General features: G+C 40.3%; 22 protein-coding genes and 1 long non-coding RNA gene across 37 annotated transcripts in view; 19 read left to right on the forward strand and 4 right to left on the reverse strand.

Moving 5' to 3' along the window:
- The first annotated feature begins 4,288 nt into the window (after window positions 1-4,288).
- On the forward strand, window positions 4,289-12,758 carry hmgn7 (high mobility group nucleosomal binding domain 7). Its single transcript, XM_066660195.1, has 6 exons — window positions 4,289-4,443; window positions 6,497-6,523; window positions 6,690-6,719; window positions 7,583-7,630; window positions 8,623-8,730; window positions 11,770-12,758. The coding sequence occupies exons 1-6, from the start codon at window positions 4,429-4,431 to the stop codon at window positions 11,827-11,829; spliced, it is 288 nt and encodes a 95-aa protein (XP_066516292.1). The 5' UTR covers window positions 4,289-4,428; the 3' UTR covers window positions 11,830-12,758.
- A 10,620-nt stretch (window positions 12,759-23,378) lies between these two features.
- On the forward strand, window positions 23,379-40,468 carry brwd3 (bromodomain and WD repeat domain containing 3). Of its 2 annotated transcripts, none has more exons than XM_066659307.1 (40): window positions 23,379-23,530; window positions 23,681-23,739; window positions 23,997-24,026; window positions 24,158-24,217; window positions 25,474-25,624; window positions 25,739-25,837; window positions 25,986-26,146; window positions 26,377-26,598; window positions 27,354-27,454; window positions 27,581-27,651; window positions 27,869-27,969; window positions 28,077-28,117; window positions 28,266-28,370; window positions 28,594-28,747; window positions 29,036-29,170; window positions 29,263-29,391; window positions 29,581-29,806; window positions 29,992-30,129; window positions 30,284-30,464; window positions 30,823-30,913; window positions 31,019-31,186; window positions 31,316-31,392; window positions 31,540-31,741; window positions 31,931-32,029; window positions 32,534-32,641; window positions 32,809-32,933; window positions 33,135-33,217; window positions 33,506-33,617; window positions 33,745-33,806; window positions 33,931-34,086; window positions 34,395-34,515; window positions 34,719-34,844; window positions 34,947-35,022; window positions 35,093-35,143; window positions 35,284-35,418; window positions 35,577-35,729; window positions 36,026-36,174; window positions 36,322-36,404; window positions 36,525-36,659; window positions 36,839-40,468. In XM_066659307.1, exons 1-40 carry the CDS (start codon window positions 23,383-23,385, stop codon window positions 37,588-37,590), a joined length of 5,376 nt encoding a protein of 1,791 aa, XP_066515404.1. In that variant the 5' UTR covers window positions 23,379-23,382; the 3' UTR covers window positions 37,591-40,468. The 2 variants fall into 2 exon arrangements, with proteins under 2 accessions (XP_066515404.1, XP_066515405.1); XM_066659308.1 differs by having other exon boundaries at window positions 31,319-31,392.
- Window positions 40,469-41,085: 617 nt separating this feature from the next.
- Window positions 41,086-47,107, forward strand: chmp1b (charged multivesicular body protein 1B). Of its 2 annotated transcripts, XM_066660900.1 has the most exons (9): window positions 41,086-41,216; window positions 42,639-42,736; window positions 43,677-43,823; window positions 44,052-44,120; window positions 44,272-44,379; window positions 44,504-44,547; window positions 44,834-44,906; window positions 45,222-45,280; window positions 45,408-47,107. In XM_066660900.1, the coding sequence occupies exons 1-8, from the start codon at window positions 41,201-41,203 to the stop codon at window positions 45,264-45,266; spliced, it is 600 nt and encodes a 199-aa protein (XP_066516997.1). In that variant the 5' UTR covers window positions 41,086-41,200; the 3' UTR covers window positions 45,267-45,280; window positions 45,408-47,107. The 2 variants fall into 2 exon arrangements, with proteins under 2 accessions (XP_066516997.1, XP_066516996.1); XM_066660899.1 differs by having other exon boundaries at window positions 45,222-47,103.
- A 1,172-nt stretch (window positions 47,108-48,279) lies between these two features.
- On the forward strand, window positions 48,280-55,285 carry cnga2b (cyclic nucleotide gated channel subunit alpha 2b). The gene is made up of 6 exons (XM_066660629.1): window positions 48,280-48,909; window positions 49,035-49,154; window positions 49,491-49,667; window positions 51,891-51,998; window positions 52,771-52,877; window positions 53,397-55,285. The coding sequence occupies exons 1-6, from the start codon at window positions 48,692-48,694 to the stop codon at window positions 54,905-54,907; spliced, it is 2,241 nt and encodes a 746-aa protein (XP_066516726.1). The 5' UTR covers window positions 48,280-48,691; the 3' UTR covers window positions 54,908-55,285.
- On the reverse strand, window positions 49,509-51,601 carry LOC136686702 (uncharacterized). Its single transcript, XR_010800363.1, has 3 exons — window positions 51,499-51,601; window positions 50,005-50,056; window positions 49,509-49,600 (listed from the first exon to the last, which is right to left on the reverse strand). It is a non-coding gene; the product is annotated as an uncharacterized lncRNA (long non-coding RNA).
- A 3,035-nt stretch (window positions 55,286-58,320) lies between the features above and the next one.
- LOC136685237 (transcriptional regulator ATRX-like) lies at window positions 58,321-91,671 on the forward strand. Of its 3 annotated transcripts, none has more exons than XR_010800038.1 (36): window positions 58,321-58,515; window positions 65,207-65,337; window positions 65,684-65,742; window positions 66,115-66,164; window positions 66,271-66,395; window positions 66,876-66,992; window positions 67,595-67,704; window positions 67,904-67,971; window positions 68,097-68,616; window positions 70,692-71,652; window positions 72,115-72,178; window positions 77,475-77,635; window positions 78,043-78,219; window positions 78,511-78,592; window positions 79,392-79,446; window positions 79,594-79,803; window positions 80,047-80,173; window positions 80,291-80,400; window positions 80,475-80,618; window positions 81,130-81,307; window positions 81,530-81,667; window positions 82,259-82,434; window positions 84,609-84,726; window positions 85,239-85,339; window positions 85,485-85,543; window positions 85,712-85,779; window positions 85,901-86,042; window positions 86,644-86,744; window positions 86,836-86,944; window positions 87,086-87,263; window positions 87,868-88,038; window positions 88,138-88,287; window positions 88,477-88,545; window positions 89,241-89,327; window positions 89,839-89,933; window positions 90,162-90,301. XR_010800038.1 is itself a non-coding variant. In XM_066659310.1 (36 exons), the coding sequence occupies exons 1-36, from the start codon at window positions 58,496-58,498 to the stop codon at window positions 90,354-90,356; spliced, it is 5,451 nt and encodes a 1,816-aa protein (XP_066515407.1). In that variant the 5' UTR covers window positions 58,321-58,495; the 3' UTR covers window positions 90,357-91,671. The 3 variants fall into 3 exon arrangements, 2 of the variants coding, with proteins under 2 accessions (XP_066515407.1, XP_066515415.1); XM_066659310.1 differs by having other exon boundaries at window positions 89,814-89,933; window positions 90,162-91,671; XM_066659318.1 differs by having other exon boundaries at window positions 66,274-66,395; window positions 89,814-89,933; window positions 90,162-91,671.
- Window positions 91,672-92,188: 517 nt separating this feature from the next.
- zdhhc15a (zinc finger DHHC-type palmitoyltransferase 15a) lies at window positions 92,189-102,972 on the forward strand. The gene is made up of 11 exons (XM_066661574.1): window positions 92,189-92,276; window positions 92,472-92,498; window positions 92,782-92,876; window positions 93,308-93,422; window positions 95,410-95,479; window positions 96,871-96,903; window positions 97,006-97,126; window positions 97,281-97,413; window positions 100,552-100,678; window positions 101,310-101,410; window positions 102,723-102,972. Exons 1-11 carry the CDS (start codon window positions 92,189-92,191, stop codon window positions 102,764-102,766), a joined length of 954 nt encoding a protein of 317 aa, XP_066517671.1. The 3' UTR covers window positions 102,767-102,972.
- An 84-nt stretch (window positions 102,973-103,056) lies between these two features.
- On the reverse strand, window positions 103,057-107,928 carry uprt (uracil phosphoribosyltransferase (FUR1) homolog (S. cerevisiae)). Of its 3 annotated transcripts, none has more exons than XM_066661576.1 (7): window positions 107,633-107,924; window positions 107,416-107,458; window positions 106,652-106,721; window positions 105,760-105,822; window positions 105,358-105,519; window positions 104,854-104,952; window positions 103,066-104,124 (listed from the first exon to the last, which is right to left on the reverse strand). In XM_066661576.1, exons 1-7 carry the CDS (start codon window positions 107,830-107,832, stop codon window positions 104,018-104,020), a joined length of 744 nt encoding a protein of 247 aa, XP_066517673.1. In that variant the 5' UTR covers window positions 107,833-107,924; the 3' UTR covers window positions 103,066-104,017. The 3 variants fall into 3 exon arrangements, 2 of the variants coding, with proteins under 2 accessions (XP_066517674.1, XP_066517673.1); XR_010800428.1 differs by having other exon boundaries at window positions 104,084-104,124; window positions 105,071-105,519; window positions 107,633-107,928; XM_066661577.1 differs by lacking the exon at window positions 104,854-104,952 and having other exon boundaries at window positions 103,057-104,124; window positions 107,633-107,927.
- A 924-nt stretch (window positions 107,929-108,852) lies between these two features.
- Window positions 108,853-121,262, forward strand: nexmifa (neurite extension and migration factor a). The gene is made up of 3 exons (XM_066649699.1): window positions 108,853-108,952; window positions 116,733-116,887; window positions 117,087-121,262. Exons 2-3 carry the CDS (start codon window positions 116,782-116,784, stop codon window positions 120,737-120,739), a joined length of 3,759 nt encoding a protein of 1,252 aa, XP_066505796.1. The 5' UTR covers window positions 108,853-108,952; window positions 116,733-116,781; the 3' UTR covers window positions 120,740-121,262.
- Window positions 121,263-125,329: 4,067 nt separating this feature from the next.
- On the forward strand, window positions 125,330-133,007 carry LOC136685294 (zinc finger protein 420-like). The gene is made up of 3 exons (XM_066659341.1): window positions 125,330-125,441; window positions 126,417-127,286; window positions 129,791-133,007. Exons 2-3 carry the CDS (start codon window positions 126,526-126,528, stop codon window positions 130,587-130,589), a joined length of 1,560 nt encoding a protein of 519 aa, XP_066515438.1. The 5' UTR covers window positions 125,330-125,441; window positions 126,417-126,525; the 3' UTR covers window positions 130,590-133,007.
- A 431-nt stretch (window positions 133,008-133,438) lies between these two features.
- LOC136685253 (oocyte zinc finger protein XlCOF6-like) lies at window positions 133,439-138,499 on the forward strand. Its single transcript, XM_066659328.1, has 2 exons — window positions 133,439-133,550; window positions 134,366-138,499. Exon 2 carries the CDS (start codon window positions 134,542-134,544, stop codon window positions 136,147-136,149), a length of 1,608 nt encoding a protein of 535 aa, XP_066515425.1. The 5' UTR covers window positions 133,439-133,550; window positions 134,366-134,541; the 3' UTR covers window positions 136,150-138,499.
- Window positions 138,500-142,153: 3,654 nt separating this feature from the next.
- prps1a (phosphoribosyl pyrophosphate synthetase 1A) lies at window positions 142,154-152,660 on the forward strand. 3 transcript variants are annotated; one of them, XM_066659339.1, is made up of 7 exons: window positions 142,154-142,583; window positions 144,263-144,446; window positions 145,499-145,597; window positions 145,740-145,864; window positions 147,325-147,498; window positions 147,713-147,872; window positions 148,632-152,660. In XM_066659339.1, exons 1-7 carry the CDS (start codon window positions 142,462-142,464, stop codon window positions 148,722-148,724), a joined length of 957 nt encoding a protein of 318 aa, XP_066515436.1. In that variant the 5' UTR covers window positions 142,154-142,461; the 3' UTR covers window positions 148,725-152,660. The 3 variants fall into 3 exon arrangements, with proteins under 3 accessions (XP_066515436.1, XP_066515435.1, XP_066515437.1); XM_066659338.1 differs by having other exon boundaries at window positions 142,156-142,583; window positions 144,263-144,452; XM_066659340.1 differs by having other exon boundaries at window positions 142,529-142,583; window positions 144,263-144,321.
- A 968-nt stretch (window positions 152,661-153,628) lies between these two features.
- On the forward strand, window positions 153,629-164,886 carry tbx5b (T-box transcription factor 5b). The gene is made up of 9 exons (XM_066661241.1): window positions 153,629-153,791; window positions 154,727-154,775; window positions 155,763-155,857; window positions 155,964-156,083; window positions 156,491-156,638; window positions 156,720-156,872; window positions 157,106-157,197; window positions 162,201-162,328; window positions 163,441-164,886. Exons 2-9 carry the CDS (start codon window positions 154,746-154,748, stop codon window positions 163,857-163,859), a joined length of 1,185 nt encoding a protein of 394 aa, XP_066517338.1. The 5' UTR covers window positions 153,629-153,791; window positions 154,727-154,745; the 3' UTR covers window positions 163,860-164,886.
- An 8,263-nt stretch (window positions 164,887-173,149) lies between these two features.
- On the forward strand, window positions 173,150-175,668 carry cfap73 (cilia and flagella associated protein 73). 2 transcript variants are annotated; one of them, XM_066659364.1, is made up of 7 exons: window positions 173,150-173,295; window positions 173,812-173,917; window positions 174,018-174,122; window positions 174,238-174,438; window positions 174,531-174,752; window positions 174,977-175,135; window positions 175,493-175,668. In XM_066659364.1, exons 1-7 carry the CDS (start codon window positions 173,240-173,242, stop codon window positions 175,577-175,579), a joined length of 936 nt encoding a protein of 311 aa, XP_066515461.1. In that variant the 5' UTR covers window positions 173,150-173,239; the 3' UTR covers window positions 175,580-175,668. The 2 variants fall into 2 exon arrangements, with proteins under 2 accessions (XP_066515461.1, XP_066515462.1); XM_066659365.1 differs by having other exon boundaries at window positions 173,815-173,917.
- A 40-nt stretch (window positions 175,669-175,708) lies between these two features.
- iqcd (IQ motif containing D) lies at window positions 175,709-179,880 on the reverse strand. 3 transcript variants are annotated; one of them, XM_066659362.1, is made up of 5 exons: window positions 179,749-179,880; window positions 177,382-178,025; window positions 176,843-177,076; window positions 176,666-176,737; window positions 175,709-176,047 (listed from the first exon to the last, which is right to left on the reverse strand). In XM_066659362.1, the coding sequence occupies exons 2-5, from the start codon at window positions 178,009-178,011 to the stop codon at window positions 175,766-175,768; spliced, it is 1,218 nt and encodes a 405-aa protein (XP_066515459.1). In that variant the 5' UTR covers window positions 178,012-178,025; window positions 179,749-179,880; the 3' UTR covers window positions 175,709-175,765. The 3 variants fall into 3 exon arrangements, with proteins under 3 accessions (XP_066515459.1, XP_066515454.1, XP_066515460.1); XM_066659357.1 differs by lacking the exon at window positions 179,749-179,880 and adding an exon at window positions 178,756-178,906; XM_066659363.1 differs by lacking the exon at window positions 179,749-179,880 and adding an exon at window positions 178,269-178,395.
- tpcn1 (two pore segment channel 1) lies at window positions 179,806-197,504 on the forward strand. 3 transcript variants are annotated; one of them, XM_066659346.1, is made up of 26 exons: window positions 179,806-180,532; window positions 187,552-187,676; window positions 187,808-187,984; window positions 188,131-188,244; window positions 188,651-188,781; window positions 188,882-189,005; window positions 189,103-189,161; window positions 189,331-189,430; window positions 189,577-189,693; window positions 189,974-190,098; window positions 190,212-190,260; window positions 190,567-190,630; window positions 190,776-190,820; window positions 191,193-191,249; window positions 191,437-191,490; window positions 191,631-191,703; window positions 191,812-191,919; window positions 192,201-192,272; window positions 192,360-192,449; window positions 192,820-192,935; window positions 193,048-193,094; window positions 193,317-193,385; window positions 193,466-193,562; window positions 193,663-193,799; window positions 193,972-194,052; window positions 194,503-197,504. In XM_066659346.1, exons 1-26 carry the CDS (start codon window positions 180,454-180,456, stop codon window positions 194,599-194,601), a joined length of 2,409 nt encoding a protein of 802 aa, XP_066515443.1. In that variant the 5' UTR covers window positions 179,806-180,453; the 3' UTR covers window positions 194,602-197,504. The 3 variants fall into 3 exon arrangements, with proteins under 3 accessions (XP_066515443.1, XP_066515439.1, XP_066515447.1); XM_066659342.1 differs by lacking the exon at window positions 179,806-180,532 and adding an exon at window positions 185,872-186,609; XM_066659350.1 differs by lacking the exons at window positions 179,806-180,532; window positions 187,552-187,676 and having other exon boundaries at window positions 187,852-187,984; window positions 188,651-188,795.
- Window positions 197,505-197,956: 452 nt separating this feature from the next.
- LOC136687736 (complement C1q-like protein 2) lies at window positions 197,957-202,227 on the forward strand. Its single transcript, XM_066662276.1, has 5 exons — window positions 197,957-198,257; window positions 199,701-199,763; window positions 199,914-199,976; window positions 200,908-201,033; window positions 201,479-202,227. Exons 1-5 carry the CDS (start codon window positions 198,065-198,067, stop codon window positions 201,763-201,765), a joined length of 732 nt encoding a protein of 243 aa, XP_066518373.1. The 5' UTR covers window positions 197,957-198,064; the 3' UTR covers window positions 201,766-202,227.
- A 4,006-nt stretch (window positions 202,228-206,233) lies between these two features.
- Window positions 206,234-211,383, forward strand: LOC136687176 (complement C1q-like protein 4). Its single transcript, XM_066661460.1, has 4 exons — window positions 206,234-206,488; window positions 206,628-206,690; window positions 209,068-209,199; window positions 209,886-211,383. The coding sequence occupies exons 1-4, from the start codon at window positions 206,287-206,289 to the stop codon at window positions 210,170-210,172; spliced, it is 684 nt and encodes a 227-aa protein (XP_066517557.1). The 5' UTR covers window positions 206,234-206,286; the 3' UTR covers window positions 210,173-211,383.
- On the forward strand, window positions 209,902-213,856 carry LOC136687177 (complement C1q-like protein 2). The gene is made up of 4 exons (XM_066661461.1): window positions 209,902-210,026; window positions 211,393-211,564; window positions 211,947-212,075; window positions 213,314-213,856. The coding sequence occupies exons 1-4, from the start codon at window positions 210,024-210,026 to the stop codon at window positions 213,595-213,597; spliced, it is 588 nt and encodes a 195-aa protein (XP_066517558.1). The 5' UTR covers window positions 209,902-210,023; the 3' UTR covers window positions 213,598-213,856.
- Window positions 213,857-218,972: 5,116 nt separating this feature from the next.
- Window positions 218,973-222,702, forward strand: LOC136687602 (cerebellin-4-like). Its single transcript, XM_066662107.1, has 3 exons — window positions 218,973-220,410; window positions 220,793-220,921; window positions 222,160-222,702. The coding sequence occupies exons 1-3, from the start codon at window positions 220,179-220,181 to the stop codon at window positions 222,441-222,443; spliced, it is 645 nt and encodes a 214-aa protein (XP_066518204.1). The 5' UTR covers window positions 218,973-220,178; the 3' UTR covers window positions 222,444-222,702.
- A 25,775-nt stretch (window positions 222,703-248,477) lies between these two features.
- On the forward strand, window positions 248,478-257,423 carry agtr2 (angiotensin II receptor, type 2). Its single transcript, XM_066662050.1, has 2 exons — window positions 248,478-248,647; window positions 255,203-257,423. Exons 1-2 carry the CDS (start codon window positions 248,611-248,613, stop codon window positions 256,330-256,332), a joined length of 1,167 nt encoding a protein of 388 aa, XP_066518147.1. The 5' UTR covers window positions 248,478-248,610; the 3' UTR covers window positions 256,333-257,423.
- A 1,182-nt stretch (window positions 257,424-258,605) lies between these two features.
- Window positions 258,606-262,901, forward strand: sh2d1aa (SH2 domain containing 1A duplicate a). Its single transcript, XM_066661789.1, has 3 exons — window positions 258,606-258,793; window positions 261,605-261,668; window positions 262,200-262,901. Exons 1-3 carry the CDS (start codon window positions 258,657-258,659, stop codon window positions 262,398-262,400), a joined length of 402 nt encoding a protein of 133 aa, XP_066517886.1. The 5' UTR covers window positions 258,606-258,656; the 3' UTR covers window positions 262,401-262,901.
- A 4,636-nt stretch (window positions 262,902-267,537) lies between these two features.
- tenm1 (teneurin transmembrane protein 1) overlaps window positions 267,538-274,834 on the reverse strand; it is a 99,399-nt gene continuing 92,102 nt past the window's right edge. For both annotated transcript variants that reach the window (XM_066659388.1, XM_066659393.1), the window contains exons 29-32: window positions 272,492-272,882; window positions 270,981-272,201; window positions 269,739-269,881; window positions 267,538-269,282 (exon numbers count right to left, since the gene is read on the reverse strand). In XM_066659388.1, the coding sequence (XP_066515485.1) occupies window positions 268,509-269,282; window positions 269,739-269,881; window positions 270,981-272,201; window positions 272,492-272,882 (2,529 nt within the window). In that variant the 3' untranslated portion in view covers window positions 267,538-268,508. The remainder of the gene's footprint in view (window positions 269,283-269,738; window positions 269,882-270,980; window positions 272,202-272,491; window positions 272,883-274,834) is intronic.

A 274,834-nucleotide genomic window follows, 5' to 3' on the forward strand; every position in this document is an offset into this window, starting at 1 on the left:
GTGTGGCTCAGAAGTGGCCCACAAACACCACCTCCCTTGTCAAGAGGGCACAGCAGCGCCTTCACTTCCTACGTAGTATGAAAAGAGCAAACCTTCCCCCTCATATCCTTACAATGTTTTACAGAGGAACAATAGAGAGCATCCTGACCAGCAGCATCCCAGTCTGGTATGGCAGCTGCACGACCAGAAATCACTCCACAGAGTTGTGAGGACAGCTGAGAGAGTAATCAGAACCTCACTTCCACCTGTACAAGATCTGTACCTGTTCCGGTGCCACAGCAGAGCCACCAAGACAGTCAGAGATCCCACTCAGCTCATGGACTGTTCAGACTGCTGCCCTCTGGCAAACGCTACCGCAGCATACAGTGCAGGACTGCCAGACTCAGCAAAAGCTTCTTCCCACATTCCATTAGACTACATAACACTGGTTGACATGCAGGTCTATCAGGACTGTTGAACTCAAATGTCAATGTCAAATACTCAATACTCATGTCATCTTCCATATGCCCACCAACTACTCAACTTATGCATATGAGGACTATCAGAACTGTTTAACTTAGAACACACACTCAAATGTTTGAACACAGTATTATTATTCATATACAGGTGCTGGTCATAAAATTAGAATATCATGAAAAAGTTGATTTATTTCACTAATTCCGTTCAAAAAGGGAAACGTGTATATTATAGTCAATCATTACACACAGACTGATATATTTCAAGTGTTTATTTTTTCTTTTAATTTGAGGATAACTGACAACTAATGAAAACCCCAAACTCAGTATCTCAGAAAATTAGAATATTACTAAAGACCAATACAGCCTTCAGCTCTTCTGTATTGTTGGGTCTGGCATATTGCATCTTCCTCTTCACAATACCCCATAGATTCTCTATGGGGTTAAGGTCAGGTGAGTTTGCTGGCCAATTAAGAACAGGGATACCATGGTCCTTAAACCAGGTACTGATAGCTTTGGCACTGTGTACAGGTGTCAATTCCTGTTGGAAAATGAAATCTGCATCTCCATAAAGTTGGTCAGCAGCAGGAAGCATGAAGTGCTCTAAAACTTCCTGGTAGATGGCTGCGTTGACCTTGTATCTCAGAAAACACAGTGGACCAACACCAGCAGATGACATGGCACCCCAAACCATCACTGACTGTGGAAACTTTACAATGAACCTCAAGCAACGTGGATTCTGTGCCTCTCCTCTCTTCCTCCAGACTCTGGGACCTTGCTTTCCAAAGGAAATGTAAAAAAAAAAGATTATCCCTATTGCTTGTACACATTTTTTTCTAAATCTTTTCCTTCCCTTCGGCTCTCTATTAATGTGCTTGGACACAGAGCTCTGTGAACAGCCAGCCTCTTTAGCAATGACCTTTTGTGTCTTGCCCTGCTTGTGTAAGGTGTCAATGGTCGTCTTCTGGACAATTGTCAAGTCAGCAGTCTTTTCACAATATTCTAATTTTCTGAGGTATTTAATTTGGAATTTTTATTAGTTGTCAGTTATAATACTCAAATTAAAGAAATAAACACTTGAAATATATCAGTCTGTGTGTAATGAATGATTATAATATACAAATTTCACTTTTTGAATGGAATTACTGAAATAAATCAACTTTTTCATGATATTCTAATTTTATAACCAGCACCTGTATATATACAGGGTGGGCCATTTATATGGATACACCTTAATAAAATGGGAATGGTTGGTGATATTAACTTCCTGTTTGTGGCACATTAGTATATGGGAGGGGGAAAACTTTTCAAGATGAGTGGTGACCATGGTGGCCATTTTGAAGTCGGCCATTTTGGATCCAACTTTTGTTTTTTCAATGGGAAGAGGGTCACGTGACACATCAAACTTATTTGAAATTTCACAAGAAAAACAATGGTGTGCTTGGTTTTAATGTAACTTTATTCTTTCATGAGTTATTTACAAGTTTCTTTTTGTTTACGGCCATTGACATGTTGCAGAGTTTAACATGTGGGGAGTGGATAGAAATTGTGTTGATGTCTGGTGAATGCAGTAACAAGGCCATTGCAGCAGGTTTCAATGCAAGACACCCTACGAGACCCCCCATCTCCCATGCTACAGTTAGCAAACTGCTTGCCAAGTTTCGTTAATCTGGTTCAGTGTTGGATTTGCCAAAATGTGGACGCATGAAAACTGGCACTAATGAAGAAACATCAGTGGCTGTCCTAGCTTCATTCAGCAAGAGCCCACAGTGTAACACTCGCCACATGTCACTGGAGAGTGGCATCAGTCGAACATCACTTTGGCGGATATTAGCTACTCACAAATGGCACCCTTACAAACTCCAGCTGCTGCAGCATCTCAACGAGGATGACCCAGATCAGCGCACTGAATTTGCAGAATGGGCAAAACAAAAATTGGAACAGGACCCTCAGTTTACACAGAAGATTTCGTTCAGTGATGAGGCAAACTTTTATGTGAATGGTTAAGTTAACAAACAAAACCTCCGCTATTGGTCTGACACTAACCCACATTGAATAGATCCCTCCAAGAATGTTGGAACAAAAAATGATGGTATGGTGTGGTATATGGGGTACAAAGATAGTGGGGCCATTTTTCATCAATGGAAACCTCAAGGCCACTGGATATGCGAAACTGCTACATGATGATGTGTTTCCCTCTTTATGCACTGAAGTTAGCACATTCCCTGAGTTTTTCCAGCAAGATGGTGAACCACCACATTATGGGTGTCAGGTCCGAGCATTCCTAGATGAACAGTTTCCTGGAAAGTGGATTGGTCGTTATGGGCCAGTTGAATGGCCCCCAAGGTCTCCCAATCTGACCCCCTTAGACTTTTATCTTTGGGGTCATCTGAAGGCAATTTTCTATGCTGTGAAGATACAAGATGTGCAGCACCTGAAACTACGGATACTGGAAGCCTGTGCTAGCATTTCTCCTGCGTTTTGTTTTTCTTGTGAAATTCCCAGTAAGTTTAATGTGTCACATGACCTTCCCATTCTCTTCCCATTGAAAAAACAAAAGATGGATCCAAAATGGCCACCATGGTCACCACCCATCCTGAAAAGTTTCCCCCCTCCCATATACTATTGTGCCACAAACAGGAAGTTAATATCACCAACCATTCCCATTTTATTAAGGTGTATCCATATAAATGGCCCACGCTGTATTTATATATATATTTTGCAACTCACATCTCATTTCTTAATGCTGCAAATTTGTGTGCAGTAATCTCATCGTTATAATCATAATCTAGCACCATTCCACTTTACATCTGCTGTGTTATGTTTACATTATCTGTACAGTATGCAATAATATTATCACTGCAATGTTTCTGTACAAAGTGCAAAGTAAACCTTTTCTATTTGTTTATAGTTTTTTCTCTATTTATATTTATGTCTCTTGTGCACTAGTATGTTACTAGTATGTCTCGTGTGTTTGCCCTGTGTTTATACTTGCACATCGAAGTTTGGAGAAAAGCAATCTCGTTCAGCTATGCACTCATGTTGTTAAATCTGAATGACAAAAAAATTTCACTTTGACTTTGACTAACCGCCTGACTTGGGGCCATTTTGACTAGGACATAAGTTGAGAATCAAGAGGCACGGCATCTGGTGGCAAGGTAAGGGCACTACAATAAGACACTCCAGAAAAATGGACTAGTGTAGACATTAATCCTGACTTGTACAAATAATCACCTTTAAGATATCCAGTCTTTGCAACTCTGTGGCTAAAAATAATGTTTTTAAAATGGTAAAGAGTGTTCGATTTTAGACTTTTAAAAGTATTTTCAAAGTCTCCGCAACATCTTTCAGTGTATAGATTGCACAACAGTTGTGGGGCATGATGTCAGAAAGTGTTGTAAAGGAACGCATTTAGGGGAACTCTTATGTGTGGAAAGGCTTTTCTCTGCACCCTGTCGGTTTATTATGCAACACCTGCCGCCATGATGAATGATAACCTAACATTTCAGTGGGTTTCTTTTCAGGAACATGAAAACACAGCTACATGTGGCTTTTTAGAGCCACATTCGAGCCATGCCGCTTGAATGGGGAGTTTAGTGTACAGATGGAAGCATCACGTAGAATATCAAACATGCAACCTTTATAGACTTGTTTTTTTCTCGAAGGATAAAAATGTCGAGCGAGAAGCGTTCCATCTCCTTCTCCTCAGGATTTCGCGCCCAAAACACAGCGCGAGTTCAGAGTGGCTCTGTAAAGGCCGCTTGTGATAGGTTGAGAGAGACGTCGATTCCAGGTTGGCCCCGCCCCTGCTCCCCCCCCATTCAACCACTGGCTGTAATGTAGCCCAGCTTCACTGTTTACTACAGAAATTAGTGCATAGCGGACGGCAGTCTCCCTCATCCGTGAACTCTGAAATCTCAAAGATAACCTGTTAGTTTCGCATAGAAGGAGCAAAATTATCCATAAAGCCGACATGCCCAAGAGAAAGGTATGTAGAAAAGCCGAGCGCGGGGTTCGGATACACTTTAGTCCCTCACAAATCAGTCGCGAAATTAGGAAGCCCTAGAGACAACGAGGGTTATATATTTTTATATAGGAATCCTTTCGACTTTTCTCGAATGTGTCCGCGGATAGCGGTGCGTCGTAATTTTTAGGATTTTTCTGACAAATCGCCCTATTTTTAGCTGACGGCTCTGCGAATAGGGAGACGTTTTTCCTTCTCCTCGGGCAGCGCTTTCTCAAGCTCGACTGTGGGCAGGAGTGAGGTCTCCATGCCCGTGTAAAGCCGCAGCCATGCTGTGCGAAAAACAACGGCAGATTATAAGCTCGAAAGGGCACCAACTGCCGTCGAGCGGCCATGAAAAAATACATCGACGACTCCCATTTCAGAAGTCGTATTGACTTCCTCCATAGGGCGCCGCGTTAATAAACAATTTTAATACGTTTTCTTTGTTCGCCGTGGACGACGGGCGTGTCATGGCAGCTTCTTGCCGCCAGATAGCGCCGCGGAGGCACCGATTCAGTGCCCCTCCCCCTTTGGAGAAAAGGAGTTGAGCCTCCGCCGCGAAATGTCTCCGAACAGAATCAGTCACATTAAACCTGCACCTCCACACCCTCACACACCGCTCCAAACAGACTGGTCCTGCAGGAACAGGTCATGGCTCATTCAGATATTTCTTAAAACAAAAGACATTTTCCGTGGGGGTGAAGGACGATTATTATATAAAAACCTATTTGAAATTGAGTGCAATTTTCAAACGGCAAGAGCTGCATTACACGATCAGCTGAGTGGCATTAAATGTGCAATTGCAAATTTGATTTCACATTTTAACTAGTGAAATGTAGATAAATGTTGTCATGAAGAACATGATAAAAACTATTTAATTTAGTAGCTGCATTAGCACACATGCTTTTATGCCTGAGAAAACCTCTATGAAAAGCTGCACTCTGGACCAGAGTAGTAGTAGTCTTTATGGTGGTGGCTCATCTGCTTGCCTGCTGGAGGTTGCCTTAACTAATGCCCAAGTTCATTGGTCAGGGTTTGGGATGTGCAACCTCTGGCAGATAGGGAGGTGAACTACAGTGACAGAAAGGCACTCTGATGAACATGCTTAATGCAACTTTAAACTTGTATACAAGTTTGAACTCAAGACAGGGCTTCAGACATGTCCTTCATAAACAGGCCATGTTTAACACAAACAACACTTTAACTAATGCCTTGCTCTTTGAGGATGAAATATCATTTGCCTATTATGACCTCTATAAACCTCTGTTTAAATCTAGGTTTAATTTCCAAATCGCAGTTAAAACCTCACGAGCATTAACACAGATTTAAACAATAAACTCAACCCATCTTTCACAGAGCTGGTGAACTCTCAGGACCAACCAGAAGCAACCAAACACCTATAAACAAAACCCTCTGTCACCGAGGTTTTCACTTTACAAGGTGGGGTATTCCATAAAGCAGAATTTTCTAACTTAACTAGGTAATGTAAGCCAGACATCAACTTTGACCAACACGAGGAGTGGAGGAAGAAGTTTTATTTGACAACTCATCATTTTGGCTTACGTTATCTGGCTAACTCTTGTGGAATACCCCCCTGGAGAAGGATTACGATCCTTAACTTATAACGGAAGTTATCTCTGTGAGTATGCATCAGATTTTACACACATGGTCAACGTGTGATATTAACAGTGATAGTGTTGTGGCACACCACATTCAGCGTTGGAGGTGGAACCTGACAAAGTAAATACCCTGGAGTTATTGACCAGGCCTTAATCTTTTTAGCCTACAGAAATTAATCACAATATTCAAAATAAAAATCACAGATAGACTCTAAATCATTCAGCACTGGCATAACTACAGGAGGTGGGAAGGTTACTTGTTCTATGTTTATTTGGTATCATCATATTCTCTGTGCTGTTCTCTTTATCTTTGAGCATCTGAGATATTTTCGTACTTTTTTTTCCCCCTAGTGTCTGAATATTACAACTTCACCAAGCCACGTGACTAATGTGCTACTCTGATTGTGTGTTTGCAGGGAAATGATGGAGAGGTCAAGGAGGAGGTAAAATAAATAAAATAGTTTGCCACAAATATTTAAAACAGTAAACTAACTTTACCATTTGTATACAAATATTTGTGAGAGAAGTGTAGTTACGCTGTTTGTTTCAACCTGTGCTCACCTTGTCACACCTGACCTAAGTGTGTGTGTGTGTGTTTTACCTTCATAGCCTCAGAGAAGGTCTGCCAGGTTATCTGCAGTAAGTATCTCTTCTGTTTTTCCTTCTCTTTTCATATTCAATAGAGCTGGAAACATACTGTCCAGCTAGTCACGTTACTCTAATACACTGATAACAAAAATAACATTTAAAGATGTCTATAATTTACTCCCTGATTTATATACATATCTACACAGGAGGCTGATATTACTCAAAATATTTTTTTGTAGCTCAGCCTCACGGAGATCTTGTTGCTTATCAGTTACTTTAGTTTAGAGCAGTCTTCAAGTTTCCCTTCACACCTTTTTTTATGTGGGGGGTGTGGGCACTAAATGAGATTCAGAAACTGAACTGAATATGGATTTATATTCTCCATAACTGAATTTGTTACTCTGAAAAATGTAAAGTTACTAAAACAATGATGTAAGGTATGTTTTATCACAAATTATGAACACAACGGAAAGTTGTATATAGTATAGTTTTTAATATTATATCCATAGATTATTTTGTAAGATTTACAGTTTGTGTGGCCAAAATTGGGAACATACATTATGTCCTGTAACTACAGTGGATCATTCAAGCACATTAAGACTCAGCCCCTCTTTCTATGACACTGAACCAGCTGGAATGAAAACAACAATATTCAACCTGTTGATTCCTGTCCAGTTTACTGTATTTCAGTTCTTGTGGAGCAGACTTCACAGCACATTATATATCAAAGCAGTATGATCATCACTCAGTTCTGACCCTCCAGAAACCCCTACTACACTAGAAGTCTGTTTTTCAGATGAGATACAATGGATCTGTTTGCAGAGAAGCTGTTTAGATGTGTTGTGGGTTTCTGTTTGTGCTGCTCTGAATGCTTTTGATGGTTGAAAGGAATTGTTTCTGTTTGTTGCCTGCAGAAACCAACTCCTCCTAAACCTGAGCCCAAACCCAAGAAAACACCTAAGGTAAGAAAATGAAGATCAAAAAGAGCTTCCTTTTATTACAGCAAAGGAAAGGATCAGGTGGAATTAAATAATGTTGGTGCAACATACAAGATTGACTACTGTTTATGGGACCACACAGAACAGGGGAACAAGATACAGTCAAAGACAGGGCAGTTACTCCAGAGAGTGTGGTACAGTATGACGAATTACAACACAGTAAGTGAACAGTGGAGTTAAAGAAGATGAAGATAAAATACATTAACTTACTAACACTACAACACAGACTCAGACAAGGCATAAGATTGCAGTTCAGTAATCTACAAAATGAAATGTAAACACTGGCAACACTGTAAGACAGACAATTTAATAAAAACACTACACTGAAATACAAAAAGACCTAGTGCAATTACAGGCTGTGATGTAATAAACAAACAAGAGTGTAACTAAACCGGACAACACTGCACTAAATATAATTTCAGTAATCACTAAAGAGTTTATATGGAAATGACAGTGAACACGTGTTCATGAAATTACAATTCAGTAAATATACATCAATGCACCTAAACAGGACCATGTAATGAATATACACTGAATACAGTAGACCTGAATAAACTGACTTATGTAGATACTATATCATACTATATGTAGATACTATGTATACACCATCCTCAACAAAACAAACTGTATTATTTATAGAATTTATAACTTTTTTTTTTTAAATAAAGTGCCATTAATTTGAGCATGGGTGTATCCTTAGCAATGAGCACTGGCAAATTCTTTCAAGAAATATGGTATTTATATGTAAAGCACCTTATGAAATTGACTTATAACTCACTCACATACTCATGTTTGAAAACTACTCTACAAGGAGATGCTAATGGCTGTAGCCCTTGTTTTTCATCCTTGATAGGGTTTACAAAAAAGGACAATAATGTCTTTTTAGTTGTATTCTATTGTTTCATTGTTTGACGTTAATCTTTTTTCCTCTTTTTTGCTCTCACTCTGATTGATAGAAAGAGAAAGAAGTAAACGATAAAAAGGAGGACAAGAAGACGAAGGCAAAGGCTGAGGAAAACAAGGAGGAAAACCAGTCAGAAAACGGAGAGACCAAGACTAACGAGGTGCGGATCAGTTCTTGTGCAGAATGTCAAGATTCGTAATGCAGTCGAGCAGTTGTGTGCCATAGATTTAATCTAGGTACTCTGATACAATTATTTCATCATAAATTATGAATCTACAATTAAGAATTAAAATACACTAATTTCACTGCTTACACATGGCATGGAAATATAGAGAATGTGCCATATAATTTATATATTTTAAGATACTCTAATATTCACAAATAAATCTGTTGGATCAGCTATTAGAGACTAAAATACATAAATAAAAAAAAAATGTATTAGAGTGCTTAAGAAAGGCATGTATCTTCTATACCATACTTCAGATAGAATGAGCAGAATCAAACTGCAGCGCCGAAAGCATTAAAAATCACATGTTCAAAAACCACACCAGATTTACAACCTATATTCCAAGACCCAATAAATATACACAAAATGCCGAACATGGGAACGTAATGTATGCACGGCTATGAACAGTGTGAACATATTATATAGCAGGATTTATATAGCTTATTCAAACCTTGAGAATTTGCTGATGCAGTTTAATTTAAACAATATTTCCAATATTCAGACACTTTTAAATGATTCCTTTTTCACATGCTAATATTTCTGAAATATGTACAGATGTTCTTAAAAGGGTCATATTATCATTAAATCTCTTGTTCAATTCATGACAGTCCAGCAAACAAGGGGTTAAAACATGTCATTCTGATTCTGCTCCGCTTCTGACGTCAAGTGTAGGACCCCCATTCAGGACCTTTCCTGCCCCATCTGAGTTTCTCCAGTCACAGTGTTGGACCCGGGGTTTATGTTCGCAAAAAGATGAGGTTAAAAGCAGCAAAACAGACACAACAAGCTTGGAGAAATAGGAGCGCTGAGTAAAAATGGGAAATAAGAATCAAAATGGGGAAGAAAGAACCAAGCAAAAACCAGAGCTTCCGCACCTTGCTTCTCACTGCTGTGCACTCAGGTTGTGGGGTTGGGAAAGTGAGCGGCTCATTATCTTTTAAAGGAACAGGCGCTGAACAGGGCTGTTTAAATGGGGAGAACACTGCTGTGGAGCTTTTGGAGTTTTGACCAAAGCAGGTAACAGACATTTCCTTAAGAAACATAAATGTGGAAAAAACAGGGAGAATGTCCCCTTTAAACTTAGACTAGAGTTCTATTAGCATTTATTTAACACGCTTAGTTTTCTGACAAATCATGGCTAGCATACCTTAATTTATTTCACTGTTAGAAGATAGGGAAGCAAGCATATGATTGGCCAAAGTATTTCACGATATTTTTATTTTATTTATAATCTGTCTAATATTGGAATTTTAGCCGGTAATTACAAATTATATCTTGGGGCCTTTTTATTGCTTGTGTATATTCCTATTAAAAAAGTAAACATGTATATTGAGTCATGCAACATCAGAATTTATTACTGAAAATGATAAATTATTAAACACATTCATTCTCCTTTGCTCAGAGCTGCTTTATTTCTCTCTCTCCCTTGCTCACTAAAAAAAAAAACCGATATTGCACTAATTACCGCCCCTCTAAAAACAATCAGAACCATCTGTAACGTATAAATAAACTACACCTAATAAACATTTAAGACTTAAAAACTACAAATATGTACAAATACTGAAGAACATATTTGTCCTATGGTAAAAAAATAAATTGTTTTTGTTTTTATTTATTAATTTATTTTTTAGTCTGATGTCAATTTGCTTTAAAAAATAAATAAATAAAAATTCAGTTATCGTTTATTAATATCTGTATTGGTTAATCAAGGTGCTGAGTATCAGTTATTGTATTGGGCCATAAAATTGGTGTACCCCTAATTAGAAAGTTTTTATTTATTTATTTTTATTAAATCCTTTTGTGTTAAATTAAACTGAAATTTTGCACAGACCCAGAAGTTTACTAGAGTCTACAAAAGTTCAAATTCCTGTACTTTGTAACCACTCAATACAAAAATTGTAGCTTGCTTTTAAAATTATAAATCCTAATAATCTGGACATGTCAAGACTACCAGAGAGTATAACGCAGTGTCATTGGCCTGTAATCGTCATGCACTGTTAAGTTCACACTTCCTATTCAGATATAACAGTCAAGATAATAGTCAAGCCTTTCTGGACCTGAATTTAGAGGGTACATCACAAATAATAATTTCGGCCAGATAAATAATAAAATATGTTCATGCAAGTCAAGATATAGTATACGTAATGATGGGACTATAATTAGTTTTGGAAACATAGTAATTTAGGAAAAGCAACAAAAAGTACATGTAACTATTATTTTATTTGATACCATAATGCTCAGCACCTTTTGCACAGTTCCCTTTTGTGCTAGTGGTATTGATGTAGCCCAAGTCCTTTACAGAGTTTACCTTCATTTATCTGTTTTCTTGCAATTAATGTCTGATTTATGGATAGATATTAGTTATGTCTTAAAGCAACAAATGGATAGCACTTCCAAAAACACATGCAGATCAGTTCTCTAAATACAAACCCTAGTGCAGTATTCAGGACCCCCACAGAACACTCACAGAGCAGGTATGATGTGGGTGGTGGATCATTCTTAGCACTGCAGTGACACTGATGTGTTGTGCTGGTACAAAAGCGCTCAGCTCTACAGTGTGTAATTGTAGAACTACACAGTGCTTCTGTATGGTCAGTGGAGCTGAGAGAAAGGACAGTGAATACAGTAATAAACAAGAAAATCTAATGTCATGGCTGATGTATGTGTATTCGAAGTTATCTACTCTTCATGCCATACTACAGTTGTGTTAAAGGCATGGTCTGAACTTGCAGATCAACTACAGGTAATCAGAAGAATTTGTTTAATGTGAATTGTTCATGATGTATGTGTGTGAATATCTACTGTACAGAAGTGGGGGGGAATCTGAGGTTAGAAAGAAAATGAAGTGTGAAATATCTGTAATTCAGTTTTTTAGAGCATGTTTTGTCTTAAGCACAAAACTTAACGAGTAAATCCGATTGGTGCTATCAAAATCTACTGAACTCTGATTGGTCCACTTCTGTCGCCATGCAGGTCGAGAAGACTCCGGAGGCGGAGCCTGAGGCTGAGAAGGAGGAGACTAAGGCTGAGTAGCGCCCTGCCCATCCATCTTTTTCTTTTCTTTTTTTTTTTTTTTCTTTCTCTCTCCTCTTCTATCTCTCTCTCTCCTCTTTCCACATATGTCCATCGATCTTTCCCTTTTTCCCTTCTTTTTTCTCCCCCGTTCTTCCTCTCTCTCCCACTCTCCCTTTCTCTTTCAGTAGGTTCAGAGCCCCAAATGGATCTCTCTCCACAATTGTCACCAGAGGAATATTTTTATCAGCAATTTTGTAAATACTGGTTCAGGTTTTTAGCACAAAAACAAAAAGCTAAAAGAAGGGGGTTTTCAGCCGTGATCCGAGTTGTCTCCAACATGAGAGGTGCGAAACGGCAGCGACTTTAGGTTTTGGTGTATTTCTGTTTTCCTGTTTTTTTTTTTGGGTTTTTTTTCCCCCTCTTTTTAGTTTTTGTTTTGTTTGGTTATTTTGACGCGGATGCTCTGTATTTCGGTTTAGGAGTGTGATGCCTTGGACCTGCACCGGTGGCCGGTTGTGTGTATGAATGTGTGTGTGCGTCCGTTAGTTATTGTGGTCTTATTCTGGAGTTTGTGCCCTGTTTGTTCTTAAGTTTTGGGGGGGTCTGTTTTATTTTCTTTTTAAAAAATGAAAACAAAAAACAGCGGTGGTCTATTACAAAGAGGAATTAATTCTGGAAAAATAAATGGAAAAAGAAAATTATACAAAGCAGCGTTAACATTCCAGGTGCCTCCTGGCTTCGGAAAGTATCATGCCATGATCTAATTGTGATCAGCAGTGAAAGGGTTAACAGGGAATGTTTGTGTGGGTTTGGGGACTGTTGTTTGGGACTTTTATGAAATTATGGTATATAAAAAAAAATGTTTTTGGGAGTTTTTTTAACACTGAAAATTCATCTGTGAAAAAGTAGCGTGCCCTGAATCTCACTCAATAAAACCATCATTGGAGTTTTCCTCAAACTTTATCAAGTCTGCCTTATTTCTTCAACTTTGTTGCAATTTATAATAACTATCCATATTAATAAAGTGTGTAGTTTTATTTACAGTAACACGGTGGCTATAAATATTACAAACTCTTTGTCAAAGTGTGTGTTGACCTCAGTTTTAACAGTAGCCTTTTGTCCAAACATGTCTGAGTAGAGTATAACTGTTCCCAAAGTGTTTCCATGTGTACAAATTTGGTGCAGAAACTTACAGATCAGTCTCAGCCCGGTTTCTTCAACCTAGTTAACTCTGTTTAGTCTGAATAAAAAACACATTTTTGTAGGTAGATTGGCTGTGCAACAATATCCACCTACATATGTGAGCGTGTGAAGTTGTCTTCAGGTGTGAGAAATTATCCACCGGTGTATGACTGGGTGAGTGTGTGTGTGTGTGAGTGACTGGGTGAGTGTGTGTGTTTGTGAAATTGTCCACAGGTGTAAATGACTGGGTGAGTGTGTGAAATTGTCCACAGATGTAAATGACTGGGTGAGTGTGTGAAATTGTCCACAGATGTAAATGACTGGGTGAGTGTGTGAAATTGTCCACAGGTGTAAATGACTGGGTGAGTGTGTGTGTGTGTGTGTGTGAAATTGTCCACAGGTGTGAGTGACTGGGTGAGTGTGTGTGTGTGTGAAATTGTCCACAGGTGTAAATGACTGGGTGAGTGTGTGTGTGTGTGAAATTGTCCACAGGTGTAAATGACTGGGTGAGTGTGTGTGTGTGAAATTGTCCACAGGTGTAAATGACTGGGTGAGTGTGTGTGTGTGAAATTGTCCACAGGTGTGAGTGACTGGGTGAGTGTGTGTGTGTGAAATTGTCCACAGATGAGTGTGTGAAATTGTCCACAGGTGTGAGTGACTGGGTCAGTGTGTGTGTGTGTGAAATTGTCCACAGGTGTAAATGACTGGGTGAGTGTGTGTGTGTGTGAAATTGTCCACAGGTGTGAGTGACTGGGTGAGTGTGTGTGTGTGAAATTGTCCACAGGTGTAAATGACTGGGTGAGTGTGTGTGTGTGAAATTGTCCACAGGTGTGAGTGACTGGGTGTGTGTGTGAAATTGTCCACAGGTGTGAGTGACTGGGTGAGTGTGTGTGTGTGAAATTGTCCACAGGTGTGAGTGACTGGGTGAGTGTGTGTGTGTGAAATTGTCCACAGGTGTAAATGACTGGGTGAGTGTGTGTGTGTGTGAAATTGTCCACAGGTGTGAGTGACTGGGTGAGTGTGTGAAATTGTCCACAGGTGTAAATGACTAGGTGAGTGTGTGTGTGTGTGTGTGAAATTGTCTACAGGTGTGAGTGACTGGGTGAGTGTGTGTGAAATTGTCCACAGGTGTGAATGACTGGGTGAGTGTATGAAGTTGTCTAAAGGTGTGAGTGTGTGTGAAATTGTCCACAGGTGTGAGTGACTGGGTGAGTGTGTGTGAAATTGTCCACAGGTGTGAGTGACTGGGTGAGTGTGTGTGAAATTGTCCACAGGTGTGAGTGACTGGGTGAGTGTGTGTGAAATTGTCCACAGGTGTGAGTGACTGGGTGAGTGTGTGTGAAATTGTCCACAGGTGTAAATGACTGGGTGAGTGTATGAAGTTGTCCACAGGTGTGAATGACTGGGTGAGTGACAGGGTGGGTGGGTGTGAAATTGTCCACAGGTGTGAATGACTGGGCAAGTGTGTGTGAAATTGTCCACAGGTATGAGTGATTCGGTGAGTGTGTGTGAAATTGTTTACAGGTTTGTGAAGTTCTCCACAGGTGTGAGTGACTGGGTGAGTGTGTGTGTGTGTGTGAAATTGTCCACAGGTGAGTGTGTGAAATTGTCCACAGGTGTGAGTGACTGGGTGAGTGTGTGTGTGTGAAATTGTCCACAGGTGTAAATGACTGGGGGAGTGTTTGTGTGTGTGAAATTGTCCACAGGTGTGAGTGACTGGGTGAGTGTGTGTGTGTGAAATTGTCCACAGGTGTGAGTGACTGGGTGAGTGTGTGAAATTGTCCACAGGTGTAAATGACTGGGTGAGTGTGTGTGTGTGAAATTGTCCACAGGTGTGAGTGTGTGTGTGTGAAATTGTCCACAGGTGTAAATGACTGGGTGAGTGTGTGTGAAATTGTCCACAGGTGTAAATGACTGGGTGAGTGTGTGAAATTGTCCACAGGTGTAAATGACTGGGTGAGTGTGTGTGTGAAATTGTCCACAGGTGTAAATGACTGGGTGAGTGTGTGTGTGTGTGTGAAATTGTCCACAGGTGTGAGTGACTGGGTGAGTGTGTGTGTGTGAAATTGTCCACAGGTGTGAGTGACTGGGTGAGTGTGTGAAATTGTCCACAGGTGTAAATGACTGGGTGAGTGTGTGTGTGTGAAATTGTCCACAGGTGTGAGTGTGTGTGTGTGAAATTGTCCACAGGTGTAAATGACTGGGTGAGTGTGTGTGAAATTGTCCACAGGTGTAAATGACTGGGTGAGTGTGTGAAATTGTCCACAGGTGTAAATGACTGGGTGAGTGTGTGTGTGAAATTGTCCACAGGTGTAAATGACTGGGTGAGTGTGTGTGTGTGTGAAATTGTCCACAGGTGTGAGTGACTGGGTGAGTGTGTGAAATTGTCCACAGGTGTAAATGACTGGGTGAGTGTGTGTGTGTGTGAAATTGTCCACAGGTGTGAGTGACTGGGTGAGTGTGTGTGAAATTGTCCACAGGTGTGAATGACTGGGTGAGTGTATGAAGTTGTCTACAGGTGTGAGTGTGTGTGAAATTGTCCACAGGTGTGAGTGACTGGGTGAGTGTGTGTGAAATTGTCCACAGGTGTGAGTGACTGGGTGAGTGTGTGAAATTGTCTACAGGTGTGAGTGACTGGGTGAGTGTGTGTGAAATTGTCCACAGGTGTGAATGACTGGGTGAGTGTATGAAGTTGTCTACAGGTGTGAGTGTGTGTGAAATTGTCCACAGGTGTGAGTGACTGGGTGAGTGTGTGTGAAATTGTCCACAGGTGTGAGTGACTGGGTGAGTGTGTGTGAAATTGTCCACAGGTGTGAATGACTGGGTGAGTGTATGAAGTTGTCCACAGGTGTGAATGACTGGGTGAGTGACAGGGTGGGTGGGTGTGAAATTGTCCACAGGTGTGAATGACTGGGCGAGTGTGTGAAATTGTCCACAGGTATGAGTGATTCGGTGAGTGTGTGTGAAATTGTTTACAGGTTTGTGAATTTCTCCACAGGTGTGAGTGACTGGGTGAGTGTGTGCGAAGTAGTCCACAGGTGTGAGTGACTGGGTGAGTGTGTGTGTGTGTGAAATTGTCCACAGGTGAGTGTGTGAAATTATCCACAGGTGTGAGTGACTGGGTGAGTGTGTGTGTGTGAAATTGTCCACAGGTGTAAATGACTGGGTGAGTGTGTGTGTGTGAAATTGTCCACAGGTGTGAGTGACTGGGTGAGTGTGTGTGTGTGAAATTGTCCACAGGTGTGAGTGACTGGGTGAGTGTGTGTGTGAAATTGTCCACAGGTGCGAGTGATTGGGTGAGTGTGTGTGTGTGAAATTGTCCACAGGTGTGATTGACTGGGTGAGTGTGTGAAATTGTCCACAGGTGTAAATGACTGGGTGAGTGTGTGAAATTGTCCACATGTGTAAATGACTGGGTGAGTGTGTGTGTGTGTGAAATTGTCCACAGGTGTGAGTGACTGGGTGAGTGTGTGTGTGTGTGAAATTGTCCACAGGTGTGAGTGACTGGGTGAGTGTGTGTGTGTGAAATTGTCCACAGGTGTGAGTGACTGGGTGAGTGTGTGTGTGAGAAATTGTCCACAGGTGTGAGTGACTGGGTGAGTGTGTGTGTGTGAAATTGTCCACAGGTGTGAGTGACTGGGTGAGTGTGTGTGTGTGAAATTGTCCACAGGTGTAAATGACTGGGTGAGTGTGTGTGTGTGAAATTGTCCACAGGTGTGAGTGACTGGGTGAGTGTGTGAAATTGTCTACAGGTGTGAGTGACTGGGTGAGTGTGTGTGAAATTGTCCACAGGTGTGAATGACTGGGTGAGTGTATGAAGTTGTCTACAGGTGTGAGTGTGTGTGAAATTGTCCACAGGTGTGAGTGACTGGGTGAGTGTGTGTGAAATTGTCCACAGGTGTGAATGACTGGGTGAGTGTATGAAGTTGTCCACAGGTGTGAATGACTGGGTGGGTGGGTGTGAAATTGTCCACAGGTGTGAATGACTGGGCAAGTGTGTGTGAAATTGTCCACAGGTATGAGTGATTCGGTGAGTGTGTGTGAAATTGTTTACAGGTTTGTGAAGTTCTCCACAGGTGTGAGTGACTGGGTGAGTGTGTGTGAAGTAGTCCACAGGTGTGAGTGACTGGGTGAGTGTGTGTGTGTGAAATTGTCCACAGATGTAAATGACTGGGTGAGTGTGTGTGTGTGAAATTGTCCACAGGTGTGAGTGACTGGGTGAGTGTGTGTGTGTGAAATTGTCCACAGGTGTGAGTGACTGGGTGAGTGTGTGTGTGTGAAATTTTCCACAGGTGTGAGTGACTGGGTGAGTGTGTGTGTGTGAAATTGTCCACAGGTGTGAGTGACTGGGTGAGTGTGTGTGTGTGAAATTGTCCACAGGTGTGAGTGACTGGGTGAGTGTGTGTGTGTGAAATTGTCCACAGGTGTAAATGACTGGGTGAGTGTGTGTGTGTGAAATTGTCCACAGGTGTGAGTGACTGGGTGAGTGTGTGTGTGTGAAATTGTCCACAGGTGTGAGTGACTGGGTGAGTGTGTGTGTGAAATTGTCCACAGGTGTGAGTGTGTGTGTGTGAAATTGTCCACAGGTGTAAATGACTGGGTGAGTGTGTGTGTGTGAAATTGTCCACAGGTGTAAATGACTGGGTGAGTGTGTGTGTGTGAAATTGTCCACAGGTGTGAGTGACTGGGTGAGTGTGTGTGTGTGAAATTGTCCACAGGTGTGAGTGACTGGGTGAGTGTGTGAAATTGTCCACAGGTGTAAATGACTGGGTGAGTGTGTGTGTGTGTGTGAAATTGTCCACAGGTGTGAGTGACTGGGTGAGTGTGTGAAATTGTCTACAGGTGTGAGTGACTGGGTGAGTGTGTGTGAAATTGTCCACAGGTGTGAATGACTGGGTGAGTGTATGAAGTTGTCTACAGGTGTGAGTGTGTGTGAAATTGTCCACAGGTGTGAGTGACTGGGTGAGTGTGTGTGAAATTGTCCACAGGTGTGAGTGACTGGGTGAGTGTGTGTGAAATTGTCCACAGGTGTGAGTGACTGGGTGAGTGTGTGTGAAATTGTCCACAGGTGTGAGTGACTGGGTGAGTGTGTGTGAAATTGTCTACAGGTGTGAGTGACTGGGTGAGTGTGTGTGAAATTGTCCACAGGTGTGAATGACTGGGTGAGTGTATGAAGTTGTCTACAGGTGTGAGTGTGTGTGAAATTGTCCACAGGTGTGAGTGACTGGGTGAGTGTGTGTGAAATTGTCCACAGGTGTGAATGACTGGGTGAGTGACAGGGTGGGTGGGTGTGAAATTGTCCACAGGTGTGAATGACTGGGCAAGTGTGTGTGAAATTGTCCACAGGTATGAGTGATTCGGTGAGTGTGTGTGAAATTGTTTACAGGTTTGTGAAGTTCTCCACAGGTGTGAGTGACTGGGTGAGTGTGTGTGAAATTGTCCACAGGTGTGAATGACTGGGTGAGTGACAGGGTGGGTGGGTGTGAAATTGTCCACAGGTGTGAATGACTGGGCAAGTGTGTGTGAAATTGTCCACAGGTATGAGTGATTCGGTGAGTGTGTGTGAAATTGTTTACAGGTTTGTGAATTTCTCCACAGGTGTGAGTGACTGGGTGAGTGTGTGCGAAGTAGTCCACAGGTGTGAGTGACTGGGTGAGTGTGTGTGAAGTAGTCCACAGGTGTGAGTGACTGGGTGAGTGTGTGTGAAGTAGTCCACAGGTGTGAGTGACTGGGTGAGTGTGTGTGAAGTAGTCCACAGGTGTAAATGACTGGGTGAGTGTGTGTGAAGTTGTCCACAGGTGTAAATGACTGGGCGAGTGTGTGAAATTGTCCACAATTAAGAGTGACTAGATAACTCGTGTGACACCCTGTTACGAACCGGTTCCGTGTCGTGGGTGTTCCTGCCTTGCGCCCAGTCATTCTGTGTAGGATCTGTATACACTGCAACCCTGGTCAAGATGAAGTGGCTACAGGAAAATGCACAAATGTTATCTAAAAATATTCAGGGATTTCTTAGTTTAATGCCATTGAATGATGTATCATTTACATTTACATTTATGCATTTGGCAGACGCTTTTATCCAAAGTGACTTACAAAAGAGGATCTAACATTCAAACTACAGCACAATTTATACAAAATACCTTACATTGAGTGCAATATGCCAAGAAGTAATAAGTGCATTAAAGAAAGATTTTCAGTGCAAGAGATACTCTCGGAAGAGCTGGGTTTTCAAGGATTTCTTGAATGCGGAGAGGGTTCCTGTTGCTCTGATAGTGCTTGGAAGCTCGTTCCACCAGCGTGGTACCAGAGATGAGAATAGCCTCGACTGACCTGTACGGGGGGTTGGCCGTGTTAGTAGGCGCTCCTTTGAGGAACGGAGAGGGCGGGCGCTAACGTATGGTTTTAAGAGTCTATTGAGGTAGATGGGAGCAGAGCCAGTGAATACGCTGAAGGCCATCATTAGTGACTTAAATTTGATGCAAGCAGCTAAGGGTAGCTAATGCAGCTCAACTAATAGAGGTGTGACATGTGCTCTTTTTGGTTGGTTGAAAACCAGGCGTGCTGCAGCATTCTGGATCATCTGTAGCGGTCTCGCAACACAGGCTGGAAGACCTGTCAGAAGGGCGTTGCAATAATCTAGACGGGAGATTACTAACGTCTGAACAAGGAGCTGTGTTGCATGTTGAGTTAGATATGGTCTGATCTTCCTTATGTTGAATAGGGAGAAGCGGCACGATCGAGCTACAGCGGTAACGTGATCTCCGAAGGTCAGCTGGTCATCAACCATGACACCCAGCTTTCTTACAACCTTGGTGAGAGCCACTGATAGGGACTCTAGCTTGATGCTGATGTTGTGGAGAATAGCTTGCTTGGCTGGGAGGACCAGCAGTTCAGTTTTGGATAAATTCAATTGGAGGTGATGTTCCTTCATCCATGTAGATATGTCAGAGAGACAGTCAGAGATTCAAGTTGCCACTGAAGTGTCACCTGGAGGAAAGGATAAATAGAGCTGTGTGTCATCTCCATAGCAGTGATAGGAGAAGCCGTGTGAATGTATGATTGGGCCTAGAGAGGTGGTGTACAAGGCAAAGAGGAGGGGACCCAGCACTGAGCCTTGGGGCACACCTGTGGTGAGGTGGTGTCGCGCTGATGTATCAAATAATTTATGCAGCAAGAAGGGAACAGTCAAAACGACTGGGGAATGTTATTTCCAAAACAAAGTACAAAAAGTTTAAAAGTGAAAATGGGTTCAACAACCATGAAAGATGGGTTGGGTAGGTGTGTGGGTTCAGAGTTAGCTGAGTAACTTTAGCTGAAAATCAAGCCTGAACAGTACAAAAAAAGGCTGAGGGACATTGCTATTGAACAGTCTTCAACTTGGGGCTCATTTTCCTGGCTAAATAAGAAATCCTACTTTGTGACTCGCCTTGAATATCCTTAAACCCAGAGTGAGAGTCATCTAATGGAAACATATTTCTCCTTCCCTTCTTCTGATGAAGGTTTAGTTTGGGCTTTATCTGGTTAAGGGAGAAAAACCCTTCTGGTGTTTCCCCTTATATCTGGCCCCATCAGATAAACATCACTTAAAGCTTATCATCTTCGAGAGAGTGGAGAGCCTTCACCTCAGCTCTCTAATCCACCGTGAGATGAACAACTTTAACAATGGGTCTGAAAGAATGTGGAGCTGGAGGGAAGAAGGACCTCACACTGAGAAAGGAAACTGACACAGTAATTACCATGTTTTGGTTAAAGGATGTTTTGGCCAGGCTGATGAGCTTGTGGTGGTGTATGGGGTATTTGTCAATTAGATAAACCCACATTTCAGGATTATCCCATAGTTCTTCCTATTAGACAGTGCTGTCTGTGGGCTGACGTCTACCTGCCTAACTGAAAAACCTGCTTTGTGAAACACCCCCCAGGAGCTATTCCTCTGTTGCTGGTTGTGAATGAGCTGAGGCAGGATCCAAAGCTTCCTCCCAGAGATCCTCTAACCTCCAGCGCGAACCTGAGGAAGCTTGCTCAGCTAATCCCTGTGTTCAGACTTTCTTTAACTACATCAGATATGTCTAATCTTCAGCGATATGGTTCTCACTGAAAATGTATCTCATTGTTTATATTTGAATCTTTAAGCAAGAAATGGGCAAATGTCTAATATAAGAATTTTTCAGGTAAAAATGTCTACTTTCAAGCAACAACTAATTACCTTAATAATATACTATTCATTTATTCTTGTCTGTAACCGCTATGGTGGGTCTGGACCCTACAAGGAATCACTGGGCACAAGGAACACACCCTGGAGGGGACCGTCCTTCGCAAGGCAACACACACTCAGTCACTCACCTACCAACATGTGTTTTTGAACCGTGGGAGGAAACCGGTGCACCCAGAGGAAACCCACGCAGACACGGGGAGAACACACCAAACTCCTCACAGATAGTCACCCAAACCCACAACCCTAGAACCCTGGAGCTGTTTATTTTACTTAAAAAGTAGGTATTATATAGGTATAATTACATATTATTATGTAGGTATAACATACTAACATCTAAATCCCCATCTTTAAATCATATAAAACAAAGCTCACACACACACATAAGAAACAGTTTCAAACTTATTTGTATGCCTGATACACAGATTCAGGTCTCACATTGAGTTGTCAGAATCCAGGAGTGGCAGACAGCCATCCCTAGCGCTCAGAGAGAAGTTGGGGGTTAGGTGCCTTGGTCAAATGTGTTTTAGCGGTGGTTGTAGAGGGAGGAGACAGTGCTGTTTGTTCATTCTCCGCGTCCCTGTTTTCTACAGCTAGAGGGTGGAGCAACATTTTAATCTCAAGCTCGTTTCTCTTACTTTTAGATCCCAGTTGAACCTGGCCGTCTCTGTAAAAGGGAAACAGTAATATCTGTTACAGATGACGTGTTCACATCTCTGTACTCATCAGCTACTGAGTTAATGATTGGACACAGGGCAGATTTCTTTTCTTTTTTTTTTTGCCTGCACCTAAAGTTTGTTAAATTTTTGACAAACCTGACAGTCATTTTAGAGGTTATCCACAAGTACTTCCTAAAATAAAGAGCCTCTCAAAATCTTCTAAATATAAAGCCGACAATCCTAAAGATAAAAAAAAAAAAACTGTCTGAAATAGTAGCCTAGTTCAACAGCCAGAGGAGTTGTGAAGGGAGATGAGTGGAGCTGGAGTTTTTCAGACCATTGCATTATGCATAAATGTCACATGCACAGGTCAAAAAGAAGATCTTGCTCTGAGGATTTGAGAAAATGCAAAATCAACATTTATACTGATGAAGATATGACGACGGTAGTACATCATTCACTTCATTTCTTGGAAGACCAAGTTTTCTCTCTTTATCTGTAAACTCTCCAAACATGTTCCACAACCAGAAGCATGTTCAAGTTTTGCAGTTTCCTTCATGATCAATAGTGTTATCTGATTCATCCACTGTCCTCACGTCCACCCTCATTCATCCAGTTCATCTGCCGTCATCTGATTCATCCGCAATACCTCCGAATTATCTTCCATCGTCAGAATTATCCTTCTGGAGAAATGTCCATGGAATAATCCATGTTATAGCACATATTTCCACATTGAACCTTGAGTGATGTGCCATAATAGTGTGATTAGCATAAACACATTTGTTCATAAATCACTCAAAAACAACCTGACTCACAATCAAAATTCCCAGTAGTACATTATCAGAAACGTTTTAACCCTTTAATAATTAATTTATGCCTCTTAAAATCCAGATGCCTGAAGGTACTAAGTACCACACTGTTCAGTTGAGTTACTTTTGTTCTGAGTGAATACACTTGTTCCCATGTCTCATCAAGTTTTTTTAAAAACCTACTTAAATTGCATCTACTTCTTTATAAACTGACACCCTGCTTTGTTCTGTCATTACCAGACCTTCATTTATTTTTGACAGAATGCCACCAGCAAGGCACCATACATTTTAGTCAGGGAGCAGGCAAAGAGCCACAGTGAAATGTAATCGCTATCTTAGCCTTGCAACTTATGTTCACCCTGCTTGTTGTACTGCTGAAGCCTTTTTTCACTCTATCAGAATTGAAATTTGCTGGAAAAACTCTAGGAGCGCTACTGTGTTTGATCCACTACACAAATAATACCTGTGTGTGGTGGCTTTTTGAGAATCCTGAACATGGAAGGACAGGTTGAAAGGGGGCTAACAAAGTATACAAAACAACAGATGGACTACAGTCTGTAATTGTAAAATTATAGTGGAGCGGATGAAATGGACGAGTGTAGCTATAATATTAGAGTGTAATTGTGTGCATAAACTCTGCAGCCTGTAATATCAAGACGTGCCCACAAGATGCCGTTCGATACAGCCTGCTATAGCTAGCATAGGCCACAGGATGGGGCTAAAAACACCGAGTCTGCTTTTGAGGAATAAGGCCGAACGGTGCGAACAATTCAAGAAGAGCCGATTAGCAAAACACAGCCGAGAGACCCGGAGCCCTAAGCGGGCCATGGCATCGGAACCGCTCTCCAAATTTGAAGCCGGTGGGCACTAGGATAATGTCTTTCTTTCCTCCCGTCCCCTCAGAAACGTCTACAACAATACACTTTTATGTTCTTCAGGTTTCTTTTAAAAGCATCCAGGCTAGGTTAAGCTAATGCTAAGCGGCTTTCTCTTCTTTTTCTCCCCAACAGAACTGTATTTTCTCATTGTCAGATTTCTTCAGTCAGGACCATGCAAAAAAGCGTCGCAGGTAAAGGCAAACCGCTCGTTAAAGTGTCATTTGAGGTCAGTTTGTATATGTGTGTGCGCGAGGTAGAAGTTGGCTTCACATTCGCCAGCTTCTTGTTCGAATTTTCATTTCCACCTTAAATGGTGCAGCAGTTACTGTGCAACAGCCGTGGCGCTGTACCGTAACTGCTACACGGTTTAAGGTGGAACGGAAAATTCGAACAAGCTGGCGAATGTGAAGCTAACTGGAGCTTTGGTGTGTGTGTATGTTTCCCTTAGATCCTGCTGGAGGAACTCGATGAGTTTGAGGTGAGCTTTATATTAATATTACCTCCTTCTTTAACCCTTTAATTGTGGAAATGAGGAGGATTAACCTTATCTTGTCCATTTTATCTATTTTTGTTTGTTATGTCGTGGCTTGTGTTCGCTAATTTTCCCAGATCATCCCTAAACGCTGGAGCTGGGATGGAAAACAGTTTAAACGAACTTTCGAGGACTGGGTGAGTGGAGCTAAATATCACCGAAATATTACCCGTTATTTAGTTATTATCCACGCTTTGTTCATTTTAGGCTGTTTTTAATTTTAATTCTTCAAAGCACGTAGACAACATGGTCAATGTAATTGTAGAAGCGCGTAATTGTATTATAAATAATCCGGTTCACGGTGTTTTCTAATGTTTTGGCCGAAACTTTTTGATATCACTTAGAAATTGTATTATTTGCTTTGAAACGCGAGTCTTTGTGCGGTCATATCGCTTCCCGATTGGCTGATTCTGACGTCAATCAAGTATTGCAGCCAATCAGAGCTCAGTGACCGTTCAAGGGAAGGTTGAAGAACACAGTGTGATTGGTCCCAGGTGCTATTAAATATTTAACGCTTAGGACGTTTGTAAAATATACATATTAATTGTAAACGAATTTAAACATAAAATAACTATGTCCATAGATTTTATTAATAAGCCTTACATTAACATTATAGTTTTTGTGTGTATTCAAGCACCTGGAATTCTGTATTAAAGACATCTCGTGTTTACTTAAATTGTGAAGTCTTTTAGCATATGCTATTCATAATGTGAACGATTCAGGAAAACAGGAGAAATGTCAGTTCATGTAACTCAAGGCCAGAAACCACTATGTGTGATTTTCATGCTGTGAGTGTCATGCTGCTGTGATAAATGTGTCAGACATGAACAGTACAGAAGTTAACATCCGTTATGGTATGGGGTGCATCAGTGGCAACAAATTGGATGATATACATATGTGCCTAGGTACTATTGATGTGGAGAGATATGTTGGGATTTCAGCGAGGGAAGTCTGGTTATTTTAGTAAGGTAGTACCAGGCCTCGTTCTACATGTGCTAAAACAGCATAATTTCTTAGACACAGTGTGTGTGCGCTTGACTTGCCTGCGGTACAGAGCTGTCTCCTGTGGTCCATCATGTAGAGAAGAATAAGAAAATGGTGAACAGGGACAGTTGAGTAGCACAGAAGTTTTGTGTCAAGCCAGAATGGGCAAACTTTCCATTTGCAAACGTGCATCAATGTGTAATCTCCTGTTTTTAGCACATTTTATGCATGAAATACAACTCAAAGTGCTTATCAGAAATAAAACAAAAAAGGTTTTTATATAAATAGTAAGTCATAGTTGTAAACAAATAAATCATTAATAAATAATTAAAGGTTAGTAATGGTTAATGATATGTGGCTAGTATTTTATAAATGGTGTCAATTGTCCTCTGTTTCTCACTGTGTGCAGGTTGCTCTGAACCAGCATATTCCGGCAGATTTCCTGTTGCGTGTCTGTGAGCAGGTATGTCCACTGGTGGACAAGCATGTTCCTCCAAGTGTCCCTGGCGTCCGCAGTCTGCTGGGGACTGGAAGGCAGTCAATGCTGCGCACTGCAAAGAGTGAGTTATGCTCATATGTGCACACAATAGCATTTTAATTAAAGCATCAAGGCCATTATTTACATATGATTATCAGGTGAAAAGTCTCTCTCTCTCTCTCTCTCTCTCTCTCAGGTTGTTCTTATACAGTATGGACTGGTTCTGCAGTCACTGCCCTCCACAGAGGGCGGCCCCCCGAACCACCGGTCAACTTTGGCAAACCACCAAATATTGGTAAGCTTCCCCTACTGGCAAATTGCAATGAACAGGCCACATATATATATGTTTGTTTATAATTCATGAATAAAATCTTCCATTAGTTGTTTACTACATTAGCCTCATAGCTCTGGTGTCTAAAATGACAACAAACCTGTCCCAACAGTGTCCATTATAGGTGGTCGGCAGGCAACGGGCGTGGCCCGGTTTGGACACGCCTTTCCTTCCTGCACCTACCAGCACATGAAGATGCACAGAAGGATTCTGGGACATTTGTCTTCAGTGTACTGCGTAGCATTTGACCGCACTGGAAGGCGCATTTTCACGGTAAACAAGAGTGTTTGTTTGACTGTAAACATGACTCTAGGTTCTTTTTAATTTGTATTGTGTGCTGATATATGAGCAAGATTTTAAAGCAGTGTAACAGCCTTGCAAGTAATGCCCTAGAGAATATATAATTTATTTATTATTTTAACGATACTGGCTTGTAACTATACTTGATTTATTTATATTATGTTGGGCAGCTCTATGAAGTAATTTGTGTGTTTGTCTATAAGGGTTCAGATGACTGTCTGGTGAAGATATGGGCGACGGATGATGGGCGCCTCTTAGCAACGCTGCGGGGTCATGCGGCTGAGATTTCGGATTTGGCTGTGAATTATGAGAACACGCTGATTGCCTCTGCAAGTTGTGATAAAGTCATCCGCGTGTGGTGTCTACGTACCAGCGCTCCGATCACTGTTTTGCAGGGACACACAGCCTCCATTTCTTCCATACAGGTGTGTGTGTGTGTGTTTGTTTGGGTGAAGCATTGGAGAACAAGACTTGGCTAGAGCTACACCATTGAGAACAGCCACAGATGGCTTAAATAGGATTCACGGTTGTTTCAGTTGTCTTTGGCCATTGGCCAAGGACCTGAGGATGGCATGGTGCATTACATTAACCAAACATGGCACAGATGCATCAAACAGAGATTAAGTTGAGAGTCATTTCTCATGTGAGCAGACATAAACTATCTTCAGTACACGTCTAAACTCTAGATCATGGTTGGTTGGTTTGTTTGTTTGTTTGTTTATTATGTATTTAAATTATTATTGGCATTGCATTATAAAGTGATGATTTGACACTCTGTACTCTGAAACAGCACATGTGCACATTCAATAAGTAACATTAAAAGAATGGTTCTTTATACTACTTGAACAGTACAAATAACAATTTTTTTTGTCTCCCCCCAATCCTCAATTTGACCCTTTATTACAGTAACAAAAATGTTCTTATTACCCAACATTTATTGATAATCTCCCTAAAATGAACACCTGGATTTTGAATAGCTACAAAGTGTAGCAGCACTTTTCTGGAAGCAGAATGTTTGTATGTTGGTTCTTTTTTTAAGTAAGGGTATGTTGTACAGTCTCATAAGTGAAACTTGATTTTACTGTGCATTTACTGTTGCTTTAAATATGAATGGATTCTTCTGATATTTTACTCATGTTCATCAATTCTCTTTTTCTTCTTTTGTTACTCCTTTCTCTAGTTCTCTCCGTGTGCAGGTGGCTCTACACGTTACCTGGCCTCTACAGGAGCTGATGGCATGGTCTGCTTCTGGCAGTGGAACAGCCTTAACCTGAAGTTTTCGTAAGTGTGCTTACTGTTGCAAAGGGATTGTTTTGTGTTAGAACTTCTTGCTTTTTAAGTCTGTACACACATCTATATTTTTTCTATCAATACGTTTGACAAATGAGGATTTGTGCCTGTTTACAGTGACAGACCAGTGAAGTTCACTGAGCGATCTCGTCCGGGCGCTCAAATATCCTGCTGTTCCTTCAGTACTGGTGAGTGCATATAAATATATAAACACACACAAAAGTCAGTAGTATCCTTTAACACAAAGAGTATTTTAAAGCAAAACAGTAGATTTGTAAGGTGTTGCTTGCTGAACACATCCACTGCACAAAGCAAGATATTAGAGATGCTGAGGTGCATGTCTTTTATTTTAAAGTATGCTCATGACACCACGTTGGGCTGAATCAGTGTGATTTTTGACTCCAGGTGGGATGTTCTTGGCCACTGGGGGAACAGATCATGTGATCAGAGTTTATTACCTCGGCGGTGAAACTCCTCTGAAGCTTTCGGACCTGGACTCTCACACGGTGAGATGGGAGAGAGGGGAGGGAATTGGTGAAAGATGAAAAGAAAGATATGACAGACTGATGTTTGTTAGATTTTTACAAATTGAAAAATGTATTCTGCTTTCCAGGATAAAGTTGTTGCAGTACAGTTTTGCAACAACACTGACAGGTATAATTCCTTTGCTCTTTCAGTTTCTTCTATGTCTCCTGTTGTTTTCTCATCAGTGTCCAACACTATATAATAAATATTTATGAACATTGTTACATTTGAATCTGGTCTGTTTTTGTTGAGCAAACATTTTCCTGTGGGTTTTCAGTCTTAGGTTTGTGAGCGGAAGTCGTGATGGCACGGCCCGTATCTGGCACTACCAGCAGCAGGAGTGGAAGAGCATTACTCTGGACATAAGCACCAAACTGCCAGGGTGAGATTAACTGTGCGTCAGATGTGTTTTAGGATTCTGTATGATCTACATTTCAAAATAAATTAGTTTCCTTTCACCTGTATAATTAACATTGTTATCAACATCAAACGTCTTAATGTGTGTTTGAGGTATTTTTGGATCAGAGCGGTGAGCCAGGGTTGTCCCAAAATGTTTCAGTAGTCCTGCAAGGCCTCCCTCTGAATACTTGTGCGTGTATTTTCAGGACCACTGTAGCATCAGGAGAGGACAAGTCAACGAAGCTGGTGGTGACAATGGTAGCATGGGACCGTAGCGACCGAACAGTCATCACAGCTGTCTCCAATTTCTTCCTCAAAGTCTGGAATTCCACAAATGGCCAGTTGCTGCACATGCTCTCGGTATGTATGAAGTTTAACATATCCAGGCTCTTCCCACAAGTGTGCTTTTGTATTAACTGGTTTGGTTTGGATTGGTAAAAACATTTTTCAGATTATAGAGAAATTAGATAAAATTATATATGAATATATGTAAATTTAGGAAATTTTTTTAGTTTGCATGTATTTAAATGATTAACAACATCACACAATCATAGTTACAAAACGAGAGCACAGAGAGTGAAAAGAGAAACGGCATGTTTGGAGTGTTTTCTCCTTGATCGTGTTAACTTTTATTTCTGTTGGCTGTAGGGCCATGATGATGAAGTCTTTGTCTTGGAAGCCCATCCATTTGATTGCCGAATAATGCTGTCGGCTGGTCATGATGGAAACATCTACATCTGGGACCTCAGCAAAGGGACAAAGATACGAAACTTCTTCAACATGGTGAGCAGGACCTTCAGCTTGATTTTTGGCTATCATCACTGCTAGGGACCGATGGATTGCTCAGCTAATGTTCTGTGTTTTTCCCTTATTAGATTGAAGGCCAAGGTCACGGAGCAGTGTTTGACTGTAAGTTTTCTGCTGATGGTCAGCACTTTGCCTGCACAGACTCCCATGGACATCTACTCATCTTTGGTTTTGGTTGCAGCCAACCCTATGAGAAGGTGTGTATATGCAGAATATGCTGCATTTTCTAGTAGCACTGCATCTATTGATTAGTTCCAAAATACAGTAATATAATAGCAATTTATTTATAATATATTTTTATATTTAAAACAATAATAATAATAATAATAATAATAATAATGAATTCAGGTTCTCACAAGTGGCTGTCGTTTGGCATGTTGTTCTAGATTCCAGACCAGATGTTCTTCCACACGGATTTCCGCCCACTGATCCGGGATTCCAATAACTATGTTCTGGACGAGCAAACTCAGCAGGCTCCTCACCTCATGCCTCCTCCATTCCTGGTTGATGTGGATGGAAACCCTCATCCACCACCATTCCAGCGCTTAGTGCCTGGCCGAGAAAATTGCAAAGAAGAGCAGCTGGTGCCTCAACTAGGCTACATGGCTAACGGTACTGTCAGAATATCTCTGAGACCTAGAAACCTAGAGTTTTTGTATTATATTATTTATAAAATTGCTTGCTTGTGTAAATATTTCTTTTTGGGGTATTTAAATTATACAGCTAAATAATGTTCTTAGTTTAAGTTCAGAGTGTTGTCTTAATTAACCAATAAAAAAAGTATTTCTTTCACCTAGGTGATGGGGAGGTGGTTGAACAGGTGATTGGTCAGCAGACTGTTGATGAAGGACAGGAGGAAAGTCCATTGGACAATCTAATTAGACAGCTCCAGCACCAGCAAGACGAGAGAATGAACTCAGGGAACCAACATGCAGGTCAGAATACTGGAAACATTCAAGGTGTTAAGACATCAGAGAATGGGGACAGCTTTCTGGATTTGTCTTTTATTTATTTATATATATTTGTTTTTCTTTACTACTGATTATGTATTAAATCTCAACTATATTATTATTATTATTTTTTAATCAGTTGGTGAAGCAGCAGGTGGCCCTCTGTCTCCACCGAATGTTGGGCTACGCAGAAGTGGCCAGGTTGAGGGGGTCAGACAGATGCACAACAATGCCCCCCGCAGTCAGATGGCTACAGAGAGAGACCTGCTGGCATGGAGCCGCCGTGTGGTTGTTAATGAGATTCCCTCAGGGGTGTTCAGGTACTTCCCAATGGTTTAATAAAGTCTTTAAAGATGCTCTGAAAATGACTGTCTTCTGGGCTGTTAGGGCAGAATTGGGTCTCATTTTGTTTTGAGTAGTTGATATTGATTACACACAGGAATACTTAATGGGTTACAGAAGAAAGCAATTTATACAGCTGGTGTGATACATGTAATCAGTTTGACAGATTGTGTTTTACTGCAGGAAGTGTAGGGGGCACTATGGTTTCTAGTGTTTCACTACTTTTCTTAAAGAGGAACTTTGGTTAGACAGTGTTACAATTGAATAGTAGGACAGGACAGAATGAGAGAGATTTCCTTATGATATATTTTTATTGATTGTGTGTGTATTTTGTAGAATTATGGAGGAGAGTCGACTGGCCAAAGGAGAATCTGAGCGTTTTCTGTACAACACTGAGAAGAAGAAAAAACCTGTAAATTCAAATCGAGTATGTATCTATACACAAAAGTTTTGCCTGTGATGGAGGTTTCCTATTCGTATGATCTTATTCCTTGAAACATTTTATAATTTTTTCCTATTTCTGTCTCTGTAGACTGAGCCAATTGGCGTCTCTGTCCGTTCTCTGCGGAGACCTTCAAGGAAACAGCAGCAGAAGAGACACTCGTATCACACTCGCTCTGCCCGGGAGAGGAGAAGGAGCTCACACACACTCTCTCACACACGTGAAGACAGCCTCGGAGAATCAGACAGCGAAGCAGAAGTATGAGAATTTTAAAAAATTGTATTAAATAAAATCTTCTTACAGGAATTGCGGAGAGTAGTGGGGTTCAGTATTATGCATTTAAATCTTAATAGTGTGAAAACAAACATGAATATTTTGTGTTTCTAGCAGGAGGAAGAGCAGGCAGAGAACAGTGACGCCTCGTCTGAAAGTGAGGCTCAGTGGGAGAATGCCAGCAGCTCTAGGTTTGCTCCTCAAGTGACTCATTGCTTTTAACATCCCATCCACATTTGCATGCTCCACCAGATAATGTCAGAATGAAACTCGGTGCCTGTACAGAGATGAAAGTAATTAAACTGACTTTTGTCTTTTTGTTTTTCTTTTTTTTCTAGTGACTCTTCCAGCGAGTATTCAGATTGGACAGCAGATGCTGGAATTAATCTTCAGCCTCCAAAACGAACGACCAGAAGGCCAGCTCGCATTGCACACAGTAGCAGTTCAGAGGATGAAGGGGAGGGGCAGCAAGAGGGAGAGGAGCGAAAGAAGAAAGAAGAGGAGGAAAAGAAAAAGAAAACCAAGCAAACCAAACAAAAAGTGAGTTACAGTTTTTGTTTCTGTTCTTTCATCCATTCTCATTGGATCTCGGTTCTGTGAGGAATCCATCCATCCGTATATCCAATCAGTTTGTGCAACCTCCAATTATTGATTATTGATTTAAAGCATTGATCAGTTTATGTTTAATAAATGTTCACATACATTTTTATTTATTTTTTTTAAATAAAGAATGTTCCTGCCGGTCAACTCGATGAGTGGCGCCCCCCGCCATGGATAATGGAGACGATTCCCAGACGATCACCCTTCCTACCTCAGATGGGGGATGAGGTAACACACAGGAGTCTATAACATGCCAATAGTTTTTACATGAACATTGAGGCTAGTTATACTCCACCTTTTCAGACACTCAAACCTTGCTACATACATATACACTGATCAGCCATAAAATCATGACCACCTCCTTGTTTCTACACTCACTGTCCATTCTCTCAGCTCCATTAACAATACAGGAGCACATGGTAATACAACAATTACAGACTGTAGTCCACCTCTTGCTGTGCATACTTTGTTAGCCCCCCTTCACCCTGTTCTTCAATGCTCAGGACCACGACAGAGCTGGTATTATTGGTAAGATATGTGTGGTGGATCAAGCCCAGCACTGTTTAAAATTTAAGTCCTGTGTCCTCTCACTCTCTACTCTGTTTGACATATGATGGCCTTCTGATAGGTGGTTGAGGAGGATGTGGGTATTTTCAAGCACCTGGTGTCCATTGATATACTGGACTAATTGGTAATTAATCTCTCTCTCTATCTCTCTGTATCCCTTCCTAGCTGATATATTTCCGGCAGGGTCACCAGGCGTATGTTCGCGCTGTGCGTCGTGCCAAAGCCTATAGCATCAACCCTCAGAAACAGCCCTGGAACAGACTGGACCTCAGGGTAATGAATAAACATAATTTTATATTCTTTAATAAATGTCTTGTACACAGCATGCCAAAATAATGCATATATTGAAGAAATTGTTGGTGCGCTCATATTTCTTGAATGTTTGAAATATGCTGTGAATGCAGGCCGACAGAAAAAATACTTGTTTTTATGTTTTTCAGGATCAGGAGTGTGTGAAGGTGGTGGGTATAAAGTATGAGGTGGGACCCCCTACACTCTGCTGCCTCAAATTGGCCTTCCTTGACCCGCTCTCAGGGAAGATGACTGGGGAGTCCTTCAGCTTGAAGTACGCACACATGAATATGCATTTCTGCATGATGCAGACAATACATTTTACTTTTAAATTCATTCCGAGATATCAGTCCAGCCACGTTACGTTGTGCAGCCCACATGGACACACAAATGCATGGCTCTGTTGTTTAAAGTAGGCTTTTAATGTCTTAAAAGAGTCAACAGTGGAATAATTATCGTCTCATTCTTTCTGTAGGTATCATGATATGCCTGATGTCATTGATTTTCTGGTGCTACAACAGACTTACAATGAGGCCAAAGAACGCAACTGGCAACCTGGTAAGCATGTGTGTGTGTGTGTGTCTGAGTGTAAGGCAAGTGGTCTGTGGTATAGTTGCATTATGTGTGTGTGTGTGTGTATATATATATATATATATATATATATATATATATATATATATATATATATATATATATAGATAGATAGATAGATATAAATAAAAATGTGTATATGTATGTGAATCACATAAAGGTTCTTTGTATTTATTATTATAATTATGAATATGTCTTGCTTATATGGAGTTGAACAGCTGACGGAAGTTTTTTTTTTTTTTTGTGTGTGTGTAGGGCAGCGTTTCCGAAGTATTATAGATGATGCCTGGTGGTTTGGAACAGTGGAGAATCAACAGCCGTACCAGTCTGAATACCCAGACAGCCTTTTTCAGTGCTACGCTGTGAGGTATTGTGTGTGGGTTTTTTTGTTTGTTTGTTTGTTTGTTTGTTTTTAATACAAGGGATCATCAGTTGTTATAGTCCCTTCTGAGTAGCCACAAAATTATTTTTACGTAATTGTATTTTTGCTTCAGGTGGGATAATGGAGAAAGTGAAAAACTGAGCCCATGGGACATGGAACCCATACCTGATGAAGGCAAGTTTCTACATGTGTAGGAGTGAGCTCAAATAATTTCAGGAGCTAGTTTGATTAAACTATTCGGAATTTATTCTGAATCCAGCCAATCGGCTCCTGTTAACGTTTTATGGGTTCTCCTCAGCTCCTCTCCCAGACGAGGTTGGAGACAGTGTTCCCGTAACAGAGGAGGAGCTTCAGGCTCTACTGTATCAGCCACAGGACGGAGAGTGGGGCGCGCACACACGTGATGAAGAATGTGAGAGGGTCATCACTGCTATAGACCAGCTCTTCTCCCTTGGTAAGCTACACACACACACACACACACAAAGTGACCGGAAAGTCAAAGTGAGGGAAAGTGTCAGTAAAAGTTCAGTAACAGTCTGTTGATTTTAATGTTGCGAAAAATGAGGCTTCCATTCTACTAAAGAAAAATATAGCTCTGTTTATTAAGCATTGCAGATTTTCCCCATGCATCTCCTTAGCTGCTGTTATTGTCAGAGGTATCAAAGAGGCTCACGGTCATCTAGAGCACACTTCAAATTGTGTTTTTATATGGTGAACCTGATTACTTTTAGACAAATGTTAACATGCTGAATGTTTGTTTAGACATAGCAAAGGCGTTCTCCTGTCCTGTGGATCTGAGGGACTATCCTCTCTACTGCACTGTGGTGGCATATCCTACTGACCTCAGTACAGTCAGGTTGAGACTGGTACACCGCTTCTACAGGTACACACAAACACACACTGATTTACTTGCGCATACACACACCACCTTTCTGTCTTCAGTTTAGACACATGCACATGTAAACATGTAAAAGTGTTTAAAATCCTTCTGGTTTGGAGGATTTATTATCCTCTTATTATTGTACACATTCTTCAGTGTGTTCCCTATTCTATTTTGTTAAAGCATGTGAAATATCCCCTTTGCAGGAGGATTTCTGCTCTGATGTGGGAGGTCCGTTATATTGAGCACAATGCACGAACATTTAATGAGCCACAGAGCCCCATTGTCAAAGCAGCCAAAGCAGTCAGCGATGTCCTTCTGCGCTTCATTGGGTAAGAAGTCATATTTGCCCAACCTTGGTCTTGTTTTACACACTCAGTCATCCAGTAACATTAGTATGTTTGTGCACTCATTCAATTTGTGTTTGTGTGTAGAGACCAGAGCTGTACTGATATCTTGGATTTGTACAGTAAGATCAAAACAGAGTTAAGTAGTGCTGCTGAGGAAGAGGTAAGTGTGCACAAGTGAGTGAGAGAGATTTTGTGTGTGTTTATAGACATTAATTATTTGTTTGTTTTAGGAGGATGTTGATGTCGACTCTGACACTCCTGGAACGTCTGCTGGTCAAAAGGTGACTTCTTAAATTTTAGCCTTAGTGTATCTTGATATATAGCACTTTAAGTAAATGTCATAATTAGTTAAACAGGTTTAGGTTTAAATAGATATGATTATGAAACCTTGTGTGATTGCAAACAAATTCTCTGTTTCCAGAGGTCCACTCAGAAGCGAGGCATGGTTCTGGATCTGCAGGCTTGGTTAGGACAGTGTGAAGAACTGATAAGGAGAATGATTGCCAGCTCAGACTCTGAACCCTTCCGGCAACCCGTCGACCTCTTTGTCTATCCGGTAACAATCGTTTGTCACTAATCTTCAAATGCAGATGTTGTGTGTCTATATATCTGAAAAATCTACTATTGCAGTGTGAAGTCTACTATTTCTAAGTTTTCCTGCTGCTTTTCTTTTAGTATTCTTAGTGATAGATGATTGTTATTCTGTCTCTACAGGACTACAGAGACATCATTGATACTCCCATGGACCTGGGGACGGTATCAGAAACTCTGGCAGCAGGGAATTATGAGAATCCCATGGAGTTCGCCAAAGACGTCAGACTAATCTTCAGCAACTCTAAAGCCTACACCCCCAACAAGAAAACCAGAGTAAGATAGCAGACTGTATCCAGCACACCACACTGCATCATCATTTTTTTTTTTTTAACATCAGAGGAAACCAGATTTAAAATGCTGTATTTAGTGACAGCTTGCATATGGTTGGGAAATCTCTTCATATTTGTGTTTAGGCACACTCAGAAAACATGGACTTAACGAAATGTACATGCTCCCATAGGGATATCAGGAATTTAATATTATAACAGCTACCTTTTAGTGTCTTTTATGTTGTGTTAATCCATTTTTGAACAGTTTATAACTTGTGTGTTTGTGCCTGTTTGTTTCAGATATACAGTATGACTCTCAGTCTGTCAGGATCCTTCGAGCGCCAGATTATCCCCATCATCTCTGATTATAAATCAGCCCTTCAGAACCAGAAACGTTGCCAGCAGAGACTCAGCTGCAGCAAGAGGTTACAAAACTCTCTTCCAGACAGGTGACAATCTCTCACACACATACTTCCTTTCTGTCCAGAATTACTACTCAACTGAAGACACAGAATAACACCTTTATATCTCTCCAAACATTCTCACAAGGACAGTGAAATGTCATATTTATTTGTGGTGTCTTTGTGTTTCTGCAGCCCAAAAGGGAAGCACAAGCCAGCGAAGAAAACTAAAATTCCCAAGCATTCCTCCAAAAGCCAAACAAAACGGCCCTCTCAAGGTTGTATCTGTTTCCGTGATTGTGCTGTCAATTCTGGATTTTTTTTTTCTTTAGAAAATAATACTTTTTTTATTTTAATATATTTAACTTTGTGTGTAATCTACATGTTTCTTTCATCAGATTCAAATCCAGCTGTTATGGATGAAGACAGTCAGTCATCGTCTTCTTCGTCGTCATCAGCAATAACTACATTACCCCCAGCGCCATCTGCAGGAGGCAGAGTTACTCGCAGCAGAACTACTCCCAGGAAAACAGGTACAAACACACAGCCAAAAAAGGCTATGACCAGAGCTGTTTTCAGCATTTAAAATGCACTATATAGAATTAATGGACTGCTACGGGAAAAAGCAATTACAGAGTGTGAATGAATGAATACTTGGTATTCCCTCCATGATATTACCCTGACTCTTGTACTTCTGTATTTGTATTTGCAGATGCCCAGTGCAACGGACCCCTCACTAATGGACGTCGGACCAAGCGCAGACTGACGGCCAGACTCTCGGGACAAAGAGAAGCTTCAGACTCTGAAAGCTCAGAATCCTCTTCTACATCGTCAACATCATCTTCCTCCTCTTCCTCGTCTTCATCGTCCTCATCTTCCTCCTCTGAGAGCGAGGCAAGCGAAACGGAAATGGGCAGCTTCCCTGATGGCGGTGACCACGACTACAGCAAAGCGCCACGTCTTTCGCTCGGCCACAAAGGCAAAACCACTGCAGCAGCTCCTTCCAGTGCTGCCCCGAAACGAAAAAGGACTGAAGGAGAGAAAACCACAGATCTTAAACGAGTGTGCAGGGAACAGATACAGCAGGTGGCTAAGGTTGAGGATGAGGAGGAGGACGATGAAGAGGAGGAAGAGGAACCAGAGGAAGAGGAGGAGCCTGAGGAGGAAGACGAGGATGTTGAGGAGGAGGAGGAGGAGGAGGAGGAGGAGGAGGAAGGAGCGATGGCGACACCTCCATCACAGCAACTTCCCACTAGAGGCGGGAGGATGAGTCAGAGGACAGCAAAAGCAGGGCGGGTAAACACTCGTAATCAAGGGCGACGGACGGTTGTGTACAATGATGATGATTCAGAGGACGAGGGTCCCACGGCTGACCCATTAAACTTGGGGATGTCCCGCTCTGGAAGAGTCCGACGCATGACTGAAAGAGCCAGGGTCAGCCATCTAATGGGCTGGACGCACTGACCTTGCTGACCTTGTTGACTTTCTTTTTGACCTTTTTACCAACCTCAGACTGACTCACTACAGCAATACTGCAGGGATTTTTTTGTTTATATTGGATTAATAGTAGCTGTTGTCATGCTTTTTGTACAGGTATTTTTTGAGTTTTTGTCAAGGAGACTTTGTTTACGACTCTGGATCAAGGTGCTGCCCTCGCCACTCTGTTTTGACAGAAACATTGACTACACCATCAACCAAAACAGCCTTATTCTGGTCCAGAGCATCTAGAAATCTTGTGTTTATGTCTTATTTTCAGTCTTTCTTTTTTACCAATCACACTTTCTCCTCTTCCCTGTGAAAGGCAGGCTTCATTTGCCGAAGTGGTGCTTAATTCCAACTTGAATTAGTTCACTGCACTGCAAGCAGAACGATGGTGCTGTTCTCTTGTTTTCTTTTTTCCCTCACTGTCTCTCTCTCTCTCTCTCTTTCTTTCTCTTTCCCAATGTTTGTAGTCATATGCTGTCATTCACGGTCATGGACAACCACATTCAAAATAAGACCACGTTCTATATCACATTGTATTGTTACCTGTTTAACACTCTCTCTCGTTCTCTCTCTCTCTCTCTCTCTCTCTCTCTCTCTCTCTCTCTCTCTCTCTCTCTCTCTCTCTCTCACATGATCTTCCGAAATGCATTAACTACTTCCAGATCATGAATGTTGTCCCTTCCAAGTCTTTAGGCCCTGTCTGTACAAGAGTGGACACAGAGACACAGCCACTGCAGACTGTTTTTACAATGGAGTATATTTATATTTTTTTACTGTTGTATTATACACTTTATTTCATTCTTATCTCTCATTACGTGAAGAAATCAAATTGATCCGGTAAATGTTTGCACGTTACGATAAAGTATATGGCAGCTGATTGGTGCAACTTTTGGGTGGCTCTGAATCCTGACTCCTCATTGGTTGAGCCTCTTAACTGCTTATTCCTAAGCCATCCGAAGGGCATCGTGCTGCTTTTGTTTTTTGTTTTGGCGTTCTTTTTTTCTTTTGCTCACACTGAACAAATGCTCATATCATCTCATTTTGTGTCAATAATGAGACTTATTGCTTTCATGGCTGCCAGTTCACATTTCCTGGAGAATATTTCCAGTATTTTGGTGTGGCTTTTCATTGTTTTATTTTCCCCCCTATTTCTCTTAATTGACACTCACTTGTGCCCATGAGTCATGTTCGGATATTTTCAGATTTACCCTAATCTTTGTTTCTGAGCATCACATATCAAACCTAATTTTATTAATGGAAATGGACAGCAGGCTCTTCTCACACTACGGACACAACACTGAATTATAATTTGACTGAAAATTGTATCATTTGCAGTGGGTGAGGTGCTGTTGGTGAAGAGTCTTTCCAGGATGTCTTTCCATGTTTCAGGCAATGTATTGGATGTGAATGTAGCATAAAGATTTTTCTTCTTGTCCTTAACCAGTCCATGATGCTCTTCAATCATTGTAGTCACAAAACAGCCACCGTCACAGATTGGATTTTGTTGTCAGTAGCAGTACAGCATTAAATTAAAACTTCGACCAAAAATTAAAAAAAAAAAAGATTGTCGATTTAATTATTGTTTCTTAGACATGAAGAGTGTGGAGACCTGCACTTCCAGTTTCTAACCTTTGTGTTTAATCCACCACATGCTGACATGGTTAGTACAGTGTAAAAATGCACTCCTGAAAACCTTTTGGATAGATGTTAATTATTTTAGTGTTTAGTCCACAATGAAAGAAATACCAGGAAAAGAGTGTGGATGACCTTCTGAATTTCTGTTATTACTTGTTTAATAACTAATATAAATGTATTATGTAATTTTTAAATATCTTGTGGAATTTCAGACTGGGCGGCTTGGTGCTGTCTCTGCCACACAGCTGCAGGTTCTCAGGCTCCTGAGTGGGAACCCTTCTCAGGTCACTGTCTTTAAAGGAGTGTGCTGTGTTTTCCGTGTCTGTGTAGGTTTCCTCCAGGTTCTCAGGTTTCCTTTCACTGTCCAAACACATGTCGGCAGGTGGAGTGACTGTGTGAAACTGGTGTTCTGTCCAGTGTGTTCCATCCTGCCGCTCAGTGACTCGGGGTTGATTCTGGACCCCTCACACCAATCAGGATGAAACGCTTACAGGAGATTAAAGAACGAATGAATTTGGTAGTGTTAAAATGCGTGTCCCTGAGGTCTTTAGATAACATTTCTTTAAATGTTTTTACTGTGTTGATGTTTGCAGGCAGTTTGTGTTTATTGCATTCATTACTTAGTATTGACCTGTTACACCAGCACGCGTGCACACAAAATCAGAAGCTACCTATGAAATATGATTTTTGCTCAAATTATGTGATCGTACGTTATGTTCTGTCTGATGATTTTAAGGCTTGGGCCAGTGTTGAATTCTAGCGAATGCTGTGGTGTTTGATCTGTGTGGTGTTAGCTCTTTCACAGTGTGATACTGAGCAAAGTGGGTAACATTATTATACTTTCAGCCTAATAAAACTGAAATATCAATCTTGAAACCTACATCATCAGTCTTCATCCCCAGCAGTCGAAATAATAATCCTCTCGTGTCTCATGGAAGAAAGGCGGTATGTTTATATATAGAGTACAATATCAATTGTTTGAAAAGTCTAAACTAACCTCGGTGAACATGTGCCAAGACCTTGCCCCCTCTTCTGTTCATTTCTTTCTTTATCCAAAGGTCTATCTGGCTTCTATTCTCTTCCCTTCCTTGGTATTTTAAAATGTGATGGATGCAGTAGTTCAGGGTCAGTGGTGATGGTGATAATGAAGAGGTGATAGCTGTAATAAACTTACTTCAGTGTCTACTTTTTCTACAATTTTTTTTTTATTATATTAAATAAATAAGTGAAACTCTACTTTTGTTATCCTTGTTTTGATTCCAGTTCTGTCTACTGGTTTCCCCTTTCATTTTGTTTGTCTTATCTCTGTTTGGTCTGTATCCATTTTCAGTCAAAGTAATGTAGACATGATACAAACTCGAGACAAGTCAGTATTTCCGATTTTGATAGTCATAAAGTTACGATATTAGAGTAGCGCATCGTTTTTTAGGAAATTAGTCAAATCTTGTAAAGAAAAAAGCCATTTTTTCTACAGTATCTTACACATGCTAATTTTAAAATAGTGAGAGGGTAAATCATAATTTAGAATTTATTCATTAATGATTATGTGCCAGAGCTATGAGTATTTTTTTTCTTCTTTGCTTGGTGGAAATGGAATTTATTTTTGTAAGCTGAATCTAAACATTGATGAGTAATATTGGCTAAAATATTAATGTTATTAATTTTCAGAAAACCTATTTTATATTTACATATAATGCAAGTGATTTATGTTATGCATATTTTAAATATAACATTATATATATATATAATTCCTGTTTTCCTATTGGCTGGACGGCATGACGCCAGGGCCGTCGATGACGTAGGCCCCAGCCTCATGACCGTGTCGTCACTCCAGCTGCGTCCAGGAGGCGGAAGTCAGTGCTGGGAGCGAGTGAAGAAGGAAAGAGTGAGACACTGCTTTGTTTTTAGTTTACTTTATTTGTGGGAGAGTTTTGTGTGACCAGAGAGAAGCACAATGCCGAACATGGAGCGTATCCTTTAATCCCGCAGTGTCCAGGTCAATCCGGCAGCGGGTCCGAGGAGTTCCTGACCACTTTAGCGTCACAGACACCGAGGGGTTGTGTTTGTTTTGATTACCTCTTACTTTTCGGACCCGAGTGTGTGATTTCTGAACTTAAATACTGTAACTTATCGTCTTCTGACATCCTCTGTTTCACTCTTTCTGGACCTCTTGGCTCTTTAATTTCTCACAGGACCCGATATTGTTGAGGCTGAAATTGGTTTCGTATTTGACTTTTCCTTTCCACCTTAAATATTGCCGCAGTTACACTGTGGCGCCTGTGAATTAAGGCGCATTTGAATAAATAGCCTCTTGCAGAGTTGGAGATACAACTAAACGTACATTAATTACATTTAAGCCTTCTCAAGAAACTTAACAGTGCGGGGTGTGTAAGGCAAAACAAGTTAATTTACAGAGCACCTTTCGTACACAGTGGCAAATCAAAGTGCTTTACATAACAGTACAGAAAAAGTAGTGTGGGCTGGAGGCGTAAATCTAAGATAAAGAATGTTTTCTCAGTTTAGCTAGATAACTTAAGCCTCAAGTCAAATAGGAAAAGTGAAGAGGGACATTCCTCAACTCTGGGCTTAAGCTGTCTAACCTCGCCAGAAACGTTGGGGGCTCTATAACACAAAGCGGGTTTTCTCATGTTGCCCGATAACCTAAGCCCAAAGTTAAGACATTGTAATAGGAACGTTCCTCAGCTCTGGGCTTAGGCTCTCTAGCTAACACACAAATTCAGGGGGTAGTCCATAAGTCAGTTGACTTAAACCCAATGTCAAGCCTGTCCAATAGAAGGAGGGCTTGGGGAAATATAAAATATTCTATATTTTCTTAGTTTCATCAGGACTCGGGTTGTAAGGACAAGCTTAACTGAGCATCTGAACGCTTTTATTGGTTTACAGTAGAATATTAATGATTTTACAATAAGAGATTGTCAAATCATTTTCTCGCACTGAAAACACAACTGAAAGTTTACATCACCTACAAAAGGTGTCTACAAAAGGAACCACAGCTTTCAGCGTCCAGTCATTCAGAGCTGGGTTGATGTTTGATGAAATCTGCTGCTATCAGTGACGTGCTGGTATCGTCTCCTTCCACGCCTGCTTTACCGGTTAGAGGAGTTTTAAACTGAAGTATAGCGGCAGTGACGAAAAGCTTATTATCTCAGTTACACTCATTGAAGTGTATTCCTGTTCAAAACTAGTGTCTCAGCATTGTATCCCTTAGCCTACCCACCTTGGGTTAATATAGAGTGAGCTCATGTTTCTATTCTGAGTCATGGTTCTATGTGCACACAGACAACATAATATAATTTAATGTCAGTTAGAATACAAACCAGTAAACAATGTTGTCAATCACTTCTGTGTAGCTCCTTAACCTTTGACCACAGAGCATTTGTTTAATCTCAAGTTTGCAGCCAAAGAGTTGCAGCGAAATGCCAAAAAATGTGACAAAGAAGAGAAAGTGGAGAAGGTTAAGGTGAAAAAGGTGAGTGGACACACCCACAGACACAATGCCTCTGTTCAGCACGGTTCAGGCTCGGAGAAGCTACATTCTAAAGATCTGAAAAGGTCCAGGGAGAATTCTGTCCTCCAGACTTAGTCTAGCCATTAGTACAAAATATCCATGAAGCGTTTTTCTCAGTGGAGTGGGGCCTTTGGACCTCAGATATAATTTTTGTTTCATTAGTGCAGGGAAATATTTGTGGGCTGAGGTCTTGATATGTTTTTGTCAAGACTGCTCAAACTATTTTTGTTTTCCACTACGTCATCTGTCTGCATAGTGCTTAATTGTGTAAATATTTTGTACTTTATTATAGTCTTTATTGTTTTGAGATTTCTGATTATTTTGCTGTTTACTCGTTTTTCCATACTTTTATTAAACAGGTGTTGTATTATTTTAAATAGGTTTTATATCTTTTTTTTTTGTTAATCCCCAAGTTTTTGCCAAAATTCATCCTGAATTATTAGTCATATGCAATTCCTCTCAGTCAGAGACACAAGGCCAGCCCATCGCTTCTTAATGAACTGCTGCTAACAAAATGCCACTGGACAGCTTGCTTAATGGATTGGAGGTGAATGCACACTGCCCAGATCTACCACATCAGCTAAAATTACACCTGTGCTAACTTGCACCATGACCAGAGAGATGGGGAAAGAATGGAGTCCAGCCTCCACTGCCGGAGAGCGACACCAACTGTACTCTCTAGAACTCTCTGCCTCAGTCACCAGCATTATCGCTGGGGGATATACCATCAGCCTCCTGATGTTAAATGTGTTTTTATATGTTGATTTATTTAAGCTTGTTCACAAATTCTTAATCCGTTCAGCCCTAGTGTGGTAAAATTCAGGGTGAATTTTAAACTGTGTTTTGTCTAGGGTCAGATGTAAATAAATGTATATTACATGATTTTGTTTGGGGTACTCAGGCGATTCAGAAGGGTAACATGGAGGTGGCCCGTATCCATGCTGAGAATGCCATCAGACAGAAGAACCAGTCAGTGAACTTCCTCAGGATGAGTGCGAGGGTGGATGCTGTGGCAGCAAGAGTTCAGACAGCGGTCACTATGAACAAGGTACATACACAGGAACACTGGATCACCATAAGCACACATATACAGCCCACGCAGTCTGAATCAAACTGGCCTAAATCCCAATGTCCCAATGAGTTGGGTTGGGTACAAATGTCTAACTCGCGTTATTAACGAGGTACACATTTACAGCCTATTGTACCTGTTGTCACGCTGAACATGATGCTGAAATATGGACCAGAGGCATGTAAACTTTTGACCTTCTCTCTACAGGTCACCAAATCCATGGCAGGAGTGGTGAAGGGAATGGATGCAACTCTGAAGAGCATGAACCTGGAGAAGGTGAGAGCTTTGGGCGAGTTAGAGACAGAAGAAGAGAAAGTAGCTACAGGGTGATAGAGATAATAAATATGCATCCTCATTGCCAGACCTCAGTAACTATGCCTGCCATTTGTAGGACGTGGTGTAATTGTGGTATTCTCTTATTGGTCAGATTTCATCCCTCATGGACAAATTTGAGCATCAGTTTGAAACTCTAGATGTCCAGACTCAGCAGATGGAGGACACCATGAGCAGTACCACAACGCTTACAACTCCACAGGTAATACACACATGCACATAGACCACCACAACTCAATAAATTCCACAGGTTATACACACATCTCTACATACACATGAATGAATGCTGTGTTCTGCATTTGTAACACACATGTTTTGTATTTCAGAACCAAGTGGACGGTTTGATGCAGGAGATGGCAGATGAAGCAGGGTAAGATATTCTACTGATTAATGTACATGTGTACCTGGAGACTTTGTTCAGATAGGCTGTTGGACTAAAGACTCTAACATGCTATGTCCAAGCAGGCTGATCTGAAGGCTGTAACATGCTGTGTTCAGGAAAGCTATTGAACCTCAAAGATCTAACACACTAGGGTTCTGACAAGGTGTTGGATCTAAAGGTTCCAGATTACTTGTTGGAGTAGACCCGAATCTAGATCAGATTTATGGTCAGTGAAATGCCAAGTGAACTTAAGGGTTTGCGTCTGTGTCTGTAGGCTTGATCTCAACATGGAGCTTCCCCAGGGACAGACAGGAACTGTGGCCAGCAGCGTGGCTTCCACCGAGCAGGTAAAACAGCACAAACACATTTTTTTCCACACACTAAAGGGCACTTGCTTCAAACATATATTCATAATATGGGACGAACCCCTAGGAACCACGTTCTTGCAACTTTGCTTCTACATTTCCACTTTAAATATATTTAAAATCCCTGTTAAAACTCTTCACTGATAATAACATACTTTTGCTGGCGAATATGATCACATTAAAGTCCATATGTGTCAGTCATGTAGTGTTGCAGTAAGACAAGGAACATGGTCTTGACTCCTTTTCTCTCTCTTCCTCCCTCTCTCTGTTTCCCTGTCTATGTCTTTTTCTGTGTAGGATGAGCTCTCTCAAAGGCTGGCTAAACTCAGAGACCAGATCTGAGCATATCAACCTGGGTATTTGTGTGCTAGAGAGTATGAGAACAGGCAGTGTGTGAGCGTGTGTGAGCAAAATGAACGTATGTTTATTGGCTGTCAGAAGATCTAAACTCCATTATCTCTATATTTGTGTGTTTTTTTTTAGACCTGTAAACTGTGTCCACACACTGCGCTATCCATAAGACATCATGCTCTTCAGACAAATCAGGACTGTATAGTGTTTCACCCCTTTGACAGTAACACAGACCATTTCTCTTGACCTGCCTGGCTTTCACTGTGTATATGCTTCCTACATTAAATGTAGATGTCACTTATTAAATGAATATTGTCTTATGTCATAACCTAAAGGCAAGCGATGCTCTGTGTGACACAGCAGAGCTGCATGACACCTCACAGAAAATCTACAACACAGCCGTAAATCAGCTACTGGCCTGTCTGAAAACAGCTTGAGACTTGATCTATATCCTAAACATGCTGTTTATCCGAGTGTTTAGACACACTAGAAATAGAAACAGGGTGTCCATCAAAAACAAAGAGCTCTGTCGCATGCTGACACTTATGGCTGATGTAGACGTTTATATCGATAATAGCATAAGCATTCTGTTAGGACACGGTCAGTGTTTGCTCCATCATTTCTAAGTATGTGGGGAAGTGTTTACTTATGTGCAGACATTAAATAAATGAACTGAATATAATAAACAGCTCTATGTGTGGACACAGGGACTTAAGTCCCTTACAGTTCTCCCCAACAAGACAGCGCCATATCCGAACACTATGATGCTGAAATATGTATATACTTACCTCAGTTATTCCTAGCTCACTGTTATACTGTAGCACTTTACCTGCAGTCTTGGTTTATAACAGCCTAATGAGAATAGCACAGTCAGAAATGCCAATGTTGCAAACAGAATAATCTACCAGTTATTGTGATTATTGATCAAGTAATCACGTAAATGCGTTCAGGATTTAAAAAGTAACTTTTTTTTAATGTTCATAAACGTTCTAATAATTTGTGCATTAGTGGGATCCTGCTGGTGTGGGTTTCCTCTCTCAGTAACACTCAAGTGATTCCAGTGCTAATACCACACCCTTGTGGAGGTTCGTCAGATTGCCACACTCCCAAACAGGAAGTGTACATTTTAATCAGCTGACTCTGACAGCCACAAGCAGATGTTATAATCTAAAGCTGTTGATAAAGTGCTACCAGAAGAATCTCTCCCAACTGTGAGAATGTATATCTTGCTAAATATTAGCTTCAGTGTATGCAGTTGGTATATTAATAACATTCTCCAGCTCTCTTCCTCACCTATTCTCCAGTTTGTTTTTTCCTGTTTCATGCTAAACAAACCTGAATATTCATGTAAAAAATGTGTTTTTTTTTTGTTTTTGTTTTTTGAGGTACCTAAATTGATGCACGATTGAAAAAGGTATTTGTCTCTTATTGACGAGGTGGTTAAGATATGAAAGCTTTAATGAAAAATCTGTTATTTATTTTAATTTTTTTATAAGGTTAGAAATGTGTATTGTACTGTCTTCATGCTTTGGTTTCAAACTTTTGGGGGGAGTACTCTCTACTGACAAACAGAATTCAAATAAATATTTTATAACATTTACTACCTGTTAATATGTAGGTTATTTTTTTGTGTGTCCTTGTTTCCACTGTGGCGTCTCTGAGCTGCTGGAACTGAGGTTTTTTGATTGGTCCACTGGGTTCAGGATTAACAGAGCTCAGGACTGTGAGTGGTCCACTGGGTTCAAAATCAGTGAAGTGAAGCGCTGTGATTGGTCCATTGAGCTTATTATCTTGACAACCTGAAACAGATGCTTTTAAATGTTTTCCCAAAGACATTGGCAACACTCTTGAGTCTGCATACAGACAGCATTTTTCTGTATTGTACAAATACAAATGTAAAAAAAAAAAAATAAAAAACAGGACTAAAAAAGATTATTGGACTAGTCAGTGTGGACAGAGACACTGGGGTGTGATCACTGGACTGGAAAAGATCCACCAGCCAACAGTGTGCTGTGGACAGCGTCTTTAGGTGGTATCCTGTGCCCACTGATGAAGGACTAGATGACAACAAACTCTAACTGCATTGACTTATGGGGTGCTATCACTGACTTTACATCTACAAGGTAGGAGTTTCTAACAGAGTGGACAGTGAGTGGACACAGGCTTCAAAAACTCCAGCAGCACTACCGTGTCTGATCCACTCGTACCAGCACAACACACACTAACACCACCACCACGTCAGTGTCACTGCAGCGCTGAGAATGATCCACCACCCAAACCATACCTGCTCTGTAGGGGCCATGACTGTTGAAAATGGGGTGAAAGGGGGCTAAAAAAACTAGGCAGAGCAGTTAAAGAGGAGAATGGAGTGCATTATCTGGGATGGAAATCATCAGAAATGACTTGGGCTCAGGAAGTCCTCCTCAACACCCAACTCACAGTGTCTCCTCCTACTTCTCAGACCTTCCCCCACCACACTCTCTCTTCTCTAAGTCTGTTTAGTCTTTACAGTTTGAGAGAGAAGGGATGACACACTGATTGTGTAAGGAGAATGAGAGTGTGTTTGTGTGTGTGTGTATATACTGTGGTAAATAGAGAGATGGTTCTTTCATCAGCACTCAAATATATCTTGTTATCGTGAACCTGAGGAACACAACACAGGTGAGTAAATAGAACTCATATCTCTCACACACATATAGATAGCTCATATGGCCTGTTTAACACACATAATGTGTATGACTATGGGTTATCTGTTATTTTCTCAAGAAATGGTATATAATTAATTAAAACCTGGAACCACGTCCACATCCAATGTAGAGGAGCAGGGACACATGCCATCCTTCAATTACTAAACATTAAAAAAAAAAAGCTTTGTGTTTAATTTTTTGGTCAGTGTGGATCAGAACATAGCCTCCTACATCTCCAGAAGCACTTTTCTTAAACTTGGCTGTAGAAGCACATCTGTCTGAGACTTCCTGTTTCTTTGGAGACATTGTGTACCACCACAGTAACTGAAGTGACCTTCTGTGTACAGGTGTTTTTCTTGGTTTCGGTCCTGTGTGAAAAGGAACTCTTGTAGATTTTTTAAGGAAAGGTGCGAAGAGTAAAGCTTGGACTCATGACCTCCTGAAGGGATTATGTGTGTTCTGGAACAGCAGTTCATCATCAGTGGTGTGTGTTTGATGGTTGTTAGTGGTGACCATGTCTCACAGGACCTCTTCAGTGTGTGTGAGAGTCTCATCTGGGACATTTCTCTGAGCAGTGTATGCCGTCTGGAGTTCCTCTAATGATAAACCAATTAGGAAAACATTATTCCACACTTGTCTAAACACTGCATCATTCATCCAAGCTTCTATCCATCTATCCTTTTATGCATTCCTTGCTTCTCCACTGCAGCTCAGTCCAACACATCTGGGATGAGTTGGAGTGGTGTTTGTGATCGTTCAACATCAGCACCTGAGCTCTGTAATAAGTATGTGGTTGAATGCAATCAAATCCTCCGTCTGTATGTGTGTTTGTGTGTGTGCAGAATGACGGGTCAAGCTGCAGTAGAGCGGTCTCTTTCTTCACACCGTCTGTCAGTCAGGACCACCCTGGAGGAGGAACCGGACAGAGCAGAGACTACAGTAAGCAGGTCAGTGTCGAAGTATGGATGTATGTGAAGGGTGACCTCTCTCTGTCTATACCATAGATCCAGTGGTTTCTCTATTTAACTTGAAAGGGGTGGTCTTCTCTCCCTCTCCCTCTCTTTCTTTCTAGGACTCAGTCAGTTTGTGATGGAGATGACGACACCTCTTCTGAGCTCCAGCGTGTGGCGGCTCTCGAGACTCAAGACACAGCGTCCAGAAACTCCTTCAGGGGCAGAGGAGCACTATCCAGGTACATAAAGCACACACTGTCAATTTTATATTTGTGAATGTGAAAATCAGTTCCATTGATAATCCTCAATGTCCAGTGAGAACAACAGTGGCTAGCATACCAGTTAAAGGTGTGCTGTTAGTGGGTCCAGGTCGGTGCCTGTTTTGTATGATTATATGCAGCCCTATAATTCTGTATGTAACGTGCCTAAACAGTCCCATGGGTTGTGTAAAGCCCCATCCCTTGATGACGTTTATTTAATTTTTTTTCATAAGCACCAGTTTGAACATGAACCATATGTTGCTCATGGGTATTTGGCTGCTGTATGAATCCTGATCCATCTCTCGTCTCCATCAGGCTGGTGAATTTGGTGGTGACTCTGAGGGAATGGGCTCACAGAAGTCTGATGGAGGAGGAGGAGCGACCGGACTCCTTCCTTGAGCGATTCCGAGGCCCCGAGTTCAGAGCTCCCACCAGCCAAGGAGGGAAAGACCAGCCAGAAGGCAGCAAAGACAAAAAGAAACAAACCCTTAAGTACAGCACCCTTTTCAAACACACACACTTTATAATTAAACTTTTGAAGTTTTGAAGTTGTATTGTATATATTGAATGTACCTTTAGGTTAAAAAATATTCAAATGCGAAAAAACTCAAATACAAATAACACAGCACACTGCATTTTAGCGTCTTTTTTTATTTTAATTTAGTTTCAAATTTCTCACACACGGCATACAGGGAAAGGCAATCAAACATAGATTAAGTGGCATTTGAAGGTGATATATGATACCCGTTTTTCCACATGTTAAAAGAGTTGATTTCAGACATAGGCAGATCACACACACACACACACACACACACACACAAAAGCTTACCTGGTTTATTTATTTCATAGTTTTGTGGGTAGATAGGTATGGAGGACCAAAGCTGCCAAAGTAAAAAATAAATTAATTAATTAATATAAAGAGGAATTAAAGAAATGAGGAATATAAAACAAAAATGTATAAATAAATGTCTTAATATGGGACATAAAACCAAAAACAAATGAATCAGGATAATGAATAATTTATAATTTGTATAATTATGCACATTTATATTTTTCATTTAAAATTTTTATGTATTTATCACTCAATATATTGATTTATTATATTGATTATTCCTATATTAATTAGTTTTTTTATTATATTTCTATGTATTTATATTTTCAAACTTTTGTTTGATTTACTTACTCATTTATTTATTCCCTTTTTTCCTTTTATTTATTTCTGTATGTCCTCCTCAATATATGCTAATGAAGGGGGAAGAACAGAGCAGTTCATTCTAATTGAAATGTCTGAGGGCACAAATGTCAGGGCGAAGGCTGCTGTCGGATCTGCTAAGAGAGGCAGCTGCTCACTTCAATGAAATGGAGCAATGTATGTATCCAATCGCACCTTCAGTCCTGTGTTATACATTTAAAGACATTACTGTTTGAATAAAGCCTTAATCAATTATGTGATCTCAGTTCAGGAGTTTCGAAAAAAGGAATAAATTCAATGTAAAAGGAAGCAAACGTGTCTTTAGCAGCACATTTTGCACATTCGCAACTCATTTTGATATGTGTGACCTGCTGTGTGGACTGATTGTGCTGCTCAGTCTCTGGGAGCAGAGTTGCCGCACAGAGATAGATGTGTCCCGCAGCTCTGTCTATGGGAGCACAGGGGCCACGTAGGGAGATCAGTGTCTCCCGCAGCTTCATCCCTGGAGCAGAGGGGCTGCACAGAGAGAGAGATGTGTCTCCGCAGCTACATTTCTGGGCACAGAATAACGGTAGGGAGAGAGCTGTCTTTCCCATATGTGGTCAGTCCAGGTGTTCCATCGAGTTGTGCTATGGGTATATTAAGGCCTCTATTACTATCCCGCAGAATACTGCTGATGCAAACAATTGCATCAAACAATAAGAATATTTAGACTCCATGAGATTATTGATGGACAGCCCCCTTATTATCATATAAGAGTAACAAAAATTGGGAAATAAATGAATGCAAAAATGTATAGTTATAGAAATAAAATAATAAATAATAAAATAAAAAATATAATAATAAATAAATTATAAAAATTAATAAGAAAAAAATATTTTACAAAATATAACTACACATTCAGGTAAACATATTTTAATTTATGTAAGGATTTATGTATTATTTTCTATTTTTTGTATTATTTATTATCATTATTAAGGGGGAAATACATTACATTGAGACATTTATTAATGTATTTATTTATTTTTTACTTTTGACAGGTTTGGTCCTCCATACTCAAATACAGCCAAATACTAAACAGTACAAATCATTTTGTCATAATGCTTCTAAGAACTGAAAGTGATTACTTACTGTCTTAAATTCGCACAACAATTGATAAAAAAAAGCCTTTGGTATTATTTGTTTTAGGCGGAGAAACATTTTCACTTGTTTATAGCGGCGACCGTGTTTGTTCATCTCCTAGCAACGGCGCTGTCGTGTGGAGTGCATTGCAGAGCAGCGAGACTTGTTCAGACACGTTACGGTTTTATTCACACATAAACCAAAAGCAACGGCACATTTTCTTAATGTAGTGGAGTAAAAAGAAAGATATTTGACGTATATCTTTAGGGCAATAAATAAATAAATAAATAAAAATGTAAAATATAAGCTTCACTTTCAAATAATTCAAATACTAGTGGCACAGAAGTCGTGGCATATGTATCACTTAGTGTGTGTTTTGTATTTTTGCACTTGTGCTGTAGAGAAAAGTGGGAGGGATTTGTCATATCTCAGTCTGATGATGCGTATTATTATTGGCTGTTCTTCATCGCCATGGCAGTGCTCTATAACTGGGTCCTCTTGGTTGCCAGGTAAATATTTCTTCTTTTATGGTCATCATGTTGTATCCATTATTTGATTAATCTGTCTAATTTATTATTTCATGTAATTTTCATGATACGGCATTTACCAGATGCCCTTATCCAGAATGATTTACAATTCTAATCATATTATAGAAGGAGGGAATTGTTTTTGGAGTCTTGCCCAAGGACTCGTATTGATTTAGCAAGCTGTGCTTACTTACACAGGAAGATTGAACCGTTCTACTGTATTGAAATCAGAAATTGTACCCACTACAGTACAGCAAATATTTACATCATTCAGCACATGCTCTTAGCCAGACCTATCTACTATTTTTACTCTTGCTAGAGATTAGTTTTGCCCTACGACTATATGGTGTTGGGATCTGAACCTTAATCCTTCATACAGAGAGCAGTGGGACATCTGTATGAGCTACCTTTGTGCTGAGTGATGGGGCCAAGTCTGGCAAGGGTCTGTCTAGTTCTTGAATGTGAGATCAACAAAGTGCTGTTAATCTGTGTGTGTGTGTGTGTGTGTGTGTGAACAGCATCAAACACCACTAGCGTAACTAATCAGATAAATTCTGCGATGCTGTTTGGTGCTGCAGATCTTATCAATCCAAGCAAACAAAATGGTGTTTCTTCAGAGAAAATGGGGTTTCCTAATTATGTTTAATTGGCAAAAATCTCTCTCAGAAGACACTACAACCTGAGCTAAAAGTTTCTAGCTGCATTGTTATTTTCTACTGTTCTCTATCTACTTTCCATAATTCCTCTTCTGTAGAGCATGCTTTGATGATCTACAAACTGAGTGCTACATAGTGTGGCTGGTTCTTGATTACGTCTGTGACACCATTTACATACTAGACTCATGCGTGAGACTAAGGACAGGTATGTATACAGTCACACATATATACATCGACAAAGCTTTGTTTTCAGGTTTGACCTTAACTGAAATGTGTCCATACTTAAATTATGTAATGAAAAGTTTTTTAGGTTCCCCACAGGAGGAAGCAAATAACATAAGCAATTAATTTATTTATGCATCATTTGAAAAGAATAAAATGCTATTTACCCACACCAGTACAAATATTTTTATATTTTTATATTAGTGTAATACTTTAACATTATTTTTATTACTATTATATAGTAATAGTATAATAGTACTATTATATAAAATAATAACATTATTTTATTACTATTAATTATTTCTGTTTTATAGCAGGAAAATATTGTGGTATTTATTTTTAGTTATAACCCAGGTGTAATCCTTGAAATTGTTCAATAGTCGTCTTGTTCTATAGCATGTATTCACCAAATCCATTAAAACTGAATTAGACATTAAACTCATAGATTGTGAAAGAAGTAAAAAGGAAAAAAAAAAGAAAAAGGATCTCTTTTCATCCACAGGATTTCTGGAACAGGGTCTGATGGTGAAAGACCAAGCCAAGCTGAGAGACAACTATATCCGAACCTTCCAGTTCAAAGTAGACGTCCTCTCCATTGTGCCTACAGACCTGATTTACATTGTCACAGGGATCAATACGCCTCAGCTCCGCTTCAACCGCTTGCTCCGTTTCTCTCGCATGTTTGAATTCTTTGATCGCACTGAGACACGTACCAATTATCCCAACACTTTCCGCATCCTAAACCTGATCCTCTACATCCTGGTCATCATCCACTGGAACGCATGCATCTACTATGCCATTTCCAAGTCACTGGGGATTGGGTCAGATGATTGGGTGTATCCTAACATTACAGACACACAGTACGGAACGCTGACGCGTTGCTATGTCTACTGTTTCTACTGGTCCACACTAACACTTACCACCATTGGAGAAATGCCTCCCCCAGTAAAGGATGAGGAGTTTGTTTTTGTGGTCTTTGATTTTCTAGTTGGTGTGCTGATCTTTGCCACAATTGTCGGTAACGTGGGTTCCATGATTGCCAACATGAACGCCACAAGGGCAGAGTTCCAAGCACGGATTGATGCTGTTAAACACTATATGCATTTCCGCAAGGTCAGCCGCAACCTCGAGACACGTGTCATCAAGTGGTTTGATTACCTCTGGACCAATCAGAAAGCTGTTGATGAACATGAGGTGCTGAAGAACCTTCCTGATAAGCTGCGTGCAGAAATTGCTATCAATGTCCATCTGGACACGCTTAAGAAGGTTCGTATCTTTCAAGACTGTGAGGCTGGACTGTTAGTGGAGCTGGTTCTAAAACTGCGCCCCCAAGTGTATAGCCCTGGTGACTACATCTGCAGGAAAGGCGATATAGGGAAGGAAATGTATATCATCAAGGAGGGACAACTGGCTGTGGTGGCAGACGATGGTGTTACACAATTTGCACTGCTCACTGCTGGAGGGTGCTTTGGAGAAATCAGCATACTGAACATTCGGGGTAGTAAGATGGGCAACCGCCGAACTGCCAACATACGTAGCATTGGGTACTCTGATCTATTCTGCCTCTCAAAAGATGATCTAATGGAGGCAGTGACCGAATATCCAGATGCACAGAAAGTTCTGGAGGAGCGTGGGAGGGAAATCCTGAAGAAGCAAGGTCTTCTGGATGAAAGTGCAGCCGTGGGAGGGCTAGGGGAAATAGATATGGAGGAAAAGGTGGAACGTCTTGACACATCTCTGGACATCCTGCAGACACGCTTCGCCCGGCTGCTAGGGGAGTTCACAACAACACAGAGGAGGCTTAAACAAAGAATTACAGCTCTGGAGAGGCAGCTGTGTCACACAGGTCTCGGGCTGCTTTCAGACAATGAAGTGGAAGGAGAGACTGACCAAGTGGTCACTCACACACATGCAGATGTACACACACATTCGGAGACACACATACGGACGTCACCAAGCATAGACTCAAAGTCTGTGGCTAGTTCACGGCCTGAGCCAAAGACAGAGCCGTAAATGAAGTAGAACTGCTTTGATGATGTGTACAACAGGAAACTAAACACAACTCAGTGGGTTTTTCAATTCAGGTGGAGTGTTCAGTTTCAAAATTTTTTTTTTCTTTTTGCAAGACAGTACTGTAAAGCTTCTCCACACATACTGTACATATGAGAAATGGATCGTTGAATTGACTTAAAAGACACCCAAGAGACTGTGTATGTACATGCAAAACTATGCTGCTGTTTTTTTGTGGTGATACAGCAGCATAGCCTAACATATAGACACTGGTATTCTGATACTAGAATGGCCATAAGTGATCAGCTAAATCAGAATCTGACTTATACAAACAAGCTTAGATTAGTATGAAATTCAATACTGGTCTAAGCTGCGAGGTTTTATTTTTCTTTTTATCCTTTAAAAAAAATTTAAAATAAAATAAAAAATCTGAAAAACACAATTTTACCATTATAGATATCAACACTTCATATATAAAATGTAGGTAAACTGGTGATTATGTATAAAAAATTCAGATATTGCTTGGTGTTGGTTGTAGGTCATGAATGTTCCTTTCCTGCTCAGAAAATTTGCACCCCAATTGAGCCCTCAAAGCCACTCGTTCAGCATATTAAGTAGCTAAAAATTGTACGTTAATAGTTAATATCTTGCTGTTGATTAACTGTTTGGCCATTTTTAAAATAGCATCTATGCCACAACAATGTGTTCAATTTCACCTTCCGACTTCAAAAGATCATGTGGTGCCTCCTGGTGTGAAACTCATCTTCGGACTCATTTTCCAATAACTTCCACACATCATCACAGTCTCTGCACAAAAATTCTAAACCGATAGTGCTAGTAAATTAGATTTTTTTTGTTTAGTACCAGCTGGAGTTCAGGAGTCTAGACAAAAAGACTTATTACAAAGAGTCTGGAAAGCTACAGGAGGGTCATCAGCAATCATACTATTTACCCTTAAGCCCAACCATAACTCTAACCCTTAAATTAAACATAACCCCAACTCTACACCTAACCATATCCCAACAGATAATTTTACCATATAGTCAGTGGTGGACAAAGTACACAAACCAGGTACTTGAGTTAAAATACAGATACTCAAATGTAAAATATTACTCCAGTAAAAGTAGAAGTCCTTGATTTAGATCTCCACTTGAGTAAAAGTACAAAAGTATTTACCTAGTATTCAACTATATAAAAAGTAAAAGTATGATGATTTATTATGGTTCTAATGTCCTATTATCATTTTTGTAACAAGACTCATGCTTAATCAATGCATTGTATGTGAAAAAACTCTAGTGTCAATCTTGGTTCACCGGTCTTTTAATAGAATGTCATTCATTAGTCTGACACTGATGAACACAACAGAAATGGCCAAAGATTAATTACAATGAATATTACATCAACTGTCACATATACCCAATGTGTTTTCCCTCCAAACACACAGAGGTCGCTGTCTCCTGAGTATTAAGCACAATTTATGATTTTGCATCAAACCTACGCCTGTTGTAGCCTGACTTGCACCTCTCCACAAATATAACTAACTACGCGTTGCATCGACGCAGACCGCAATGACTGTTATTGGTCCAAGTTCAGATGAACATGAATGAAGCTGAACTGAGGAAGTCAAAAAATATGAACTCCTCCACACTACAGAGACTGCAGACAGCAGCAAATTCACCGCCAGAATTTTTCAGACATTGTTTTGAATGTCACAGAATGAATAAAAGGGTTAAACATAGGAAATACGGACGTCTCAGAAAAAGAAGAATAGAAAAAAAAAACTGTCAATAAGGAGCGGGAACACACAGGAAAAATGTGCCTACACTCCTCCAAAAATGCAATTTCTGCAGTGCTGAGCCAAGATTAGCATTGGCAGAGGCTCTATTCTCCCTATTATAATTCAGTGAAGCATCACAATATTACATACATTTTATAAAAAAATATTACACAGAGTTCCTTTAAGCTCTGTCTTGTTGTCATAGTTGCAAGTAGGCCTATAGTTTGAGCTATTTCTGCAATTCTGAGCTGTTTGCTTCTTATATATGGTTTTAGTTTATCTGACCTTTTGCCTGATACTTGGTTTTGGTTTTTGGATTTGCTTTTGGATTGTATTCATTTTCAGGTTTTATTTCTGGATTTGAAACTTGCTTCAAGTATTGTGTTAATATACACTCTAAACCGTTAAACACTTAACGAAACCTGCAACTGATTCTCACCCTCAGTTTGGAGTGATTAATGACTTCTACAGATCCATAAATAATGTAATATCAATGAATTAGTCACTGCTGACTCTAAAGTTATAGTTCTAAACAATACAAATCATTTTGTTAATTCATAACAGTTCTAAGAACTGAAACAAGTGATTAGCTACAGTCTTAATTATGCACTAATAAAAAAAAGTCTGCTTTATTGGCTACTTGGCTTTCAGCGGAGAAACTTGAGATACTTGTTTTAGGCTCCGACTGTATCTTTCCGTATCCTGGCAACAGTGCTGCGCGGAGTAGAGGTGGGCGATACCGGGAATTTTGGTATTGATCCGATACCAAGTAAATACAGGGCCAGTATCGTCGATATCGATACTGCTAGTCTTCGCCACATGCAGGTACAGCAGCAAAAGAGGGGGGCACACATAGTCACACACATACTTTAGCAGGAGAGCAGTGGGTGAGAAAAAGCTTGAGTATCGATCTTTTTACATGAGTAATGATCAATACCAATACCAGCGTTGGTATCGATGTTATCGATATTTGGATCGATCTACCTACCTCTAGCGCGGAGAGCTGTGCAGAGCCGGGAGATTTGTTCAGACATGTTACAGTTTTAAAACACACAAACCAAAATGGACAGCAGATTTTCATAATGTAGTGGAGTAAAAAGTAAGGTATTTGACTTTGAAACGTAGAGGAGTTAAAGTAAAAACTCACACAAAATGGAAATACTTCAGTAAAGTACAGACACACACACAAACTAATTGAGGTACAGTAGCTAGCGAATTACATTTACTTCATTACTGTCCACCCCAGCATATAGCCCACCATGCTTTCAGAACCATTATACCTTTTAACTGGTCCTGAGCTGTTTACCTGGCATAACCTGTCACGTATGTCGATGCAGTAATCAAATTTATGACATTGTTTGAAAGCAGCATGATGCTTAAAGATGTCCGTCGGGCTCTGATCAACTGCGAAATCCGAACTATAGCTATCTATGCCTTTTGAATCAGTATTTCAATTTTTCAACTAGCAGCAGCTAAAGGACATATTTTAGCAGATATTTTCCTCTTCACTCAGTAATGTTACTGCTTTACATTTTAAAACACAACTCTTAGAGAGCTCTTCTTTAATGGTTAAGTGTCCCCCCCACCCCCATCCCGAAGGAAATGACGGGAGCGCGTTCACAGTTGGCCGCCATTTCAGCGCGTCGGATGAGCTGTGAGCCGGTAAGATGGCGGACAGCGTGTGATTGTGTTGGGGGGGCCCGGAGCTGCGCTGCCTTTTCCCAGACTGAGGGTAAAACCTGAAGATGACTGCGGGAGAGTTGTTTTGAATTAAACGCATTGGTCTGGATAAGGCTGCGCCCTTCGAGAGTAGGATGTCGACGGAGGTTCTGAGGTGAGAGTAAAAGTGTTGTGGAGTTAATGTTCCCGATGCTGGTCGCTGTCCTGATTTAACGTTACACTGCTGACGAGAAGAGGGGGGGGGAGCTCCGATAACTAACGCATAACACCTCTTGTTGGCTTCAGTTCTCAAATACTACCCTTTAACTCCTGGAATTACGTTCCCAGACTCTGGGGAATGTCTGAATATTTGTTTCAGGTTCATGATTCAGAGTTAGCTAAGACCTCTAACACCAACAAACAAAAATAACCACGGACAAAGGAAGCTTTCCCTGGATTATGAAGCCTGCTTTATAGCTGGAAAACTTATTCTATCAGGGCTTTTGCATTGCTGTGAAAAATTCTGGGACACTCTTTGTTTTTTCGTTTCTAGTCTAACGTTTAGATTCTTAGTTTCTCAGGAGATACTCGTAAGAATACTGCACAGAAGATAATATACTTGCACAAGAAAGGGTAAAGTCAAAGGATTGGAGGAAAACCAGGAGTTCCATGAGTTGGCAGAAGTGGAGTTAAAAACTGATTAAAAAATATCAGGGAAAATGGGACTCATAACAACCATGCAACAACTGGTACAGCAGCTGGAACACCACAAAACAATATTTTATTCTTTAGTCGTAGTGAGGTACGAGAGGAAACATCCACAGGTGTTTGGGTTCATCTTTCCACTGTGAAGTTACAACAAAGCAGCAGCAGGGGTTCTCAAAGGATGTGTAATGCAAACCACATATTAGAAGACTTTGAAAAGACCCTTTAAAGGCTGAAGTCTGACACATTACTATATTTCTAAAGACTGAGTTGTTGTCACAGGCAGATATTGCAAAGACTGGGTCTGTAATTATAATAATATAGTTGATTTTATTGGTTTGTGAGTATAATAACAACACGGACTTAAGACATTGTGTAAGGCTGGAATAAGGCAGCTGCCTTAGTAGATTTGTTTTGCTTTTATGTTTAACGTTTAGTCCTCAATTGTAAAGCATTCTGAGATTTCCTGTATATAAAGTACTTAAATAAAACCTATTTATTTCTCTTGCAAAAAGAGTGGAAGCTATAGCTAGGAAATACAGTCCCCCTATCGCCGTCGGCTTATCAGATGTACAGATGTAGAAATTGTCTTCAAGAAAAAAATATTCAAAAATCTAAAAAGTGCTTAGTATAACACTATCCCCCCCTTCACTTTTATGCAGTATGCATGCCATGGATCTATGCATATGCAGTTATTCCCTCCCATTTCTCTCCACCCACCTCTCTACCTCTCACCTGCAGTGTGAAAGCCCCAGCTAAATATTAGATTGGTGTCTTGGGTGTGTTGGGTACTAAACCCTGTCTGTCTGAATCTGTGTATTTGACAGTTTGGAAAGCATCATCTTTGAAAGCGGAAACGCTCAGCCATTAGGTTGATGATTTATTTAAATTATAACACATCTAGCTTATAAACAACACCTACAGGTCCCTAGGGTGACATGGTGGGTTTATTTAGCAAGACGTGGCCACTATATAGTGTTTTGAGGCCACAAAATACTATATAGTGACCACAAAATACTATATAGTGACCACAAAATGACTGTGCACCCTGACAAAACTTGTACAAACCTACATTATCTTCCACCATTTTTGCTGTTTGATTCTCCTCCATATATCTCTCCTGGAGAAAGTTCTCTAATTTGCACATCTTTTGCATGTCGTCCATGAACCTCAAGGCAATGTGCATTGACGTTAACCAACTGAAATCCTGTGTTAGACTTAATCTCAAAGGTTAGATGTGTGGTTGTTCAGCTGCTATGCCAATCAAACTTGTGTGCATTGCAAATGCAGGTCCCTTGGTCCAAGCTTCAAAATACTATCTCGTGGCCTCAATGTATTATTTTGTGTCCTCAAAATACTATATAGTGGCCACAACATCATGTCACCTTAGGCGCTCTGTAACACCACACTGACATGCTAACAAAGCTAAACACTTTATTTTCACTGAATGGTTCTTTCTGCCAGACTGCCTACCGGGCCTGCCTAGCAGAGGCATTTTTGCTTACAGACTGACTTACTGCCTCCTGAAGTTGAAATGCACATGAATGTTATTTCACATTCTGCTGTTAGTTCCACCATATTTCACAAGGTGGCGCTACAACATGGTCTGTTGTTAGTTAGGCCTTATTTCACATAGCGCTTTTTCCACCAGTGAGGAAACAGAATGATTCCAGTTTGTGAACTAAATTTGGAACCATTCTTTTTGTTTCCACTGACACATACTGGTTTGCAAACCAGAAACTTTTTTTTTTCTAGCTGGAAAATTTTTTTTTTCTAGCTAGGTTCTGAATTTGTATTATTTTTTTGTCTTTGTCTGAAAAATTGTAAATGGAATTGGTAGGGAGAATTTTTGTGGCATTAGTGTGTTTATAAACCTCCATATAGCTGCACACAGTCACATTAAACTTCATGTGTTTTACTCTAACCAGTTACTTTCAATAAATAAATAATTGTAATTCTTAAAATCAGCAAAATGTTTTGTTGTCTTGGTTCTTTTGTGGTAGATCATCTAGCATTTTTTTTAAACAAAATAACACGGATGCTATATGGCACTGATTATTAATAATACTTGGTGCTCCTTTTTTCATTTCTGCATTTATTAGTCCTGCCCCCCATATTTTCTGTACAACACAATCACATAATAAAAGCCATATGTAAACAAAGACATTAATATGGAGCACTAAAGCTTCTCCAGACCTTCCAATGACAAGGGTATGTATTTTGGGCTTTCCTGTTTTTAAAATGCCAGAAACACCTCTGTGACAATGGCTGCATGGCAAATGGCATTCTGGCGAAACTAGGCTTGCCTAGTTTCTCTTTGCACTTGTATTATTAATATTGCTTTAGAATTAGAATTTGCCATGCTTCTGTGTAATATGCTGTTAAATGTTTTCTGAATTTTTTTTTTCTCTCTTTTGGCTGTATTGACTGGAAATTGTATAAGTGTTATTTTTATGTGGATGCGTGGGTTGGTTATTTGCATATTGTACCATTAATTTTACAGGACCAAAAATGTAAATAATCCTGTAAAATTTTAAGATGGAATAGAAAATCAGAACAAGAATATCTTCACTTTTGTTTAGTGATGCGCAATACTTCGGTGGCCGATATTTTATTTGTCCATGTGTGAATTTTTTTTAAAGTTACCATTATCTGTCTGATATTGAACTTTTAGCTGATATTACAATGGATAACTTGGCACCTTTTTGTGCTTGCACAAAAAGTAGTCCTATTACAACCCATGATGATGATTTTTCTTTTAATCCAAAGTGAATTTGCGAATGTTAAGTTATTGGTTATTTTTTATTGGTATCGGCTACAACAAGGTGCTGCTTATTGGTTATCGTGTCGGCCCAAATACAGTATCAGTGCATCATTACTTTTGTTGTTGCATTCAACAAGAAAAATATGTTGCTAATTGCAGTTCAACCAGCACAGTATTTTGCTCCATGTTGACAGTTTGATTCAAAGCACTGAGTTTGTTTGTTAGTGCTGTATGATATTAGGCTCTTTAGCTATGCTCTGTTATGAAGGTCCAGGCTTAGCTTAATGCTGAGAAGAAAAAATATATATATATATATAATACAAAGCACTGTGTAGCACCACCTCGTGGAGCAGTTTCTAAATGAGTGATAGTATGTGTCCACTTGCAATTGTTCTTGACCTGCTCAGGTATGTGTCATGACTCAGCTCACCTTATGTTTGTTTCAGTGGAGTTTTATAGAAACTAGAATCTGCTGTTCTCCTGCCTAAATCAGGTGTTGTGCGGTGGGTTTGCAGCAACACACAGAAAATCACAGCATATGTTGGAAGTAGGGATGCACTGATTTTGAATATTTTGGGCCAATACGATGAGTATCTTTGTCATTTAACCTGGTATGTGAGTGTTTGCACCGCTGTGTGTGCGTGTACTGAGCGCCAGCTGATATTGTTAATTCGTTTTCAACATAATTATTCAGTGCAGCAACACCTCTCTGTTTGCGTTATTATTGTTTGCTTAGGCTAAAGCAAAATAAAATACTTGCTTCTTGTAGACCTCAAAATCAAATCAGTTTTCCCTTTGCACGTCAAATGGTGCAGAAGGTACATACTGTCACCTTTGTGTCACTGCACCATTTAAAGATGAAATGGGGGGGGGTGTGAACAAAAAGCTGATTTCAGCCTAGGGCTGGGCAACTAATCAAAAACTAATCATAATCATCGATTATGTCGATTCAGGACTTCTAATTGACATTGTCTATGTTGATTATGTCTATGTTGATTATTCTCTTATGTCCCCACTGTATGTACTGTGCATTTAAAACATGCTAACAAGCTAGTCATGTGATTCTGACATATGGAAGCAACTTAAACTCCAAGGCAGACTGAGCGACTCCAGCAGTTAGTACCAAAGAAAAACACAGCGTCTGTGGTTTGGACGTATTGTGTTTTGACTATAATTAAGAAGACACTGAACAATAAAGTCAAATGTAAATGCTGAGGGAAAAACAGTTTCTGTGACCAATGCACAATCACACAACAAATATAAACTGTGCTTAAAAACACAAGAGAGGAACAAGCTCCAGCAATATTAGAAAAAATATCCCAGCTTTAATACTGGAGCATATTTACAGTACAAGCCTCGTCACTGACGTATGAGGGTCAAAAATACAAAAACAAATGAATCGTTAAGTAATCGTGGTAAAATGTACAATTAATTATGGTATTGATTTGTGCACATATCGCCCAGCACTACTTCAACCTCATGAGGTTGTGAGATTGATTGTTGTTTTACAAGTTAAGTTCTGTTAATGCTTTGGCTGCGCTGGAGATAGATGTGAAACATTTACAAAAAACACTTCAAGTTCAAATTTTTGAACAAGAAGTTGCCATTTTTAGCCAAATATTTGCATTTTTCTCCCTCATGAACAACAACTTTTGTTTGGTACTTGATACTAGCTGCTCGGTTTATCAGCTAAAATTTAGATCAACTGTAAGCTTTACAAACCACAGGCTGTATGAGAGCATGTGATAGAGCTCCCTGTGTATAAAATTACTTCCTCCCTAACAGATCGTTTGTCAGTCAGTATATTTTTCTGCACTAACTGGAACCAAAGAGATCCACTGCCTCAGTAAAACTTTGTGTAACTGGGCGTTCATAAAGAATGAGATAACTAAGCATGTGCTTTGTTTCTATCCCATAGGCATGGGGAAATTTTTGCTGTAAGCTAATTATCCTCACTGGCTGCAGAATGTTCTATAGACTCAGACTCAACAAAAAAGACAAGGCAAACCTAGTTTTGCCAGACTCCCATCAGCTTCAAAGCATTTTTTGCTCAAGCGTCCAACTCATGCGTCCAAGCGGCACACTCTCAGGCTGAAATTTCTAAAATGACTCTTCAAAAAAATATTTTAGAGACAGCCGGTTATTAGTTGAAAGTCAGCTGGATTTAATTATCAGCTGATAAGACTAATATAAGGTAACAAGTTTATTTAGTTAAAGTCACACAAAATTTCACAGAAATTAGCTACTGTGCAAACTACATCAGTGTACCGTATTTTCCGCACTATAAGGCGCACCGGATTATAAGGCGCACCTTCATTGAATGACCTATTTTAAAACTTTGTCCATATATAAGGCGCACCGGATTATAAGGCGCATACAATAGACGCTACAGTAGAGGCTGGGGGTTACGTTATGCATCAATTAGATGGAGCTGCGCTAAAGGGAATGTCAACAAAACAGTCAGATAGGTCAGTTCAACTTTATTAATAGATTACAACCCAGCGTAGTTTAAGGTAAAACATGTAGTGCAATGTTAATATACCCCACATCGTGGGGGGGTGGGGATTTCCTCGATTCAATAATAATAATAATCACAATATAGTAACACTCGAAATAGTGCAAAGCGATAACAATATATCAATAACTCAACGTTGCTCAAACGTTAAAATCACACAACACACAAAACAAACACGTAAAGCTCACTTTACTAAGTTATTCCTCTATTCCCGTGTTCTTCTGCGTGACTGATCGCCTTGAGTTTAAACTCTGCGTCATATGCGTGTCTCTTAATAGGAGCCATTTTGGGGTCTTTACATAAAAAACAAATGGAAATGAAATATATATTCCGGTATATATCCAGCATGCACCGCGCGCGGAAGAAAATGAAGTAGGCGGCTGCTTACCGTAGTTGCGAGACCTGGCTCAATATTGGTCCATATATAAAGCGCACCGGATTATAAGGCGCACTGTCGGCTTTTGAGATAATTTGAGTTTTTTAGGTGCGCCTTATAGTGCGGAAAATATGGTAGTGTTTGTGTAATTAAGCATAATTACTATTTGTTATACATGCACAGGCACTGTGGAGGTGCCCAAATTACTACTTAAAAATAAAAGTACATCCATTTACCAAAACCTGACCTGCATTAGTTTGTGCTATTAGTTTTTTGTAATGTACACACAAACTAGACCCAAGCATCGCGTAATGGTGTAGAGTCATCTGGTTTGTGTTGGTTATTGTTTACATTATTTGGCCTTAGAAGATGAATACAAAAGCTTTGTTATTCTATTCATCCCAATCTTTGTAGTGACAGTTGGAGCTGTTGCAGTCTGTGATGGAACGTTCTGTCATGAATAGTCACTTAATTTTTTATTTATTTATTTTATATTATTGTCGTAGGCCTGAACCTGTTGCTGGGGCTAGCAGAAGTGGCAGTGGTAAGTTGGGCGTGCTGATCAATAAACTCCATGAATTTCTGGCACTGTCTACAGAGCAGGGCAGTGAAAACAGCATGCCTGGACACTGGAGTGGTGAGTTAATTTAATTGCACTCATATAGACACCCAAACACACCTATCTGTATCTAGCAATTGGTATTTTTGTATTTGCCAGTTCCATATGCCACAGTAACAAATATAAATGCAAAGTTCTGTGTATTAGTTTGTGTAGGTCTGTGTTACCACAGGCTGCTCTGTAACATGTTGTTAGCTGTATTAAAAACCCTCAAACCCAAGGTCACTTCTGATGCTGTTAAAACCCCTTTGCTGCTGATGGTCATTAATGAATTGTTAATAGAACATATGTAAAGTGGAGTGATACGTGACTTAGACTACAGTTGTCTTATATTTACCATTATAAATGGTGTCCCGTGCCACAGGTGCAGTGGCCAAGGAGTTTATTGAGCAGCAGCAGGCTGCAGCAAGAGCCACAGAAGAGGTACATGCAAATACAAATGCTATATTCAGCTCACCAGAGACTTTCAGAAATTCTATGTACTCACTGCATACATATACGTCTAGACCATAAGTTTTCAGTCCTGGTACTGGGGTATGACTGTCCTGCAATTTGTGCTCTCAGTTCTAACACACCCACCGTAACTAAGTAATGCCTCAGGTGCTCTAGGACCAGGATTGAGAACTGCTGGGTTATATTTTTGAAGTCTTGCTGCATTGTTTCTTACCCATATTATGTGGTTTAGATCTAAGCTGTTTCACAGGTAAAAAACTTTCCTCCTCCATGTGGCACTGAATTATACCACTGTTTGTTGTGACAGTGCAATGTGATTGATTGGTTTATTTCCTTTTTCAGCCTAGTAGCTCATCAGAGACTAAGCCAACTCCCGCACCTCGTTCAAAAAGGTAAGTCTGCATGTGTGTGTACACAGAGAGTGCGGGTGCAATATTCAAACAAGAAGTCTGAGTGTTAAGCATGTAAGTAAACATTTATTAAATGTGCTGTTAAAAGCAGGAAACCATTGGTGGTGACAAAGCACAGTGGACTGAATGAGTCTGACGTTTCTTCTGAAAGTGAAACAGAGGATGTGTTGTCCATCAACTCCAGTGAACCGGACACAACCTGTCTGCCCAAAGGTGTGCATTGGGGGGATGGCCAGGGGAAGGGTGTTTTGATTTAGACAGATAACAGACCTTGTATCCCCTATTCACACTAAACGGACAAAGTGATAGACGGCCAGTTGTTTTCTTATGAGAGCAGGATATTTATTGCAATATGGTGCAAGCAAAACATAGCAATGGATGACAAATTCTGTTGAGTTACAAATGACACAATTGACAGGGATGTGCTGACATTCCCACGTCCACAAGAAACATGATGATCAGCACTGAATACACCCATAAGACTGGCCATAAATGCCATGAACAATTTGAGGCCTTCTAGCATAAACACAGGGTTGTTTGTATTTACTCACTTAATCTGGTATTGTAGTTTATTTTGATTAAAATAAAATGAAATGGAAAAAATGATTTAGCTGATTTTGTCATCCTGTGTAATGAAACAATGAGTTAATTAATAGTTTGTTTATTAAATTGTTTATTTTTGCTTTCTCACAGGTACAGTTTTTGTGCTGCCGGAACCTGTAGCTAATGAAACCCGTGATGAGTTCCGTGGTCCAGAATTCCGCGGGAAACGCGTCGGCAAGAACAGGGATGTTTCAGACAAACGCAGAGGTGAGATAAACGCACTATTTGGTTAAAATTTACATGTTGATAGATTACCAAATAATATGATACTTATAACCCTTTTAGTAAACACAACAACAAAGGGGAAATATTCTACCCCCTTTCCACATGTGAACACAGTTCTACGGTTTTGTGACATGTTTTGATCAAACACCACAGCGGCATTTACCTTCTCTCTAAACAGTGCTGTCTGGAATGACTGGTTTCAGTGCCTTCACCTTTAAATGACAATGAGTAACAGGCAGCTCTCACACAGTGTGAAGCTGTTGTGTTGAGAGGCACACAGTAACTGAGTCTTGACTGGTTTGCTTTCCTTCTTTTGTTTTGCCAGTTCTCTCATTTTTCTGCTTATGCCTCGATCCACAAATTAATTAACACATGCGCTGAGCAAGTTATTTATTTAATTACCCATTTTCATAATGCATCCCTTTTTAAAGAAGAACATATTGAAATTCTAACCCATTCTTTGTGCCAAACTATTGTAATGTTAATTTGTTAGTTTTTCTTTGTTAATTATGTTGTGGCATTTTTTTTTTATTTTGCAATGTGCTGTGTAGTAAGCAACACTGTGTTTCTTGCTTTGTATATAGGTAGGTGTGACATAGAGAGAGTAAACTGTACAGCCTGTGGTCAGCAGGTGAACCATTTCTTGAGAGACTCTGTCTACCGGCACCCAGCCCTGAAAGTACTCATCTGCAAGGTGCGTATGTTTCAAACCAGGGGTAATGCAGTCAGGGGTCAACTTTAATGGTTGTCTAGGGCAAGTTAGTTGTGGATTTGAGACACAGGGCTGAGAAACATTTCCTCTGTCAGGAGGGCTGTTGTGACATTTTAAAGATTTTTTTTTTTTTACCTTCATTCACTTTCTAATAAAGGTCTTTGTGTTTTTGGTTTTCCAGTCGTGTTTTAAGTATTATATGAGTGATGACATAAGTAAAGACGCAGAGGGAATGGATGAACAGTGCAGGTAGGAAATTGACATTTTCTCACCAATCACTACTACAAATTATTACACTGTGTAACACCAAATTTTGTAACACAAAATTTAACTTCTAGGATTAATTACCGCATTGTGATTTGTTCTCATTACAGATGGTGTGCTGAGGGAGGCAGTCTGATTGGCTGCGATTACTGCAGTAATGCCTTCTGTAAAAAGTGTGTCTTGCGGAATCTGGGGAGGAGGGAGCTGTCATGTATTCTGGAGGAGGAGCGGAAGTGGTACTGCTACGTCTGTAGCCCAGAACCACTAACTGACCTAGTGTTGGCCTGTGACGCAGTCCTGCAGAACCTGGAGAAGATCTGGGCTCGCAAACGATCTAATGAAAGGGGAAGTTCCATGGGGCGAGGAATTGGGGGCCGGCGGAGGCAGAGAGGTGGGCGGAGTGGGATGGTGGCTGGGCTGGCTTTGGGAATGGCACCCTCCCAGGGACTCTGCCAGCGTATGCAGCGAGTCGTGGAAATGACAGCATCTCTGAACCAGTCTTTTACGACATTCATGCATAGTGAAAAGAATGAAGAGGCGAGTGAGGAAGAGGACATGGAAAGAGCCAGGAGGTTGAAGATGTTCCGCACCATATTGCGGGACCTGCACCAGGCACAGGGGGCGCTACAGGTATGCAGTATATAATGCAGTCAAAAGAGTAGTGCTGGGTGATAGAGTGACTTTTGAATTGATTTGCGATATATTTTAGCTCAGTGTTGTTATATTATGGGCAGTAGAGTTTGATAAATTATTTTTTTTTAAATATTACCTGTTAGCACGCCAACGAAAGTAGCTTGATAATGCAGCACACTATTAGGAGCATATACAGGTGCTGGTCATAGAATATCATGAAAAAGTTGATTTATTTCACTAACTCCATTCATAAAGTGAAACTTGTATACTATACTCATTCATTACACAAAGACTGATATATTTCAAGTGTTTATTTCTTTTAATTTGGTGATTATAACTGACATATAATGAAAATCCCAAATTCAGTATCTCAGAAAATTAGAATATTGTGAACAGGTTCAATATTGAAGACACCTGGTGCCACACTCTAATCAGCGAATTAACTCAAAACACCTGCAAAGGCCTTTAAATGGTCTCAGTCTAGTTCTGTAGGCTCCACAATCATGGGGAAGACTGCTGACTTGACAGTTGTCCAAAAGACAACCATTGACACCTTACACAATCAGGGCAAGACACAAAAGGTCATTGCTAAAGAAGCTGGCTATTCACAGAGCTCTGTGTCCAAGCACATTTAATAGAGAAACGAAGGAAAGGAAAAGATGTGGTAGAAAAACTGTACAAGCAATAGGGCTAACCACACCCCGGAGAGGATTGTGAAACAAAACCCATTCAAAAATGTGGGGGAGATTCACAAAGACTGGACTGCAGCTCGAGTCAGTGCTTCAAGAACCACCACCACACAGACGTATGCAAGACATGGGTTTCAGCGTCGCATTCCCTGTTTCAAGCGTCAGAAGCGTCTCACCTGGGCTAAAGACAAAAAGGACTGGACTGCTGCAGAGTGGTCCAAGTTACTTTCTCTGATGAAAGTAAATTCTGCATTTCCTTTGGAAATCAAGGTCCCAGAGTCTGGAGGAAGAGAGGAGAGGCACAGAATCTACGTTGCTTGAGGTCCATTGTAAAGTTTCCACAGTCAGTGATGGTTTGGAGTGCCATGTCATCTGCTGGTGTTGGTCCACTGTGTTTTCTGAGGTCCAAGGTCAATGCAGCCATCTACCAGGAGGTTTTAGAGCACTTCATGCTTCCTGCTGCTGACCAACTTTATGGAAATGCAGATTTCATTTTACAACAGGACGTGCACACAGTGCCAAAGCTACCAGTACCTGGTTTAAGGACCATGGTATCCCTGTTCTTAATTGGTCAGCAAACTCACCTGACCTTATCCTCATAGAAAACCTGTGGGGTATTGTGAAGAGGAAGATGCAATACGCCAGACCCAACAATGCAGAAGAGCTGAAGGCCACTATAAGAGTAACCTGGGCTCTCATATAACACCTGAGCAGTGCCACAGACTGATCGACTCCATGCCACGCCGCGTTGTTGCAGTAATTCAGGCATAAGGAGCCCCAACTATATATTGAGTGCTGTACATGTTCATACTTTTCAGTTGGCCAGCATTTCTAAATATCCTCTTTTGCATTGGTCTTAAATAATATTCAAATTTTCAGAGAAACTGAGTTTGGGGTTTTCATTAGTTGTCAGTTATAATCATCAAATTAAAAAAAATAAACACTTGAAATATATAAGTCTGTGTGTAATGAATGAGCATAATATACAAGTTTCACTTTTTGAATGGAATTAGTGAAATACATCAACTTTTTCATGATATTCTAATTTTATGACTAGCGCCTGTATATGCTCCTAATATTACAGTAAATTCATGTATAAGACCATATAAAGGCGAATGTAAATTTCGCCTAGTTCATGGCAACAAGTATTTTATTGATTGGATGGCCTTTAAAAAAATATATATATATTATGAATGAATGAATGAATGAAAAAGAAATAGTGATTAAAATTTGGCCTTATTGTCCAGCTCCACATAGCAGTACCCTTTTCATATTTTCTGTCATAGCTAAAACTGAATGCACATTTTTCTCTTGATCTTTTTGTTTCAAGCCAGTCTTGTTTGGGGAAAAAAGTCTGAAATATCCCATTTCTTTCGTATGCAGGATGCTCTAGATCGGGAGTTGGGCTCCAAACCCGGAGGTGTCCGTTCAAGGGCGAGGGGCCGGTCGCGGAAGGGAGCAGGTGCCAGAGGTGGGGGAGTCACTAAGGAACTGGTAGTGAAACTGACGCCTGTGCCTGTATGTGAAGCCTCTAATGCTGATGATAACCCTGAAGCTAATGTTGCTACTGCTGCAGTTAAGGCAGAAGCACAAGCCACTGCAGGAGTGAAGGAGGAAAAGACTAAAGGCCCTGAGGTGGAGGTCAGAGAAAGGACCGATGAAGGGATAGATGGAAAAGAGGAGGAGAAGGTGGGTGAAATTGATGAAACAGCAGAGATAGTGATAGTGGAGGATGAGAACACAGATGAGGAGGAGGATGAGGATGACGAAGAAGATGAAATTGAAGATTTGACTTTGGCGGAAGGGAACAAACGCTCTCCTCGTGTAAAGACAACACCGCGGCGGCGCCGTACAGACACTGCCACCGTGGCTAAACTGCCTCACCTAGCAGAGGACTCTGATTCTGATGAAGTTCCCGTGGTGCTGCTGCAAGCCCCTGCTGGGGCGACCAGCGACGAAGAGGGGGCAGCCAACAGTGATGGGCCAAACCAAGAAGTGCGGAAAAGGTGTCTCTTTGGCCTTGTCAAAACCACGCCGCCTTGCCAAGAAAGAAACTCGCGTAAACGCAAACTTAAAGAGAGATCGTCTTCACCATCCTCATCATCTTCCTCCTCCTCTTCAGCTTCTGGTACCAGTGTTACGGGGTCAAAAGTCAGGAGGCCTGTGGCCCACCCACATAAGGTCACAAAAACCACAGCTCCGAGCGAGAGTTCGTCAAGTGATCTTGGAGCTCAAGAGATGGAGAGTGGACGGAGCAGTGACTCAGAGGATCAGGACCAAAAGATTAAACCCCTGAGTGATGTGACGTTGCTAGGATCTGGAACATTCCACCAACAATCTTCGGGTGAGCTTCTTACAGCACTATACAGAAATCAGAAACCACCCCTTTCTTTTTTCTTTCTATTCTTGCTCTAAATTGAACAGCTTTTTATATTTAAAGCAACACTAGGTAGTGTTTTTACCTTTTCAATAGTGTATATGGAGCCTCTGTCATTGCTACTCCAGGCTTCACACTGCAGAAACTTCACTATATAACTTTTGGAGATAGGATAGAAAACTACCCCATCCATACCCTTGATTTCATCTAGGGGGAGCCCAGGAACAAAAATACCAAATCTTACCTAGTGTTGCTTTAAGTAGATACTCAAGGATGGAAGGATTTCCTTTTCCCATTTAGGGTTCTCTGCAGCTCTGACAATGCTTTTTTATTATTATTTACATCTTATAAATTTTTTCAGGTTAGGATGAAAATGAATAATTAAATGTAATCTTTCTCTCGCTCTCTCATATTCCATGCTAATTCTAGGGGATGAAGTGGATGGCCAACCCAGTCCGTCTCTGGTCCTGGTGGAGGATGATGTTGAGAATAGGTACGATTCGGATTCAGAGTGTGCTGATGTTTCCCACACACTCTCTCAGCTCAAGAGCTGTCCTGCTGAATGTAACCCTTCAAACAGCGGGGTGGTCCCAGCACGCCTAAAACAGGCCTTGCAGGCTTCAGACATGCCACACACTCTGACACGCACACGCCATGCTCGAGCTGCCGCCAGCACTGGCCTCGCACTCCGCAGACTCAACATGTAACCCTCATGCATACAGTCATATGAAAAAGTTTGGGATCCCACACATCAAATAATGTTGTATTCTTTTGTACGTGAGCAAAGCTAATACTTTCTCTACAGAGAATACACTTTGGCTAGACATTGTAATGCATTGTTCTCAATTATTTTCGAGATGCTACATTTTGGGGGTGGTGTTTGGGGGGGGGGGTTGTGTGTTAGGGTACGTTTTTATATATTGTTTTTACTTCTAATATTTAAACTCCACAAATTTTTGTAGTAAAAGGGTTTTGCAGTAAAATGCCATATTTAAATTTTGCTGTAGAGAAATTTTCAAATACCTCAAAGTGATTTGATTAGAGCTTTAATTTTCCATATGACTATATAAAGTAATTCAATTTTCACATTTTTTTTTTGTTTGAGAGTTGGTTAGTTAGGTGGGGACTAAATTAAAGCCTACAGTTTAAAGTGAAGATTAAGATTGTGTTATATTTGAGTGCTATACCTAAATTGACAGTAGCTTTTGTTTTGGTTGTCTTGTGTTCAGCTGTAATTTATTTTAAACATATATAGTTGTCTTTATCTTATTAATTATTATTATTATTTTATTAATATATTTTTTGTAATAATAATGTAGAGTGAAGCAATTTCACTACATATGCACATATTCTAGATATATTCTAATAACAACCAGGCAAAGCAAACAAAAAAGAACAGTCCACCAATGTGTTGATGGCCCTCCTTTCCACACCAGTTGTGTATATTCTGTTTGTTTCATGCCACCTTGTCACAGAGCGCATTTAAGTATCTGTTTATCTAACTGCCTTTCAGTGTGTTTGCACCTAGAGGAAACTGATGGATGTTACTTAGTGATGGCACCTTGAAAAATTGAACCCACTTGCCCTGGAATCTGGTCCAGTGATAGGCTTTTTTTGCCAGAGTTATATTGTGTATTCATTTTGCCTCGGTGTTCATTGGTAAGAACTTCACCTAGATCTCTAGTGTCTATTTTTCTATTCTTTATTTTCAGAAATGAGAAATAAGTGGCTGGATATTTTTTTTTATTAACGTTTTAGTGTTAGTTTTAGAACAGGGGCTGCATTCCACACCTGCTCTTGGCAAGAAAGCACTTATTGCTGTGTTTGTCTTGTGTGTGTGTTGTAGGCCGCAACCTGACGGTTCTGGAAGTGCAGTATTGTCGGTCAGACATTTCAAGGGCTGTTTGGTTTGCTAACGGTAGGTGTACTTAAAGAAAAAAAAAATAAAATAAAAAAGCAAGCTATACAGATCAGTCTTACGGAGTTAAGTGTCATATTGGGAGATTTTTATTTCTCTTCTAGGCGGTTTACCCTATTGAATGCATTTGCAAATGCATTGCGTGCAGAGAAGGTAGCATATATTTTATGTAGTAGGAAAAGAAAGTAAGTATTGGGGTGGTGGGGGTTGGCCTTCATTTGGAGATTTCAGGGTGATATTCGTTTGAGATTTTATGACAGTTGGACTGATTTTTACTCTTTGTATATATGGTATTAAACAGGTTTGTTAGGCTAGATTACGAAGGATTTTTGTTTTTGACATACTGTGCAGTGTATATGGTGTGAAAATTCAGTGTTTGTTTTTCTAGCATGGTTTTCATGATATGTCACGTTTTTTTGTTTTTGAAATCTTTGGATTGTGACTAGTGATGACCCAGCTTGTTGTGTTAGAGGAGGGCCAACCTTAGTTAATATTGTTCCTTTTCATCTGTGCAGTTGGAGAATTGCCTTGTGTAGGTGTCCAGATCTCAAAAATAGCATTAGCCATTAAGCACGTGTTGTTACAATGGAAGGAGGGGGTTGTACAAACAGACGTACATGAACGTCCAAGAAGCGACAAACTAGCCATGTTTCGTCTTCATTTTCTTGTGTGCCACTTTAAGCCAGATGAAAACAACTTGAAAATAAGCCACTTTGCTCAAGTCACATTTGTGCCTGTGATAAACCACAGTGATTAGGAATTTATAGTGGTGTGGATGAATCCTTATTATTATTATTATTATTTTTTATTTATTTTTTTTTTAAATAATCTAAAGATCAATACATAATGAGCAGTGACTCTAATTTTGATTATTGGCTCATGGCTCTCACTGGTGAGATGTGAAGGTAAGGGGTGAAGGGTTTGCAAAAAAAAAAAACAATGAAACAATGAACACCATTTTTCTAGTCTGTATGCTTTCAAGAATTTGTAGTTAAGGTTCGAAATGACCTATAAGTCCTGTACTTGCAAATGTTCTTTCATAACATCTGTTGAGATTGGGCAAGCTTCACAGAACATAAACAGTCACGTTTAGTCAAATGAGTAACTGTAGCTTATTCAAACTATTCTTATTCATTTAGCGTTTTTTATAAGATAATATTTAGCTCCCAGTTTAAAACGCTACTGGACTGTCTTTGGACTGTAGTTATTTAAAATAAGCAGATCGAAGATGATGGCATGCTCAGAAAAAGAGAAAAAGCTGCATTTCAGCGTTCTCAAAGATATTTCCCATAAGGTATATCAAAGTTTTAGTGTAAATTGTTTACAATAAATATAAATTTTAGATTTTAGATTAAATATTTCGGCCAAAATCTGTATTTTTTTTTTTTGCACTTTTATGTAATGACAAAATTCAAAGAAAATGTTTTCAGTGTTGTCTTTATAAGACTACTTTATAAAAATACATTTGTATGCTTGCAACAAAAAACAAACAGGTAATGTATTACATTAACCTTTTAATGACGCTGCGTTTGGGAACTAAGAATACTAATTGAAACTAAATTCAAGCACACACTGTCCATGAAGCTGTGCTCTTGTAGCACATTCAGAATGAGGCCTGGATTTGGCTTGGTGAAATAACCATGGGCTTCTTGGGAAAAGACCATTGATTTATTAAGTTATTGTTTATTTTAAAATGTGGCAATCACTCTTTTTTTTAGCTGCAGAGACTATCTTTGAAAGAAGAGACTTGAAAATGGTTTTAACAGTCAAATTGAGTAATCTATAAACTCCACTCAGATATGAATATGTACCCTTTTATGTTCAGTTTAAAATTTATTATTATTTTTTTCCTTCTAGATAAAAAAAACGATTGTTTTATTTATATATATATATATATATATATATATATATATATATATTAATCATGAATTTGTAATTGTGAGATGTAATTGTGAGACGCTGGGTGCTGATGTTTGGACACTAAGTGCTAGTGTTTGTCTTTAGGTTTAATGGGCCTGTCCTCAGGATTCGGTAAAGCTTGTTCAACCAATCTGTTAACTGTGAAGGAAACAAGATGTGTGTGAATTGTGAATAGGCTCATTAATCATTTGTGTTATTTCATTATTCTTTTTAGGGAGGGGGGATATCTTATGTTCACTAACTTAAGGCATTGCTGTCTTTCAGGATGGCCATTTTCACTGAACATTAAGACTATTCTCATATTACACGTTTGACAGTGTTTGTACGTTAGCTGAGAGATTTTCGGTTCTGTGAATTGAGCAGAGCCAGAGGCTGTGTGGGGTAAATGAAAAGCTTCAGAAAGAGTGTGAATGTTTTTCTTTCTTCTCTCCCGTGTTTTTCTTTGTTTCTGCAGCATATAGGGTGAGGTGAGCCGTATTCCAGGTTGCCCTGCCCAGCTACTCACACCTGCTCTTCTTTTCTTTTCTTTCTTATTCTCTCACTTTCTCAAACTGTTGCTCCATCTTTCTCACTGTACAATCTACACCTGCCTTTTTGTTTCATTCTCTTTTTAAACCTATCATTTGTTAAGTTTTTTTCTCATTTTCCCCCTTTCTCTTCAACCTCCTTTTCACTGGACCCTTCCTCGCCTCAATAGTTGGACCACATCCTTCATGTCAGGAAAAAAGAAACCAATTCCAAAACAACTGCATGCTAATGTCCCTTTTTTGTTATTTATTGCTTTTTTTCTTATTTCAATTTAAACATGTCAATTCCTTTTTAAGTTTAAAAGTGCATGCAGAAGAATGGATACAGAGCAAACAAAATTGTAAGTACCAGTGTATGTAAGCGACGTTGTAATAAATAAATTTACCCCACACTAGTCTCGTCTCTGTGCCTTCATTTATACATTGTTGTATTCTTATGAGTTTTTCTATTTACAGAATGTCTTTGAGTAAAGTTGAGTAGATACTCAATTGTCTGTTATTGTAGTGTATCACATTGTGAACACTGAACACTACACTAGTGCCTTAACCAAGGTGGCCAAGCAAGTAAAACACAGCAAACAGGGAGTTCAGCCCAGAGTGTGTGTTTTATTTATTTATTTATTTATTTTCCCCCAAATGCTCTCTTAGTCACAAATTGCACTTGTGCTTATTCCGTTGCTAAAACAATATTTTTAATTCATATTCTTTATTTCATGAAGAAATAATCACCTAGTGCCCCAACAATTGCAACAATACAGTTCATCCATTTTGAGATTAAATTATATAGCATTTTTGTGATGACATTGTTCTGATATCAGAACTCTCTGATTAAAATAATCTGTACTGGGAGAGAAGTTCTAGAATTGAGCATTATTTTGGTGTTCTTGGGCATTCTGGGAGAATTTGAAGATGTGTTCATATCTTTGCTACATACAGGAATTGGTCATGGTTAATATTCCTTTTTGTGATATAATAAATGGGAGTTTCTGCTCTTTTTTTTTTAATTGACACCATAATGAATATTTAAAAGGTCTTTTTTTTCTGTCCCCCCAGTAGAAAGGCACCAGATTTCTAAGAATTTAATCAAGGCAGTAATACTGGACCCACAAATAACCAGGAGGAACGCTTTCACATACTTGTGGAATACAGGCAGTACACATGACTACACCAGGCTTTTCTCACTGTCTGAAACAGCCCTTTATTTAGTGTCATGCAGAAGTTTCAAGTTGGAATGCCCTTGATTTATTTTCAAATTGAGTATTTCTAAATCTTTCCAGTCAGTTTGTGTCTGTTGCCTAAATATTTTATTTCCTTAAACTCAACGCTTTATAAAGTGGTAAGGCACTTTTCAAAAAATAATGCTCAATTTAATCAGCAACTAAGTAGCTTTTCTCCTCTTCCTCCCCTCTGCTGGATGTTTGTAGAATTGCAAAGCAGATTCTGTTGGCTCAGATCAGAGCTGGTGTTTCCTCCGAATCTGACCAAGAGAGCAGCTCGGATGAGAGGAAGGCATCAGAGAGAGATGATGAGGATGGACCGAAAGAAAACAACAGGAAACAGACAGATGGGAACATAACAGAAGACAGTGAGTACTAGTCTCAATGTGGAAGTGTATTTGGAGAGTGGAGGTCCTAGATGCGCTTTGTCAGCAATTGAATTTGTGATTGCCTAATGGTAGTGCTGACACTTCTGCTCCTTTTAAAAGTAGTTTGTAAAATTACTATGAGGATAATAAGGTACATACAATACATACAATGTATTGTTTTCCTGCCCTTTTAAAATGTGCTGATAAGATGATACAGGTACATTTACTAAAGTGATAATAAAATATATAGAGACATCTATACATCTAAACATCTTTTGTTACTGTTTGTTAGCTGAATCTAAACTATTGGAGTGTGGGGGAGTTAACAGCATAAAATGTGTCCTTGGCAGCCCTTATGGTACATTGTGTGTTTTTTGATCATGTTTGTCCAAATATTTTGTCTGTAGGTGGCCCCACTGATAACAGCTCTGATCCTGAAGACCAGAGCTTGGCTCCCCTGTCCCGTCACCACCTCCTGCGCTGTGGCCTTGCCCCTCCAGAGGCGGTGCCAAAAACAGAGAGCAAAAAACCTCATGATCAGATGAGGAAAACGAAAATCGATAAGAGTGCAGATCCGATCATTGGTTTGTAAAAACGTAGCTCACTGGTGCATTTTCTGAATTTCATTTATTGGGAAATATTAAAATGCGGCTTGTGCAAACGTTGTGCCACATCAGAGTGGAAGTTATCTAGTCCTAGGGCAAATTTATACAGTTCTTTGAAACTTATATAATATTTAATTTTTAAAATACCTCTCCAGTTTAAATCCAGTGTTTAGTCTTGTGTGTTGGTTTAAGATATTTGTTTGTATCCTGTTAGAGTAGAATGTTAATAACTTTAAGCAAATATATTTAATATTTCCTCAATGTCTGCAGTTAGTAGTGATGATGGCAGTTCATGCAGTGAGGAATCAGCTCTGAGTGAAGAGCTCAGCCAATCGGAGGATGAGGAAACGAGGTAAAACCGCTTATCAGGAATACTTAGTTTAATTTTTATTTTTCTATATATATACACAATGCAAACAGGTGTTCATGGAGCTGTAAGTGGCACATATTCATGTTAACTTATTAGGAACTTCTCCACAAGGGAGTGTTATTCAGTTCACCCAATAGCTGAACAGCCTTGTTACTCAATCTTTCTAACACCTGCACTATGTGTAGAAGGCATGTTTTCGAAAAATCTAAAAAATGTAATCGAAAAATCTTTTGAAGTTTCTACCACTTTTTTTTCATTTGAAAAAAATATCTTGACAAATGGAGCAATAAAAATGCTCAGTAATATATATGATAATGTATATCATATGTCTTTAATTAAAGTGTTTTTGTCTACTATATTGGAGATTTATTTAAGAGATTCATGGTATGTAGAAAAGGTGGGTTAGACATTTCTTATATAAAGGGGAGTTTTTTTAATTGAAAAAACATTTCAATGTTTTTTTTTTGAATTGAACATCATCAGCCACTGGTGATGGTGTTCACAAACCTACAGAACAGGTATGAAATATGTGTGTGAGAGAGAGCAAGAGATCCATAGATTTCAGTACTAGTCCCTGTAATTGCAAAGCAACTTTGCAATTGATCTGTCATTAATTTAGTTATGCAGAGTTGACTGCACTGCATAACTGAAACTGAAAATAGCTTCTCTTTGTTAAACCATGCAGCTATGAGGCTAATATTGCCTACGCCTCATCAACCTTTATTATTATTATTATTATTTTTTGTGCAATTCTTTGTCATTCTTCCCTAATGTTTCTCAGTCTTAAAGAGAAGAAATCAGCCACTGGTGATGGTGTTCACAAACCTACAGAACAGGTATGAAATATGTGTGTGAGAGAGAGCAAGAGATCCATAGATTTCAGTACTAGTCCCTGTAATTGCAAAGCAACTTTGCAATTGATCTGTCATTAATTTAGTTATGCAGAGTTGACTGCACTGATTTTGAGTGTGCGCATGTATTAGGATTCTGCTAACACCACTGAAGAAGATGAAGGGCTGAGCAGTACGCCTAAAGGCCGGAAGAAGATCCGGAGGATTCTGGAGGTGAAGCAGCTGGCAAAGGAGACACAGGAAGCTCTAAAGGAGGAAGAAGAGAGGAGGAAGAGGCTGGCAGAGAGAGACAGACAGAGAAAACAGGAGAAGAGCAAAGAAAGGGAAAAAGACGATGCAGAGGTGGATTACCACAAACAAAATAAAATAAAATAATGTCTTCACCTGATTGAATGTTTACTGTCAGTTGAACAGAAGCGCCATGCATGTAAATGCATGTAAACTTTTATACCAGTATCTGAATGATATCATCTTAGCAGAAATACCTCAGACATTATTTTATCAATATTGAAACGTTAGCTTTTCGATAATCAGATTTATGGCCAAATATTGTGGTTGATTAATAGTTTTGGCTCTGTTTTCAAGGTGATGATTGTAGGTGAGGGACCTGCCCCGGACCCTCTGGTTCTAGAGCAAGATGATGCATCAGACAAACCTCTTATTCAGGTGGATGCACACTTTCTCAGAAAAATCAAACCACACCAACGTGATGGTAAGAGAAGACATTGTATGTGTATACGTATCAATATTTGATTCAGTTTCAGATTTTAAATAAACTAATTATGCTCATGATGCACGTGTGTGTGTGTGTGTGTCATTACCTGTGTAGGTATACAGTTTATGTGGGACAGCTGCTGTGAGTCGATTGCGAAGGTGAAGGACTCTCCTGGTTCCGGCTGTATTCTTGCACACTGCATGGGTCTGGGAAAGACGCTCCAGGTAATATGGCTTCCTAAAATCTGCATGTCTCTGGTGTTTGTTTTAGAAAGTGAAATTCAGTGCTTGTTTTGCAGGTGATAAGCTTCCTGCACACAGTGTTGTCCAGTGAACTGGTGCAATTGAAGACTGCCTTAGTGGTATGTCCTCTAAACACAGTCCTCAACTGGAAGGCGGAGTTTGACAAATGGCAGTATGGCATTAAAACTACCAGATTGGAGGTGAGTCTCTCTCACACAATATACGACAGTCATTTAACACAGAGAAACTGAAAATAGCTTCTCTTTGTTAAACCATGCAGCTATGAGGCTAATATTGCCTACGCCTCATCAACCTTTATTATTATTATTATTATTTTTTGTGCAATTCTTTGTCATTGTACATCAAAGTGTCTTCCGCATTTTACTCATCTGTGGCAGTGAACACACACACACTTGCACACACATACATACTAGTGCACTAGGGCCTGTGAACACTCATCCTGAGCAGTAAGCAGCCAACCCTCGGTGCCCGGTTAACATTTGGAGGTTTGGTGCCTTGCTCAACTATTAGGCCAAGGCTGCCCTTCTCTAAAATATGCGTTGTTTCTGACAACATGTGACACACTGAAAGAGTTTGAACTTACTAATAATGAATTGATTTATAATCAGATTATAAAAATGAATGTTGTATTTTGCAATTGGGATTCATTTAACATGACATACTCTCTCTTTCGTTGATGCTCTCATTCAGGTTCTTGAACTTGCTACAGTGAAGTCTGTGTTCTGTCGGGAGGAGGCTTTGAGCGAGTGGCATAACAGAGGTGGAGTGATGATCATTGGCTACAAACTGTACCATGTTCTTCTGAGTGGAAAAGCTGCCAAATATGCCCCACACCGGCAGAATCTACAAACAGCTCTGCAGAACCCTGGTATACACCTGCCACATTCTGCACCTCATCCACACTGCACTATAAAACATTCCCTGTCAAATACAGATCCAATGTTCAGGTACAAACCTACTGCAGACTGCACCCTATCCACACCTCCCTATTGAACACACCCTGCCAAATAGAGGCACACATCTACAATCAATTTAAAGTTTTATTTTTATAGTTACGTTAATGAAATTATTTCAATGTTTGTGTGTATAGGCCCTGACATTGTGGTGTGTGATGAGGGCCACATCCTGAAGAATGATGGGACTGGGATTTTTAAAGCAATGAGCTCCATCCGCACGCGGCGGAGGATTGTCTTGACTGGAACACCGCTTCAAAACAATCTCTCAGAGTGTAAAGACTTTTAACATTTATCTTCCTCATGCTGTGATGATTGTAAAGCTTTTGCCCTAATGTCATATTTAGAAGATAATAAGAAGTAAAAGGGAATCAGATGCACTGCATCCACTTTGTAGATCATTGTATCGTGAAACATTACTTTGCTGTCATAGTTTCTAGTGCATATTTGAACAAACATGAATGAGCCCAGAGCCTACTAAACAGAGCAAATGGCAAATCAACCTCAGACCATCTCTCCAGCTGGTCATTGTTTGTTGTGATACACAAAAGTGACAAAATCAATGCAAGCGTTGGGACTGAAATTAAAGTTGTCTCTCTCTCTCTCTCTCTCTCTCATACACACATACTAGCAATACTGTTGTCTTGAATCAATATCAATAATTCAGTGTTGCACACCTGGGGGTTAGAGTATTGAAGAAGTGGGAACAGGAAAGTGTTGGGATATTGTCAGAGCTGAAGAGCACCAGAAAAGGAGTTGAGTCCACTTTAAAATCTGCTAAGTGTGGAGACATTTGTTTGCATCTGATTCCCTTTTACTTTAGTCATCTTCTTTACATTAATTAACATTAACGTTCCATCTTCTAGATCACTGTATGGTGAGTTTCATAAAGGCAAACCTGCTGGGTTCTCCGAACGAGTTTAGGAACCGCTTCATTAACCCCATTGAGAACGGTCAGTGTGCTGACTCCACACCCAGTGACGTCCGGCTGATGAAGAAACGAGTCCATGTCCTGCATGAGCTCCTTGCTGGATGTGTTCAGGTCAGAGAGAGGGAGAGATTAGGCAGTAATATTTCTCTCTTAGCTGAACAGTGTCTCTCACAGCTTTCACACAGACTGGACCTCCAATGTCACAGCATACTGGAAATGGGAAAAGGGGTGTGAGTTAGGCTTGGGTGATAATTAGGGCTGTGCAATATGACCAAAAAACGCATATCTCAATATGCTTAAAAAAATGGTGATATATGCTTAAAAAAATGGTGATATAATTTTAACACCAAAAAAAGAACATGCTGCATTATCTAACTGTAATTATCAAACAGTATGTCTAAGAAATAGTGATGTCCCAATCAAGTGTGTGTGTTTTTTTTTTGCCCCAATCCCAATACAAGTTTTTAAATATTGAGTATATGCCGATACGTATATTTTCTTAGATAGTACTGTTACATATTGCACACTTTAAGTAAACTCGCATTAAAAAACAAACTGCCTGCATTCAAGCTGCTGCTTAAATTTTTTTAAATAAAAAACAGTTCATATACATAATTTGATATTATTTTTAATCTTGCATCTAATGTTATTTTTATGTATGTTCTAAAAGTCAGTCAGTTTTATTGGCATCACAGATGTGTTGAGGGAAAAATTAATTATCCAACAAACCCCTGTAGGCGGGACTGTGACTCCATTGGCTGCAGCACTAAATGATGGACAGCTAAGTCTGCTGATTGGCTAAATAAACGTGACGAAGCACATTCTCTGTGGAGTATCTGCCCCTCCCTCCAGCTGACGCAGAGCAGCGTGTCTCAAACGAATCATGGTCTTAACAGCACTCTTTTGGAATTAAAGCTTTGCCACTGGCTTCATTTTTGTCCTTTGCTGGCTGACTTAGTTATCAGAGAGGTAAACCTGAGTACGTGTGATAAAGACAGCGTGGTGATGCGTAGGTGGGTGTGCACGAGAGAAAGAAAAACAGAGCGGAACAGGACATTTTTGCAGTATTTTAAATGTACACAGATGGAAAACTGCATATTCTCTACTGTGGCATACTATGGAAAGTATCGATATATCCCCCAGGATAAGCTTGTTGACGTTGAAGTCACGTTCATGCAACTCATCAGAATATCACAATATGGTAAAAGTCTTATTATTGAATTAAAAATCTTACTGGTATTATCATGAACGAGATAAATTTAGACAAATAATAATCAGGAGGAGAATTGTCACAATAATTCTGTTAAAAATTCATTTACAGAGACCTTTCGTCTATTTCACTCGAGTGAGCATTTTGTTGCAGCCTATGTAAATGATTGACACTCCAGGCTCTGTATCTGCACTGTGTCTGTATCAGAGTAGCCTTTCATTTTGGCCGTGTGTCATGCAGCACAGCAGTGGTAAAAACCATGCTTAGCATTTTACCAGTTTTTATGCTGAAAATGTTCGGAATCAATTTACCCCTGCTGAATGTACAATCTACTGCAGTAAAAATCTGCAGGATGTATCTACTTTTGTGCCTGAAAGCATATGGACAGACGGGCAGACGCCCCTTGTTACATCACAGAATGGGGAGGGGGGATGCTTTAATTTTGGGGCTTCATATGGGGATGTCAGCTGGAGGCGAATAGTTACATTTATTTTGTGATTTCATGGCCCTCCTTTAGGTCAGGGGTTCCCAAACTTTTTAGGCTTGAGATTTACTGTTAACAAGAATTTGTACTTAATGATTTGAGTGGTTAATGGTTAAAAGTCATTAAATAAAATAAAATAAAATCATAATGAATGTCCTTGAGTGTGGTAGATGGCTGGGTTGTCAATGAGGGGGATGCCTTGGATAGTGACAGCTTTTTTCATTTCATTTCAACAAATTAATTTTGACTGTTTTCACCAGAGGAAATAGCTGATTCACCTTATTAAAATACCAATGACCAACATGCATGGTGTGAAAGAGTGTCATGGACACACAAAATGCTTTTCTCTGTTATAAGTTCTTAATATTTACTGTTGTCTACCACAGATTAGAATGCCTGTTCAAAGCCAATGGTTAAACAAATGCCTTTTCACACAGAGTCCAATACTTACAGACAAAAAAATGCATGTTAAGTTTTGAAAACAAACACACACACATTAACAGTGTCTTACACACAGAGTTGGAAACTGATTTATTTTCTGCATCTTGCGCTGTGAGTTGAGTAATGTGCTGCTGTTGTATGTTGTTGTAGAGAAAGGACTATTCTGCACTGACCCTCTTCCTGCCCCCAAAACAAGAGTATGTCTTGTCTGTCCGGATGACCCCACTACAGTGTGCACTGTATACACACTACTTACAAAACTACAAAGGTAAGACTAATGCACACATGCACTGATCTGCCTTAATATTAAAATTCCCTTCTTATTTCTACCCGCTCTCCTTTCTCTCAGCTCTACTGACCATACAGGAGCCCAATTACATACTTTAGTCCTCCTGTTGCTCTGCATATGTTGTTAAACCCCTTTCACCCAGTTCTTCAGTGGTCCGAAACCCCACAACACATTTTGGTTGGTGGACTATTCTCAATCCAGCAGTGATATTGAGATGTTTAAAAACTCCAACAGCTGTGTCTGATGTACTTGTAGCTGAATGACTGCAGCGCCAATAGATTTTATTAATCTGCTTTATCTATTTTAATTGGATTGGATTAGTTTTACTTGTGTAAAATGTTTAATTAAAGTCATTGTAGCTTCATAGTTTTATTATTATTTTTTTTTCCACCTGCTTCATTTGTATTATCTTACCGAGTATTAAACCGTAGAAAAGTGACAAATTTTGATAGTAGCCTTGCATCCAGTATGCTGCATGTTTGTGTTTGTAGGTGGAGGTGGTGTTAACAGCTTATTTCAGGATTATCAGATTTTAAGTCTTATATGGACTCATCCATGGTGTTTACACCTTTCTTACCTTAGAGGAAACAAGGTAAGTATACACTTCAATGCACACACACCTGCAACAGTCGTGTTCTCTCTTATCAGCTTATCTGTGTATTTAGAAACGTAATATTCCTCTGGTAGTGGGTGAATATAGTTTGTGATTGTGTTGAACAATTGTGTGTCATATACAGGATAAAAATGAGGACCTGGCTTCAGTCTCTACAGCGAGTGAACAGGAGGACAGTAAGAGGTACAGTGTGTTGGCAGTGGCTGTTGTTTACATTTTTGTGAATAAATGTGGAATGTAAGTTTAGAGCCACAAGGCTCAGTGAACTAGGAGTCAGTAATGGATATAAGGAGATGGCAAACAGACAGATAATCCCCACTTTCTCTATCCCCCACCCGGTCCTTTGTTCAGTGCGGAAGAGAAGAACTCCAAGTGTTCTGAGGCCACAGACAAAGGGAGAAGTGCAGTAAAGGAGGAAGGTATGAAACAACATTTATTCCTGTCTCATTTACGGTTTTGGAAATTCACTGGTTTACAGACGTTCCGTTCCTTCTGTTTATGTTTTTTCTTCTAAACTCATGCACATGTACTGCTGTGCAGGACAGAGTGGGTTCAGTGGGCCGCCCCCAGGTTGGTACAGGGACTTACTGAGTGATGGTGATGCTGCTATCCTGGAACATTCTGGGAAATTGGTGCTACTGATGGAGATACTGTACCTGGCTGAACAACTGCAGGACAAAGTGTGAGTGGAAGTGTGAGAAGATGTGGTATCTGGTCATGAACAAAACGGAAGAGCTACGTTTTTATCTAAAATATTTAAAACAAATGACTGCAGTTTTTCACTTTTAAACCAACACTTTCAGATTTTACTATTAGCATTTCACTGTAACAGAATTGTGCATTTCAAGTTTGTATAAAGCTGCCTTCACATTCAATTTCATATGCACTGAGTTTGCTGCTCACATCTGCACATCACACACAATACGTGCTGTGTTTGCTGGTCGCATGTAGATGGGCAGAGGATCCGACAGATTACTGTAGCCTTTCCTTTGTGTAAGAAGTACATAATATCCTACTAGCTGCGAGTAGCTTTGCCTGCAGTGTATCTCACACTAAATGAAAACATTTAAAATGTATATGAACCCTGCAAGCCTATTGACGGTTTTCCGCTTCGCTTCGCTACATCCGCGTTGCAATATGCCACTGTAAATTGTCCATGTTCTGTGTGAAAGGAGCTTAACTCTGGTGTTATAACACTAGATTGCTGCCCTGTGTATGTAGTAAACTATACTGTGATGATGGTCTGGAATTGCACAGGCTTATAATTTTCCTTTGTTGTGTAGGTTGGTGTTCAGTCAGTCTCTTCTTTCACTGGACCTGATTGAAACCTTCCTGGAGTTGGCTAACAAGGCAAAGGACCAGGGAACAAAATCTATTTATAAAGGTGGGGAAATTTACTCTCACACTTTAAACTCTGAATATGTTGATGAATAAATAAAAGTTAAACAGATCTGTATTCCATGTGGACACACCAGGGGAGAAGTTGTGGTTGCGAAATAACGACTACTACCGTTTGGACGGCACTACCAGTGCAACAGCACGCAAGAAATGGGCTCAGGAGTTCAACAACATAAGAAACAAACGGTAACACACAGACACACATTACTAAGTTGTTGTTGTTGTTGTTGTTGTAATGCTTACAGACATCAAAGGAATTAATATAATGTGCTTTTGCTCTATGATGTGATCTGTTTGCAGTAATGTCCGTGTTTCTCTCTCTCGCAGTGGGAGGTTGTTTCTGATCTCTACAAGAGCGGGATCGTTGGGGATTAATCTTGTAGCAGCTAACAGGGTCATCGTGTTCGATGCTTCATGGAATCCTTCGTATGACATTCAGAGCATATTTCGAGTTTATCGCTTCGGCCAGAGAAAACCTGTTTACATCTATCGTTTTCTGGCACAGGTACAGTACACACTTACTCTAGGAATGCAGCCATAAGGCATCAGTCTAAAGGTGGTAGGTCCAGTTTTAGTTAACTCAGTCATTAGTTGTTTATAGTTTAACCCAATTAGCTTTTAGCTAAACTCCCCTCATCACACACAATGCCACCGGCACTGCATATGCTTTCTCAGTGACACCACCCAATGCACCAGAGGTGATCGCAGGTTACACAGTTTGGCTACATGGGCCACCAGACACTCGCCGTGCAGTATGATGAGTGAAAGGAGGTAGACATCCCACCCACCCAGTGTGAGGCCAGTTGTGCTTATTTAGGACCCTCTTCCTTGGATGGCTGAGGAATGTACTAATGACCAGGTCAGCGTTTAGACCACTGGGCCATATATACAATGTTTACTCCCCGTTTTTTACCATTGTGTAAAACAAACTCTTCATTTGCCTGTGTGTGTTCAGATATTGTGAACCATACCTTATAAATCTAATCAGAGGGTAATAGCTCTGAGCTATTTCTCTGCGTAGAGGATTACACCTCTAGTTTATAGTATTATTTACATTTGGGAAACATGTTTATTTAAGGCAGAAATTATGCCATGTTTTTTCCGGGCAGGGGACAATGGAGCAGAAGATTTATGAACGCCAGGTCGCTAAGCAGTCTCTCTCGTCTCGTGTTGTGGATCAGCAGCAGATCCAACGACATTTTACACACAGCCAGCTCAACGAACTGTACCGCTTTCACCCTGACAAACACCCCAAGACACACAGCAGCACCATTGGCATGGTAAAAATGCACACAGAGCTTTATGTGGGGTGGGGCGGGGTGGGGGGCAGCTGTGATCCCAGTTTTGTTGAAATGCAAAGTTGCTGTGTGCCTTTAAAGGACAAGGTGCTGGTGCAGCTGTTGCAGCAGTGTGGGCAAAGCATCGTCAGATTCCATGAGCATGATTCCCTGTTGGACCACAGACAGGAGGAGGAGCTGAGTGCGGAGGAGAGGAAGGCAGCGTGGGAGGAGTATCAGGCAGAGGAGACGGTAGCCACAAACCAGTTTTGAATCAATATTCAAATATTCATAATCACTCAGTTCCATAATATAGAACCAGCTTTGATCTTCTCATCATGACACAGCATTATGGCCTATTCATGTGAATGAATTTTCCCTGTCTTTGACACTTTGTGTCTCTTTTATTACGTTTTATGATTTGTTCATGTCCCTCTTTAGGGCTCTGTAAACCTCGGTGAAACAAGTTCAATCAAGAGCCTTTTGAAGAAAACCAACAAGGAACTGGAGGTATGTACATTTCACCTAAAGCACATTGTGTGTTTGTGTGTGTGTATTCATACTACATAAATATACATGTGTATATGTGCATCCCAATTACAAAATAGGAACTGGTCAGTGCAGTGTTGAAGCACACTATTGTCTCCTCAGAGTAATGCAAAATAGAAAAAAAAGGATTTACATCTGAAAAAATGTCTGACTTTGACATGAGGCATAGCAATGCAGAGTATGTTGTTGGGTTCTAAACTCCAAACAGCTATTATGAAGTATTTACTACAAATTAATCTTAAGTGTTAGTGTGTAGTATGCAATCGTGACACACCCGTGGTTAATGTAGCTGTTCTAAAGAGCTGTCCAAGGTACTGGACTGAGGATTAATGCTCTGCCCTGGGCTAACAAGTGCTGACTGTGGTGCTGAGGCTAAAACCCCTTTTCTGTTTTCTGTGATATTTTATGTTTGTTGAGTAAAAATATATATAAAAATAAAAAATGTTGCGTTAACACATCACACAGCATTTTCTGTTAATTGTTAACAGGAAAAAAAACCACAATGTTACACATGGCAAATTTTTTGGCGTTGTCTTTTCTGCGTTGTTTTTTTTTTTTTGCTTAGTATGTTAAAAATCATATGCCACTCACATGCAAATGAATTTAAGTACAGCATAATGTTCTCTCTTTGTGTGGGTTTCTGGCTATCCTTTCAGACAATGTTAAATAAAGGTCGTGTGGAGCTTCAGAACGCTATGAAGAACATAGAGTCCAAGGGACTGGATATTTTCAGGAGTGAAGTGGTGAGTAACCCATACGATAACTGATAATTAGCACCTTGGAGTGGCCCATAATTTATGCAAATTCACATTGGATTATTATTTTATTGTGAGTTTGTTGTAGGACATTCCTTTTCTTCAGTATTTGTACATTTCTGTAATTTTTAATGTTATCGTTTAAGTTAATTAGTTGTAGTTATTTTATATTTATTATCAAAGAGTTACTGCTGGTTCCACACGAATGTTTTTTTGGAGGGGCGATAATTAGTGCAACACCAGGTTTGTTTTGGAGAGCAAGGGAGAGATCGGCATAAAGCGGCTCAGAGCAAGTGAGGGAGATAGTGTTTGAGCAAGTGCTTGTAATTGTTTCAGTTATAAAGTCAGACACAGAATGGCACTATTTTCATTGTTTTATATAAAAAGGGCTCCTGCACTGTGGTGGTTAAGAGCATCTTTCTGTCGTTTAACCTGTGTATGTGTGTGTGTGTGTGTATGTGTGTGTGTGTGTAGTCAAAAAAGAACCCTTTGTTGACAGGTAATGAGATAAACGATATGGCTATCCAGGCTTATCAAAGAGACAGACAACGCAAGATTAGGATTTACCAACACAAGCTACGTGCACAGCAAGCAGTATGTATACACAAACATGCACGTCCACACAGACACACAGTCTGAAAGTAACCATTTGTTCACTGATTTTGTAGAGCTAGTTCAGTAATAAGGCTGTATGCTATGCTGTGGTATGCTTATTATGATTGTGAATAGCATTTATGCATTTTTTGCTGTTTTTCTCCCTCTCTCTCCCATCCTTTTGTTTTTCTCACCCTTTTTCTCTTTGTCTCTACACCTCTCTCTCAGCTAATTCACTGTACACAACAGATTCTGACAAAAAGAGGGGCCACTTTAAAAAAACATCCTGTTGTACCGGCCAAACACAAAAGTGCAGAGGGAACTTCCTTGACTACTACTACTCTTCAAGGCACATCCAAACAGCCAGTGCTTCGTTCCAGAAGGCGGTCCTCACATGGACCCGGTCCATCTGGTGTGTCCTAGGAGCTTGGAAACCACAGGGAGCTCGAGCTGCTGTAGATTTGTGAATGAGTCTATTTGAAATGGTTGAAGCTCTGTATTAAAATCCAGATCAGGATCCTGTTGATTTTCTAGGTTAATGTCTTCTTCGTGTTAGATTTATTGTTAACGTCTGGCTTCCATTCCCTGCTGGTGTCTAAGTGGACTCTGACATCCTGCAGACGACTGCTTCCACTCTGCAATCAACTCAGCCTTGTTCCTCAATTACTACCCTCAGGAGGCCTTATTAAGCTGGTGTGGAAATGGTTTTCAATTCTTGTTGAAATAGAGACTTGCAGGGACCTGGAGGTTGGGTACAGTTCTATAGCTGCACTTTTGTCAACTGGCACTTAAGGTAAAATGTGTTTTACAAAGAATAAACCTGAGTAATGCTGGAAAATGCTTATCATTGTTGTCCAAAGAAAAACATATATCGCAATTTTTGTGGATTTTTAGCTTACTACATATTGCTACATAAATCATGAGGGATTTAGAATAAAAATTTGCCAGATTTACTTGTAATATTTATTTATTTTTTACTTTGACCTCCATTTAAAGTTAATTTGTTTTTGTTTTTCCTCCTGTGAAGATTTTGAGATGCATGTTTTCTTTGGACAGTGAATCCCAAATGTCAGATAAAAATATTAGATTTGTATATATTATATTGAATATCATAAATATTTAATATAGTATTCCATATATAGGCTTTGCTTGTATATTGTACAGTTCCGTTTTCCAGGTGTTCAGTAAGTTCATTAAAACCTCACAAAATAGGAGCATAAGAAGCAGCTGTGCCCAGTGGAGGGTTAAAGGTTGCTCCTTTACCTCTCCTGGGTGCCACAGATCCTACTTGAATATTTAATATTTCACAAGCTAAGAGCATGTTGTTTAGGCGTGGTTGTTTAGTCGGAGTAGGCTCCGAACCCACTGCCTCCCTGAACAGGATGAAAGGGTTACAGAGGATGAATGGATGACTATTTCAGTTTGTCATGACTGCTTAGTTGTAGTGCTGTGTTTACATTACATGACAAAGCTAACCTGGCAGTGTTCGGTCTCTACCTCATACAAAACTCAAAGCATGTAAACTGTGTCGGCTGTAGCGTAGGAGCTGCTAACACACAGCCAAATACTTGTGTATAGAGGAATTTGTTTGTTTTTTCAATGTCTCTCTCAGCACGTTGGACTGACACTCGGCAGCCTGCTGGAGACAGTTGAGGATTGTGTTAAGAGGTACTAGTCTCAATGTTGAGTGTGTGATGTTTTGTATTAGGGTTTGTAACTAGAATGAATAAAAAATATAAATGCACTATAGGTCCATGTGTGCTGTTTTTGGTCAGCCCTGCTTCCTGTGAACACTTTCTAAAATCTCTAACAACACTCCTGTGTCTGATCCACAAAAACTGGCCCAACACTCACTAACACCACCACCATGACAGTGTCCCTGAAGCTCTGAGCATGATCCACCACCCAAATCCTACCTCTTCTGTGGGGGTCCTGACCATAGAAGAACAGGGTGATAGGTGGCAAAGAAAGTATGCAGAGTAACAGATGAACTGCAGTCTGTAATTGTAGAACTACAAAGTACTCGAGTGTGATCAGTGGAACTGAAAGCATAGATAGTGAGTTAGTTTTTAATGTTAGAGCTGATGTGTACATGAGTGTTAGGGACTGGACAGTAGAATAGTGGCCAGGTTATTTTCAGAATGAAACTAGCCAATTGAAGCTCAGGGGGTGGGGCTTGTGAGAGTACAGGTGGAGTGGAGAGATACAGAGTCTCCTGTGCGCTGCAGGTGAGAGGATTCTGCTGTGGTTCCACTATGAAGGTTATCCGCTGGGTTCCAGTTCTGATTATCACCAGCGTCACTGCCTGGTCTTACTATGCTTACGTCATACAGCTGTGTTTGTGTAAGTGTTCATTTACACTCTAACCTCTCATTCTAAATTTGTGTTTATGAAGCTGCTTTTATAAGCAGGAGTTTATAATCATTGGATATTATATTCATATAAATATTTGCTCTTTAGCCTGACTGATTTTGGTCTTAAATGATAAAACTCACTGATGCGTCCTGTGTGTGGTGATGATGCTGTCTCTCTCCTCAGTTACTCTGAAGTGCAGCACACAGAAAGGTAACAACAAAATCTACACAGAGTACACAGCTATGCACAACTTTACACCTACACAGTCAATAAGAGTATAGATTTGAACCTTGACAAACATCACATGAGTAAACTGACCAGTCTCTATCACCCCTCTTCTTCTATTTCCTGTGCCCCATCTTAATATTTTTTCCTTAATCTTTTTCCTCTCATCTCTTTCTTTCTTGTTCTACCTCTGCTTGCATTTTCCCTCTCTCTTGTTTTCACTCTCTCCTATCATTAAATTTCTCTGTCTCTGTCTGTCTGTCTGCAGTACTGTATCTGTCAGTGTTCCACGTGTGTTTTCTGATGTTCTGCTGGTGTTTTTGGAGAACTCTCTCTACCGGACCCTCCAGTCCTTCCACCACGGTGAGAACATTAATCCACTGAAATTCAGGCTTGAAGAACTTAGAATGTAGAAAATCTTCATAACTGTGATTGGAATGGTTCACTGGACTGGGCTCAGCATCTACTTCTCTTAGGAAAAGAGAACAGCTAAAATTACAGTTACCCTTCACCAGCACATGGATGTGTTTCTGAGATCTGGATGTGAAAGGAATTGAATATGAGAAATCTTTGGAACTTGGATCTATATCATTCATCTATATTTTTATTCATGGTGGGGCATCACGGTGGTCTGGCAAGACACACAGCTCCAGGGTCCATCAAAGGGGCCAAATTCCATTCAATTAATCAAAGTCTAAAGTTCACAGCCTCTGAAGAGTGATGCTACAAATGAGTGTAAAACAAAACCTCTCCTTCACCTAGTCCAATCTGCCTAATTGTGTGTGTGTGTATAGTTTCACCTCTCAGACACTCAGCACTATGATCTGCTGGATGCTGTGGAGCTGAAGGGGGAAATCCTTTTCAGGATCACACACCAACTTCCATTTAATACACGCACAGCTACCGGAGGTAAGCAAACTCCACAACAAACACTCAAACAAACACTACACAGGTCATACACACATACTGGACTGTCGGCTTACGCTGCAGTACAGTTGCTACTCGCCCCAGAGCAGAGCTGGGATGACTTCATCTGTGCACGTAGGTTTTAAATATTATTTTAAAAAATTCCTTGTTCGGTGCATGTTCACATTAATGTGTGAAACTGGAGCCCACCAACCCTCACACTGTGTAACAAGATCCCCCACTCAGTTTCCTGTGTGCTGCGTAAGTCAGAAAAAATGTGATAAAACGAGCAGTCCTGATTTTGCTTCGCTTTTGTAAATAATAAATAATATAATTTTTTAAATATTTTATATAAATAGTAATAATAACACATTTATGTGAAAGCGCAAAGGGAAGGTTAAAAACAAGGGTTAACGAGCACAGTGAACTTGGAGATATAAGACCATTAAGTAAAGTGAAGAAGAGAGGGAACAGAGTGTAAAAGGCAAATAAAACCAGAGCTGCTTCTCCTTGCCCCTCACTGCTGCTCGGGTTGTGGGTGAACAGTGAGCGGCTCGTTATCAGGTGCTGAACGTGGCCATAGTGAACAGGGCCGAGACAGAGGGAGAACACTACTGTGGGGCTTGTGGTGTTTTGACCAAAGCAGGCATTAGAGATTTCATTCAGTAAGAAATTATAATCCATAAGGTTTAGTTCTGACACTGATATTATAGTCAAATGGTATTCAGTGTTGTCTTATTCTGACAGTGCTGCTACAACCAGATACAGAAGCAAAACCAAACCTTAAGGATTTTGATTTCTTACATGATTTATGAGAAAGGAAACAATTGTACCAATAGCAATGCTTCAAAGTTGCACTGAAAATGGTGCTCCTCCTGTGAAGGTACTTTGGCGATGATGATAACAGACTTTAGCCTGCTTCGACAGATGCAGCCGAATGAGCACCTACAGAAAAATGCCTCCCAGTGCACTGCTGCGTTGTTTCCATCCTCTGGAACATCAGAGCTCTGTGTATCTGAGATGGAGGTGGTAATGGGCCAGGCTACTCATTAGGGGCAGCAGGGCAAGGGCTCGAGTTGCTGGAGCTGCTGGAGGCACTTGGTGTTGACCTGGTCAGGGGAGGGTGGCTGCTTCTAATGTCTCTGCCCTTCCTCTGAGTGTTTAACCCATTGCTCCTCCAGGTGCTGCAACACGACACGCCTCACTACTGTTTGCGAGTTATTTATTCAGTCCTCCTCGTGTCTTTCCTCACCGTCCTGTAGAGCGGCGAAGATCAGTCTGCCACAGAGAACAGATTATAAATTCTATAACATGGCGTGCAGTCCACACACGACCTGTACATCAAACTCTACAGGAGGGACACTGTCCACTGTTCTACAGCCTGTCCCCCAGTGTTAGATTTTGAATGGGTGGTCTTTTTTTGGATGTTCATTTAAAGGAACATTAGGTATGATTTGATGTTTTTGCTCCTGGGCTCCTCCTGTAGTAATAGAATATAATTCACTTTCACAGCACTGTTCTGAAGTCAAGACCGAAGGGAGGGGTGGTTTCCTACACTCCTCCAGAGTTTACACAGTGTAGTTTCTGCAGTGCTGAGCCCAGTGTATTCTATACAGATACAAATTCTATAATGTTATTCAACTTAATATCTAATTAACATCGCAGCTCCTAATGCCACATTTATGTAGTTTGTAGACTTCAGGTTGTGTTTCAGCCTTATTTGTGGCAGCTGTAATTATGGTAGCATCTGCAGTTTACAATCAGGAAAAGGCAGATTCAGGACTTTAAGAAAAGTGATTTTTTTTTGGTTTGTTTTTTTGTTTTACTGCACAACTCCACAGTTTATGAAATGAGTGTGTGATGATTAAGACATGCAAGTAGCACCATGCTAATTGGTGTGGGAGACGAGAATACTTTTTCTCAGCCCAGAGGGTTTTTTGTGTGTGTGTGTGTGTGTGTGTCTGTGTGCGTTTGTGTGCATCTTTCTCAGCTTTCAGGTTTTGTCGACACTGCCAGCTGATTAAGCCAGACCGCTGTCATCACTGCTCAGTCTGCCAAATGTAAGAAAGCTGTGTTTATTCCCTCAGTGTGGAGAAAATGCAGCACAGACGCAGGAGAACACACTTCATTTCCTTCATCTCTGATCAAGTCTGCCACTAAGTTACTGTCAGTACAAGTTCTTATCTGTTGATGCTTCTCAGGAGATTCAGGAAGTCAGTGTGTGTGTTTGGGATTAACTCAGATTGTGAGAAGCAGAAACTGCAACCAACTTCTAGGACAGAATATGGGAGGAGGGGCTGCAGAATTCTTTAAGAAACTGTAAGTGTCCTGAAAAGAATGGACACAAGGTGTGGACAGGTTTTATAGTTTCTATTTTGGGTGAAAATTAAAATAAACCTTTAGGACATTAATGCCGTGGGCACTTTGTGTGTTTGTATAAATTGGTGGGGTGGGGATTACAGGATGTTGCTGAAGTGCTTATTCACATTTATCTGAGTGGGCTGAAAGAAAGCTCTCAAATGAGCCTCACACACAGTAGTCTCTTGTTACCTGCTTTTGATTAACATCCAGAAGAGTGTGTGTGTGTGTGTGTGTGTGAGTGAAAGAGGTACACTCTGTATTACACATTAATGAGAGTAGTTTCTGTGACCACAGAACTACAGTGGTCAGAGAGAAGATCTCTCTCTTTCTTATTCTCCCATCTCAAAATCGACAAATAAATCTAAAACATGCTCCACAAATATTATTGCATTAAAAATGTTTAAATGCTTTAAAATAATTTCAGTTGATCTATAATAGGGAGTGTGTTGCTTTTTGAATCTCTGTATGGTTAAAAAAAACATGGAGTTTAAATTAAAGTAAAAATGTAACCATCTCCCACTCCCTCGTTTTTCATTTGTAACTGCAGTGAATTGTGATCAGGATCTAGGCTTTTCATTCAGGTCTAACTGTCTCTTAGTGTCTAAGAACTTATTGTAAAAATGTTGCAATTTAAATATTAGTCATTAGTGGGCGGCACGGTGGTGCAGCAGGTAGTGTCGCAGTCACACAGCTCCAGGGACCTGAAGGTTGTGGGTTCGATTCCCGCTCCGGGTGACTGTCTGTGAGGAGTTGGTGTGTTCTCCCCGTGTCCGCGTGGGTTTCCTCCGGGTGCTCCGGTTTCCTCCCACAGTCCAAAAACACACGTTGCAGGTGGATTGGCGACTCGAAAGTGTCCGTAGGTGGGAGTGTGTGAGTGAATGTGTGTGTGTCTGTGTTGCCCTGTGAAGGACTGGCGTCCCCTCCAGGGTGTATTCCCGCCTTGCGCCCAATGATTCCAGGTAGGCTCTGGACCCCCCACAACCCTAAATTGGATAAGCGGTTACAGATAATGGATGGATGGATATTAGTCATTATTAAGTTGTATACCACAGTATGTAAGTTCACCTATAATTTATATTTTTCTCTACAGTTGTGTGTTGAAAATGGATCATCATTGTCTCTGGTATGTGATTAAAACCTTTTTGTATTCTGCATTATTTAATATTCACACTGATTACGATGTGTTTATATATATATATGTGTGTGTGTGTGTGTGTGTTTGCAGGTTGAATAATTGTATTGGATTCTCCAACTACAAGTTTTTCCTACTTTTCCTTCTCTATTCCTTACTCTACTGCCTCTGCATCGTCACCACTGTGACACCCTCCTTCTTTCACTTGTGGCTGGTGAGTTGAATTTATCCTTAAACTAAATTAACATTTTACAGTTAAAGGTGGAGAATTTGAACATTAATAATGTGCCATACAGCTCCCTACAATTCTTGTCCTGTATTACAGTCTGTGGTTGTCCTAAAAATCTTCCTCTCTCTCTCTCTCTCAGTCTAGTCTGTTCAACAGCTCAGGGAAGCTGCACATTTTGTTCTTGATGTTGGTGTCCGTCATATTCCTGGTGACTTTGTCTTGTTTGCTGTTCTTCCACTGCTGGCTGCTTGCCAACAACAAAACCACACTGGGTATGTGTTCTGAGTGCGGTGCCTGGACATTTCATATTTGAAAACATACCCAAAGCATGGTTATTAATGAGTGGAAGCACCCCAGCCGTCCATTAATATTAGTCAGCTAGCTGAAAACCATTTCAAATAACCAACCCCTAAAAATCCACCCAAAATAAGATGTAGCTTTTACTCTCAAGTTCCTCCCATGTCATAATCAAGTTAACCCTTTACACATATAATACCAGCACCTGTTTTTAACTGCAATATTACCAGTTTTTGCAAAACAAATAATAATCAGATAAGTATATGACTCTAATTATAACAGCCATTATCACTTGCTAATAGAATACTTGTAAAGTCAAATAACACTAAAAAGCAAAGACCTACTTTGTTGGTGATGGTCAGTGTTGTCGGTTGGTTCTTATCTTTGTGTGTTTTTGTGGAGCTGGCGCCAGACGTCCTGCTCTGGCTTTTGATTACTTTAAAGGAACTATCTGTAATACTGACACCAAGCATTTAAAATGAGAACCACAAAACATTTTCATAACAGTGGAGAGACATTTCGGGCATGTCAAATGAGAAGGAGACCATGGGGAAGACCCAGAACGTGTGGAAGAGATTATATGTCTTGACTGGCCTGGGAATGTCTTAGTATCCCCTGGAAGAGGTGGCTGGGGAGAGAGAGGTCTGGGTTTCTTTACTCTGACTGCTTCCCCCATGACCCAGACCCGGATAAGCAGTAGACAATGATGGGTTGTCTGCAATGATGGTGGAGAGATCTCTCTCCTCCCCAGACACAAAGCTTGACCAGGTTGGCCGTTTGAGGAAAATTGAACATGCAAGAACAAGCAAGACACAAGTTTAAGGATTTGGATCATAGCAGCTAAAATGAATGTGCCGTAATCAACATATTTACACAGAAAAGTGTTCATCATTCCAGTAAAACATCTTCCTACACTACGAGCAGCAGCCGCATCATTTACAAGCCCTTTCTGTCCAAATTCACCTTAAATATTTAGGCTAGTTGAGGTTACGTATCACCTTTTCATTCCACCATTGATGTCATTTTAGGTGGCTGAACGTCTAATTGACAACTTTCGTAGTCAAACATTTTGTTCCACCTGAAATGTGTCAGTTTGAGTCTTATTGGCATTATTCGCCAGCTTCTTAAATTCTGTTCCACCTTAAGAGCTGAAGATAGCGCTCATTTTTAAAACGTTTGGAACTGTTATTCCACTTTATCCATTTAAAAGACACAAACCAGCTGTACACCATGTCACTAAATGTTTATCTGCTTAAGGGCAAAAATTGAAAGCGACACCACCATTTTCCCTGCGTTTACAAGCCTTTACTGAATAAATTCACATTAAATGTTTAGACTAGTTTTATTTTCCTTTTAACCATAAATGATATTTTGGGAGGCAGATCCTTGCTTCTTATTCACAATTTTCATATTCAAGCATTTAGTTCCACCTTAAATGGTTCAGTCTTATTGGTGTTATTCTCCAGCTTCTTGACTACTCTTTTCACCTTAAACAGACAGCTATATGAAGCCAAACCCTGTAAACAATTAGTCGTTGATTCAACGTTGAAATAACCTAATGACTGCCGTCTAAGTAACGTTCTCTTAAGGTTGAAAATGAAAGTTGAAAAGACGTCCAAACACAGACATTGAAAAGACGACTATTAGACATATTTTGGACGTCCATTGACGTTATTAATTGGTCCCGAAATAAATTACTTGTATAAAACGCGTTTTGGACGTCCGCTGACGTTATCGATTAGTCACCACTTATCTAACTTATTAAGAAGGATTTTGGACGTCCACTGACGTTTAAAATATGTCCTTGACGGACAGACTACTTTTAGACCTATTTTGAACGTCCAGGGATGTTCCTTGTTTACTGGAAAGATAGAGCTCTAGGTTTTATAAACTGAACTCATTTTGAAACACATTTTTTTCCAATTTATCCATTTAAAACTATGTCACTATCTACCAACTAGTGAAAAGCTTATATTGTATTAACGAGCTTGATTTCTCCATTCCACCTTAAATAGGTGAATATAAATAAATATAAATATTATAAAAGTACTTCTTTATTTGGTGGAAACACACATACACACACCATGGAGAAACGCACCTTAATCTGCCTCAGTTTCTTTAAAACAAACTATGGTACCCATTTCAGTCATGTTATTAATCGCCTTCTTCGTATAAAACACACAAAACACTGTCTTTACAAATCAGTCCTCACTTTCTTTATATAAACATATACTATGCTGTTAACTCCTTTAAGCTATACATGGGCATCTACTTTTGTTTATTTATTTATTTTCAAAAATGACTTGCTGTTACCTGTTTAGGAGAAAATGAGCGAACTTTGGATCTGTCTTGGTAGATCAGCTGCTTCTAAGCTGCCTCTATTTACCCATGGCCAATATTTCCTCTCGTTTTATGTCATGAAGATCACTGAGGCTTTTTGGGTCTGGTAAAATCTAAAATGATCTCTGTTCACTTCATAGCTGCAGGACACTATGTTTGTGGACCAGGCAACCCAGTGGGTTGGGACTCTATGACTGAACAAATTGCTCAAATTCCTGTTGAGCTCCACTCTGGACTGGGCACTTCTCAATTAGAATATACTGCTTCAGCACTGCTTTCTAAGATGCCACTTAGCTATTTTCTTAATCTATGATCACACATGACTAAATACAGTAAATATCTTTCTTTAAGTAAAGAAAATTGCATCACTTTCACGCTCCTGAATATGACTGTTTTGATTGGTTAGTAAATTAATGCTCATAAAGAAAAACAAATCTGGTAAGTGAGTGCTTTGCCCCCCTTCATCTGCTGTGTCAGGAATACATTTTTATGGTTAAAGCATGCAAAGGCAGTTGAAACAGAGCCTCTGCAAATGCCTTTCCATGAACAATAAGAGCAATAAAATTAACTTTACTTAAACTTTACTTGTGCTTAGTTTCATATAGATCTGGTTGAAATGTTGTGAACGGTTGCAGAGCAAAGTGCTGCGAGTTTAGGTTAAGTTTAAAATTAATTACTCTTTTTTTTAAATGAATGATTATGAGATTATTCCAAAATATCAAAGCCAAACTTTATCTCATACTTCTTGTTCTCTCACTTTGTCCTGATCTCAGAGTGGTTATCGGTTCCGTTCTTCCCGGATGGTCCAGACGGTGAGGCTTTTGACCTGAGTGTTAAAGAGAACGTCCTCCAAGTGTTCGGACTGGACTGGAGACTCTGGCTACTTCCAGTTTCCAGCAGGTCACTGCTTCTGTCATGTCCTCCTTCACAAAACCAGAAGGATTTAGCTCAAATTACTCCTCACTATGAATGCTACATTGTTGGAGTAGCAGGTGGCAGGATATATTTAGAATGCTATTCAAATAAGTTATAGAAAAGAGAGGTTTTCAGAAGAAATATTGAGATTTATCTTTGTTAAAATGGGACAAAAAATATATAAATAGTAATTTTTATGTTTGAGAATGAGGCTCTTATCTTCTGTTTGTGGGAAACATTAGAATAGCTGTCGTGTGAGTTGAGGTGTTGGCACCAAGTCAGCTTCAGTTTTGGAGTTTCCCGCTTCCTCTTATCTGAGACCCACTTTGTGTATCTTCTCCTGTTTCAATGAAAGAGATACGTTACCCAAAATGCCAACGTAGTTACAAGCTAGCATAACAATGCTTGAAAACTAGCAGGGGCCTGTTAGCCTCGTGCTACTGGATCCCCACTGGCTTTCATTCACTTAGCCATATTGATGTAATTTCAGATTTGTACTGCTTAATTTAAGGGGCAGTGAAAAGGATTTATTAAAGCCTCACTGTCTGACCGATAGTCAGGAGTACATGAAGAGCCCTGTTTTTTTTTTAAATCGATATCTTTTTTGTCTTTGCAGTCAAGGTGACGGCCACTCCTTTCCTTTAAGAAGACATAACGCAACCCACCACCCAATCATAATGAATGGGTCTGGATGCTGGGAGCAGGAAGCATTTATTGGTAAGCAAATCAAAAGCTAGGCTTCAGTTCTGTAGATAAAGTAAATGAAACCCCTCTATGGTAATTCAAATTTCAGCTGGTACCCAGTGGAGTTTGCTATGGTACTTTACCACTTAGAACATGTTAAAACAAATGTATAAGGACTTAAAAATGTTCACTATCTAGTTATAGAATAAAACTTAAACCATGTAATTGAATTCCAATCCAGAAATGGCCTATCAATTAATGAATTGAAGTGTAATTAATCAACTCTGCCCTGATGACTGACTTAATCAGCACAGACTCGTCCAGCAGTGAGAGCTACGTCCGATTCCATCCCAGTGCGAGTGGGTTTTGGTGAATCTTTAATTTAATTTGAGACTCAATTCAGCCCACTTCTCACACTGTCTCTGGAGGCTCTCTGTTTCTCTTCCTTCTCTGTCATTAACTTAAGTGTGTCATCTCCAAGAGTAGAGTTACTGTCACACACTTGCCCTCCCAAGAATAATAGCAAAGCACACACACACACAGAGAGACAGTAATTTTATATATATATATATATATATATATGTGTGTGTATGTGTGTGTGTGTGTTCCACTCATTATCCATTCTCTCAGCTAGCTTCACTGATCACACAGGAGCAGTTCTGCAATTATGTACTTTAGTACACCTGTTTCTCTGCATACTTTGTTAGCCCTGCAGTGACACACTGATGCGGTGGTGGTGTGTTACTCTGTGCGTTGTACTGGTACAAGTGAATCTGACAAAGCAGTGCTGCTGGAAATTTTAAACACGCGAGCATCTGTTGGACTGAGAATAGTCCACCAACTAAAAACATCAAGCCAAAAGCATCCTGTGTCCACGGCTGAAGGACCAGATGACAACTAACACAAACTGTGCAAAGACAGATGAGCTATTGTCTCCAACTTTACAGTGGACCAATAAGTTAGTGTGTAACAGGAGTGCACAGGGAGTGGACACTCCAGCAGCACTGATAGAATATAAAATTAAAATAAAATCAAGTCAGAATTACCCGAAAGAAAGTAAGAATGACAAATAAACGAGAACTGACCCCGAGACGGGATGTCTGGCTGACCCTTGAACTCAGGACTGATTTTTTTTTTTTGAGTCGCTGCAGTGTAGTGCAGAACGTGAGCTCCTGCTGCCACCTGCTGGTGGAGAGACTAGGCAGTCCAGAACCTCCATAAAGTCAATAAAATAAGAGCTTATATATCTATAAGCCTTTATATCAGACTCTTTAAGCCTTTAATGTTTACTAACGCATGCGCAGCACTGTGGCTAATTCACCTCTGATCAATGTTTACTTTTCAGCTCCCCAGGAGGACCACAATGTCACTATCACAGTAGATGCCTGACTGCTGTGTTAAGGTATGACTTGAGGTCACACAGTTTTGATGCCTTATTCATAATGAACTATTAAGGGTGTCACATAAAGCAAGATTTATGAGTTTAGTCAGATAACTTCAGCCTCAAGTCAAATCAGTAAAATCTGGACTTATCTAACTCATAACTCCTGCCTTGTTGTACACAGCCTGGACAGAGTCAGGTGATAAACAGCAGAATTAGGGTCAAGGTTAGGACTAGATTTAGAAGCTGAGCTGAAACTAAAATTAGGTTAAAACTAAACCTGTAATCCTTGGATTTAAGATACGTATTTAGCAGGTGAACAATGGACTCAAGATAAAATAGTGCTACTTGAGATATTTATTCATTACATGTTATATATGTAATTATGACTGTGTATTAATTGTTAATTGTTGATCATCTTGTTTCAGAGCGAGAGAATGTTGCACACATCAGGGAAGCAGTGCAGAATCATCATGAGACACAGTGAGCTTTTCGGGATCAAGGACTTTGCTACACCAAGCCATCAGTAGAACACAAGATATTTCAAGAATTTTTTCATGTTCATGTGGAAAAAGACCTGTTTCTCGTGTTTGAAATGTCAAGAGCAAAGAAATTTATTACCATTCAGTCTTTGATCTTTTGTAAGGGTTCATCTGGAGCAACCCCAGAAACATAGGGCACATGTCCATCAAAGCAAAAAATTACTAGTAAATCCAGTATACATTTTTATAAATTTTGCCTCTTTTTTGGGTTCCCTTTCAGGTTCTGACATGACAGACATAACGCAACATATATATATATATATATATATATATATATATATATATATATATATATATATTTGTTTTACATTTTTCCAAATGGCCTATCACTGATGTATAGCATGAGGAAATATCCACTGCTGTAACACTTGCGTCGAAGCTGGAATGTGTGTCCTCTCAATTCTAGATCATTCTAGATCCCAGACAAAATCTAGACTGCACACCTTCATATTGGCATAAGTGGCAAACCCTAAGACAGCCAAACCTCAGTGAATGTAGGAATTAATTGAATTAATGTGGAATAAATACAGTTTTGGAAACAATCATAAAATGGTTCTGTCAGGAGTCCCCATGTGGACAAATAACAACCACTAGAGCCAAAGTACATTACCTCTTAAGCTGCTGGACAGCAAGAGTCACTCTGAGTCAGCTCACACACATGCACGAGAGAGATTGTGTGATTGTGTGTTTATATACATGTATATATGTGTTTGTATTTCAGTCTGTGCCAAAGTATCTTTGGCCAAAGTGTGTTGGAGCAACCGGGTGGACTTCTGTTGTCAGTATTGTGATCTCAGGAAACTCCTGAATAATAGACCTTGCACCTGTAAAAAAAACACACACACACACAAAGAAAAAAACAGTCCTGATTTAAAGGAGCTATAAGTTCTGATATGGATATTGGGTATGGATAGTATTGAATATCAGTAGTTTTAAGAGTCACTACTGACTCTGAAGGTAAGATATGTGAATTTTCACGTTAAAAAGAATTTAAATATTCGAATAGCAAATTAGGATGTACAACAAGCAGATTAGCTCCTCTCCAATGTAATAGGCCCTGTTCACACCTAGCATTCAGATGCGTCTTATAGCTGGCACTTTGAATGCATCTGGAGTGTCCACTTGTGCTTGGACATGTTACATAATTTTCTCTGAAGGCAAAGCCCAGCACAGGCGTCACTCTTCACTGCATTAGTTTACAGAAATATCCTGCCAGTCCTTGGTCATGTTCTAGTAAAGTTGTTACTAATGTTTCCTTCACTTGGCTGACTTCTGAATAAACGGTAGAGGATGAGGTCAATGCAGTCAGGATATTGTTAATGTCAAGAACACATCAGGACACATTCCATTTAACACTACAGAGTTGAGGCCTGATGTGTCCCAGACCTCCTCTAAAGACTTGAGTGATCAGACCACAGTAAATCTCTGTTTGGTTGCACTTAACGCTTGTCACTTATGATCTGACCCCCAGCCCAGGACACATGTTATTGCCAGGTGTGAGCAGGGTCATGCCTTCTCCTCTCTCCAGCCTTGGGCAATGATGTTTATCTCACCATGTGGCGTGGAGAAGAGACTGAGCAGAATGATGTGTTTGGCTTGCAGGCCATGTTCAGTTAGCACTCGCACCGCCTCGACCACTGTGTTACCTGTACCTGACACACACACATACACACACACCCAGTGTTACTCTTGTTTGATACCACTGTTTTTAACTCCTAACAATTCTTAAGCTATATTTGATCCAGTACATTATTGTGTGTCAAAGAGTACCAGTAACAACATCAGGGCTGGAAGGGAACTCTGTGGGAAATCCAGGTAAAGACAAATTAAGGACTACAGAGGTCTCCCACGTTTCTTCTGAGACATGGGAAGCTCCACTGCAGCTTTTCAAACTGATGTTAACACACCAGTTCAACACGCTTGGAGGAGAACACTAATTAATGTTTAACATTAAACACATGGCACTGAGTAATCACATGGCACTGAATAATGAGGTGAAGTGAGAGGACATATACACCCTATGCATCCACACACACTACACACAGAGGAACACTCACTCAGTATGGGGTACATGAGCAGCACTTTCCTGCGGCTGATGTCGGGGGGAAACTTGGCATAGAAAACTTTGGCTTTCTGTGTCTCCTCATCACTCTGGATCAAAATCTTTCCGATACGAATCGACCTACAACAGTCCCTCAGACCCTGCTCCATAGCTTCACCTACACACACATTAAATAACAGATGTTCAGCCAACAAATTATTTCTTATTACTTGGAACACACTATATTTACTATGGATGCTGCCATTAAAAGAAACAAAAATATGCAAAATCATTTGCAATTATGTACCTAACACTGCAATTCAATAAGAAATTATATAAATATACATAAAAATATAGTCCAAAAAAGCTCAGTTAGATTCCGCTGGAGAGATTTAATGTAACACACAGAGACACTCACCACTCCTCATGATGCTTACGCCACAGTTGCCCTTCTCAAACTTCACTCCCTCATATTTATGACCTGAACAGAAGCAGATCAGGGAAGCACAGCTAGATCAAACACTCAAGAATCTCTCTCCTAAATGATATCAGTGCTTGGCCTGTGTACGCAGCTCTGTACACTGGATAGATAAACATTTTTTCAGACAAAGTCAGATCTTTGTTCGTGTCATAGGTTCATTGTGAATTGTGGAGAACTGAAAGAAATGAGGTGGTGCAGCAGGTAGTGTCACAGCCACACAGCTCCAGGGACCTGGAGGTTGTGGGTTTGAGTCCTGCTCCGGGTGACTGTCTGTGAGGAGTTTGGTGTGTTCTCCCTGTGTCTGCGTGGGTTTCCTCCGGGTGCTCCGGTTTCCTCCCACAGTCCAAAAACACATGTTGGTAGGTGGATTGGCGACTCAAAAGTGTCCGTAGGTGTGAGTGTGCGAGTGAATGTGTGAGTGTGTGTGTTGCCCTGTGAAGGACTGGCGCCCCCTCCAGGGTGTGTTCCTGCTTTGCGTCCAAAGATTCCAGGTAGGCTCTGGACCCACTGCGACCCTGAACTGGATAAGGGTTACAGATAATGAATGAATGAATGAAAGAAATGAAAGATACATCTGGGCCATCCTCTGAATGAAGGCTGCCAAGATATGCTTTCTTTCTTTTGCATAACACATAAGGTTATGATGTTATAACACAACAAGGCTTGTTTTTTTGTTTGAGCATGTAATTACATGTTTTAACATGGTTCACAAAATGGGTGAGGTGCCAATGGACAAAGATTTAATAAAGACATTTAAAGGAATGGCTTCAGTGTATTGGTGTTTGTTAGAAAGACGAGAGTGGAGAGATGTTTAAGGAAAGGGGCTTACCTGTGGGCGTGGTCACAGTGCATTCGCTATAGGGAAGCTGGTTGAGTCCCTCTTCAACCACGAGTCTTATCTGATTTAATACAAACACACAGGCAAACCTTAGATATTTCATAAATGTCAGGTATCTGGTCAATTGTCAGCACAACTACTAGTGTGAGCGCAGCTGACCATGACTTCTTATGACCAGGTTATAACAAGAGATGTGATTTCAAGAGAGAAGCTGCCAAAGAATATGCCCTAAATTTTCCGCAGTACTGCCTCTATACTCTGCTTTGACGGTGGATATTAATGTGAAGATCTTGACCCCACCAACCCAGTGCAGAGACTTTAGAATTGCACCACCCCCTTGTCTGAGTCTGACCAATCACAGTGCTGGACCTGCATTTATGTGAGAGCACAAAGATGAGGTTAAACCCAGCAAAACAGACACAACTAGCAGAGTAAAAACTCTGACAATGAGAATGGAGAAAAAAGAGAACAGAGTAAATGTGGTTAAAATCCAGAGCTTCTGCTCCCTGCTCCTCACTGCTGTGTGCTTGGGTTTTGATGAAAGGAGAACAATTCATTATCATTTAAAGGAACAATGGGAGAACACTGCTATGGGGCTTATTGGGATTTGACCAAAGCAGGTCACAGACATTACATTAAGATCCAGAACTGTGTTCCACTGTGGAGAAGAGGGAATATATGTCTCCTGAAAATGTTACACTAGTCTGTTATAAACTAGTCCCCAGACTGAAAAAAAATAATTCACAAATTCTTACCAATCTGTCAGCACAAAATACAAAATCACCTCTACTAGTAGACCTGAGAGAGAGAGAGAGAGAGAGAGAGAGAGAGAGGAAGACATGACTAATGTCTTGGGAAATAAAAGAATCCAACAAAATCGTGGAGTTTTATAAATGTACCCTCCAGCCCACGCTTGGCACTAGCCTCGGGGAGCTCACGGTGAGGCTCGGGCTCAGGTTGTGGGACACTTACTTGTCTCGGATGATGGTCTGTAGCTCACGGATTTGGTCATTTAAAGGCAAGAGTTTCAGCTGAGGCCCGATGTGAGGTTGGACCTCGCAATCCCGCTCGTGTTCTCCCCGTTCCGCGTTTTGAGTGACGCGGAGCTTGGTTTTAGCCGCGTTCTCCTCGCACTCACACAGCATCTCGTCCACTCTGGAGTCCGTCTCCATAGGAACGAACCCGGGACCCCGGGCAGAACACCACACAGGGCCGAAACAATGTTCCCTGCACGGGTGTTTCTTCAGAAACTACAATAACCCTCTAACCTGGTGACGTGGTTTCCCCCTACAGCGCATTTGATTGGACAGAATAATTGCCAATCAAAACCCGCGCTGCAGCAGCAGCGGACTTCTTCTGACCAATGAAAAGGCAACGTTTAAGGGCTTTGTCATTTAGTCGTTTTTAACCGTTTATCATTGCCACTGTTCAGTAATAATAGAAACAACAACAACTACAATAATAATAATAATAATATCCAAAAAAACATTTTTAATACTGATCCCCACTACACACATCCATCAATGACACACAAATACAAATATGCACACACCTATCCCCGCTAAACACTGACACATAAACACAAACACATTACCACTGCTCCACTACACTTCCACACATAGACATATAAACAAACTCAACCCACACAACACACTGACACACAAACACATTGGCCCCCACTATACACTGACATAAACACACACACACACACACACACACACACACACACACACACACACACACATATATACTATTCAGACTCATCCCTCACTAAACTCTGACACACTAACACATACCAGTGCATACTGACTCCCCACATACACCTGTATACTAACCCCCGCCCCGCCTACATAGACGCACCTCCCAGTCTCACGCATAGACACTAGAGAGAGAGAGAGAGAGAGAGAGAGAGAGAGAGAGACTGATCCACAAATGGCTCCCTATTCCCTTCCAAGTGCACTTCATAACGCATACAGTAATGGCTTCTGCACGCTTTACAACTGACAATTGGGACAGAGCAATGTGCACTATTGCCTGCTGCACGTGTAGTGCACTAGCTGGGTGAAGACAGTCTAAATATCAGAACTCTCATAGTGCACTATATAGTGTACAAGGGGGCAATTGCGATTCAGCCAGTGAGCTAGAGAGAGAGAGAGAGAGAGAGAGAGAGAGAGAGAGAGAGAGAGAGAGAGGTGGGCAAGATGCAAACGATGAGAGCGCAGCACGGTGGAAGGAGAAAAGGAGAGCGGTAACAATGTGCTGAGAAAAACGACATAAGGAAATCAGACAGAGGTGAGTGTGTGATGTGTGTGTTTGTGTCTGTGTGTGTGAGAGAGAGACAGAGAGAGGGATAGGTGAGTGTATGATGCGGTCCATTGGGCCAGTGTGACAGAGCTGCAGTGGTATCGGGAAATGGTTGAGTTTGTCATGATGCGTCCATAATGGACAGGTGTATGTTTGTGCGTAAAAAGACGCGTAAAGGCGCACCGGGGCAGGGGAAATAAAAATTACACACACACACACACGGCATTTATGGACGAGATGCGCGAGGCAAAGCCAAACACTGACACACTCACATACGCGCAAATACACCAGCAGCCCCCCTCCTCCTGCTTTATGCATGCGCATAAGCTGGGGTTAGCTCCTTATTCGATGCCGCGTTCCACCTTAAATGGAAGGCGCCTTAAACTGACTGCTGCAGCATTTAAGGTGGAACGGAGGCTTTCGGAAAATTCAAATAAGACAATGTTAGGGGTGCTGGCGAAAAGCAATCAAAAGCATGGTGACAGCTGTCTCGTGCATGTCTGTTTTTAAGGTGGACATGCACCTTAAATATTCAGCTTGTAGAAGCAAAGGCTGGCATTCTGTGGCAGCTGTCTCGTGCATGTTAATATGGCTGTTATTGTAAGGGTCGACCTGTGCTGCAGCCCCTCGATTGGGGATGGGGGATGTGGGTGGTGTGCGTGCGTGTGTGTGCGTGTGTGTGTGTGTGTGTGTGTGTGTGGGGTGGGGGGGGGGGGGTACGCAGAGGGGCCTTGATCAGAAAAAAAAAAAACAACAATGCTCAAACAAAACCTGTTACGTCTCTGCAAATAAAGAAAAAACGCGAGCGCGTGCGTACGTGTAGTGGACGCAAGGGCCTGTTGGCTACTGGCTCCGGGCTGTGTGGATGATTCTCAGTGTGGAGCATATGCGTGCATTCCTGCCCTGGTGTTGTGGGGCCTGCCGATTAGGTCACCTAAAAAAAGATGCGTCTTTGTTCATTAATCAGCATAATAATCATGAATGATAAGCATGTAGGAACTGCAATAGGCTGATTAGCCTGATCATAATCATGGCTAGTACACACTACAGCATGGTGCAGCATGTAAACAGAAGCTCTAACATTGGACCTTATTCCTCATCATTTTGTCCCAGCACTGCAAAACAAGTTGCTGTTATTTGGGGGTCCCGTCCCAATCTGAAATAAAAATTAATAATAGACAATTGAGTGCTTCTCCTGCTTTGCTAGCCTGCTGTCAATTTTGTTTTTGCTGTATTCCCCCTCTGCTGCTAGAGCTACACCTGCAGCTGAGGAGCTGAGGCATGGTTAGTAGATGTAGCAAAAGGACAGATTTGATTTGTAATTACACATAGTTTAAAGTTGTCCTGCAGTGAATGAAAGTGTGGGGGGGTACCCCCTCACTCACTCTTTGTGTGTGTGTGTGTATGTGTGTGTGTGTGAATTAAGTTGGTACTGGCACTACCAAAAGAGCATGCAGACACGGGTCACTTCTGACAGAGGGGCTGCACTGTTGGTCCACTCCTGGTGCAAACCAAACCAAGTCCGCCCCCCGCCCCCCCTATCAAAAATGCTCACTTGATTCACATCTGACAAAACAGAGCTGGCCCACTTCTGGTAAAGATATGGCAAGCTGAATGTGACCCGAATGTGGGCCAAACAGTGACCTCCGGAGACCCGCGGCCTTGCTTTTGGAGTTTATGTGGCTGTTATGGCAAGCAGGAGTCGCCCTCCCAAATGCTGTCCACCGATGTGGCAAGTGGGCCATGAATAGGCCCAGAATAATTGTATTAATTTTGTTGTCTGGCTGGGTTTGGTTTGGTGTAAAACTGTTCTTTGAGAAACAAGAAATAGAACAGTTCACAGTGGTGGTGAATGGAACAAGACATCAAGCTGCTTCTAATAGCTCCTCACAGAAATGTTTCACATTAAACGAGTCTGAATAAACCAATTTATGTATGATACATTGTCATATGGTGGTTTGGAAAAGGTTTTGGCCTAAACCCGTAGTTTCAGTGGAGGTTGTGGAAAGGAGATCAAATATTTCTGTTGTAAACACAGAGATGTCTGGTTCCATTCACCACCACTGGAGAGAATTCACAACAAGAGTCCACAAGATTCTTCACCCCAAAACACTCTCATCTCTGTGTTTACAGCTCAGCCTCTAGATTATGCAGCAATTTATGAATTATCAGCAAATGTTATATTAGGTAATCAATAATGTATTAACCAAACAAGCTTGCAATTTGTGGTTTGACATAATAAAAAGGAATGCTTTAACGAACCGGCATGATCCACATTTTACAAGATGTCCTCTATCTAATTACATCACAATCATTAAAACCTCACTGAAACATCACTAAAATATCACTAAAATCACTAGATTCAAACCTAAGATAATGATTAATACAAACATGAACCTCCAGGATATTTGTGATATGCACTGGCAAGATTTGGAAGAGATTACATATGATTTTGTGTTATTATACTACTAAAGCTAAAATAAAACAGTAAAATTTAGTCATTAGCACTGAAAACAATAGCTACATTTCTGTCCTATTTCAGCCCACACTGCAGTCTGTGCTAGTTAACTGTGTCTGTGTTCTGTGTGTCAGTGGGACAGGAGAGGAGCTGAGGTGGGGGAACCTAGGTTTAATGTTGTTCTAGAAATAGTGGCACTCTTAAATGGTTCCTAGATGGCATTTGTCTTCATTGTACAGTTCTAAGAAGAGCCTGTAATTTGTTATAGAATGTGAAAAATGTAAGATTTTTTCCATTTATTTCTTCACATCTCAACGTTTACAAATAATTGTATGCTCTTGAAGGAACTAAAAGTAGAACTTTATCCAAAACTGCTATATTTAGATGTGAAGCAGCTCATGGAAGTGTCTTGTAACTCACTCATGTACATTCATATTCACTCACATTTAGGAGCAGCTTCAGAAGGGGGTGCTACTCAGTGCATCAAGAGTGTGTCTTTAACATCTTCCCAGACTTCTTCCACAGTTTGAATTGTTTAAAGTGTGAATCTGAAGTCAGAAAGCATGGGATAATATGAGCCATTTTGAATTTGAATTTGAATTTGAAAATCACCCGTCACAGCACCAGCCATACTTTTAAATGAGAGAGCAAAGTTGAGACTAAGCAACATAAGTAAACTACACAAAAACAGCAAAAACATGGAGAAGAAAGAATTGAGTGAAAACGAGAGTGGAAAAATGAGAGAAGTGTGCAGGAAATAGGGACAAGGAGAGTAGAGAAAAAAGAACTGAGCGAAAGTGGAGAAAGCAAGAGCAGAGAAATAAGAGAAGTGAGCAAAACCTATGAAAACGACAGCAGAGAAATAACAGAACTGAAAAACCATGAAAACAAATGTGCAAATAAGAGAACTGAGCAAATGTTGCTTTTGTCCATCTTCACAGCTTCCAACAGTCACAGCTTCAAGGACTTGGAGGTTGTGGGTTCAATCCCGCTCCGGGTGACTGTCTGTGAGGAGTGTGATGTGTTTTCCCCCCGTGTCTGCGTCAGTTTCCTCCGGGTGCTCTGGTTTCCTGCCAAGGTCCAAAATCACACATTGGTAGGTGGATTGATGACTCAAAAGTGTCCATAGGTGTGAGTTTGAGTGAATGTGTGAGTGTGTGTCGCCCTGTGAAGGACTGGCGCCCCCTCAAGGGTGTGTTCCTGCCTTGCACCCAGTGATTGCGGACCCACTGTGACCCTGAATTGGATAAGTGGTTACAGACAATGAATGAATGAATTTAAACCACTCTAATGTAAGGGTCCAACAAGCGAAGTATTTTTTGTGAATCATATACTCAAGACCACATGTGTTCAAGAGCATTTAGCGTAAGGGTCAGATGTTGCTAACAAGTCAAAAACTGCTCTATATGGACTTCACTTTAAAAGTTCCAGACAGCACAGATTAAAATAGTGCCAGAATTGCCATTCGTTTTAACCCCAGAGATACTGGCTGTGTTTGTAAATGTGTTATTATCATGTTGTTTTGGCTCTTGTGTCACTACACATCCCTGTTTCAGCCATTACTGACAGCCATTACTTACAGGGATGAATGGGAATAGATGAACGGATGATGAATGGATAAATAGATGGATAGGCAGATGGATAGGTGAGTGGATGAAACAATGGATTTGAAATGTTCTGCTGAATTGATTGCTCGACTGAAAAGAGACTACAATATTGATTTATGATCGGTTCACATATAAACTCACAGTTACCTCTCTCTATCTCTCTCTCTCTTTCTCTGTCTCTCTCTTCACTCTCTATGATGCATGCTGTCACACTGCAGCATTGGTCTTAATTGTGAAAAAATAGAGTGAGGCGGCAGATGATGGTAAATGCAGAAATTTACACAAAGGTAGAGGACATTCTCTCTTATTCTGTGCTTCTTTCTATTCTCTCTCTCTCAGCCAGACAGTGGGATTACAGGATATATATATATATATATATATATATATATATATATATATATCCTGTAATCCCGCTGTCTGGCTCTCTTGGGTAGGTGTTAAAGCTGGATAAATATTAATTTGGTTTTTTTAATATCAGTCCTTTGCAGATGGTGCCATGGTTCTTTTCTTCCTCCCGCCTCCGTTTACTCTGATCTGAGATCAGTTCAGAACCTCTCATAAAGAGAAAGACTTTAGCGCTATGTCAAAGGATAGATTTTTATGCTGGAGCGTGTGTTGTTATGACTATTTACTCCTGTACTGTTTGGGTTCAACTTCAGGCCAATATTAGCATTTTATTACCACACATTAGCAGGGCTTATTGCTTTATTATAATGACTCGGTTGTGTTTAGTACTCTCTGATGAATCAGGAAGAGCAGACAGTGCACTCAGATAGCAGGATGCACCCACCATTAATTTTTGTCCAGTTCTGATTTCTGTAGAGCTGATGGCGGATTTGTATCTTGTGTTTTTTTTTTAACCTGAAGCTCCCACTGTGTGGAGTAAATGAACAGAACTTCCTGTTCACAAATATCACAACATATATAATATGATTTGGTTGTTAATGAGGCATTTTAAAATCACTTGTTTACAAATCACTTGCTGATTTAAATCACATGAACCAGATAGTGTAATTAATTTACGACTTCTATAATACATTAGTTCTCTTTGATACGCAGGGCAGCACCGTGGTGCAGTTTTAATGCCACAAAGCTTAAGGGTCTCGAGATGAGTATGTTTTCCACATGTTTGTAATACCTTCTACAGTCCAAAAACACATGTTTGTATGTGGATTAGTTTTGTGAACAGGGAGAGTGTTTGAAATGATTTACAGGTTTATGTGAGTGACAGGATGAGTATGTGAAATTGTCCATAGCTGTGATTTTTTTACTATATATTGAGCCATACAGCAGGGCTAGAGAACAGAAAACCCCTTTAACAAGTTCCTACAGGGACTCTGTCTTATTAAACAAATACAGAGTTGGGGAGTGTCTATTTGAGCCTCCCATTACGTGCTATAAACAACTGGAAATTAGGGCCCTGAAAACATAGGACTCTGAGAACATATCACCCTTGGCATAGGACACTGGGAATATAGGAATGAAGGCAAATGTACTGTATGTATGTGTTTGTGAGCAGATGGTTATTCTTGATTTTAATATTCATTGATAGAGTCGATGTGTATGAATGGACAAATCTTGACATTCAGCATCAATTTTTAATTAACAAATAAACAAATAAAAAAGAAAGGAAAAGGAAAAAGAAATCAAGCAGACCAAATCCATCATGAAGGATTTTTGAGGATGCTGGGGTAAATAAAGTCAGCCTGTGTGTGTGTGCGTGTGTGTGTGTGTGTGTGTGAGAGAGAGAGAGAGAGAGAGAGAGAGAGAGAGAGAGAGATGGATTTAATGCGGTCATGGATTTAAGGATTAAAAATCCCTTTCCTTTGTAAGGAGCTGTCAGTACGGCTAGGACTCAAGACCCTTCATAATCGGAGATTATCCAGCGATAGTGTGTGCATGCAGGGTTGGATTATGCTAATTTCCAAATGAGATGAATATGGTCATGGTAACCAATGCTGTTCTGTGCTTAGAGGTAGGGCATCGTGATGTCAGAGTCATATCGCTATCAGCAGATAGTCATTGTAAAAATTGACTGGCATGGGAGAGATTTTTAGATTTGGTTTCTAATTTCAAACGGATATTGAAAGATATATTTATGGTACTGTGGAAGAGAGGGTTGGGTGAGCTTATGTGTGTGGAGCGGTATCAACATTGGCACATATTGGCACTGGTCCACAGTTCTCATACTGGTATGATTGCTAGTCAGAATTGTTGTGAGCACGTGTTAGCTGTGGAAATAGATGTTGTTACTGTTGAGTGTATATTGTAATGAGAAGCTTTGTAGGGAGGCTGGGATAGACATAGATTACGGCTAATAACACCAGCTAACAATAATATAACCCTCAAGTAGAAATACATTCATTTACCTTTTTAATAGAAACTTGTATTTTGGGTACAGTATGAGTTTTCATTAGTAAAATCTAAGAGACGTTTCAGATTGAGCATTTCTGCTCTAAGTAAAGTTGTATATTTTGATTATTTTGATTTCTATTTGTATGCTTGCTGGGATTGTTTACAGAATCAAAGCTTATCCTTCACAGTCTCAATAAGAGACCCATGCCTTGTGCCCTTGATTGCACATTTCAGTATACCTCTCCCACTGGAGTGAAACGTACTGAAAGGGTCCACAGCGGTGTGCATGAATACATGTGTATATGAGTAAGAGCTTTATTTCCCACCATTTTAAACATGGGCTTTTCTCTCTCACCTCTCTGCAGCATCATACAGCAGGGCACGTAGAGGACAGAGTGATGTAATACAGCACAACTCACAGTAACACTGTGAGAAAGGAGGTGAGGAGGGATTGATGTACTTTAGGAGTACAGGCAGAAAGAAATATAAAGGGTTCAGCGAAGGGCAGGGCATCCTTTTTTTCATTTTCACCGCTGATACCGGTACTGACAGTGTGGGTCGATATCAGTCAAGTTCCGTATCACATTTTCCAATAAGATGATATTTAAAGGAAGGATTCAGCACAAAAAATATCATATTTACAAAATTTACACCATCAGCCAAAACATGTTGTGTCCCATTGTTGGTTTTAACACTGGAACTATGAGGCTAGTGTTGCTAGAAACACTAGAATTAAGAGTCTATACGGTCAATAGTCACCCAAATATTTCCTGAAAATACATGCAAAAAAATGTATTTAAGAGCAGCATAGTGGCACTACCAGATGTAGAATCTTGAAGTCCTGGGTGGGATCCTATCCTCGGTAAACTGTGACCAGTGTAGTGTGTTCTCCCTGTGTCTGTGTGGATTTTCTCCAAGTGCTTGGCTTTCCTCCCACAGTCCAAACACACATCTTGGTAGGGGCGACTGTGTGACATTGTCCACAGGTGTGAGTATGTGAGTGACTGGGTGAGTGTGTGATGCCCTGTGATTTACTGGTGCATTGTTAAGTGTGGTTTCCTGCTGGACCCACCACGACCACGATCAGGAAGAAGCACTTAGAGAACATGAATGAAAGACCCAAACTAGTCTGTCACACATTTCAGCAACAGATGCAACTTATTCTGTGACACCTTTGAGCAGATTTTGAACAGTGTAAGTTGGTTGATACTATGAAAAAAATCAATGTGAAGCAATGGTGAGAGGTGTGGAGCGAGGTGAGAATAAAGTATTTCTCTTAAATGATGACTTATGTTAACATTGTAAATGTCTCTCACCTCTGTTTGTTGGTAAATGTGTGTCTCCGCAGGTTGGACTGTGATAATGATGTTTGTGGGAAGCAGACTTTCTCCAGATTGATGGATGCTCTACAGGAGACCCGGTTTCCAGGGCCAGAACACTGCCCCAGTCCTCCAAACACAACTGACAATGGCACAGAATTTGAACTTTCAATGATACACAACTGTATGTGGCTGTTGTAAATGATTTTTTAGTATATATATATATATATATATATATATATATATATATATATATATATATACTATATATTTCTTGAATTTATCTTTTGCTAAAAAATTATATAAAACATACCTATTCCTTTCTCTAAGAGTGTATTCTTAAGTTTGTGTCTAATGTACACTCTTTTCTCCCCCTGTTGTAGGCTCACATGATCAGCTCTCTGACGAGTCCCAAACTCTGAGACACCATGACTCCACTGAACCTGCTCTTTTGGCTCCGCCCACATTAGTTTCCTCAAGTCAGGCGGCTGAGGTTCCCCTCAGTGTAACAGACCTGCACGATGAATCTGTCTCCAATGCTGCCTCTGTCTCCTCCCTCTCATCGTTCTCTTCTCTCTCCTCCCTCTCCTCCCTCTCTTCTGTCTCTTGCTCCAAGTCTGTGACCCCCTGGTCTGTGCCTCAGAGCTGCGACAGGCCACCCCTCTCCAGCATGGATTCTGCGGGAGGAGACTGCCTGAGCTGTCTGATTCCCAAAACCCAATCATGTGAGTCCGGCCTTGGATTAACCTCAGAGTTCCAGCCATGCCCTGCCTCCAGCATCAGCATGCAGTGCCTTGGCTCTGCCTCCAGCACGGGGCGCTACGGTGACCAAGTCCTCTCTGACCAGCTGCTCAGTGGCTCCACCCATGCATCTGCAGGTAATGAAAATGCAGACGAAGGAAAGTCTATGCGAGAGAGCGAATCAGACGATGATCCTGCTTCCAGGAGCATTTACGAGAGCCTGGGAGAGGAGGCACAGGACTGGAGCTGTCTGGAGTCCCTGATTAGTGAGAGCCGAATGGAACTGCTGGATCTGTGTTCTCGCAGCGAACTAGCAGTCAATCTGTTCTGTGAGGAGGATGTGGAAAACTACATGTTCCAAGAGGAGGAGGCAACCCTGGGCACTGATGTCTGTTCGCTCAAAATTCGTTATGAGTCTTACCCAGATGGAGTGCAGGAAAGGAATGAGCCCCCACTGCAAGATGAATCCCAGCTAGGTTTCTTTCCTGCTCTTCCTTGTAGCAGAACTGAGGGCTTGAAAGACAGGGAAGACCAAACAACAGAGGAGAAGGCAGACGCCCCGACAACTCCCAGCAGCAACTTTCTTTTTGACCTCAGTAATTCACCAGAGGACTCTGGTGAATTCAGTGATGACAGCTATTGCACTGGCTCATCTCCTGATGCCTGGCAGGCACAAAAAAACCATGGACAACTTTCCAGAGAGAATTCAAGCTCCTCCAGTCAGCTTAGTTACCGCCTCCGTGCCAAGAGGAAGGTCCCTTACAGAGAAGATTACCTGTATGATGTGGACTCTATAGAGAGCGAGAGGAATACAGAAAAGCGCGAGAAACCATCTGTCGGCCCGAAGAAAGAGCGGGATGATGACTGGTGCCCAAAGAAGCGGCGTCGGTCCTGTAGGAAAGAGCCCCCTGTCATCATTAAGTACATCATCATCAACCGCTTTAAAGGTGAGAAGCACATGCAGGTGAGGCTGAGTAAGGTGGACCCCTCAGTCCTGATGGTGCAGCTGAGTCCAGATAGCTTACTGCACTATGACAGACTGGCTCCTCTGAAGGGCTACTGGCAGAGGAAGGAAAAGGAACAGCAGGAGCAGAACAAATTAGCAGACAAAACCAAACGCCTCAACGGCTGCAAGCGGCCGCCGAGCACTAACCCCAAACGCAAGCAAAGGTGTGCGAGTAGACTCAGGATTCAGCGGATCCATGCAGTGGAGAGTTTGACACCCAGCCAAACTGTACCTGCCTCCACTAACAATCAACAAGAAGTGACAGAATACATGAAAAGCACAGAAGAACTACAAGATAATGCTGCACATGATGCCTTGGACAAAGTCGAGACAGGGAAAATCGTACACCCTGCCCGGGCTAAGAGCAGAACCGAAGAGAGAGAGGAGAGACGGAAAGAAGGCAAAATAGAAAAGGTAAAGAAGTTCAAGAGTGAAGCCAGACTGAGGTCTAAGAAGCTAATCGAAGCACAGAAAGAGGAAAACTCCACTGCCTCTGAGCTTACAGAGTTAAGTTCTTGTTTACCTGAAAACCTTAGTAACACTTTGGAAAGTAACCTTATTGCAAACAAGACCTCGGCTGACAAATGCACTTTGAGCCCCACTGCCCAGGGGACTAATCGGAATGAGGGACTCCTGCCTGGTGGATATCTTCAGACTCTTCTGGAAGCTTCTGATACTTCCAGCAGTGCCAATGTCACATATTTCCCTCCAGACCAGCAACAGACAGAACTGCTACCTGTTGCAGCACCCTTGCAACCAGCTCAGACTTGTGTACTCTCCCCTCCCTCAGAGTCTGAACTGCCCCATTCACCTCAGCCCCTCAATCACATTCCACCTCACACACAGTTTCCTGACAACAGCAACCATAGTGAGCAAAACTATCCTGTTACTTGGCCTTCACAACCCTCGGTTGAGCAGCTTTCATTCTCGCCTGATATCCCAACTCAGTCCCCAGTTATGCCCCAGGGCTTTTCGAGGCCAGTACCGGTTTTAGTAGGGGACAATGCAACAGTGACAGGGTATGGTCAGGTGCCATTGGGTGCCTGCAGGTTGCCTTTTGAAGAACCACTTTTACAAGAACCTCACTCGGATACAGACTATGTACTCAGCCCTGCAGGGTCCCGTGGAGAAAACGGCATGGGCCGACTTGTCAGCTTTAACTCCCTGGGATCCCTCTCTGCAGCATCCAGCAACTACAGTTCACTTAGCCTGAGAGATGGAGAGAGGGAACGAGAAGAGGAGATGAGTGAGATCAACGATGGCTTTTTGTCGCACTGCAGTCCTCGGCTAGTTCTGCAGCAGAGTCTGGAGGAAGTCACTCCACTTCGAGAGTCCACTGACTTACTTGACATCTCAAACTTCACCCCTGACAAGTTCCGCCATTCCTCTCTCTCAGAGATGTCCCCACCAGACACTCCCAGCCCCTCCCCACAGCTGCTGGGGAATTCTGGGAAAGGGGGAGGTTTTTCAGAGACAGGAGGGTCTAATGTGAGGTGGGACTGTGCTTCTGTCCCACAGCTTGAGCAAGAGACAACTGGAAACACATACCTCTTACAGACTTTCAGTGCTGGGGATGAGCAAGAGGGGCTTCAGGGTTCTAAGGGGTCTAAAAAGAAGGGTGGAAAGAATGGACAAAGCACCAAAAAGAGCAAAACGCCCAAATCGCCTAAAAGTGAGAAGGCGAAGCTCCCAAAACAGGGTTCTCGCTCCGCCAAGAAAATCAAGGCATTGCTGGAAGGGAAGGCGGCTAAAGGTGGTGAGAGGTTTGAAAGTGGCGCTCCTTCTCCAACTCCCTCACTAAGTATAATGGGAGCTCAGGGGGAGTGGCCCAACGCCGGGGGCCTATCAGATGAGGACCAGGGTGAGTTCCAAGAGCCGTCAAACATCCTGTCGAACATAGTTTCCGGCATGGCAGAGGTACAGCGGTTCATGCGGGCCTCGGTGGAACCACTGTGGGGACCTTGTTTAACACCGGGGCAGCATGCTCTCCAAAGTCAGACACTGAAGATTTTGGGCAACAGTGTTGACCTGAAGAAACGTGGTGGCTCTTCAGGGGCAGGAAGAGGGAGGAAGGGGGAAGGGCGTGGTGGTAAAACGTCACCCAAACTCCTCTCGCCTGGTTTCTTCCCTCCTCTCGGTCTAGACTGCCTTCCGTTTCCTCATCGGCCTGCCCACAAAAAGATGTACCGGCACAAAAGCACGGCCAAGTTTGCCCGTGATGAACTTTTGGCGGGTAAACGGGACATTAAAGGAGTAGCACTGACTGCTTTGGTAGAAAAACGGAGGTAATATTTTCTCTGCAAAGTACCCCCTTCTCAGTTTCCTACCCTTGTTTCCTGTTCAGATCCTTCTGAGCCTCCACCACACACCTTTCAGAGCTGCATGGCACTGACTTTACCCACTATCCTCTGCCTGCCCCACAGGAAGGTGGGTACACCCTGCATGACAGCCCTGCTAAGCTACCTAATGACTAACTGGAGTCACTCTATCACGGTTGCATCTATCTGCCATTGCTGCTTTGTTGCATTATTAAATTTGGTTTTGTTTTTTTGTGATCAGTTTTCTTTTTTAAGAAGAGACAATGCCTTGAAAGCCTTCTTAAAACTTACTTTGGTGTAGTATTAAATTTGTATTTTTTTTGTCCTCTGTTTTCCGTTGCAGCTCTAGCAGTCAATGTGTTCAATCTGTGTTCCAACGTCATCGTTTAAAACAAGCCCAGCATCCTGCTCTGTCTCTCAGCAAATGGTTGCCTTCTGTTGTTCAGGGGTCGAAGGTTGTTTTTTGTTTCCTGCGCTAACCCTTGTTACTGTGCCAACTATTCAGAATGATGTGATGCATTTTGGGAACTCCAAAAGTAGCATCTGTTTAGAAAAGAACGTCATACTTTTGTACGAGATGCCGTTGCGCCTGAGTCTTAATGTACTAACTGTCTTTAATATAATGTTTATTTATGTTTTGAGGAAGGGGTTTCACTTACCTGTGCCATAGGCTGACCGAGTCCCCTCTGCCAGTATCTAAATGCTGTTGTACAGGAACATATGCACTATTTACAAAATAAGATTATATCAAACATGTTTAAATTAATGTGCCAAAATATGAACAATTAAGTGTACAGACATTTTTATCAACATAAATATTTGTTGTTTTCTAATGTGGTGATGGTTGTGGGAATGTATGTTTGTGTGCTGGGGGTGGGATTGAGAATAATTTTGGATTTACCCTTGTTACATATGCAGACATATTTTGAAGTTGTTGGGTCATCTGTACAATCTGGAAAACACATCACTGTATTGCGTTATTTTGTTCGATTTCACACCGTTAGTGAGCAGAAAAATGAGAATCAGAGCTTAAGTAGAAAGAGAGCTTGGGGATGTTCAGTAGGAACTCCACCAACTTTTCTAAATTTCTCCCTACTTCAGTGTGTGAGATGTAAACAAAGTGATGCAGAGTGTTTAGGCGTGAAGTGACTGTCGAAGCCTTGTGGACTCATTTCTATTCAGTGGTGGTGATTGGAACCAGGCGTCTGCGTGTCTACAACAGAAATACAGCATTTACTTTCCTTTCCACAACCAACAGTGACCTCCATCCCTCTAAAGAGGATTATATGGAATATTGATTATTTAAAATTGAGTTAAATCTGAGTAAATAAATGTGTGTGTGCGGATTGTTTGCTCTATACCTCCCTCCCTGTGAGTATTTTAGAGAATAGGTTTCATTTCAATTTATATTTGTTTATCCCCAAGTGGGTACTGAATTTTCTCTTCTAAATTTAGTCAAGGATTCACCCATCTATAAACCTCCCTGATTGCACTCAACGCCCCCAGTCTTGGGAAGGTGCAGGCGAGCATGCTGACCATACAATCTTTTAAAATGCTACCAATGCAATGCTATTAAACAACTTAACTGCCAGAGGATAATGCACACTGCACATATCGGTTAAATCAGCCAACAGATGCCTTGCTGACTAGCACTGTGAACAGATGAGATGATAAAGAGAAGAACAGTGAGAAGATAAAGAGATCATCCTGAACAGAGAGCAGGGCCAGTTGTGAACTCTAGGCCCACACAAATATCTTTTCTTAAAACTATCATGACATGATAATGCTTTGCATTACTTTTTAAAACTTTCTGTGAGGAAAGATGTCTGGTTCCATTCACCACCTGTGTGGTGGTGGTTTAGAAGGGAGCATTTCACACCAAATCAAACCAAATCACTTTCAGTGACTTTGTTCACCTCTCAATCATTTAATCAAATAGAAATTCAATTCAGAAAAATCAGTGAAATGCCCCTTTAACCCTTTCAGGCATGAGGGTGCTTTTTTGCATGTAACTATAGACTTCTCAGAGCAGGTCTAGAATCTGATTTTTAGCTATTAGAGATAAAGCAATGGTCCTGTTGATATGAATAGAGTTATTATTTAAATGGGATAAAGATAAGAGTAAATGTAGAAAGTTAAACTTGTGGAAGGACTGGCCCAAATGAATCAGATGAAGTTGAAAGATCCGTTTTGGACCTTTTTTTTTTACATCCTATGATTCATTGTAATCTTTTCATTAATCTAAATCTGTTCTATTTACTCGCAGAAAATATCACAGTTCAGTTCAGCAGACAACAGGACCAAATAGTTTTGATAGTTTCTTTTTTTCCGGTGTATTGCTAGAGATATGCATGCATTAACATAATATTCAAATTTAGTTGTGAATGCAAATGCCCTTATTTTTGCTTTTTCTGACTCTCTGATTGCATTTTTTGGTCAGCATCATGACTATATGTTTCTCTTGCTATGTTTGAATGTTGTTTAATGTTTACAAAAAAATTATATATATATATATATATATATATATATGTTCCCCCATGCCACATCATGGCAGAATCTTTGTAGATTTTCTGAATCTCTATGCTTTATGGCAGGGTTTTTTTTTCCTCATCATTTATTTCAACAAGAAAACAAGGTGGTGGTACTCAGACAAACTCTGAATTACCTTGTAAAGAAATACTTGCAACAAACACAGAGAGACAAATACAAACCCAGCTCTGTGGGAGACATTTTATGCCCTTTTTATGAATGTATTTTGCCTTCATGTTTAAAGTATTTGTTTCATGTTTTTTTCCACATTACTCTGAACTACATTTTTGCCTTTTTCTCATCACAAAAAGAGATCTGTTTGTATCATCTGGACTCTTTGCCAGGTGGATTATTAATGAACTCTTGATGTAGGGAAAAATTACAACCTGTATATTTTTCATTGTGCCAATTTGTAACATATTTTCTAAGTGTATATTTTTCTTAGAAAGTGCTGTGAGGTCGTTCTCGATGTGGCTTCTGTTCTTATGCCTTTCAGGCAGTGAAAAGGTTGCTAACTATCATGGTTTTTTGGTTTTTAATACCAAAATTGTGAAAGACAAAAAACTATGATAAAGGAGTAAAAGCTGTGGCTCTTTGTTGAGTTTTGTTACTGGACCAATCTTATTGTGAGAGTGTTGTGCTCTAGTAAAACAATTACTGATTTAAAAAAAAGGAAACATGAAAACAGACAGCTAATCAATGACACTAATTTGTGATTTCATTGCTGTTTTATAGACTTTCATGTAAATTATTCTAGTATTTTGTTTTTGTTGTATCTGTTATAAAGGTTTAAATATTTGTGAACAAGCCTGTATGGTGGAAAATGTAATATTGGTAACTTGCTGAGTTTTGTAATCATGTTTATGGAATAAATATAAATTAAAAAGAGCTTTTGATCACTTCTTTCACCAGCGTCTTTTTTCAGTTGAAGGTCATCTGTATGAACACCACAGAGGCTTCTTCCATCTTCACACTTAGTCTCATACCAAAGTCTGGGCACCCCTGGTGTCACTGCTTTATGCTTGATTTTGTGTCATAATGTCCGAGTGAGAGACAGCATATGAGAAACAATAAATGTTCTTGGTGTGTCTACAGTGTAGTTGGCACACTCATAGCACACTGCCTTCCAAGCACACATTCCCTTGGGGGTTTTAATAGATTTTTTAAACCTTGTTGTTCAATCTGAACATGTGCACCATTAAACTATTGTAAATCTTAATTAATTAAAACATCCTACACTACCTGGCCAAACAAAAGTCACACTGACCATATAGGAGTAGTTCTACAGTTACAGAAGGTACTCCATCTGTTGCTCTGCTTACTTTGCCAGCCCCCATTCAGCCTGTTAATGCTCAGTGCCCCCACACTGCAGGTAGCATATTATTTGTGTGGTGGATCATTCTCAGTACTTTGCTGACACTGACGTGCTGGTGGTGTGTTTGCATTTTGCTGGTACAAGTGCATCAAGCACAGCAGTGTTGCTGGAGTTTTTAAACCCTGTTTCCACGCACTGTCCCCTCTGTTAGACACAACTGTCTCATTGGTCCACCTTGCAGATGTAAAGTCAGAGATAGTAGCTCATCAGTTGCTACACAGTTTGTGTTGGTTGTCCTCTAGCTCTTCATTAGTGGACAAACATCAGTGTATCCACTAATGCCACACAGCACACTGCCCACAGGACTCTGCTGGCTGGATACATTTTGTTAGTGAACTGTTGGACTATTCTCTGTCCAGCAATGGCACTGAGCCAGTGCAAGTTCTACTTGGGCCAGTTGTACGAGCATAACACACTGTAATTGTAAGTGCTCCTATATGATCAGTGGAAATAACACATTTTTTTGCCCAAGCAGTGTATAATTCTATTTTATATCTTGTAATATTTGCCTCTCAACCTAAATTTAACTGTTTGTTGCCTTTTGTATAGGACTCGGCACACAAGCTGCTGCACTGGAATATTACACTACTGAGACAGACCAGTAGAGGACTACAGAGCACTGACTTCACAGTACCAAGCAGCTGTGTTCAATTGGAAGCAGAAACAGGGACAACATCTATCCAGCTGTCCTCCTGAATGAAGGGTTTTAGAAGAAGAAGTGCAGATGAGCATGAACAGTAGCTTTGTGTTCGTCTTTTAATAACATGGGGTGAGATATAATCTTGTGTGTGATATCGGGAATATTATTTAAACAATTATTTGTTCTTCCTTCTCCAGGGGCTTCACCATTCTTCGTAAATTAATTAATTTAAGTCACAAACTGCGCTTTTTGCATTTGAAACCCTGTTTGTTGTAGATTAGATCATGAACAAGGGAATTACAGAAATATTTTTAGATTCATTTGCTCAGTTCGTTTTACACATACTATCAAAACACAGACCTAATGGGAACCACACGCAGGATATAACATTCAGCATTTTAATCATTTGTAAATGTATAAAATGTCACATATTGTTTATAAACCACATGGACATATAACGTGTTCTGCTTCCCTATTGCTAATAATTTAAGACTGCACGTGAATTTAAATGTGAGGTCATTTTTAAACCGTTATTTGTATTTAACTGTTTTTGTATCGCTATAATCATTATACAAAACATTTGTTCGATGCGGAATTAACGCTTGGTTAGCGGTTGCGTGTCGGACGTAATATAAATGCGCGCAGAAATGTATGATGTAAACAATAGTATCGGGTATGAAAATGAATTGAAATGGATTAGAAGGCTTAAAGCAATGTCTGGAACCTGTCGACAACGGTTTTTAAAAAGTGCTCTATAAATAAAAATGTATTATTTTTTTCATCTATATATAAGTTACATGTAACTTGTAAAAAATGCGTGTAAATGTAGTATTTATCATCTACATTTTTTTATAACAACAACAATAGTGCCTTTCACAAACGAATGCTCTACACTGAGTGAAAAATAAAAAAGACATCGGCACAAATCTTGCTTCCTCATCTTTTCATATTGTGCTTATTGACATAAAGTCTATTTTGATTATCTATGTCCTGCAGCTAAAAATGCTCCAGAGAAGTTTATATCCCAAACCTGTTACTCAGCTACATATACCTTTGTTGTAGTTTCTGTTTCAAGTTGCATTCCTATTTTTTTTTCTCCTCCAGAAATGAATGAAATTCTAAAGTACCCCCCTGCTCTATTCCCAGCCGATCAGCAAACATCTTTTTTAGTTCCCTCTAAAGAACATCTCTCCACAGGAGAACACGCAGAGACATGGAAGGGGTGAGCACTTACCTCTGCTCCCAGTGTGGAGAGAGTTTCACTGAAGATAGTCATCTCCATCAGCACCACTGCACGCCCCCAGAAGAAAAGCCTTACTACTGCTTAGAGTGTGGGAAGAGTTTTGCTCAGCAGAGTGGTCTTCATAGACACCTGCGCATTCACACAGGAGAGAAACCATATAAATGCTCAGAATGTGGGAAGAGTTTTACTCAGCACAGTACTCTCCAAGTGCACCAGCGCATTCACACTGGAGAAAAACCTTATTGCTGCTCGTTCTGTACCAAGACTTTTAGCCGACAGACAAATCTCCATCAGCACCAGCGCATTCACACAGGAGACAGACCATATTTCTGTGTGGACTGTGGGAAATCTTTTACTCAGCAGAGCACACTCCAGCTCCACCAGCGAACTCACACAGGAGACAAACCTCACTTCTGCCTGGAGTGTGGAAAGTGCTTTACTCAACAGAGCACTCTCCAGCTCCATCTGCGCACTCACTCGGGAGACAAGCCCTACTTCTGCACAGAGTGTGGAAAGAGTTTTACTCAACAAAGTACTCTCCAAGTGCATCAGCGCACTCACACAGGAGCAAAGCCGTATGAATGTCCCCACTGTGGGAAGACTTTTAGTCACAGAGGTAATCTCCATGGACACCAGCTCATTCACACAATAGAGAGACCCTATGAGTGTCCACTGTGCGGAAAGACTTTTAATCAGAAGAGAATCCTTAAAAAACATCAACGCATTCACACTAACATTCAATAATTCGTTTTTTGGTACAACTAACACTTCCTCTGAAAAGGCATTTGTTGTCATTTTATTTCTAGAGATACTCTTATCTATGTTACAGAGACAGATGATTACAGCATTAGGAGTAAAGCCCAAGGACATTTCTTATACAGTGGTATTCTTACCTGAGCAGGGTATTGATCCCTACTCACTACTGCTGCTTTAAATGGTTAACATTCATTTTTAAAATGATTGAGTGTATTAAATGACAGCCACCAAGTTGGCAAGCATTGATTGTTATTACAACTGTTATTGCCTACCTCCAAGACTTATTTAACAGACATGGTATACTTTTGTTGTTATCTTAGAATTGCCTTTCCATGTTGAATGCTGAAGAGGTATTTTCACTGTGTAATATGTGTCTTCTGTATTGTAAATGATATACGTTATTTATTTAACATAAAACATTTTTAAAACTATAACTACTTATTTGTTGGACATGTATCTAAAAAGGCATATAAATGATGTAATGGATGATCTTGCCTGTATTGTAATATTGTAAATTATGATAATGTAAAGATAATCTGACTTTAAAGCACTAATAAATGCAGAATTGCTGATTTCTCTGTGTGTGAGAAAACAGATTATTATTTATGGATAGTCAGAGTTTATAATGTGCACTGTTAATTGTGCAATAGGTAATTTCATTTCATATTCTATGTAGTACAAATGATCTTAAAATGAAGAATATTATTTAAATCATTCATTCATTGTCTGAAACTGCTTATCCAGTTCAAATTTGCGGTGGGTCCGGAGCCTTCCTATAATCATTGGGTGCAGGAACACACCCTGGAGGGTTCGCCAGTCCTTCACAGGGCAACACACACTCACACATTCACACAAACTCACACCTATTGACACTTCTGAGTCGCCAATCCACCTACCAACGTGTGTTTTTGGACCGTGGGAGGAAACTGGAGCACCTTGAGGAAACCTTTGCAGGCATGGGGAAAACACACCACACACAGACAGTCAAAACTCCTCACAGTCAGTCACCCAGGTCCCAGGAGCTGTGAGACTGTGACACTACCTTTATTTAAATAATATAGAATAAAATAATTATTCTAGCAGCAGCATTCTCTGGCAAATGCATTTTTTGCCTGAGAAAACTTGTGTGAAACCATTCACTCTGGTAATATGCAGCTCTCTGTGCTGTGTTTAGTCTACTCCTGTAAAATTACTTATTGTACTTTTAACAGGGTCTATACGCCTGTATGGTTCATATTGTCTGGTTCTGCATATTTAAGCCAATGTGTTGCAATTATGTTTTAGTTTTAAGATCAGCTGTACGTATTTATTATATTGTGAACACATGATTTAGGGAGGACAGACTGATGAAGCAAATTCCGCACAATGTGGTTAGGACTCTGTGTAAGGACGGAACCATTGCTTGGCTGTTTCTGCCCGGACATGATTTCAACGCGACTGTTTAGGAGATGTAAGTAAACACTGTTTTAAAAGAATAATTCTATTGAAATTATTCTCCCGGACATGTGCCGTTAACTGCCGTTTCCTGGAGTCTAAAACTGCGATAAAGATTACCGTGACGAAATTAGTTTAGGAGGCTGCAGTTTACTTACCTTTCGTGCGCTCATTATTTGAATTCTCCGGTCCACCTTAAATAAGGCGCAGTGGTTACATTCTGGTGACTGGCATTTAAGGGGGAGCGGAAAATTTGAACAAGAATCTAACTCTACTTTCGAGGACAGCGAAATTTGACCAGGATAATATGCTCTCTTTTTTTTAGCGTTTTTTATTATTTTATTTGAAGGGGTTATTCGCTAATGGACCTCATTAAAAGACTTGTTTTAAATCTATTTGTTACGAGTTTGTCTGCTGTTTATTTGCAATCAGGAGTCCATTAAAATTCGTATGGAACCTGAGTATATTTGGACACCTGCTCATCCAGCAGAATAATCAGGCATTATACTAAGTGTTGGATAGTTTCTGTGAGGATTTAATAGCATTAAGCTTCATAAACTTAACTATGGTCTGGTGTTCTGAATCCAGTGCTAAATTTATTGGACGGAGCTACATCAGTCACTCCAGAAAAATGCTCTACTGCTCCACAGCCCACTGCTGGGTGGTCTTATACCCCTTTTGCCTATGCTTGGCATTGAGCAAGCTGACCTTTGACTTGTGTTCCAAAACATCTTATTCTACAGATCATACAGGCTGTGTACAGCTGAATTAACTTAATCTAGTGTGTTTTTCCTTATCATTATTTCTATATGTTTTATTTATAATGCTGACATTCTTATGCCTTGTTTCTTCTTTTCCCCTAGAAATGAAAAATGAATTCTGGTCTAATCTTGCTGTGTGTGCCTGGCACCAATTTCTATGTACCCCTGCGACATGAAATCCCTCCTGAAGGAGCGCTTCAGGTTCTGGAAGCTGAGACGGAGGAGCAGCCGTCTTCTGGCAATCACACAGATGCCTCTCCAGAAGAGACTGGGACAGAAACAAATAAAGAGAGAGCACACCTCTGTTCAGAGTGTGGAAAGAATTTTACACAACAGAGCGATCTCCAGCGACACCAGCGTGTTCACACAGGAGAGAAACCGCATGAGTGTTCGCAGTGTGGGAAAGGATTTATTCAGCAGAGTGACCTCCAGCTGCATGAACGCATTCACACGGGAGAGAAGCCGTTTGACTGCTCGCACTGTGGGAAAAGTTTTACTCACAGGAATAGCCTTCAGCGTCACCAGCTCATTCACTCAGGACAGAAGCCATACGAATGCCCTCTTTGTGGGAAGACATTTACTCATAAGAATAGCCTCCAACGACACCAGAGCGTCCACACTGGAGAGAAGCCTTATGACTGCACCATGTGTGGGAAGAGTTTTATTGACAAAGGTCACCTGAAAAAACATCAGCGCACTCACACAGGAGAGAAACCATATCAGTGTCTGTACTGTGGGAGACGTTTTGCTCAACAGAGTTACCTCCAGCAGCATCACCGCACCCACACTGGAGAGAGGCCATACTACTGCTCAGAGTGTGGCAAGAGCTTCACACAGCTCAGCAGTCTCCAACTGCACCATCGCATTCACTCAGGAGAGAAACCCTTTGAATGCCCAGAGTGTGGCATGAATTTCACACATAAGAGCAGCCTCCAGCGCCACCAGCTCACTCACACCGGAGAGAAGCCATATGTCTGCGCCTGGTGTGGGAGGAGTTTTACAGAGCAGAGTAACCTTCAGCGACACATGCGCATTCATTTTAGGGATGAATCATGTGAAGCACCTCAAGAATCTGGCTTGTAAGAATCTTGTCATTCACTCACAGACTCACTCGTATTTAACAGGCAGAACATTCTCCACAAGGGGGCAACAAATTGCTTTGCATGTTTTATAAGTGGCGCTTGACATCAACAGTGTCCTTTTGTAATTTGATTTCACTTGGGCAAAAGTACTTGCCAGCAGTTCTACTTCACTTTAAATGGCTGGTGTTGACCTTGTGGAGAGTAATCCACTCTAAATTCATACTCTTTAGTGAAACTGAATCTTAATTAAATGTAGATACTTTTACACAAATATACTTTAATACAAGTAAAAGCACTTGGATTTTATTTGAGTATAGTTTTATAGTAAGTATGAATTTAATTTTTAACACCTAGCAGAAATTCTAATTATTTATTATTCCTACATATTTTACTTTGCACACTATCACAGACATTTATGTATTAGCTTAATTAATTTTACAATTAATAAAATTTCTGTGGATGCAAAATTTTTTTCCAAATCTAAGCAGAGCAAAATGTGTTTTAACAAGATTTGTTTCAAGGACAAACCATTGATCTACGCACTTGTTTAGCCTATACATTGAAGGAGCCTCCATCCAACTATAGCCCATGTCTCATGGCCTTGGGTGAATGACACTATTTACATTTTTTGGCATTTAGCAGAATGACTTACAAAAGTCTGTTGTTATTTACTCAAAGAATACATCTTTACTAGTACAAATAGGTTACATTCCAAATACCAAGGATTCCTCTATATACAGGACTAAATGCTGAGACTTAAAGAGAGAAATGCACAACTTTCTGTCTTAGAGCGATCCCTTCATTTCCCTCTTTTTTCTTGACTGTTGCCAATACACAAACACTATTCTGTAAAATACAGACCGTGATTTAAAAACATCTCTTTTATAGATATATTTGAGGTTACCTGTGTTGGAACTGACATAAGCGCACACACACACACACACGTGGAAGCAAATGAATACTTAAACACTTATGTACAGTTATAGAAATCTGTAGAGTTGACCGATTGGTTGCTGAACTGCTGTCAGAATTTATTCTTAAAAATGCACTTGGTCATTTCACCACAGTGCCTGTCTGTTTTTTTTTTTTTGTTTTTTTTTTAAGTTCACTTACCTATGGCAGATGCTATGGCACAGAGGTCTCACAACTGACCAGTGCACAAGCAAATTAGTCAAAGTGACAGCTGGTGAACAAACACAACAAAGACAGCTGCCCTGAAACAGAGTGCATTTTTCAAATGGCTTTCTTAGCCACAGAATGCACTTGTGTTGATGATATTATAAAATTACTTTTTAAAAATCATCATATAAAATTGACAGTTCATAGTACTTGTTAGGAAACTGTATATATTCACATAGTGTACCGTTAAGTTATAACCTGTATTTCCTATTTTTGATTTTAATATTTGGCTTCAAAAAGCAAATGCAATTTATATTTGAATTCTAATGCATAGGAAACCATACCTATGTGAAAATGCATAGATAATGTATTATTTATTTAGAATTATAAAAACTAAACAAATCATTAATTTGGTCCTTTTTTGTCATTTTAAGTACTCAACAAATCCTTCACTTCACCAACATAGATTGTTGCCTGAAGGAGTTATAAATATGTCTTTGTACAATATGTATTTGATTGTATTGTGGGAATTTGTACAAATTAATTGTCCTAATATTTTGGGCCAAACTTTGAAATATGGCTTAGAGCTCAGTTTTGTTGCTGCCCAAATAAAAACACTTTTTTTGGATTTTAATTTACTACATAATTTAAACACAACAGGTGTCCTTCACATTTTTTCAAAATTTGATGATAAATGGACCAATAGAAATGCTCCAAAATCTAATCTACTTCTTGGAATCTAATTTTTACACTGACATCCATTGAAAGTTAAGAATTTTTACTTACTACTTTGGAGATACATGTTTTTTGGACAGCGGCGATATATTGTTTAAAATTTGTTCACCTTATAGATTCAGAGTAAGGGATAAACATGTTTACTATTTTACAGGCTTATGTTTGCCTCCTATTTAGCCAAACAATTCCAGTCGTTCTGAAAACACTATGTATATGTGGAGTATCATGAGCTAATTGAGTTTCTAGTTTGAGTGAAGTATATTCTGCATCATGTCGCAGTCTAAATAATGTAAATATGCTTTGTATTTGTCACACTTATTTTACATCTGTATTATGACTATAACCTTAATATCTGCATGTTTAAATTCCATATCTTCAGTTTTATGTGATATTTGGATTGTTAGGGATGTGTGTGTATAGTGAGAGAGCAAGAGAGAACTGAGACCATGGTGATGATTTTATTATTTCTTTTTTTCATATTATAATGAAAAATTCATTCATGAATTATTTAATTTTTGTGAATTGTAAATAAATGTAATTATTATAAAACTATTGCTTGAATAAATCTGATGACAAATGAGTGTTTTGGATTAATTATTGTTACAAAAGCCTTGCTGCCTTTCTATCACTGATAGCCCCACAACACATTATTAAAAAAAGTATAAATATAAATCGGACATTGTATAGGTTAGGGGCCGTGCAACGAGTGAATGAGTGAGAGAATGAGAGAATAAAGTAAATTAAGACACATTGTGATGGAAACAAAGCCATAATATAAAAATTATAGTTATTTATAGTTATAATTCATTAATGTTAGGAGGAAGGGGACTATAAAATGTGAGAACTGCAATTTAATACAAAGTTACAACGCTAAAAGTGAAAAGATTAATAATTATTACTTGGAAAAGCAAGTAGAGCAGAGATATTTGGAAGAGGCTTGTAGTCCTCCGCTTCAGTAGATGGCACTAAGCAGTGTACGCTTCTACACCAGCCGCCATAACCTCCAACATAGAAGAAATAATAAACAATTTTGTAGCGGATTTTACTCCAAAATTGCCCTTTTCTCCGGGTTTTTGTGAGTTTTAGCCACGGTCTGGACCCTGCTGAGGTTCGTCTGGCTGTGTTTTATTCTCTGCTTGGTGAAGTTATAGGAGTGTAATGTGCTGGCTTTGTTTTATTGAATGAAGGTTGCCACGTTACTGCGGTTTTGATTCACGTTCCGATCTTCACATTTGTCCCTTCAGTCGGTTTAAAGAGATGCTAAAAAAACTATTACAATACCACTGTTAGTAAAACACAATTAAGTGCATATAAGCTATTGTTAGAAGTGTACGTCTTCATAATTCAGGAGTAAGTGTTTCTGTGGGCTAATGCTGTAAGGGTCCGTCTACAAATGACATGGAGGTACATACCAGCGGCGATTATCGGATTCTAAACACTAGGGGGCATTAAGGACCATTTATTCTTTCGTCTTCTGTAACTGCTTTATTCTGATCAGGGGCACGGTGGGTCCAGAACCTGGAAATATTGGGGCAAGGCAGCAACACATTCAGTAACACATCATGGACAGGGAACCAGTTCATCAAATGTCACCACTCGCTCTCCCAGTCACACCTGTGGACAATACACACTCTCAGTCAGTCATTCACACTCATACCTGTGGACAGTTTCATGCAGTCACTCTCACACTCACATCTGTAGACCTGTGGCAGTGAAATCACCTGCATCTTCATCATGCCACCCTTCAAGGATGAGAATTGTTTTTTTGTTTTTTTTTTCAGATAAAAATGTATGCTTATTTTACTTTACTTATTTTTTTAGCTTCAGGGTCACTAGAAAAATTGTGTTATCTCAGTTGTAGTTTTGTTGTGTGTAATGAATCTGCTGACCTTCACAATATTTCTATTTTCAATTCTTCTACAGAAACTATTGACGTACAGGTTCAAGACATCTCTCCGTCTGTTGCCCATAGTTCTACGCAAAATTATTTCAGCTGTCGAGTGAAGAGATGACAACAAAAACATAATGTATTGTAACAGAATGTAGGAGTTCAGGCAGCCTACTTACCCTACAAACACCTCTCATCTACTAAGATAGTGATGGACGAGGAGGAATCTCTCCATTTCTCAGAGTATGATGAGGATAAACCATATACCGTCCATGACCATGATCTGCACACACAAGTGAAGATGCGTGACTCTTTGCAAAACGACAAGAGTGTTACTCATCAGTCTAGTGAGCAAGTCCAGTATACAGATGCTCAAGAGAAGCTATATATCTGCTCAGAATGTGGGAAAAGTTTTATTCATCAGTGCAGTGTCCAAAAAGACCACCCTGTTCCCACAGAAGAAACACCATATTGCTGTACTGAGTGTGGGAAGAGTTTTTCTCACCAGTGTAATGACCAAGACCCTCTTATCCCCATGGAAGAGCAGAATAATGTCCAGCAACATCCTAATCATCACACTGAAGAGAACACTCATATCTGCTCACAGTGTGGAAACAGCTTTGACTCTTTGACCACAGAAGATGGGCTATATTGCTGCACAGATTGTAGAGAGAGTTTCATCCGCCAGTGTCGTCTCCAGGAAGATCACCGCATTTGCACAGAAGAGCACTGCAAAGTCCAGGAGTGTCCTATTCCCACAGAAGAGGAGTATAATGTCCAAGACTGTCATAATCCCTCAGAAGTGAAGACGTTTGACTGCTCACAATGTTGCAAGAGTTTTACTCATCGGTGTTATCTTGATGAAGACCACCGTATCTGCACAGAGGAGCGATGTAATGTCCAAAACCGCCTCATTCCCACAGAAGATGAGGACGACGTACAGGACCATCATGTTCCAGCGGAAATGAAGTTGTTTGGCTGTTCTCAGTGCGGGAGGAATTTTATTCATCGCTGTTACGTCCAGGACCACAACCGTTTTCACCCAGCAGGGAAGATGTACGTCTGCTCTGTGTGTGGGAAAACGTTTTCTCAGCTGATAGACCTCCAGCGTCATGAGCGCATTCACACCGGAGAGAAGCCCTATCAGTGTTTGTACTGTGGGAAAGGTTTCGCGCAGCAGAGTCACCTCCAGCAGCACTACCGCGTCCACACCGGAGAGAAACCGTTTGAGTGTTCTGAGTGTGGCAAGAGCTTTAGCGATAAAAGTAATTTTAAAAAACACCAGCGCCTTCACACAGGGGAGAGGCCCTGCATCTGCTCAGAATGTGGGCTTAGCTTTACAGACAGGAGCTCTCTACTCGTTCACCAGCTCAATCACACTGGAGAGAGGCCCTATGAATGCTCTCAGTGTGGGAAGAGCTTCAATCGACTGAGCAGCCTCCAGCTCCACCAGCGGACTCACACCGGAGAGAAGCCTTACTTCTGTCCTCAGTGTGGGAAGAGCTTCATCACCGGAGGCACACTGAAAAATCACCTGCGAACTCATACCGGAGAGAAGCCCTTCCAGTGTGTGTACTGCAGCAGGAGCTTCGCTCAGCAGAGCACGCTGCAGCAGCACTTGCGCACACACACCGGAGAGAGACCCTACAACTGTCTGGAATGTGGAAAGAGCTTTACTCAGTGGAATCACCTCCAGCTCCATCAGCGCATCCACACAGGAGAGAGACCCTTCGACTGCTCGCTGTGCGGCAAGAGTTTCACTCACAAGAACAGCCTCCAAAGACACCAGGTGGTTCATGCCGAAGAGAGGCCCTGTTAACGTCTCATATTTTCTCAGACCTGTGCAATGGATGCTGAGCAGATGATTGAGTCTGAGTGGCTGAAAATGCTGATAATAGTATTAGAGTTTGCCAAAATATAATATTTCCATATCATTGTAGGATCCACACTTCTCCATTGTCTTTTTTTACCATGATTTTTTAAAGCTTTTCTTAACATAATATACAAACTTCATGATAAAGAGACCAAAAGAAATGCTCCAACGTAACAACACTTTACATTAAACATCATTCAAATTTCAGAAGGTATTTTTCGATATTTACTATTAAAATATTTATCATTGACGTATGCTTTACCGATACATATGACACAGTACACTTCACATACTCAAATAAACAGCAGCAAGTCACAGTCTTACTATACTGTAGCCCAGGGGAAAGAGCTACCCAGCATGCTTTGCACTTTGGTTTCTGTTCAGAAGCTCTGGTCTTTACTTCTTGCACACAAGACTGTTATTAAGTGTTATAGGTTATATTTGGACATATTTAATGTGCATTATATATTTTTGTATTTCTTGACATATTGGTGCTTTGTTTTCAGATTCTCCAGTTCAGTCTTTTACTGGTATTGTTCATATAGATAAACAGATGGTGCCTCACATTGACTTGTCAGGTTTTGCCTCATCAGCAAAACACATGTTCTGACCCAGAAAGGCGCTAAAAGTTGATGGTGTTATTTGTCAGTGACAAAACTGCAGATCAATACTAGGGGGCCAACAGTTTTAGCCCCACCGACACATCAGCTGAAATATTATTCTTAACCTTTTAAACTCATTAGGCTTATCGTACTACTGTTAAATTTAAACTTAAGGTTTTTATATTTCCTTTTTTACTGGCAAACAAAGTAATATAACAGTCATAAACCAAATTATAAGGGGTTGTGGAATAATATTTATTAATATTTTTTTTGTAGTCAACAATAACTACACATTGGGTTAAGTCGTATAAACTTATAATGTATGAGTTATTCTGTAACACCTGTGAATTTAAAGAATGGATCTGAGAGTGGGCCATTTTTTGTTTCCTAACTACGAGCAACAAGAGCGTGTGATGCGATGTGCCGTTTTATACAGACGTGCCATATAGAATGAATTTCAATTCTGGCATGCTGCTGTTCGGATAAACACTATTCAGGAGCCCCCACCCACCCAATTGTTGGTGAAGTCTTAAACTGCTCTCTGATTGGTCAGTAGTAGATTTATATTCTGATTTGAAGCTCGTGTTGTATGTATTCCATGCTTTGCTCCGTTATGCTGTGTCACTCGCTCATGTCACTTGCCGTTAGAACTTGGTTTAAGAGTGTAAAACAACACTAGGTAGTATTTTTTTACCTTAAAATTAAACCTTTAAACATTGTGCTCCTTCACTGAGCTGTAGCAAGAAGAATAGAGCCTCTGTCGTTGCTACTCCTGGCTCAGCACTGCAGAAACTGCACTATGTAACTTTTGGAGAAGGGTAGGAAACCACACTCCCCTGCAAAAAAACGAACCTTACCATGTGTTGCTTTAAAAACACTAAGATTTCATGCATATTTCATTAATTGTTTTTCTTTTCATGTCTTTCCTGCAAATGTATTTGCCAAGAGTTAATAATAATTTTCAATGGTTACTGTTGAAGTGATAATCTGACAACTTGGTGTTTAATTAGGCATTAATGTCTGTCTGGTTTATGTGTGTAATTAGACCTGTTCCTGGTCTTCCTGAGCTTAGTTATAGACTCCTCTGAACTAATGTACTGTACAAATCTCTGTAACACTCCTGTCAGTGTTTTTATTGAATGCTAAGGTATGTATTTATTATTGTTGACTTCTCTGATTGTCCACTCTTCTTTAATTGTTGCACATTTCAGTCGGGGTCTTGTTCCAATGTGATGATGCAATTAAGGGTGATTTCACTATTGGGTTGCCATTTGTTCCAATGGGATTATAAACTATATTATGTTAATATGTTTATTTTATTATTATTATTATTATTTTTTACAGTTATGTCATCTTTTGTTTAATTAATTTAAAAAGATTTTTAAAACTTAGCTTCTCCAAAGAGTTAAATGGCACTACAACTGTGAAACCACCTTTATTAATTTAAAAATAGCATGATGAAAAATTTTACATTCATGTTATTTATATGTTAAGCACTTGTTTAATAGAATCTTGGGTCAGTAACTCTGTATCCTTTCTCTCTTCTGTATGTTGGCCCTTATTTAGGCCTCAGGACACTTGGTTGATGTCTTTTAATGTGGAAGGAGACAAGTGTAATTACTCTTTGTATTTTACCTTTTCCCATTTTCTACTTTAATCGTTGTGCAGACGTTCCTGGTGATTTCAAATAAATCTGCAACGAACTCTTTGGCATCACAAACTTTTTTGGTTCTTGGAGAGTGACTTGTAGTTGAATGCACATTTTCCTCTATTCAATCCTTGCTGCAAGTACAGCCTTTTGTCGAGGCTTTGAAATTGTCCACAGGTGTGAGTGACAGGGTGAGTGCGTGAAAATGTCTGCAGGAGTGAATGTGTGAATGACTGGCTGTGTGTGTGAAACTGTCCACAGTTGTGAGTGGGATGGATTAACTGGATGGGTGTATGGGTGACTGGGTAAGTGTGTAAAACCGCCCACAGGTGGGAGTGTGTGAAACTGCCCACAGGTGGGAGTGTGTGAAACTGGCCACAGGTGTAAGTGCGTGAATGACTGACTGGGTGAGTGAGTGACTGGCTGCGTGTGAAACTGTCCATAGGTGTGTGTGAGAGACAGGGTGAACTTAATTCCTTGAGAAGGACTGGCACTCTGTCCAGTGTATGTTTCTTTGTAGACCCCTGGCCCACCACAATCCTGACGATGAAGAAGAGCTTTCGGAGGCCGAATAAATGAATGTAGGAACCGTGTAGCAGAGATTTATTTACTAAGCAGTGTACAATAAGGGAGTAGGGAGCCATTTGAGGCGCAGCCTGTAACGGAACGGTTGTTTGGCGCTTTGCTCACACGAACCCCATTACTGCATGTACGGGCTTTACTTTGATGTAAGTAAATACATTTTCGTAGCCGATGTTACTTCAAAATTACACTTTCTTGTGAGTTTTAGCCACGGTTAGGACTCTGCTGAGGTTCTTCAAACTATGTTTAACGATATGCTTGTTGAATACGTTAAATATATAACGTGCTTTTTTTTCTTTTACCATTTAATCAACGATGGGCTATGCCAGATCACTGAGGCTTATTTTTTTTTTTTTTTTACATATTATTCTTTCTCCATCAGCTTTCAAAAAGTACAGAAGGATGTCACCAAATGAAAACACCAGCTGTGGTTAGAAATGCAGGCCTTTATAATTCAGTAACACTGTACGGATCTCTGTGGGCTGCTGCTGTAAGGGACCGTCTACAAATGATACAGACATTGCTGCAAGCGGCAATAATCAGGATCCAATTATCACTGTGATTTATTAGTCACGTGTCGTCAGAATAGTTTTTTTTTTAAATTGCCTGTATTTATAAAAACGTATCAGAAAAATGTTGATGCGGTCACAAAGCAGGATTTCTCAGTTTTGCCAGATAACAAAAAACAAATGACTAGGGCAAAAAGAGTTGTGGGACATTGTTCAGCTGGTGACTCAAAAGCAACCTCCAGTGTATATCCAGTATTAACCTTGTTAGAATATGCGTGGGGTGTTTCTTTTTTAGATGGTAGAGCAAATATCATAAATTAAATAAGCGGTCAGGCCCATGGCTGAGCATTTCAGTTCTGAAACGGCTGGGTCCCAAAGCCAGTGTTTCTGACATCACAAGCCTAAGGAAACAATCTTGTCAGTTTGCAGGGTGTACAGAATGAAGGTGGAAGCCACTTTTAAGGCGCTGGGGAATTTTATTTGCTGCCTGGAGGCAGACTTGAATTTTTAAGCTAACCCTTATGTACTACATTGTGGAACAGCAAAACCCTGGTGATCTAAATAAGGCCTAATTTAAGGCCTAAGGTCCCTGGAGCTGCATGACTCAGACACTACCTGCTGCCCAACCTGTTGTTCACATAATTTTCATTTTATTTGTTCATATTCAGCAGTTAATTCATTTTCTATGTTGAATTTAATTTTGCTTCCGGTTTGGTTTCAAACACTGATTATGCAGCTTTAGATTTTTATTTTAAATTAAGAGGAAACACATAATTTGTGTTGCATCAACTAAACACACAGTAGGCGAACATACACAGATCATTCAAAATATTAAATTGACTTGTTTCTGCACTCATTTTATCAGCTCCACTGATCATACAGGAACACTTTGTAGTTGTACAGTTACAGACTGTATTCCACAGGACACTGTCGGCTAGATATTGGTTGATGGACTATTCTCAGTCCAGCAGTGACACTGTGGGGTTTAAAAAGCACTGCTGTGTCTGATCCATTCATACCAGCACGGCATCAGTGTAACTGCAGCACTGGAAATGATCCACCACCCAAATCATACCTGCCCTGTGCGGGTCCTGAACATTAGAGACAAGGGTGAAAAGGGCTTAACAAAGCATGCAGAGTAACAGATGGGCCACGATCTGTAATTGTAGAATTACAAAGTTTCCCTGTGTGCTCATTGGAACTGAGAGAATGGAGAGTGAATGTACAAACAAGGATGTTGGCTTAATATTGTGTTTATGCAATTGACAGTGTAAACTGAACCCAGTGATCCCACTGTTATCATTGAAGCTATGATCAATACTTCCTGATTGGTTTCTCGTGCAGTGAATACTGGGAACATGAGAGAATGTGCAGGCACATGACGCAAATCTCCAGCATGCTGTTAAAACAACCATACAGTCTATGGGAGCTGCGCTGAAAAAATTTACCCACAGAAAATTCTTGCTCATAATGAACAGGTGTAAGCACAGACAAGTTAGTGAGAGCCTCCTGTGCTCAGTTTGGCATTAGTCTTCACCATTACTGGAGCATATTTCAGTCCTAGTCATAAACAGTCTGTAAAATATCCATTCTGAACTTCTATAATTATATGTGATAATGTGATTTATAAAATAATAAATTATAATTTTCTCTTATTACTGCAATGGTTTCCATTCTGATTGGATTTAGCAAGTTTCTTGTATCGTTTTGTTAAACAAGACATTGACTGTTCTCTTTTACAGATAAACAGTGGGTATAATCATCTGAGATAGGCATTAAACGAAATATTAATTAAAATTATTAATTAATTAATTAATTCATTCATTATCTGTAACCACTTATTCAGTTCAGGGTTGCGGTGGGTCGGGATCCAACCTGGAATCATTGGGCACAAGGCGGGGACAAACCCTGGAGGGGGCGCCAGTCCTTCAGAGGGCAACACACACACAAATTCACACATACGGACACTTTTGAGTCGCCAATCCACCTACCAATGTGTATTTTTGGACCATGGGATGAAACTGGAGGGAACCGGAGGAAACCCACACGGACAGAGAACACACCAAACTCCTCACAGACAGTAACCCGGCGGGGGAATCGAACCCACAACCTCCAGGTCCCTGGAGGTCCCCCAGGTCACTAACTGCTGCACCACCATGCCGCTCTAATTAAAATTTCATTATTAAAAAGAAAAGAAAAACAAAAAACTTGAAAACCAGACGGATTTGTATGTTTGAATGTCACACAAGAAGGCAGGATTACAAATCAGTCAAAGATATGGGAAATAAGACATTCATAAAGATTTCATAAAATTAATGGCAGCAGATGTCTGTCATATAATCAATTCATTGCTTCATAAACAGCTGATTTACTGTTGGATTATACTTAAGCTTCTGGAGCGTCGACTTTAAAGATTACAACACAGTGTTATGGGTCACAGCTTTATCACATCATCTTTAGCATTGTTGTAGGCAAACGTTCATTTTTAAATTATGAAGAGTTTGTTAAGCTTGTGGGCTGTGTCGTAATCGGAAACACCTCGGATATACTTAATTATCAATTCAAAGACACCCCAAAAGAAATGGGAACGAATGAAGAGCTACTCTACAATGGCCCTCTCGTCTCCGCCGGTCACTTCCTCTGGTACGCTCTGGAAAGGCAAATCCTGGGGGGCTGGTTTTTGCCAACTGGTGACGTTGTTTATTTAATTGTGAAATATGGCGACATCTGGCGGATTGGTGTGGGACAGCACCCAAAATAGGAAGACCACTGAGACGGACGGACAGACAGAGCTCGCCGTGTTTACAGACAGACAGAGAGCTCTGACTCACAGCAGCTCCACTCTCTAGCATCAGCCACACTTATTTACACTCTGCAGCTGCTATCAGTCAAGATAGACGCCCTGGAACGACAGAGAATGCCTAACATCAAGATTTTCAGCGGTAGCTCGCATCCAGATTTATCGCAGAAGATCGCGGATCGTTTGGGGCAGGAGCTGGGGAAAGTTGTTACGAAGAAATTCAGTAATCAGGAAACATGGTGAGTGTTTACTGACGTTGGTTTGTTGTATATTTGTGAACCAAAAACGCGCTGTAATATTAACCACATGGACCGCGTCAAACGGCGCCACGCTAGTTTCGTTTTGAATTTGTAGTTTTTTGGAACGGAGTCCGCCGTTACGTTCCTTTGAAGCGACACCGTCTGAGGACTTCATTTCCCAGCACTTCCTTTGCGCTAAAAACTAATTCTGTTTTTAAAGCTAGTTTGGCTGTTTTCCACGTACGAAGAAGTGTAAAACACTATCACATTCCCTCAAGTCCCTGGTTTATGCCACATGCTTATCTCTCTGACATTTAATATCTTTGAAATGAACAAATATTTCAATAAATTTCGCGAGTCCTCCCAACTAAATTATCACATTTTATAGATATTGGTTTACGGCTCACAGGCATTTCACGAATATTTCTCTATTCAGAGGTATGAATCATTTGAAAATGTGCACTCCACATTAAGTTTTGCATTACTTAACACAAAGGCGAGTCTATTCAATAGTAAAAGAGCTGATAGAAATTCCTCAATAATTGGACCGTCCTCAACTTGGTTGTGTATTAGGGTTAAAAGCCAAGACATTAAACCCAGTAGAAATGTTAGCTCTTATCCTATTGACCATACTTGACTTCAGACTTATCTGTCTAAACGGGAAGCTCACTGCCAAATGACATAAAAAGTTCAGTTACGGAAACAGACACTACTCCCAGATATCTTTTACCTAAGATTATTTTTAAGTTTACACACTCCACGTCAAATGATTTGTTTTGTTGACTTTTTTTGTGAAGGAGCATCAGAAGGAGACTTGTTGTTGAACCTGACTCGGCAAGTCTGTACCTGTAGTGTGGCCCTGTATCAGCAGAACCATGGCCTGAAAAAGTGGCAGACACAGAGCCTTCTGCTGCTTAAAATACCTCCACCCTGGCAGAGCACTGTGTTGTGTGTTTACAGTTGACATTTAGCCTCAGACAAGTCACTGTAGGGGGCAGTTTTCAACATAACTGAACCCCATTCACACTTTAACCTGTCCACAGCCAGATAATGGGTTCTGTAAATAATACATATTTAACAGAGGTTCAGACAGCGTAGATGTTCCCTCAAACTTACACTCTGTTTCCCAGGATTCCTAGTATTGTGTTAGAACAGTGTGTGTAGATGAGAAACACGATTGCAGGGAAATATGTTACAATTCTAATATATTGAATTCATCTTGAATTCACCATGCTCAGTGGCAACTGTGGCTAGCACATTATAAAGCATTTGGCTGTAGTGCAGTTGAACTGCATTCTCTGTAGTGATAAAACTTCAACCAGTTGCTTTGAGTGGCGTTTTTGAGCCTAATCATCTGTTATACGTAACATATGCTTATATTTATGTGGCTAAATGCCACCATATCCTGACCGAACTATTCCAGCATCTACTGTAAAGTCTTTTACCATAAGAGACCATTCTTGCAATAAGGAGGAACAAACTCCTGATCAGTACCCTGTATCTGAGAAATATACGACAAACGGGTGTCTGCAAACTTTTGTCCGATACTTTGTGAACGTCATCAATAGTCCACAGTCCAAGAAATAGTCAGACCTTGAACAGATAGATTAGGGATGATCAATAGTTCACTGCTGAGTGATTGGGTATGATGGTGATTTTGTCTGTGTGTGCGTTTGCAGTGTCGAGATTGGCGAGAGTGTACGTGGAGAGGACGTGTACATCGTGCAGAGTGGCTGTGGTGAGATAAACGATAACCTGATGGAGTTATTGATTATGATCAATGCGTGTAAAATTGCATCAGCGTCTCGAGTAACCGCGGTCATCCCCTGCTTCCCCTACGCCAGACAAGACAAGAAGGATAAGGTGGGGGTGAGAGAACCTGCTTGCGTTTTATTTTACTAATACACACACACAGAGCTCCTGGAGGCATGAACACACACAGAGCTCCTGGAGGCATGAACACACACACACACAGTGTCACACAGTCAGTGTGAAAATGTCAGAGAACATTTTCAGTTTCAGTGATGTTGAGGTGTTGGCTCTGGGGTCATCAGTCTGTTGTTCACCTGGTTTTCCGTTGACTTTCCTCTTCTTCATGGAGGTGGTTTTCAGACTTATTTCACACTTTTCAAATCTAGAAGGTTGGAACAATATAAGACATAATTCAAATTCAAATTTAATTAACAGAATTTGTATTTCTGGGTCTAAAGGCTGCCACTGTTAATAAGAAAAAATACTTTGGATGTCAAAAGTCTCACTCAGCATTCCCTAACTCTGCCAAAGTTAAAATGCAGTTGCAGTCCTGTTTGCATTTCCTTTTTTACAATAAATGACAGACTCTTGTCAATCACAATTGTGGGTGTGAAATCAGGAGGGTCTTTTGGTTTGGGCCATAGTGATGGAAAGAATTTAAATTATGGTGGTACTTGAGAGAAATAAAAATGAAGGCACTTAGAGTAGCATTCTCTGGCCTACTCACTCTGTTCTATAAACACAAACACATACATGGAACTCGTTCACTAACGATGATCAGAATTACCTAACTGCACTTGTTTCTCAGTATCTCTCTCTCTCCCTCTCTCCCTCACACACACACACACACACACACACATATATATTAAAAACTGGATCCATCTGAGCTGCCTGGTCGTAAGTCTGTTTTGCTCATTCTCTCTCTCATTCTCTCTCTCTCTCTCTCTCTCTCTCTCTCTCTCTCATTCTGAATGATTGCACTCAGAAGGCATGGCTGAACTTATTTGAACTGGGTCCTGTATTTTTTTTATGGCATGTAATACTGAAGGACTTAGTTGCTTGGATTGATTAGTGTAATAACACTATGTCGGTGTTATTAGCCTGGTGTATTAACCCACAGGCAAAACTAATGTATGATGTTTATGTGTGTATGTTTTCCAAAGAGTCGAGCTCCTATCTCAGCCAAGCTGGTGGCCAACATGCTCTCTGTAGCTGGAGCTGATCACATCATCACCATGGATCTACATGCCTCTCAAATACAGGTACATACACACACACACACACACCCCACAGCAGTTGAAAATGATTAAAAGTTATATAGCCATGCTTACACAAAGACACACATGCACTAACACACCAGTCTTGCTTATACACTACAGATTAAATTTGTGTGTTTTTTCTCAGGGGTTTTTTGACATCCCTGTGGATAATCTGTACGCTGAGCCAGCCGTTCTGAAATGGATTAAAGAGAACATCAATGAGTGGAAGAACTGCACCATTGTCTCACCAGATGCAGGAGGAGCCAAGAGGTCTGTGTTCTCTCTCTCTCTCTCTCTCTCTCTCTCTCTCTCTCGCTTGCTCCCACACTCCCTCACTCTCTCCTAAATCTTTCTCTGCTGCTTTCTTTCTCTCCATGTGCCCTCTTTTAATCATTCTCTTTCTCTCCATTTCTATTTCTTTTTTCTTTCTTCTCTCACACACACACACACAAACTCATTATATTCTACCTTTACTTGTTACTGTTATTCAGTATGATTTAAATACAGAAATGTGTTGTTTATGATCCTGATCCTCAGATCTGAGAAAGAGGGCTGCTCAGCCTACAGAAGTAGAGTGGGGTGGCTTTAAAGGGATAGTTGGATGAACAATCAAATTTGTACAAATTCTTCCTTACTACAAAATGTAGTACCTCAGCAAAGACTTTTGTCCTGAACTTTTTCTTCTAGGTTCACTCTTGAGCTGCAAGGCTAAGAAGTAAGGGAAAATGTTCATAATATCCAAGTTGATTCTTGGAAACTATATACAGCTGAGAGCAGCAGCCTGAATCAATGTGATCTGTATCCAGATGGGACAGAAATGCAGAGCACAGTGTTTTTCACAGTGTTTTTAGTGAGAAACAGGAGGTTTCTCTACTTTTCGTAGGGGAGGAGAGAGAGAAATACACACATACCTGATCTGGACAGAAATAGAAGGAGAACTCACCCTAGGACTTCAAGGACATTTAATCTCACCCAATAAATAACAATGTTATATGTTTTCTGAGAAAATGCTCATTAGCTTCAGTATAACTGGGGAAAATTGATTCTTCACTGAGCTGTTGCTTTAGTGGACATGAATGTGGACACAACTGTGTTTTGTTTCCTTCAGGTGTGGAGGGTAAGGGACTGCAGTGTGTAATTGTGAGATGGTTTGAATTTGTGCAAGAGATTTTCTAATTATTCGAGGAGGATTTCTGGCCCTTGACTAACAGTGTATTGCTTTAAAAGCTACTTTTTTTAGCTCAGATTTATTAGCTTTAATTTTTCAGCTTATTGATGGGCTTGTTTTCCCCCTGCAAATCTAAACAAGTCTGCTGCCTGGGTGTCACACATTATCTCTTTCTTATACAAGTAGTTTATCTTGTATCTAATCTCCTGGTAAATATGAATATGATTTAATTTTTTTTTAAATGTAATGTTTTATCCACGTATGCACTACTATGTTTTCTATTAAAATAAAGTTAAGCCAAAAATGCAAAAGTACAGCATATGCAGCGCTTCACTCTAACTGCACTAACAGTTTGAGAGTGGATGTTTTGTTTGGAATGTGCTGCAAGCTATAAAGCAGTATTAAGCTGAATACTTCATAAATGAAGAAGCTTTTTGGGTTGATTAGTGGCATTCTTCTGTGTGTGCTGTGTTTCAGTGTCCTCTGTTTTCTGAGGGGCTGTTGTATTGTTTCTTTTGTGATAAAGTGATGAATCAAAGAGTGTGTAAATGTGTGATTACAGAGTGACCTCCATCGCCGATCGACTGAATGTGGACTTTGCTCTGATCCATAAAGAAAGGAAAAAGGCCAATGAAGTGGACCGCATGGTTCTAGTGGGTGACGTTAAAGACAGAGTGGCTATTTTAGTGGATGATATGGCGGACACATGCGGCACAATCTGCCACGCAGCAGACAAGTGAGAAAACACACACACACACACACACATATGTGTGTATATAGATATATATAAGACCAGGAGAAAATAATTCTCTCTCTCTGCACACAATGCCAGGCAGATTGTTTTTATTGGGATGATAATATGAAAACTGGGGAGAAAATTGTTCATAATATACCAGAAAAAGCAAAATATTTCAATATAGATATACTCTGTGTGTGTTGTGCTTAATTAGGTTGGTTTCTGCTGGAGCTACTAAAGTCTACGCTATTCTGACTCATGGCATTTTCTCTGGGCCTGCCATCTCTCGCATAAACAACGCCAGCTTCGAGGCTGTGGTGGTCACTAACACCATCCCACAGGAGGACAAGATCAAACACTGCAACAAAATACAGGTGCTATCCTTGTTTATTTCAATCTACATATGATACTTACAGTCTGGTCTTGTTGTGAGTGAGTTGGCTAGATGTCTTCTCCCTCACAACACTACCTTGTGCATTAATGCATCTGTCCTAAGGCTGAAGCATTTACAACTTTATTAAATCATTTTTTTATGTCATTAGTATTTGTTGCTAGTGTCCAGATTTCTAATATATTTTTCTTAATGTACAAAAAACTAAGGGCACAGAAATCTTTCTGTGGGCTAGTTGAAATAAACTAAAGATTTATTTCAGGTTTGTTTCAGAAAGCAGTTGTTTTTAGTAAAAGCAGCAGACGTTGAACACAAGCCATAGTCAGATTTTTTTATTATTATTATTTTGTCTGTACTCTGCCTCGTAGACCAAACAGCCTGAGAACACTGAGCTTACAAATATAAAAACAAGTGTGTGTGTGTGAGAGAGAGAGAGAGAGAGACTTTATCACCTTGTGTTTCAAATTCCAAGCACCTTGGGAAAATAAATACACACAGCTGCTTTGCACAGAGGACTGGCAGGACAACTTGGGGTTAATAATATTTACATTAAAAAATATACAATAATTATTGTTTATTAGCAGATTATAACAGATTACTGAACTGTGTTCTGTAGATTTTATATGTATTTGTGTAATTATATCAGATAATAGCTGATTATTTTGTTGATTTGAAGAAATAATGATCTTTCAGGGCTCTTCTTCTCACTGGGTCACTTCTTGTTTGCTCCGCCCCATTACAGGTGATTGACATCTCCATGATCCTGGCGGAGGCCATCAGGCGAACCCACAATGGAGAGTCTGTGTCCTATCTGTTCAGCCATGTACCTTTATAACACACACACACACACACCGGTTGCTAATTATGGTTCTCATATAAAGTTAAATATAATAACCTACAACTCAACTACTATCAGCAGTGAACAAACTCCTCGCTTCCAGCAGAATCCTATTCCTTCTCCTACGCTCTCATTATTGTGGAATATATTTACCATTTTATCTCATCATTTTCAGAACAATTTACAATCTCTTTATTTTGTTATGAAGGATTATGTCATCCAAGAACTGATCTGAATTGACTGGCTCCAACTACATTTGTTTTCTTTTGTGCTGTTGCTGGGGCTAATACTAGACAAACTTTAGTGAATGCTCGACTAGTCCCAACGGAACTTACAGTGGGGCAAAAAAGTATTTAGTCAGCCACTGATTGCACAAGTTCTCCTACTTAGAAAGATGAGAGAAGTCTGTAATTTTCATCATGGGTACACTTCAACTATGAGAGACAAAATGAGGGAAAAAAAATAATTTAAAAATGTATTTGTAAATTATGGTGGAAAATAAGTATTTGGTCAATAACAAAAGTTCAACTCAATACTTTGTAATATAAACTTTGTTGGCAATGACAGAGGTCAAATGTTTCCTTTAAGTCTTCACCAGGTTTGCACACACTGTAGCTGGTGTGCTATGCTATGATCTCCTCTACAGCAATGATGTTTTGGGGTGGTCGCTGGGCAACAAAGACTTTCAACTCCCTCTGCAAATTTTATACGAGGTTGAGGTGTGGAGACTGGCACACTCCAGGACCTTGAAATGCTTTTTACGAAGCCACTCCATTGCCCAAGTGGTGTTTGGGATCATTGCCATGCTTGGAAGACCCAGCCACGTTCCATCTTCAATGTTCTCACTGATGGAAGGAGGTTTTGGTGTAAAATCACATGATAAATGGCCCTGTTCATTCTTCCCTTAACACGGATCAGTCGTTTCCACCCCCATGTTTCACAGTAGGTATGGTGTTCTCAACATTCTTCTTCCTGACGATTTGAGTTTTTACCAAAAAGTTCTATTTTGGTTTCATCTGACCACATTATGTCCTCCCAATCCTCTTCTGGATCATCCATGTGCTCTCTGGCAAACATCAGACGGGCCTGGACACGTACTGGCTTAAGCAGGGGCACATGCCTGGCCTTGAGTCCCTCTCGGCGTAGTGTGTTACTGAAGGTAGCCTTTGTTACTTTTGTCCCAGCTCTCTGCAGGTCATTCATCAGGTCCCTCCATGTAGTTCTGGGATATTAGTTCTCGTGATCATTTTGACCCCATAGGATGAGATCTTGCGTGGGGCCCCAGGTCGAGGGAGATTATCAATGGTCTTGTATGTCATCCATTTTGTTACAATTGCTCCCACAGTTGATTTATTCACACCAACACCAACCTGCTCGCCTATTGTAGATTCACTATTCACTCTTCCCAGCCTGGTGCAGGTCTACAATTTTCTTCCTGGTGTCCTTTGACAGCTCTTTGGTCTTGGCCATGGTTGAGTTTGGAGTCTGACTGTTTAAGGCTGTGGACAGGTGTCTTTTATACAGAGGTCAAACAGGTGCCATTAATACAGTTAACGAGTGGAGCACAGAAGAGCTTCTTAAAGAAGGGGTAACAGGTCTGGTCTGTGAGAGCCAGAAATCTTGCTTGTTTGTGGGTGACCAAATATTTCCACCATAATCTACAAATAAATTAAAAAATCCTACAGTGTGATTTCCTGGAATTCTTTTCTCATGTTGTTTCTCACAGTTGAAGCTGTACCTATCATGAAAATTACAGACCTGTCTCATCTTTCTAAGTAGGAGAACTTGCACAATAAGTTGCTAACTAAATACTATGTATGTAACTTTAATGGCTGTAAAGTTAATATCAATAACTGACTTCAGGCAATGTGTGTGCTACAGTCCCCCAATAGTCTCCCACTGAATATCTTACTCTAAATGTACACTACTTGTCTGAAAGTGTGTGGACACCCCATCCAAGTGAGATAATACAGCTACTTTAATGTGCATTCATGTGTTCATACATTGTATAGTATCATCTTCAATGCAAAGTCTAAAACAAAATGACATAAATCTACTATCACCATGTCTAACCAAATGTAGGCTTGAAGGGTTTAAAGCCCCCCAGTGTGGGATGTGGAGCATTTTAACTGGAATTTCTCTGGAGACGGAGACATCCACATTTGGTTGAAATGGATTTTCACCACAGTCCTCTTAAGCTCTTTAAATCTTGTCCAACCTAGCAATGGCACCGCAGCATTTGTGGGCGGGGCTATTAATCTCATAATTTGTGACCTGTTGTTGGGTCTGTGAGCCAAATGTGTGTGTTTAATGTTATTGGTTCTCTGAAAAAGTGTGCTTGTACAGTTTTACTCTGCGTCAGGCTGTAATGCTAAAGCCAGGAAGCTCTGTTACACTGGAACTGGAGGCATTAAAATGTGCTTGCCTCATTCGTTATTAAATATTGCTTTGGCAGCTGGATTTCTTTGTTTATCTCTTACAGGTACATTTTCAGATTTTTCATTTAGTGTCCTTAGTGTGTTGAGCTTATTTTATTTGTCCGGTACATTGCTTTAAAAGCTTCATCTTGGCATCTGAAGATTCAGGGAATTGTAAAAGTGTGAAGTAGAAAGAAGAGCACAGGATTTATTCTATTTTTATATAAAAACACATTAGTTGTAATGCTTTTGGTTTTATGCGAGTGTTTGTGTTTTTGTTTACAGTGCTGCAACTTTCAGCTGTGTGAGGACACACATAGGGAGCTTTACACAAAGCAGGGTTTTGCTTAAAACTCGACTTCAGGCTTAAGTTACCTGGCAATGGGAGAAATCCTGCTTTGTGGAACACCCCCTATTCTGAAGTGCCCTTCTCATTAAACACACACACAAACAGACTAGATTTAATTATCATATAAAAATGGCCTTATACATTAATCGCCTATGTTTCTTCATAAGGTTTGTGCAGCATTGTGCAAAAGTCAGAGACCATCCTTTATTTATTTGATTCCAGTTTAACAAATTGTGTTGTACAGTTAGCGTTCTCCAAGCCTGTTGCTGTCCAGTGGCTTTGTGTTAGCAACAGATTGAAAGGAGGTGGTGGCCGTTTTCATACATATCAGAAAAAGCATGTGCTCACCCTCACTCTCACCCTCACAAATCGGTGGCATGTTTGGTAGTACTCAGCTACAAGTTCTCAGTTTTCAGGGTAAGGGAGAAGAACCAAGACATCTAACAGCAGCCTCAGTGACTAAGCTTTAAATCTGAAGCATCAGTGTTAACAGAGGCCACCCTTTGCCTTTATTACAGTGTCCCCCCTTTTCCGAACTCCACTAGCTTCTTTATTTAATCAGTGGTTATTCTCATTTTTGTTTGTTTCATTTTCTTTGTAAGAGCTTCTTGGTCCTTTCAGACCCAATGTGAAGTTGTTCTTCTCAGAGTGCAAGGAGGGACACAGGCAGCTGTGGATTTGTTCAGATCTGAAATGAGTGGTGAGCTTGATGTTCTCCTCTCTCTCAGTGGTGAATGGTTTGAGTGCTGGTTATCTGAGGGAAGCAGTTTTGGGGGAGACTCCAGGGTGATGTGAGGCTGCTATGAGTCCCACTTTCACTGGAGCTGCAGTTTGTAGAGTCCATTTTTTCAAAAAGCATTATCAGACCTTTATATTTCCTGATATATGAGGAACATAATGGCTGTTTTGAGTGGAAATTAAATAATGAAGCATTGTCTCTGATTTTTTTTTCACTGACGTGTTTGTGTGTGTATCTCTATGAGTTTCTGTTTGATCTCTGTTTATTTTTATTTTGAAATATCTTCTGTTGTTTGGAAGAGAGAAGGGCAGTCATTGTTTGATTGGTTAAAGCCTGTTGCCTTAAGTGTTGAAGTAAGTGTGGGCGGAGCCTCTGAAGGTAATATTGTGGCTCCACCGATCAGAATGCGAAGTTTATTCTGCCTGAATAAATCGTCTCAGATTTATAATTCGTGTTTGTGCTAATTTAAGTGCCGTTTAAGGGACATTGGAATATCGCTACACCCACAAGGTGGCGCCAAAGGATGTGGAATATGCTTTTTCTTATTTTTTTTTTGGAAATACAAATGGGACACTCGGAGGATAACTACACAGACACAGTAAGAACACACCACGCCCCTGACCTTGGGAACTTGGAAATTTTATATATTTTCGTCAATATATTTTTATTTTTGAGCACTAAACTACAATGGTAAATATATCGTTATCTTACATGCAGGGGATGTGTTTATAAATAATGTGTTACAAGCCCATACACACACACACACACACACACAAACGCACGCACGCACGCACGCGGTGCTTCACATCGGGGCTGAAAGAACTGCTGGATTTTCAGTGGAATACTTGAAGAGAAACATCAGTGTTATCACACACTGCTCTATTTAGGGAGACGCAGACGTGTGTGTGTTTGTGTGCGCGCGCTCTCTCTTTGGCACACTTAACGCGCGCGCATTCCATTCATTCCAAAATAGAGCCTGTGCACGAGCACGTCCCGCTCTGACTCTGCATCAGTAGTAATAATAATAATAATAATAATAATAATAATAATAGAATTTCTTATGAGAAATTGTTTTGAAAACAGAAAATGTAGATGAATTTACAATCATTTCAAAATGGTAGGAAGGAAAAGAGAAGACGACAGAAAGGAATGAAATAAGAAAAAGAAGCAGAAAGAAGAAAATAGCAGTTAAGAAAATTGTAAAAACATAAAAGTGAAGAGAAGAAATGGAAGAAAAAAGCAAGAAGAAAGAAAAGTGCATCGAAGCCCGCGTATTTAGGGGTGGAGTAAGGGACGGATAGAGTGACGACAGAAGAGGAGGAGGAGGAGGAAGATTTAGGAAAGGATGAGTGCAGATTTAAAAAGGAGAAGAGAGAGAAAGAAGCGAGAAGTGGAGAGGAGTTCTGCGCTCTGATTGGTCGCCTGGAGAGTAAATAAAGTAATTGGCTTCGTCCGGTGGCTCGAGCGTGAAGACGTATATTTTTAATAACGTGCAAATAACCGAGAGGACTTTAGCTCGTGAAGCGGAGCCCACCGAGCCATGGACTGAGACCACCACGGTAAACACAGCCGTCAATAACGCTGTCTTTATTTGGGTTATAATTTATTACTGTTATTGTTACTGTTAATATGATTAATATTAATAATAGGCTAATTATGTTATTAGAGTTATTACTATTAATTATTAGAAGTAGATATTCTTATCATTTATTTGTTTAGTGCATATTGTTACTGCATTGCACAAGTGTCTCAAAAAGTGTTCTTTAAATGATAACAATACTGAAAATGTTAAGAATAATTTGAAGGTCGTATTAAACTGTAGTTTCCGTTCATCTAGAGAGAAATAACAATAGTTAAAAAAACACGAACAGAATCATTACTGCCGTAGAATCTTCCAAGAACCTCTTACTTTTGAGGTCGTATACTTGTTTCCCTTTGTTCACTTTTTAAATCTTCCCCTCATATACTTACTGCTCCGTAGGACCTCAAATGGCTCTTTAAGGGTTCGCCAATAAATGCATAAAGAAACATATGCAACAGTATTTCCAGTTAAAAAACGTTTAAGCATTTGTTTTAACGCCGTTCTTTGCTTAAAACGTTCTTCGATGTTTTTTTTTTTTTGTTGTTGAAGAACCTTTTAAGTTTAATGTCGTAGGATTTATATAAATATATAACCGTTTTGATAAAATTAAATAATACCATAGCATCATGCCATATCATCTTTAAATAACCCATAAAGGTCATTTAGCTCCCAGCTGTTGATTGATGATTGATATTTATCGGCTTTTATTTATTATTGCCTGACAAATTGTTTAATTGTAGTTCCCTTTTATTATTTTGTTAATATTACTGACTGCGCACGTACAATGTAGATTGACAAATGCAAATGAGTCTTAATCGTTTATTCATTAGTTTTTCTGTATTTATATCCATTACCTTTATGAACAGTTTGTGATTGTTTGGTGTTTGTTTGTGTTCTGGCGCGTGCACTCAGCGCGTGGCCGTGCTGTAACATGGCGGAGAGATTTCAGGAGCAGGTGCAGGTAAGAACAAAATATGAATATAAAAATTAATATTTATTATTTACTTTTTTAAAAACGTAAAAGCAGCGTGCAATATTATAATTACTTTAGAATTAAAAAAATATAATTAACAAAATATGCAGTAAAATCTATGGTTAAGAACAGTTTTTTATAAAACTACAACGAGAAATTACTGGCCAAAGATGTAATAATTATTTTAGACTCTTAATAATAATAATAATTATGTATGACTAATTATATATATATATATATATATATATATATATATATATATATATATATATATATATATATATATATATATAACAGAATAAATTTAATTGTAACATTACATTTTGTAATTTTGGTAAAAAATTATTTACAATGTGTATATGTAAATAACTCTTATTTACAATTTGTTTATGTAATATTTTTAATTCTACCCAATTCAAAATATCTAAAATGTCAGCAAAATTCTAAATTTGTGTCTTTTATAATTTTATTAAAGCTCATCAAACACTGCAACATTTTATTGAACTCAGCTGTCCTTCAAAACAGAACAGACTTTTAATTCTGTACACTCTACTAACTTTTGAGGCTGCTATTTTTCACTATTTGTATAGGCATGCGAACAACCTCTGTTCTGACTGGCTGCCCTGTGCCTCATTTTAAAGCAGGCAAGGCTGAAACACTCCTTATAAGTTCAGCTAAAAGAGCAAGGCTACTCTGCAGATATACACGATTAAATTAATATGTTTTTAATGTCATCCCAAAAACTATGAAAAAATGAATTTATAAACAGATTGGTTGCTTTTGCAATTTGCTTTTTTTATGTTTGGATAGTCAGGACATTTAAACAATGTTTGCACACCACACCAAACATTTTATTAATCAATATTAAGTTTATGGTTGACTGACTGATGATTTAAATACTTATCAATCAATCTATCAGTCAATCCATAAATTAGTCAGTCATTTCTTATGGTAACCTTGCAGTCTCTTGTGCAGGGTCTGGAGGGTGTGAAAGTCCACTTGCATGAGCAAGAGCTCTGGAGGAAGTTTCATGATGTCACCACAGAGATGATCATCACCAAAGCAGGACGGTGAGAGGAGGATTTTTAAAGAGATTTACACTGATTTTGTAATCAAAAGTTTGAGATAAGCCTAAAACATTTTAATTTCATTTTCTGTCATGGTCCTTTCTCACAGGCGAATGTTCCCAAGCTACAAGGTAAAAGTAACTGGACTGAACCCCAAAGCCAAGTACATCCTGCTGATGGATATAGTGGCCGCTGATGATCACCGCTACAAGTTTGCAGATAATAAATGGTAAGAATCTGGAAGAAGCTAACAATGAACACTAGACACAGATGACTTTTAAGGTTTCCTCCGGATGATCCGCTTTCCTCCCACAGTCTAGTGTCCAAAGTGTGCATGTTTAAGTGACTGGGTGAGTCTTGTGAAGTTGTGCGCAGGGGTGAGTGTGTGAGTGACTGGGTGAGTATGTGAAACTGTCCACAGATTTGTGTGTGTGAGTAACTGTGTGAGATTGTGATGCTTTGTCCACTGTGTGTTCCTCTGTTGCACCTAATGATTCCAGGTGGTCTCTGGACCCAACATGACCTTGATCAGGATGAAGCACTTACAGAGGATGTTTGAATGTATTTATGAATTAATTAAACTGTGCTGAGTTCAGCTGTTAGTGAGTGTGAGTGTGTTATGTGCCATGTGCTCAGGTCAGTGTGTGGTAAAGCTGAACCTGCCATTCCGGGTCGACTATATGTTCATCCGGACTCTCCGGCTCCCGGAGCTCACTGGAGCCGACAGCTAATCTCTTTCCAGAAACTCAAGCTCACCAACAACCACCTCGACCCCTTTGGACATGTGAGTGACCAGCATATTAAATCAGCTCAGAGTTTTACGTTGCTGAACACACTGATTTCTGTGTGTTTGCCTTTATTACAGATCATACTGAACTCTATGCATAAATATCAGCCTCGGCTCCACATAGTCAAAGCTGATGAGAAGAATAGCTTCGGCTCCAACAACACGGCTTTCTGCACTCATTCATTCCCTGAAACTGCCTTCATTGCTGTCACTTCATACCAGAACCACACTGTGAGTACACACACTGACCAATGAAGGAGGGATGAATGGATAAATTGACTAATTAAAAAGCTGAATGGATGGATAAATGCATGAATACATAGATGATGATTGGTTGGGTGGAAGAATGGATATATAAGTGGTTATAGATGGAAGAATGGATGTTGGACAGGTGGATGACGCTGAATTGTTGAATGAATAAATGGAAGGAATGGATGAAAAGATGAATTATCTCTACCTTTCAGATCACTCAACTGAAGATTGAAAACAACCCTTTCGCTAAGGGTTTCCGTGGAAATGAAGATGTTGAGATGCAACGAATGTCCCGATCGCAGGGGTGAGAAACAATAAGAGAAACATTCACCACACATATGGTCTTATGTAAAGTTCTGTTTCTCTGCATACTTGGACTGCCCCCTTTCATGTGATGTTATGATATGATGAGTTGGTACGAGTGGGTCAGACACAGTGCTGCTGGTGTTTTTAAACTCTGTGTCCACTGACTGTCCACCCTGGTAGACGTTCTTCCCTTGTTGGTCCACCATGTATATGTAAATTCAGAAACAGTAGCTCATCTGTCACTGCAACAGAATGATATCATCACAGGACACTCTCCACAGGTTACTGTTGTCTAAATGTTTTTTGGCTAGTGGACTATTCTCAGTCCAACAGTAAAACGGAGGAATTTAAAAACTCAAGCACACCGCTGTGTCTGATCCACTCTTACTAGAGCAACATACACTAAAACACCACCACCACGCCAGTGTCACTGCAATGCTGAGAATGATCCACCACCCAAATCACATCTGTGCTGTGGAGGTTCTGACCATTGAAGAACAGGGTGACAGGGGGCTAACCAAGTATGCAGAACAACAGATGGACTGCAGTCTGTAATTGTAGAACTACAAAGTGCAATTGTGGGTCAGTGGAGCTAGGAGAATGGACATTTAGTATAGAAACAATAAGGTAATTTTTTTGTTTTGTCTTACGGGTGTATGTATGAATATTGAGGTCTCTGAGTCCTGTGTGTCCTTATATTATAACATACTTGATGAATGATGAAGTTGCTCTCCTGGTTGTTACTGAGTTGTGTGTATTGGGGCTGTGGCTGTAGTTTTGGGGGGTCTTTAAGCTCAGATCATCTGAGAGGAGCTTGTCCTTTTGAATCGAGGCACTGGGGGAAGGTGGAACCAAAGTCAAGGCTGTGTATTGTTGACCTTATTGGATGTGACACACATGAGGGGGATATTTATAGCTGAGAGAGGGAGCAGTGCAGTGAGTAAAACACTGCTTTACAAACAGGGGTCATAGAGGGGCTACAGACAGAGAGAGAGAGAGTAAGGATTAGATCAGACTTATTGCCATGTTACCATTTACACACATTATAAAGATCTATTCAGCTCTTATTAAATCATTTAAGTTTATTTTTTACGTTCTATACCACTACTTTCCTCCCTTTGCTTTTAATTAAAAATTAATTTAATTAGCACAGATTAGCCACAGCAGCTAACTACAGTGCTCCTTGATATTGGACATCTTGTCCAGCCACTTTACTCTGACCCCTTAATTACGGCGTGGTCAAAAAAAAAAAAACAGATCCTTCTAACCCTGATTCTAATAAATCTATGTCATGCATATTCAGAGGTCGTAATTGTGTTAGCATCAGTACTAGCTTTTAAGGAACTGTAGTTTAAATTTTCATAACCAGAAATAGATCATGGCCACTGGGTAAAAAAAGTCCCTTCGACAGCATGTAATAAAAAACAAAATAAACAAAGCTAAACATGACCCAGAAGATTTAGAGTGGGAAAATTTCTAACAGCAGTGCTACGCTGAAAACACACTAGAGTGCAGTTCTTCCACCGGATTCCCGTTCCCTCGTAACGGCAGGTGGACTGTAGAGGCAGTGTGAGAGTGTCACAAAAGATTTGTTGTCAAAACCTCCCTCCACCTGATCAGGAGTGAACATGGGAGAAAAACTGAAGTCTCAAAAATGATGGCAGACTTGCTATGAGAGGAAAACATTCTCATCAAACTCAGTGCTTTAAACAAATACATCACTTCTAAAATGCTACTATTACTGATAACATTGATTCACCATATCTTCACCACACTGTGTTCGCATTTTCCATTATGTCTTTTGATACTATGAAATCTTGTAAACTTAATAACTCCTGCACTACTATACCACTCTATATACCCTCCTTAGGCCCCCTACATTTTTACTTCACTTCCTGTGTACCTTGTTTCTTTGCATTCTTATTTTAACACATCCTATATCCTTAATTTTCTTACTCGTTCATATGTTCCCTTCTTTTTTTCCACTCTTAGGGTCCTTGATTTTCTTTGGCATTCTTCCTTTCTTCATTCCTTATCATCAAGATATGAGTATATCTTGTACGTAAACTCCTTAGGTTCTTTGTTTTGTTACTTAACATACTTGAAATAGTATACCTTCTTACCCTGCATTGACACTAGAATATAACAGGTCACTCATGGTGACCAACAGTTGTGTCTTGTGGGTGTGTGCAGTGTGGGGACCTTGGACAGTGCGTCTCTGAGATAAATTTGAGGAATGCCAATCCATGTGAGCTTCACATAGGGCCCACCTAATTCACTTCCTACTTGCAGACACATCATTCGTGTATTCTTTGGTCATTTAAATCCTAACCCATTGGCACTGTTAATGTATGCTCAGCAGGGATGTAGTACATCACCTGTGCCTGCCACCTGCATTCTTTCACCTCAGCTGCTAAATCCACATACTTCAGCTTCTTTCTTTTGAAAGCTTCATATACTACATCCCCAAATGGAATTGTAAGCTCTATGAAATAAACTACCAGTTTACTTACAGAGTACAACACCATGCCTGGCCTCAGTGTAGTTAACGCAATGCACTCTGGAACCTGTCGTTTTTACCTGTATCTGCCAGCAATGTGCTTGACCCAATCGTTAATATTTAAAGCCTGCAAACACTCCTGACAATTTTCCTCATCATGCGCAAACCTAATCACTTTATTACAACAACCACTCGGCAATGCATTAATCTCTAGGAGTTTGCTGTCCAATAAACATGCAAATGCCCTAATCAACTGTCTCCATGTATACCAACCCTGCGGCAAACTAACCTTACAATCTGATAGAATATGTTTCAGCATGCCAACTCCTGTATGTAATCTACAGCTAGGGTCTTTACCTACCCACTTTCCAAGATTTTGTGAAGTTGGGGGGACCTCCTAAGTTGCACCCTGCAAAACTTAATATGACTCGACTATGAATCGCCCACAAGTCTTGCCAAGTGATCTTCCGCTTTTCGAGATTCTGCCAGCGAAGAGGAAAGGCCTTGCTTTGCCTGTGATGCTGCTGTTGTGCATCTTTCCTCCTCTTCCTGCTCACAAATAAAACTAGTCATCATTTATCTTCTTTCTGGCAAAATGGCCTTACAAAATGCTTTCCACAAATCACCCAACCAAAGACCTATTCATCCGCATTGCACATCGCCAATTACAAACCGGATTCCAAAAAAGTTGGGACACTAAACAAATTGTGAATAAAAACTGAATGCAAAGATGTGGAGGTGCCAACATCTAATATTTTATTCAGAATAGAACACAAATCACAGATCAAAAGTTTAAACTGAGAGAATGTATCATTTTAAGGGAAAAATATGTTGTTTCAAAATTTCATGGCGTTAACAAATCCCAAAAAAGTTGGGACAAGGCCATTTTTTACCACTGTGTGGCATCCCCCCTTCTTCTTACAACACTCAACAGACGTCTGAGGACAGAGGAGACCAGTTTCTCAAGTTTAGAAATAGGAATGCTCTCCCATTCATGTCTAATACAGGCCTCTAACTGTTCGATCGTCTTGGGTCGTCTTTGTCGCACCTTCCTCTTTATGATGCATCAAATGTTCTCTATAGGTGAAAGATCTGGACTGCAGGCTGGCCATTTCAGTACCCGGATCCTTCTCCTACGTAGCCATGATGTTGTGATTGCTGCAGAATGTGGTCTGGCATTATCTTGTGGACAAATGCAGGGTCTTCCCTGAAAGAGATGATGTCTAGATGGGAGCATATGTTGTTCTAGAACCTGAACATAGTTCTCTGCATTAATGGTGCCTTTCCAGACATGCAAGCTGCCCATGCCACAAGCACTCATGCAACCCCATACCATCAGTGATGCAGGCTTCTGAACGGAGCATCGATAACAACTTGGGTTATTCTTGTCCTCTCTGCTGCTGCTTTTAACACTGCGTCCTTAGATCCTAACAAAATTATTTTGCGACTCACCTTCACACATTTAAATTCCTCAACTAAAGTTGTGAGTGGTAGTTTCAGTACCCCCTTCCCATATCATGTCATGCTACTTAAACACTGCATCAGCCCTAGTCACCTACTTATAGCCTTGTTCATGTCTCTTTCCGTCCTCTCTACTTCTGTGATTGGAAAATCATAAACTGTCAGCTGCCATCTAATGAAACACAGTAAACCAAACTGCCGACACCAGAGATTCAGCTTGCCTGGCAAACATGATCTATCAATGCTATTAATAGCCCTCACCAGTTCAGCCTTTAGGCCTACAACTTCCACTGTACCATTTAGTGCTGCACCATCTACCTAAACTCTTCACGATCTCTCCAGGGGATCAGCTCTCCTTCTATTACAAAATTTTTCCACACAAATTTTCCTGTAACTATCGATAAACTTCTAAACTTTCTCTGTTTAACTTTTAGCCTAGCCCACCTAAGGTTTTCATTTAACTTCCACAACAACCAGCAAGTGCAAGGCACAGTAGCCATTATGGTCATTATGTTGTCCATATAAGCGCTAACTTCGGGGAGACAAGAACCATCATGCAACCTCTCCCCACCTATGACCCCCTTTAAAGACCCTAATTATGACTTCCATTGCCATTGGAAATGCTAGTGGTGAAATGGGCATCCAGCCGTTATATCCATTTCCAATCATGCCATGATGTAACAAATTTTCCTGTACTAAGACAAAACTGAATACCGTCAAAATAAAACAACATGTAGATCCCAACCCTCTTCACTGTCTGAATCTGGTGCCAGCTAATGCTGTTGTGTTGCAAACAACCAGCAAAGCCTGAAACCCCTGCCTTTTGCAGTGACATATTGAATAATTTATTGGGTTTCAAGTATGCAGCCAGTTTCTGTGCTTCCATAACAAAGAAAATAATTAATTTCCCTAAAGCAACACTAGGCAGTCCTTATGTATCTTAGCCATATTTACAGTACTGCAACATTTGATCTGCATAGGCAGCTGTTAATTGGTTCTGTTCTAATTCTTGGTTGTGCTTTTCTCTCTTCCCTCCACAGAAAGGAGTATCCCCTTGTTCCTCGTTCCACCATTCGTCCAAGAGTGACTCCATCACCCATTGAGTCGCTCGCTCCATACACCCTGCCACACACCCTCAGTCCTGAATACACCTGCTCAGAGCCCCCAGGTAAAGTATACTTGCCTATTTGTCTGTCTGCTTTAACAAACATGGATACATGTTGAACACAAATATAGTAAAAGATCATTAAACAGGGCGGCACGGTGGCGCAGCTGGTAGTGTCGCAGTCACACAGCTCCAGGTTGTGGGTTCGATTCCCGCTCCGGGTGACTGTCTGTGAGGAGTTGGTGTGTTCTCCCCGTGTCCGCGTGGGTTTCCTCCGGGTGCTCCGGTTTCCTCCCACAGTCCAAAAACACACGTTGCAGGTGGATTGGCGACTCAAAAGTGTCCGTAGGTGTGAATGTGTGTGTGTCTGTGTTGCCCTGTGAAGGACTGGCGTCCCCTCCAGGGTGTATTCCTGCCTTGCGCCCGATGATTCCAGGTAGGCTCTGGACCCCCCGCGACCCTAAATTGGATAAGCGGTTACAGATAATGGATGGATGGATCATTAAACACTTATAAATATCTTGGCACTGTGATTGATGACAAGTTGTGCTTCGATCAAAATACAAACAGGATTCTTAAGAAATGTTAACAAATGTTGTTTTTCTTGAGAAAACTGAGTAGGTTTCAGGTGTGTTCAAAGCTCATGACCTTGTGTTGTACGTGTTTTATTGAATCAATCTTGACTTTTGCATTTATTACTTGGTTTGAAAACCTGAGTATTAAGAACAAAAATCTTCTCAGCAGTATTGTTAAAATTAGTAGTCGGATCACAGGGTGTCAGCAAGCACCCTTATCACAGTTGTACAAGAAATATATATTGAACAAAGCATTGAGAGTTAATTACTGTATCTGTTGATCATCCCTTGAAGGGGGAATTTCAACTTCTTCCATCGGGTTTACGTTAGAGTCTTCCGAAAATACGCTGCAATAGATTTAAGAATCCTTTTATTCCTAGTGCAGTTTTATTGTTAAATAAGAGAGCAAAGCAGGGTTAGTTCTTCGATGTATACTGTTTGTTTCTTTTTTTGGTGTATATGAACATGTTTGCTAATGTTTATCTTTTTTACTGTATGTATGGATGGGATTGTTAGTGACTGCTCACAAATCAAGTTTCTCTTTGAGAGATAATAATAATAAACTGAACTGAACTGAACTGTATTTCCTCTTCCTTGCAGGCAAACACAAACCACCACTGGAAGGCAATTCTTTCAATGAGACTCCACCCACACTCGACCCTTCCTACACCCTCCTGACTTATCAGGTGTCTCCTGACCTTGGGATATGCAACAGTGCCCCATACAGTGTGGATTCAGCTCAGCATCTGCCCTGTATGTACACCAGCTCCCAGTCGGGGGGCTTGGACGAACTCATGTGGGAATCTTATGCGGAATGTCCCGCCTACTTGACCTTTTCCTCCTCAAAGGAAATGGGTGGGGCTTTTAGCCACACTCCTGACCCATCCCAGGACATCTATCCACAATACACCTGTGAGGTGGGCGTACAGTCTCACTGCCAGATGACTGATTATGCTGGGTATGCATGTGGCCAGTCAGTGGGTCAGGGTGGAGGGCTGGGCTGGTGTGGGCAGAGCTGAGAGTGTGTTTGTGTGTCATTGTGTGTGTGTGTGTGTATTGGTATAGTGTGTTCCATCCTCTAAAGTCACTGTGATGATTAACATATCCAGTCTGTGCAAGATGCTTTTTATGTAAGATATGTATATTTTATAATAATTGTTTTCATACGTGGTAAGGAATGGGTTCAGCTTAGTCCCCTAACCAAAGCTTTAGTGCAGGGCTCTGTCACTACCAACCACAACCATTACTACTCTTAATAATAGTTTGCATGCACAGAAACTGAGCTTGAGAAAGGGGAGGTGAACTCACTATCAGTCTAAATAAGTTAGCCCTGGGTCAACCCCAAAGATAGTGAACGTCAGGTTCTTGGTTGCATGGTTCCTCTTGCATGCAGTGTTTTTATCACTATGGTTATCAAACAAATTCAAAAGCTGATTTTATAGAGAACATATTGATGGACTGGCCAGTGTTTGGTGAGTGAAACATATCTACTACTCAGATGTTAATACTGAGCCAAATAAATATTTGCACTAATGTATTTAATTTAAAATGAAAATACGTGATGAGCCATATGGAGTCAAGTCCCCAAGTCCCTATATGTCATTAAATGGGGAATAGCACTGTGAATTTTCTAGTTCTGGAGCATCAACCCTAATTTTTAAACAGTCATAACACACACACACACATTACAGTAGAAGAGGCCTAGAGGGGCGCTTTTATTTTTGTTCTGTTTTAATCCTGCTCTCGATAAGGGGAAGCGGACTACGCATGTCAGCGTCTGTTAGAGAAACACTGAGCATAATGATGTTGTCACAGCTTTAGGCGAAACAGTATAGAAAGAGGAGAGAGAGAGAGAGAGAGAGAGAGAGGTCATGTAAGGAACGGATAATGGAAAAAAAAAAATACAAATCAGTGAATCACAGAGAGATGATTCCGGATTCAGGAATGAATCACAGAATAACTTGTAAATTAAGTTCAAGAATGAATTATTGAATCACGGATAATTATGGATGCAAGGGCAAATCTTTGAATTTCCAGTGATCGACTCTGGAATGAATCTAAATAATGAGTTTCTGACTACTTCTGACTTTCACAGGACCCCTGTGAGTCTGGTTTAGAAATAAAGTCTAACACAAACCCAGTGCTGCTCTAAATCATTCAAGTGAATACATTTAGGAGGAAAACACTGACTCTCCCGTTGTTTTGCCAGGCTTCCTGTACCTAATGCTTTATATTCCACACATGATTTATAGTATTCACTCATTTCAGAGAGGTACAGGTGCATTTCCATAAATTAGAATATCATCGAAAAATTAATTTATTTCAGTAATTTGATTCAAAATGTGAAACTCCTATATTATATAGATTCATTACAAACAGAGCGATCTATTTAAAATGTTTATTTCTTTTTAACGTTGAGGTTTTCTAAGCTTCCAGCTCCGGGTGACTGTCTGTGAGGAGTTGGTGTGTTCTCCCCGTGTCCGCGTGGGTTTCCTCCGGGTGCTCCGGTTTCCTCCCACAGTCCAAAAACACACGTTGCAGGTGGATTGGCGACTCCAAAGTGTCCGTAGGTGGTAGTGTGTGAGTGAATGTGTGTGTGTCTGTGTTGCCCTGTGAAGGACTGGCGTCCCCTCCAGGGTGTATTCCCACCTTGCGCCCGATGATTCCAGGTAGGCTCTGGACCCCCCGCGACCCTAAATTGGATAAGCGGTTACAGATAATGGATGGATGGATGAATGGTTTTCTAAGCCTTTAAATGGTCCCTTAGTCTGGTTCAGCAGGCTACAAAATCATGGTTAAGACTGCTGACTTGACCGATGTCCAGAAGGCAGCCACTGACACCCTCCTACTGTATTCGAGCATATTAATGGAAAGTTAAGTGGGGTAGAAAAAAATGGGAAAAAGGTAGAAAAAGGTGCACAAGCAACAGGGAAAACTGCAGCCTTGAAAGGTTTGTCAAGAAAAGGCCATTAAAAAATATGGGAGAGATTCACAAGGAGTGGACTGCTGCTTGAGTCAAGAGCCACCACACACAGACTTATCCAGGACATGGGCTACAACTGTCGTATTCCTTGTGTCAAGCCACTCATGACCCAGAGACTATGGTAGAAGTGTCTTACTTGGGCCAAGGAGAAAAAGGACTGAACTGTTGCTCAGTGTCCAAAGTGTTCAGATGAAAGTAAATTTTGCATTTCATTTGGAAATCAAAGTCCCAGAGTCTGGAAGAAGAGTGGAGAAGGACCAAGCTGCTTGAAATCTCCACAATCAGTGATGGTTTGGAGAGCCGTGTCGTCTGCTGGTGTTGGTCCACTGTGTTGTATCAAATCCAAAGTCAGCACAGCCATCTACCAGGACACTTTCTGTTTCCCTCTGCTGACAAGCTTTATGGAGATGCAGATTTCATTTTCCAGCAGGACTTGGCACCTGTCCATCCTGCAAAAGTACCAATCCCTGGTTTAATAACCACAGTATCACTGTGCTTGCGAGAATCTATGGTGTGTTTTGAAGAAGAAGATGAGAGACACCAGACCTGACAACGCAGCCAAGCAGAAGGCTGCTATCAAAGCCACCTGGGCTTCCATAACACCTCAGCAGTGCCTCAGGCTGATTGCCTCAATGCCACACCACATTGATGCAGTAATTCATGAAAAAGGAGCCCAGAACAAATATTGAGTGCATATACTGTACAGATTTTTCAGTAGGCCAACATTTCTGTATTAAAAATTATTTTTTAAATTGGTCTTATATAATATTCTAATTTTCTGAGATAACTTTTGGGTTTTCATTGGCTCATTATCATCAACATTAAAATTAATAAACGCTAGATCACTCTGTTTGTAATGAATCCATATAATGAGTTTCAATATTTGAATTGAATTATTTAAATAAGTTAACTTTTTGATGACTTTTCTAATCACACACCTGTGTGTGTGTGTGTGTGTGTGTGTGTGTAAAGGAATATTTACAGCAATAAGAAAATGAACAGGATTGCTCTGAAAATACTTGTTGTCCTGGTGTATTTATTTTTGTGTACTTTTATTATAATATTTATTTAAACCCCTCAGAAACTGCACTTTTATTTCAGCTGTTCATTTGTTTCATTATTACTTTAATATTGTCAGTGGCAAACAGTGTTTTTATTAAATTGTACACAAGTGTTTGTGGAGCTGTTGAAGACTGTTGTTCTGTGTGAAAGTTGATAGTGAAATAAAGACGATAACTCGCACTTGACCTCTGTTCAATTCTGCAGCTCATGCATGAGGTGACCAAAGTTTATGGAAAATAAAATCCCACATGCTATTACATATATTTTAGGCTACGTTATATACTTTAAAACAAATGACACAAATCCGTAGTAATTAAATACCAGTCACCAATTAGAACATTAACATTATATCACCATCAAGTCAACATCATTATAAAACGTTTTTAACATTTCCTTCTATAAAACTGTCTGAGGTAGAACTATTATTATTATTATTATTATTTGTGTGAATTGTTAATTTTTAGAAATGTTAGCTCTCAGCTACTCTTCAAAATTTGTGATTTTATTTATTTATTTATTTATTTTTTACCAAATATTGAATATTTCATCCCTAAGATTTGACTGAACCTTGGCCTTTAAACAGCTTTAATAGATTTATTCAGTTTTATACATTATTTGGAGAAAACATCAGTTTATCACTAATAAAAACCTTTTTTCTTTTTTATGGTTCATAAAAAAAAAGTTCTTCAGATGTTTCAAAGCTGCAAATACAGTGAAAGCCTTCTGAGATTTGTATGGGTTTGTGGTGATAGAAAATAATTGGAAATCAGAACAAGGAATATACATTAGGCTGAAGACTTCTCAAACTATCCTCAGAAATATATAAAAGATATTCATAACCATTTACTGTAATCACACTCTAGAGAATGACATCTGGTGTCTGGTTCCATTTAACTTCACTGTCCACCGTTCTAACTCCGGACATTTTTCTAGAACAAAACAAATCACAAAAAAAAAAACCCATTCTACATCACAGTATCTTCACCATTTAATTATTTAGAAATTTTAGAAATATGATCAAACCCCATTTTTCAGATTTTCATTAACCAGAAGCTAGCTGGAATGTGGTGTTTTGTATGAGTGGGTGGAGAGGTCACAGAGCTTCAGGGTTTTAGTTTCACACCCTTGTGTGTGTTAGTGTGTGTGTTAGTGTGTGTGTGTGTGCTCCAGTAAAACAGGAGTGTCACGCAGCACAGCTAACAGTTAAAAGTTCTGGAGGGAACAAGACTTTATCACTGCAAAGGGCAGACAATTCAAGCCACACACTCCAACATTTAACACTCCAAAAGCGTCCGCACCAAATCAGACGGACACTGTCCTTTATTCTGAGCCACTTGCTGGTTACTGGCCTAAAATGATTGACATTTTGAAATGTCAGTCTCGGGTTGTGGATGCCCAATAGCAGTGAAACACCTCGAGTTAAAGCTGCTGTATGTTTTGGTGAGAAACCCCACGACTGAGGGACAATCAGCACAGTCCAGTTAAACTCTGAGGAAAGGTTAACGTAGCATTTTTTACGCTTCATCTGAGCCTTTTTCATTCTGAGACAAAACATGCCTCAAACAAACTCTGAGACACGCTTTAGTTTCTTTAGTTTTACACAGGAGCTACAAAGCTAATGTAGTTAATACGTATTGAACGCACATACACCACTAATTATCATAACTGTAAATCAAAACAAACTTATAAATGAATGCATTGTAATTGTCTGTTGGCCATTCTTAATGGTTCTGAGGTTTCTCCAATTTTGTCCATTTATTGAAAGGAATTTTATGAAACCAAAAATGTTTTTATTGGCAGTGGTTCTCAATCCTTATATTGTAGTATTACTGCTCTTTATATTTGAGAAATTCCCTTGCTCGCAGCTCACCTGAAACCACTACTAAACACATTTAGACTGCCAGTACCTCAGATAGTGGGTGACATTTGGTGTTAAAGTTGGACCATTTTATTTCTTTTGCCATTGTTGAGTGTCATATTGTACTGTTTGCACTGTGAAATAAGACACTCATAAGAAACTGCTGAATCATTGACCTCCATTGCTCTATATCATAACGTTCATTAGCATTCCAGACCCATTCTCCACTTTATTCTCATTTGTGGGCGTGTTTAGATTAAACACAGTGACACTTTCTACTGTAAATCTCTGCTCTGACCTAAAGGTCCAGTAAATCTCTCCAGAGATGACCCTAGGGTGAATTTCCCGATCAAGTTTAGCCCACAATTACGGCCAATTAACCGCTCTGAGAGGCTCTCTGAGAGCTAATAGCATCATTTAGCTGTGGAGGAATCTTCCTGCTATTTAGGACGCTGTTGGAGTCCTCTCCGCTCGGCCAAGGGCTTTTTTTCCTCACTGATATTAGGCCTAATGTTATTAGGATGTGCATTTCAAAGAGCACCATTTAACCCAAATAAGGCTTTATGGCCGAGAGATGGCGATACAGAAGCGTAGATCAGAGCCATTGACTGGACACTGCCACAATTTAGAGCTGATGTATTTTTTCCCTCTGATTCCTGAAATCCAGCTTTGACAAACATGCAGATGACTTCATTAACCCCTTGAACTCTAGACGTATTTATTGTGCTATTAAGCTAACTTTCTATTTGACTGAGTTCATGTCCCCTTATGACTCAGATTTTCATTTCTGAGTCTTATTTTCTACATTTTTGATTTATTCTGTAAAATAACAAACCTACCACATTATATATGTTTAACAGGAAACTTAAAGGGGGAACTGTGTAAATCTGATTTCTGTCTGAGTTACAGCCTTAACGCTTTATTAAGTAAAGGGAGCAGTGGGTAATGAGTTATGTGGTCAGCAGTGAGCTAATAATGTAACCTCCAAGAAAAAAGTACTGATTAGGAATAAATGACTGTCATCTTATTAATGACATGCCCATATTATGCTGATTAGAGCTGATTACAGACCAGTACCTCAGATATGGAATGTGTTTTGTACGGTGCAGAAGGGTGTGTGTGTTCTAGTGTGTGTGTAAAGAGATGCTCAGTGGAGCAGAAATCATTCACATAGACCCCCTTTTCACACACACACACACACACACACACACACATACAGGCCGTCGTGTACCCAGGCTATTTCATAAAGCCACATGTCACTAGAGCAAAGACCTTAAAAATGATAACCAGCTAATTTTATTATTGATATTTCATTGGAAATATCCTTGCTCATTTCTAGGGATAAATTAGTGATAAGTCACTGTAAGTTAAATATCATCAAAATGTATTTGCAAATCTTGATATCAGCAAATGCAAATTGTAGCTGTCTAAATAAAAATATATGTTACACTTTCTGCCCTGTTCCTTGCGTTTCCCTTGTTTGCCATGTGCTCTTTTAGCACATGGCCCTGTTTTTGTTTTGTTCCGGTGCCCTCCACTGTCCCCACCCTAGCCCCACCTTGTCATCAGTGTTCCCACCTGTGTCTCCTTTGTTGCCATGCCCTCTCATTATCCTTCCCAGGTGTTCCTTGTCTGTGGTCATGTGTATATATAGCCCCTTGGTTTCTGTGCTCCCTTGTCTGGCCTTGGGTGTAGATTTGTGCTTTTGTGTACGAGTGTTTTTGTAAAGGTCTACACTGGTTCATTTTTTTTTTACACTTTTGTCCCTGTCTGAGTTTTGTTCTGGTTTGTGTTTCTTCCACTCTGTTCGTGTTTATTTTCTGTATATGGTGTGTTTGTTTTTGGGTAAATTAAGTAATTCCTATTTTGGAGCATTTCTATTGGTCAATTCATCATGACATGTTCATGCAGTCAAGAGAGCTACTGTTTTCAAATGTGGTAAACTAAATAGCCACAAAAATGGAAATACATGTTTTTCCCTGGAGAGTGACCAAATGCTAACTGTGAATTATCTATAGAGACTTTTCTACACAGTCAGATACCAGTAAACTGTAATGAACAATATTTAGCCTTTGCTAACTTGCTGTTATACAGAATAAATACATGGTTCTCCACTGACATATTTAACTCAAAAGCCTCTGATAAGCTCTGACTATTTCTAACAGCTTAATAAGAGGGAGCTGGTGAGCTAGCATGCTAACTAGAGAACAAATGTGTGCTAACGCCTCACTGATTCAGCGCAATAATGAACCTTAGACAGACACCAGAGAGAATCAGTGCAGTATCTGTGAACCCCCACCCCCCGAATACTGCCCTAGCCCCTGTGCTCCAGGGACAGTTTCCCGCGGCAGCAAGGAGCCATTGTCGCTTTTCATTAGAGACATGGGACTAATCCTTTCTTTATACTGGAGTGTAATAATATCACTAACAACAGGAGGTACAGCCGCCAGCCTTGCTCTTTATCTGGGTTAATGTGTGTGTGTGTGTTTGTGTTTACAAGCAAGAATTTCTTACCAAAAGCTACTTAGGTTAGTGTCAGGGTAAGATCATTTTATTTACAAATGTACTTACACAAGTATAATATATATTAGTACATGCATGACTAGGGGCCAAATGTGCATGACCTGACACTTGACCCCTGCTGGTGCTTTGTTTTGTGAAGCTGATGATAATGATGATGAAGGCCATTTTAATCCTGTAACTGTTCTATGGCTATTTTACAATTGAGACTTTACACCCTAAACATATCACTGAATGGGACTGGAACTTGAAGGCATGGAATCCCCGCAGATTTGTTTGGCAAAATGAAAAAGAAACTGAAATATATACACCATAACCCTTTTGACTGGCTTGTGCAAGCAGCAGAAGTCTCTCTCTCTCTCTCTCTCTCTCTCTCTCTCTCTCTCTCTCTCTCTGGGGTGTTGTCATTATTGTTTATTCAGTGTAAACAGGATGACGGTTGAGAAGACTAAACGATTCACAACAAAAACAAACAAACAAAAAGATGTATACAAGTCTCTCTCTGTGTTTTGTCCCTTTTGTCTCTCTGTCTCTGTGTAAGGAGGCCTCTCATCATTAAAGCATTAAGGCAAAGTGCCGTTATTACCATAAACATCAAGCTGCTCTCAGTGAAATGTGCTGCATCCTTCATGTTGGTTATTTAATAATGAATATGTGTGTGTGTCTATGCATCAAGCACTCGCGTGAACCCAGCCGAGGAAATCAAAACACCCACGGCACGAAGATAAACCTGAGATCCATTAAAGTGATAATTCAGCCCAGTTTTCCTTCCTTAAACACAAATATAAATGATAAGCCAAACCATGTCTATCTAAAGTTTACTTCTTTAGTCTTACACTGGAGCTACAAGGCCAAGCATCTCAGAAGCTGTTTCTTAACGCAGTGGTGTCTGAGATTTTGAAGGTTATTGGTATTCAGTTATGATTTTTTTACCTTGCCCATAAAAGAAATATAATTTTCTGGATTCCTCAAATATTTGAAATCTCAGCGTTAAAAACTTGAAACTACCCATAATTATTGTCAGTGGGACAATTACATTAGTTGAGTTTGAGTCTGGAATCTGAGCAAGTAATTTAAATGTTTTCAAATATTAATTTGCAATAAAGTGACCTCTGACGGTTACATGGTGCTAGAAAATGCTGTTCACAAAAAAAGTCTAATAACATGTTATTTTTTCACTTTATAGGCACTTTGGGAGAGAATGAGGGGGAAGAGAGTGATCATTAAATATGAATGAAGACTGGGAAACACACACACCAAACAAGAAAACACATAAAAACACTTAGAGCTGCTTTATATTAAAATAGTTTGTTCGAATCCATTAGACCAGATTGATCATAAAGTGACCCTTTCTGTGTTCACACATTGTCCATAGAAAGGAATTATTTATTTGATTACAAAAAGATGAAACACTCTTATTGACATGAACAACAACCAGCACTTTTAGAGGCCTGTTTAGGGCGGGGAGCCCTATTTCCACCCTGAATGGTTATATGTATTATGACAGGAGGAATGACATTTCCTTCTTGAGCCCACCGTCCACTAGTTTAATTATAGTGAAGTTAAAAAAAATGGCTATAAGAACACCATGTTTCGAAACTATGTTAAGACACTGCATTTTATTACAACCCAAAATTAAGCTGTCTACGATATGGGCCGTATTAAACAAGATTTTAAGATATTTTTATGCATTCTAACCTTTAATATATATTTTTAAAGAAGTAAATATATAAAGAATGTCATTACGAGCTTTAAAACTACGTTGATTAAGGAATAAATAAATCAGCATGAAAAGTTGTCGCGCTAGTATTGCTACTGTGAGCAGTAGAGGTGTAATGCATATCTCGGCCGCAGGAGGGAGACAGACGTGCCGTTTTAATGTTTCTGTTGCTGTAGAAACGAAGCGCGAGAAACAACAGATAAGTTTACGAAGTTGAAGTTTTTTCACATTACTAAAAAAAATTAAAGTCCAAAAGATGACTGTGAATCTGGAGGATTACTTTCGCACCGTCTTTGAAGAGCACCTCTCAGTGTAAGGGTCTTTATGGAGTGTGATTTATGTTGTATTCTCATTTATGTTAGCAGAACTGAAATGGTGGTCTTAAACCGAGTAAATCTTGACAAAATAGAGATGAAAGTTAAAATAAAAGTTTTTAAACATGCTTTTAATATAGAACTGTTAAGTAGGTTTTACAGTTCAGTTTTAAAAACAGCGATGAATATTGTTTGTTATGGTGGTCAGTGGTTAAATGCAGACTCAGAGTTCTCTCCAGTCATGGAAGTAGTCATTTTAATCACCAAAAAGTAGCAAACAATGTATCACTATATGACAGGAATTAACCAGTTTATGTTACAAAAAATTCGTCCGTCACACAGGTGTTCAAAATTAGTTGAGTAATTCCTGATAACTCCAGGACATTTGATATCAGTATTATTATTGTTTTACAACATAAGTCAGATAAAATTTTGGCTTATTTAATTGTTACATTATTGTATGTATGTATTGTTGTTATTATTACTATGTTATTTTCTGACTGAATGTGTTAAGCAGTGTGTCTGTGCCAGAGGTTGATCTGAGGACTGGAGCCACTCATTTATTGGACAAACAAAAAGAAATAAAACAAATGGACACTGCTCTGAGGACACAGAAAGACGTACAAACTCTCTTTTCTTCTCTTATCTTTCTTTCTTTTTTTTCTCTCTGTGTTTCCATATGTTTTCTCATGTAGCTTGTATATGTGGGTTTGTGTTTAGACATTTGAGTTGAAGAAGGAGAGTCTGAGACAGAGGAAAGAAGAGCTGAAAAAAAAAGAAGAAAAACTGAAAGACTCTTTACTCCAGTTTGACAAATTTGTCCAAGTAAGTAAAAGTCTTGCCTCCAGCAAAGCATTGTGGGACACTGGAGAAATAAGGTTTAGGTCAAAATGACAGCTCTTAGAAATGTAATGGTGTCTCTCTCTTTCTCACTCTGTAGGAGAACGATGCTAAGAAGGCAAGAGGGATGAAGAAAGCAGAGGCAGAGAGAGCTGTACTGAGAGAGAGAGAGAGGGAGGTGCAGCAGTTACAGAGAAACATTGCTGCTCTTTTGGCCAAGAAGGAGCAACTGCAGGCACGAGTCAGTCGCAACAGAATTTACTGGAGCTTCATAGAGAAGGTCCTCAAGAGCTCCAAGAAGGTAAACATGCTCCTTCACATATAAAAGCAAGGAAAAGTTTTTGCTAAATTGAGTTTTTGACAAATTGTTTTAAAATGACGTTTGTGTTTGAGTTTGAGGAAGCTGGTCAGCTGATTGGCCGGTTTGACACGCTGCTGTGTACGCGAGAGAAGCTGCTGAAGCGACAGAGTGAACTGGAGCGAGAAAGAGAGAGTGAGGGAGTGGAGCTGAGGAGATACCTCAGTGAGAGAGGATCGGTGTTACTTCACTACAACAACAAACTCTCACAGCTACAGACGGAACTGGACACTGTCCTCTCTCAGGCACTCAGATGGGTACCAGTCTTCCCCGTCCACCTCTCATACAATCTGAAGCCCTGTCCAATGCCAAATCTGGGCTACTGGGGTATAATTCCCCCCAGCATTGGGCTGTGGGGCAGTGGAACTGTGTTTTCTGGAGAGATGGAGCTCCATCCGGTTCCTCTGGTGTGGTGTTGGAGATGCAAAACTAATCATCAACTGAATGCAAACAAATTAATATCTGTCTGTGTTTATTACAGGAATCCACATGGAATCACATCCAGGCGACGGCTGCTAAAGAAACACTTCTGCTGGGCCAGATAAAAGTGGTGACCCTGAATCTGTATCACATGACCAGTGGGGTCACAGGCAGAACTGAAGGAGTTAATGTTGATGACACTCTGGAGCAGCTGGACAAGGTCAGCTTTATCATTTTATATTTACTCTTTTGGATTTGTAAAATTTTTTTTCATTTTTAAAGTGATAGTTACTGGACTGCCTTAGATTTTTAAGTTAAATGGTGATGACCAAAACTGTGTGACTGGCTGAGTGTGTGAAATTGTCCAAAGGTGCGAGTGTGAGAGAGACTGGGTGAGTGTATGCAATTGTCCACATGTTTGAGTGTGAATGACTGGGTGAGTGTGTGAAACTGTCCACAGGTGCAAGTGTGAGTGGGTTCCTCCCTTGCACCCAATAATTAAAGGGTAGAGTCCAGCCCTTAATTTGAAATGTACATATATCATTCTGGATTTAATTAAGTTGGTTCTTATCTCCAGATCCAGCGGTATCTCCAGGACCGAGCTGATATTGTTCATGATCTGAGATCAGATGCTGGGAACAAATCCATCCCCAGTGACGAGTAAAACTGCACCACAAACCCTCACACAGTTTATTGTCCTTTTCATGTCATGTTTTCTTTTTATTCCAACAGTGTACATGTATATATTTGAGACCAGAATAAATAATCATGACTCTGTAGAAGATGTGCATTCATGTGTTTATTAGGCCAATGCTCTGAGCTGCTTAGTGATGTCTCTACAGTGGGCTTCTCATTTCTGTTTCTTCCCTTTGTTTTTCTTGCTTTTCTTGCTCTTGCCATTTGCTCTCATGGCCTTTCGCACTTGTGCTCCTCTCCAGAATGCCTGGATAATAACGGCTGCATGGCTTTTCCTTTCCGTCTCTCTCTCCTCCTCATCCCTCCGTTCCTGAGCTATTCTGCGCTCCTCCATGATCTGAGAGTACTCCAGCTCCAGCACAGAGTATTGTTCCAGCAACGTATTAAACTCCGCCCTCTCCTCTTCATACACCTCACTCATCTGTTCTAGTTCCACCTGAACACACACACACACAATATTAGAGTGAGAACATCATTTATACAAGACACACCAGAGTGGTAATTCATTGTCTGTAACCACTTATCTAGTTCAGGGTCACGGAGGGTCCAGAGCCTACCCGGAATCACCCTTCACAGGGCAGCACACACCTACAGACACTTTTGTGTCACCAATCCACCTACCAATGTGTATTTTTGGACCGTGGGAGGAAACCCACGCAGGCACATGGAGAACACACCAAACTCCTCAGAGACAGTCACCAGGAGCGGGACTTGAACCCATAACCTCCAGGTCCCTGGAGCTGTGTGACTGCGACACTACCTGCTGCACCACCGTGCCGCCCTCACTGTGTCACAGATACAGTAAATTGATTGGCTGCAAGAGACAGAGCTGATGCTATTTGTATTTTTGTGACCTGGGGAAATTACGCAAAAATCGAACAGATGGTGAATGAATAATGTCACATTTTCTCTGTCCAAAATATCACATACCATTAATTAAATGTTTTCTAAATAACTTATGGTCATCCGTGTGTGAAACCCTTGTAGCTCCTAATCAAAACTTAAAATGCATATTTCCATCTTTTCAAGCCTCTGTTCTCTGAAAGCTCTTCACCTGTTTCTCTCCAAATTCAGCTTCATATTTCTGAATCCAGTTTTCTATCTCCGTCTCCACCTTGTATTTCTTCTGTAGAATAAAATACAAACATCCATCAAAGCATATTCAGAATCTACATCAAGTACCATACAGACAAATCAAGTAATTCCACATGCGCACAGGCACACAGCCCACCTTGCGCAGCACTGTCTCAGTTTTCCTGTGCTCTGTGATGAGGCTTTGGAGCTGAGCCCGAAGTTTACTGGCCTCCTGCTGGAGCCGAATCTGTTTCCCTTCTGAAGTTTTCTGAAGTGACTCGTACATGTTCTCCGCCTCTTTCTGCGTTCGATCCACAAAGTCTTCAGCTGTCTTCTCTGTCTGATGGAGACAAACCTTTAACCTCCAAATGACATCATTCTTCTTACTGATCTGAGAGAGAGAGACAGAGAGAGGGTCATGGGATATATCCTGAAGTGTCCCTTATAAAATGGGTTGTCCTCTAATTCTTCATCAGTGGACACAGGACACTGAACACATTTGGCTTGATATCTTTGGTTGGTGGATTATTCTCAGTCCAGGAGTCACACTCTTTAAACTTCATACTTCAAAAACACCAGTGGCATTGCTGGGTCTGATCCACACACACAGTGCAGTACACACTAACACACTGGAGCTGATAACATGGAAAATGGGTGTAAAAACTGCGTATACTGATTGTCCCAAATGTCGCTCACCTCTTCATCTCTGTCCTTTGTTGCCGCCGCAACTTCCTTTTCAAGCTTGGCAATAACCTCCAGGTTGCTATGGTGACGCATGCTGACTTCTTGTATATGTCGGTTGCGTTCCCGTTCTTCTGAAGACGTGGTCAGGAGTTTATCCAGTAATACAGATCTGAGCTCAAGTAACCCTGTAACCAGCTCCTGAGCCCACTGTTGGTCTTCTGTGATTGGCCCTGCCCCTTTAAGCCCTGCTTCTGCAGTGGGACACGCCTTCAGCAGCCTTAAAACATTCAGTAATGAGTTCTGCAGAGCTGTGGCCAGTGCCTTGTGTTGTTTTGGATCTGTATCCACACAGAGACCTCTGTATTTCTCTGTGAGATATAAATGTTCAGAGAGGGAGGTCACAATCTCTTGCCCCAGACTGAGAGAGAGAGCAGATGTCAGTTCAGAGGGCAGCAGGCTCACCAGCTCCAAGCCACGGATACATTCATCCAAAACCCCCAAAACCCACTGCGATTCCAGGGACTCCAGCTTCTTCCTGGATGGGTCCATGATCTTCAGTGGCACCTTGTTTAGGGTCACAGGGCTGAGGGCTACAGCAGGGATGTCATCACCAGAGGTTGCTCTGGAGCTTTCTGACGCCATGGATATGGATTTTGCTGAGATGTGGAAAAAATATTCCAATTAGTATTGCACAAAAATATTATTTTTTTAAACTGTTACATAATTAAAGACCTCCTCCAATGAAAGTCAAATGTTTTGTGTGTGTTGTGGTTGCTTGTTGACATGTCCTGAGTGAAATAAGATGTTAGCACTGTTGCTAAGGATTTCTGCTTTAAAAGTGCTGTGTTCCAAGTGTCCAATGTTTCAAAACATAGGTTCAGAACGACAGAGTTTCATACCTCACACACCCAAGGAACCAATCCTATCAGCTTGCAGGGTGGGAATTTCGAGCTGCAGGTGACAGTTGTGGATGAGGGGTGGGTGGAGATAGAGGTGTGGACTAATTGCATATTCAGAGATTTGTGCATACTGAATGAAGGTGGAAGTGAAGAGCTATATATTCTGCACTTGTAAAACAGTAGGGGCATTATATCTCTGAAATAACTTACCTAAGTGTAATTCTGAAAAGAGAATGGCATTTAGGGGTTTAATTGATGATCAAAGAGGACTTTAAATGATCCATATGTTAAAAAAAGCAGATAGTAGTCTAATTGTAAGTAAATTAAATAAAATTACTGTTGGTGTTGTAAACATAAAAATGCCTGTTTCTATTCACCACCACTATACAGAAAGATACACTGAAGCTCTATCATTTTGTTTTGTTCAAAAAATATGTAGTTCCCCTTTAAGTTAACTTTTCAGAACAGAGGATGTGATTGTACTCACTGTGGAGGAGCTTTATAAACCGTCTACATCAATGAAAGATTCAATGAAAGTTTACATGTAAGGAAATGCAGTGAAACTCGTGGAGAAATCTGTAAAATATTTAATGAACTAAAGAGAGCGACCTCGCAGCCGGAGACTCGGGGTTTCACCTGTGTACAGTCGGTTGCTATGGCGCCGGGTGCAGGACATTTTCGGTTCTCAGATTTCAGTCGTAGATTAGCTTAATGTCACATAAATGTCAGGTGTGTAACACTTTCCAAAAAGTACACGATGTTAATGTGTAAGTATTCTTAACATTTTAAACAGCACCCATTCAATTGTTTTAAAGTGGGTTATATGCAGTTTTATAATTATGAAAAAATAATTTTCACATTTTTTTATTTTATTTTTGAAGCTATTTTAACGTTTTCCCTTGTGTTTGTGTATATTTTTTAAATGTTTGTATCTCAAATATCTTAATTATTTAAAAACTTTTTTCCCCCAAAGGTTAACCAGGATGCACACATACTGCATACATACACACAGACCATAATATAATATAATATAAAGCCGGAAGTACTTATATAATACAAGAATGAATGAACGAACGAGTGACTTAATGACCTAATTTAACATTTGGTACATGTTAACATTTTTTTAAATCTTCCAAAAACGGATTTGGAGAGGTTCCATTTACTCATATGAACTTTCCTTAATATAAGAAATTAATGCATCGAATATTTTAAACTGTTTTATTTTTTCATTTTTAAATATTAATGGTGGTTTTATCATATAACCATAATATAGAAAGCCTCTTCTGTGTTTCCATGAGACTTTTATTATGAAAAATGCGAGTGATGTTGTCGTCAGTGTGTGTGTGTGTGTGTGTGTGTGTGTGTGTGTGTGTGTGTGTGTGTGTGAGAGAGAGAGAGAGAGAGAGTGAGAGAGAGTGTGTGTGTGTGTGTGAGAGAGAGAGAGAGAGAGAGAGAGAGAGAGTGAATGTGTTAGACATACTGTTGTTGACGCTGCTGTTGTTGTATTGGTTTATATCTTTAAACGAATGTAGCGCTGCATTAACAGAGCTGCACTGTAGGATGCTGGACGGTGTTCCGGTGTTCCGGTGTTCCAATATCCCGCTCTGTGAGAAGGAGAAGGGTTTTGAATGCGGAGATTAAACTCAGCTTCCTGGACTCTTATCTGTGTTTAAACCGGTTTAGTTTGTGCTGATCCGGTTTAAGTAGCTCAGCAGCCGGTTCTGCGGGACTTTAGGACGCTGTGTGTTGTGGTATCGGCTCCAGGCCTCGGCTCCGGCTGAAGTAAATCAGTGTGCAAGAACCTAACGGAGTCCGGATGTTAAAACTTTGTTCAAGTTGTATAGAGAGCTGGGAGCCTGCAGCAGGGCCGATTTGGGTCTGGTCTGTGCTTTAATTGTGTGTGATGTGTGACTAATGTGTCTTTGTCTGATCTATGTCTGCTTTGTTTCTTGACAGTGTGTGATGTGTGTCTGATCCATAACTGCTTTGTGCTTGGTCTTTGCCTGCTGTGTGTCTGACACATGTCTGACCCATGAGTGTTTTTGTGTCTGATGTGTGTCAGATCCATGACTGCTCTGTGTCTGACCTGTGTCCAGTCTGCATCTGATTTGCTGCAGTCTTTCTCTGATAAGCTGAGTGTGTTCTGAGTATTTCTGATTTTTATTTGGTGCGGAGAGTGTGAGGAATGGATGATGACGTCCCTCTGATTCTGACCTGTGAAGAGGTCAACAGTGGGCTGCTGGGGGACGAGGGAACAGAGGAGAGTGAGTATCTAAACATTTACAACTTTTAAAGGGTTTTTAAAGGCAGTCTCCCCACAATTCTCACCTTTACGGGAACCACTCAAACTGCTCCAGTGTTTGATTGATTGGTTTAAAAAAAGGAAACTGGTTGTAATAGCAATTGAAGTGCCCCCTCACCCCACCCCCCACCACCAACATGGTGGATAAAAACCTTTGTATTATTCAAGTGTGCAAAAGCAGTTAAAATATCTAAATGCTTTAGCCTCCACAAATGCTTCTTCATGAACAATAACAGTGACAAATTCATTACAAGTTCATACATTAGTATCTGCAGCCACTGAAGTGTAGGTGTACAGTGTGGATGCTTCAGTGAATATATGGAATATGGATGCTCCAGTGCAAGGGGTGGTTTTATTGTAATTACTTTTAACAAATGAGTCAAACAACATTCTAAAATATGTAAAAACTGAAATGCATATAAATCACACTACATGTTTATAAAGGCCCAGATATAAAGTAAAATGAACTCTCCCTTGAACTTACTTCCATAGACTGACCTGGTCAGACAGTGATTGTCTAGTAGCAATTTCCTTGTCCTCTCCTACTATTGGCACTATTGCAGAACTGCTACACTGAGAATGTAGGTATTGTGGGCAGAGGTCCCTGTCCTCAATAACTTTCAGATGTGGGTCACTTCTGGCAGAGATGCGGCACTGCTGGACCACTGTCAATGCTGGCAGAGTGCATGTCAACCAGAAGAGGCCCAGATGCTCATTCGGCCACACGTCACAAATCAGATCTGACCCACTTTTGATAAAGACATTTCTGTGCTGGCCCTGGCAAACTGAATGTGAGCAAAAAGTGGCCCAAAAGGTGACCACTGCTGATGTGTGGTCTCCATCTTCTGTTTATATGGCTCTCGTGGAAAGCAGGAGTTGTCTGATATCCGTGTGACAAGTGGGTCATGAACATGGAGGGCAGGCTAGGTACAGAGGAGTTGTGATGTCTGGGGATGGTCCGGTCAGTGATCCGTGCCTGCTGCTCAGGCATATTTTCCTCTGTCTAAAGGAGGTATTCTGAGTGCAGCTTACACAGCAGGTATTCTCCATTAACCAGATAATCTAAGCTCAAAAGTCCTATCGTCCTCCTGGACAGTCCCTTATCTGATTATCTTCTCACTGATTATGGAATATAGTGGTATAATAAGTAGGAATCGGGGATCTATATTTTATATCTCCATCAGAAAGAATCAGATGTGCATTCCAGTTTATATCTAATCAAAATGCGGGGGGCCTACGGTGGTCCTTTTCCATTGATGAATAGTGTGGACAGGTACACTGTGCAGGTGGGCCCCAGTCTGGAAGTGTGAGCCTGTGTAGATCTGTAGGTGTGAATATTTTATTTTCTGTTATTTTGTACACCCCTGTATTTTTCTTCTACCTTTTTCTTACTTGGATGTCATTAGAGAATTCAGATGGATTGGATTCAGAGGGATTAAAATTCCATTTGTAAATGAGCATTAATATTTCCCAGGGAATATTAATGTGTCAGTCTACAATTTCATACAACTGAACTGCCTTTTCTGGACTGACTGACTTGGTGGCCTTGTTTGGCAGGCATGAGGTAAACGCATTAATATTCATATGCACTGAATAAGTGAATGTTTCATAATGTGTCCCCTTTAAAGATGTAGTAGATGATTTTGTTTCATTGTAATCCTGGTGCAATATATTACGACTATGATTAGGACAGTTATTTTTGGAGCAGCATTAGCACAATTGCCTGAGGAAAAACTATTAGGAAAACCGCATTTTGAGATGGAGCAGCTGTTTGTTGTAGGGGTCGCCTTGACCAAGGGTTTGGATAGAGCAAACTTTGGTGACTATGTAAAAGATTATTCATCAGTACCCAACTCTGTTTCCTAACATAAAAATAAACCCATCACGTGGCCATTGACTTTTAACTTATGACATACATTGTTTATGATGTTTTGGCTCCACCATGTGGATGTGCATAGAATAGCAGTGAATACTGAGTGCACGAGAGACAGAAAGAACTGCAAAACATAGTTTATTTATTCTGGTGGGGGACAAAATATTTGAAAGCAAGGTACGAACACAGGCTCCTTAAATATCCCGTGGTCATCAGGTAAGCTCATCTCGGTTCAGAGTTACAGGCTTATCCATGTATGTTGAGGGAGGATAAAAGCTCTGTTCCTTCACTCCAACCCAGTTTTCCTGCCAGTCCTGGGGCTCAAACTGGAAACCTTTTCTATTAGGTGTACAAATAAGTTTTAAAGTGTTTTTGTGTAACGTATAAATGTAATAACATGTTCAAAAAAATTCTCCTGCTCTTTTGTCAGTTTATGGTAACAAAGTTTAATATTTTATGTTCACAATCGCTAACATGGAAAACCCTGTCTTTAAATCATCTAAACCAAACTCACACACATTTTTGGATACTATATTATCCCAAGAACACAATAAATACATCAAATTCTTCTGCAATGCTTTTTCCTGATGGGGATCATAACAAATGCGGCAACCTATAAATTATTCTCACTCGACATTATCAAATTATTATCCATCCATTATCTGTAACCGCTTATCCAATTCAGGGTCACGGTGGGTCCAGAGCCTATCTGGAATCATTGGGAGCAAGGCGGTAATACACCCTGGAGGGGGCACCAGTCCTTCACAGGGCAACACACACACTCACACATACACTCACACCTACAGTCACTTTTGAGTCGCCAATCCACCTACCAATGTGTGTTTTGGACTGTGGGAGGAAACCGGAGCACCCAGAGGAAACCCACGCAGACACAGGGAGAACACACCACACTCCTCACAGACAGTCACCCGGAGGAAACCCACGCAGACACAGGGAGAACACACCACACACCTTACAGACAGTCACTCGGAGGGAACCCACGCAGACACAGGGAGAACACACCACACTCCTCACAGACAGTCACCCGGAGGAAACCCACGCAGACACAGGGAGAACACACCACACTCCTCACAGACAGTCACCCGGAGGAAACCCACGCAGACACAGGGAGAACACACCACACTCCTCACAGACAGTCACCCGGAGGAAACCCACGCAGACACAGGGAGAACACACCACACTCCTCACAGACAGTCACCCGGAGGAAACCCACACAGACACAGGGAGAACACACCACACTCCTCACAGACAGTCACCCGGAGGAAACCCACGCAGACACAAGGAGAACACACCACACTCCTCACAGACAGTCACCCGGAGGAAACCCACGCAGACACAGGGAGAACACACCACACTCTTCACAGACAGTCACCCAGAGGAAACCCACGCAGACACAGGGAGAACACACCACACTCCTCACAGACAGTCACCCGGAGGAAACCCACGCAGACACAGGGAGAACACACCACACTCCTCACAGACAGTCACCCGGAGGAAACCCACGCAGACACAGGGAGAACACACCACACTCCTCATAGACAGTCACCTGGAGCAGGAATCAAACCCACAACCTCCAGGTCCTTGGAGTTGTGTGACTGCGACACTACCTGCTGCACCACTGTGCTGCCTCAAATTATTATTATTATTATTTGTTGAATAAAAAGACAATTGCTATTTTAATACTACACAACAGTTACCATTAAATTACAAAAGATCAGGAGAATGTCTGAATATTGAGTTACAAATATATGTCACATAAAAACACTTTAAAACTTACTTCTAATAGCTTCAAGCCCTCTTCTTCAACCCTTAGTTCTCGAGTGAGTGGTGAAGCTGGATGGAGCGCATGGCTCTATTTTCTTGCTGTCTGAATTTCTTGTAGTTTTCTTCACCAGCAATGTAAGTTAATAGGTCTTATTTTTTCCTGTCCTGATTTTTTTTGTAGTGTCCAGTTCTCACACCCACAAAAAAGCACAAAACGACAGGACAGATCCGATGATTGTTGTTTGTAGAGACACAATGTACTTTCTAGGGCTGGGAGATATGGCCCTAAAATAATAACATGATATTTCAGGGTGTTTTGGCGATAACAATGTTTGAAAAATTAACAATAACAAAAAAAAAATAACAATGTTTATGAAAAATATTTCAAAAACAGACTATTGCAACAAAAGCATATATTCATATGAATTATTTTATATTCAATATTTAATATATATTAATAATATTAAAGGCTTCTTTTATTTCTAACATAATACCATGGATTATTGTGCATCTGATATTTTATAACCAAACCACCTCCACATGCCACTACACTTTTTTTGGAGCAAATTCCTTCACCTCAGAGCCACTTTACATCGTACTTCACTGTGGCTAAATGACTCATGTAACGAACGTATGCTGTATTATGGGTAACTTCATGGCATCATTATGTAAACAAGTCCAAATATCACAACATTGATATTGTTTAGAAAATGATGATGATGATATTATTGGGAATGATACAGTATGACACAGCACTAGTCTTTTCTCATTTTTGTTCTGGTGCAACAACAACAACGAAAAAAAAATCTAAAACAAAATATGTCACTGTCGCTTTAAGAGAACAAGTTTCCTGATGGCAGTCAGTCATGTGTTTGAGTGTCAACCACAGCAGTCTGCAGCTCTTTGTACGTACAACCACACACAAGAGAAACAGCGACACACGACTGAACATGCTGCGTCAGCTTTGTGGTGGGTGCCACACTTGTTTGTGGCCCCTGTCCATTGCCTATCAACACACACACAATGCTCTCATGACTGAAAGGTGAACTGGTTGTGGGACTCTCCATGAAGTTTGTGTCCTGAAGTTTGAGGTCTGTAAAACTGGACACTTTTTACTGGACATGGTCCTGGTCTATTCCATCTAAAGGAAAGTGCCTGTGAAATAGGAATTCTACATCTGGGTTATCTCTCTTTATTTGGCTCTCTGTCCTGTGATCCTCATTATGAGCCTCTGGATTCGCGACAGTGGAGCTTTATTTGATGCCGCTGAAGGCTATTTATAGAATAAAATAAAAGATTTCAGTGTCTGAGGGTCTGGACCTTGTGGTTATCCCACTGAAGCCAACGTCTGTTTGTTTGGCCTGTGACGAGAGTGGATCACAATGGAAATATGAGGCTGATTTAATTACAAGGTTTCTTATGGACTGCGGACTGTGTCCTTGCAAAAATTAGATCGACCTTTCCTCATGTTGTTTGCGGTATGGAAGGTAGGACTCTGGCATGATGGCTTTTGGCTCCTCTTCTTGGTTCCTCAAGAACATTTCTATTCCTCAGTGAAATGGACACTGATCTGCTTTCACTACTGACCACGGCTCTTTTTTGCGGCTTTGAAAACCACGGGTGATCAATCACTAAAGCCCTGGGACATACCTGCTGTTTGTTTTGGATTAACTTAGTTTGAAGCACCATTACAGCTAAGTACCTGCTGATCTTGCAAGTGTTAGAATGAATGTACAAACCACTGCGGCAGATTCTGAGGATTTAAAAAAAGAAGTGGCATGTGAAAAGGGGAAATGACACAAGGACAGAGAAGCTTTTCCTGGTGAGCCTAAGGAAACCTCAATTAGAAGCAGAATAAAGCAAAGAAAGCACATCTGAACAAGGCAAGTGTGGAGTATCTAGAGAAATTAAAGCTGGACATTCTGTTCTGGCACAGGAACGCTGCGTCCTTTCTGATGATTTTTCTTTTTTGGAATTAGTGTGGATTTCCTTACCAAGGCCCAGTAGATGGAGAAGAACCTTCAAGGCAGGGTTTGCTGGATCATTTCCCACATTTCCGCTCTTGCTGGATGCTTTTCTTGAAGTGGATGTGTGGACTGATGTTGTGCAGGAATGTGGGAATTGTTCTGCCGTGTGGTTGGACATTTGGGATTGGATTGCAGGTGGATCTGATTGGGCTTGGGATTTTGAGAAGGCTGGAGATGATGCCTCGCAGTTGACACTTGGTCGTTAACTCTTTTTGGCCCTTATTCTCTTTGACTGACTACAGTCTTCAGCTGAGGCTGTCATGGAAACCGGAGGTGACCATGTCAGTGGGGCTGAACAGACACCCGACTGGCCCTTCCACTCGTCTTCTTTCTACCAACCCTGTGGATGTGCTGGTACGTGGAAGGATTTCCTTACATCACTAGACTGGGTTAACACTTCCAGAGTGTAATGTTGAGGTCTCGTAGAGATAGTGTACCCTTTCATGTTTGTATCTATAATTCATCTTCTGGGATGCAGTATGTGCTGCTGAAGTGAATGATTTCTGTAGCTCTCTCTATGCTACAGTATTTGCTCAAACGTTTCAGGTTTGTCCTTGGCTTTAAGTGTTTGTTTAGCCAACTGACTCGCCATTGACACATCACACTCACAGGTCAAGTTTGACCATATTACTACAAATTTTCTTATCCTATTTGGGGGTCACAAAACCACATCAGTTAATAAACAATCCATGTGTATGTCCAAATCTTCAAACAAGCAGTACCCCTATCTAAACAGCCCTGTTCAGAACGGCTGCTTTCAGCGCCTGTTCCTTTAAATGATAATGAACAACTCGCTGTTCACCCCGACCAGAGCTCACAGCAATGAGGAGCAGAATCTCTGATTTTTAGCTGTTCTCTTTCTTTGCTCTCATTTTCTCCATTTTTACTCAGTGCTCTTATTTCTCCATGCTTGTTGTGTCTGTTTTGCTGTATTTAACCTTTGTGTGGTCTTTGTGCTCTCACATAAACGCAAGTCCAGCGCTGTGATTGGACAGACTCAGACAAGGGGTGGGGCAATTCTAAAGTCTCTGCACTTGACGCCAGAAGTGTAACAGAATCAGTACAACTCGTTTTGTCGTGTGTTTTCTGACTTAGGCAACACACAAAATTGACTGGATGGTCTTGTTTCACAGCGTGTGGGTTGGTGGGTTCTAGATTCACACATTGCTGTTTCCATGAACTGAACAAGCAGGCTTTCATATCATGTTGCCTTAAAATCTCAGTACTTCTCAGTCACAGTCACTTTAAATGAAGAGCTTTGGTTGTTAACTGTGGTTTGGTCTCGGTTGTTTGCAGATGGAGTGGGCAATTATGATAATTCCAACAATGTCACCATTCCTGGACCCCCAGACTCCATAGCCCAGAATTCTTTACGGCAGAGCTGGGAGATGAATTACCAGGAAGCAGCGATTTATTTGCAGGTAAAACGGTTCTGAAGATGTTGCTTTTGAAATGTCAGATGGAACTCAGTAAATTTAATGTAAACAAATGACCTCAATGAGTGTGTGTGTGTGTGTGTGTGTGTGTAATGTGTGTTGTGCTTCTTCCTCAGGAAGGGGAGAATAATGATAAATTCTACACTCACCCCCGCAGCCCCAGGGCTCTGAGTGCATATCTGTTTGCTCATAATCATCTGTTCTATCTGATGGAGCTTCTGACCGGAGCTCTACTGATGCTGCTGTCCCTCTCTGAAGCTCCAGCTGTGCCCTCGCTCAGACTCGACGTCTATGTACGAACCCCTCTGTCCCTCTAAATGTTCTCATCTGAGTGCGTTGAGCTCCTGTGATATTGGCTTAGCAGGAGTTCGAATGGAACTATTGTGCGTTTAAACATATGATATTCATTAACAAATAAGTGTGGGTGTTTTATCCGCAGGTTCATGCCACTCTGGAGCTGCTGGCGTTAGTAATGGTGGCATTTGAGTTGTGTATGAAGCTCAGATGGCTTGGCTTTCACACTTTTATACGACACAAGAGAACAATGGTCAAGGTGTGTGTGTGTTTATGTGTGTACACAAGGAAAATATCATATTTTGCGGACCAAAACCTGTTTACACACATTATGGAGTGTTCCTTTTGAGGAACACCAGGTGGTCCCCATAATGTAATCATTACATTTCAATTTGAAGACATATTTTATTGTTGGGGTTGGAGTTAGGTTCATGGTTTGGGTTTGGGTTAGTGTTTGGGGTTAGGGTTAAGCTAGTAGTACTTAGTTTATGTCTGAAAATCTATGTAATGACCCCATAGTTCACAGCTACAACATGATGTGTATGTGTGCTGTGTTGTTATTGATTAATGTTTCATTTCTTTGTGTTTTAATGAGGAGCTGCTTATGGCTAATTTGATTCTTCTGTTCTGTTCATGCTAATATTGTGTGTGTGTGTGTGTGTCAGGCATGTGTGTTGTTGATTCAGTTTGTCGAGGCGATCGTGGTGTTAATAAGGCAGACGTCTCATCTGCGTGTGACCCGAGCTCTGAGGCCCATCTTCCTGGTGGACTGTCGGTACTGCGGGGCCGTGCGAAGGTACGCTGCTCTGAGTATGTCTCATTTTCAGTGGCAAGGGTTTGTTCTCGCTGAAGCACTGGGACTGATTTTCTCATCCCTCCTTTCTTTTTCTTTTCAGAAACCTGCGTCAGATCTTCCAGTCTCTCCCTCCTTTCATCGACATCCTCCTCCTCCTGCTCTTCTTCATGATCATTTTTGCCATCCTCGGCTTCTGTCTGTTCTCCACCAACCCAGCTGATCATGTGAGTGTAACAGACACACACACACACACACACTCTGTATTTTACATCTCTGAAAGATACAAACTTACAGTAATGATGTTCTCTGTTCTCTCTGCAGTACTTTAACACTCTGGAGAACAGTATCGTTAGTTTGTTTGTGTTGCTGACGACAGCGAAGTAAGTTCCTTTCATTCATGTTGACATTGCTCTTTGCTTTTAATTATCCATGAGATAAAACCATATTTATAATTTAATGCAATGATTTTAAATTGGGATTATATTTTATACTGTATGGTGTCATTTATTTGCTAGTTGTTAATCTTGACTTTGTGTGTGTTTGTGACAGTTTTCCTGACGTCATGATGCCGGCTTACTCAAGGAATCGCTGGTCCTGTGTTTTCTTCATTGTTTACCTCTCGATCGAGCTCTACTTCATCATGAACCTGGTCTGATTCTGAATGATTGTTTTTATTACGTTACTTTAAGCTTGATAAAAATGAACCATGTAGTGGTTATTATTAATATTTTGGCCTTTTGGGAGTCTGATTATTGTTGTGTCTTTTCTTTTTTTTTATCTTTTTCTCATGTGCAGCTTCTGGCGGTGGTATTTGACACCTTCAACGGAGTGGAGAAAGTAAAGTTTAAATCTCTTCTTTTACACAAACGCTCGGCTATTGAACACGCCTTCCAGCTGCTGGTGAGCCGACAGGTGAGCTCACAATCCATCAACTGTGTTCTCATAATAAAAACTTCATTAAAGGTGCAGTCAATTTTAGCAGCAAAAATAAGATATAATGAATTGTGAATTGGTATTTTACTTTTTCAAATCATATGAGATCATATTGATTTGTATTTCCTAAATGAAATATTTTATGTAATAGGTCTCCAACATGAAGGTGGCCATACTTAAAATGGTGTTAGTACAGTTCTGTAATGGCTGTTTCATAAAAGCCATGGAGTTTATGATATTTGTGTGTTTGTGTGTTTAGAGGCCAGATGGAGTCTCACTCAAACAGTTTGATGGTTTGCTCCGTTTTTATCGTCCGAGAATGAGCGCACGCGATCGGTTTCTCACCTTTAAAGCCCTCAACCAATCTGGAACGCCAGTGCTCAGGTCTTCTCTCTCTCTCTCTCTCTCTCTCTCTCTCTCTCACACACACACACATATACATTCTAAATACAAATAATGACAATATATATTACATCATTAATGTTTCTGTATTTCAGCCTCCAGGACTTTTATAAGATCTATGAAGTCATGGGCCTGAAATGGAAGGTAATAATTAGTTTTCCACAGAGTGAGTTTGGTGTGATTAAGAGAACAGATTTACTGTTTATATCTTTGTATTACTATAAATAAACCTGTGCTAAAGTTACAGACCACTTTTCATTAATTTCCATTAAAAAAGAAATATGCAGACATTCAAGTTTCAGACTTAGAAGTTGTTTGTCATTCTGTGATTTAGTGGTTTTGAGGTCAGCAGTGTCCTTGGTAATTGTTGTTAACAGTATGTTTAGAATCAACATCTTGCTGTAGGGTGAATTTTTTTATATGATTCGTGTGTGTATGTGTATGTTCTAGGCAAGGCGTAGTGGGGAACACTGGTTTGATGACCTTCCTCATACTGCCTTCCTCATTTTTAAAGGTTCCACTTTCTTAAGTTTCATTACATTAAAACTAAACTTCTCTGAAATCTACATGGTTATATTTAAATTATTGCTGTACATTTCTTTCTGTCCAGGATATTGTGTATAAACTGAGAGATTCATATTTCTATTTTTATCTACCAGGGATCAATCTCGTTGTGAAATCCAAAGCTTTTCAGTATGCAATCTGTAAGTTCTTCATATTTAAAATCTCTTTAAAATCCTCCAGGCCAGACATATGAATACTGGGTTTACATTGTGCTGTGTGGATTTGCTCCCTTTGAAACTTCTTAAGGATAGAATTTTATTGTGTTTTTTCTTTTTTTTCTTTTTTTTTTTGGGGGGGGGGTGCCTTTTCATGAACAATATGGTTGTAGTCTTTATGAGGAGCATCAGTGTCTGCATTAGCCGAGGGCTGTGAGGGTTTAGGGAGGCTTCATTTGGATAGGTTTTAACAAATCATTCATGCAGCTGATTTAGTAAATTTGGTGCCTAAAACACACTGTATGAGTTTAGAAATGCTCAAATGTTTTAATTACATCATGTTTTATTTTTGTGCAGATATAGTTGTAGCTGTTAATGGAGTCTGGATTCTGGTGGAGACCAACATGTTAAAGAGTAAGATCAATTCACCTTTTGACTGGCTTGTGCAAGCAGCAGAAGTCTCTCTCTGTCTGTCTCTCTCTCTCTCTCTCTCTCTCTCTCTCTCTCTCTCTATCTCTCTGCATGTCTGTCTATCTCTCTCTCTTTCATTCTCTCTCTCTCTGTTTTAATGTGTGTAAAACACCTGTTGTTTTTTTTTCAGGTGATTTCTCCTGGTCACAGCAAGTTCCATGGAATTACATCGTCTTCCTCACAAGTAAGTCTGACTTTATAAACCTCATATGGTTGATATGAAGGGGAAAGATTTTATTAAATGTGGATTTGAAGGTGAACATGTTTCATTTGACAGTGATCTGTTCTGATTGGCTGAGTCCTGTTTGTGATGTTGTCTTGTAGTCTATGGTGTGGAGGTTCTGTTGAAGATTACTGGCCTTGGCCCGGTTGCTTACTTCAGCTCTGGCTGGAACCTGTAAGAACACACACACACACACACACACACACACACACAGAGAGAGAGAGAGTGTTCCTCTTAGACACAGATTTTTACTCCTACTGTCCCTCCGTGTTCCTTTTGAAGGTTTGATTTCTCTGTGACCGTCTTTGCGTTTCTGGGGTTGATTGCTCTGGCCTTCCAGATGGAGCCGTTTTACTTCATTGTGGTGCTGAGACCCCTGCAGCTGCTCCGGTGCGTGGGGGCTTTTATTCAATTTCAACAGATGTACTTAACTCTGAGTTTTGTATGTGTTACTGTGTAAAAAAAAATGTCTGCAAATGATCTCTTTTCTTATCGGCTGTTTATTATAGGCTGAAAGACTCTTTATAAATTTGTGTGGGACTCTATGTTGAAAGGAGGACATGTAAATGTGCTGGGTTTAGTGACATCACAAAGACCTGCTGTCTATGATACCTGACTATATTTAACAGTGTGGAGTGTAAACATGCTGTGGTGTGTCCCTCTTTTTGCAGCCTGTTCAAAATCAAGCAGAGGTACCGTAATGTTTTGGACACCATGTTCGAGCTGTTCCCCCGTATGGCCAGGTGGGTGCGCACTAAACTCTGTTAGAAAAAAATCAGCCAGTCCTGAAGTCAAAACGGAGTGTTTTATCTCTCTCTCTCTCTCTCTAGTCTAGGGTTGACTCTCATTATTTTTTACTACTCTTTTGCCATTGTTGGGATGGAGTTTTTTGCGGATGTCATCTACCCCAACTGCTGCAAGTAAGATCCGTTTAGCATTTTACACCTATCAACAACAAGATTAAGACCACTGACGTGTCAGTGGAATAGCATTGTCTTGTTTCAGTGGCACTTCTCAGGCCAGATATATTAAAAATTCACATGGTTTTAATCTTTTGGCTTATTGCCGTATGTCTTTGAGATCTTACCTTATGAAATAATATTTTAGGGTTAATTCCCCTAATGTCTCGCTGTTGTATCATCTGTAAATTTTGTAATGTAATGTAAATGTAATGATGCCACAGCCACATCATCCTCAGTCCAAAACTTGTGGGAGTTTGAGCTCATGTGCAGCTTCTCCAGAGTGTCCTGGTCTGGAAGGTGCTTGTTTAATAAATTTGTGTGGTTTCAGCACCAGCACAGTGGCAGATGCATATCGTCAGATCAACAAAACCATTGGAAACCGCACAGTTCTTGATGAGGGCTACTACTATCTCAACAACTTCAACAACATCCTCAGCAGCTTTGGTCCGTTTGGGTTTGTTTTAATACATTGAAATATCTCTCTCTCTCTCTCTCTCTCTCTCTCTCTGTGGGTTTTGTATTTAGTTGGTCTATGACATTGTCTTTGTTTCTGCAGTGACCCTGTTTGAACTGACCGTGGTCAATAACTGGTACATCACTATGGTAAATATTTTGAGATGTTTATGCCTTAATAAAATGTAAATACTCTTGGCACATCATTGATGTTCTTGGATTAATGTTGCGGAATGTCAAAATATCAACGTTTTCTCAATTTTTGTAGATTATTGAAATATTTATCATTTCAAAGGAATTTTTTCCTTGAAACCATAATAATGCTATGGTGATTTTGCTAAAATCTGATCAAATTCTGCATTTGTTTTTCAGGAGGGTGTGACATCACAGACCTCTCACTGGAGCCGGCTATACTTCATGACCTTCTACATTGTCACAATGGTGTGTGTGTGTGTGTGTGTGTGTGTGTGTGTTAGATATACACATATGTAAATAAAATAATTTACATGTGGCTGTTGTAGGTGGTCATGACAATAATCGTGGCCTTTATCCTGGATGCCTTTGTTTTCCGGATGAACTACAGTCGGAAGAACAGGGAGCCACTGGATGACCCAGAAGGTTCCCCAATTAATTTACATTTATAATTTGATCAAGGGTAAACCTATTTTAAATATGACTGGATACTAATATGTAAAGAGAAATCTTGTGTGTGTCTTAGATGAAAAAGGAATTGTGTTTGAGGCTGAAGTGACTCGTGCTGAAGCTCTGCAGACACTCGAGCTTTATAAACACACTCTCGCCGGAACTAACATCAGCTCACTGCAGGAAATGTGTGTTGCCATGGAGAGGAGTGGGGTGAGAACACACATAAACACACACACACACACACACACATACAAACCCTTCCCAGAATCATACAATCTAATAAACTCCATCCTGTTCATCATTTTGCAATAATAATTACATATAAAATTTACTGTTCAATTTGTGGTGCATGCTGGGTAATTGTGTTTCCCTTTGCCTGCAGCACTCTAGTTTAGTGTTTCTGGGTCGGAGGTCGCGGACAAAAAGTGATCTGAGCATGAAGATGTATGAAGAAGAGATTCAGGTCAGTGTTTTATGGGAAAAAGATCTAACCAGCTGCCCTTATTTAAGGGTGTACTCTCACCAGGTGATCCGCACCGTTTCACCGCCCTGGTTCAGTTTGGGTGTCCCAAAAATAACGAAACATTGGTGATATAAAAATATGGCTCGCACTGCTCCACAGCTTGTTTCTAAAATGACTGACCATCTTTTATATGGGTGTTTCCTTCATTTTCAGGGTTCTTTTTTACATTGGGGACACACTGTGTAACCCTTAATTGTACAGTGTGAGCGCAGGGCAGTGGGGGGTGGGTAGGTAGGAAACGCACACTGTGGCATGGTACATTTCAACCAAGCCTAGTGTGAGTACACCCTAATTCTTAGACTTTGCTTCAGTGTTTCCACAGTGGGTAACAGTCAGTCAGTGACTCCGTCAGAGATATCAATGTGGTTCAGTCGTGTGTTGTATTTACAGGAATGGTATGAAGAATATTCCAGAACAAACCTACCTCAACTGGACAGTCCACTCGACAGAGACCTGGACAGCCCTGATCCTACACAGAGCATCAACTAACACAGACACACATCTATGTGTAACACGTGCTACTTATTCACACTCCTAATAGTGTTCGTGGACCTGTGTTTATAGAGAAAGCTTACAGTTACACACAAGCACACACTGCTCAAAAAAAAAAAAAACGTAAAAAAGGCTTTGTGGCTGTCTTCCTCCACCTTCAAAATGGAGTGGAGCAGGTGCAGGTTGCCAAGGCAACAGCCCAATACGTTCCTCCATCCTCTTCCTCCTCACTCCTGTCATGGAGAGTGTTAGCCAATAGGACGCCTTATTACCCTTCACGACTTTATGGTTCCGCGACCAATCAGGGAGCTTGAAGGCCATGTGATTGCACTAGGGTCTGGGAACCACTTTAGTATTTTCCAGCATTTGGAAGTACACTTGTGACCCTTCGACCTTTTCCGAGGATTTATCCGGGAGATGAACTGGACCAAACAAGGTCTCAGAGCTTGAAGGATTTTTTTTTTTTCAATGACTGAATTTGCTCCTCCTTTTTTTTTTTTTACTGCTGCTTTCATTGCCAGATGGGGACTAGAGTGTGTTTTTACACTCACAGTTGACTCAAATCTACAGAGGCTACATACAGATACTGCCCTGGGGATAAGACAACCTTCAGATTGGACTGTCGTATAAAACTGATTTCCTCTTTGTTACAAGCCAGCAACATTTTCTTTTTACAGTCACATCATGTTTTTATTGTTATTTTTAAATTTATTTTATTTTTTGGTCCCACTTTTTTCAGAGTCCTTTGTAGATCATCTACAGATACTTTAAATATTCACAAAATTTCTGCAAGTCTAAGGAATAAAGGGAGATTGGAAAATGATCTTCTAAAAATTAATTATAACCTTTCTAAAGAAAACATAACATAAAACGTGATGTTTAACAACAAAAAAATCTACAGAGGATTCTACAAATAAAACATTTTCTATTTATTAATTAGTTTATTTGAAGGGATTCGTCTGGGCCAATAAGCCTGTGAAGACAAACTGGAATACCTGCATTATTAAAAGGACAATCTGGGCAAACTATTTTGAAAACACAGAATTCAGATCAAGTGTGTACATGTGTACAACACCATCCAACATGTGCTGTATGACCCCACAATTCTCAACACCTTCAAGAAAATTCAGCATTGGGTGTTGAAGTGATCTAAGCCTTGGCTCTGTTACCAGGCCCTGTTAACCCCCTGTTTAATCGGTGGTTACATGCCTCAGCCGTCTAATGGTGCTTTTCCACTGCATGGTCTCTACTCGACTCGACTTGTCTCTACTCATCTTTCCTGTTTTTACATTAAGTAAATTTGGTCATGGTCCCTGGAACCAGGGTTCTTTCTAAGTCTCTGCTCTGTTGTGGTTCTAAGTAAGCCATGTATGAAAAACCCATGAGGTTGAGTAAACCTTGAACCCTAATTGGCCAGAGAGAGTCGTCACTCTACGCCACGCAATGCAGACGTCCAGCATAAACTTTTGTTTTTTCATTTGTTTTTATCCACCTCATCATGGTCTTTTGAAAGGTTCAAATGCTCTTTGGATTGGTGACCGAAGCAAGAATCCAGCGAGAGCTGGAGGCTGCAGCAAGGAAAGAAATAACTCTACTGATCTGTCTGAACTGATGACGGAGCTCTGTTCAGTCCCAAACAATAACAACCCGTGAATACGCAATGAGTAAACACCACATAACTTTACCAATTCCGTTGTGCTTTCCAAAGCCTGCTGTTCCTGTTAGAGATGGGGTTTTGAGACAACACTGGAAACATTTAATGGGGGAGCTGTGGGAGTGGAAATCCGACCAGGGACCAGACAGAGTAGGCAACATGCTGTGGAAAAGCACCAAAAGAGGCCGTTGGCTTTGCTCTCTGATTGGCTAATTTGGTTCCTACAGTGAAGATCAAGGTGAGAACAAGTCTTGTTGGTGATGTTTTGAATGTAATTCCGTTATCTGTTTTTTCGGTTCTTACCGGCTCAGTCTCGATCTAAACTGTCCCATAAAAAGAAAACAGGAAATAGATGAGACAACCGGAGGTAACTTTCTGGAAGTGTGAGGGCTAGTTCAACTGCATAAAGTGTCTTCAGGAAAGCAATCCCAGTATTCCTGTTTTACATGAATTCCGAAAACAACATTACAGCCCCTCATCAGCACCAGACGCAGCCTGCCATGACTAAGTTGAAAATACAGATTTATAGATATATGATTTGTGTTTGACCTCTGAGCTGCAGTATTTAAATCAACACTAGGTAAAATTTGATATTTTTACTTGTGCGCCATATCACACCCACCCCCACTTAATGTTGCACAGTGTAATTCACTTTAAGAGCACTGTCTTGAAATCAATGGGGAGGGTGTGTTAGTGGTTTCCTATCCTCCTTCAGAAATTATATAGTGCAGTTTCTGCAGTGCTGAGCCCAGAGTAGCTGCTCAGTGGAGCATCTCAATGACTTTGAACCTGTAATGTGAGGGCTTAAATACTACCTAGTGTTGTCTAACCCCTTATTTTCCTTTTTATAAATGAGCAGTGTTTATTCAGTATTACATCCTAGCCACAGGTCCATCTAGAAATGTATAATTACTCATAATAAGAATAATTACAAATAAAACTTATTTACTGGGTGTGCATAGCGAGACTAGATGCTGCTGGGAGATGTGTCTGACCTCCTGCAGCTCAAGGTCATGTTCATTATTGTCCTTGCTGCACTTTTTTGCCTCTGAACTCTGGGTTTTCTTTGAGGTGGAAGATGTGCAGTGCTGATGCTCTTGAACATGCTGCAACACTAAGCTTTTGTAAATGGCAGCACTTAACTAACAACCTGTCCCTGCCCCTCGCTGTTTAATCATAGCAAATCCAAGGGTCTCTGTAAAAAATAAACCCTGCTACTTTTCTACACCTGTTCTTTTGTATAATAAGGTACTGAATCTATTAAAGGATTCATTTTAATGAAGGAGTTCTTTGTCATTCATTAATTCACTTATTTGTTTGTTCTCTAAGGCTCTATAACTTGTGTCCACTCTCTGTTCGCTCTGTTAGACACTCCTAACTTGTTAGTTCACCTTGTAGATGTAAAGTCAGACGGAAAGTCAGTGAACACAGAATGCTGTCGGCTGGGGCTTTTTGTTTGGTGAATTATTCTCAATCCAGCAGTGACTCTGAGGGCTTTAGAAACTCCAGCAGCACTGCTGTGTCTGATCCAGTCGAGCCCAAAACTTCAACCATTTCACCCCAGGTCACTGAATCATGAGGGACTTTGGTGGACGTTGATCTTTCGGGCAGATTGTGTTGGTTTAAGGTTTAATCATTGACCTGAACTCATTGTGTTTGCAGACAAATTGGTTATTTTATTTGTGTTCTGTAGCTAAATGGACTCCCCACACTGACACAGCAGCTTAGGGAATATCGGTCACATAGAGAGAGGACTGTAGATCAGTCAGACACAGAGAGAGTGAGAGTAAAGCCAGAGAAAGCGAGATGGACAGAACAGCTGCTGTACTGTTGCTCATTGTGGTGCTGCTGAAGAACAGTGTCCAGGAGACAGAGGTTTGTCCGAAGTCTCAGTGCTGCTCTGATGAACTAAAGCAGCTCAGAGATCTGGTTTTTCAGCATGGAGCCGCCCTCGCCGAGCTCAATGTAAAGCTGAGCTACAGCGAGAAACAGAACACAGGTAAATCCTCCACTGCTTGTCTTCCTTCTCACATTCTTCTTTTTTCTTCTCATTCTTCCTTTCAGCACGTTTCCACTGACATAAACTGGAACCAAAGAACAGTTCTTCAGCACAAACCGTGGCTGAATAATAGGAAATAAGATAGAAACATGCTCTGTTTGTGTGTGTTTCTGGGGATGTGTTTGGCACGACACCGTGCGCGTTGGCCAGAGACTTGGTTCAGCATTGGTTAGTTCACAAGCTCAGCAGGACAGCTCGGAACTCAGCAACATTTACCCACATATTATCTCACACAGAGAGGAAGACTGTTAATTTGGTCTTATTTTGCATGAGTGTGTGTCTTTGTGGTTGGGAGACTTTTTATGGTGTTTGTTTGTTTATAAAACTCCATATAGCTGCACACAGCCACATTAAACTTTATGTATTTTACTCTAACCAGTTAGCTACATTGAAAAAATAAATAACTGTAATTCTTAAAATCAACAAAATGTTCTTGGTCGTCTTTGTTCTTTTGTGGTAGATCATCTAGCATTTATTTTTAAATAAAATGAACAAGAGAAACACTGATGTCTATGTTATATATTATGAACAATTATTGTGCTCCTTTTTTCATTTCTGCATTCATTAGTCCTGCCCCCCATATTTTCTGTACAACACAATCGCATAATAAAATCCCTATGTAAACAAAGACATTAATATGAAGCACTAAAGCTTCTCCATGACTTCCAATTACAAGGATATGTATTTTGGGCTTTCCTGTTTTTGAAATGTCAGAAAAACCTTTGTGACAATGGCTGTGTGGCTAATGGCGGTCCGACAAAACTAGGCTTGCCTAGTTTTTTTGCTGTTGTCTTTCCTGCTGTTGTCTCCTTTCCTTCTCACTTTTTTCAGTTGTCCAAAATGTACTAATATCTTTTAGTAACCCGTCTGTCACTCATTAACATTTTGAAAAGACAATTTATGCTTTTAGGAAAAAAATTATATATATATATATATATATATATATATATATATATATATATATATATATATATATATATATATATTTTTTTTATATTATGTATTTTGAACTTCCACAATGCTTCACAGAATGCATGGAGTTGGTTGAGAGGTTTAATATAATATATATTGTCGCTGTCCAGAAAAAAAATGTATCAACATTTTTGTCAATTTTTAAGTTAGTTTACCATTTGAACATGGCATCTCCCATTCACATTTTGATAAAACATCAAGATTAATGGACCAATCAAAATGCTACAAAATTACTTTTTAAAAGAAATATCTTTTTACATTGACTTCCACTGAAAATTAAGAAGGGTTTTCCTTTCTCCTGTGAAGTTGCTACTTTGGGAGATACATATTTTTAATTGGACAATGACAATATGTATTTCAGATGTTGATTTTAGACTTTTTTTTCTGATCTAATATTTATCTACACATCAGCACTGGAGGACAAGCTAACAGGTGTTGAGGAGGAGATGGAGAATCGGAAGAAGGAGAAAACAGGTAAGCGATCCATGAAATAAACTCAGCAGGTATGTAGACTTTCTGAGATCCAGGAGGGTCTGGCTCTGTGCTAATGCATCAGAGCAGTGGTACCCCTTGTGACAATATTAATGATGAATAATGAAAATGCTTTGCTCTTATTTTTCCAAGCTCTAGAGGGTGTACTCTCAGCCGTGAAGAGTGAGCTGGACAAAATCAAGGAAGAGAGAAGAGGTAAACACCAGTGTAACAAAAGCAATCAGACACATTTCTTCAAAAGTCTCCTGTTGTAAACGTTCTGCTTGATCCTTCCTGGCTACCACATCTACAGCTAAAACATTTCTGCCAACAAAGCAGCAGGTTTAACCTCATGCCCACATAATGAACTCCAGGTCTCAATGAGAAAAATGCCTGGATATGGTCAGTGAAGTGCATGTATAGATATACACCACAGAGCCATGAGACACTCTTGGTGGACATGTAAAATCATTGAAATCATGGTTTATATAGTCATTCTCATTCTTCAACAGTTTCAACAATTCAGCATGTGCTTGCATGACCTCTGCACTGGAAATCTGGCAAACAAGCACTGACCATCTCTTTAGGAACCTGTCATGTTCCATAATAACATGGTTATACCCTTCATCTAGAGGACATGCCTTATTTGAAGAAACATGATTGATGAGCCCAACTGGTGGGTATCACAACTATAAACAACTGCAAACTAAATGGCTTTGGTTCAGGGCTAAAAAAAAAAGAGAGAGTTTGTTTAGTAGTTCACTCATTCCCTGTTCACTCTGTAGTGTTTGGTTCATAATGATCTGAACAAGTCTGAAATGGATGAGAGACTTTTTGGACCCCACGTTAAATATTACTGCTTCATAAAAAGATGCTGGTGCAGCTTTTTTTGCTGCACACATCTTAGTAATGCACCACCCATACTGTCTTATTAAATATATTAAGCCACATAGTGATAAACATCTGTTAACTACACGTGCAGTACATTGTGGACTCTTTCTAATGCGTTATGTAGAGTCACACAGACTGGAACACATGGCATACTTGTTTTTCTTTGGTTCTATGCCATCTTTGTGTTTGCAGTAGGTTTTAAGTTATGTATTATGTGTTTCATGTTGTTTTTGTGTGTTCCTGTGTTGATTTCCAGCCAGACCACAGGTGGTGTTCTCTGCTGGTTTACCTGCAGGACATAAAGGTCCATTCAACGTTGAAACCACTCTGGTCTACAGTAAAGTCCTGACAAACATTGGTAGTGCCTACAACCCATACACAGGTAACACTTGCCTTTACCTTTTAAGGCATTTCACAGATGATCCATGTAAACAAGTGCTTTGTCGTCTTGTTCAGAGAGAGCATTCTCACTAATTCAGATTGGATTAGAGACCACTGACCTAAGATCCCACAAGATACAGGGGTCAAGCTGAACCTCTGAAAGAAAGAAATGCACAAAAAGAAGAGAGAAGAGGGTAGGAAACCACACCTCCACTCTCTCCCCTTCCCTTTTGATTTCAGGACAGTACTGTAGAAGTGAATTACACTCTACAGCTCTAGGGGGAGCCCTGGGGCAGAAATACCAAACCTTAGTGTTGCTTTGAAAACAATATCAAAGAAGCATAAGCTTATTTATTTTTTCCACATTACTGAATTATTCCTCTGTTCCAGTCTGTCCAGATATACATGTGTTTGTACTGCTTTAACACGTTCCACTCTCACTGCAGGGGTCTTCACAGCTCCGGTCAGGGGGGTCTACTACATCAGATTCACCGCAGCAGCATATAACAGCAACAGCAACAACATGGGTGTGAATCTGTACAAAAACGAGCAGCACCTGATGCACCTGGGGGAGTATGACAGTGATGGCAAAGCAAGGCATGTGTCTGGGGCTCTCGCTCTGGAGCTGCAGGCGAGAGACGTGGTCTACATTCGTCTCCTCACTAACTACATGCTCTTTGACGATGCCCTCCTCCGAAACACTTTTAGTGGATTCCTCATCTTCCCCTTGTGACCGAGGCGAAGGGCTGTGTTGGATAATCTGCTCTGAAAGACAAGGCTTTTGCTGAAAGCTAGCAGTGATGAAAGTAGTAATGATGTTAGGATCAGCAGCATCACTCTGAACAATAGTCTGCACACAAGACTTGTTTAGAAATAAGACATGCCTTGGTTTGCCGAGATGTAACTTAAAATTACAGCTTCAAAATCATTGTGATGCTCCACTGAGTTGTAATAGGGAGAATAGAGCCTTTGTCTTTGCAACTTTGGCCTCAGTACTGCAGAAGCTGCACTATGTAAATTTTGGAGGAGATTAGGAAACCAATCTATCACTCCCTTCTCGACTTGATTTCAGGACTGTGCCCCATACTGGACACAGGTTAAAGTTAAAAAAAAATGAATAAAGAACATGATATTGTATCTGATATTGTATATTTACGAGTAGTTGTGTAACTGTAGAGAAAGTCATGATTATTAAAATTATGCCACTCTGGGATAACAAACTGACTTCCTGAATGTTTTTACTCAAGTTAACACCATGTACAGAATGTCAGATTAAGGACCGTGTTATCAATTATTTTCTAGCTTATTAACTAACAGCAATATTTATCAAGATTTCTACAAACCCAGATTCCAGCTGTTTATATTCTTCTGAAGCTCCATTTAATGACAAAAGCACAAAGAAAAATGATTTTCAATGTTGTCTCTAACAGTCAGATTTGTAAATATAAAACATTTAGAATTTGATGCCTGCAGCACGCTTTAAAAAAGGGTGGAGACAAAATAGGAGCAAAGACTTTATAGAATATTCCAGTTTCGTGGTTTTATAAGGCTCCATTACAAAGTGGAGAATATAAAAGGGATAAAAGGAGCTTCCACCAAAGGGTCAGAGACAGGGCATGATCACTACTTGGTCTGAACTTTGTGAGAGAATCAAACAGTTCAAAAAGGACATTTGTCAGTATGAGATCTCACAAAGAGCCTGACCTTCCAGCCTTCGCACAGCACTGCATGAAAGACCACTGTGATGAAAACAGCCACACAGGCTTGGGAGAACTTCAGGAATATTTCTGGACCAGAGCTAATCTCAGATGGTCTGATAACAGTGGAAACCTGCTACAGTCAAATGAGTCCATCTCAGGAGAAGTACTATATCACATTCTTGCTTTTTATAGCATTTTACAAACAATCCCAACTTCTCTGGAGACTTGGAGTGGTACATCCTGGTCAAGATTGTAGAAAAAGCTCTGGCCCAACAACTACATAAGAACCGTATATATGGAAAAATTCAAATCTGGATTCAGGCCACATCATAGCACTGAGACAGCTGTAGGTAAGATAACAAATGATCTTCTTTTTTCATCTGATCAATGCCACGTATCCCTGTTGGTGCTACCTGACCTCAGTACAGCTTTCAGTAGGATAGACCACAATATTCTCCTAGAAAGGTTAGAAAATACAGGTTGGAATCACAGGGACAGACCTATTGTGGTTCAAATCTTATTTAAACGGAATGTTATCAATTCGTAAAGGTAAATGATTTATCTTCAGATTATTCTAAAGTAAGATTTGGAATTCGGCAAGGCTCTGTTTTAGGACCATTATTATTTACATTATACATATTACTGTTAGGCGCAGTTATAAGAAACCATGACATTAACTTTCACTGCTATGCAGACAATACGCAGTTGTGCATATCAGCCAAGCCTGATGACAAACACAGATTAAATAAAATACAGGACTGTGTAAAAGCCATGAAAGACTGTGTAACTTCCTCCTTCTAGCAAAATAGTGGTCTGCTTCTGGGTCCAAAAGTGGCAAGAAACAAATGATCAGATTTCATTTTTAATCTTGCTGACTTTCAAGTTACACCTGGTTCAGCAGCAAAAAATCTTGGCATCATAAATGATCATTCAATCAACACATAAGCATTATCACTAGTATAGTAAACTTCAGCTAATTAAAAATACTGCAGCCAGGGTCCTCACTAAATCTTCAATCATCACTGCATTGGCTGCCCGTTAAATTCCGTATTGATTACAAAATCCTGTTATTGGTGTATAAAGCTCTACATGGACTCGCCCCTGAATACCTGCACTAACTTATTTCCTATTATGAACCACCACAATTACTCAGATCACAGAATACAGGCTTTTCAATAGTTCCCAGAATTCAGAAGACTTCAGCTGGGGGATCTGCCGGAGTCATTAGCCACACTCTGGAAACGTTCACATTCTCTGTTTTACATAAATCCAAACAGATCAAAACTAATTCCATTCCACTACCATTTTCCAAGTGGATGACTGCCCACCTGCCTGGCTGGAAGCTGATTGGATGACTGTCAAGCTCTCCTGCTTCCTGCTCCAGACCAGCTGCCCATGCTCTTGCTACCTCCACTTGCCTTGGACTAGCTGCCCACCCTACATTGAAATTTTCATGGACTCCAAACTATTACTATTACTGCTACTATTAATATTAATAATGATATTAATAATCATCATCATCATCATCATCGCTTACATAATCTATACTATGATTGTATCAGTACACATGAGCATAACAACACACCTATGTGATGTATATTCATTCATTCATTAATTCATTCATTTCCTGTAAGCGCTTATCCAGTTCAGGGTCGGGGTGGGTCCAGAGCCTACCTGGAATCATTGGGCGCAAGGCAGGAATACGCCCTGGAGGGGGAGCCAGTCCTTCACAGGGCAACATTTAATACTTTATTTGGATTTAACATATAAAATACAATATCATATAAAACCCAAATAATGGTTCAGAGTCATTGCACAGTTCATAATTAAATTCACAGTATGCATTTCTCATGGAGACAGATGACAGCGTCTTCTCCAGATAAACAGACTCCCTATAACTGCAGAAACAGAACAATACTTCACTATGTGCTTGGCCGCCTTCTTTCCCAGTCCTACAATCCGTAGGCCACGCACACACAGCCTGTGAATCCAGTTCAGGGTCGGGGTGGCTCCAGAGCCTACCTGGAATCATTGGGCGCAAGGCAGGAATACACCCTGGAGGGGGAGCCAGTTCTTCACAGGGCAACACACACACACATTCACACCTACAGACACTTTTGATTCACCAATCCACCTACCAACGTGTGTTTTTGGACCGTGGGAGGAAACTGGAGCAACCAGAGGAAACCCACATGGACACAAGTAAAAGGGTTCACTGAGGGTTTCTTCCTCAGCTCTGAGAAAGTTTTTCTTTGCCACTGTTGCCCCTGGCTCGCTCATCTGTTTTTTTTTTATTATTATTTTACATTTCGTGATAAAACTTCATTAAACGTCATTACTGGAACTCTGTGAAGCTGATTTGTGATAATATCAGTTGTAAAAAGCACTATACAAATACATTTCGTTTGATTTGAAGAGGGAAAATGTCTCCAACAGATCCAGGTCCAGAAGTAGATTTTCACTCAGTGGAAACTTCTTTCTGGTTTGTACTCTTGTGAAATCCCTGAAGATTCTGTATGCAAACTAAATGTAAAATATCCATAGCCTCGAGGACAAAGCATGCAAGCTGCACTTCCAGATTCCTTCAGCTGGCTTTTGCCTGGCTTAAATATTCCTAAACTTCTGAATTAATTGTCTATACATTTTTTAAAGTGGGCTGGACTAACTGTTATTATAGTTCTACTTTGCTGTCACTTTCTGTTCTTTGTTTTTTTATTGGTCTTGCTTAATTTTTGTTTTCCTTTGTTCCTCATGCTCTGTGTTTTGATCTGTGATTAAGCCCTTCTGCCGTTTCCTTGTATTTCTGGTTCTTCTTTGCTACTGTTTTGCCCTGCCCACTCATACTAATAAAACCTAGTTGTGTTATGTTGTTGTGCTCTCCGGTGTTCATCAAAGGAGGATGGGTTCTCCTTATGGGTCTTTGTTCCTCTCAGTGTTTCTTCCTTGTGTACTGAGGGAGTTTTTTTCCTTTCACCTGTTCCCCTTGGCTCATAGCAGGCTTGGACACAGATCTTTGTAAAGCTGGGTTGTGACAACTTTTTTTTGTGTGAAAAAAACTACATGAATAAAATTTGATTGATTGGTTCCTTGTCTCATTTGTACTTTGTCTCCTTGATATTTAATGTGTTTACCTGTCCCTCATAGGTCTTGCTTGTGTATTCTCTGTGTTCCTCTGTGCTTGTTTTTAGCATTGTCTTTCTCTACGGAGAGCTGTAGCAGTCTTTTTGGTTCCTTTTTGTTTTTGTTCTTGTGTTCCTGTTTATTGAAATAAAACACTTACACATGCATCCATTTCTCGTGACATCAACCGTTACTGTTCCTGAGACAGATTTTACGTCAGATCAAATCAAATTATATATTTAAGCAACATTGAAAAGCCCAGTTTTACCCTCAGTCACAACGGAAACAAGTCTCACCCTGGATTCCTCCACCATTTGCTGAATCATGTAATATTTACCAAAGTCCACACAGTCCAAAAGGTCAGACAGTGCTAAACACACGCTCTGGACATAGAGAGACACTCTGCCTAAAGCGCCCTTCTTTTTTTGTTAAAAATGCTGAGACCTGCTGTTGTCCCTCTGCTGCTTCTCTGTCTCTTACAGGACAGTATTGAAGAAACGGAAGATGTGTCCAGCTCTTTTATCCAGAGGGACATTTCTGCAGAACTGAACAGTCTGAGAGACCTGGTTAATCAACAGGGGATGACGTTAGTGCAGATGAAGTCTGAGTTGATGAAGACACAGAAGGAGAATGAAGGTCTGTGAATGATTGCTCTTGTACTGTGTAGTCCTCTTGGTTCTCGAACTAGGGGAATCCATTTGTAGCACATAGTGTTTCTGATTTAGTGTCTAGAAAAACTGAAAATGGATATATATATATAAATTGTTTTTCTAAGCACAAGCAAGGGAACTGTCCACTGTGAAGAGTGAGCTGGAGCATCTGAAGAACCAGAGCACAGGTAAACCCAAATTCATGCTTACACAGTAAAAACATACAAGCCAAACACTTACACCAATATAAACTTCAACCAGTTTTTTTGGTAGATGAAATATGAAGTGCTAAAATAGTTCTAGATATTAACTGAGCAACTGTGGGGTTCAGTCTTCAAAGTACTGTGTAATTAACTTGGATTGCTCACATGCAGCTGTACAATGCTTAGATATTCAAGGTGGTTGCTAAGGTGTTGCTATGTGGTAGCTGATATATACTAGGAATTTGCTAAAGTGTTGCAATACAGTTGCTAATACAAACCAGATTCCAAAAAAGTTGGGACACTAAACAAATAGTGAATAAAAACGGAATGCAATGATGTGGAGAGGGCAAATGTCAATATTTTATTCGTAATAGAACATAGATGACAGATCAAAAGTTTAATCTGAGTAAATGTAACATTTTAAAGGAAAAATATGTTGATTCAAAATTTCACAGTGTCAACAAATCCCAAAAAAGTTGGAACAAGTAGCAATAAGTGGCTGGAAAAAGGAAATTGAGCATATAATGAACAGCTGGAAGACCAATTAACACTAATTAGGTCAATTGACAACATGATTGGGTATAAAAAGAGCTTCTCAGAGTGTCAGTGTCTCTCTGAAGCCAAGATGGTAAGAGGATCACCAATTCCACCATTGTTGCGCAGAAAGATAGTGCAGCAATACCAGAATGGTGTTACTCAGCGTAAAATAGCAAAGACTTTTAAGTTATCATCATCAACCATGTATAACATCATCAAAAGATTCAGAGAATCTGGAACACTTGCTGTGCGTAAGGGTCAAGGCCGTAAAACTCTACTGGATGCTCGTGATCTCTGGGCCCTTAAACGTCACTGCACCTCAAACAGGAATGCCACTGTCAAGGAAATAACAGAATGGGCTCAGGAATACTTCCAGAAAGCATTGTCAGTAACCACAATCCACCGTGCCATCCGCCGTTGCCAGCTGAAACTCTACAGTGCAAAGAGGAAGCCATTTCTAAGCAAGCTCCACAAGCTAAGATGTTTGCACTGGGCCAGGGGTCTTTTAAAATGGAGTGTGGCAAAATGGAAGACTGTTCTGTGGTCAGATGAGTCATGATTTGAAGTTCTTTATGGAGCACTGGGACGCTATGTCATCCGGACCAGAGAGGACAAAGATAACCCAAGTTGTTATCAACGCTCCGTTCAGAAGCCTGCATCACTGATGGTATGGGGTTGCATGAGTGCTTGTGGCATGGGCGGCTTGCATGTCTGGAAAGGCACCATTAATGCAGAGAACTATGTTTAGGGTCTAGAACAACATATGCTCCCATCTAGACGTCATCTCTTTCAGGGAAGACCCTGCATTTTTCAACAAGATAATGCCAGACCACATTCTGCAGCAATCACAACATCATGGTTACGTAGGAGAAGGATCCGGGTACTGAAATGGCCAGCCTGCAGTCCAGATCTTTCACCTATAGAGAACATTTGATACATCATAAAGAGGAAGGTGCGACAAAGAGGGCCCAAGACGATCGAACAGTTAGAGGCCTGTATTAGACATGAATGGGAGAGCATTCCTATTTCTAAACTTGAGAAACTGGTCTCCTCTGTCCCCAGACGTCTGTTGAGTGTTGTAAGAAGAAGGGGGGATGCCACACAGTGGTAAAAAATGGCCTTGTCCCAACTTTTTGGGGATTTGTTGACTCCATGAAATTTTGAAACAACATATTTTTCCTTTAAAATGATACATTCTCTCAGTTTAAACTTTTGATCTGTGATTTGTGTTCTATTCTGAATAAAATATTTGATGTTAGCACCTCCACATCATTGCATTCAGTTTTTATTCACAATTTGTTTAGTGTCCCAACTTTTTTGGAATCCGGTTTGTATATACACAGGTACTTGCTAATATGTTGTTATGTGGTTGCTAATATATTCTTGGTAGTTCATAAGGTGTTGGAATACAGTTGCTAAGATTTCCCAGGTGGATGTAAAAGTGTTGCTATATGGTTGCCAAGATATCATAGGTGATTGCTATACAGTTACAAAAATATCCCCTGATTTGCTGAGATTATGTTATACCATTGCTAAGATATCTCCTTAGGTGGTTGCTAAGGTGTTGCATTATGGTTGCTAATTTATCTTAGGTGTTTGCTAAAATTGATATGGTTGCTACAATTTCCAAGGTGGTTCCTACAGTGTTACTAAGTGGTTGCTATGGTGTCCCAGGTGATCAATAAGGTGTGATTTTGCTGTTGCTAAGATATCCCAGGAGGTTGCTAAGGTGTTACTAGGCAGTTGCTATGGTATTCCAGGTGTTGTGTAGTCAGTAGCCTACGAATTGTCATACTTTTATAATTGTTGAATGTTTCTCTTTCAGAGAGAGTTAAGGTGGCTTTCACCGCGAGTTTAGGCCTGCCTGGGGCTCTGAGGGGACCCTTCAATACCGAGACCACCCTGATCTACAAACAAGTTCTTACAAACATTGGTGGAGCATACAACTCCCACACAGGTAAAACACAGGGATCGTTAGGAGGAACTGAATAAAATAATCACTCATTATTAGAGTGTCTACACACTTTCGGACACATAGTGGACACTCGTGATCCACTGTGGTCCAGTTACTCAATGGCAGCGATGGACAAAATCCTGTCTCCCTCCCTCACTCTCACTCTTCATATTAAGATGACCCGGCCTCTCAAATTGCTGGGGTCCCAGCTGTGTGTCTCGGGGAACTTCGGAACTACGTTCTGGAGCTGGAGGCCAAAGCGCTGCAGCCAGCTGCAGATGTCTGAAGAGAGAGGGACAGGGGAATGTAGATGATGACCACAGATTTAGAACACAACTGACCCACAGAGAAAAGGGCTAAATTTAGGTGCTCCTGGTCACATGACATGCTGAGTTTCTACAGTAAAGCCATATTTCACAAACTTATAACAACAAATTATTATGATCAAAGGGAATTATTAGGGAGGGATATCAAAGTGTCATAACTACTGGATTTAGAATGATGAAAAATGTATATGAAATATTATTTTTTTGAACAAGCAACCTTCCTGTCCCAAGTCCACTTCTCCAAACTATAGTGTCTGTTTACCACGTTCAAAAACACTCTGGGTTCAGTTCATGACCATGCTGATAGTTGCCCAGTAATTTGACCACATGAACTGACCCTTGTTTTTATTTATTTTACTACAGGGATCTTCACAGCTCCGGTCAAAGGGATCTACTATATGCGATTTACAGCTGGTGTCTACGACAACAAGAGCCACAACATTGGCCTGAATCTGTACAAGAACAGCCAGCACCTGATGCACTTGGGTGAAAACAGCATTGATGGTATAGCCAAGCACATTTCCAGTGGTGTTACTCTGCAGTTGGAGGCTGGAGATGTGGTGTACACTCGTCTCCCGAAAAATTATGTGGTGTGGGATGATTCTGGAATCCGCACCAGCTTTAGTGGCTTTCTCCTCTTCCCCGTGTGATGGTGTTGGGGTTATGTTATGGCATTGATTGACAGTTTGAACTTATTTAATGATTATAATGTGAAAATACACATACATATTAATCATTGAGGATTACAACAAAATAAATCGCAAAGGCTTAGTTCCACTGTGGTACTCTTCTTTAGCTGATGTTTTCATCCATAGCAAATTTTCCACTGCATGGTCCTTACTAGACTCTACTCAGCTTTTCTTCTTTTGGTCCCTGGATGTGGGTTTTTTTTAGTCCCTGTTCACTTGTGGTTTCGAGTGAGCTGAGTAGGGACTAAACTGTGACATATAAACCATTCAGAGTGCAGTTTTTCCAGAGGGAGTCATCACTCCATGCTACACAATGCAGACGTCCAGCACAAACTTTCCATCTGTAAAATCTCCAAGTTACAGCAGTGATCACATATGTTTTTATCCTACTCACAACAGCAGCTTGTAAAATTATGACATGGTCGTTTGAAGAGGTTGAAATGCTCCTTGGATCGATGGCTGATGAAAGAATCCAGCGAGAACTATACGCTGCAACAACATGTGAATACACAATGAGTAAACAACGCTTAATGTCATCAGGTATATAGTTTACACCAAGTCTCCACAGTTTCCCCCACTGATGGCGTACCCTTGGTTCCCATCAAAACTTGTGGAAACAGGTTAAGGGGCAGTGTGTTGGAGAGAGGCAAGGTTCTAAGAATCCTTACAAATGTTACAAATGGAATCCAGGAGGCCCCATTAAAAAAAATGAATTTTTAGACAGTGCAGACATCACTGCCACTCAAAGGACTAAGGGGCCGTGGAGCTATTGTGGGGGAATCAAATGAGCTACACACAGTTGAACACAAAAGAAGGACAAGTTTGTGAGAGCTAAACATGCAGCAGACTTGAAAATACGATGAGGCTTATCTCAAAGCAAGAGAAAATATTTGGGAAAACATTTGGGAACCACAGTTTTAGGTCATACATTCAACACCAAAAAGGTTTACCTCAGCAGCTTTTAGTGACATATCAAATAGGTCTCACTCTGACCTTCGCCCCATTTGCTCATTAATTCACATTTATTAGTGACCAAAGTCCACAGAGAACAAAAGACCAGACAGTGACCAACACAAGCTCTGGTAATTGAGAGACACTCTGCCTAAAGGACCGCTCTCTTTATGTTAAAAATGTTGAGACCTGCTGTTGTCTGTCTGCTGCTGCTCATGTGTCTCTTACAGAACATTTCTGGGGACAGTGTTGGGGACTCTTCAGGAACTGAAAACCTGCCCAGTATATTCCGGCCGGGCATTTATGCAGAACTGAGGAGACTGAGAAACCTGGTGGATCAGCAGGGAGCCATGATAGTGGAGCTGAAGTCAGAGCTGCTAAAGATGCAGAAAGACATAGAAGGTGGGAGATCTGTAAAAACCTGAACCATTAAAAACAAGGCTCTGTGGCTGTGTTTTCATTCTAGCTCTAAGAATACAACCCTGCTGTCTTCTTCACAAAGTCCAAAGACTGTGAAGATGTTGTGGTCCCTCTTTATAATAAGTGTGTAGTATAACAACTGTGTAGTTACAGGCTTGGACAGGGATGGCTGAAGGCTGGGGTATTCAGAGGGTTGCTGTTTGCAGCTTCACCAGTAGATGCCATTAAATGTTTCAGACTTAAGTGGTTCTCTGAAGCCAGGGATGTACCTACAAAGAATTTCTGAAATTATGAAGAAGCAGATTTTTGGCCATTGTTCCCTGATTCATTTCAGATAGTTTCTCATTAATCTCATGTTTCTCAGAGAGTCCAAAGGTGGCTTTTTCGGCTGCTCTCACTAACTCTGGAACAGTGGGACCCTTCAGTGTTCTGACAAGACTCATCTTCACCAAGGTCTTCACCAATGTGGGCCAAGCTTACAACCCAACCACAGGTACATTACACTGAGAAAAAGGTTCTGTACAGGTATGGGAGTTGATTATGAGAGTTACAGACAATGTAAACCTTCCCTCAAAGGGCCTGCAGGGGTCTTAAGGACCCCTAAATATGCAATACTTTCTCTTTACTCTCTAAAAACTACACCTAAGTTCTTTTAATTCAGGAATATTGTACAGTAATTTATTTTAAAGATACACTGTGTAGTATTTCTAACTTAAATTGCAGCTTTAAAATCACTGTGATGCTTCACTGAGCTGTAATAGGGAGAATAGACCCTCTGTCTTTGCTACTCTGGCCTCAGCACTACCGAAACTGTACTCTGGTAGGAAACCAGAAGCAAGAAGATCTGAAGAAATTCAGAGGTGGTGCATCTTTTAAGGTGGAACAGTGTGTTTGAATAAGAAGCGAATGTAGCTTGCTGGTGGCTAGTTTCCAGTCATGTGAAAATGTTAGGACACCCCATGAAAACCTTTGACTTTTTGAACATTTTTAAACATATGGACATATGTTGTAAAATGTAAAGAACAAAAATGTGTATTACTTGTGAGAAAAAAGTTAGGACTCATTAAATTTGAAAGTTAGGTTCATTTAATGTTACAATTTATGTCCCTATGTATAAACTTGTGTTTATATGTAATTTCTTCATTTTTAATTGTTTAGTTATATAAGCTCATCTCTCAGTACTCTTCAAATGAAGCTCATATTTACGTATGTATGTTCAAAAATGTTCAAAAAGACAAAGGTTTTCATGGGGTGTCCTAACTTTTTCACATGACTGTAACTTGCCTCAGTCTTCTTTCACTGTTTGAATTACCACTGAAACTCATTCGTAACTAACTGTTTAGTTTTGTAGCACTTTCTCTGTGTTTACTTTCAAGACCGAGAGACAGAGAGATCCAAGCCATTTCTGACAGAGACCGTAGTGTTTAGTCCATTTACTGAGCCAGGGCTGTGTACAAACCCTTTTTTTCCAGTGCACGAACAGACCTTAGAGCTAGGATATGGCGAGGAAACCTCTGAATTTCATTAAAATCATGAACATTGCCTTTAGGACCCCTGCTGGACTTTTGAAGGGACACTTACATTGTTTACACTGTCACTAACTTCAGCAAACAGCAGTGTGCCTGTACAGGACATTGTTCTTGTTCTTACAGTGTAGAATCTCAGAGGGAAGTTTACCTGATGTCATCACTGAGGCTAATAATAAGTTTTTTTTTTTTTTTTTTGTCTCAGGAGTCTTCACTGCTCCAGTGAAGGGAGTCTACTATTTCAGATTCACGGCTCTGGGCTACTTGAAGAATAACGCAATGTCTGTTAATTTGCATAAGAATGACCATACACTTATGCACATTGGTTCTTATAACACTCACGGTTATCATGAGTTTATTAGCAGTGGCCTGACTTTGGAACTGGAGAAGGAGGACAAGGTCTTCACCAGCCTCAGCGCTACCTACAAACTCTTTGACAACGCAAACAACTCCACCACCTTCACTGGCTTCCTTCTCTACCCCATCTGAGAATGACACGCACCCCAACTCACAGACCAGTGCTCTATACTCTTCTAAAGTGTCTAAACATGTTTGAATCTGCATAATTACATAATAATAATACACATAGCAACAGTGTATTTATAACTTGAATTATAGCTTATATAATTACAAAAGTAACAAGAGACAAAACATTAGATTCTGGAACATTTCTGTGGGGACTTGTTGACTGATTGTTGAATGATTAGCTCAGAATCAGTATTTCTTTTGGTGCAAGTGGCAAAATAAAATGATCTTTAATAGTACAAATATGTGTAGTACAAATTAAACTCCAAACATTTCTTTCTTCATTTTCACATGCACTGACTCTGACTTTATCTGGAGTTTTTATTAGGGCGCTATCAGGATAAAGTCCAGGTAATGTTGAGGACGAATGTTGCATGTGTCACGTTCACACATACAGTTCTTCTGGGTAAACTTTGGAACATTTCTGGATTACTTTGCATGTGTGAAAAGTGTGTGTGTGTGTGTGTGTGTGTGTGTGTGTGTGTGCAAGGTAAGGCAAGGCAAGGCAAGTTTTTTATAGAGCACCTTTCATATAGAAGCAATTCAAAGTGCTTTACAGAAAAAGAAACAATTAAATTAAAAGCCAGAATAAAATCATAAATGTCCAATTAGACAATTACATAAAAAGAGTAAAATGATTGAAACAATTTAAAATGACAAGAAAAGAAAAGAAATAAAAAAAATAAAGTGCCATTACAGAAAAGTGCAGAATATTTTAAACTGAACTGTAAGCTGCTCAAACAGGAATGTTTTAAGTCTTGATTTAAAAGTGTCTAAAGTCTGGGCTCTTCTAATATTCTCAGTCAGCTGGTTCCATTTAAAAGCGGCATAGTAACTAAACACTGCCTTTGTTTAGCTTTGTTTAGTTTTGACCTGAGGCAGGACTAATGACTAGTTCCTAAAGATTTGAGAGCTCTGCTCAGCTCATATCTCTGTAGCAGATCTGATAAATACACTGGTCCTACCCCATTTAGACATTTATAGATCAGTAATAACACCTTAAAATCTATTCTGTAACAGACTGGTATCTAGTGTAAGGATTTGAGGATGGGGGTGATGTGATCTCTTCCTTTGCTCCGAGTGAGAACTCTGGCAGCTGCATTTTGAATCAGCTGAAGTTGTTTAATGGTCTTTTTTGTAAGTCCAGCTAAGAGACCATTACAGTAATCAATCTTGTTAGAAATAAAGGCATGGATAAGTCTCTCCAGGTCTGGTTTAGTCAGAAAGTCTTTAATCTTACTGATGTTTTTAAGATGGTAAAATGCTGATCTAGTAACCGCTTTAATATGACTACTAAAACTGAGATCTGAGTCCATTATAGATTTGAGGGCCCTCGAGTCCAGATACGTAGCCAATCTTTGTCTCTCAGTGCTGTTCCCAAATAGTATAATCTCAGTTTTATCTTTATTCAGCTGCAGAAAATTGTGTCCCATCCATTTTGTGATGTGTTCAAGGCACTTGCTTAATGAGTCAACTGGGCCAGAGTCATTTGGGGACAGGGCCATGTAAATTTGAGTATCATCTGCATAACAGTGATAGGACAGCCCATAGTCTTGTAGAATCTGGCCAAGAGGAAGCATATATAAATTAAATAAACGTGGACCAAGAATGGAGCCCTGGGGGACACCGCAGGTTACTGGCATGTTCTCTGAAATATTATTTTCTATTTTTACAAAGTAGTTCCTGCCTTCCAGGTAAGAAACGAACCATTTCAGGACTGTTCCTGAGAGTCCAACCCAGTTTGAGAGTCTATCTATAAGAATCTTATGGTCAATGGTATCAAAGGCAGCACTAAGGTCAAGAAGTAATAGAAGAGATACCTTTCCAGCCTCTGTATTTAAGCGGATGTCATTAATTACCTTGATTAGAGCAGTCTCAGTGCTGTGATTAGACCGGAACCCGGACTGGAATTTGTCTAAGCTACTGTTAATGGACAAGAAACTAGTGATTTGCCTGAAAACTATTTTCTTAATGATTTTGCCAATGAACAGTAAATTAGAAAATGGCCTGTAGTTACTTAACCGAGATGATTTAAAATTTTTCTTTTTTAGAAGAGGCTTTACAACTGCAGTTTTTAGTGAGCTCGGAAAAACCCCTGACATGAGTGAGGTGTTTACAATGTGGAGTAGGTCTGGTGCCATAGTGTGAAACACACTCTTTAAAAAATTGGTTGGTAGTGTGTCAAGGCTACAAGTGGATGGTTTGAGATGATTAACTGTGTCAATTAAAATTTTATTATCAACAGTACTGAACTCTGACATTTTCAGTTGAGGTGATGGAGAGGGTACAGACTCATTGTTGGATATAGATGTACTAATGTTAGATGTACTAAGATGTGCATCAGATTAAGTAACTTAAAGCAACTGGATGGAACACAGAACTCTAGAACACCGTTCCACTGCTCCACAGCCTGATGTTGGTGGGCTTTATATATCTTTTATACTCCTCTGACCTGCACTTGGCATATGACCTTTGTTAATTGCACTGTGTGTGTGTGTGTGTGTGTGTTTGTGTTTGTGTGTTTGTATGTTCTCACCTTTCACTGCTTAATGTTTCCTGCCCATGCTTGACCAGCTGGAGCGATGGTGACCTATGACCTCAGATCCTCCCTCTCTGGTGGTTACACTGTTAGCCCGGATAAGTTGAGTTTACTTAAAAATTTTAAGGAAACCGTTTGCATTAAAATGTTAAGTAATGTGCAATGAAAACTTGAGTCATAACTTAAAATGTCAAGTTGTTACACCTAAAGGATAAGTTGATTTTTGTTATACCAATTCCTTTACCTAGTAATTCTACTTAGTATCTTACGTTGAAGTAAATGAATTTGATTTCTACTTAATTTTCTTTTTAATCCTATTAAAAATCCTATTTAACTTATTATTGATCAGAAATATTAATGGAAATACAAGACAGACCTATACAGTTCTTTTTGTGCTTTATTATTTCCTTGAAATACAACATCAACATCAAAGGGACATAACGCACTACCCTGAAAATTTGCTCTTATAACTGAAACATTCTTAAGTAATTCCACATAGAATTAGCATTGAATAAATCCGAATCAATGTCTTGCAGGCCTAGTTGCACAAATGCTATATAAAGTTGTACTCACAAATTTATACTCCTGGAAAAAATTGTAAGACTTGTACCATTTTAAAAAAAAATATGACTGATCCTGAAAAACAATGTTATTTTAACAACACTTTGAACAGATACATGAGAACATGTCTTCTAAAACAGCTCTTAAAATTCAACTAAAACTTATTTTAAACATTACAATAAAAAAAGTAGTCAGGTTTAAATGCAGTTACCCCTTTAGCTACCATGTAGTGGTTAAAATGTAAAATAATAATAAAAAAATAAGAGAAAATGACCTCTGAGAAAATGAGCTCTCAAATCTGAACTAAAGTTGTCCTGACATAGATAATGTAGCCACTGGGGGAGGAAAAAATGGCAGAATATGACTTCTCTAAACTAATGCTTCCTAAAGACAAAATTCTACTAAAATTACAGCCAAACAGGTGCACACAAATTTTAGGCCATATTGTGTACACTGCAAACAGTACACAAGAGCAAAAACATAAACAACAAATTTTGTACATGGAACAGTAACCTTCTTGAATTCAGTTTCACACAGCAAGCTGATTCTTTAAAGTTTGAATTTTGGGTGGCAGTTCACGACTACCCTAGTTGAGCATTACCTGCTGAATAAAGCAGAAAGTGTTTTTCATGCCCTTAGGGTAGTCCAAGTGAAGAGCATAGATGAGACCTAACAGAAGACAGGTGGCCTGGGGTAAATTGGCCAGGTCATCCATCACCACAGCGCCTTCCAAGATGATCCCCACTTTGGATGGGTTTACTTGAGGGTGTTTCTGATCAACACAGAGGAGTACCACTGAAGTTTGACATTATGAGTCCTTGTCAGTTACATCCTAACATAGAAAAAATTAAATTGACAAGCAAAACAATTAAGTTAATTGATGTGTTGTCCACCAAATACCAGAGTTGCTTTAAATTGCCATATAGAAACTGGAATCTGCCATATACATCTGGAAACCATGTAATTCTGTCCAATAACGGTGCGAAGAATGGTGTGATTTAACATGGATTTACCCCCCACAGCATAAATTAGTGCAGAATCTGATTCAGATTTATTTGATATCAAGCTGTATCTTTGATTCACTTCAGAAGAATAGTTTACACAAAATCAAATTACATGATTTTTCCAATTAGCCCATATGTAGTCAAATAACTCATCAAAAATTCATGATTAAAATCCAGATATTTCTTTAATTTAAACTGCAGGTGTAAGACTAACATTACTAATAAACTCTGGAAATTAGTACATGCTGAAACCACCTCACTCAAACTGCATCCAGAAAACAAAATAAAATTTTATTTGTAGCTGATTGACAAAAATCCCCATTTAATTTTGCACAGCTAACAGTTTGTGTAAAATGGCAATATAATTATCAGCACTACTAACAACAATGTAAGGATCAATACATAGCGAGCCTACAGATATTCATCATTACAAGAAATCCTTACACACTTTTTAAATTGTAAAGGGATGAAAGCGCGCGTTTCGAACTCAGAACATTTGTTTTGAAGCAAATAGACGCTATAAGTTAATTATTGGTTGATTGTAAATTGTCCCATATTCTCTTCTGAAAACAAAGATACCATAACAATTTATTTCAAACTAATTCGTAAGGTAGCATAAAGAACTTACCAAAATTAATCACTGGTTGACCTGGCAGAAGAACTGTAGCAGAAAGTGTCTGTTAAACTGATATAAACAAAAAATGTTGCTCAAAAAACAGTGCGTTTTGGTAAGATTCCACTTCGCAAAAAAAGCTCAAGGTAATAGGTGAAAAATCCAGGTGTGCATGTTAAAAATGACTCCGCCACACTTAACTTCTTGCAAAAGCCTTCAACAGTTGAAAAACTACAAGTCCGTCAACAAGTAAAAGGGTGACATTAAAACAAAAAGTCCCCAGTTTTCTGTTAAATTACCTTAATTTAAGCTTTGAAGTTAATCAGATAAAAACGTACAACTTTTAGTTCATTAAAATTAAAACTGCTAATAGATTTAAATGTGTACTAATGTGAGTATAATATACTTACATTTGATAGTAATGCAATAAAACTTAAACTGTTCAGTTCAATGTACATAAATTATTTAAGTAGATATAAAATCCGGGCTTACAGTGTAATGCTGTAATATGACACCATGTAAACAGCATTGGACCAGTTCCTGTTTTTGTCAGGAACAACAACATGTGAATACACAATGAGTAAACAACGCTTAATGTCATCAGGTATATAGTTTATGATTCTGGAATCCGCACCAGCTTTAGTGGCTTTCTCCTCTTCCCCGTGTGATGGTGTTGGGGTTATGTTATGGCATTGATTGACAGTTTGAACTTATTTAATGATTATAATGTGAAAATACACATACATATTAATCATTGAGGATTACAACAAAATAAATCGCAAAGGCTTAGTTCCACTGTGGTACTCTTCTTTAGCTGATGTTTTCATCCATAGCAAATTTTCCACTGCATGGTCCTTACTAGACTCTACTCAGCTTTTCTTCTTTTGGTCCCTGGATGTGGGTTTTTTTTAGTCCCTGTTCACTTGTGGTTTCGAGTGAGCTGAGTAGGGACTAAACTGTGACATATAAACCATTCAGAGTGCAGTTTTTCCAGAGGGAGTCATCACTCCATGCTACACAATGCAGACGTCCAGCACAAACTTTCCATCTGTAAAATCTCCAAGTTACAGCAGTGATCACATATGTTTTTATCCTACTCACAACAGCAGCTTGTAAAATTATGACATGGTCGTTTGAAGAGGTTGAAATGCTCCTTGGATCGATGGCTGATGAAAGAATCCAGCGAGAACTATACGCTGCAACAACATGTGAATACACAATGAGTAAACAACGCTTAATGTCATCAGGTATATAGTTTACACCAAGTCTCCACAGTTTCCCCCACTGATGGCGTACCCTTGGTTCCCATCAAAACTTGTGGAAACAGGTTAAGGGGCAGTGTGTTGGAGAGAGGCAAGGTTCTAAGAATCCTTACAAATGTTACAAATGGAATCCAGGAGGCCCCATTAAAAAAAATGAATTTTTAGACAGTGCAGACATCACTGCCACTCAAAGGACTAAGGGGCCGTGGAGCTATTGTGGGGGAATCAAATGAGCTACACACAGTTGAACACAAAAGAAGGACAAGTTTGTGAGAGCTAAACATGCAGCAGACTTGAAAATACGATGAGGCTTATCTCAAAGCAAGAGAAAATATTTGGGAAAACATTTGGGAACCACAGTTTTAGGTCATACATTCAACACCAAAAAGGTTTACCTCAGCAGCTTTTAGTGACATATCAAATAGGTCTCACTCTGACCTTCGCCCCATTTGCTCATTAATTCACATTTATTAGTGACCAAAGTCCACAGAGAACAAAAGACCAGACAGTGACCAACACAAGCTCTGGTAATTGAGAGACACTCTGCCTAAAGGACCGCTCTCTTTATGTTAAAAATGTTGAGACCTGCTGTTGTCTGTCTGCTGCTGCTCATGTGTCTCTTACAGAACATTTCTGGGGACAGTGTTGGGGACTCTTCAGGAACTGAAAACCTGCCCAGTATATTCCGGCCGGGCATTTATGCAGAACTGAGGAGACTGAGAAACCTGGTGGATCAGCAGGGAGCCATGATAGTGGAGCTGAAGTCAGAGCTGCTAAAGATGCAGAAAGACATAGAAGGTGGGAGATCTGTAAAAACCTGAACCATTAAAAACAAGGCTCTGTGGCTGTGTTTTCATTCTAGCTCTAAGAATACAACCCTGCTGTCTTCTTCACAAAGTCCAAAGACTGTGAAGATGTTGTGGTCCCTCTTTATAATAAGTGTGTAGTATAACAACTGTGTAGTTACAGGCTTGGACAGGGATGGCTGAAGGCTGGGGTATTCAGAGGGTTGCTGTTTGCAGCTTCACCAGTAGATGCCATTAAATGTTTCAGACTTAAGTGGTTCTCTGAAGCCAGGGATGTACCTACAAAGAATTTCTGAAATTATGAAGAAGCAGATTTTTGGCCATTGTTCCCTGATTCATTTCAGATAGTTTCTCATTAATCTCATGTTTCTCAGAGAGTCCAAAGGTGGCTTTTTCGGCTGCTCTCACTAACTCTGGAACAGTGGGACCCTTCAGTGTTCTGACAAGACTCATCTTCACCAAGGTCTTCACCAATGTGGGCCAAGCTTACAACCCAACCACAGGTACATTACACTGAGAAAAAGGTTCTGTACAGGTATGGGAGTTGATTATGAGAGTTACAGACAATGTAAACCTTCCCTCAAAGGGCCTGCAGGGGTCTTAAGGACCCCTAAATATGCAATACTTTCTCTTTACTCTCTAAAAACTACACCTAAGTTCTTTTAATTCAGGAATATTGTACAGTAATTTATTTTAAAGATACACTGTGTAGTATTTCTAACTTAAATTGCAGCTTTAAAATCACTGTGATGCTTCACTGAGCTGTAATAGGGAGAATAGACCCTCTGTCTTTGCTACTCTGGCCTCAGCACTACCGAAACTGTACTCTGGTAGGAAACCAGAAGCAAGAAGATCTGAAGAAATTCAGAGGTGGTGCATCTTTTAAGGTGGAACAGTGTGTTTGAATAAGAAGCGAATGTAGCTTGCTGGTGGCTAGTTTCCAGTCATGTGAAAATGTTAGGACACCCCATGAAAACCTTTGACTTTTTGAACATTTTTAAACATATGGACATATGTTGTAAAATGTAAAGAACAAAAATGTGTATTACTTGTGAGAAAAAAGTTAGGACTCATTAAATTTGAAAGTTAGGTTCATTTAATGTTACAATTTATGTCCCTATGTATAAACTTGTGTTTATATGTAATTTCTTCATTTTTAATTGTTTAGTTATATAAGCTCATCTCTCAGTACTCTTCAAATGAAGCTCATATTTACGTATGTATGTTCAAAAATGTTCAAAAAGACAAAGGTTTTCATGGGGTGTCCTAACTTTTTCACATGACTGTAACTTGCCTCAGTCTTCTTTCACTGTTTGAATTACCACTGAAACTCATTCGTAACTAACTGTTTAGTTTTGTAGCACTTTCTCTGTGTTTACTTTCAAGACCGAGAGACAGAGAGATCCAAGCCATTTCTGACAGAGACCGTAGTGTTTAGTCCATTTACTGAGCCAGGGCTGTGTACAAACCCTTTTTTTCCAGTGCACGAACAGACCTTAGAGCTAGGATATGGCGAGGAAACCTCTGAATTTCATTAAAATCATGAACATTGCCTTTAGGACCCCTGCTGGACTTTTGAAGGGACACTTACATTGTTTACACTGTCACTAACTTCAGCAAACAGCAGTGTGCCTGTACAGGACATTGTTCTTGTTCTTACAGTGTAGAATCTCAGAGGGAAGTTTACCTGATGTCATCACTGAGGCTAATAATAAGTTTTTTTTTTTTTTTTTTGTCTCAGGAGTCTTCACTGCTCCAGTGAAGGGAGTCTACTATTTCAGATTCACGGCTCTGGGCTACTTGAAGAATAACGCAATGTCTGTTAATTTGCATAAGAATGACCATACACTTATGCACATTGGTTCTTATAACACTCACGGTTATCATGAGTTTATTAGCAGTGGCCTGACTTTGGAACTGGAGAAGGAGGACAAGGTCTTCACCAGCCTCAGCGCTACCTACAAACTCTTTGACAACGCAAACAACTCCACCACCTTCACTGGCTTCCTTCTCTACCCCATCTGAGAATGACACGCACCCCAACTCACAGACCAGTGCTCTATACTCTTCTAAAGTGTCTAAACATGTTTGAATCTGCATAATTACATAATAATAATACACATAGCAACAGTGTATTTATAACTTGAATTATAGCTTATATAATTACAAAAGTAACAAGAGACAAAACATTAGATTCTGGAACATTTCTGTGGGGACTTGTTGACTGATTGTTGAATGATTAGCTCAGAATCAGTATTTCTTTTGGTGCAAGTGGCAAAATAAAATGATCTTTAATAGTACAAATATGTGTAGTACAAATTAAACTCCAAACATTTCTTTCTTCATTTTCACATGCACTGACTCTGACTTTATCTGGAGTTTTTATTAGGGCGCTATCAGGATAAAGTCCAGGTAATGTTGAGGACGAATGTTGCATGTGTCACGTTCACACATACAGTTCTTCTGGGTAAACTTTGGAACATTTCTGGATTACTTTGCATGTGTGAAAAGTGTGTGTGTGTGTGTGTGTGTGTGTGTGTGTGTGTGCAAGGTAAGGCAAGGCAAGGCAAGTTTTTTATAGAGCACCTTTCATATAGAAGCAATTCAAAGTGCTTTACAGAAAAAGAAACAATTAAATTAAAAGCCAGAATAAAATCATAAATGTCCAATTAGACAATTACATAAAAAGAGTAAAATGATTGAAACAATTTAAAATGACAAGAAAAGAAAAGAAATAAAAAAAATAAAGTGCCATTACAGAAAAGTGCAGAATATTTTAAACTGAACTGTAAGCTGCTCAAACAGGAATGTTTTAAGTCTTGATTTAAAAGTGTCTAAAGTCTGGGCTCTTCTAATATTCTCAGTCAGCTGGTTCCATTTAAAAGCGGCATAGTAACTAAACACTGCCTTTGTTTAGCTTTGTTTAGTTTTGACCTGAGGCAGGACTAATGACTAGTTCCTAAAGATTTGAGAGCTCTGCTCAGCTCATATCTCTGTAGCAGATCTGATAAATACACTGGTCCTACCCCATTTAGACATTTATAGATCAGTAATAACACCTTAAAATCTATTCTGTAACAGACTGGTATCTAGTGTAAGGATTTGAGGATGGGGGTGATGTGATCTCTTCCTTTGCTCCGAGTGAGAACTCTGGCAGCTGCATTTTGAATCAGCTGAAGTTGTTTAATGGTCTTTTTTGTAAGTCCAGCTAAGAGACCATTACAGTAATCAATCTTGTTAGAAATAAAGGCATGGATAAGTCTCTCCAGGTCTGGTTTAGTCAGAAAGTCTTTAATCTTACTGATGTTTTTAAGATGGTAAAATGCTGATCTAGTAACCGCTTTAATATGACTACTAAAACTGAGATCTGAGTCCATTATAGATTTGAGGGCCCTCGAGTCCAGATACGTAGCCAATCTTTGTCTCTCAGTGCTGTTCCCAAATAGTATAATCTCAGTTTTATCTTTATTCAGCTGCAGAAAATTGTGTCCCATCCATTTTGTGATGTGTTCAAGGCACTTGCTTAATGAGTCAACTGGGCCAGAGTCATTTGGGGACAGGGCCATGTAAATTTGAGTATCATCTGCATAACAGTGATAGGACAGCCCATAGTCTTGTAGAATCTGGCCAAGAGGAAGCATATATAAATTAAATAAACGTGGACCAAGAATGGAGCCCTGGGGGACACCGCAGGTTACTGGCATGTTCTCTGAAATATTATTTTCTATTTTTACAAAGTAGTTCCTGCCTTCCAGGTAAGAAACGAACCATTTCAGGACTGTTCCTGAGAGTCCAACCCAGTTTGAGAGTCTATCTATAAGAATCTTATGGTCAATGGTATCAAAGGCAGCACTAAGGTCAAGAAGTAATAGAAGAGATACCTTTCCAGCCTCTGTATTTAAGCGGATGTCATTAATTACCTTGATTAGAGCAGTCTCAGTGCTGTGATTAGACCGGAACCCGGACTGGAATTTGTCTAAGCTACTGTTAATGGACAAGAAACTAGTGATTTGCCTGAAAACTATTTTCTTAATGATTTTGCCAATGAACAGTAAATTAGAAAATGGCCTGTAGTTACTTAACCGAGATGATTTAAAATTTTTCTTTTTTAGAAGAGGCTTTACAACTGCAGTTTTTAGTGAGCTCGGAAAAACCCCTGACATGAGTGAGGTGTTTACAATGTGGAGTAGGTCTGGTGCCATAGTGTGAAACACACTCTTTAAAAAATTGGTTGGTAGTGTGTCAAGGCTACAAGTGGATGGTTTGAGATGATTAACTGTGTCAATTAAAATTTTATTATCAACAGTACTGAACTCTGACATTTTCAGTTGAGGTGATGGAGAGGGTACAGACTCATTGTTGGATATAGATGTACTAATGTTAGATGTACTAAGATGTGCATCAGATTAAGTAACTTAAAGCAACTGGATGGAACACAGAACTCTAGAACACCGTTCCACTGCTCCACAGCCTGATGTTGGTGGGCTTTATATATCTTTTATACTCCTCTGACCTGCACTTGGCATATGACCTTTGTTAATTGCACTGTGTGTGTGTGTGTGTGTGTGTTTGTGTTTGTGTGTTTGTATGTTCTCACCTTTCACTGCTTAATGTTTCCTGCCCATGCTTGACCAGCTGGAGCGATGGTGACCTATGACCTCAGATCCTCCCTCTCTGGTGGTTACACTGTTAGCCCGGATAAGTTGAGTTTACTTAAAAATTTTAAGGAAACCGTTTGCATTAAAATGTTAAGTAATGTGCAATGAAAACTTGAGTCATAACTTAAAATGTCAAGTTGTTACACCTAAAGGATAAGTTGATTTTTGTTATACCAATTCCTTTACCTAGTAATTCTACTTAGTATCTTACGTTGAAGTAAATGAATTTGATTTCTACTTAATTTTCTTTTTAATCCTATTAAAAATCCTATTTAACTTATTATTGATCAGAAATATTAATGGAAATACAAGACAGACCTATACAGTTCTTTTTGTGCTTTATTATTTCCTTGAAATACAACATCAACATCAAAGGGACATAACGCACTACCCTGAAAATTTGCTCTTATAACTGAAACATTCTTAAGTAATTCCACATAGAATTAGCATTGAATAAATCCGAATCAATGTCTTGCAGGCCTAGTTGCACAAATGCTATATAAAGTTGTACTCACAAATTTATACTCCTGGAAAAAATTGTAAGACTTGTACCATTTTAAAAAAAAATATGACTGATCCTGAAAAACAATGTTATTTTAACAACACTTTGAACAGATACATGAGAACATGTCTTCTAAAACAGCTCTTAAAATTCAACTAAAACTTATTTTAAACATTACAATAAAAAAAGTAGTCAGGTTTAAATGCAGTTACCCCTTTAGCTACCATGTAGTGGTTAAAATGTAAAATAATAATAAAAAAATAAGAGAAAATGACCTCTGAGAAAATGAGCTCTCAAATCTGAACTAAAGTTGTCCTGACATAGATAATGTAGCCATTGGGGGAGGAAAAAATGGCAGAATATGACTTCTCTAAACTAATGCTTCCTAAAGACAAAATTCTACTAAAATTACAGCCAAACAGGTGCACACAAATTTTAGGCCATATTGTGTACACTGCAAACAGTACACAAGAGCAAAAACATAAACAACAAATTTTGTACATGGAACAGTAACCTTCTTGAATTCAGTTTCACACAGCAAGCTGATTCTTTAAAGTTTGAATTTTGGGTGGCAGTTCACGACTACCCTAGTTGAGCATTACCTGCTGAATAAAGCAGAAAGTGTTTTTCATGCCCTTAGGGTAGTCCAAGTGAAGAGCATAGATGAGACCTAACAGAAGACAGGTGGCCTGGGGTAAATTGGCCAGGTCATCCATCACCACAGCGCCTTCCAAGATGATCCCCACTTTGGATGGGTTTACTTGAGGGTGTTTCTGATCAACACAGAGGAGTACCACTGAAGTTTGACATTATGAGTCCTTGTCAGTTACATCCTAACATAGAAAAAATTAAATTGACAAGCAAAACAATTAAGTTAATTGATGTGTTGTCCACCAAATACCAGAGTTGCTTTAAATTGCCATATAGAAACTGGAATCTGCCATATACATCTGGAAACCATGTAATTCTGTCCAATAACGGTGCGAAGAATGGTGTGATTTAACATGGATTTACCCCCCACAGCATAAATTAGTGCAGAATCTGATTCAGATTTATTTGATATCAAGCTGTATCTTTGATTCACTTCAGAAGAATAGTTTACACAAAATCAAATTACATGATTTTTCCAATTAGCCCATATGTAGTCAAATAACTCATCAAAAATTCATGATTAAAATCCAGATATTTCTTTAATTTAAACTGCAGGTGTAAGACTAACATTACTAATAAACTCTGGAAATTAGTACATGCTGAAACCACCTCACTCAAACTGCATCCAGAAAACAAAATAAAATTTTATTTGTAGCTGATTGACAAAAATCCCCATTTAATTTTGCACAGCTAACAGTTTGTGTAAAATGGCAATATAATTATCAGCACTACTAACAACAATGTAAGGATCAATACATAGCGAGCCTACAGATATTCATCATTACAAGAAATCCTTACACACTTTTTAAATTGTAAAGGGATGAAAGCGCGCGTTTCGAACTCAGAACATTTGTTTTGAAGCAAATAGACGCTATAAGTTAATTATTGGTTGATTGTAAATTGTCCCATATTCTCTTCTGAAAACAAAGATACCATAACAATTTATTTCAAACTAATTCGTAAGGTAGCATAAAGAACTTACCAAAATTAATCACTGGTTGACCTGGCAGAAGAACTGTAGCAGAAAGTGTCTGTTAAACTGATATAAACAAAAAATGTTGCTCAAAAAACAGTGCGTTTTGGTAAGATTCCACTTCGCAAAAAAAGCTCAAGGTAATAGGTGAAAAATCCAGGTGTGCATGTTAAAAATGACTCCGCCACACTTAACTTCTTGCAAAAGCCTTCAACAGTTGAAAAACTACAAGTCCGTCAACAAGTAAAAGGGTGACATTAAAACAAAAAGTCCCCAGTTTTCTGTTAAATTACCTTAATTTAAGCTTTGAAGTTAATCAGATAAAAACGTACAACTTTTAGTTCATTAAAATTAAAACTGCTAATAGATTTAAATGTGTACTAATGTGAGTATAATATACTTACATTTGATAGTAATGCAATAAAACTTAAACTGTTCAGTTCAATGTACATAAATTATTTAAGTAGATATAAAATCCGGGCTTACAGTGTAATGCTGTAATATGACACCATGTAAACAGCATTGGACCAGTTCCTGTTTTTGTCAGGAACAACAACATGTGAATACACAATGAGTAAACAACGCTTAATGTCATCAGGTATATAGTTTATGATTCTGGAATCCGCACCAGCTTTAGTGGCTTTCTCCTCTTCCCCGTGTGATGGTGTTGGGGTTATGTTATGGCATTGATTGACAGTTTGAACTTATTTAATGATTATAATGTGAAAATACACATACATATTAATCATTGAGGATTACAACAAAATAAATCGCAAAGGCTTAGTTCCACTGTGGTACTCTTCTTTAGCTGATGTTTTCATCCATAGCAAATTTTCCACTGCATGGTCCTTACTAGACTCTACTCAGCTTTTCTTCTTTTGGTCCCTGGATGTGGGTTTTTTTTAGTCCCTGTTCACTTGTGGTTTCGAGTGAGCTGAGTAGGGACTAAACTGTGACATATAAACCATTCAGAGTGCAGTTTTTCCAGAGGGAGTCATCACTCCATGCTACACAATGCAGACGTCCAGCACAAACTTTCCATCTGTAAAATCTCCAAGTTACAGCAGAGATCACATATGTTTTTATCCTACTCACAACAGCAGCTTGTAAAATTATGACATGGTCGTTTGAAGAGGTTGAAATGCTCCTTGGATCGATGGCTGATGAAAGAATCCAGCGAGAACTATACGCTGCAACAACATGTGAATACACAATGAGTAAACAACGCTTAATGTCATCAGGTATATAGTTTACACCAAGTCTCCACAGTTTCCCCCACTGATGGCGTACCCTTGGTTCCCATCAAAACTTGTGGAAACAGGTTAAGGGGCAGTGTGTTGGAGAGAGGCAAGGTTCTAAGAATCCTTACAAATGTTACAAATGGAATCCAGGAGGCCCCATTAAAAAAAATGAATTTTTAGACAGTGCAGACATCACTGCCACTCAAAGGACTAAGGGGCCGTGGAGCTATTGTGGGGGAATCAAATGAGCTACACACAGTTGAACACAAAAGAAGGACAAGTTTGTGAGAGCTAAACATGCAGCAGACTTGAAAATACGATGAGGCTTATCTCAAAGCAAGAGAAAATATTTGGGAAAACATTTGGGAACCACAGTTTTAGGTCATACATTCAACACCAAAAAGGTTTACCTCAGCAGCTTTTAGTGACATATCAAATAGGTCTCACTCTGACCTTCGCCCCATTTGCTCATTAATTCACATTTATTAGTGACCAAAGTCCACAGAGAACAAAAGACCAGACAGTGACCAACACAAGCTCTGGTAATTGAGAGACACTCTGCCTAAAGGACCGCTCTCTTTATGTTAAAAATGTTGAGACCTGCTGTTGTCTGTCTGCTGCTGCTCATGTGTCTCTTACAGAACATTTCTGGGGACAGTGTTGGGGACTCTTCAGGAACTGAAAACCTGCCCAGTATATTCCGGCCGGGCATTTATGCAGAACTGAGGAGACTGAGAAACCTGGTGGATCAGCAGGGAGCCATGATAGTGGAGCTGAAGTCAGAGCTGCTAAAGATGCAGAAAGACAAAGAAGGTGGGAGATCTGTAAAAACCTGAACCATTAAAAACAAGGCTCTGTGGCTGTGTTTTCATTCTAGCTCTAAGAATACAACCCTGCTGTCTTCTTCACAAAGTCCAAAGACTGTGAAGATGTTGTGGTCCCTCTTTATAATAAGTGTGTAGTATAACAACTGTGTAGTTACAGGCTTGGACAGGGATGGCTGAAGGCTGGGGTATTCAGAGGGTTGCTGTTTGCAGCTTCACCAGTAGATGCCATTAAATGTTTCAGACTTAAGTGGTTCTCTGAAGCCAGGGATGTACCTACAAAGAATTTCTGAAATTATGAAGAAGCAGATTTTTGGCCATTGTTCCCTGATTCATTTCAGATAGTTTCTCATTAATCTCATGTTTCTCAGAGAGTCCAAAGGTGGCTTTTTCGGCTGCTCTCACTAACTCTGGAACAGTGGGACCCTTCAGTGTTCTGACAAGACTCATCTTCACCAAGGTCTTCACCAATGTGGGCCAAGCTTACAACCCAACCACAGGTACATTACACTGAGAAAAAGGTTCTGTACAGGTATGGGAGTTGATTATGAGAGTTACAGACAATGTAAACCTTCCCTCAAAGGGCCTGCAGGGGTCTTAAGGACCCCTAAATATGCAATACTTTCTCTTTACTCTCTAAAAACTACACCTAAGTTCTTTTAATTCAGGAATATTGTACAGTAATTTATTTTAAAGATACACTGTGTAGTATTTCTAACTTAAATTGCAGCTTTAAAATCACTGTGATGCTTCACTGAGCTGTAATAGGGAGAATAGACCCTCTGTCTTTGCTACTCTGGCCTCAGCACTACCGAAACTGTACTCTGGTAGGAAACCAGAAGCAAGAAGATCTGAAGAAATTCAGAGGTGGTGCATCTTTTAAGGTGGAACAGTGTGTTTGAATAAGAAGCGAATGTAGCTTGCTGGTGGCTAGTTTCCAGTCATGTGAAAATGTTAGGACACCCCATGAAAACCTTTGACTTTTTGAACATTTTTAAACATATGGACATATGTTGTAAAATGTAAAGAACAAAAATGTGTATTACTTGTGAGAAAAAAGTTAGGACTCATTAAATTTGAAAGTTAGGTTCATTTAATGTTACAATTTATGTCCCTATGTATAAACTTGTGTTTATATGTAATTTCTTCATTTTTAATTGTTTAGTTATATAAGCTCATCTCTAAGTACTGTTCAAATGAAGCTCATATTTACGTATGTATGTTCAAAAATGTTCAAAAAGACAAAGGTTTTCATGGGGTGTCCTAACTTTTTCACATGACTGTAACTTGCCTCAGTCTTCTTTCACTGTTTGAATTACCACTGAAACTCATTCGTAACTAACTGTTTAGTTTTGTAGCACTTTCTCTGTGTTTACTTTCAAGTCCGAGAGACAGAGAGATCCAAGCCATTTCTGACAGAGACCGTAGTGTTTAGTCCATTTACTGAGCCAGGGCTGTGTACAAACCCTTTTTTTCCAGTGCACGAACAGACCTTAGAGCTAGGATATGGCGAGGAAACCTCTGAATTTCATTAAAATCATGAACATTGCCTTTAGGACCCCTGCTGGACTTTTGAAGGGACAATTACATTGTTTACACTGTCACTAACTTCAGCAAACAGCAGTGTGCCTGTACAGGACATTGTTCTTGTTCTTACAGTGTAGAATCTCAGAGGGAAGTTTACCTGATGTCATCACTGAGGCTAATAATAAGTTTTTGTTTTTTTTTTGTCTCAGGAGTCTTCACAGCTCCAGTGAAGGGAGTCTACTATTTCAGATTCACGGCTCTGGGCTACTTGAAGAATAACGCAATGTCTGTTAATTTGCATAAGAATGACCATACACTTATGCACATTGGTTCTTATAACACTCACGGTTATCATGAGTTTATTAGCAGTGGCCTGACTTTGGAACTGGAGAAGGAGGACAAGGTCTTCACCAGCCTCAGCGCTACCTACAAACTCTTTGACAACGCAAACAACTCCACCACCTTCACTGGCTTCCTTCTCTACCCCATCTGAGAATGACACGCACCCCAACTCACAGACCAGTGCTCTATACTCTTCTAAAGTGTCTAAACATGTTTGAATCTGCATAATTACATAATAATAATACACATAGCAACAGTGTATTTATAACTTGAATTATAGCTTATATAATTACAAAAGTAACAAGAGACAAAACATTAGATTCTGGAACATTTCTGTGGGGACTTGTTGACTGATTGTTGAATGATTAGCTCAGAATCAGAATTTCTTTTGGTGCAAGTGGCAAAATAAAATGATCTTTAATAGTACAAATATGTGTAGTACAAATTAAACTCCAAACATTTCTTTCTTCATTTTCACATGCACTGACTCTGACTTTATCTGGAGTTTTTTTTAATCTGAAGTCCAGGTAATGTTGAGGACGAATGTTGCATGTGTCACGTTCACACATACAGTTCTTCTGGGTAAACTTTGGAACATTTCTGGATTACTTTGCATGTGTGAAAAGTGTGTGTGTGTGTGTGTGTGTGTGTGTGTGTGTGTGTGTGTGTGTGTGTGTGTGTGTGTGTGTGTGCAAGGCAAGGCAAGGCAAGTTTTTCATAGAGCACCTTTCATATAGAAGCAATTCAAAGTGCTTTACAGAAAAAGAAACAATTAAATTAAAAGCCAGAATAAAATCATAAATGTCCAATTAGACAATTACATAAAAAGAGTAAAATGATTGAAACAATTTAAAATGACAAGAAAAGAAAAGAAATAAAAAAAATAAAGTGCCATTACAGAAAAGTGCAGAATATTTTAAACTGAACTGTAAGCTGCTCAAACAGGAATGTTTTAAGTCTTGATTTAAAAGTGTCTAAAGTCTGGGCTCTTCTAATATTCTCAGTCAGCTGGTTCCATTTAAAAGCGGCATAGTAACTAAACGCTGCCTTTGTTTAGCTTTGTTTAGTTTTGACCTGAGGCAGGACTAATGACTAGTTCCTAAAGATCTGAGAGCTCTGCTCAGCTCATATCTCTGTAGCAGATCTGATAAATACACTGGTCCTACCCCATTTAGACATTTATAGACCAGTAATAACACCTTAAAATCTATTCTGTAACAGACTGGTATCTAGTGTAAGGATTTGAGGATGGGGGTGATGTGATCTCTTCCTTTGCTCCGAGTGAGAACTCTGGCAGCTGCATTTTGAATCAGCTGAAGTTGTTTAATGGTCTTTTTTGTAAGTCCAGCTAAGAGACCATTACAGTAATCAATCTTGTTAGAAATAAAGGCATGGATAAGTCTCTCCAGGTCTGGTTTAGTCAGAAAGTCTTTAATCTTACTGATGTTTTTAAGATGGTAAAATGCTGATCTAGTAACCGCTTTAATATGACTACTAAAACTGAGATCTGAGTCCATTAATACACCAAGGTTTTGAGCCAGTTGTTTAGATTTGAGGTCCCTCGAGTCCAGATACGTTGTAACAATTACCCTAAACAATATTGTTAGAATGTTTTCTACAAGAAATATGAGGGGGATACCACATGGGACAGCATAAATGCTACATTGTTAAATGAAGACAAGGTAGCTGAAATGAGACCTTTTATCTATTATAGTATTTACTAATTATTATACTCATTAACAACATTAATAATAAGCAAAAAAATATATATATTCATATAGCATCAACATACAACAAAAAAAAAACCTACACAAAACCAACCAATCAATCAAAAAAAACAAAAGAAAAAACCCACAAACAAATAACCCCTCAAAACACAGTCCTTTGTCTTTGTCCTTCCTTTTTCCTTTTTTTTATCCTATAGGAGCATGGGCTTAGTGCTAGATCCTTAATGGAAAAGAAGATAATTAGTCCCACCAGTTGTAATGCAGTCCAGAAAGGATGAGCAGCAGGTGGAAGATATAAACTTGAAGGAACTTGGGTACGGAAAAACCTCCAAGCAGTTTCTCAAATCCCAGCCATCCACACATTAAGAACCTCCTTCTGTATAAAAGGGTGAAAATGAATTCCCCAACTACCATATTCTTAACCCGTTAGCATTAGCATACTAGTATAAAAACCAGCCTTAGCCTAGCACTAGCATTAGCATTATCATTAGCATAATATCAGCATTGTGGCATAAGTAATACATACTCACAGTGAGTCTGAAACACAAAGTTTCTCACAAGGAGGTCTTCCAAGCAGAGAGTACATGTGCCTGTAGGTCAACTCTCTCCCACTCTTACCTGGCTTTCCCTATTTATACCCCTAGACATGTTAACCTCCCTCCTGCCCCCTAGAGGATAGGAGGAAGTATACCACAGTTAGTGACCAGGTTGGTTACATACCCCTCCCCCCAAGAATCGACCCGGTCTGACCATAGTACCGCTTGAGGTGTTCTATATGGACGGTGTCGACCTGTTTGGGATTATTAAGGTAAGTTACATGGTAGTTTACTGGATTGAGTTGTTTTACAATTTTGGCTGGACCTTTCCATTTTTCCACTAGTTTAGCTGAAAACCCAGAACTGGCTCGAGATAAAGGATGGGACCTCACCCAGACCAGATCATCCTCACTGAACTCCTCTTTCTTTCGGCGACGGTTGTAATATTTGGCCTGTTTATTCTGAGCTCTTTCCATGTTCACTCGTACTTGCTGAAACAGTTTTTGTTGCCTTTGGATGACTTTGTAGGCGGCCTGTTCAGGGTCAGATGGCTGGCTCAAAAGTCTTTCCAATGGTCCCTTGAGCCTAATGCCACCTCAGCTGGAGTGAACCCAGTGCTCTCCTGCCATGCAGTATTATTAGCAAACCGAAACTCAGGGAGCCACTGGTCCCATCGTCGGTGCTTACCCCGTACGAAGGATGCGAGCATGGTTTTGAGGGTCCGATTGACTCGCTCAGTCAGGTTGGTTTGGGGGTGATAGGCTGCGGTGAGTTTCTGCACTACGCCCCATTGCTGACAGGTGGTATGGAGCAGGTGGGAGGTGAATTGAGCTCCTCGATCGGACACCAGATAGACAGGTGTACCCCACCGGGTGAAGATCTCATCACTCAAGATTCGGGCAATTTGGGGTGCCTTAGCAACTCGGATAGGGAACAACTCAACCCATTTGCTACAGTAGTCCACCACAACCAAGAGGTGTTCATTCTGCCATAGGGTAGAGGGCCCATGAGATCTACACCCAACATATATCCCGGCTCGACGACAGGAGTGGACTGTAACAATCCGCTAAGCTTGGACATGCATGGTTTGTACTTTTGGCAAATCTTGCAACCACGACAATACGCCCATACCTCCTTCCGAATGTAAGGCCTATATGCTACCTCTAATAGGCGTAGAAGTGTCTTTAGTTGCCCCAAATGTCCACCCAATGGGTTGTCATGGGCGTATTGAAGAAAAGCTCTCCTGAACTTGTTTGGGACCACCACTTGCCAGGTTTGACCCTGATGTCGCTTGGGCACCTCCCTGAATAAAACACCATTCTTAAATACAAAACAGATCCGGTCTTGCCTCCCTGTGGGTTTTTTGCCTCGTCTCGTAGTGGCTGGAGAGAATCATTTGTTTCTTGTTCCCTAGTGAGGTCTGTCCAATCTACTGGCAAGTCTTCCACCACCGCTCCAGCTACCTGGTAAGTGGCTACCATCCCTTCCATCTGACCAGTGTGGATGCGAGAGAGGGTATCTGGTACCATGTTGCACCTTCCTTTTTGGTAGCGGACAGTAAAGTCAAAACCTTGCAGACTTATGGCCCACCAGGTCAATCTTGATGATGGTTTAGGGTGGTTAAAAACCCAAGTGAGTGCGGCATGGTCGGTGATCACTTGGAAGTGTCGTCCCTCTAAGTACACCCTCCATTTTTCAATGGCCCACACCACTGCCAGGCATTCCTTCTCTGCAGTGGAGTAATGTTTTTCAGCCCCTCGCAGGAGTCTTGAGGCATAAGCAATGACATGCTCTTGTTCATCTATGTCTTGAGAGAGTACAGCACCATGTCCCTCCTCACTTGCATCCGTCTGAATTTGGAAGGATTTACTGAAGTCTGGGGAGATCAGGACTGGGGCAGTGATCAAGGCTTGCTTGATGTCCTCAAAAGCTCTTAAGCATTCTTCCGTCCATATCCAGGTAACATTCTTCTTCTTCAGGGCATTGAGGGCGGCCGCTCTTTCAGCGAAACATGGAATGAACCGGTGGTACCACCCTGTCATCCCCAAAAACCTCTGCACCGCTTTGACAGATTGAGGTTGGGGAAAATCCTTCACTGCCTCCACCTTGCTGGGTTCTGTACTTATGCCCTCCTTAGAGACCACATGACCAAGAAAAGTGAGGGAGGTTTGCAGGAGGTTGCACTTCTTCAGGTTTAATGTCAGTCCTGCTTGATGGAAACACTCCAACACTTCTTGAAGATGGTGAAAATGTTGCTGGGCCAAAGAGGAATAGACTACAATATCGTCTATGTAGACAAAACACGTTTTCCCCTTCAGGTCTCTTAGAACGATTTCCATCAGGCGTTGAAATGTTGCTGCAGCATTTTTGAGGCCAAAGGGAAGAACCAAGAATTCATACAACCCTTCGCATGTGACAAACACAGATTTCTGGATACTGTCCCTCTCCAGGTTGACCTGCCAGTACCCAATCTTAAGGTCAAGGGTGCTGAAAATGGTTGCTCCATGAAGGGACTCCAAAATCTCCAGTACCTGAGGCATCGGATAGCCATCAAGGTGGGTTTTGATGTTCAGTCGCCGGTAGTCCACACAGAATCTCATGCCTCCATCCTTCTTAGGCACAAGGACCACCGGAGCAGCCCACGGGGAAGTGGATGGTCGGATTATGCCTTTTCTTATCATATCTTTTATTTCCCCTTTGGTTATCTGTTGTTTCTCCATCGATACTCTGTAAGGCATGGACAGGAAGTTCATCAGTGATGGTGATACGGTGAAGAAATTCTGACGTTTGCCCTAGTTTGGTGGAGCATACTGATGGCCATTGGTGTAACAGTTTTGCTAGTTGTTGCTTGAGATCATCGGAAACGTCAGCCTTCTCTACTAGACTTTCTACTTGCCGTTGTAACTCGGCATCCGGGGCTTCTTTAATGGGCTCAGCGATGTAGAGATGCACGCTGGCTATATGTGGTGGTGACATCTTGCTGTCCATATCCACCCTGTAGAATCTGGTTGGAAAACCCCCTGGCAAGCAATACATGGTGTCTTGAAAATTGATGTTGAGGCCGAATGAGTGGAGAAAATCTAAGCCAGCAATAAGTGGAAATGCCAAATCCCCATAACCCATCATGTAAAATGGGTTGTGCTTGCAGTGGGTATGCAACTGACAATCTAATTCTACTAGACCTTTGGCAGCTCTGGCCTGACCATCAGCAAGGAGGAAATTTTTCTCCGCACAAGGCCTCCAAACCTCCTTCTTCTCTTTCAGTATTTCCCACAGAGACTCTTGCATCATAGAATATGTGCTGCCAGTGTCCACTACGGCGGAGAACTCTCGACCTTTGATGAAGAGTGGTAGTATCAGCATCCCAATGGGAGGTGGAGCAGGTTGGAATACACTCACGTGAGTAGGGTCCTGAGCTGAGCCTTTTCGGCTGGTCTTTTTTTTTTTTTTTTTTACCGCCTTCCTTTCTGCCTTCCACCTGTCTTTAGCTGTACCTGATAGAACAGAAGTGAGGGCTGCTAGTATCTCTAGGTCATTCAGGGCTCGGACAGCCAGGAACTCCTCACACTTCTCAATAAAAGCTAAGGGGTCTTGCTCTTCATCGAGACCTCCATATCTTGGGAATTCCAGATTGATGGGGAGGCTCAATGGTGTAGCAGTCAAACTGTCACCAGTGGAGCTTGGTTGGGCCTGTTGATCTCTTATAGTACGTACCCTGTTGTGAGTTGACAGAAAGGGAGTGGAGGTTACAGGCAGTAGGGTTTGAAACCTCTTCTCCAGTTGTTTGTCTCTTCTGTTAAAACAGTCTAGCACTGTCTTTCCCAGTTCCATTACCTCAAGGTCTATCACTTCCTTGAGTCTCTCATTTTGTCTCTGCAGTAGGTATGAGTCGTTCTTCAATTATTCTGTCATTCTGTTCCAGCTCCTGCCTCTTTACATGCCCTGGCATCACCTAAGCAACTTTGTTGCTCTTGCAGCTTAGTTTCTAGGGAGCAAATCCTCTCCTCCATGATCCGAAGTTGGTCTGCTAGGCTGTCCTCTGGCGGTGGAGGTGGAGGGGGTAGTGACCAGTCAGGTGCTTCTTCTTGGCCAACCGAACTCCTATCATCTTCCTCTTCCTCAGATGCAATGTACAGGTGACTCAAGGTATCAATGATCTCACTGACTGCATCCCGACGTGTGACAAATTGTCCAGTCGTGAAATCTAGTGGGGGTGAGGCTCCTGCCTCCATCTCAGTTGGACAGTTGTAACACAAGACACAGTTATGAACACAGATAGCAATAACAGCTAGAATCCCGAAGGTCCCTGTTCGGGCGCCACTATGTAACAATTACCCTAAACGATATTGTTAGAATGTTTGCTACAAAAAATATGAGGGGCATACCACATGGGACAGCATAAATGCTACAGTGTTAAATGAAGACAAGGTAGATGAAATGAGACCTTTTATCTATTATAGTATTTACTAATTATTATACTCATTAACAACATTAATAATAAGCAAAAAAATTATATATTCATATAGCATCAACATACAAAAAAAACCTATACAAAACCAACCAATCAATCAAACAAACCAAAAGAAAAAACCCACAAACAAATAACCCCTCAAAACACAGTCCTTTGTCTTTGTCCTTCCTTTTTCCTTTTTTTTTATCCTATAGGAGCATGGGCTTAGTGCTAGATCCTTAATGGAAAAGAAGATAATTAGTCCCACCAGTTGTAATGCAGTCCAGAAAGGATGAGCAGCAGGTGGAAGATATAAACTTGAAGGAACTTGGGTACGGAAAAACCTCCAAGCAGTTTCTCAAATCCCAGCCATCCGCACATTAAGAACCTCCTTCTGTATAAATGGGTGAAAATGAATTCCCCAGCTACCATGTTCTTAACCCGTTAGCATTAGCATACTAGTATAAAAACCAGCCTTAGCCTAGCACTAGCATTAGCATTATATTAGCATTATCATTAGCATAATATCAGCATTGTGGCATAAGTAATACATACTAACAATGAGCCTGAAACTCAAAGTTTCTCACAAGGAGGTCTTCCAAGCAGAGAGTACATGTGCCTGTAGGTCAACTCTCTCCCACTCTTACCTGGCTTCCCCTATTTATACCCCTAGACCTCCCTCCTGCACCCACTGGGGGTGTTAACCTCCCTCCTGCCCCCTAGAGTATAGGAGGAGGTATACCACAGTTAGTGACCAGGTTGGTTAAAACGTAGCCAATCTTTGTCTCTCAGTGCTGTTCCCAAATAGTATAATCTTAGTTTTATCTTTATTCAGCTGCAGAAAATTGTGTCCCATCCATTTTGTGATGTGTTCAAGACACTTGCTTAATGAGTCAACTGGGCCAGAGTCATTTGGGGACAGGGCCATGTAAATTTGAGTATCATCTGCATAGCAGTGATAGGACAGCCCATAGTCTTGTAGAATCTGGCCAAGAGGAAGCATATATAAATTAAATAAACGTGGACCAAGAATGGAGCCCTGGGGGACACCGCAGGTTACTGGCATGTTCTCTGAAATATTATTTTCTATTTTTACAAAGTAGTTCCTGCCTTCCAGGTAAGAAACGAACCACTTCAGGACTGTTCCTGAGAGTCCAACCCAGTTTGAGAGTCTATCTATAAGAATCTTATGGTCAATGGTATCAAAGGCAGCACTAAGGTCAAGAAGTAATAGAAGAGATACCTTTCCAGCCTCTGTATTTAAGCGGATGTCATTAATTACCTTGATTACAGCTCGGAAAAACCCCTGACATGAGTGAGGTTTTTACAATGTGGAGTAGGTCTGGTGCCATAGTGTGAAACACACTCTTTAAAAAATTGGTTGGTAGTGTGTCAAGGCTACAAGTGGATGGTTTGAGATGATTAACTGTGTCAATTAAAATTTTATTATCAACAGTACTGAACTCTGACATTTTAACTAAGGAGTTTTTATGAGGTGATGGAGAGGGTACAGACTCATTGTTGGATATAGATGTACTAATGTTAGATGTACTAAGATGTGCATCAGATTAAGTAACTCAAAGCAACTGGATGGAACACAGAACTCTAGAACACCGTTCCACTGCTCCACAGCCTGATGTTGGTGGGCTTTATATATCTTTTATACTCCTCTGACCTGCACTTGGCATATGACCTTTGTTAATTGCACTCTGTGTGTGTGTGTGTGTGTTTGTGTTTGTGTTTTCTCACGTTTCACTGCTTAATGATGTCTGCCCATGCTTGACCAGCTGGAGCGATGGTGACCTATGACCTCAGATCCTCCCTCTCTGGTGGTTAATGCTGTAATATGACACCTTGTAAACAGCATTGGACCAGTTCCTGTTTTTGTCAGGAACAACAACATGTGAATACACAATGAGTAAACAACGCTTAATGTCATCAGGTATATAGTTTACACCAAGTCTCCACAGTTTCTCCCGTTGATGGCGTACCCTTGGTTATTGTGGAAACAGGTTAAGGGGCAGTTTGTTGGAGAGAGGCAAGGTTCTAAGAATCCAGGAGTCCAGGAGGCCCCATTTAAAAAATTGAATTTTTAGACAGTGCCACTCAAAGGACTAAGGGGCCGTGGAGCTATTGTGGGGCAATCAAATGAGTTACACACTGTTGAGCGCAAAAGAAGGACAAGTTTGTGAGAGCTAAACATGCAGCAGACTTGAAAATATGATGAGGCTTATCTCAAAGCAAGAGAAAATATTTGGGCAAACATTTGGGAACCACAGTTTTAGGTCATACATTCAACACCAAAAATCCAGGTTTACCTCAGCAGCTTTTAGTCACTTATCAAATAGTCTCACTCTGACCTTCGCCCCATTTGCTCAGTAATCCACACTTATTAGTGACCAAAGTCCACAGAGAACAAAAGACCAGACAGTGACCAACACAAGCTCCGGTAATTGAGAGACACTCTGCCTAAAGGACCACTCTGTTTATGTTAAAAATGCAGAGACCTGCTGTTGTCTGTCTGCTGCTGCTCATGTGTCTCTCACAGAACATTTCTGGGGACAGTGTTGGGGAATCTTCAGGAACTGAAAGCTTACCCAATATATTTATCCAGCGGGACATTTCAGCAGAACTGAAGAGCCTGAGAGACCTGGTGGATCAGCAGGGAGCCATGATAGTGGAGCTGAAGTCAGAGCTGCTAAAGATGCAGAAAGACAAAGAAGGTGGGAGATCTGTAAAAACCTGAACCATTAAAAACAAGGCTCTGTGGCTGTGTTTTCATTCTAGCTCTAAGAAAACAACCCTGCTGTCTTCTTCACAGAGTCCAAAGACTGTGAAGATGTTGTGGTCCCTCTTTATAATAAGTGTGTAGTATAACAACTGTGTAGTTACAGGCTTGGACAGGGATGGCTGAAGGCTGGGGTATTCAGAGGGTTGCTGTTTGCAGCTTCACCAGTAGATGCCATTAAATGTTTCAGACTTAAGTGGTTCTCTGAAGCCAGGGATGTACCTACAAAGAATTTCTGAAATTATGAAGAAGCAGATTTTTGGCCATTGTTCCCTGATTCATTTCAGATAGTTTCTCATTAATCTCATGTTTCTCAGAGAGTCCAAAGGTGGCTTTTTCGGCTGCTCTCACTAACTCTGGAACAGTGGGACCCTTCAGTGTTCTGACAAGACTCATCTTCACCAAGGTCTTCACCAATGTGGGCCAAGCTTACAACCCAACCACAGGTACATTACACTGAGAAAAAGGTTCTGTACAGGTATGGGAGTTGATTATGAGAGTTACAGACAATGTAAACCTTCCCTCAAAGGGCCTGCAGGGGTCTTAAGGACTCCTAAATATGCAATATTTTCTCTTTACTCTCTAAAAACTACACCTAAGTTCTTTTAATTCAGGAATATTGTACAGTAATTTATTTTAAAGATACACTGTGTAGTATTTCTAACTTAAATTGCAGCTTTAAAATCACTGTGATTTTTCACTGAGCTTGTAATAGGGAGAATAGACCCTCTGTCTTTGCTACTCTGGCCTCAGCACTACCGAAACTGTACTCTGGTAGGAAACCAGAAGCAAGAAGATCTGAAGAAATTCAGAGGTGGTGCATCTTTTAAGGTAGAACAGTGTGTTTGAATAAGAAGCGAATGTAGCTTGCTGGTGGCTAGTTTCCAGTCATGTGAAAATGTTAGGACACCCCATGAAAACCTTTGACTCTTTGAACATTTTTAAACATATGGACATATGTTGTAAAATGTAAAGAACAAAAATGTGCATTTCTTGTGAGAAAAAAGTTAGGACTCATTAAATTTGAAAGTTAGGTTCATTTAATGTTACAATTTATGTCCCTATGTATAAACTTGTGTTTATATGTAATTTCTTCATTTTTAATTGTTTAGTTATATAAGCTCATCTCTCAGTACTGTTCAAATGAAGCTCATATTTATGTATGTATGTTCAAAAATGTTCAAAAAGACAAAGGTTTTCATGGGGTGTCCTAACTTTTTCACATGACTGTAACTTGCCTCAGTCTTCTTTCACTGTTTGAATTACCACTGAAACTCATTCGTAACTAACTGTTTAGTTTTGTAGCACTTTCTCTGTGTTTACTTTCAAGACCGAGAGACAGAGAGACCCAAGCCATTTCTGACAGAGACCGTAGTGTTTAGTCCATTTACTGAGCCAGGGCTGTGTACAAACCCTTTTTTTCCAGTGCACGAACAGACCTTAGAGCTAGGATATGGTGAGGAAACCTCTGAATTTCATTAAAATCATGAACATTGCCTTTAGGACCCCTGCTGGACTTTTGAAGGGACACTTACATTGTTTACACTGTCACTAACTTCAGCAAACAGCAGTGTGCCTGTACAGGACATTGTTCTTGTTCTTACAGTGTAGAATCTCAGAGGGAAGTTTACCTGATGTCATCACTGAGGCTAATAATAAGTTTTTGTTTTTTTTTTGTCTCAGGAGTCTTCACTGCTCCAGTGAAGGGAGTCTACTATTTCAGATTCACGGCTCTGGGCTACTTGAAGAATAACGCAATGTCTGTTAATTTGCATAAGAATGACCATACACTTATGCACATTGGTTCTTATAACACTCACGGTTATCATGAGTTTATTAGCAGTGGCCTGACTTTGGAACTGGAGAAGGAGGACAAGGTCTTCACCAGCCTCAGCGCTACCTACAAACTCTTTGACAACGCAAACAACTCCACCACCTTCACTGGCTTCCTTCTCTACCCCATCTGAGAATGACACGCACCTCAACTCACAGACCAGTGCTCTATACTCTTCTAAAGTGTCTAAACATGTTTGAATCTGCATAATTACATAATAATAATACACATAGCAACAGTGTATTTACAACTTCAATTATTTCACTAGTACAGCTTATATAATTACACAAGTATTACATTTGATGTTAATGTGTTAGTATCGGGTTTTTAGAGCATTTTCAGGACAGATGGGTCTTTAACAATGAATACATCAGTGGTAATTACACAGTTGTAAATGTTTGCTAATGCTAAAAACAATGAAAACAACAACAAAAACTATTTCTGTGGGGATTTGGTGACTGAGTGTTGAATGAATGAATCAGAAAACGAAAACGAAATTCAGAATCTGTGTGTGTATATGTGTGTATGTATTTGTGTGCGTGTGTGTGTGCGTGTGCGTGTGTGCGGCAGATTAAGTATCTCAAAGCAACTGGATGGAACACAGAACCTCATAGAACACAGATCCACTGTTCCACAGCCTGATGTTGGTGGGCTTTATATAGCTTTTATACTCCTCTGACCTGCACTTGGCATATGACCTTTGTTAATTGCACTGTGTGTGTGTCTGTGTGTGTGTGTGTGTGTGTGTGTGTGTGTGTTTGTGTGTGTGTTTGTGTGTTTGTATGTTCTCACGTTTCACTGCTTAATGTTGTCTGCCCATGCTTGACCAGCTGGAGCGATGGTGACCTATGACCTCAGATCCTCCCTCTCTGGTGGTTAATGCTGTAATATGACACCTTGTAAACAGCATTGGACCAGTTCCTGTTTTTGTCTTCTGTCCCAGCATCCTCAGCTCCTAAGCATGTGTCAGGCGCTGGCTGCTGACGCCAGATTTTCATCTTCTCAGCCCTGATGTCAGTACAGAGCTTTCAGTAAACAAATATCACTAAAGAGAAACATGTTTCTCCTAAATAGTAACTTTACACAAGAAGAATTTTGGAGCATTTCTACTGGTCCATTCTTCATAAAATTTACTCACAGCTGAAGGACAACTGCTGTGCTCAAGTGATGTAGTAAACTACCAATCCACAAAGATGGATATAGGTGTGTTTCTTTGGAAAGTGAGTATGAACTAATGGTTATAGATTTAAAATGATCTACAAAAATAGTGCATATTTGATGGAAAGAGCACTGCTGAGACTCATAACTTGTTTACCTTTTGATTGGTTCCTTTTGGTGTTTATTTTCTAATCACTAAAGGAGCTCCCTTCCACTGGGGGTGCTGTTTCACTCAATCAACACAAAAAATATAAATCTGTTATATCGCAAAGAAGAAACACAGAAATGGTTCTGTAAACTGTTGTTGGACAGCATTACACAGGAGACAATCCTGCTGCTCCTGACCTGGAAATCAGAGTTAGAGTAAGTGTTGTGCCTGTGGTTAGGTGTAGGCTTAGGTTTGTGTTTGGGGTTTAGAGATAAGAGTTATGGTTAATGTTATAGTACGGGCCAATGTTTTATTATTTTAAATGATTTAAAGCATCATTAATTCTTTTGCACATCCACAAAAGGCAAAGTAATCTGTTACACGTTGTACTATTCGCCTCAGTATAAAATAATAGTTCTAAATGTGTAAAGGGGACATGCCATTCTCTGATTGTTTATTTTGGGCAGTCTAAGACATAACCCCCCCTCCCACCCCACCCCAAACCATTAAACACCGTCACCAGGAGGGAGATTAAAATGTGAAATATGTGACTTTTACACGTTGGTCTCTTCAGTTTCTGTTTCGCTAATCACAGTGCTATGTGATTAGAACCGTGTTTAACTCCACTGCATTATCTAGCACCCTGCGCAGGGTGTAGTTCTGAGGGGGTTGGAGTGGGGCTTCTACTGCACTCAGCAGCTGTTTGTTTATTGTTCAGTCCGTTTCTCCAGGGTCCTGTGTTGTTACTGACAGAATTAACTCACTCCTCTATAAAACACTAATAATACTCTCTCTCTCTCTCTCTCTCTCTCTCTCTCTCTCTCTCTCTCTCTCACGCTCTCACTTTCTTTCTCTCTCTCTCTCTCTCTCTCTCACTCTCTCACGCTCTCAAGCTCTCACTTTCTTTCTCTCTCTCTCTCTCTCTCTCTCTCTCTCTCTCTCACACACACACACACACACACACACACACACACACACAACTTCTTCTCCTTCTTTAACCCTCTTGTAATTCTTGATAGTCATTTTGGCTTTAACGTTCCCAGAACACCCTGTACAAACACACACACACACACACACACACATACACACGCACACACTCCCACGTACTAACATCCTGTGTCCTGCTTTAAACCAAGGATGTGAGATGTATGCTTTTCTCTGACCTCATAAATATCATGAGTACGTTTAGCATGCTGCGTGTGTGTGTGTGTGTGTGTGTATGTGTGTGTGTGTGAATGTTCTCATGATCACCACACTGGATTCTCAGGGTCCTGCTGTAAATCTGTTTCCGTTTAGAAAGTGTTTTAAACTCTGAAACTCCCTCTCAGCTCAGACCTCATATCCTTCCAAACCAAGTCTTTATTTAAAAAATTTCAATTTAATTTATAGCGCTGCTGTCATCTCTTCTCACACTTCGTAATGAAGTAAATAAATATGTCCACACTTCTGTGTTCTACACACTGGTTTCTAAGGGCTTGTTAGTGAAGCAGTGGTTCTGTCATAGACTGAGAACCTCTGAGAGCATGTGTGGTTCAGTGCCAGGTTAAATAACCCAGTGCTGGTGCTCCCAGGGGTGTCATCAGCAGATCACGAATTCAGTCCCTTATGAGGCTGGGGGGACCTTGGGAGCATTTTGGGTCTCACTCTCTCTGGGTGGGTGGGATGGCCCTCCCTCCCTCTGTCCCTTTCTCTGCTGATGGTACTAGCTAGTGCCTCTGTGGGCTGATGTGACAGATGTGGGCAGAGCATGTTCTCCTCTGGAGTGTTGAGCTGATCCGTGTTGTGTCAGCGACAGTTTGTAAAGGAGCTGTGGGTTTGCTTCATGTGTCTCAGAGGAAACACAAGTTCACCTCCACAGTTCCAACACTGGTGGGCATTGTGTGTGATCGGGGAGGAACTGGTAATAACTAATAACTCAGGAACCTTACTTTGGTATCTAGAACCATGCAGTAGTCTTAAAAAGTATTCTTAAAGCAATAATTATTAAAGCAGGATTTCAAAACCATACTGGATGTGTCTTTTGTGTCCTGAAAAACAAGGCAGAGGATTGTAATATTTCTGTCTTTCTTTAATATTAGGAAATCTGACCATCATTTATAGTGGAACAACTGGTGCTCTCTGTCTCTCTCTGTCTCTCTCTCTCTCATTTCTCTCTATCTATTTCACACAAACACACACATACACTTTTGTTTCCATTAATTGTGGGGACATTTCACTGGCTCACATTAATTTTGTGTAGACTTATCCTAGACCATAAGTGCTACCACCCTAACCTAGTACTTAATAAATTACTTTGTGGGGACTTGCCTGTAGTCCCCACAAGGAAGAGAGGGCCCCACAATTTGAGTATCTAAACAGATTAGATCCCCACGACATAAGTGAGATCTGGCACACACACACACACACACACAAACACATAGACTTTCCCACTCTCTCACGCTCTGTTTCTCACACACTCGTTCACCCAGCCACTCTTTCTCATTCACTTCTGAACATGATTCATTAATTAATGACTAAAAATAAACCAGATATTGAAGAATGTGTGTGTGTGTATGTGTGCATGTGTGTGTGTGTGTGTGTGTGATGGATTGTTTGTCCACTTTAAGCTCACATGAGAGTTAGGACACACATTTTCAAACAATCAAACATACTTCCCATTCACTTAAGTCCTTTTGACTCCAGTCCATCAAGAAAGAGTGATTACAGCTGGGTGCAAAAATTTGGGCACATCATTTAGAGGCACCACAGTTCTGCACTGAGTTACTGGACTGACACTAACTTCACAAACTAGAACAAAGTCCCTTTAACTAGTAACTTTACAGGAGATGGATAAAACCTTTCTAACTTTCAGTGGAAGTGAATGTAAAAAAAATTATTCAGAGTAAATTCAGAGCATTCCTATTGGTCCATTCATCATGACATTTTCACACAGTGATATCGTAAACCAAAAATCCTCAAACAGGGAGATGCATGTTTTTAATCGACAGTGATGATATGTTTTTCCTTTACGAAGTATTGTTTTGACAGTGATGATGAAGTAATACACTAATATATTTAACACTAAACTGAAATGACTATGTTTTTCATTCAACTGCATGATGTCATATAACATCATACATTTATAAATTCACCTCATACACACACACACACACACACACACACAGTGATTTAAAGGTGTCTTGTTTCTCTCTAAGTGGTTGTAAAGGGTCTTGGTTCTCTGTCCGGTTGCCAGTGGTTATGGATGGTGTTAATTGCCTTAATTGCCTCGTTAACAGGTTTGTAATGACATGATTGTCTCTGACCTGTGAGAGGTCATGCTTTGTTGCTGTGGTAACATGATAACAGAGTGACGCATGCTGGCTAGAGCTCTCACATACAAAAACACACACACACACTCAGGTACTGACCTCCGTCCAGACGCTTTCAAAACCCCAACACTGGCCTCATTGCTTTGAGATTTCCTTTTGCTTCGAGGACATGAGAACACACACACACACACACACACACACACACACATACACACACACACGCACACACACACACACGTTCAGAGACACTTAAGTTAAAGTGTGTTTCCTTTCTTAATTTAGAAATAAAACAGATGATAAAAATGTATGGATCTACTTTTTGTTTGTCTGAATGAGTCAGAAGAATGTGTGTGTGTGTGTGTGTGTGTGTGTGTGTGTGTGTGTGTGTGTGTGTGTTTGAGCCGGCCAAGAATATATAACACATGATCCAAAGTCTGTGAACACACTTCTCACTGTTAATTTATTCAAATTAACTTGTTCACTATATTAAACATGTTCTATTTTATGACAGGGCCAGCCGGGGGCACTTAAAGGTCTCGGGGTCCTGGGTAGCCTCCTCTTCTTGGGTCATCTGTGAGGAGTATGGTGAGTTTTCCCTGTATCTGCGTGGGTTTCCTGTGGTTGCTGGTATGTGGAGTGACTGTGTGAAATTGTTCACAGGTACAAGTGTGTGAGTGACTGGGTGAGTGTGTGAAACTGTCCAGATTGTGTCCTTGCCCGGTATCCAGTATTTCCAGGCAGGCTCTGCTCCCACTGTAACCCTGGATAGTTTGAAGTGGTTGCAGAAGATGACGTAGCGTGGAGGTGTGGCTATATTTCCTGTTTGAAATATAGAGTTTATGAACACATGAGTCTTCACAAAATGGAGCTGAATATAAAGGTAACAGTTCACTTATAGTTGTGTGCAACACGTGTGCATGTGTTCACATGAACTGTTTTTTCTTTTTTTTTACTATCTAGGAAAACATACCTCAGCACATTCTCTCTCTCTCTCTCTCTCTCTCTCTCTCTCTCTCTCTCTCTCTCTCTCTCTCTTCCTCTCTCTCTCTCTCTCTCTCTCTCTCTCTCTCTCTCTCTCTCTCTCTCTCTCTCTCTCTCTCTCTCTGTCTCCATCAGTGTTAATAAAAAGTCCTGCAGGAAATACTATATCTGCCTCATCTCCCACACATGCCCCGCACACACGCCCCCATCACCCACCCACCCCCACACACACTCACTCACATATTCACCACAAGTGTGTGTGTGTGTGTGTGTGTGTGTGAGAGAGAGAGAGAGAGAGAGAGAGAGAGAGAAAGGAGTTCAGAGAGGGAGAAAGACCAAGACTCTGTGCATCTCTGTATGTGTGTATGTGTCTATATGTTTGTGTGTGTTTACATGTGCATGGGTGTGTGTGTGTGTATGTAGGAACTGGTAGGCGAGGAGGATTTTGTTAAGCTTGTTGTCCTGAAGATGACCAGTGTGTTTTTGGAAGTCTGGATTTGGGAACAGTCTGACTGGGATTTATCCGTGAAAACAGGCAAACTGGATGCAAACTGACCCAAAACAACAGCAACTCAGAAAAGGTAAAGTGAATTTAATTTCTTCTTTAAACTCTCTTTCTCTATTTACTATCTCTCTTTACTCAAGCTTTTCTTATTCGTTTCTCACTGTTCACCAGGTCTCAGCACTGTTACTGTTCAAAATACACTAATTAAGTCATTTATTGTCATTTATTTATTTATTGAGTTTCATTCAATAATACTGTTATTAAATAAGTCAGAAACACAGTTGTTAATGTAGTCTTGAACACAATAATGAGTAGCCAACAGAGATGGAAAGTAACGAATTACATTTACTCACTTTACTGTAACTGAGCAGTTTTTTGTGCACTTGTAATTTTTTAAGTAATTACAGAGTAAAAGTCTAAATAAAAATGCAAGAAAAAGAAATTGCGCACAATCAAGTCAGTCACCGGTGCAGACCCAGCTGTGTGTGGAACCCGTCAAAGTCCGAGTTTCTCTGGAAGGTAAATGAACCCCTGGCCATATTTAAGAGATCACTTTGGCTTCAAATGCAAGAAAGGCCACATCTTTATAATGCAGTGTGAGCTGTTTGCCAAGAGAGAAATAGCTTATACAAACCCAACATCAAACCTGCGCATGTAGGGCATGTACAGATAGGTTCAATAAAAAGTGTATCATTGCATTGGTCGTTAAAAATAAATGTGTGTATTTTAGTAAATGGCTCAAATACATCAGCGTGTGTGTGCTGGTTTTAATGAACTCTTACCTCTACTGGCCTTTTTGCTATGACTTGATCTGCACCAATTTATTTTACTTGTCTCCCATACTTTTGTATTCTAAGTGTGTATTAACATACTTCACTGAAGCTTTTGCACATTTCTCTATTTGAGGTGTTATACCTGCTATGAATATTTAATAGAGATTCATAAAATGATCTATAATTAGACAAATGCTGTTACATGACATGATCCAAAACAATTTAAAAGGAATGACACTTCACCAAAATATAAATATATATTTCTGTTGTCTTGAAGTGGGTTTATATGAGGTAGTCAGCAGTCTTTCCATTCACAGGAGCAGACTGGAAGAAGACTGTAATCTGGAACACACTGACTAGGCATAAGTACCTCATACATACCCACTTCAAAACAGAAATGTCCCTTTAATGGGATGATTTTGAAAGTAGCACAGACCATAGACATGCCTTTAACTATTTTAATATTCAAAGACAAGGTCAAAAGCTGCAGAACAGACACAACAAATGAGAATGGAGAAGAAAGATAACAGAGAGAAAATGGCTAAAAAACACTTTTGCTCCTCACTGCTGTGTGCTTTTGGTCGGAGTGAACGGCGAGTGGCTCATTATCAATTAAAAGAACAGGTAATGAAAGCAGCCGTTCTGAACAGGACTGTTAAGACAGTGGGAGAATGCTGCTGTGGGACTCCAGAACTGTGTTCCCTTGTGGAAAATGGGGAGAGTGCATCCCTTTTTAGCAGTTACAAAAAGAAAGTAATTGAATTCATTTTTGATGCGGATCTTGCTGTGGTTACTGCTAATGTAAGATTTGTTTAACTTCACTGATGCTAAGGGGTCTTCCCTAAACCAGATAGATACAACACCCTGGCAGATAGGGATGATGTGACTTTAAACTTGGCTCCAGAAGAGTGGTCATTAGAGACGACATGGTTAATGATTTAATCCTGGAGCAGATTGAGACTTTTTAGGAACATAAGGTCTCGTCCATCGTTTCCCACCATGTCCAAATAAGGCTAGCACCGACCAAGTCATTCTCTAATAACACCCTGCAGACACAACATCTCTTCTACCTTCGGACTCTGGGCATTCAGCCTGTAATCCGAGGTGATCCTGACTCGCTGGGGTCTGGAGTTTTCATTGGGAATTCTCTTGCTCTGGTATTCCGAGGATAAACATTCCGGAAAGCACTGATTTGGAACACGTGCAGTGTGACTTATGGGGTGGAATGCTGAAAACTTCAGAAACTGATACTGAACATTTAGCTGTAGGATTGAACATTGATTTATGATGGGAGTTTTACCTCACAGCGGAGTGGACACACGAGGCAAATGTTTCTAGGTGAAAGGAGAAAGTGGGTGTTTCCAAGAAAGTGGCCTGATATTAGAAATGCAAGGTGGGAATTTTAAAATGATGAGAGCGTGTAGGCCAAGGTTATTGTTTTCCCAAAGTCAGTTATTAGAAGTACAAAGTAGGTGTCTCTCCAAAAGTGGACAGAGTGTAAAAGTGTTTCTAATAAAACGGCTGGATATTAGTAAAATATAAGTGTTTCCATTAAAGTGGCCAGGGAGAGATTTCTATCTGAACCATATTTTGTTAGATGTGAAGAACTGGCTTGTCATTCACTCACTCATGTACTGACCCACTCATTCACATACCCACTCACTCACTCTCTCACTCACTCATGGTTAGGAATTTCAGCATTAGAAGCACTCATTCTTATTCACTCACTCATGTTTAAGTAACAGGGCAGCACGGTGCTGCAGCAGGTAGTGTCGCAGTCACAGCTCCAGGGACCTGGAGGTTGTGGGTTCAGGTCCCACTACAGGTGACTGTCTGTGAGGAGTGTGGTGTGTTCTCCCAGTGTCTGCGTGGGTTTCCGCCGGGTGCTCCAGTTTCCTCCCACGGTCCAAAAACACACAAAGGTAGGTGGGTTGGTGACTGGCGCCTTGTCCAGGGTGTGTTCCTGCCTTGCGCCCAATGATTCCAGGTAGGCTCCAGACCCACCACGACCCTGAACTGGATAAGTGTTTTTTTTTTTTTTTATTTTATTTATTTTTTTTTTTTATTAATGTTTTACCCCGAGTGATTCTCTGAGCTATTTTATTGGTCAGTTCTTCATGGTGAGCTGATCAAACGCAGAGAGAAGCTACTCATTTTATAAAACAGAAGAGGACACAGGTTCTGTGACGACAGAGGTGAAATCTAAATGCGTGGTGCATGTCTCACGTAGACATATCTGACATGTGCAGAGGACGAGGGATTACTTTAGGATACGAGTTTTACAGACGCACATTAATCTCAGAGTGGGATGAAGTCACTGTTCATTACAGATTCTCCACACAGGAGTCAGTTTTAGCATCTGGGAGCAGAGCCCAGGGTCTCTCGGCAGGTAAACCAGGGGTCACTCCTTACTGTCCTGAGGATCCGCCAGATTAGTCTCTGAATGTTTGTGAAATCAGGCTTCAGATCTCCAGCTGATGGAACGCAAGTGACCAGAGGAGAAACACGGTATAACAATCAGTCACGAGAAACACATCCTTTTGACCATCCTTTAGGATCTGGCTAAAATTAAAATACATTTGAAAATAGACTACTCATATCTGTTATGAATTATTCAGCATCTACTGTGGGTTGTTCAGTATCTGCAATAAATTAAACAGTATCTAATACAAATTATTCAGTTTCCGCAATGAATTGTTCAGTACTTGCCAATAATTACTCATTATCTGCTATTATTTATTTAGTATCTACTATTAATTACTCAGTATCCACTATGTATCCTTCTGTATCTGCAATGAATTACTCAATAGCTATAATGAATTAATCAGTGTCCAGTATGAATTTCACTCTATCAAAAATGAATTATTCAGTATCTATAAAGGTAGCATGCAGGGTCAGTAGGTATAAGGTGAAGAGCTGATTGAAGTCCCCCAGGGTTTCATATTTTTTTAATAAGCACATATTTAATAAAGCTCCTGGTGTTTGTCTGATGTCAAACAGAAGTGTAGAGCAGATGTCATGATGCAGTAAAACTCCTCCTCTCTATTTTTCTTTTTAGTTCTTATTTTGTTCTTTTCTGGAGCAGAGTTGGACCCTCATGACTCTGAAGTTGTGTAACTATCCCCCCCAGAGCCCCGTGCCCCAGTGTAGCCCCCCCCCCCCCCCCCCCCCCCCCCCCAAGAGCACAGAGGAGGAGGTTTTTGGATGGTGGTGGTGGGGATTCTCAGGCGATCTATAGAGGAAAAGCTCCCCATAGGAACTTCCCCTCCAGCCTCGTTCAGCCAATCAGATTTCTCTGTGTGCCCTCCACCTAAACTAACACAGTCCAGCTGCTGCAGCAGCCCACGGAGAGTCATTACACACATCTGTACTACACATACACACACACACACACGCATAAACACACACATATGGATATTACGCATAAACATACACACATAGTACACATATATGTACATACATAATACATATCTGTACATCACACACACACACATTTATACATACATACACACTATGCATTACTTATACACACAGATACCACATGAACATTTTACAGACAGTCACACACCTACATTCACACTATGCATAATACATATACACACATCAATGAACACATATATTCATATTAATCACAAACATGCATACATACACAAATAATACATTATGCATTACACACACAAACACACATGCACACAAATTATTTGCAGACCCTCAGTCTCCTCTGAATACAATGATATACAGACCAGTGCAAAGGGATTTGTTTAAAACACATTACAGCCTTTTCTTTCCATCCAAGAGTCATAAGAGAGAGTTTGATGGAGAACATCACTCCTAGGGGTTAGATTATTCATTCATTCATTTTCTCTAAGCACAACACATCATTATGGCCAGGGTCATGGTGGGCTCAGAGCATACCCAGAACCACTGGACAAAGGGCTGGAGCTCACTCTGGACCAGGCTCTGGTGTGTCTGTTCATAATCCTCTGGTACATTTACTCACTATTATACAACACTGTGGTATAAACACACACACACACACACACACACACACACACACACACACTCACTCACTCACACACACACACTCTTTCCATAAAGAATCTGAGCCCTTTCACACGCGACTTGGCCCTCTGGAGATTCGGCCAGTGGGAATCTGCTGGTTTTTTTTTTCCTTCCTCACAGTTTGTTTTTCTTTTTTTGGAGCTGAGAGACTCTGGCAGGGACTCCCAACTAGCCGGGCCCTGATTTCCAGAGCTTTCGCAATTTTTAAGAACATTAGAGAAGGGTCTGTGATGGATGTGGAGGATTAAATCAGATGATAAATGAATATAAAAATATTTCATCACAAACATCTTTGAAGGACTCGTATTCTGCAGAGCTTTGGTTTATTTTCGTTGACATCAAGTCCATTTACGAGCATTTGTAGGGTTGTCTTTACTAAGAACAACAATTCATATTAATTAAGATTTTTAAGATCACACTCCATCCTCTTTCTGAGCTCTGTATTTAGACTGTTTACGTAACTGTAGCTTTAAGACCGATTTATTTAAATGAGCTCTGTTTGGATTGGCAGTGTGTGAGCTTCTGTGAGCTTAGCCAAAAATGTGACATTTTCTTATCTCTCTGATTTTTGCGCTACCTCCTGTGACAAAAACTCTCTGACCAATCGTATTTGTCTCTGGAGTCAGTGTAGAAATAATCGGCCAATCAGCTTACTGTATCTGTGCCTCGGCGGCCACTGCTTTATAACGAGTTGCGCAGAGACACTGAACACAGCCCACAGCGCCAGACTGAACACAGTTGCCTACAGTGTGGCCGAAAATCTGTGGACACCCATAAAATCAGATTGGGATTACTCTGTGGTTCTTCATGTTTTTCAGAGTTGGCTATAAGCCAATATATTCGATGCTTGGAGGACACATTTTGCTCAACGTGTCCAGTATGTTCTACGTGGAAATAAAGTGTAACCAAGCATGATATTCCCCAATATTTTGAGTTACGGTTTGCAAAAAACAAAAAGATTTTTATGTTACATTCTGTGTTTTTATAAGTCATATTTGGTGTGTAACTACAGTGGCCCTCCTAGTCATATCACAACAACAAAGCTGAGAAAACGACAGTATTTAGGAAGAAGGAAAATCAAATATGAGAACAGAAACACAACTCACACTGTAAATTTTAGATGTGTTGGTCTTTCAGCTACATCACCTGTTTCTTGCTCTGCTCACAGCTGTGTTGCAACATTCATTCGTTCATTCATTCATTCATTCATTGTCTGTGACTGCTTATCCAATTCAGGGTAGCGGTGGGTCCTGGGCCTACCCAGAATCACTGGGTGCAAGGCTATGTTGCAACATTATCGACTTAAATTATAAAGTGCCATTAGAGGCCAGGAGTATAAATACAGCATTTCAGTTAATGCTGTTATGTCCTTGCATTTTTGTTTGTGTTCTCTCTCTCTCTCTCTCTGTTTTTTCTTGTGTTTACTTTACTCTATTTGCATTTGTGCTGTGTGTTTTTTTTAATACTGTTGTGTTTTTAGCTTCTGTTAGCTTCATAAAGTATATTGTGATATTACTCAGTGGGCCTATTTGTAACAGCCTTTAACAGTTTTGTGACATCACAGAAAACCATATATTCAAATAGGATCATTGTTGCTTTGTTAGTCATTGTACAACATAAAACTATTTGTCTTTCTCTCTCACACACATATACATGCGTACACATACACTAGGAGCAGTGAGCACACACACACACACACAGGCATTTGGGGGTTAGATGCCTTGCTGTGATCGAGGGCACCTTAGCTCCTCCTGTTTTATTGATCAGTGTTTTTGTGTGTGTTTTTTTAATTTCAGATCTTTTATATTCCATCACAGTGAAAATGGACACCTCCATCAACGGGACCTACCTTGACGACTCTATGTCCCAGCATCACTTCCAGAATGGATCATGTGACTATCTCTCACCCACAGTGTCTCAGTATCAGAAAAGGCTGGTGCCCATCTTCTACACCTTCATATTTCTGCTCGGCTTCCTGGGGAACTCGCTGGTTATCTGTGTCTTCTGCCAGAGCTCTTCTCGTCGGACTGTGGCCAATACATACCTGGTGAACCTGGCATGCTCTGACCTGCTGTTCCTCTGCAGTCTGCCCTTCTGGGCTGTGTACTACTCCATGGGCTATGACTGGGTCTTTGGGAGCACGGCATGTAAACTTTGTGGCGCTTTGCTGACGCTGAACGTCTACGCCAGTGTATTTTTCATCACCTGTATGAGTGTTGACCGCTATTGGGCCATCGTTTACCCACTGTGCACCAGGAGTGTGTGCCATGCTAGAGGCATTAGCGCCATGATCTGGCTGGTGGCGGTCCTGAGCACCCTCCCGACGCTAGTTTTCCGAGACACACACTATTTTAGAGACCTGAATGTGACAGCGTGTGTAATGACCTACCCCAAAGAGGTCTGGCACCCAATTCTGACCCTAATCAAGATCACGCTTGGCTTTCTGCTGCCTTTCATCATCATGGCCACTTGCTACAGCCGCATTGGGTGCCACCTAATGGCCACGCCAGACCTTATAGATCAAGGTCAATCCCGGATAGACCGCGTTCTGCGCATGGTCATAGCCGTGGTCTTGGCTTTCTTCCTCTGCTGGTGCACCTTCCACATTCTTGCCTTCCTAGGAGCTCTCAGAGACTTAGGAGTGACCCTCAGCTGCAGGACTGACCAGGCAGTGGGGGCACTGTTGCCCATTTCTCTCTGTCTTGGTTTCTCCAACTCCGCCATTAACCCTTTCCTCTACTGCTTCGTAGGGAACCATTTCAGAGAGCAGCTCTGTCGACTCTATGAGGAAAAGGCTCCCAGACTCAGCCAGAAGCGGGACTCCATCAGCACACGCCTCAGCTCATTTTCACGCAAACTCAGTGATGTCAAAGACCCTGGCACTGTTGAGAACTTGCCTCAGAAAGATTGCCCCTTAGAAGCATAGCTGGAATTGTGAGGTGTTTAATGCAGACTGTCTCCCATTGGTTCGGAACATCATGTGATCAAGTTAATCCACTAATCTCAAAGGACAGAGTGGTAGACGTACATGCATGCAGATGCTGTTTCTCTAGAGGCGTATCCATGGCTGGAAAATGGCAGAGTTTTTATAGTTCACAATCTCCTTCTATTTTCCCCTAGTGCTTCACACTGACGGGCCTTCAACTCAGAATCCACTGCAGTAAAAGCTCTAGTTTTTAGGAAATTTTGATTGGCTTTTACTGGACAAAACCAATCTCAATGTATTAAAGACTCTGGCTCTAAACAGAGGCTCTAGTGGTGCAGAGGGCAAGTTGCAGCTAATAATAATCTAATGTGATCCCACAAAGTAACAACACGGAAAAAGCTCAGACCTGATTTCACATTGACATTAAGTTCAGCAGTCAGGACTCGCGCTGCTGATCTGGAGAGAATGCTATGTAAAAAATGACAGAGAATGCATTACATCACTGATTAAACTAGTGTAAACACACACACAGTGGATGAAGTTCACAGTCTCTGTGTATGGAGCAGTTTGAGTGACTGTGGGTTTTTGTTTGTTTTGTTTGGCTGATTTTGGACATTGTTATTTATGACTGTACATACCTAAATGATGTTTACAGACTTTAATGTAACACTAGGTAAGGTTGGGTATTTTTACTCCTGGGCTCTCCCTACAGTTGCAGAGTGGGGTGGGCGGTTTCCTACCGTCCTCCAAAGTTACATAGTACAGTTTCTGCAGTTCTGAGCCCAGAGTAGCAATGACAGAGGCTCTAATCTCCATATTACAGCACAGTGAATCAACACAATCATTTTAAAGCTGCAATTTGAAGGTAAAAATACTACCTAGTGTTGCCTTTACACTAAAGTAAGAGCTCTGTAAATCTTAAAACATAATAGAACATTATATACATCATGTAAACCAGTGTCAGATGCTTTGTGTCTATAGATGATCCTGTGTAGCAGCGTGGAGGTTTTTTACACTGTGTTTTGTTTGTGCCAGTCACTCACTGCCGGAAAATGTTTCAGAATAATGTAGCATCAGATATAATTCATACAGTATTGTTCATGATTATTGTGTGCACATGATTAAAGAAATATTCAGAAACAATTTAAACTGATGTCCTGAAACTTTTTGGCCTTATGGTGTATGCTTAAGAACATTTTCTTAAACCAAGTTTAAAACAGTGTCTCAGAACTCAGGCAGTGTTTCATAACCATTTAATGACATTCTGATTTTCTGAAAGGCGCTTCAGACGCCTGGATCCTCACTTATAATGGAAACGCGCTGCCCCCTTGTGGTCTCATTTATGCATTACATATTTATAGACATGTACGTTATATTTATTAAATGAGTATAGTATCTATAAACAACTCCAACATTTTATTGGCTCACAATGGAAGAGGAACTCCCTTCACTTTTTCATTGGATCACACTGAGAGAAAAACGCCCTAAACATCACAGTAAGAGAGGAACACCTCCCTCTTTTTTAATTAGCTCAAAGTTAGAAAGGAACAGCCACTACCCCCTACCCCCCCACCCCCCCCCCACACACACACACTTTTATTTAATTGGGTGAGAGTGAAACAGGAATACCCACATGGCTAAAGTTCTCTTCACACTTTGGTACTGGGTACTCTTTGTATAGCTGCTCTGATCTACCTAAAATCACTATTCCCACTCCCCAAGAACCCCCTAGGGCAATTAAAACTCACTCAGCCCACCCTACTGCACCAATCACCCTCCCCCTTGAGGATATTACCATATCACACCTCACACACCCATTACCACTCTGAGCATAATATATTCACCAGAGGGGAAGAGTATAAAACCAAACCTTTTCTCAACAACTAACTTCAAAACCTCAAAACATGTAACTTATTTGAAGTGATCTTACTCCTTCTTTATTGGTATAATAATTTACTCCCTGGGTTTGTTGGTGTCTGTTGGTTTGTCGTGACATTTCTGAACTTTGTATAGTTGTGTAAAAATTGATTAGAATTGTCCTGTTGTGTAAAAGCTAAAGTTTGAATTAAAAGGTTGTTGATGCTTGGTGCTGTGTGTGTTTAAAACTCTGCAGTGGAGGGATGATCAACTTTAGCTTGAACTTAAGCCAAGAAGAAGTGTGGGTGACTAATGAGGATGTGTGAAGTGTTTCCTGTGTGTGTGTGTGTGTGTGTGTGTGTATGTGTGTGAGTGAGAGAGAGAGAGAGAGATAGAGAGATAGAGCTTAAGGCTGTGATGTTAATGAGCTCAGTCGTGGTGTGAGTTGTGTATTGTCCAGTTGAAAGATGGAGGAGTTAGAGATGTATCACGGCTCTATCAGTAAGAGCCAAACCGAGGAGCTGCTGTACCAGGCTGGACGAGATGGGAGCTACTTGGTCAGAGACAGCGAAAGTGTCCCCGAGACTTACTGTATCTGTGTCCTGTAAGTATGAGCGCACACACACCCTCACACACTTGCTCCCAAATTCCTGTGTTCAAATAGTCTGTACACACATTACTACTCAATCCTTTCTCTCACAGGTTGCTGTTTCTCCAACATCTTATAACTGTCTCTCTGCCTTCAACTCCACAGTCAGATTATGTCTAGATCATTGTCCTGCTCATTTCCGCTTGATCCTGCTTCTATTCTTAAATCTGCTGTTTCCATTATTTCTGTGCAACCTGTGTTTCTCTTTTGGTACTTTTCCATCTTCGATTAAGGTAGCTGCCTTATATTAAATGCCTAAATTACAGAGACCTGGGTTAGATCCGTCCTCTCTGGGCAATTACAGACCGATCTCTAACCTCCCCTTCCTGGCCAAAGTGATGGAAAGGGTTGTAGCCACTCAGTTACAAGTATTTCTATCAAGCAACAATCTGTATGAGCCCTTTCAATCTGTTTTCAATCGCGCCATGCACAGCACTGAGACCTCCCTTGTAAAAGTCTGTAATGATCTGCTGCTATCAACAGATGCTGGATTTCTTAACGTCCTGGTTCTTCTAGATCTCTCATCAGCCTTTGACACTGTTAATCATAACATCTTCATTTCCAGACTATCATCTGTTGGTATTAATGGCCTATCCCTTAATTGGTTATGGTCTTATCTCACAAACAGACCATATTACATTGCATTAGGATCTCATAAATCAACTATGGCTGCCGTTGATCAGGGTGTACCCCAGGGATCAGTTCTTGGGCCCCTCCTCTTCATTATATACATTATCCTACTTTGTCAGATTATCCGTAATCATGGTCTTAATTTTTACTGCTATGCTGATGATATTCAGATCTATATCAGCACTACTTCTCCCACTGCCTCTGCCCAGGTTGTGAGTTCCTGTATTGTTGATATAAAACTCTGGCTGCACACTAACTATCTAAGACTTACTAGTTGGAGCCAAATCAACACTTTCTCATGTTTCTCATTTCCTGTTGACATTGATGGTGCAGCTGGCAAGCCAGTCCAGGTTGTTAAAAACCTTGCGTTTTTCCACTTGCGTAACATTGCACGATTATGCCACATGCTCTGACTCTAAAATGTTGATAAATGCCTTTATTTTTTTCTTAAATTGATTACTGTAACTCCCTTTTCTATGGGCATCTTGTCAAAATAATTAACCATTTCCAGGACATCCAAAACTCTGCAGTTAGAGTTCTTACGACTACCGAAGGCACTTCACATATTACACACTGTCTCCTTGACATTTCTTGGATAAAATATAAAATTCTTCTTCTAGCCTTTAAAGCTTTACATGGCTTGGCTCCGGTTTATTTTTCTGATCTGATTCTCCCTTACTGTCCCTTTTGCACACTTAGATCGACCAATGCTGGACGTCTTACTGCCCTTTATACCAGACACTCAACCATGGGTGCAGCTGCTCCCAGTCTTTGGAACACTTTGCCACAATCTCTCTGTGCCTGTTCTTCACTGTCTTCCTTTAAATCTCTGCTTAAAACTTTCCTCTTCTCTTCTTTTTATCCTTGTTAATTTTTTACATTTTTTATTTGTATATTTTTTCTATTCCCCTTACACTCAGTAAAGCATCCTTGGGTTTGTGAAAGGTGCTACATAAATTTGTATTGTGTCTTGTGTCAACACTCACACAATGCAAGTACACACATGTATGCATACTGCATGTGTCCTGCAAGTGTGTGACACCCCCAACACACGCATCTGTCCCTGTGATTACACACAGTAATCTACTTGTGTTTACCATTCAAGGTTTTTTTTACTTGCTTTATAATTGTTGTTTAGCCTAAAGTAAAAGTAAACGTGATGGAGGGTGTGCTTACTGCGCTCGGCTCTGACTACCGATAAATAAACAGTAACAGTGATGCAGCTCTTTTATCCATTACTCCAGTTTACTCTTGGGACTGAAACTGAAAGAGTTACAATTATTTTGATTTAACTTTTACTTTTACTATCGTGATCTACCTCAGGGTCCAGCTCCAGGATCCTCACAAAACTATGGCGAAAAATACTAGTTGACATCCTGTTTTTCACAATGAGAAGTAAAGAAGAACTGATAACTCAGTGATAAAAGACTGGTAAATGACCTGTTATTTCTGATTTGACAACTGAATATCACAAGAAAATAAAAACAGGAGAATGCTCCATCTGTTTGCTGTTGTCAGAGCGATGAGAGCAGCTGGGTGAATATTTAAGAGGAGTCAACTCCCAAAGAATCGATTCTTCCAGGGTCTGAGAGCCTCTTGTATCGAATGCCATCTCATGATTCATAAAGTTGCGTTAACATTTAGAATTCAATGTCAATGCCTCTAAAATAGTCAGATGAGGCTAATTTAATGAACAAAAAACAAAACACACTAAGACTAAGACTTAACCTAAATTAAAATCAGCCACCAAAATGAACACTGTCTGGAAAGCAATCGCTGTGTGACACACTGTTGTTTACAAACATGGACCATGGGCAACGTAGTGGTCTTAGTTCTCCCTGTGTCCTGCTGCTGGGGGCAGGCTCCTGCAGCCACCTGGTACCTGTCCCAAGCCATGGTGGAATGGTAGGATTGGGTCCGTAAGGCTTCTGGAGCAAAACCTGGGCTCAGTTGGGCGTGCAGACCACAGGCTGTGTTGGAAGGCATTCTGCTGGGCCGGACAGCAGACGGTGGATAGTGGCTGTGTGTTATACACAGTCTTGCACAAATGTCCACAGGATTGTATATGTTTTTTGGCAAAGTGTTCTTTCGAAAATGCTTGTGTTACCTGGTGCTCACAGTGACTTTCTTTCGCAGCTTACATAAAAAAATCATCACCTACAGACTGTTCCAGGTGGAAGGAAACTTATGGAAAGCAGAGGTAAGAGAGAGTGAGAGAGTGCGAGTGAGTGTGTGTGTGTGTGTGTGTGTGTGTGTGTGTGTGTGTGTGTGTGTGTGAGAGAGAGAGAGAGAACGTGAGAATAGGGAGAGGTAAAACTGAAAGAGATAAAATAATGACAGATAGAATAAAGTGTCAGAAAGAAGTGTGAAGTAAAGGTAGTGACAGAGAAAGAGAGAGAGAGAGAGAGAAACACCCACCAGAGGACCATTCTTATCCAAGTAAATATTTAGCTCTGTTAGTCCTGACCAGATGGAGGAAGTAATCTGGGCAGTAAAAGCCTGACCTGTTTTAATAGCAGTCACTGCTGTAGTTTCAGAACCTGTTAAATAAGACATGTTCCTGTATTTAGACACATGACCCTGGTGTTAGGATTCAAGATCAACACAACAGCCATGGCACAGGACACATAAATATCAATGTTTACTGCTTATAAAGCTCATCAAAATGAATATATGAATATGAAGAGAAAATATATCTAGGTAATCGTCTCTCTCCTTGTCTCCTCCACAGACAGCTCGTGGAGTGAAGGAACGAGTTTTCCGCAACGTCAGGAACCTTATAAATGCTTTTCAGCTTCCAGACCAAGGAATTGCAATTCCACTCCTGTATCCTGTCACCATCAACCAGCAGCAGAACTATCACCACCATATTTCACAGCATCAGCCCAACAGGAAAACACCACCCACACCTCAGAGGCGCATTAACTGCTGAGTTCCCACTGATATTAAACTCTTACATGTGTATACAATAGTGGTAATACTTTCATTTGAAGGTCCCTCTGTAGATAGTCAACATACGCTCAGAAATATGTTTACAGTGCCTTTGTCAACTAGCAACAAGTCAGCATCTGTGGAGAGATAACTTCCCATGAATAAATACCAGACTATTAATTTTATTTATTCAAACACTCATTTTCACTCTTGATACAGACTACTGAGACATATTTGTAATTTGAATTTCACATTTAGTTGTATGCTTTTTTTTTGTTTTTTATAAAATCTCATGCCATGTCACAACTTTTGAATAATGTTAATGCCAAGACAGAACTTTGTATCTCCAGAATGGCAAATGTTCTTTAAATGGAAGTTAAATTTAGGCCGTTTTCATCCTGAAAATGTAACGTTCATTTTTAATTTAAGATTAACTGGATTTTTTGGAAATTGTGCAAATAAAAAGCAGTAATTGAAGAGGGATTTTATTTTGTGTTTATCTTGTGACAACAGAATTAAAATGTGATTTATTATATATTCTGATAAAAGCATTGCGTGTGTGTGTTATGGTGATATTTTTGTTTGAATCTCGAATGTGTGTGTTGTTAAATATTCTATTTATTAACACAGTTTTGTGATCAGCTTCAGATACTGAGCAGCAAGCTTTAACGTCTGAAGCATGGTTATTTATTTCTAAAGGTTTATCAGATAACATGATCACATTTCCTCTTTCAAAAACCAAGCAACCACACACACACACACACACACAAACACAGACACACACCACTGTCCTCGAGTCCTATACCAACCTCCAGCAATTCCTCAGTACACCTCATGAAGCACTAAAACAGACAGTCCTACATTACAACAGCACTGGCTTCAGAACCAGCATGAGTAAATAAAATTAGTTACATCAGTACTTTAGTAAACTTCAGTACCCTGGGTCACTGGAACTAATTAATTTAGTACCCAAATAAACAGCACTAATTACAATAGTCTGTCCTAAAACCTATGCTGTGTTTGAATTGGCTCCCTATTCACTATTTCCTGAATTATTCACTATAAAAGTGCACTATTATAGTGAACGGAATTCAGGAGGATAGTGAATGATTTTGGACACTACCTCATGCAGGTTTTTGACCAATCAATGCAGTGCATTATGGGTATCCGCTAGTGTCTGCTAGTGTACATAGGATGTATACAATATTTTGCAGTGCATTGTGGGATTGTTTGAGAATACTGGGAATGATCTACTATGGTTTTGCCCACTACAACAAAATGGCAGAATCCCAAAGTAGTGCAGTATATAGGGAATAGGTCAAAGTTTCGGACACAGCGAAACTGTCATACGTCATAGTGTACGCGCTCTGGAAACCTCCCTCAGCCACAAATTCAATCCCAAAATGCAACACAAAAAACACCATTCTAATTTGCTCTTCTCCCAGAGCAAAAATAATTAACATTGTGATAAAAACGGAAAGAGTACAATCCAGATGGTAACCACTGGTTGTGTGGGGTGGGCAGGATCAAGCTGTGAGGCCATCGGTCTCTAACTACAGCCCCATTAGAACACTGCCTACTTCAGTGCCCACTTAAGCAATTCACTAGGTTTTGGGACAGACCTTTAATTTACTATTTATTTTCGTACCTGAGTAAAGTAAACAAGACACTGCTGTATTCTGATGAACTGAAATTGCGTGAGGACAGAGTGCTCGTCACATCTCACTCACACTGTGAAAGAAAGAAATCACAAACAGGCAAAAATGTACAATTTACATATCTATTTATTTATTTATTCATTCATTTATTTATCAAAAGTCTTGATGCCCAAATTACCTTTAGTTTAAAGAGAATTTTTTCCACAGTTCTTAAATAAACCCTGTGTAAGCACAGCTGACCAACCAACAGAGTCCTATTAAAGCCACAATCAGCTGAGTTTCATTAGATTTTCCTCAGAAATCTTCATCAGATTTTCATTAAAATGCACCAGGTTTTCAGCAGAAATAAGCCTTCTCCAGATTTTCATCAAATTCACTACACAAAATTAACGTCATTTTAACCTAGCACTCTGTAAATCATTCCTCACTGAAAAGTTTTAAAGCAAATATAACAAAGTGATAGAGTAAAATTGTGTTATTTTAAATGTGGAATTTATTGAAACAATAATTTTGTAAGATCAGAAGCTTCCAATAAACAGCAGGTTTGTGACATTAGACACTGCGTTACATTGACTGTAGCTTTAAGGAAATGAAACTGATTGTGACTCTAATTCTGTGGCTGGTTTAACATCTAAAATGTAAACTGCTTGGAGGAATTTGAAGCTGTCTATTTTTCAACACAGGGTTTACAAATACTACAAAATGATTGATATATTTCTTACACTTTGATCTTTAACATTTTCCCAAAGAGATTTTACACAGTTTAGTCGAGGTTAACCTGAAAACTTAAGGCCAGAAACAAACTTAAATGTTTTATGATGAAGGGAAACAGGAAAACTTTTATCTCCATAATGAGAACTTTACAGGAGCAGGACCAACATTCACAACTTGCAATTTTAGTAACAGTAACCACATTTCTTTATGATTGATTTCAACACAATGCAAAAAGTGACTGGAGCGATCAAATGATTTAAAAACATAAAGAGACACAAAAATGAAAAGGTAAGCTTTTGCATGAGAGTGATGAACTGGATTAAGGTTGTCAGTTAAAATCTGCATTTACACTTCAACAAACACACACAAGCTGATATCTAGAACACAGTACAGTCCTGGAGAACTCTATCACTCGCTTCTTTAATGTAAAATTACACAGAATTTGGACAAAACTGAGGCCTAAAATGTTACCTTAATCTGATCAACTTTAAAATGAAGTGTTAGAATAAACAGATCACAGCAAACTTTAAAAAAAATGCATCATTTAAAATGTAAAGGATGCTAAACATTAAACATTCTGCACTGAACTTTTAATAAACCAGTTCATATCATAATTTACTTTTAATTATTTATTGTATAAAATTAGAGAATTATACATGCTTTTATATGACCAATTTCAGTCGGTCTTTATTCATTTCTATTCATCAATTTTATGATTAATCTTGTATTCAAAATATTAGTGCATAAATCTGTGCAAACTGTGGCCTTGGGTTTAAATTTTTCGAAGGGGCTTTAAAATTTCTTGAACTGCTAGATGTTATTTAGTTTTTGTGCATGTTATGCTATATATTTCTTCAGTTTTACTATAACATCAGTGTTTTTAAGCTGTTTAAAGATGCTGCTTAACATCTTGTCTGGGAAAACATGAAGATTCTCATGAAGTTTCCTTTAACTGCTATTAAAAATGTTTATTAAAGGGGAAGTGTCTCAGACACATATAGGATTGAGAATAAATAGATTTAGTAAACATTAAAAACAGGGTTTGCGACTTTCGGAAATGATCTTCAAGTCCTTTAGCCGCGTCCACGGCCCATACATACCCCTCCCTGGAACGTCAAACTGATGACAAATGACACAGATAATACCGGACCCCATAACATGAACTACTGTCTCCAGGAGAACAGAGGGAGCCAAAACTAAGGAGGCAAAAAAAGTAAAAAATTGAAATCGAGTTGTAGGGAAAGGAGACATGCACACTAAAATAATTAAAACTCATGCCACATCCGTAAGGAATCAGATCCCAAAAACAAATGCACATTCCGGTGAATCGTCTTTGTCTTACGGAGGCCCTGTCCACCTCATTTTGGACGGTTGGTGCTGTTGGTATTCTCTGTACTGTGGGTACTCTTGATACTTTTGAGTCATAAAGCAACTTTTAAAAACATACAGCTAATACTGAAACATACACCATTTGTGTTTGTGTGTGTGTGTGTGTGTGTGTGTGTATATGTGTGAGATATACAAACTCCATACTCCATACTACCGTTTTCCATTAGAGCGGAAAGGCACGAGTTCCACATAGATAACATTTCATACCTCTACATATCAAAAAGTACACTGTACACAACTTTATCAAAAAGCGTTTGAGAACCGAGCTGCATCCGTCCACTCCTCTGACCCCGGAATGACCAAAACCTATTCAGTTCCAGCTGTTCCCTCCAGTGTCTGGGTTTTCTGTTCAGACTGGTTCTCGTTTTCATGAAGGTAAAGCTGATATCCAATAGACTCTCGGTTCTAGACTCAGGTGCTTGAGCTATTTACATCTCTCACGTCTCCCAGCGTCACAGTCTCTAGCAGTGGTTTGGAGGCAGCAGTGGCCACGCAGTCAGCAGCAGACGAAGAGACCTCCACGACTCCGTCCCCTCGTTTAAACAAGTCACTCCGGATGATTCCGGAAAGCCATTTGGACAGATTAGTCTGGAAGGCCATTAAAAGAAATTGCGTCCCGGAAGGCCGTCTAAATAAATCATTCCACAAAGATAAATATTCCCAAAGGCTTTTAAAACAGGATTCCGGAAGACTGTGTAAACACATGATTCCGGAAGGACATTTACAGAGTGAACCAGTGAACCTGGAAGGCCATTTGATTGGAATGAAGGATTCCAGATTGACTTCTGAACCAATGACTTCAGAAAAAAAAAAAACATCTGAATCATTAATCCTGGAAGTCCATATAAACCAGTCAATCTGGATGTTCTTTGGAATCACTCACTGTGTCCGAAATGGCTCGCTGTTCATTATTCCCTATATTATGCACTATGTAAGGAATTGAATTCAGGAGGGTAGTGAACAATTCTGGACATGACTTCATGTGGGTTATTACCAAACAATGCAGTGAATAATGGATATCCACTTTCCGCTGGCATACAAAGACTGTGGGGCAGTTTGAGTGCCCTGATAATTATCCACTGATTTCAGACAGCACTACAAAATGACAGATCGCCAAAATAGCAAATAGGGCACCGTTTTGGACACAGCGACTGATTCTGGAAGGCCATATGAACAAGTGAATCCAGAAGTCTCTATGAACTGGTGAATCCAGAAGTCAATTTGAGTCGTCGATTCTGGAAGGCCATAAGAGACCTTTCAGGGGCCAATTGAGAAAATTCCATTGCAATCCATTAAAAGATTTAATGGGAAAGGTTTCCCCTTAAATCACCCCCCCCCCCCCAAAAAAAAAAAAAAAAAATCTGAAAGAGAGTCCATTCTTGTAGCCTCAGGTCCTTTTGAGTATCCTAACCTCATCCTGACACAGTGAAGCTCAGGTCTGCAGACTCTGTGATGACCTCAGCATATTTGCAGAGGGAGATTCTCTAGACGTCTCACCACATAGAAAAACCAGAGGCCTTTGATTTGAAAGTGAAGACCTTCTGTGTGTGAGAACATCTGAACCACAGCAGTGTTTTAATGAGAACGTTACCAAATGAAATGTGCACTTTTAATAAAAAAAAAGGAAACCTTTAAATAGTGCATGAAAATAACATACAATACCATCATTTGTCACATTTCAGAGACAAACAAAGCCATCATGATTTGTCTCGTCATAACTGAGATGCATCGAAGCAGGGGGCTGCCTGTTGGGGTCCTGGAGGACAGGGTCTAGAAGAATATGGGGACTGTCCTGCTGTAACACACCTGCACAGTCTGGGACTCAACTGATCTGAATTTATTTAATGAATCAACATCTTAAAATGCTATATTTGGAAGAAACATTTGAAGTTTTAGATAAGTACAGTCATGTTTAAAACAACACTAGGTAAGAGTTGGTATTTTTGCTCCTTTGCTCCTAGTGTTTGAGAGTGTAATTCAAATTCACTCTCTTGATGTCAACGTGGGTGTGGTCTCCTACCCTCCTCCAAATGATACATAGTGCAGTTTCTGCAGTCCTGAGCCTGGCGTAGCAACAAAAGAGGCCCCATTCTTCCTATTACAGCTGAGTGGAGCATCACAATGAATTTGAAGCCATAATTTTAAGTACAAATAGCACCTAGTGTTGTTTTAAATAAAACAATAGGAGCCATATCACCCCTACAAGTCTTTTTGTGTGTTGCGATCTGTCAGAGTGTGTGGAACAGGTGTGTCAGAGCAGGGATATCGCCAAACTACATTGAACAAAAGGGATAAGATTAGTACAGTGCTGTGTGTGTGTGTTTGTGTGTGCGTGAGTGTGACCACCGTTACCTATGTCCAGTATCTGTCTGTCTGACCAGCTGTATGTTGTACGGACTGTCTGCTAGCTCAGGATGCTGCTCTGCAGGCAAAACATAAAATCCTTCATAGCCAGAGACATGTCCCTCTGAAAGAAGCTCCTCCCTCTCCTTAGTAGACCATGCCCTTGCACCACCCTCTCCGTCTCTGACCCGCCTCTGTTCCAGAAGCCACGCCCCTTTCACTGCCCGGAGTCGTGCTCCCTCTAGAACTCGGTTTCGCTCCTCATCAGGGGTTGCTCCATAGCGGATGTTAAAGCACAGTGCCCCCTGCTGGAGGACCAAATCTGCGAATCTCCTTGTTTCCCCAGCAACCACAGCACTCATCTGGGAGACTGAGACGTTGACACCATTCTCCAAGACTCTGGCCCCGCCCCCTGAAGCTCCACCTCCACCCCAGACCACACCCAGGTCTGCCTCCAGGGGGCCGTCTTTGGTGAAATAATGTGTGTCCCTGCCATCCACTGTAAACCTCAAGCCCCGTAAGTAGGTGGCGCTGTTCATCACTGCAGCAATGCGCCTGCTGTCCTCACTGGCCACACCGATGATCTCCGCGCTCACCACACCATCTGCACGAACTGCAAATTTCACGCCTTTACCAAAGATTGACGAAAGGGCGGAGAACCTCGGGCTCTGCCCACAACGGCCTCGAGACCTCCCATTAGCTGGAGTCATCGGGAGGCGGTCCAGAGAGATGAAGTTCTGAAGGAGTTTCTGCAGCTCACACTGGATACCGAGCACTACCTGGAGAGAGAGAGACAGAGATAGAGAGAGAGATTCAAAGTGGGTAAGAGAGGGTGTGAAAGGAACATAAGCGAGAGTGGAAAGAGAGAGATAGACAGCGAGAAAGAGAAAGAGAAAGAGAGAAAGAGAAAGAGAAAGAGAGAAACAATGAGAGAGAGAGAGTGGGGGGGATCGGCAGAGCAAAAGAAAGAGAGAAAGAAAAAGAGAAAGAGTGAGAGACACAGACACAGAAAAGGGTCAGAAAAAGAGAGAGAGACATAAAGAGCAGGACGAGTGTTGTACTTGTTTTTCACCAACAATACCCTCTCATTATTTGAGGAGTCTACAGAATTTTGGACATATAGAGGACACTCATGATGACCATGTTCTGAGGTCCAGTTACAGGGACTGACAAAGTCAAGTATCATTTGACTCTTTGGTCATACTTCTATAAATGAAAACGGCCACGTGTCTCACCTTGCTGGGGTCCCAGCTGTGTGTCCGGCTCTGGACATTCATCATCTCATACGTCTGCTCTGTGTTCTCCGTCGGGATCTTGGGGAACCCCGGAACCACGTTCTGGAGCTGGAAGCCGAAGAGTTGCAGCCAGCTGCTGATGTCTGCAGAACAAATACATTAAACAAAAACACTGATATTAAGCACCAAAGCTTCACTAGGGGCTCTAATACACAGGGAGTGTATTTTGGACCCCACCTTGCCATTGCTGAAATGCCAGGGGACCCCTGTATGACAAACTGGTCCGGCAAAACTACTCTTGCCTGCTCTTTTACCAGTAATATTTATCATTTAACTATTGGGGGCATAAAGTTTGGGCAAGTGGGATTGGGACTAGACTTGACCATCAATAGTAATAAAAAATGTGGGCGGGGTAAGTGAAGAAACAGCACTGTCTCCTCCCTCAACATCAACAGCTGAGTTGCCCTTGAGCTAGGCCCCTATCCCCCAACGGTTCTCTGAGCACTGGGGTGGCTGTATGTGTGTGTGAACACTGACACAAAAGTGCTAAATGCAAAAGCACAACTGCAAAGACCATAAAACCACATTTTCACAGATAGAAACAGAAAGTACACATTGTATAATCATATTTACCCAGAGCTCAAATCACCCCGAGCAGTTTGTTAACAATGTCCAGTGAGAGACCTTCCAAAATGTACCAGTGTCTCACTTCTAGTTTATCAGTTTCTTGATGAGCTGCTTCTCTCTTCTCACTTCTCATCTATCTTCAAGAACCAAAACTCCTGTCCTCATAAGTGGAAGGTCTTTAGAGGACGAGACACGTTTAGTTTGTATCAGATAAACAAACATCAAGTCACCTGCTGCTGCTGGACAGAGCAGTTTACTCTTGTGTCCACGTGGGTGGACATGTCCCCTCACCTTCTCAACTTTTAAAAATACCTTTTGTCCCACAGTTTTATCCTGGTTCAGTTTGTTGCTTGTTTAAACACACACAAAGTAAGAGAATCAGATGCTAGGATTATACATTTTCACATTCATTAAATATTTAATTTATTCATCTTCTGTAACCACTTCATCCTGGTCACTGTGGGTTCAGAGCCTACTCAGAATGACTAGGTGCAAAGCAGGAATGCAAATACAGTCGGACACTCTAATTCAGTCACTCATACGCTCACACCTGTCGACAGTTTCACACACTCACCCAGTCACTCATCAACTGTGGACAACTGAGACCTCTCTCACCTGCTGTGAACTTGGTGACATCCTGCAGGGCTCCAAGGGGGTAGTTATTCTTGAAGGCATAAAGGTTGAAGGGTTTGGGGTCAGAGCTGACCTCTGTCCACAGCTCGTGATTGGGTGTGGTCCATCGCCCAGCCACCACATCGTAGTCCCGGCGCCCGAGGTGCACTAGGCGTGTGAGGGGGTCATACAGCCCGCCCTGGAACCCGAACGGCAGCTGAAAGGAGGGGTTGGAGTCCCTGTAGACGTCTCCGTATGGCGTGTAGCGAAGCTCTTTGACCACCTGCCCTCGGCTGCTGAAGATGGCGAGTGGCGTCCCTGCGGCATCGCAGGCGACGTAGAACTCCTGCCCACTGCTCATCTCCATGGCAATCAGGTGACCCTGCAGGTCGTAGTACAGTGAGGTGATTTCCGAAGCGCTGTGGTTGTACAGGTGGGTGACTCGAGTGGGCTCAGTTAAGTCAGCGTAGAAGAACTGCAGGACTGTGCCATCGCTGGTCCGGCTGGAAACCCGTCTCCCGAGACCATCGTAGCGATACCAGATGCGCTTCCCTGTGTCCCGGTCTAACGCCCCCGCCAGGAGGCCATTGGAATTGTAGTCGAAGACCACGCTGCCACGAGCGAGCAGGAACCCATCGTCGTCTGTCCGGTACTGGATCTCACCGAGCCTCGTGATCCTGTCGCGCAGGTCATATCTCAACGGCGTTAACCTGGCACTGTTTCCATGACTCAGCAGGTTAATGTTCCCGTTGAGGTCATAGCTGTAGCGCCACTGTGGCCTGTCGTCCACGGCCACAGACTGAAGCTGGCCATCTGCGTCGTACTCGTACGAGCGGCGAGTGATATTCCCATCGACGCCAATGCGGACGTCGCAGCTGGAGACACGTCCCAGGCTGTCATACTGCAGCGTCATCCAGAACGCGATGGCCTTCAGGATCTCATACTGCACCTCCACCACCTGGCCATTGGGGTTGAAGATCTTGCTGTGCTTCATGGCATGGGTGGTGATGACCTGGTTGAGGTCATAGCTGATGACGCTGAATTTCCCAAACTGCTCCACGCGTCCGGACACGTCCACATAGCGGTAGAGGTCAATGGGCAGCGGGGTCTCGTTTATCATGGCCTGCATGCTGGTGATCCGGAAATTATTGTAGCTGTAGTCGAAGCGGGCGTTCACCAGACCCTCCTCACTGAAGCGGTAGATCTGACGGCCAACCAGAGGACCTTCAGACAGGAGGAGGGAAAAGTGGGAGAGAGGTTAAATAAGTGCAGTCATGGGGTGTCTCTATTCAGACTTAGAACTAAGGGGCTTGTGATCATTACATTTTAAGGTGAAGACGTCCTTAAGACGTGTGTACCAGGAGTATGTCACATTGTGGTGTTGTGTGTATGGTTTATATACTAACATTGTGGGCACTTGTCTCCTTGTTGGGCCCACCAGCTAATCCTTATATTTTCAGGTGAAAACATGTTTTAAAGTTAGGTTTAGAATGAGTGTGTGTGCGTTTTCTCACCGGTCTGTCTGTATCGTATGGTGGAGACAAAGCCTTCCTGTGTGAGGTGTATGGTTTTGACAGCGCCGGTCGAGTCATCGTAGGTGAGACTGATCATAGTGGAGTCGTAGAGGACCTCAGTGAGACGGGACGTCCGGACGTACTTGTACAGGACGCGTCTGCCCGAGCCGAGGTGCAGCGTTTGCAGCAGCCGGCCGTCTGCACTGAAGTCCTGTACTGTCGCGTGAGCTGCGGCATCCGGCGGCGTGTATGTGTTCCGGTAGTGGCCCACGCACACAGAGGTCTGCACCACGTGCTTCACCATGCTTGGAAACGTGACGGACATCAGGAAATCCGTCTGGTCAAACTCAAACAGGTACCGCCTCTGGCTGTGCAGCAGTAACTGAACAGACTGGGGAGAATTAAAAATGTATCAACAACTTTATTATTCTGGGTCTTCAAACATTAAGACCAATCAAAATGCAGTGATCATGACCTGAGAAGATAACAAGCAAAAAAACAAACAAACAAACAAAAAAAAAAGTTCAATGAGTCTGGGTGTGGCTTACAATCAAACACTAGCTCAGGTGAAGAATTTTGCATTTTTAAATTTTTCATCATCATCTACACAGTGTAGAATTACCGAGTCTTAACCTAGCTTTTTAAAAAACATCACCAGAGAGAGAGAGAGAGAGAGAGAGAGAGCAAGAAAGGGCAAGAGGAAAGTGGGTGACATAGTAGGACAGAAATAAAAAGGGGGAGGGTGACAGATGGGGAAAAAAGAGTAGGAAAAAGAATAAAAAGTGAAAAATGAAAACAAGAAATCCAAAAAGAAAGAGAATAGTGAGAAAGAGAAAGATAGAAATAGAAAGAGAAAGATGCAGGACATTTGTCTTTGTTACCGTAACACACACACACACGCACACACACACACACACACTAAAATGTGCTTTATTGTAATGGCATACTAAATAAAGGGAAAGTGCTAATACCAATAATAATGAAAATAATAGTAGTAATAATAATAGTTATGTTGCTGAAACTGTGGGGTCTCTCACTGTCCCTCAGCCTATGGCACACGTGGACACACACCTGTTCTATCAAAGGATAACACCAATCAAAAAGCCCTGAGAGAATACAGCTCTCTTTATTCTCTCTGAGAAGGAGGAGGAAGTTCTTCGTTTTTAAAAGCAGAGATTTTTATAACAATTTTAGTTGACGTATGCTGCTGTGATCTGATTATATTTAGTGCCCTCAGTGAGGAAGTACAGCTCTGTCTAAGGCCTGTACACAGGGCCTCGCTGACACACCCTCTACTCTCTGGGCAACCAAGTCGTTTTAGGCCAAACAGCACTGCAGTTTATATGCGTCTGTGGGTGAGTCGAGATAAAAGAGACCCCAGAAAGAGCTCAGAGCCTTAAATAAAGTGTTATAGTGCAGTGGAGCTGGATGAGTGATTTTCATGTTATATTTTCAGGGAATGGCATGCAGGAAAATGCTGCTTGCATTTAATGTCTGTGTTTAGTGTGACACCAGATGCATTGGACACTTTTCTTGGCTGTTTTCACTGACTCTGTCCTGACTCTACCCATTAATCACTGGCTTTGGTGCTGAATTCAAACATTCTACCACTCTCTGTCTCTACTACACTCTGTTCACTCTCTCTTCTCTCTGTTCTCGCTCCCTCTCTACTCTGACTCAGATGTGCTGTAATGGCAGGACAAGTTAAAGGCCTGTGTTGCCAAAGCTGAGCAGGTTAACAGTCTCTTTCACATGGAAATCAACCGTAGCCCATAGAGGATTAAAGAAACGTGATAGTACATGTATTTGGAAAAAAGAACATATAAAGTTATGATAATAAAAATTTTAAGAAAACAGTAAAGGAAGTAAACGTTTTTAAAGCGAGTGCTGGAGCAGGGATGTGTCAGAGCCGGTCTTGTGGCAGTTCTGTTTAAACATTGCCGCTAAATCTAGCATTTCCTCTCTTTCTCTCAGTAATATATTTATGTCAGTCAGTGTGAAGCAGCATTGGGGATTTTGGTGATAAATCTGTGCAGAGCCGTCTCTGATGTTGCTGTACATTCCTGACGAAAGGATGATGTAATTCTCAGTATTGGCAGTGGGAGTCCTGCCATCTCCAGAGAGTCGGCTCTTTCTGTGCCTCCCTGTTTCAGTGGCCAGTTTATGGTAAATTTTCTGCATTTTGTTAAATTTCTATAGTTTTCATTAGACAATTGGCCAGTTTGTTTTCACATTTGCGAGACATCAGTGCAGTGTGTAGTGTTTTCAGAATTCTGTTGGTGTTTTGTCCCAAATTTGGTGATCTGTTAATGACTAAAGGCCCCAGATTTCACTGCAGTACTG

This window comes from Hoplias malabaricus, chromosome 2 (assembly GCF_029633855.1).
Source record: "Hoplias malabaricus isolate fHopMal1 chromosome 2, fHopMal1.hap1, whole genome shotgun sequence".
In the NCBI taxonomy this organism is placed as follows: Eukaryota; Metazoa; Chordata; class Actinopteri; order Characiformes; family Erythrinidae; genus Hoplias; species Hoplias malabaricus.

What these genes read in the sequence shown, in the direction of transcription:
- hmgn7 (XM_066660195.1), top strand. An exon ending in ATGGAGAGGTCAAGGAGGAG is followed by an intron (nt 6,524 to 6,689) that starts GTAAAATAAATA and finishes TTACCTTCATAG; the next exon opens with CCTCAGAGAAGGTCTGCCAG. An exon ending in GGTCTGCCAGGTTATCTGCA is followed by an intron (nt 6,720 to 7,582) that starts GTAAGTATCTCT and finishes TGTTGCCTGCAG; the next exon opens with AAACCAACTCCTCCTAAACC.
- brwd3 (XM_066659307.1), top strand. Translation starts at nt 23,383, where the DNA reads ATGGGGCTAAAAACACCGAGTCTGCTTTTGAGGAATAAGGCCGAACGG. An exon ending in TACGAAACTTCTTCAACATG is followed by an intron (nt 29,171 to 29,262) that starts GTGAGCAGGACC and finishes TTCCCTTATTAG; the next exon opens with ATTGAAGGCCAAGGTCACGG. An exon ending in GCAGCCAACCCTATGAGAAG is followed by an intron (nt 29,392 to 29,580) that starts GTGTGTATATGC and finishes ATGTTGTTCTAG; the next exon opens with ATTCCAGACCAGATGTTCTT.
- chmp1b (XM_066660900.1), top strand. An exon ending in CAACGCTTACAACTCCACAG is followed by an intron (nt 44,380 to 44,503) that starts GTAATACACACA and finishes TTTGTATTTCAG; the next exon opens with AACCAAGTGGACGGTTTGAT. An exon ending in GAGATGGCAGATGAAGCAGG is followed by an intron (nt 44,548 to 44,833) that starts GTAAGATATTCT and finishes CTGTGTCTGTAG; the next exon opens with GCTTGATCTCAACATGGAGC.
- cnga2b (XM_066660629.1), top strand. Translation starts at nt 48,692, where the DNA reads ATGAGTTGGAGTGGTGTTTGTGATCGTTCAACATCAGCACCTGAGCTC. An exon ending in TGGGTCCTCTTGGTTGCCAG is followed by an intron (nt 51,999 to 52,770) that starts GTAAATATTTCT and finishes CCTCTTCTGTAG; the next exon opens with AGCATGCTTTGATGATCTAC. An exon ending in ATGCGTGAGACTAAGGACAG is followed by an intron (nt 52,878 to 53,396) that starts GTATGTATACAG and finishes TTTCATCCACAG; the next exon opens with GATTTCTGGAACAGGGTCTG.
- LOC136685237 (XM_066659310.1), top strand. Translation starts at nt 58,496, where the DNA reads ATGTCGACGGAGGTTCTGAG. An exon ending in GAGTGCAGATCCGATCATTG is followed by an intron (nt 78,220 to 78,510) that starts GTTTGTAAAAAC and finishes CAATGTCTGCAG; the next exon opens with TTAGTAGTGATGATGGCAGT. An exon ending in TCTATCGTTTTCTGGCACAG is followed by an intron (nt 87,264 to 87,867) that starts GTACAGTACACA and finishes TTTTCCGGGCAG; the next exon opens with GGGACAATGGAGCAGAAGAT.
- zdhhc15a (XM_066661574.1), top strand. Translation starts at nt 92,189, where the DNA reads ATGAAGGTTATCCGCTGGGTTCCAGTTCTGATTATCACCAGCGTCACT. An exon ending in TACACGCACAGCTACCGGAG is followed by an intron (nt 93,423 to 95,409) that starts GTAAGCAAACTC and finishes CATCTTTCTCAG; the next exon opens with CTTTCAGGTTTTGTCGACAC. An exon ending in CACTGCTCAGTCTGCCAAAT is followed by an intron (nt 95,480 to 96,870) that starts GTAAGAAAGCTG and finishes TTTTCTCTACAG; the next exon opens with TTGTGTGTTGAAAATGGATC.
- uprt (XM_066661576.1), bottom strand. Translation starts at nt 107,832, where the DNA reads ATGGAGACGGACTCCAGAGTGGACGAGATGCTGTGTGAGTGCGAGGAG. An exon ending in CAGACCATCATCCGAGACAA is followed by an intron (nt 107,459 to 107,632) that starts GTAAGTGTCCCA and finishes TCTCTCTCTCAG; the next exon opens with GTCTACTAGTAGAGGTGATT. An exon ending in CGTAAGCATCATGAGGAGTG is followed by an intron (nt 105,520 to 105,759) that starts GTGAGTGTCTCT and finishes ATGTGTGTGTAG; the next exon opens with GTGAAGCTATGGAGCAGGGT.
- nexmifa (XM_066649699.1), top strand. Translation starts at nt 116,782, where the DNA reads ATGGATGCTCTACAGGAGACCCGGTTTCCAGGGCCAGAACACTGCCCC. An exon ending in ACTTTCAATGATACACAACT is followed by an intron (nt 116,888 to 117,086) that starts GTATGTGGCTGT and finishes CCCCTGTTGTAG; the next exon opens with GCTCACATGATCAGCTCTCT.
- LOC136685294 (XM_066659341.1), top strand. Translation starts at nt 126,526, where the DNA reads ATGGAAGGGGTGAGCACTTACCTCTGCTCCCAGTGTGGAGAGAGTTTC. An exon ending in AAACATCAACGCATTCACAC is followed by an intron (nt 127,287 to 129,790) that starts TAACATTCAATA and finishes GACAGAAACAAA; the next exon opens with TAAAGAGAGAGCACACCTCT.
- LOC136685253 (XM_066659328.1), top strand. Translation starts at nt 134,542, where the DNA reads ATGGACGAGGAGGAATCTCTCCATTTCTCAGAGTATGATGAGGATAAA.
- prps1a (XM_066659338.1), top strand. Translation starts at nt 142,462, where the DNA reads ATGCCTAACATCAAGATTTTCAGCGGTAGCTCGCATCCAGATTTATCG. An exon ending in TTCAGTAATCAGGAAACATG is followed by an intron (nt 142,584 to 144,262) that starts GTGAGTGTTTAC and finishes GTGCGTTTGCAG; the next exon opens with TGTCGAGATTGGCGAGAGTG. An exon ending in ATCTGCCACGCAGCAGACAA is followed by an intron (nt 147,499 to 147,712) that starts GTGAGAAAACAC and finishes GTGCTTAATTAG; the next exon opens with GTTGGTTTCTGCTGGAGCTA.
- tbx5b (XM_066661241.1), top strand. Translation starts at nt 154,746, where the DNA reads ATGGCGGAGAGATTTCAGGAGCAGGTGCAG. An exon ending in GATTTCAGGAGCAGGTGCAG is followed by an intron (nt 154,776 to 155,762) that starts GTAAGAACAAAA and finishes TCTCTTGTGCAG; the next exon opens with GGTCTGGAGGGTGTGAAAGT. An exon ending in ACCTCGACCCCTTTGGACAT is followed by an intron (nt 156,639 to 156,719) that starts GTGAGTGACCAG and finishes CCTTTATTACAG; the next exon opens with ATCATACTGAACTCTATGCA.
- cfap73 (XM_066659364.1), top strand. Translation starts at nt 173,240, where the DNA reads ATGACTGTGAATCTGGAGGATTACTTTCGCACCGTCTTTGAAGAGCAC. An exon ending in AGTTTGACAAATTTGTCCAA is followed by an intron (nt 174,123 to 174,237) that starts GTAAGTAAAAGT and finishes CTCACTCTGTAG; the next exon opens with GAGAACGATGCTAAGAAGGC. An exon ending in CTCTGGAGCAGCTGGACAAG is followed by an intron (nt 175,136 to 175,492) that starts GTCAGCTTTATC and finishes TCTTATCTCCAG; the next exon opens with ATCCAGCGGTATCTCCAGGA.
- iqcd (XM_066659362.1), bottom strand. Translation starts at nt 178,011, where the DNA reads ATGGCGTCAGAAAGCTCCAGAGCAACCTCTGGTGATGACATCCCTGCT. An exon ending in CTGAGACAGTGCTGCGCAAG is followed by an intron (nt 176,738 to 176,842) that starts GTGGGCTGTGTG and finishes TTTATTCTACAG; the next exon opens with AAGAAATACAAGGTGGAGAC. An exon ending in CTGAATTTGGAGAGAAACAG is followed by an intron (nt 176,048 to 176,665) that starts GTGAAGAGCTTT and finishes GTGTGTGTTCAG; the next exon opens with GTGGAACTAGAACAGATGAG.
- tpcn1 (XM_066659342.1), top strand. Translation starts at nt 186,516, where the DNA reads ATGGAAACCGGAGGTGACCATGTCAGTGGGGCTGAACAGACACCCGAC. An exon ending in GTGTTGCTGACGACAGCGAA is followed by an intron (nt 189,162 to 189,330) that starts GTAAGTTCCTTT and finishes TGTTTGTGACAG; the next exon opens with TTTTCCTGACGTCATGATGC. An exon ending in GCCACTGGATGACCCAGAAG is followed by an intron (nt 193,563 to 193,662) that starts GTTCCCCAATTA and finishes TGTGTGTCTTAG; the next exon opens with ATGAAAAAGGAATTGTGTTT.
- LOC136687736 (XM_066662276.1), top strand. Translation starts at nt 198,065, where the DNA reads ATGGACAGAACAGCTGCTGTACTGTTGCTCATTGTGGTGCTGCTGAAG. An exon ending in CAGCGAGAAACAGAACACAG is followed by an intron (nt 198,258 to 199,700) that starts GTAAATCCTCCA and finishes TCTACACATCAG; the next exon opens with CACTGGAGGACAAGCTAACA. An exon ending in AATCAAGGAAGAGAGAAGAG is followed by an intron (nt 199,977 to 200,907) that starts GTAAACACCAGT and finishes GTTGATTTCCAG; the next exon opens with CCAGACCACAGGTGGTGTTC.
- LOC136687176 (XM_066661460.1), top strand. Translation starts at nt 206,287, where the DNA reads ATGCTGAGACCTGCTGTTGTCCCTCTGCTGCTTCTCTGTCTCTTACAG. An exon ending in GACACAGAAGGAGAATGAAG is followed by an intron (nt 206,489 to 206,627) that starts GTCTGTGAATGA and finishes TGTTTTTCTAAG; the next exon opens with CACAAGCAAGGGAACTGTCC. An exon ending in AGCATACAACTCCCACACAG is followed by an intron (nt 209,200 to 209,885) that starts GTAAAACACAGG and finishes ATTTTACTACAG; the next exon opens with GGATCTTCACAGCTCCGGTC.
- LOC136687177 (XM_066661461.1), top strand. An exon ending in GATGCAGAAAGACATAGAAG is followed by an intron (nt 211,565 to 211,946) that starts GTGGGAGATCTG and finishes CATGTTTCTCAG; the next exon opens with AGAGTCCAAAGGTGGCTTTT. An exon ending in AGCTTACAACCCAACCACAG is followed by an intron (nt 212,076 to 213,313) that starts GTACATTACACT and finishes TTTTTGTCTCAG; the next exon opens with GAGTCTTCACTGCTCCAGTG.
- LOC136687602 (XM_066662107.1), top strand. Translation starts at nt 220,179, where the DNA reads ATGTTAAAAATGTTGAGACCTGCTGTTGTCTGTCTGCTGCTGCTCATG. An exon ending in GATGCAGAAAGACATAGAAG is followed by an intron (nt 220,411 to 220,792) that starts GTGGGAGATCTG and finishes CATGTTTCTCAG; the next exon opens with AGAGTCCAAAGGTGGCTTTT. An exon ending in AGCTTACAACCCAACCACAG is followed by an intron (nt 220,922 to 222,159) that starts GTACATTACACT and finishes TTTTTGTCTCAG; the next exon opens with GAGTCTTCACTGCTCCAGTG.
- agtr2 (XM_066662050.1), top strand. Translation starts at nt 248,611, where the DNA reads ATGCAAACTGACCCAAAACAACAGCAACTCAGAAAAG. An exon ending in ACAACAGCAACTCAGAAAAG is followed by an intron (nt 248,648 to 255,202) that starts GTAAAGTGAATT and finishes TTTTAATTTCAG; the next exon opens with ATCTTTTATATTCCATCACA.
- sh2d1aa (XM_066661789.1), top strand. Translation starts at nt 258,657, where the DNA reads ATGGAGGAGTTAGAGATGTATCACGGCTCTATCAGTAAGAGCCAAACC. An exon ending in ACTTACTGTATCTGTGTCCT is followed by an intron (nt 258,794 to 261,604) that starts GTAAGTATGAGC and finishes TTTCTTTCGCAG; the next exon opens with CTTACATAAAAAAATCATCA. An exon ending in GAAACTTATGGAAAGCAGAG is followed by an intron (nt 261,669 to 262,199) that starts GTAAGAGAGAGT and finishes TCTCCTCCACAG; the next exon opens with ACAGCTCGTGGAGTGAAGGA.